General features: G+C 38.3%; 4 protein-coding genes across 8 annotated transcripts; 3 read left to right on the forward strand and 1 right to left on the reverse strand.

Moving 5' to 3' along the window:
* The first annotated feature begins 25,936 nt into the window (after positions 1-25,936).
* Positions 25,937-33,800, forward strand: VGLL2 (vestigial like family member 2). 3 transcript variants are annotated; one of them, XM_033095168.1, is made up of 5 exons: positions 25,937-26,226; positions 28,431-28,743; positions 30,771-31,298; positions 32,508-32,570; positions 32,654-33,799. In XM_033095168.1, the coding sequence occupies exons 1-4, from the start codon at positions 26,146-26,148 to the stop codon at positions 32,549-32,551; spliced, it is 966 nt and encodes a 321-aa protein (XP_032951059.1). In that variant the 5' UTR covers positions 25,937-26,145; the 3' UTR covers positions 32,552-32,570; positions 32,654-33,799. The 3 variants fall into 3 exon arrangements, with proteins under 3 accessions (XP_032951059.1, XP_032951067.1, XP_032951076.1); XM_033095185.1 differs by having other exon boundaries at positions 25,952-26,226; positions 28,458-28,743; positions 32,654-33,800; XM_033095176.1 differs by lacking the exon at positions 32,508-32,570 and having other exon boundaries at positions 32,654-33,796.
* A 14,029-nt stretch (positions 33,801-47,829) lies between these two features.
* Positions 47,830-144,330, reverse strand: ROS1 (ROS proto-oncogene 1, receptor tyrosine kinase). Of its 2 annotated transcripts, none has more exons than XM_033102665.1 (44): positions 144,208-144,330; positions 137,870-137,914; positions 135,131-135,190; positions 133,368-133,394; positions 131,223-131,283; positions 126,855-127,003; positions 126,053-126,191; positions 123,169-123,370; positions 122,457-122,533; positions 120,867-120,989; positions 120,534-120,718; positions 119,686-119,783; positions 116,106-116,602; positions 114,544-114,756; positions 113,664-113,774; positions 112,467-112,645; positions 110,313-110,504; positions 108,469-108,569; positions 107,022-107,236; positions 106,548-106,708; positions 106,016-106,160; positions 103,571-103,833; positions 100,972-101,035; positions 100,467-100,669; positions 98,709-98,914; positions 97,552-97,838; positions 94,514-94,690; positions 92,365-92,567; positions 90,715-90,859; positions 89,727-89,959; positions 89,464-89,640; positions 85,632-85,800; positions 84,690-84,807; positions 81,969-82,159; positions 80,186-80,269; positions 74,620-74,755; positions 73,243-73,405; positions 71,647-71,711; positions 70,584-70,713; positions 64,564-64,661; positions 64,110-64,313; positions 62,983-63,117; positions 57,127-57,290; positions 47,830-48,609 (listed from the first exon to the last, which is right to left on the reverse strand). In XM_033102665.1, the coding sequence occupies exons 1-44, from the start codon at positions 144,328-144,330 to the stop codon at positions 48,302-48,304; spliced, it is 7,026 nt and encodes a 2,341-aa protein (XP_032958556.1). In that variant the 3' UTR covers positions 47,830-48,301. The 2 variants fall into 2 exon arrangements, with proteins under 2 accessions (XP_032958556.1, XP_032958555.1); XM_033102664.1 differs by having other exon boundaries at positions 107,022-107,239.
* Positions 144,331-149,449: 5,119 nt separating this feature from the next.
* On the forward strand, positions 149,450-150,407 carry LOC117020852 (ubiquitin-fold modifier 1-like). Its single transcript, XM_033103619.1, has one exon. It carries the CDS (start codon positions 149,471-149,473, stop codon positions 149,726-149,728), a length of 258 nt encoding a protein of 85 aa, XP_032959510.1. The 5' UTR covers positions 149,450-149,470; the 3' UTR covers positions 149,729-150,407.
* Positions 150,408-179,105: 28,698 nt separating this feature from the next.
* On the forward strand, positions 179,106-247,646 carry DCBLD1 (discoidin, CUB and LCCL domain containing 1). 2 transcript variants are annotated; one of them, XM_033102851.1, is made up of 15 exons: positions 179,106-179,389; positions 206,118-206,330; positions 220,352-220,486; positions 221,877-221,928; positions 225,761-225,833; positions 231,703-231,836; positions 237,104-237,144; positions 238,109-238,324; positions 238,705-238,829; positions 239,106-239,253; positions 239,349-239,456; positions 241,642-241,732; positions 241,967-242,016; positions 242,888-243,007; positions 245,480-247,646. In XM_033102851.1, the coding sequence occupies exons 1-15, from the start codon at positions 179,137-179,139 to the stop codon at positions 245,995-245,997; spliced, it is 2,277 nt and encodes a 758-aa protein (XP_032958742.1). In that variant the 5' UTR covers positions 179,106-179,136; the 3' UTR covers positions 245,998-247,646. The 2 variants fall into 2 exon arrangements, with proteins under 2 accessions (XP_032958742.1, XP_032958743.1); XM_033102852.1 differs by lacking the exon at positions 239,349-239,456 and having other exon boundaries at positions 179,172-179,389.
* Positions 247,647-263,625: the final 15,979 nt, after the last annotated feature.

Below are 263,625 nucleotides of genomic sequence, written 5' to 3' on the forward strand. Positions count from 1 at the left end.
TGTTTTTCAGTTACTTCCTTTCCCTTTTCTCTTTTCTTCTAAACTACTTTTGGAGAAATATTGGATTTTTAAAAATATTTCTTCTCTTTTCTCTAAGTTCTGAGATTTTCTTAACATTATCTGTCAGCCTTTTTATTTAATTCTTCCCAGTTCAGGAATTGACAGTTTTAACTTTTAAATAAAACTCTTCTCCTGCCCTTGATTTGATTGCTCAAGAAGAGAAGAAGTAGAAACTGATATAGAGATTGATATGCATAGAGTTCATTGCAGAGTGTTTGCTGGAGCAACACCTGTTGAAGAAAAGAAAAGGATAGGGGTAAAAAAGCAGGATGATAAGATAGCGCTCTTTAATGACAGGCAAGTCTTAAAGAGGCACTCAGCTGAAATAGCAGCCACTTTTAGTCCTGGAAGCTAGAAGAATGAGTACGTGGCACATTATGGCATCCACTACTGGCCATGCCTTACGCTATTCAAATCCACTTGTTTCATATAATACATTAGATGAGCAGCTCCTCCAAGATTCCACTGGGTCTCTTCTCCTGGGGGAAACTCACAAGTGAGAAGTGAGTGAGATGAAATACAACCTCCACTGCAACTACTGACCTCCATTCCATAACTGACACTCACCATCTTCCTCCTTCATCATGCACCCTATATTCCCCTTCCTCTTGGCTAGTACTTCTGCTGATCTGGGTGACCTTTCTGCTGGGGGTTTGAAAGATGTATAATTCTTCACTCTAGATCCTCATCCTTGAGAGTTTGAAGCCCATGGTCACGATTCTCTTATCAGGCTATCAAATTAGGGCAAGAGTATAGCAAGAAATGGAATGCTCATCACTTGGGTGCCTAAATATTCACCTTGTCCCCGTTGTGTGACAGCAACCCTATTATGATCAGTGTCAACCCTGACAGTATGGTGACCCCTCTATGCCTGTTGGTCTCTTGAGGTTTAACAAGACTTTTATTATGTCTCCTTTTAGAATTTTCACCCCTCTGAGAACTGAACCCTCATACTCACAGAATTCAGAGTTGTGCCTGCAGGGAACACAGATTTCCTATATGCATCACTAGGACTGATGGTAAGTAATCTCACTCTTATTTCAACTGTTTGGTTCCTAGATCCATATATTCTACCTACTGAGGACAAAGAATATAAAGTGGCCATTCATTGAGGGTGTATGCCTAATTCTGGTGCCACACCTTCATAGATTATTCTCTCTAAACTGGCACCCCAGGTGTCTTCAACAAGCATTCCATTGTTCTCTCAGTTTGGAAACTTCTGGATGTCACATCCTTTGTTAAATAATGAGTCTCTTGGTCCCATTAGATGTTATGGGCAATCTCAAAAAGTGGTACTAGCTGAGGTCCTATGGGTAAGAAAAGCAAACTCATACCCAGAATATAAATTTGTTCCAGGTAAGGTGACTTGTTGCCCCTTCCAGGGAAAAAAGGTTCAATATAGCCACCTTGATATCAAGTGTTCAGTTGTTCTGCTTACGGGATGATGCCCTGTCTACGGCTCAGAATTGCTTTCTGAGTAGTTTAGACATTCAGCAGAAGCAATCTGGAGACCAGCCTTGGTGAATGAGCCCACGTTGTTGAACTTATGCACAGCTCTATAGCCCTGCCTCCATTGCTGCTACATTCTTGACTTCATGATGGAGATAACTAGTAACAGACACTGGTTTATGTCAACAGAGCCCTTCTGTCATTCTGTTACTTGGTACCTCTTCTAGAATAGGTGCTCTTTGGAGAGCACTAACATGTAATCCAAACATCTTCATATTTCACACCATTGTCCATCCTCATGCCTTGTCTCTAATCTTCCAATCTCTCTTCATTCAGGCCCCTCACCAATGTGGCCACGCTGCTCACCACTGCCCATGAGTCCATATATATACTAACCTTGGGCCACTTATTTTTACAAAAGGAAAAGAATATGACCCAATGTCTTGCCACTGAGAAAATCTTCCCTTACTCTTGTTTTTCATGACCACCTCTAAATAGAGCTTTAGCACAACTACAGTCCATTTTTGGCTTATACCCTTAAGTAGAACAAACACATTCATGAACCAGGCTCAGCTTTTTCTCATCACCTCCTACCCAATTTCCAGCCATATGTGTGAACTAAGAGATGAACAACAGTTCAATAGTGTGGATGACATGGAGCTAAAGGCATCTGATTGTGTGACATTTGTGCCCTCTAGTCCTGCTCATGCTCAATCCCAGATGTACCAGTTCCATTTTATAATGGATTCTGCTAGGCATTCCTGACATTATAATTTGGTGAATTGAACAAAATGCAGCTCATAATGGGTAGTCCTAATCCCTGGGCCATTTAATGTCCCAAGGTCAGGTGCTCCATCTTTAGCAGGGCTAAACATTTGAAAGATGTATAATTCTTCACTGCAGATAGCATAGCATTGTGCCAGAATGTTTTGTGTCTGCATTGTGATTTTTCTATTGAGGTTTATCATAAACTATACATGGTATCCATTCTTACTACAGACACGTCTAATACCCTAGTCTGTCAGGTCACATGGCCCAAGAAGCAAAGCCATTTGCAGTGCATTCTGGAACTGATGAAAGCCCTTTTCTGCTGTGGGCCCCACTCAAATCTAGCAGCTTTTTCTTTTTTAGTTCAGAGTAGTATTCAAAAGTATGAAATATTCTATCTTTAAAACCTAAAAGGCATTCAAGATATTGGCCTTCCTGCACAGTGGTAGAAGGCAAAAAATAAAATAATTTCTTCTCTATCTTGGATGGGATTCCCCAGCAAGACCCCACACTGGACTCTTAGAAAGTTCAATAAAGTGCCATGCCTCTGAATTGTCATAGGGTTTATCACTGCCTACCCTCTCCTTGTCTCTAATCTTCTCTTTCTATTCAGGTCCCTCTTCAATGTGAGCACAGTTATACTTTCTGCTTCTTGCTGATCTTGTTTCACTGATACTGTCAACATAGTGAACAAGTGTGGTGTTCTTTGGGGTTTCTGAATGATCCAGAGCCCTTCAGACTATATTATAACAAAAAGCAGAGAATTAACATAGTCCTGAGGCTAGACTATAAATGTATACTGTGGTTCTTCCTTTCACTTCCTGATAGGGATGGGGAAGATCACACACATCAGATCAGTGACCTCATACCAGGCTGTTTATCTGCTCTGCCACAGATATGACATCAGATATAGACGTTGCAATTGGGGCCATTAATTGGTAAAGTTCACCATCATTTTCCAGGATTTACTTTATTTTTGTAGAAATCAGACTGGTGAATTAAATGGGGATATAATGGGGACCAAACACCCCTTAATCCTTTATGTCTTTAAGGATGGCAATAATCTCTGCTGTTCTTCCTGGATTCAATATTAGTTTGAATTCAATCTCTTGACCAGAGGTTTCTATTTTTCCTATTTCACTATGATAACTCTTACCCCAGAGGCCAAGGAAAAATTTTACAATTGTATATACATAGCAATTGTACATCATGGAACAGGGGTTAATATCTGGCCTCCATTCTAAGGGAGGATCCATGATGATGCCTCTAGTCCCCTGGTATCAGTGTCACTTAGAAACATCTTTGCAACAATTCTTGGAAAATGTACATATTTCCCTTTCCCCATTGTATGGTTACGTAACTGAATGGTCATCAGTTCCTCTGAGGAAGTGCTGAGGAACCATTTGCTGTAATGTCGCAGTCTTTCCTCCTCGAGTCCTGACCACTCCTTCGCTCTAATGGATTCCGGGTCTGCAAACCAGCTCATGGTCAGAAACTGGGCAAGGCTTCAGGATCTTTTTATTGGAGCAGTTTCCCTCCACTTCCTGATCACCCATACTTGATTTATTTTTGTTATATAGATTGAGCAATATCCTTGGTAGCTACCCAGATATTTTGCTCCTAGGAACACTATGTTCCAGTAACCGTCTCCATAGTTCTCTGGAGGTCAGTCTCCTCTGGCCGTCCATCTGAACCTGATGGTCATTACAATAACAGCATCTACCTTGCATCTGATGGTAAGTGCCACCACTTGACCTGCGTTATTTTGGTATCCTTTTATCTGCATTACCATCAGTTAGTAGAGTTCTGATGTAGCATCTTTCACCATTCATCTTATCCTACCAGAGCCATAATCGAGCTTCTCTTTTATATTGGTGACCCTGTCACCAATGCATACCTTACAGTTTTAGTGACACCCTGCATCCAAAGATGGGTCAATAAAGAAGTGTAAAAGACGCAGCGCCCTCCCCAAAATTTTGCACAATTTTGAAGGGCTATCCTAGCTCCAAAGGTCCCTCTATGATTTGCTATTTTTTTCTAGTCAGGTTTAATTTGTAATAATTTGTGTTTCATATCTCAAATCCTCACATTAAGGAGATATTCTGGCAGCTCTATGAGCTATGTCACTTTTTTCCCAAAATAACCCACTGAGACCCTAAACCATGCAATCAGATAATAAAGAATCACTATGCAATGATACACTATAAACAGACATAATATTTCTGAATCTGAAAAATGTTTGACCTAGCAAAGGAGCACTGTCAAATTCATATGTTCCATCATGACATGGCCGGATTTCTCTTGCAGGCCTGAGTAATGATCTCTTCATTTGTCAGTCAGCAGTCAGCTTATCCTGCCCACAAGCTGGTCCTGCACTCTTCCTATTGACCAGGGAGAGGGTGATGGATGGCAGCAGCTGCAGATTCAAGGTTCCACCTTCAGTCTACAGAGATCATTGACTGAAATGCATCCGAGACCACTCAGCTGTTCATTAAAGAACCCACATAGAGGGCCGGCATCTTGTGCACTTACACATGAACTGAATTTAGGACTGTCTGGTTCACAGAAAAAAACAGTGTCCGGCCCCATCTCCTTTTCCCCCCAACCTACAAACACAGAACAAAAATTAGGGCCTAGTGCTGCAGGCATGTCAGGTATTTGTGTACAAACTGGCGGGTAATAAGTCAGCCTTAGTTCTCAAGACAAAATTAGGCGAATGAAAGGGTTTGACCAGACATCCTGAAGCCAGATCAACACTATTCTGTGGTTAGCGTTTCACAAATTGGTGTTCACAACACTTGCCAGGTGTGTCTTAGGAACTCGGCAGTCACTAAATCTGGAAACAGAGTGAGGTGATAAGGAGGAAGTAGGGCAGGGAAGAGGCAACATCCCATTGGGGCTAGGCCCTCTAGGGACCCTGGAATGGAGAAATCAGTGAATTTTGTACAGCTTATTTTCTGAAAGTGCAGATTTTAGGGGGGATACTTAGCCTCAAGTTTTGAGATGATGACTATTTGAATATTAGTATTCTGTGCATAGCGCTGTGAGGAGTGATTGCCTTCTAAGAGTTCCAATATTCCTCGATTTAGGAACTATACTGACCCTGGGACACTGCGACTGAACAGCCGACTGGCCTCTAGTGAGTATCAATAATCTCCAGAGACTGAGTGATGGAGCTGGGCTGACAGCAGCATCTGCTGCTCGTCCATCATCTTTTCTGGCCAATAGAAACAGGGCATGGCTGGTGCGGCCTGGGAAGGACCTTGCTCTCCCTCTTCACTGGCTGTGCCAGATGAAGAAGTCATTACTACTCAGGGCTGGAAAAGAAACCAAGGATGTCTGAAGGGAATAAAAGAATGAGAGAACAGGATACAGTCAGCCAGTTGGTTGCTGGGCCACATTACAGCCTCTGGGCACTCTTTCCAGATGCCTTGCATTTTTCAGTGTGCAACGACTTTCCCCTTCCATTCACTGGGGGAGTTCAAGGTTTCAGCATCCTTGTATAATGCAGTTTGGGAGAGTGATAGGAATTTCTTGAGAAAGAGAAAGCAATGTAGCAGCCCAAAAGTAGTTTCAAAGTTTCCTCATTGTTTTGAGATTAATTCAGGAAGCTCAGGAGGAGCAATGGATCCCTAAGAGCCATGAATGTCATTTAGAGAAACTGAGAAAGAAAGGATAAGACAAGCAATTATTCAATGCTTCTTCAATGCTGTCAACATGACCCAATTCTCTCTGTATTCAGGATGTGTGTGTCTTTCATGGTTGCCCTTCACCACTATTTTCATGTCCTGTTTTCTCAAAAGGCTTCTGGTTAATAGCGATGGTAATACTAATAATATCTTCCTTCTGAACCATGCACCACATTAACAAAGATTTTTCACATTCAAGTCTTTATCTGAAACCCATGTGATATCATGCCCATTTTAGCGACAAAACACAAAAGGTCAAAAACGATGTGAGCAGCCCCAGGTAGAAGAGCTAAGAGGCCAAGGTGGAACTTAACCTCACATGTTATGTTTCCAAGTCTAGAGCTCTTTCCATACCCTAGAGGACTCACATTACATTCGCCCTATCCACAACTCAAGTAACACTAGTCAGCTGTGATCCAGAAGTAGAGGCAAGGTGAAATACATAGCACGTGGGAAGTTTGCCTGGAGTATGTTTCCGCCATGAGGTCATTTCCCTAAAGGAAGTTACATTCATGTCACTCTTGTGTGTGTGTGTGTGTGTGTGTGTGTGTGTGTGTGAATGTAATAAAATTGTCATCTTTTCACTCATTAGACAATAACTAACAAAATGAAGTCATTGAATAATCTCAGTCCTGTTATGAAGAACATCCCCTCTTATTTGAGATTTAGTGTCATTTTCTCAAATCCTTGGGAACTGAAAAGAGATGAAATAATTGTCAAAGTAAGTCAGTTGATTTATGCTCTGATAGGTAGAGGTGTGTGTGTGTGTGTGTGTGTGTGTGCATGTGTGTGTGTCAAAAGGCAGTCTGATTCACTTTGCTGACCCACAGAAAATAGTTCTTAATAGTTAAGAGTAAAATTTACACACAAAAAACCCCCCACCATTTAGATATGGTAGAGTATACACAGAGCAGAACGCTGTCCTCAATCTAGTATCAAGTTCTAAATGAAATGTTTCAGTATCCCTTCCTCAGCATCCATGCTAGTGAACGTCCCTTTCTTTGTCCTTTTCTTCTTTTCATAAAAATGGAATATATGACAATAAAATTGTTTTACCTGCTCCATCAAAAATATGTAAGAAAATACGACTCTATTGCTAACTTAAACCAAATAAAGTCCAACAGCATTACCAACCTGTGTCTCATTATTTTGAGGACAATCTTTTTGCTGTTTTAACTTTTCACACCAATTAAAAGATTCGGATTAGACACAAGCTTGGACATATTTTCACAGGCCCTCAGAGTAACTCTTAGCAAACTAATTCATAAACCCTAGAGTGCATGACACCAACAAAAACAATCCACAAAGCGCATCAATTAAGAAAGAAGAATAACAATTCTTGATCTGTTTTAGATAACTGTCAGAAAGACTAGGGACATGGGATGAGACCATTATGAATGCATAAAAATAGAAATTCCATTAAGTTCCTAATTATTCTTTATACTAGAAGAGCAATGAAAGTTTCGATCTTTCCCTAAATTTATCCCAGGACAGACTTGTCTCCCACCCTCAACTCCATTTTCCTCTCACGTTCTAAGAACTGAAACAAAAAAAGGAAGGAGTAGAAAAAAAGTAGGGAAAAATAAAAAACCATAACCATGAAGCAGACAGTCACCTTCTGTGAATACAAATAAACTATAAAATGAATTAATTGCATCATTTACTCTCTTATTAAGGAAGAAGCAGGAGGTTATAATTCTAAGGTATTCCTTGAAGTATAATAAAAAATTGTCTTCATGTTTGATTCTTGCATATGATTAAGTGATCTAGAGTAATGGATGGTGAATATCATCCCAAATTGTCCATACAACAAAAAAATAATTCTAGCAATATGCCTTTAAAACTCACAGTGGGACTATAAAATTTAAAAAGTAATTAAAAATGCCAACTCCTATAGTATAGAGAGAAGTGGTTCTCAAACTTTATCATGTATCAAGATCACCTAGAGGACTTATGAAAAAAAGATTGCTGGCCCTGCCCCCAGAGCTTCTGATTCAGTAGGTCTGGGGTGGGGCCTGAGAATTTGCATTTCCAATAAGTTTGCAGATGCTGTTGACACTGCTGGTCTAGGGAATCACTGCTATAGAGGAATTAAGATAATAGGAAATAATAAATGGCCTTTGGTTTTGGGCCAAGGAAATTCATTGATGATCTAAAGAAGTAAGTTTCAGAATAGAGACCACATCCATTAACAACTATTTAAGTGTCCCCTATAGGCCAGTAACTGTTGCAGGAACTGGAGACACAGTGGTAACAAAACAACCAGCTCTGTCCTCATGGGGCTTAAATTCTTATGAGTGAGATGTATGATAAGCAAGTAGTCATGAGTGTCAAACAAAACTGAAGTGGAATAAGGGGATAGAAAATGATGCGTGTGGCGTGCTAGTAGATCTTGTGTTCAGGAAGAGACTGTTCAAGGGGCCATTTGTGCAGAAGCTTAAGTTCTAGGTGAGTGCGAGAGCGTAAACTGTGACAAGAAGTGTATAGCAGAGAAATAAAAAAATTCAAAGACAAAGTGCTTTGGTATCCTTGTTCCATGAGTCACAACCAATCTTCAAGATGAGCTGTGGCCAATGGCCAATGATGGTTTTTTTGACAGAAATCATCTACCGTGTTTCCCCGAAAATAAGACATACCTGGACAATCAGCTCTAATGCGTCTTTTGGAGCAAAAATTCATATAAGACCCGGTCTTATTGTACTATAATATAAGACTTGGTATATAATATAATATAATATAATATAATATAATATAATATAATATAATATAACCAGGTATAATATAATATAATATAATGTAATACTGGGTTTTATATTAATTTTTACTCCAAAAGACACATTAGAGCTGAGTGTCCAGCTAGGTCTTATTTTCAGGGAAACATTGTATGTTCTCAATTAAAAGAACATAAAACATCACCTGAATACACTAAGAAGTACACAAGTTATTTCTAGAACTGAAAAAGGAACTGCATAAACAGCCAAACAATGGACTCAACAAATCAATTAAATTTCAACATAAAACATTAGTGTAATGTTATTTTTAAAATACTGTGTGAACATTATTTAGCCAAATATTAGAACTTTCAGTGTGATATACACAGAAAACTAGAAATTTTCTAGATTTAAGAGAAAGGATTTCAAAATTTGATGCTAGAAATGCCAAATATTTAAGACATGAAAATAAAAATAATAAAGCAAAGAATCACTGTCTAGTGTGGAGAATTCAAAGTGAGATAATTAATTTAGTGAATAATAAAATAAAACAAAATTACCATAGATAAAATTTGAAAAAGCAAGTGTTACTCAGTGCAACTAATTGTACCAGAGATGAAAACCATGTTGAAAAATTAATATTGATTTTATATACTATTGAACTGTTAGAGAAGAAAACAAGGATATCACAATTAATGAGTATTTCCTTGATTTTACACCTAATGTACAAAGTAAATGTTTCGACTTACATGAAGAATGAAACAATAACTCTATATGTTAGACATTAATTTAAAAAGTTTTAGAGGGGAATGCTAAGATGATGACACATATGTTATTGGTGAAGAGAAAAGTATACAAGACACATTTTTAGCTGAAAACCAGAAAGTATTCTCTCTGCCAAATACAATGAGCACTTGAATTTGTTAGTAAGAGACAGGGCCTCAACTGTGCAAATAGTAATGACTTTTGGGGAACAATTTAAAAATTACAAGCAATATATTCTGGATGCACTCAATGATAAAACATCTCCATGAAATATATATGTTACTTTAAAACCACTCTTAGACACACAACAGGAATCCTAAGTGTGTGTAAAGCAATTAAATTTAATTTAGTCGAGATATGAGTTGCACAAAAAGAGTTCAGACAAACCCCAGAACATCTTTAAAGAGTGAATCATGGACATTGGCAGGAAGCGGAATTAACGTTGACCTTGTAGTAGCCACAGTTATTGGTATGAACTGTTGCTTGCTATTAATAATGTTAGCAAAATTTAACAACAAAAAAACCCAAAAAACAAAAAACCAAACAGCTAGAACTTTAGCAGTTTCAATTTGTAAAGAATTTTTTCAACTTTTTAAAAGTTTAAGGACAGTATTTAAATTTAAAAATAAACAAAATATGCTATAAAAATAACATTCCCATAAATTATAAGGAAATTAAAAGATGGGGGAAAAGTTCACAAGACTGTGAAGTTGATTCACATATAAATAATTCAGAAATTAATTTCTATTTATACTATTTCCTGGTCATTATAGATCAAATTATTTGATCAATATTTTTCTTTGATCCATATATAGATATTATTTTTTGTAACATAGATATTAAAATTTTTGGAAAAAACCTTAAGAAATACTGTACTTGATAAACTTTCAGAGATAGCAAATATTATAAGTGATAGTAATTTATATAATGAAATTAAATATCTTGTAATATTTTCTGTGACATTGGTAATTTCTCAAATGCCAAATCATAACAATGTTTGAAACTGATATGTAACATTCATGGTTCATTTCCAAATGTAATTATTCCTTTAAGAAACTTATTGACAATTCCAGTTGCTACTGCCTCAGTAGAGCAATGTTTCTCCAAATTAAAATTAATAAAAAGTATCAAAGAACTACAATGCCTCAAAGAAACTTGTTTAGCTTGACATGATTGTTGATAGAAAACAAATTTTGTTAAAATCTTCATTATAATTAGTAATTTTGCTGAAATAAAGGCAAGAAAAATACATTTTGTCATATTTTGCTCTGCTGTTACTCATCACCAACCCATCAGTAGAAGACCTAAACATGCACAATAATAATTAAATCCAGTTGTCATTTATTTTTGCCTAATTTACATCAGATAAATATATGAAGTCACATGTTTTTTATTTGTTGTCATAAAATGTATTTCCAAGGTAGAGGGATAGGTCCTATTTTCTTTAAGTTTGTTAACTGTATTTTTAACTCTTAAATATTTAGACAAAAGGTATGTGGACTTCCATTTGGACTCTCGCTCCTCCCACCCCAAATACTGAGAACAGGCATAGTTTTACCCAAAGGAAGACTGAGGCTGAGGCTGGATCTTTCCATCCTTGCTGCTGCTTTAGACTGAGAAATCACATCGATAATCTCCCCAAGTTTTTTTTCTCCTTCAGATACTGCTTCTCAAATCACCTAGTTTAGTGCCTGTCCTGCACCTCCTTGCCTACATTCTCACCCATACACCACACCCTCTTATCCCAGGCTCTGTGGCTTTTGAGCCACACAAGCCACCTGAGCACGGAAGGAGGATCATAAAATGCCGTGATGACTCCGAGATGATGGGGCACTGCATGTTTCCAGGGCCAAGGGAAGCAGTCATTGCAGGTGGGAAAAGAAAGATAAAAAGAAACCTGAAATGATTTATACAACAAGGTACCAGGAGTTAAGGAGAATGTGAGAATGGTAATAAGGAGATGAGAGAAGGGGTTCGTCATGGAAGGAATGATAGGCATTTTTTTCTTCTGAGAAAAAGATAGATAGATGATAGATGATAGATAGATAGATAGATAGATAGATAGATAGATAGATAGATAGATAGATAGATAGATGATAAATGAATAATTTTGAGAAACTATTTTGGGAATTCTCAGCAATTCATGAAGTATTAATCATCTGCTTGGGGTAATAGTACAAGTAATAATACATTCCACAAATACATTTTGAGAGCCTCTTGTGAGTTCTGTACTGTGCTAGGTCCTAGGGTAATAATAGCAAGCACGAAGCCCCTCTCATGGAGTTTAAAAGCAAGTGGAAAGCATAGAAATTGATAAAATATTCACACCACTGAGTACATTATTTCAAATTAGGTCTGAGATAAAGTCATGCTTCTGTGAAAAGGGGATTAGAAATTTTGAGAATGTATGCATAAGTTTAAAAAGGCAGTGTCAAGTGCAGCACAATACTACAGCAATTCTCAAACTTAGTAGGCAAACCAAAGGAAAATAAAGTGAGAGACAGGTCTAGAGCCATATCTGAATGCAGCTCACATATCAAGCCTAAAAGAGACCCACAATGTGACAGCAAAGTAACCTATTAGTTTTATTCTTGCATATATTGTGGCTTACTGCTTGATATTGAAGAAATGGAAAGTAAAAAGCAAATCTACAGGAACTAGAAAGAACCCCAGTGTTCCTCAACAGATGAATGGGTAAGCAAATTGCGATACATCAATACAATGGAGTACTACTCAGCAGCAGAAAGGAACAGACTATTCATTCATTCACATAACCACTTGGACGGATCTCAAATGCACATTGCTAAGTGAAAGAAGCCACATCAAGAAAGGCTGCATAATGCATGATTTCATTTATTTGGCATTCTGGAAAGAGCAAAACAAGAGACAGAAAAGGTATCAGTGGTTGTCAGAGTCTGGGAGTGAGAGGAGTCAGGAGTTGACTACAAAAACGTTTGAGGGGATTATTATTTTTTTTTGAGTGATAAAACTAATCTGTATTGTGATTGTGGTGGGAGTTATATTCTTGTATGCAACTGTCAAAACTCATATACTCATAATTAATTACACTACAAAAAGTGAATATTTCTCTATGCAAATTATACCTTAATAAAAAAATGTTTTAATGTACCCAAGGAAAGAGGAAGTTAAAAAGATAAAGAAATGTTGCACTGCTACAACTTGGTTGGTGACTTTTCTACAATTTATTGCATCTTCATTTTTGACACCCCACTCACTGCCTGTGAAATTTAGTTACAACATAACTGCAAGTTAGAAGTCAACAGTGAGTGTAATTGTATCTGAAACTCTCTTGCTAAGCCTCAGCAGTTACACTGGAAATGCAAATGCAAGTTAGGTCACTCTTGTGTGGTTCACTTATTTATTCCACTCCATTTAAATCCTGAAGTGCACTTACGTCTCAGATTTAACCTAGACTAGAAAGGCATCTCACTTGAAGCCTATCTTGTTGATGTAGAAATGGTATAGCTTAAGTAAAATGTTTTGAAAGTCCTTTTTATGAGACTGAAGAACATAAATGAGCAGTTACTACAAGGAGTAACTTAATCTCCTGGCAGTTGTAAAGGAGCTGAACTTTTACAATAAAGGTTTTATGGGAAATGTGTCTGGAATTGGTTGCCATGATAATCCATTGGAATAAATTGGCATGGTGACCCAATTTAACAAGCGTGGGCTTAAACCATGCAATAGTTAAACAAAGAACACTTGTTTCTGAAGAAGATAATTATGCTCTGTGCTCCTTGACTTTTCAAGTAAAATGTATTTTATTACTTATGCTGAAGTAGATTTCCTTCCTTTTCCAACAGCTGAGGAACATAAGACTTGAGGTGTAATTGTTATTTACCCAAGCTACTTTCCCCAAAGAGCTTGCAAGTCTACCCACCTTCCCCAGCAAGGAAATCCCCAAATTTTAATAAGCAGATTTTTTTTTAATTGCTGGATACTTTCCAAAACTACCTACCAGTCAGGAGATGGTGAATTAACATCTCCCATTTTTCCTGTATGTAACTTTTATTAGACTTCATATACAAATGTGAATTACCTCATAGCACAGATGTGTATTACTTTCATCACAAAGAAGAATCTAGATAAGAGAAACAAGAAAAAGATAAACAATGCTAGATACAACCCATAAATATACTTTCTCTACTGCTATAATTCCCCAAACTCTGATTTTCATTAAATTTTTATTAAGCAGGCATATACAATGTCTTTTAAAACAACTGCAGGAATAAGTTTGGATGCTTTGTGTTTACCTCTGCAAGCAATATTTGCTTGAATATCCCATCGTAAGCAAAATGTTTTAGAAAATAAAGAAGAGGGAATATATTGGCTAATTTAAAAAATCAACAAGACCACGTGCTAGAAAGAACACTTAGAAATGGGAACACTCTTATCTCCTATTGGTGTGCATATAAATGGGTATAATCAATTAGAAAAGCATTTTCGCATTAGTAAAGTTAAATATACATAAACCCTATGACTAGCAATTTCACTCCCAGGAATATATTTTAGAGACATTCTTGTACATGTATGTATCAGGAGATATGTTCATAATTGCAATTTTTTTAATATAAAAAAATTATACACAACTCAAATTCTCCTTAACTTTTCAATAGAATGAATAAACTGTAGTTTTATTCTCTACAACAGACTGCTATACAGCAGTGTACACAGCAGAAATTAAGCAGACTACATGTCAACATAAATGAATAGCTAAAAAACATAAACTTTAGAGAAAGAAGCAGGTCAAAGGAGAATATATGCAGTATGAATCTATTTGTATGAAGTTCATAAACACAAAAAAGCTAAACAATGTGCTGTTTAAGAATGTCCATCACAAATGATAAATCTAGGGAAAATAGACGAGGAAATACTTTATTTAAAAAATTCAGATACGTTTCTTACTCTATTAAATCTCTGAATTTTATAGATCAGTTCTTCATTTCTGCAGTGGTCAGGACTTAGGTTATGAGTTATACACTTATCTAATGGAAATCTGGCCCATAATATTATTTACAAAGTAAAAGAATATCTAGTTCAAAACAAATCTAAGAAAAATAGCCAGTAGCTTCTAACTTCATATAGTAGAAGTAATTTACAAATGTAGTTTCTTACTGTCAGAATCTAATGAGGGTATACTTGTTACATATAGAAGAAAATAATGCAAAGAATGTTGCTATGACAAACCTGTTGTAATCTAGTTAGTACATTCAAAGTTATTTGTACAATTGTACATGTTTATCAAGACATAAAATATTAATAGATGCTTAAATCCCAAGCCATGCTAAGTTAATATTGGAAAATTATACAACCATTAACATCTTAACTGAGCATTTATGGAGCAATTCCCTAGACAAAACCTAAATCTAAATAATCCTTCTTGTGAACCAGAGTGAGAAACTATGCTAGCCAGCTATCAAAAAAGGGATTGTAGAATCAGTACAATGCAAATATGAGTACTGGCTCTCCCACTATTTGGCTCTGTGACCTCATAAAGGATTACTGAACTCCTAAAAATTATTTCTCTAATATATAAAATGAAGATAATAATAGGGCTGTTAGAAAGATTGAATAAAATATAATAAATGCAGACTAAGTATTCAAAAATGTTTCCTATCATTAATGCAATTATTAAAATATAGTATTAGGGAGGAGACCCAAGATGGTGGAGTAGGTAAACACTGTGCCCGCTTCCTTCCATGAACAAATTAAAATCACAACTAAATTATAGAACAATCAAACTGAAGAACCATCTGAAGTCTGGCTGAACAAAAGTTTTATAACTAAGGATATAAAGAAGCCATGTCAAGACTGATATGAGGGTCAGAGACATGGAACTGGCTAACCCCAAACCTCCCAGTGGTGATTGAGAACCAGGAGGGATATCTCGGCCGTGGAATTTTCCCCAGAGCAACAAGAAACCCCAGCCCCACACCAGCCTCCCAGTTCAGAGTACTGATGCCAGGAAGAAGAGCCCCCATAATGCTGTGAAAAACAGTGGGGATTCTGACCATCAGGGTGGAATGTAAGGCGGTGTGAAACCAGGCATCCTCTTAAAGGACCTGCGCACAAACTTTCTCACTCGCAGGCACTCACCTTAGGCTCCAGTGGTGACTCAGGGGGTGTCAAAGACATGCGAGGGGCAGATTGAGTTGTGTTGCTTTGGACTGAGGGCTAGAGGATGGTCGCCATTTCCCTGTGAGGAGGTCCTTCTCCCTTGCAGCCAGCAGGTGCAGGCCATCTTTCTTCTTGTGTTGAGCCTGCCCCCACAGGCCAAATTTGAATCTGATTGGTCGGGTGAGCTCCACAGCTTCTGACCTGCTGACTCACTGGGACCCTGCCCCTCCTGACTCCCCCAACTCTGGAGGCACTTCCTCCAAGAGCAGCCAGCCCCACTCACATTGCACTCTGTTGGAAAACTATCGGAGTCTGACAGACCCCAGGAGGGCAGCGACTGGCCTTGGTGTGCTCTGAGACTTTTGCTGAGTAGTTCCAGGCTCAGCACTGGCACTAAACCAGAATTTACATCAACATGGTAACCACAACGCTTCACACTCTACTGACTTCCTGAGACCCTGCCTCACCCAACTTGTGTACTGCACGAGGCTTTATCAGTGGGTGAATCTTAAGGGAACTGGCAGTTCCCTTAAGGTGGCAGCAGGTCTCTGGTTGTCCTGGCATTTTGCAGAGCCACCCTAGGCCCAGTACTGATGGCAGACATCCTCGGTTCGTGACACAGCATCCCCCACACACCTCCAGAGTTAGCAGAGGCAGGAAACAACCATGGATCGCTTTGTAGCTCTTACCAAGTAGTGAACGCCCAGTCACAGGCAGTGCATGACCTGGGCCTGCACCAGAGTCCATCCCAAGAGGTCCCATAACCAACACATTTGGAGGTTGGTTTCATACCACAGTAGAGAACCACCAAATTAGCCCCACAAACAGCACAAAGGGGGCAAAAGGTCCAAATTTCCAGGTATGAAACAAATAAGTCATAGGGATATAATGTACAACATAAGGAATATAGCCAATAATATTGTGATAATGTGAATATTCCAAATTTCCAGGTATGAAACAAATAAGTCATAGGGATATAATGTACAACATAAGGAATATAGCCAATAATATTGTGATAATGTGGTATGGTGTCAGAGAGTTGCTGGACTTATGGTGATCACTACTTTAGGTACATAAATGTTGAATAATTACGGTGTACACCTGAAACTAATGTAATATTGTATGTTAGCTATATTTTAATAATTTTCAAAAAAATATATATAGTATTAGTAACATAAATTAATCTGGAGCCCTGACAATTTAGAATGCCCAAAATATATTTTGCTGTTGTTTGAGTTGTAAAAGTTTTTGTTAAGTAAGTTCTTATACCCACCTTCCCCCAAAAACTAGCGTTATAAATCAATTTATTGATTAACTGGAAAATTCAATTATTTCTTTTGCTTCCTAAATAATTTATATGTGCAGATATAGCTGGCAGTTGTAGGGTGTAAGCTTTCAGAAACTCCAAAGGACAAATATCTTTTATCCATCTCTCAGAAAAATGCATTTCAAACCTTATTCAATAGTTAAGACAAAAAAGTTACCTCATTTTAAGGAAGCACCCAAAACTTGCCTCTAAAGATACATAATAATTCTTATTTATATATTCTGTTGTAAAATATTTCAAAAGAAAGATAAAGAGGAAAACATAATAAAACACTCTTGTGCCTACTCCCCAGCCCTATCAAATTTTGCTATATTTGACTCAGATTGTTTTAAATCCTAGAAGTCCCCTGTGTGTACTTCTCCTTATTCCCATCTTCCTTCTTCCCAGTGGTAGCCACCACCCTGAAATTGCCACTTATCTTTCCCTTGCAATTTTCATGTTAATAATACCTATATATGTACCCATAATGTTTCTTTATACAACATTGCTTCACAGGTTTTCAAGCTGTATATAAACAGTATCTTCCTGTTTGGGCAACCAGTTTTTATTGTTTGACTATGCTGTTGAGATTTAACCATGTTGATACATGTAGTTATAAGTCATCCATTCTATCCACTGTGGCGCATTTCACTGTATTAATATATTACAATTTATTTATTCCTCCTACTTTTGTAAGTTTGTTTGTTTTCTGTTTTGCTTTGTTTTGTTTGGGTTTTTACATTTTGTCTTGTTTTTACTATTACAAATACTGTTTCAGATAAACTGCTCTTAGGTATTTCTTTGTGCTCATGGGCATGAAATTCTCTGGAGTATATATCTACAGATGAAATTGCTGGATTGAAGGGCATGTGACTCTTCAAGATTTTATATATATATATACATATATATATATATATATATATATATATATATCTCAACAGTTAGATATATATAAAGATCTAAGTCAACAGTTTAAATCCTTCAGTTTTTCTGAATCTGCAAATTCCTCTATGTCCCTGTATCTTCCAAATATATGTGTGTGTGTGTGTGTGTGTGTGTGTACATATATATATATGTTTTGAGAAGTAGCTATCTTTACCTCACATAATGAGTTGTGACTAAATAGTGATAACGTATTTCAGTATATAAACATTTCTTCCCTTGCCCTCCCTACTAACCACCTTTCAGTTTGTCTCCACCTGCCCCTCCAATCTTAGTCTACAACCTGGTCTAATGTGTATATTTCAGAGCTCCTCCTCCACTGGATAAGAGGGGCAATGCAAAGACAGGCCAGAAGTCATCAGCCCAGTTCTTGATCTGGAGTTAGAAGCCATCTAGCCCAGTTCTTGATCTTGAGGCTGTTTTGCCCTCCTGTCTAGCCAACATAAGAGCTTTAATGAAGATATAGTCAGGGGAGCAAGTCAGCAGGCATTCTTTCACCCTCTTTTGTGAGCATGAGAACCCCAGTACTAGCCCTGGTCTTAGGTAGTGTGTTCAACTCAGAACTTTTGGTCCCATCCACCTGCAGGAGCCAAGAGCCTGATGGGCAGCTTCCCACCCAGAGCCCAGCTAGACATGGCCTCAACCCTGTCTGTGGCTTTGAGTTTCTTTTTTATTTTTTACTTTAGAATATTTATGTTGCTTCGGGGCTCAGTTATATTTTCTAGTTATCTCTTTCTGTATTTTCTTTATGATTTCTATGAGTTTGAAGCAAAAAGGGTGAGTCAAGAGTAAACTCACTGTCTTCTCTGCAGTAATCAAGTCTCAAATATTCTTTAGGATAAACAAAGTAACAAAATTTCTGTCTAAGACTTCTAATGTAGTGTGTGTTACTGCTCATTTTCTTTCAGAAACCTACTATTTAAGCACTCACCTGTCTTGGGGAGGGGAATTTGCAGTACTAATCACCAAACAGGACATTATGACTAATAATAGTAAATTTATTTTCACTATTAAATAAGCTATATATTACGGTACGCTGAAATATGCAGTAATTATATAATGTGAATGTGATAAAAAATGAAAAAGTTCTAGATTCGAAATCCCAACTTAACCAAATAAAAGACTGGTTATCTTCTCTACTCAGTCTCATGAAATTTCAGAAAGGTTGAATTTTTATTTCCCAAGGAGCAGACACTAGATGTACCTACATGTACTCAGGCCCACAGAAGGCAAATGTAACGGGCATCTTTGCGGCCAATACTGCATACCGGAGATCTCAGCTTCACTCACCCCATGCTTGGGAGACACAGCTCCCTGTCGTATTAATTTCCCGGGAATTCTAAAGGATCTCTGGCTACCTCTCTCCAACATTTAAGAATAGGCCCCTGCTCAATGAGAATTTGGGTACACAAAATTATTTGTTTTCAAGTAAAGCTTATAATGTACTATTCCTCAAGAAGGACCTTAGGTTGGAAATAACACCCATCAGAAATGTTTATAAACACGATGCACTATTTTCAAATCAAACATGAGTTTGTTCTGATTTCAGAGTTTGAAGTCACAAACATCTTTAGACAGAGATCACCTAGTCCAGTATTGTTATTGTATAGGTGAACTAACTGAGAGCTTAAGGGGTGACATTATTTCACACCGGTCAGAACCCTGAGTCTTGCTATCCAGGCCATCAGTCTTTTCATGCTACTCTTCAGCCTCCTCCATTTTTAAGAAAGTAACTAAATAATGTTATCAGGTGGAGACTGTATTGCTTTTACAGAGAAGGCAGGGCAATGTCCCATGAAATGCAGCCAATGGGCTGAGATCCCAAAGCATGTGGCCTTTGGAGCTACAGACAGCCAGGGATTAAGTCTGCCACCTCACCTCCTGCGCTTCCCAGGTGGCAGCAGCAGCATCCCCTTCCGCCTTTCCCCTCCCATTTTAAGAGGTAGGGGTTCTCTCCGGCTACTTGACAACATAACTATTGGACAACATGTGCTGTGAAATGTCTTCTTGTGGACACCTACTATTGAGATTTTTCTTTCTGCTGAAATAATTCTCTGTAGTTTACAGGTCTACTACCCAAGGCGAAAAAGGACTTTTGTTTCTCTTTGACTCATTGGTAATGGTTGCCTTAATAAAGCACTTTATTTTAAAAACACAGATACAGCCTATTTTTCTAAGAATAGTTATTTGGTAATGGAGCTATTGTGCTGCATTACTGAAATGCTGTTTTACCACGATCCTTCCCCAAAATAATAAAGGGTAGGGCCTTGCAATAGTTACTCCTTCATATAACCAGGGGCAAAGCTCTAAATGTTGATGCAGTTTAGGGCTTCAAATTTATTTTGCCACTGAATACCCACAGAGAAAAAAACAGCTAAGGGGTAAAAATATGTGTTCACTTTTGAACCATTTCAGAATCACTGTCTTCTTAAAATATTTACAAACACCAACAGATATTACTAAGGTCATGGCCATAGTCTGAGCATAAATATGTTTGGAGAAAGAATTAGGTGTGTTCAGCAGTATAAGCATAAATTTACTAATGTGGGAAGAAGTTTCCTTGGTGAAAACCCACTTTGAGATTTGAATCTTTCATTTTGATTTCTTACACGGTCATATTTTATTCCAAATTATATAGACAACTGCCAAATAACCACTTGGGTTCACTGTGTGGCAATATCCTGCAAGAGGCATATAAAATGTTATACTATCCTTTAAATTTACATTTCAAATTTTTAAAAATGTTTAACTTTTTTCACATAATGTTATGGGTTGGATTGCTTTACAAATTAATTGATTCATGCCTCTCATAAGAAAGATTAAAAAAATAAAAAAATAAACAGCTGGTGAAGTTTATATTTCATAGTCAACAACTGGACTTTCACCTTAAAATATGGTGCATAGTGCTTATAGTGTAAAGTTAAGAACAAAAATAAAAGGTGTGTTCTGCTTTGGGGTCTATTAGGCTAAGTGTCCGGACACACCATTAAACCTCATACTACATGTAAGGCATAGTTAAACCTAATTTATTTATGTTATGAAATGTGCTTTAAAATGAGTCACAATAACTGAAAAAAATAAAGACAGACAATGGCAGTCTAGCAGGCAGTGCTGCTGAAAATTCTTCCACACATGCCAAGAGAAACTTCCTATGAGATAGTTTCTAAGAAGCTGTTTCAAGACCTCGTGAAGCATATGACAGGACATCACACTCAGATGGATATCTTCACCTTCTGTCTGTTATTGCTGTGGCCTCCTTTTAATCCCTTCAGCATCCTGCTAAAATGAAGTCTATAAACAGAAGTTTGGGAATGGATCAACAACAATACTGTCAAATATCTAAGTCAACAATTTAAATCCTTCAGTCTACTTCCACCTTCTGAATCTGCAAATTCCTCTATATCCTTGTATCTTCCAAAAGGAGTTTCACACATGTGTGAGTTTTTAGACTACCTCCAGACTGCGTGTCTTTCTTTTAAAAAAGGTTTTTGTTTCACTGTAGTCAGAAACTTAAGGCAAGTAAAGTGAGTTTTCTTGCCAAATAAAGATGAAAAACAACTTTTTCCCATTAATAAATAATTGATACATGCTTTCTGACTTAATTCTTTGTGTTCAAGTAAATATCAGAGAATGTAAATGTCCTTCTAACTTTTCCTGTCTTGTAAAAATCTAACAAACCAAAATATTTTACGCACATCTATTCCAAATCTTTATTTTTTTTTGCCATTTGTTATTATTTTTAAAGGTTTGGGTCATATGATTTGTGTTTGTATAATAACATTTTTATACTACACATTTCATAGAGACTCATTAAAAAGAATTCATTTCTGAAAGATGAATATGGTATTAAATTACTTCCAATCTTAGAACTGGACATTAATGTCAACATGAATTCAAGAGAAAATTAAATTCAGAAAGCTGAAGTTGACTTGTATATAACATAAAAATCGTCTTTAAAATATAAAGGAAGAAACGTTTAATATTCATATAATAATCAAATATATGTCAATAATTATAAAGTAGTCTCATTTAGTCATTAGGTCAGACCATGGAGAATTTTTACTTGAAAACACTGTTAAGCCCTACAGTAAATTTAGTATGAAAAATAACTGAACCATCTTTGTCTTGGTTTTTTACACAGTCAAACTGGAATTCCTCCTCTTAGCTTTTTAGTGAGGTTTCAGAGTATAGAAATTTCTCTTTTTTCCTTTATTTCTTTAAAATAAAATCACTATTCAGACTCCCCATTAATTACTAGATTACCATTGCTAAGTAATATCCTATGGCAGAAACAGTTGGCTTTTGCTGACATGTTTTCAAGTAATACTGTTAATAGTTTGAATCCACAAAATCTTGTTAGCTACTCTCCAAATTCCAAACACATCTTTGCTCTGTAAAACAGGCAAGGATGAGGTTAGGGGTTAAAAATAAAAAAGTCTCTGAGATTACCACGGTGTTCACCCCCTTTGGTTGGCAGAATAAGGCAGCATAAGACTTCAACACTCAATGATCCAAATAAACCATGGGTGAGGGAGGCTGGCTGGCTGCATGTCAGTTCTCCAAGTTAATTCTATTCATACATCCTTTCTTTAAAGCTACTTCTTTGCAATTTTCAGAATAAGAAGATACAGGGGACAGAAAATTTCAGAAGGTAATGAAACCAGTTAGCTTGGAAAAATGAGAGACAATCTTTTGGAAGAGAAAGAATTTCATTGTGATGTTATCATGAAAAATTTATTCATTCAAAAGTAATTTAACTTCATTTATTGACTTTGAGAATAAAGGAGACTTTTATTTTCACAGTTCTAGATATTGTTAGAATTTCACACTGGAACTAGGGTACTAAAAGAAAATCTTGGTGGAATGAATTTAGTTTTCATGTGGCAAACTCCCTCCTGGCAGCTCAATAAATTTTCAGGAAGCTATCATAACGTTGAATTAACTTCTAAAATAAGTTTTAATATTCTCTCTACCCAATTAGCAAGTTAGAAGGCATTTAGATTAGATGCAATTGGTAATAGTTCTCTGGAGGTGTTGATACACTTGTCCACTGGACCCAAGTTTCAGGACATTTAACTCTTTGATTGCAGTCTCTTCTAAAATAACTGAGGGGCAGGGAGGGGAGGAAGAGAGACTTTCCTCCCAATTTTCTCCTTCAACCTGCAGCCCCTTCTCAAGGCTCCGAATCAAAATCTGACTTCTTTGATGTGTCAGTTTCCTGGTGGTTTGAATAGCTAAGAGAATAAAGGGGTTTAAATTTAGTTGTGTTTTACTTTCCACTTTAGCATAGAAACAAGAGGTGATCTCGACAGATTGTGAAATACCACCCTCGTGTAAATGACAGCTTTTCAGATATACAGAAGACTGACTATGCTCCACTCTTTGGGTGTATTTTAAACTTCAGACTGTTTTCTTCCATCACTTTGGATTTGAGGGGAGGGGAATGTTTTCCTGCTTAAATTCAAGATCGATGCCCACTGGCCCAACTCCCTGGTCCTTTAAACTCATGTACAAACAATACCCTTACTTAACTTCAGCGAGGTTTTAAAAAACTGTTTCAAGTAAGAGGAGATTGAGAAATGTGAACAGAAAGTAGCCTTAGGCAGCTGGAATCATTCAAAATGTGGGCAATCGCTGCTCCTGTAATCCTTTTCAAAAATAATTAACATTTTACTGGGCTTTGTTGGATTCAGAGAGGTCGTTGTTATTTTCTCTTGAATTTATGGCGGGACATCAGAGTTCTCGTTCCATGGCCAAAGTAAAATAAAAATGTCAAAGTGAGTGGGTACATGGGACAGGAGGTGGCCATTGGAAGGTGAGTGAGGATGAGTTGAGCTTCCGAGTATTGGCTAGACTGGCGATCCGATGCTAGTCTCCTGCGGCTTTCCCCGTGCAGTACTGCGGGCCACCTGCCACCAGCTGCGGAGCCTGGGCTTTGCCGGAAGGAGCGCTCTCCCGCGCCAGATGCTCTTGCTGGAGATGCCCTAACAGAAGGAAGCCAAAGTAGAACCACTGTTTCCAGGGATGAACAGCTAGACCTGCGCGAAAGTGGGAAGTGTGGTCCCGGGGGGCCGCGCCTACTGGCCGCGATCTGTCCTGGGCGCGGTGCTGCGTGGACACCTCGGCTGCTGCAGTGTCTTGAGACCTGATCCAGTGCGTGCAGACCCAGCCCATTCAAGCCTGAGCGGCGCTTGGCGGGGCAGCCCTCCAACCTAGGGTGAGCTGCGGGGGGGGGGGGGGGGGACCGAGACTGGGACCCGAACGCCCACTTCCCGCATTCAGGAGGGCGCACTGTGGCTCTTCAGGTGACAGTTCCCTCTTTTGCCCCCAAAGGAAAGACAGATAAGCGGTTGTTGCCTTCCTCCGATACTTCTGGGCCCTAAGGTTAGGATCGGAGTGGGAGGGCTGTTCTGCTTCACCTGTGCGCCTAGACATCGGAGGCTCCAGAAGCCAGCCAAGCTCAGCCTCGCCTCTAAAAAGAGGCTCAGGTAAAGCTGGACTAAGGGGTGTCTTTATTTTAATTTACTTTCAAATAGATTACATCACAGTTAATTAAAGAAACTTTCCGATCGCTCAGAATGGCTCACATTTATAAACCGAATTGGAATTATTTACCCATTTGTAATTCCGGCAAAACCAAAAATTGAACCCCGAAATAATTTACTTAAAATAGTCACGTTTTAGAGACAAATATATCTTTAAGAGTGCTTTGTTCGCAGTTTTATAGCCTGAGAACCAATGTCAGACTTTTTGTTGGATTTAACCTGGGGAATGACTAGAGTTCGCTTGCTTGGGTAACCCACGCTGCCTCTTCCCGGTGTCAGGGCTCTCAGTGCAGCCAACCTCTGCCCCGTCCCGTGCTCCCACGTCTGGCCCACCTTTATTCCCGTCCGACACCTGACCAGTCATACAGCGTGCTTTTCTAAATTCATTTCTAAACTTGTGGTTCGGAGGACTCCATTGGGACACCCCCCCCCCAGGGGGCTGGGGGTGGTGGTGCTTGGGGAGAATGGAGAGCTGCGAGCGTCGCAGGAAGCAGGTGAGAGCCGGAATGCTCTCTGGGCAGGAAAGAGAATGTGTCTCACAACTGAAGTGCATTCTCCTTCACCTCTCTAAAATGAAACAAAATCGCAGCTGCTGTAGAACGGGCTGAAGAGGCTGCGAAAGACCTCTCTGACCTCCCTGCAGTTCCTAGGATGACTCTTCTAGCAGCCAGAGTCCTTGTCTCAAAAAGTTACCGAAACTTTAAAGGGCGCCGGAGGAGGAGACCCAGGGCGGCCAGGGGCTGGCTAAGGCTTCCTGCACTCCTCGAAAGCAGCTCGCCCCGGGAGGAGTCAGAGGCGGAGAACGAGAAACCCGGACCCAGCGGGTTCGGGTGGAGCACATTCAAGAGAAAGGGGAGGGATCGCATTCCGGAAGAGCAGAAGGGACCGGCCCCAGAGAGTGGAATTGAGGTGTGGGAGTTGGCGGCGGGTGGATTGGATCCGAGAAGATGCTAAGTGGAGCAGGACAGCGGTTACAAGCCCCGGGCACTGCCATTTCCCCGCAGAGGGAGCTCTTCCTGCCCTGGAGGGGTCTCCGGACTCCTTAGACATCCTGTCTGAGAGGACTGGGGAGTCCTAGGGGATTCCTGGGCATAGCGCCGTCCCTCCTCGCCCATCACTAGGAACCTAAAGCAGAGAATCTGCCCCACCGAGCCACCCTCGGACGCACACAGTCAGCTCTCCAGTGCGAGGCCGGAGCTCTCCCATAGGACCTTTCCTCACCCCTCATCAACTTTCTTTCTCTTTCCAACTGTAAGAGTTCCCATTTCCCTTCTCCCCACTTCTCTCTGCTCCTCCGTGTCTCTCCAGCTTTAGCCTGGGAAATCCCTATACCTCACGGCACGAAGCCTCAGGGCTCAAGCTCCGGGCTACGCTGTTCGCCGCACCCTTGGCCACTGGGAGCCCTGGGAAACACACCCGCATCCCCTCGGGCCCTCGTCCTTCGCTCCCCATTGGCCCCCCAGTCCCCGCCCCCCACCCTCCCCTACCTCTCCGCCGCCGGGGCGTGGCGTCAGCACGCCGGCCCCGCGTGGGGTTTAAATGCCCACTAGCGGGAGCCGAGGCGCTTCTGTCCCGGAGCGCGGTCGGGGCTGGAATTGTAAGGGTGGGAGGGGAGCGTGCGAGCGGGATCCCCAGCCGCCGAGCGCGCTACCCCTCGTTCTGCCGCAGATGACTCGGGAGCTTGGGTCCAAGCGTCGCCCATGCAACATCCCTGTGCTCCGCCGACCGAGAGTTGATGATACAACTCTTAATTGTCTTCGCTGCCGGGAGCCATGAGCTGTCTGGATGTTATGTACCAAGTCTATGGTCCTCCCCAGCCTTACTTCGCAGCCGCCTACACCCCCTACCACCAGGTACGTGTCTCCTCCCGGCCAGTACCTCGGAGACGGGTGGCGCGCTCAGGCTTCTCCGACCACCGCCTGTACTCAGAGGTCCACGGCGCCTCCGCGCGGGCCGCGGGCGTTTAACCAGCGGCGGGCGCCGCCCGGATGCCGGGATTGCCGGCGCTGCCACCCGTTAGATTGAGCTAACCCCTTTAGCTTGCCCGTTTGCTCTCTGGGGAAGGCAGCTAAGCCCTGCTAATGCTTGCCCGGGTTTTGCTGGGAATAAGCAGGCGAGGATCGCGCCTGCTGGATTTTCTTAGTGTCTGTCGGACTCCAGATTTGTCCCAGCCCGAGCCCAGTGCCGGTGTGGGGAGATTGGCACAGAAAACCAATCTTTGGTCCCAACAAGAGCAAAAGCCTGTCTTTTCTTTCTGTTTGAGAGCCAAAGACCCGCATTCTAATCCCTGCAAGTTTATCAAGGGCATACATTTTTTTCCCCGTTTCAATTCTCAGGCGATCAGGCCAAATAATTCCAGAACCAGAAAATTCGTTACAACAGAACCTCACGAAACGCATTGGTTTTATAATCTTTGTTTTGCAAAGTTTTGGAGAATATTATTGGGGTACAATTGACTGGGCAGAGGCAAGCTTCATAGATAATACTTTACCTTTCAGGAACTTGAGTAGCTGAATAAGGCAGCCCTGCCATCAACAAACCCACTTTTAAAAAGACCACTCAACCCTGGGTCTGTAAACTCAAGTTTCACTTAATTATTCCTATTTCTCTTTTCTCTGGGCTGTGTCTGGTGAACAGTTCTTTCCATTTCCTCATCTGATGTAGTGGAAACTGAGGACGGTAGTCCAGGAAAAGAACAAGATCACATTGGGGCGTAGGAGGCCGGACCAGGTTGGAAAGTGAGGGCCTGGATTCCTGTTTCCGGGAAATTGAAAAACACGCCAATGTCGGAGTCCATGCTTTCATCAATTTTGCTTGCAAATTCAAAATATCTATTCAGCTTCTGCTTTTCCCTTCCCTCTCCTCTTTTTTAAACTTCCCAAACAGGAGTTTGTTTAGTCTCAATGTTAATTTTAGGAATCACCAGAGTCCCTCATTGTATGCCTAGTGGGAATGTGCTAGAAGTGATGATATTGCTAAATAACTCTTTTGACTTCAATGTCTGAGATGAGCTCCTTCCCACGCTGGGACTATTGCAGAGAGGTGGGTTGATTTTCTATTTTTGGTCCTTTCTCCTCCCCGACCCTGGACCAATCTATTGCATTAAGATCTCTGTTCATTTTTGTATGGCCCTGCGTCCTTTTTGGAGGCCATCTCTGCCTGCATAATGCTTTAACATTGCATTCAGTTCATTGTTCATTTCTAAGAAAATGTTTTCAGCAGCTACGCTTGGTTTTTTAAATCACTATCCGTCACAATTACCCAACCTCAGCCAAGATCTTCAGCTGCTCCTTTTTATTACTTATTACCTCAATGTGTACAGCGATGAGGAGAGTGGAAATTCTCATAACCCACTGGTTTTTCTTTACTCAAAAGATCTCTTTAAAAATTGAGACGCACTTTTAAGTGGACAGTATATGGGTGACCAAATATCAACTTGTGTTTATTAAAATGATCCATGTCACGATGTTATTCCACCTTTTTACCCCCTATAATTCTGTCCTAAGTGGAACTTTTTCACATCTTCTGTGGTAGTTCTTCCTTTACAGTCTGGTTGTGTGCAGTGGATTTTTTTTCTATTTTAGTGTTTCATCATGAGGATGCTTAATCCTGCATCTTATGCGTCTGCCCTGGATTCTCAGGCAGGGAACAGTCAGGCCCTAACTGGACTTGGGTGCCGTTTACCCTTGGAGCCTGATTTTAAAAATATGTCTGCCCTGAGCGTGGCTCAGCGGTCAAACTCAATTCATAACCGGGCTGCTTATGCTTCTTCCCGGACCTTCACCCTGACACCTTCCGAGAGCTTTCCTTGTGGCCTCGCAGTAATTCCTGGGTGACCGAGGCACCAAAAAGGGCACTGTTGCTCTTAGTAAGTCCACCCTTGTTCACCTGCAGGTTGAGAGGTCTGCTGGCTGAGAAGCCCACGTTATTGAGCACCGGACTTAGGCTCCGATGCCAGTTGCCCCCTGGATACCTTAGGGATCGGTTGAGGGATTGCAGTATGAACCCAATTTGCCATCATTTTTGAAATTGACTTCTCCATTCTTTCTTTGAGCAGAAACTAGCCTATTACTCCAAAATGCAGGAAGCCCAAGAGTGCAACGCCAGCCCCAGCAACAGCAGCGGCAGCGGCAGTTCCTCCTTTTCCAGCCAAACTCCGGCGAGTATAAAAGAGGAAGAAGGCAGCCCGGAGAAAGAGCGCCCACCAGAGGCGGAGTACATCAACTCCCGCTGCGTCCTCTTCACCTATTTCCAGGGGGACATCAGCTCCGTGGTGGACGAGCACTTCAGTAGGGCTCTGAGCCAGCCTAGCAGCTATTCCCCAAGCTGTACAAGCAGCAAAGCACCGCGGAGCTCCGGGCCCTGGCGGGGTGAGTATGGGGCTCCACTGGCAAGAGCGGATAGGGAGCCCTCTCAGCCTGGGGCTCAAGGAGACGCAGCTGAAAGAATACTAGATGTCAGAGAAGAGGTGAGGAGGGCCATTTCAGGAAGGTAGGAAATCAAAGGAGGAATAGGCACAGGCATAAGATCTCTCCTCCACGAGGTAGATAGAGAAAAGCAGAGCAGAGCAGTGACCTAGAAAAAAAGCACGAGCCTTGGAATGGGGAGGCCTGGGTTTGCATATTGGCTCCACCACTCCCTAGCAATATGACCTTGGGCAAATCTTTTAACCTCTTTAAGGTCACTCTATTTACTACTCTCAAGTTAGAATAATACTTGCCCTCTTAACTTGCCCTCTTATCCCTGGAGATGGTGGTAAGACAAACATAAAAATATATATAAATGTGCTGTGCAAATGTGAGAATCTAAACACTCGCCAAGCCAGTGGGGAGGAGTATCTTCTTCACCTATTACAACTTACAGGGCACTTACCCAGTTTATGATAATTTGCCCAGAATGAAAAGTCGTAGGCCCCACTGCAAGCAAAACCTGCTGAAAAATGTCTCCTAAAACCTACCTGTGCCTTTTGTCATGTTTCAATTACTATTGAAATCTTGAAGCAGAAAACATCTTTCAGTAAGCAAGTAAAGTAACAAAGAAATACGAATGTAGGTACAGCCAAAACATCTCTAAGGGTTTTCCTCAAAACACATCCCTCCTTATTGTTCTACACTTCCCACAAAGCACAGCTTTGCCCAGCCCGGCACAATGATTTCTTGGACAAGCCAACTCAATCTCCCTCCTATTCTGAAATCTCAACCTCCCTTTATTACCAAGAGAAGGGTGGAGTTAACATATTTGGTAAACTTTCTCACTAAGCTTAGGTTTTGATGTGTACCAAACTGAAAAATTAGGACTTTGTTGTAGAAAGGAAAACAAATATTACATTTTGGGGGACATGACAACGCTCACCCTCACTTTTTTTCTCTTGAGTCTGACAGATTGTACAAGCCTTGCCTAAACAAGCTCCAAAAACATTAGTTGTAAATACAGAAATTCTTTTTATTCTCTAGTTGCCTAAATATTTTTAATAGGAAGACTGTGCATTACTCTGAATGTATTTTTAAAGTATTTAAAATTCTCTAGTGTGTGTGCAGATGCCTTCCTCAGACGTGCTCAATAAAGGCCCCTTGAATTAAACGTCTTTTTTCCCCTCCCTCCCCACTAAAGGCAACAAATTTGATCTAAATGCTGTTCTCTTAAAATGCTTTCAGGCACTAGGGGTCAACAGTGATACTGACAGTAATAATAATAATAATAATAATAATAATAATAATAATAATAATAATAATTTATTATGCGTGGCATCCACACTTGATGCAGAAAGTGTGTTAATTAAAACTTAAAAGAGATTTCCCTTCGTGTCCCTCTGTGCCAGGGGAAAAAATTGAAAGGTTTCTAGAAAGGAGGCTAATAATAGCAAGACTTTGAAATATGTCAGTGGACTTCCAGTCTACCAGAGGCACATTTTCTAGAGCAAGGGAGGCTGAAACGCGAGAGGGGGTAGTGAGATCGCTAGGCGGCCGACCAAGAGTGGGAAGAGGTATCTAGCTTGAGGAGAGGCTGCGGGTTGGAAAAGGGAGGCCGTGCCTGCCCGGAGACCGTGGAGGCAGCTCAGCCTGCAGGCAGGTGAAGTTCCCTGCGCTCCAAACCTGGGGCTAGGGGAAGCGGTCTCTCCGCTCTTCCTCTCCTCCGCTAGTCCACGGGTTTGCGTACAGGACACTTAGCAAAATCCGAGGAAGCCTGCCCTGACCTCGAATTCACAGGCTGCAGCTCCCTGAGAAAGACGCCGCCCCAAAGGGGAGGCTGCGGATCCACCCCCAGCCGCTGCTTTCACGCCCTTAGCCCTGTCCTGAGCTTTCAGTTCTCCCGTGGCCTTGCAGGGTCGGCATTCCTGTCTCCCGGCAGTGACACGCTCCTCTTTTCCTTTCCTCCCTTCCGGCTCGCCTCCCTGCAGATGGCTCCTTCCCGATGAGCCAGCGCAGCTTCCCCGCCTCCTTCTGGAATAGCGCGTACCAGGCGCCGGTGCCCCCGCCGCTGGGCAGCCCGCTGGCCGCCGCGCACTCGGAGCTGCCTTTCGCCACAGCGGACCCCTACTCGCCGGCCGCGCTGCACAGCCACCTGCACCAGGGCGCGGCAGAGCCCTGGCACCACGCGCACCCGCACCACGCGCACCCGCACCCACACCACCCCTATGCCCTGGGCGGCGCCCTGGGCGCCCAGGCCGCCACCTACCCGCGGCCCGCCGCCGTGCACGAGGTCTACGCGCCGCACTTCGATCCGCGCTATGGGCCGCTGCTGATGCCCGCCGCCTCGGGGCGCCCGGCCCGCCTCGCGACCGCTCCGGCACCTGCGGCCGGCAGCCCGCCCTGCGAGCTCTCGGCCAAGGGCGAGCCAACTGGTGCAGCGTGGGCTGCGCCCGGGGGACCCTTCGCGAGCCCCGCCGGGGACGTGGCCCAGGGTCTGGGCCTCAGCGTGGATTCAGGTAAGCCAGAGAGGGAGCTTGGCCGACCAAGGCTCTTCCTGCCCTGTGCCCCACCCTGGACTGAGTCCTGGACCCCCTTAGTTCTCCTTGGAGATCCCAGTGACACTGGAGCCCGAAGGTCTGCGTGGCCGGGTGTGTCTCAGCAGACAGATGACCCTATGTAATCGGTGGGAGCAGAATGAGAAAATAGGACCCTGCCCTACCCTGGCTGGTAAATATTACAGAGGACTTTTTAAAAACTAAAATATGTTAGATCCCAGCTCTGTGCTATTCAGTTCTGTAGTCACTAGCCACTAGTGTGTCTGTTGAGCACTAGAAATGTGGCTAAGCTGAATAGTGTATACTGGATTTCAAAACTTTGTCCAGAAAAAAAAGAAAGTAAAATTCATCTTACTAATATTTTTATATCGACTGCACGTTGAGTTATTTTCAACACATTGAATAGTGAATATATTGCATTAAATAAAATATATCACTAAGGTTCTCACCTGTTTCTTCTTACTTTTTTCAATGTAGCAGCTAGAAAATTTAGAATTATGCCTCTGGCTCCCATTGTGTTTTTATTTGACAGCTCGATCTGGAGTAACTACTAAGAGTAGTTTAAAATCCTTTTCAGCTGGGGAGAGGGGTGTTTTGTCACCTAGTGACAGTTATAAGAAAAACATGACTCTGAAACCAACTTAATTGCCAAATTAGATAGATCTCTTACAAATGTAAAACTTAAGAATATAATTTAAAAGATAATGTTATGGTTAAAGAGTTGAATTTGAAAGGCGCATTCAAATAAAGGTTTACCTTTTTGCTTGCTTTAGTTTTAGGACAGATGAAAAATAGCTGTTATAAATGCAATTATTGGGGTGGTCAGTTAGCTCAGTTGGTTAGAGTGTGGTGCTAATAACACAAGTTTGCCGGTTCGATCCCCACATGGGCCACCATTAGCTGCGCTCTCCTTCAAAAAAAAAAAAAACTATTATTGGCCTGTAGTCTTGCCCACTCCCCCGTACCTCAGATAAAGGACGGATATTTCTGTTGGCTTTGCTTTTACTTTCATTCATGCCCTTTAGATGAATTCTGTGACTTTTACAATAAAATAGTATTAGTCTTTGTCTTTCCTTAAATATTTTGTGCCTTCCCTCCCCCACCCCTTCTCTTCCCTCTCTCTGTCTCTTCTCCCTCTCTCTCTCTCTTTTATTTTCTCTGTGCTTTCAGGTTTGCAGCCTCAGGACAAAAGCAAGGATCTGTACTGGTTTTAGACAACCCACCTTCTTCCCTGTAGGTCTCTCTGCCTAGCATACTTGCTGACACTCAGAGATGAATCGAGTGGGTTTGTAACAGCTTCTGATCTTGGTTTGCAGCTCGTCGTTATTCCCTCTGTGGTGCATCCCTCCTGAGCTGATCTGCTGACCCAGGGTTCCCCCTTCCCTTTCCCTTCTGAGCAACCAGGAGGCTCAGCATCTGTGCCTCTCACTTCAGGGATGAGGACATGAGAGAAGGCAGAGACTTCAAACTTCTTCATGTGTCGGGAAAACCAAAACACACACCTCAGAAATTTCATCTAAAAATAATTCCTTCTGCCGAAAGAGCACATCCAAAGACTCTGAATTATTTTTAACGACTTTTGGGCAAATCACTGGAAATATCTGTGGTCAGATCACTTAGGTGATTATACGTTTTCTCGGAAGGAGGGAAAGAAAGAGAATTTTTGGTGTGAATATTTTTTATGCTGATGTGAATTATTTCATTAAGTGGTGTGATCATAGCACTACTGATGTCAATATCCTCAGATTTAAAATGTATTTGTATTTGCATCGAAGACTGTGGTAGAGAAAAAGAAATCAATTCCTTCTTCCTCACCTATCTAGCCTCCAGCTCCTTTCCTGCCCATTCCCTCCCTACAACCCCACCCCGTCCAGACACAAAGACACACTTTTTTCTTTGGATTGTGAACATGGAAGCCTCAGCCTGAATGTGAGTGGCAAGTGGCTTATCTGGAGCCACCTGCCCAAGTCTTACTGAAATGCAGCTGTTGTAGGACAACTGTTTAAAACTCCAGAAATACATCGACCAAGGTGGCACTTCCCAGTGTTTGGCACAACAATTGCAATTGCACTGGATATATTTTATATGTGCGTGTACATATATCATATTTTTTACAAGGAACATTTTACGGTGAAAGAAGAAACCCTTCTCTGCCTTCTTTCCCACAAATTCTGATCCTCACTCTATCCTCCACTGGATGAAAAAAAGCAACAAGATACCCCAACTGTTTCCACGAAGAAGAACTAGGAATCAACACAAGAAGAGGGAATGTTCCATGGAGTCTTTAATACCTCGAATATGTTTCTTAGTCTCTGTGGTCATGAGTTGGTCAATGTAGTGTTGGGACAGGGGAAGGGGTCTGTGCGTGGGCAAAGCTGACGGTGATGAGGAAGAAGAAACAAACATTAAAAATGTCTGTTTACTGTAAGGTCGCTGTGTTGTTTCATAAAAAGAAAATGTCTTAGTTTTTCTAGTGAAATAAAATAATTTATAGTAGCATGATCTGATGTCAGAAAATAATATTACATATATATGTAGGTGTATATATGTGTGTGTGTGTATATATATATGTGTATATATACATATATATATACATATATATATATATATGTATATATATATATTTTTGTTTTTCCAAAGTGAAACCTGTTTTTCCATGCTGTGAAATCTGTCAACCCCTCCACCTCTCATATCAACCCTGGAAATGAGGAGTTAGGTATCTCCCTTCTCTTTTACAAATGAGAAAATTGTGACCCACAGAAGCGCAGGGCTTACCTCTTTCTTAGCATTTATGAAGTCAGAAGCAGAGATAGTACAGGAAGCACTACCCCATATACCATTCAGTCAGATACACATTTACTATTTTTCAGAAGAGAATTACTGTTACTTCTTAAATTCTAGACTCTTAAGACAGTGGAGTTATCAGTTAAAAAGTATGTTTGAAAAATTGGTTATTTTTATATCTTAGTAAGTTAGGCTAAGTAACCAAACCTACCAGTCGGGTAAAAAAGATTGTTAAGAAATTAATGGTTTTCCTTTTTTATCTCATGACGCCAAAGTTATTTGTGTATCTCCGAGGGAGATACTTTGTGTTATGCCCAATTTGCCCCTGTAGGTTGTTAAAGCATAAAAATATTAGTTCAAATCTTGACCTTCATTGTAACATGAGAGGCAAATATAAACAATAGTGTCAAGAGTTGGGGGCAGTTACGGGACCTTACTCAGAATATGGCTCAGCAAAGTTACCCTTCCCGTCTTCCTCTCATGTTGGTAGCTGTGAAGTAGATTATGATCATTACAAGGACCTATTACTGTTTTTGCTTAGGTGGAAGGTACTATATGATTAAGCTGCACTAGACGTGATAACAATAGTAATAACTAATGTTAATTGTTTATCCTACACTAGTCTGAGGGCTTTATATACAGGTCAACTCATTAAAGCCTCACAAAAATTCCATGTGATATGTATTATTATGATCCCCTTCTTACTGACAAGAACACTGTGGCTCACAGAGGAGAAATAATTTTCCCGGTCGCATAGTTCGTAAGTGGCAGAGCCAGGATGCCAACCCAAGCAGCCCAGATGCAGAGACTGCACGGTCATCTACTGCAGTAACTGCTTGTCCACCTCTGATTTGTCTTTAGCTCCTCAGCTTTGGGCTTCAGTTCTCCTCCCCAGTAGATGAATAAGGAAGGGGAGAGGCAGGGCAGCAAACCCTGACACACTGTAGAACTCACAGGATCCCAGGTCTTAAAGGAATCATCATAGGACATTGTCCATACTCTTTCATCAGATGCCACTACCTGTAGACCAGTCAGCCTGATGAAGATTTCCATTCTTCTCCAAGAGGGAATTCTTATTGCTTCTCTTGTTCATTCATTTTAGTATTTATTAGCCTTCAGTGCGCTGAAGCTTTTCACACCCAACCCAACCAAGTCATGTAAGAGTTAGCCTGAGATTTGGACATTGAAGCAATAACTAAAATTAACTTTGGACTTCTCTGTGGATTTTTTAAATCCATGTTCCATTGGCATGGATTACTGCAATGTACAAGCAAAAATAAAATACATTAAGTTCCAGCTTGCTGTTCGGACGTTGCCACTGAGTATGCAGTGGAAGCAGAGATCACAGCAGTGCACACTCTGCTAGACATCTCCAAGTGGTCCCCTCTGAGACAGGCTCTTTCCCCATGCTCCACCTGCGGTGGCGCTCACAAGTTCTCTGATCAGCACCCACAGGGAGCATATTCTCAGCCATGAGGTTCTGATTACTGAAACCTCTCTCCTGAGCTGCATCTGACCTGAATATCAGGTTGCTGGTGAGGAGACTCATTCACTGGAACTGGCCTTTAGGGCCAGATCCTGAGCAGACCATCCAGACTGCTGAGCAGGGCTCCAGTGACCTGGCATATAGGACACACGGAGGAGAGAACTTCCCTCCATGTTATATGTTCCTAAAGCAGAAATACAAGATGACCTAAAACTATAATGATTCTGTCCTGTGTGAGAAAAGCATCAAAGAGAACTTTGGTGAGCTAATAGCCCTAACTGACATTCTTTATGCCCACCAAGTCATGCAAAATAGGAATTCCCCTGCCTGTATTGCTAATATTCATGAAACTATGCAGATTAGAGAAGGCCCTCATAGTTGGGAAAAAGAAGCACATTCAAGGAAAGGAGACAGGAGAAAAGGATGGCATCAGAAAATGCAAACATGACATTTTTACATACATTGTACCTGATTAGGGGCCTGAGAGAAAGATTCGAATCTCTTGTAATCACCCCGGTTAGCACTGGTGTCCTCCTCACCCACAGTTTTTCCTTTGCACTTGGCATCTACTAAAAGAGAGGTGATGAAAAGGGGAGAGACAGCTCTCCACCACCAAGTAATCCTTTTGCCGATTGCCCTCTGGCTGAGAACCCAGTCACCCAACTACAGGGAACTCTATCTGTTCTACTGCTTTAATTTAAAAGGAGTTGCCATCCTGTCTCATTTCCCCTTTGAAGTTCTATTTCAATGGTGGCAAATTCTAGCAATGACTTAAGTTTGATTTGGGCCTGGATGGGAGGGAAGGCAGGGATGGTGGGTGTTGGGACTCAGTCTCTCTGACTGCAGTCTTCTCCTGCCACTGTTTCTGGGTAAGTATTGCATTTTCTCCGCCCTTTTGCACCAGAGGGAAACAACTCTTAAGGTAACTTTAACCTCCAGGTTGTTTAAAATCCCAAACCCTGCTCCTATGTGCATGCACTCATACATCTATCAAAATAAACAAGAAGCTTTTTTTTTTTTTTTTTTTTTTTTTTAAGCACTTAGGGACTGGTTACTTTGGAGTTCGAGGAGATAAAAAATAAAACTTAGACAAACTGCTTTTCATATAAATGCCATTTCCATAAATTGCATTTTAAAATATAATTCATTAGGTGTCAAAGCATGGAAGAAAAACAAAGATATTTGAAAAGACTTTTAAAATGAACCTGGAAAACATACAATTCCTTTATTTGCTTTAACAGTCTGTTGACAATTTGCATGTATATAATTCATATTTTGATTGTACTTGTCAAAGTCTTTGCTCTAAATTCCTTTCCTCCTTGCAAGATTTTTAAAGACTTATTATTATTCATTATCTATTACATACTCCTAAAATCTGGAGAAAAGAAATAGTACCATGGTTGTTCAAAGCAGGTATGGTTATTGTAGTTGCTGTTTGTACATAACTGAAGTTTTGATACTTACACAAACAGCAGAGTTAAGCAAATGTAAATTGCACGTTTTCTCCACACCAGCTCTCCTTGGTCTCATGAATACATGACACTCTAATAATACAAGTACAGTATCTGCACAATAGCATCTATCTACAAATAACACACACACACACACACACACACACACACACACACGTGCAGGCCTAAAGAGTAATCAGAGACACCGTGCCCTCAGACAGGCACAGACATAAATGATTATTCTCACTTGACAGACCAACTGTACTGCTCTTTCCTTGTATTTCACTCCAGCCCCAGAGGGTTGGATCAGGAAAGAGACACTTGATAGCTGCTGTTTCCGTGGTTGAAATATTTGTGAAGTTAACGCATAACCCGAAAGCAGAAGCTAATAAATTATAGAGTGCTAATTGGAACTGGAGTGGAGTTGTCAATCATGTTATCCTAAACACAGAGAGACCCTCATAACCTAAAAAGGCAAAGCAACCTTCAGGAAAAGCTCCCAGTTGTTTCCAGCCTTGACCCACTCCAGCAGAAACATCGTGACCCGACAGAGCCGCCACTGGCAGAGTCGGAAGAGGTGATTCTGCTAATCAAAGCTCATTTTAAGAAGACAAACTCTCTTTTAGGGGGAAAGAGTGAACTATTTTACTGAAGAATTAATGTTTAGAGAAGCATATTGTTTAGCGAAATATGTATTGAATTTACTAGAATAATTATTACTTTGGGAAAGCGTTACCTTTTATTCGGAATTGTTCACTTTAAAAAACAAGTATAACTCAATAAGAAAAGAATCAAAATTTCTCCACAATATAGGGTCATGTCTACTTCAGATTGCAGTATGTCTATGAGTTTTCCAATGTACTCTTATGAAACTAAGCTCCTCTAAAACAAAAATAAGAAGACCAAATATCCTCTGCCTTGCTGGAATTCATTTACCTCACCTAGAAAAGCAGCAGCACCATATTTCCTATTCTTTTGTTTTGTTCTTAGAATCTCTGAGTAATCTCTTTCATTCTGCTGATCTCCCAATGTTTCAAAATGGTTAAAGTGATTTTGCTCAAACTATCCTCCACTGTTATCATTATTTCCATTTCCTATCAAAACTGCACAAATGAATAAGTATATAAGTATCACTACATAAGAGATAAAAGGTAAAAGGTAAACTAAACTGTAGGAAACAAAACTAAGGAATTCAAAATTTTCTGAATCCTAATCTCTATTTGCATGACTCTAATGATCAAGTTACCAATTAGAAATTTTTATCAACATTTATTTTCAGAGTACATATTTTAGTCTCTACGCGTATTTACAACTACTAAATTATTCTATTTACCTTATAATTTGGAAGCTTTAGAATACTTCAAATAAAATAGTCTTCATTTAGGAAAACCAAATCAAGTATATTAAAATTCTAAACACACACTCAAAACAATTATAATTGATGGGAGTGTCACAAGCTTTTCTTTTCACACTAATTTTCATTGCTGCAGACTTGCCCTTATTTTTGGCAACTACTTTTTTGGCCCCATGCCAATAATGGTATGATTGAGAAATGGGATGGAAAATAAAACAAAACAAAAATATATATTTTTGTTATTTCTGTTTATTTTTACCTATTTCTTTTTTCTTCTTCTAGTGCATTTTACCCAATGTGTAATTTATCCCCAAAAAACAATTGAATATTTTTTCCTCTACTATCATGTGATATTTTTGTATTGTACCTGCATTTATATAGAACTTTCTGATAACTCTGGAAGCACTGCCTAAAAGTTCTTTATTATTCCACCTTGCTTTGTGGAGTGTGAAATCCCTTTCTTTCCTCAGGCAATTTCTCCTCCACACTCAGAAACCGAGAGAAGGGCACTGACAGACAGATTTTGATAAAAAACATACAGAACAGAGCTTGTGATATTGTTCTTCCTTGTTCAAAGACTTCTTCTAAAAACACATTTCATTGATACTTTTCTAGAGGAGTAAGAAAAGGATCTAGGGACATGTCAGCCTTATACCTATCGAGAAAACCACAATGAATTGCATTCAATTAGAATTGGTGAGAAGGAAAATTATTTACAATTTTACACTTAACAGTTCCAAACTATCCAGTTAATAAATAAAAAGTGATAATGCTAGCACCATCATCCTGCACTGAAGTTTGGGATATCTGGTTATTTGATGTTTAAGTAATGGTGTTATAAATAGGACTGAAAATTTTTAAAATCTACCATTGGGATACTGCCATCTCCCTTTTTTGCTTGAGAAATAAAATGTATTGAAACTATAAAAGAATAAACAATGCTTCACAGCCATAAAATGTACCAGTCTGCAGGTAACACAGGCTTTTAGGAGAATGGGTTTTAGGAGAATGAGGCAGAGTATAGGTAACAGTGAATCTCCTGATGTCACAGAACAGCAACAAGGCAAGACATTAAATGTCAAAATAAAATTACATAGTTTAATAGCATATAACTTTTCAGATTATAAAAACTAACTACTGAGAAAGATAAATACCATATGATTTCACTCATATGTGGAATCTAAAGGACAAGATAAATGAACAAACAAAACAGAGACTCATAGATACAGAGAACAAACTTGCCAGAGGGGAGAGGAACGGAGGATGGGTGAAAAAGGTGAAGGGATTAAGAAATACAAATTAGTAGTTAAAAAATAGTCACATGGATGTAAAGTACAGTTTGGGGAACATAGTCAATAGTGTTGCAACAACTATTTATAGTGCCAGGTGGGTACTAACCAAGGGAATCACTGCATAAATTATATAAAGGTCTAACCACTACTCTGTACACATGAAAGTAATATAAAATAATATTGAATATCAACTGTAACTCAAAAAAGGAAATAAATAATTTTGAAAAAGAAATAAAATGTTATTAGAAGAAAATAAACAAAATTCTGACTGTATTTTTATAGTTATTTGAGAGTGCACATTTAATTCTTGTCACTTCCTTTATTAGAGGAATTCCTAACTGGAAGTCAGTTACATATCCTTTACTCCCTTTCTCCTTACTATAAACAGAAAAGTTCTAAAAGTGACATAGAAAGTGCTATGCACATTGTCTTTCCATTTTCTGATTTGGTCTTTGTGCCTTCTTGTCCTGTATGTCTATATCAATGCTCAGAATGAAGTTAGAACTATCTGGACTCAGTTTTCAAGAGGACATCAAGCTCATCGTCAATTTCAGCTCAATGGTACACAATCTAGAAATTACAAGAGTATTTAAACACAATTCTTCCAGTTGACTGTTCCTCTAGATTAGAGCAATCTGCATTGTTTGTCTCATATCCCACAGAATTTTCCCTGTAAATTCCTACCTCTCCTTGTATTAGAGAACATTTACCCATACTGCTCTCTTATCCAATTGCTATCTATTCTTAAGTTCTGCCTCTTCCATGAACCCTTGTCTCCGCACCAGACACAGTAAGTGGTCTCACCCTTATTGGTACTCTTACCATCTAGTGTGTACAACACTTAATTTGCATTTATTATATAACATCTTGTGACACAAGTTCAGGATGTAAGAGGTTGCATCCTGTTCACTCTTGACTTAACAATACTCGTTACCCTTAACTAGATATTAAGTACATTAAGCAGGTACCACCAACTATTGTGGAAAAAAACACCCCAAAAATTACTGCATTAAATGTTTAAATATTATTATATGAAAACCAAGGTTAAAATATGTTGATTTGAGTGTAGTACAAGTTGAAAAAATAAAAACTGTCTGAAAGCCCATTTCAGTAAAGAAAATCTTATTAAAAGGAGTGGGGAGAGGTTCTGTCACTCTTAGTAGCAGCCAAATGGTGTCAAATATCCTTTTTCCCGCACTTGTGTCCTGACCCTCAATCTCTGTCTTCTGTTCAAGGACATACACTTCAACAATTATCCTTTCTCCTTACTGTACCATCACTTCTCCCTCTCCATTGAATTATTCCTATTAATATAAAACAGTCTGTAATTCTTGTCTTTAAAAAAAATAAAACCTCCCTTGACCCCATCTCTCCTGTTACTAATTTCTCTATTGTCTTTAAGTGGCAAAATGCCTTAAGTGAGTCATATTCTTGCTCTCTTTACTTACTTTTTCATTTTCTCTTGTACTCACTTTAATTTAGCTTGTACCACACACACACTTGTCAAGGCCATCAGTTAGCTCCACATGAATGTCAATTCTCAGTTGTCCTTTCATTTGTTTCATCAATAGGGTGATACATCAGTTAAGATCCTCTGATAAGCAGATGCCAGGACACATACATGCACTGAGGCCTTATTCACTTGTTGTAGCAAAAATACTACATCTGGCTCAGCAACCGCAAGTGGGGCTACTATTTTGTTTAACTTGTATACTCTAGAGTCATTCTCTAGGTTCCATCCAGTTTCTACAGGAGCCCCAGTGAATTAAATAGAGATATAGAAACCCTGAATCCTACAACCTTTAGATCTTTAATGGTGGCACTAATCATTGTCATCCCCCTGGGATTTAATTTTATATTTGACTTACTATGCTGGCTAGAGGAGGGAAGGGAGGAGGTCAGCAGTTTCAGAGGTTTCCACTTGGCCTTCACACTATGATATATTTTATGCCACAGACCAAGGATCCAATGAGCCAACCACCAAGCACGTCGATCCCAATTATACATTTGAAGAGTAAGGAAGTACCCACCAGTGGGTCCATGGATGTAGTGGACATGCTTTAGATTAGACTTTAGTCAAGACTCATTTAATATCTGGCTCCATAATCCCCACTCTAATGAGGATTAGATGCTTCAGGTCTCTGGATATCAGTGTCAACTCAGACTCTGTGTCCAATAGTCTGAAATGACTGGGAATTCTCCCCTTCCCCAGGGTCTACATTGAAGCCCCGCTCAAGAGGCCCCAGAACCCACATACCTGGAGGTAGTCTTCAGACCACATAAGAGCACTGCCCAATTAGCCCCACAAGCAACACACACAAAGGGCGATCTCAACAGGCTCCAGAGCCTGCTGGGGTGAATCCCACTTATTGGGGTAAGTCGCCCCCACACCAACATGTAAGCTGTGCACATGGCCAAACTCCACAGCCAATCAGCCTGAGGATCAAGTCCACTCACTCACTTGCCAATAGCAATCAAGACTCAACTATAACAGGAGGGCACACACAACCCACACAAGGGACACTCCTGGAATACCCAGAGCAGGTGACCAGGGAGACTGTGCCAGGGTCCTACAGGGCACCTACTACATAAGGCCACCTGGCCAAGACTGAGAGATATAGCAGATCTAGCTCATACATTGAAAGAAACACAGGGAGGTGGCCAAAATGAGGAAACAAAGAAATATGTCTCAAATAAAAGAAGAGGAGAAAACTCCGGGAAAAGAATTAAATGAAATTGAGGTAAGCAACATACCAGAGACAGAGTTCAAAACAATCATTATAAGGATGCTCAAGGAACTCAGTGAGAACTTCAACAAAGATAGCAAGCATAATAAAGCACATAGAAACCATAAAAAAAACCCAGCAGAATGAAGAACACGATAACTGAAATGAAGAATGCACAAGAAGGAATCACCAGCAGACTAAATGGAGAGTATTGAATCAGTGATTTGAAGACAAAGTAGCAGAAAACACCCAATCAGAGCAGCAAATCAGAGCAGCAAAAAGAAAAAAATAGTAGAAAAAAATGAGGATAGTTTAAGAAACCTCTGGGAAAACTTTAAGCATAACAACATCCACATCATAGAGATACCAGGAGGAGAAAAAACAAGGAATTGAGAACCTATTTGAAGAAATAATGACTGAAAACTTTCCTAACCTGGTGAAGGAAATAAACATACAAGCCCAGGAAGTGCAGAGAGTTCCAAACAAGATGAACCCAAACAGACCCATACCAAGACACACTATAATTAAAATGACAAAGGTTAAAGACAAAGAGAGAATCCTAAAAGAAGCAAGAGAAAGGCAACTAGTAACTTATACGTGAGCCCCCATAAGATTGCCAACTGATTTCTCAACAGAAACTTTACAGGCCAGAAGGATTGGTAGAAAATATTCAAAGTGATAAAAAGCAAGGAGCTAAAACCAAGATTACTGTACCCAGCAAGCCTGTCATTTAAAATTGAAGGACAGATAAAGAGCTTCCCAGACAAGAAAAAGATAAAGGAGTTCATCACCACCAAACCAGTATTACAAGGAATGCTAGAGGGACTTTTTTAAGACAAGGGAAAAATAAAGATCAAAATTATGAATAACAAAATGGGCAATAGCTACATATCTATCAACAATTACTTTCAATGTAAATGGATTAAGTGCTGTAATAAAAAAGCATAGGAGAGCTGAATGGATAAGAAAACCAAACCCTTACATATGCTGCCTACAAGAGACTCACTTCAAATTGAAAGACACTCACAAATGGAAAGTAAAGGGATGGAAAAAGATATTTCATGAAAATGGAAACAAACAAAAAGTTGGGATAGCCATACTTATACCAGACAAAATAGACTTTAAAACAAAGGCAAAGAGAGACAAACAAGAGACAAAGAAGGACCCAGTAATCCCACTTCTGGGTATTTATCCAAAGAAACCCAAATCACTACTTGGAGGGGATGTGTGTATCCATATGTTCATTACAGCATTGTTTACAATGGCCAAGATGTGGAACAGCCTGGGTATCCATCGATGAATAAATGGATAAAGAGTAGGTGGTACATATACACTCGGAATATTGCTCGGCCATGGAAGGGAATAGGTTCTTGCCATCTGTGGAAGCATGGATAGACTTGGAGGGTATTGTGCTGAGTGGAGAATGTCAGACAGAGAAAGACAGATGCAATGTGATTTCCAATACATGTGGAAATCTAAAGAACAAAACAAACAAATAAAACAGAAACACCACCATAGACACAAAGAACATTTTGATAGTTGCCAGAGGGGAGGGGTATTGAGGGGGTGGATGAAAAATTGGAAGAGATAAGAAATACAAATTGGTTGTTACAAAGTAGTCATGGGGATGCAGGGTATAGCATAGAGTATATAGTCAATAATATGCTAATAGCTATGTATAGTGAGTACTAGACTAGTCAGGGGGATCACTTCTTAAATTATACAAATGTCTAACCAGTACGGTGAACACCCGAAATTAATACAAATAATATCAAATGTTAAGTGTAATTGAAAAGTTAAAAGGGGGGGGTGGTAAAAAGGGAAGTAAGAGGTTCAAATTTCCAGGTATAAAACAAACTCATGGAGAAGTAACATATAGCATGGAGAATACAGTCAATAATATAGTGATAGCATAGCATGGTGTCAGATGATTTCTGGACTTACAGTGATCACTTTTTTAGGTATATAAATGTCGAACAACTATGTACACCTGAAACTGATATAATCTATGTTAGTTATATTTTTTAATAATAAATAAATAAATAAATAAGAGCAGAAAACTACAGCTTTTCCATTCTAAGGGATGTTTTTGCAGCCCTTAGAAACATTAACAAAGAATTTTTAATGATAAGGGGGAAAGCATATGCTATCATACAACTATTTCTGCCATAAAAATAAGCTTACATTTGGGAAGAAAACAAATAAATGAAAAAAACAGGAAGAAAATATTCTAAAATATTTACAATAGAGTTTGGGTGGTATATTTTGGCCATTGAATCTTGTTGTGAAGAAGGCTGGAAGGATTGGAATAGGTCATCTGATTCAGGCCCTGACCAACCACAAAAAGCAAAGTTGTATTGGCTTCCTTTTACCAAGAAGAAAAGGTCAAAGAGAAGTCAAGGGAACCTTAACCAAAAGGTCATTCTGAGGATAAAAGGTGGGCCTGAGACAGGAGAAACTGATAATGATAAAATAAATTTTTGCCTCTTTTAGCATATGTTCACCAGAATTTCGGGCCACACCTAAACCTGATCTGAAGCTCAAAGCAGTCCCCCAACTTCCATAATCTGTCTGTCTAGGTCTTGGAAGATCAAAAGAATACTCTTGAGTCCCCCTTGGCATTAGACCAATTCTCTGTCATCTCTCCCAAGAGCTACAAGTGAGGACTTGTTACACAATGTGTTGGAAAAGGATGATGAGAAAATCAGCCAATTAATCCATTAAACATGAAAACCTACTTTAGCTTAAAGAAGATGCTAAGGGTTAGAAGATATCACCCTATCTTCAGAAAGATTGCACTTCACTTAAGTAAGTAAAATAACATAGAAATAGGATGGAATTACATGTGGTTACTGCCAAATGAGATGTAAAGACAAGAAAGGCGACGGTTATTCTGAGAAGGGGATGGTGAGGAAGTTAGGGACAAGTTTTCCAAATAATTGGAATATGAGTTGATCCTGAAGGATGAGTGGTATTTAGATAAACAGAAGAATGGGTGAGGAGATTCTAGTAAGCCAGGGAAAACCAGTATGGATAAGTGTATCTGGGGTCAGGGACAGGCTCTTTTTTCAAGGAATTTTCAGTAAAGCATTTTCATTGGAATTATATCAACATATTAATTTTACCTAGGTAAATCGTTGTTCAACTGGCACTGTTAAATTGTGAACAATATTTTTCATTTTCAACTAAAGTAATTTTCTTATGGATTATTACTTCTCCTTGAACGATATAAAATGAAGATTAGATTTATCCATCAGCTTTTATATTGTTTTGTTTTGTTTTTATCTCTTATAGCTTCTGCCTTTGGGAGCCATTATTTCTCTGAAGTCTAATATTCCCAGGTCATTTTTTGCAGATAAAAAAAAAATTTGTCAGTAAGATTTTATACTTCTGTTAAATGTTAGTGAAAAAAAACATTTTAAAAAGTGCTATTTTTAGCCACTGCCAATCATTTTCCTCTAGATTACAAAATCTAATTTTTACAAAATTAACTTACAGAATTTTTAATATTACCAGCCATTTGTATTTTATAAATTACTTTTAGCTGTAATAAATTTTACCTGTGAGATTTTAGCCCCTGACTGTTTTTGTCTTAATTAAATATGTCTATCAATATTACTTATTGTGAATTATAAAAAAGACTACTAATTTGCACTTACATTTTACGTGAAACATATTTTATGAGCTGTTCTCCTTAGATATCCTATACATTTCTTTATTGTCCAAATTATAATGCAAATGTATTGTACTAAAATTCAATTCTTCTATACACTTCTGATCCCTTTGTGTTTTGCAGAAAAATGTCCATGGCACTGGCAGAGCAAAAGTCCTGGTTGTAAGCAACAGAAACTGACTCTGTCTGATTTAACATTCATTAAAAAAAATAAGGGGAACTCACAGAATTCCTGGGAGGCCTTGAGAACCAGAGTGGGGTCTACGGAGCTGAAAGCAATGGCTAGACGCAGACAGCAGAACCGGTTGGTCTGGTTACCGCAGCTGCCAGAAACACCAGGCTCCCGATTCTGCCAACTATCCTGGCCCTGGACTCTGCAGTTCTGCCAGACCACATTGCAGTTGCCACCATCACCAGGAAAGACTCACTGTGATCCCTGTTTCTTTGCATCTTTAGCTCTCAGTTAGAAGCCGGTGGTGGGTGTGTCTGAGTGGTGGGGGCCACAGGTCACATGCCTGACTTCTGCTGCAAGAGATCCTGGAGGAGCAAATGGAACATAGCTCCGGCCCAGAAGATGAAGGTGGAGGAATTCCCTAACCTAGGAAGGGGTGGCATATGCTGGGCTATCAAAAGGAAGCTCAGAAAATACCCTGTCTTGTTCAGTGGAATAACAGATGTGGCCAAGTGGCCCAAATCCTGGCCCTTTACTTGGAGGCTATTCACCACAGAATACATTGACTTCCCCGTGTTTCTCATCATAGCCAATCATCTGTGAAGGTTCTCAGACAGTAGGCCAGTAGAAAAATGAACTAAATTATCCAAGGTGGAAGCAGATATGTGGTCCTCCTCCATGGCAGATTTTAGCAAATGTTATAATCAAAATGTCCTTCTCTATATCTAGCAAACATCCTCTATACTGCAAATGAATAACACACAGAATGTTTTCATTAGTGTTGCAATTAAAGCAATTGAGCCTTTCAGATTAAAATGGGTAGCTGCAAGGAAGGAAGGAAGGAAGGAAGGAAGAAAGGAAGGAAGGAAGGAAGGAAGGAAGGAAGGAAGGAAGGAAGGAAGGAAGGAAGGAAGGAAGGAAAAAAGGAAAGAAGGGAAGGAAGGAAGGAGGGAAGGAAGGAGGGAAAAAGGAAGGAAGGAAGGGAAAGAAGGAAGGAAGAAGGGAAGGAGGGAGGGAGGGAAGAAAGGGAGAAAGAAAGAGGAAGGAAGGAAGGAAGAGAGAAGGAAGGAAGGAAGGGAGGAAGGAAAGGATAAAGAATGGAAGAAAAAGAAATGATTGGCTTTAAATTAGAGTGTTTCTCTCAAGAATTTTTAAAATAGTTCTCATTTAGGTATTTATTATGTCATGTAGTTGCTAAAAATCACAGAACTTGAATTAACATTGTATAATCATTTATATTTAATTTTAAGGACAATTTGATTCTAAATGTAATCTTAAGTATTTTATATATACAATAGATATGGCTAATAAAAACCTTTAATTAGCTAATTTCCATAACAGCATACAAGTCATAGATTGATTTTTATACAACCCAGAGATCGTGGAATGCTAAATTTTAGGATTTAGAGATCTTCATGGTCCTATTTTCAGTATGACTGAAGCTGCTGTTCAAAACCTCCAAAACACAAAATATTTTAGAAGAGTCATTAAAAACAATGTTTTACTATAGCAGTAGCTTTCCAAGTGATTTCTCAAGTCTAACTGCTTGTTCCTTTGGTATGTGCAGTTATTTAATCATTTCCTTGGTCTCTTGGGATAATCTGTAGTTCAGTCGCGCCCCTGAGCAAGCTTCTCATCCCCCTCCTTCAGGTCCTTGAACATACCTATTTTATCTCTAATCATCTGACCAAGATGTTTCTGTTACAGCCGACTGAAGGGTGGGCAATGGTCTAAGGGACCTCAAGGGTGGGGGAGAGCAGTTTCCCTTCCAGACTCATGAGTCTTCCTAAGCTTTCCAAATGCTCAGTGGTTCACCTCAGAATTTGGTGGAAGTTGAGACAGTTGGTATGGGGATTGTCAGAACTGAAACCAAGTGGTTCTCAGAACCAAGATCAGAATTCGGGAACTTTCCAGTGGTAATTCAGAATCATAGACCACCACAAATCTATCATTCTACTAGGGTTTTCTTTCAGTAACTACTTAATGGGAGTGTTCATCTCAACTCTGCATTTCCCAAACCGAGTTATTAATCAGACCCATCTCCATGTCCACTGTGAGTGAGACAGGCATAGTTCAGGCCTTCAGGCTTGCCAGGGCAGTAAGCCACTTGTTTTTCTTGGCAGATACCTTTGTCTGCATGTGGTTCCTTCTCTTCTTTCCTCAGACCACAAGATTCAGATTCCTCGGAGCCTAGAGGACCCTCAGAATTATCTTCACCTTGGCTATATTTTGTGGCAAGTACCATATAGTTTAACCCTTCTTGGTTCTTGGATTCCATTAAAGCAATTGACATACTGTCATCCAAATTCAAACAAATCACGTTGCCGTCTTCATCTGTGAAAAAACAAAGTTGAAAGTTATTCTAGTATCTATTTAATTTCCTTTATGTGTGATATACAAGCTGAGAATTATAACAACACCAACCTTATACATTGGTTCAGCAAACATTTATGAGGACCATTAAGGGAATACAAAGGGGAATACGAAGATAAATAAGACATGTTCCCCGTCCTTGAGGCTATTGCAGTTTAGTAGGGGAGCAGATATAATACCATAGGAGGTGTTGTGTGCTATAATAAAGGAGTACGTAAAAGGTGGTGAGAGCACAGAGCTAATTGATTCTTCCATAATAGATGAAGAAATTAATTCCTTTGTGATAGAAATTAAGTGGTCATAGGAGTCCTTTTTGTCTAAAGTGCTTATCCTTCCATCTTGCCACTGCAGCTGAAATATCTACCGTTAGATTAAGTAATTTAGTCCTTTATTAAGATAATATTTATTGGATGCCTAGTATATGCCAGGCTGTGTTCTGGGTATTGATGGCACAGAGATGAATGAAATGAACTTGTTTGTTCTTTGGGGTTTACATTCTAATGGGGGGAGACAGACAACAAATGAGTGGACAACTGAATCTATGTCAGGTGGTGATAAGCACTATGAGGGAAAATTCGGCAGAAAAAGGGGCAAGAAAGCAATGGTGGGGCGGCTGCTATTTTATATGAGACATTGGCAAAATCCTCTTTAATGAGGTAAAATTCAAGTAGAGACCTGAATTAAGTGAGAGAATGTGCCATGTGGCTATCTTAGGAAGAAGTTTCAAGGGGGAGGGAACAGTAAGAAGTGGAATCCCGAGGCGAGAGCATGCTGATTGAATTGAGGGACCGCTAGGCATCCAAGGTGGCTGGCCCTCCTCAGCCATCCCCCTGGGACAAGTAGCATATGAAACCATTAACACTAATTGGCAAATTTAAAACTAGCTTGCTTATGACCTCCAAAGGCTGATAGGGAATGGACACAGGCCTGGCAAGTATTGATGGTAAGACTGAGGTAGAAGGAAAATGACATGAAATGTAATAATAATTGTTGTTAACACTTACAGAGTACTTACTATGAGTCAGGCACTATTCTAAGCTATATGCATATATTAACCCATTCTTCTACAGAGGGTGCCAAAACAATGGATACACATTTTAAGAAAGGAAAACTGTATTAAAATTGTAATATTCAATATATACCTATAATAAAAGATGAACACAAGTCACGTTTGACTTCTGCAATTACAAGAGGTGCTCAAAGTGGTTACCATCAGCATCCAGACACTTTTGATTACCATAAACTACTGCTTGAGCAACGGTGACCAAAGTGTCCACTTGTATACATTTTTTTGGCACCCCCGGGATTAAGCATTATCCTTAAGTATTATCCTCATTTAACAGATGATGAAATTGAGGCACAGAGGGGTGATATAATTTGCCAAAGGTCACACAGATGGAATTTGAATCTAGATTGTCTGGCTTGAGCCTGTGTCTTCACAAACATTCACCCTCAAGGGGAAGGTGGAGTTGCTGTGTTGTGTGAGGAGGACCCACGTGGGTGGGCAGTGTGCCCTACAGGAGTCCAGGAGCAGCCCAGACTCAGACACACGTGCGTATGGCATCGGGCTGGCAGCAGAAAAATGGGCAGCCAGAGGGTAATTACCTTCCACACCATTATGCTCATATTATTTTGTCGTTCCCTACTTCAAGGCTAACTTCCTTACATACAAAAGTATAAGAATCCTTGTTGAAACCTAATAGCAGAACTTCTGAAATATTTCAAAAACTTCTAGGTAATCAAAAAGAGAAATACACAATACAATGTAAGATGAATACACAAAGGTACATTGTGGGAATTGTTTTTTATCTATATTTTCCAATCTTGGGGTATTAGTACATGGATAAAAAAATTATGATCAGAAATATTACTATCCTTCCATAAAATATATTTGAAAAATCAGAAATATTTCAGTAGATAGATTATGGTCTTTCCCTTTTTCCTCCTCATCCTTCCAGCCTGAGAATATCCAATGGTGTGGGTGACACCGACGGGGCTGCCCACCTCGGCACTCAGCTTGATCTATACCCAGGTTGGGTTTGTTTGGAATGAATTTCAATTGAAATAGGGGGAAAATGAAATAATTTCAAAGGACTAAGGGAAGCATCATTGTACCTATTTTTCCCAGTGGAATTTAATGGATCTACCTATTTACCAAGTTCCAACCCTGATACAAAGCTTATCTTATTAGAAGAACATGAACTGCTATCTCTACTCTGTATTATTAGGAGCTCATTTCTTTAGCATACACCCGCGCCTACCCACTGTCCCACGGACAAACAGGATGGCCAAGCTGCAGGCTCACAAGTTCTTTGGCATCATTTCATGTTCGTCTTCATTGTTCAAACATTATTATAGCACATTTCAAACCACATGACTAGTCGGACAGTGTTGTAAAATATTTCCCCCATAGAAATGACTTTATCAGATGCCATGTTTGGTTAGTGCCTAAGTGGTGAATATCTGCGGAAGGATTTAAATGTTATGATTATTATCAATATGTACTAATAGCCATTGAGAAACTCATAAGAATAATTCACTATGTATGATAAGAGCGATAGAAAATATCAAAAAGTGAAAGGAAGAAATAAGATATTTAACTTTAAATAGTCCAGTGGCCCAGATTATTGAGGAAATTAGGCTGTTCCTAAAGGGCTTAAAGAAATTAGGGTAAAGAAAAGTTTAAAATTTCAACAAATACTTAAACCTATGATATAGGTCTAATTATTCATGTTACCGCTGCTTCACTGCCATATTTTTATCCCATTAAATAGCGTATTGGGAAACTTTCTAATGAAACAGGATTTTAATTTTTTTGGCCTGTTGTTGAGTTATTTGAAAAAGAACTTTTATATGAGGCAAATAAATGCTTTTTTTAAAAAAATTCTGGCACTGTATGTCAAAGAAAAATCATTATCTAACTGTTTCATTGGTTCATGGTACTTAGAGCAATATTTAGTAACTTGACCCTGGCAAACTTTCAGCAATTAGTACATCTTTTTATTGCATAAAGAGATGGGGCGGGGGGGGGGGTGTTTGTTTTTGTTTAAAAACTACTGAATAGAAAGCCTGCAGGTCAGGCCTTAAATCAGAGATTCTGAACAATGGCAGCACGCACTCAGCAACCCTCTCTTTAAGAGGGAAATATTAAAATAAAGACTTCCAAGTAAGACAGGGTATTAACAGACGAGACATATGCCGGCTGACTGGCTATGTTTAGAACAGCAGAGGAGCATTTAGATTTGTTTCCTGTGGAACTCTCTGGGACTGATGAGGTGATGTTTACACAAATGTTTGGATGAAGTCACTGGGATATTTTTACTAGATGCCCAGATATGTTACTAATCTTCCTTCTCTATTCCCTCTCCACCCCATTAGGTCAGTAGGACCATGGGATAGACACGGGATTATTGCTCTCTGCAATTCTAACGCCCTTTATTATTATTTTTTTCAAAAAAGCCCTTCCCGTAGCTTTCTCATCTTCTTATACAGCTCCAACAATAACAGTGAAGACAGACACTTCACTACTTTTGCTAAACATGCCCGCAGGTCTACAAAGCAGCCAACTATTATTAAACACATTCTCTTTTATTAAAAGGGTAATTAAGTTTAGGCTTCCCTTGAAGGGACTGTTTCATGACTTGCATCCTTTTCAAATATGCAGATCGTACCTTTCATTCTATTTCTTCTCTCTTCTCTGCCACTTTGGTTCAGTCACATCTCAATTATCAAAATTTTTAGTGATTTCCATATCTCTTACTATTCCTTAACTTCAGAAATTACATTCATTGTAAGTAACAGAATGAGAATTTCCCTTTTACTAAAATTACATGTCTGTCATGGCACAGAATTGCTTGTTTCTATCTAAATCATCAAAATGTGGTTATATTCCCTGTTAAACTCTTCCTGTATCATTATTCTGCATATCTATGTCTGCTTGTCCATGTTTTTGAACACTATTTAGACTTTTAATTCAGTCTGCCAAAACTTGGCACCTAAATACATTTGATATAACTAGGACAAATTGGTGTAACTTTTCTAATGGGCCATGAGTAATGTTTTTTCACTATACCTAGCTGTGCAGCACACGACTGATAACGAATTGGGGAGAGTATGCTGGCAGTTTTCTTACCCCACCCATGCCGCTGTGAAGGCTGAGAGCACAAGCTTTAGAATAGAGCCAAACTCCAACACCAGTATGACCATGGGCAAGTTGCTGAACTTCAGGCTTCTCATCTGGAGAATGTGATAATAAAACTATCCACTTCATAGGGCTATTGTGAGGATTTAATGAGCTTACCTACACAGCCCAGGGAGTGGCACAGGAAAAAGTGCTAAAATAAAATTAACCATGATTGCAATTAAAAGCCATTTACAAAAAGAGTCTTGTTCTGTGTATTTACTGTGACCATCGTTTGTTACTTAGCCTCATAGATGAACTAGGTAATGCAACATGGTAAAAGATTTTCTCAAGGGTTTATGGAGACTTCTAGTAGAGACTAAGGCAAAGCTCAGCTCTCAGGCCCTCTAACACCCATTATGGTAGTCTCTGTGATATTTAATAAAATGTCTGCACATATTAGAAGGAAAGGATTCTATGAGCAAAGAACTAAATTTAAATATAGAATACAAGTCAACTGTAAAACCCTTGCATCCCTTTGGAACTCTTCTTCTGCAGCATTTGATCACTTTCTCCTTTGGGTTTCCATGACAATACTCTCTTAAGGCTTTTCTCTTTCCTTTCTGGCTCCTCCTCTCTATGCCGGCCGTATTTCTTTGTCATTCCCTCCTATACTGGCTGTCCTCTGGTGCCAGCCACTGTTCACTTCTCTTCTTATTCTATACAGTCTAACTCAATGATTTCATCTATACCCTTGAATTCAATTACCTATTCATATATTTACAGGACAGACCTTTCAATTGAATACTGGGATTCTCTACGCATCCTGAACCCACCATGCTAAAATCAAACATGGGCAAGGCTATTCCTCCTCTTATTGCCCCATCTCTGGAAGGAGCTCTACTTTCCCCCTAGCTTCTCAAATGATTGGGATTCACCATTATCTCCTCACTCTTCTTCACCCAATTAGATGCCACATCCTGCAGCACCTACCTCTGTGGTAACTCTGGGCTTAATTTCTTTCTCTCTATACCTGTTACCATTCATTAACTCAGCTCTCATCAATTTTCATTTCTTACCTGACTAGTGTAACCACTCTCTCTCCAATTTCATCACTTGCCATTTTCCCCGACATTGATGATAAACTACATGCAGTTCTGTGCACACTCCACTCTCTATTACTCCCTGCCTTTCTACATACTGCTCCTTCTATCCTGAAATACTATTTTTTCTCACCTCCCTGCACAATTCTGCTTAGAAGTTAATGTGGCTTTCATTGACTCTCCCTCTACTGTGTTTCCCTAAAAATAAGACCTAGCCAGACAAACAGCTCTAATGTGTCTTTTGGAACAAAAATTAATATAAGACCTGGTCTTATTTTACTATACTATAAGACCGGGTCTTCTATAATATAACATAAGATTGGGTATAATATAATACAATATAATATAATTAATGTAAAATAATATAATATAATACCAGGTCTTATACTAATTTTTGCTCCAAAAGATGCATTAGAACTGATTGTCCGGCTAGGTCTTATTTTTGGGGAAACATGGTATTACACAGTATTTATTCAGCATCCTTCCTCTGGACTCAAACAGCACACGGATTCCCTTTCAATGGCAACATGGAATGCCTTGTAGCCTGTGACAGAAGATATAGTATAAAATCATCTGCTCACCAAATCTTTAAACATAAGCTCATTTGTAAGGAAAAAAATAGTGGAAAACTGACCAAAGAATCTACAATCCACTCATTCCTCTAGATTACTTCAATTTTATCTCTAAATCCAGCCAGTATGTATACAAAGGTATGCAAATGACCATTTCTGTAAATGGCATATACATGTAAAACACCTAGAAGCATGTAACCAAATTGCACATTATGGCTAGCTCTAGAAAGTGAGCATAGGGAAGAAACAGGAGACTTTTATTTTTATTCTGCTAACATAATTTTCTGTTTTTTAAACAACAAATACAAATTATTTTATAATAAAGATCTTCAGATACAGTTATAAATAATATAGCAAGACTGTTACTGATATTAATTACTGAAAAAGTTAGATGGAAAATCAGAAAGGAATCAGGAATCACTTTTATGGTTGATACAAGATAACACAAAAACGTTTTTTAAACATTTAAATAATGACTGTGCTTAATTTCATAAGATCTACAAGATCATATTCACAAACAAATCTGAATTAGAGTCATATCAGTTAAGTATGGCTTTCTAGAGATAAGAGCAGTGAGTTAGTAAGAAACACATGCTTTCAATGCCAGGTAAGCAAAACCAATTCTGGTTACCTTTGAAATTTGTACACGTTCAACTCAACCCAGTTACTGTTAAATTAATCTCTGTTAGGAACAAAAGATTTCATTTTACATATTGGCAAAGCACCCCAGATTGTGGTTCCTCTAAAGTTTCCATACATCAGGTTATGAAAATAAGAACCAGGCCAAACAAGAGCAGACTTGAATGGCTTGAGCAAAACAGTGTTACTCAATAGTGAAGTGGTGACATCTACCTTTCCTGTGGCTAGGGACAGAGTCTTATGATAAGGACAACTTTAAAAATCACCAGTAGAAGCAGAGCTCACTATTAAACCTTACATACAAAATTAAAGAAACTGACTTTAGTTTCTCAAGGGTAAAAATATATCCTCGACTCTATTTTTTTCTTTAAAGCAGCCCAGTGGAACACATTAAATTCAGGCGCTTAATACTATGTCTTGGACAAAAGTCAATAGCTACCTGTTGAAATAATTGAAAACATTTTTTAACAAAATTTCATTTAGAGAATTGCATTAATTAAATATTTAGAAAATGAGAAAGACTTGATTGTATCTAGAATGGCTTACAGGTTTGTTTTCCCTTATCCTGCGGGGTTGCAGTAGCAGGTATAACTCCTAAGGGCTTGGCGCTTGGCACTCTTAGCAGAATCAGCTCACTTCCATGACTAGAAGGCAGGTGGAGCCAATGTGAGACCATTAACAAGGCTTATCTGAGGAGGATTATGATGTGTGCTCAAGGAAAACAGAGCCCTTTCCAATTTGTCACTTAGCTATTTATGTTAAAGAAGTCACATGATCCGAGTCTCATCTCCATTCAGGCCATGGATCCAAAGTTATTCCAAATATGTAGTCAGAAGCACTGCAAACAAGGCAAGCAGATATTTATCCTTGGGCTTCTTATTTTTCCCTGCTATTAGTCAAGTGCATCACTCAAGGTGAAGGTCTCACCGTGGGCTACAGTAGAGAAATGACCACACACAACCATCAGCCAATCACTGCAAAGACCAAGAGGCCTAATTTCTGAGTGATTCTGAGTCTTAATCCATCTCACCAGGTTTATTTCTAAGTTCTTGCATTTAAAAAACAAAAACAAAACAAAGGGTCTTGTGAATGTCTAATAACAGGAAGGACTTCTAAAGCAGCCAGAAAGGATCATTTTAAAATTCATTTCTCTGTAGCCAATCAGGTAAATGTATTGTAAATTTGATTTTGGAAATGAATTAAGTGACTACTGTGTTTTAATTCTGTTTCATATTCTTTATAGAACTACAAGTCTTAATCTGTCCATCACAGTAGATTGGCCTATGAAGATTATTCTCTTATTTACTAAAAATACTAAAGTTGTGCAACCAGACTAGACTGTAGCAAGATCTCACCCATTACAACCATCATAGCAAAAATGTTCAGCAGTTAGAAGCAACAGGTTAGATGGGTTAGATGTACACATAGCGACATGGATGACTCTTAAGAACATAGTGCTTAATGAAAAAAGAAAGAATCACTGCATAACACAACAGCATCTGTACATACAATGTACATCTTGTAGGAAGACATACAAATAAAAAGATACACATTAAAAACATTAGAATGTTTGCCTGGCAGGGGAAGGGAGAAAGTAGAACAAGAGAGAAAGATGGAGATAAAGGGAATAAATAAACAAACAAAATAAAAGAGAAGCCCTGCATAGACCAATGATAATAATGGACCATAAACTAAGAGTCTATAATTAACTCTGCACTTGAGGTCCAAACTGGTGTGAGGGGTGGAGCAAGAGAACAGACCTCATGACAATATGAGTATCATCTAGCACGTTAATTCTCCTCCTTACTATCTGAGATTATAAACCCAGGGGACATACTATTATTCTTTTTTTTTTTTAAGTTAGTACACAGATCAAAATTATTTTCAAAGAAGATTACAATAAACTCTTAACTATTACAAGGATGGTGTCAGTATATTATTATTCTTACCCTTGTAAAACGTCTTCTGTATATAACCCATTTAAACGTTGCTCAGTTCACACTGGAGAGTAAACCAGAAAATTTTAATGAAGAATCAAACTTACCTTCAAAGCCTTCATTTATGACTGCACTGGGGTTTGCTGCTTCTGTGCATTGAGAAATACTAGTCAAGGAAATACTTTTGAATAACTGAAGCTGGTCTTGAATTTTATGGAAAGTAGGTCTTTGGTCAGGTTCTTGGGCCCAGCACTGGGTCATTAAATTCCACCTGGATATGTGGGGAGACACGAAAGCATAATAAGTGGTGATTGGATATCATTAGGCAACCATTGCAGTCTGGATCTCTTTACCTTTTCTCCACTGAACTGGTCTTCCCTTTTCTCTCCCTAGCCATAGCCCTCTCTGAGACTGCACCCCATCCTGTATCTGCTGACAAGGCCCGGGAAACCCATTCCTGTTTCTGCTGCATGCTCACAGGCTGCTCCTTGGCCTAATCTCTAACTTGCAACAAAACGTTCACACCATTTGGGAAACAAAGGAGGCTCAAAAGTTCAAGACACATGCTCTCTGTCTTGACATGCCAGTCTACCTTCTTCATGATACTGGGTCTCCATGGCGATGTGGGGATTCCCTATTCAGTGATCTCCTTGCCATCCTCCCACACATGGAGGGGTGGGCAATTGCTCCATGCCCTTGACATTGCCCACACTTAATATGACTGAAGCCTGCAGCGGAGGGTGCAGGACCTAGATCAACAAGATCATCACCCTCCTGCCTCTGTCTGTCAAGGTCTCTTCTTCTTCCACTTCTCCAGGGCTTAGAAGGAGTGGGGTTTCTATTCACTTCCTCTTTTAAAAATTAAGTCATCCTTATATAGAATTGTAGGTCCTAGTCACTCAAAGTTGGCATTTAATACACTAACAAGGAACTAGAGGCTAGATAACTTTCTCTCCTCCAGACTTGGTTTTCAAGTCTACTGATTTACTAAAAAGGTCAAGTACCTGCTCTCTCTTGTTATTTTTCTGGAGCTATAAGGCAAATGGAGGGGCAGGGAGAGAGAAGCTGATAAAAAAACATAAATTGGGAAGTATTTTAAAATATTAGTAATAGTACATCAACAGATAAATTTACAATTGCAAATTGTAAGTTCTAAAAAAGTGCTAAAGAAGACAAATGTGAAATCTCATAAAGATGGAACATTTTTGGTAAGTTGTTCACAGAAGGCCCCTCTGTGGAGGACACATTTAAGTCAAAGAACCTTGTGGGAAAATAAGATGCTAGTCATGGGAGTAGGGTGGGGATGCGAGTCAAGGAACACACTAGAAGAGGGAAAAGCATGTGTACATTTCTAAATTTGGAAAGAGCTTGGCACATTTTAGAACCTGAGAGAAAGCCAATGTGGCTGAAGAGCAGTCATTGAGAGGGAGAGTATAAGACATGAGGTCAGAGGAGGAAGGCGAGATCACGCAGGGCTCGTAGACCAGGCTAGGAGCTGGATTTTATGACACTACAATGGGAAGCTGCTGAAAGTATTTAAGCAGGCACGATCTTCATGTTTTTAAAGAATTATTCTAGCTGATATAGGTGGAGAATGTATTGTAGAGGGGCAAGTTGAGGAAGCAATGAAGTTGTTAAAGAAGACTAGGTGAGAGAGAATGGTGGTTTGGACTTAGATAAAGGCAATGGAGCTAGAGCAAGAATATATTCAATCACTAGGTGACAATGATCCAGGAATCACTATGGGTATTGTATTTAAAATATGTATCTAGTATTTATTTTAGAAATTATAATCTTTATTCCACTATAATGTGGCATGCAAATTCCACTTCTCTCTTTTATTTTTTCACAAACGCCTCAGTCAGATTTACCAGTATTCAATATGAGAATACTATAGGGAAACCTGATATTGGCCTATTTTCCAGTATTGGTCTAATGACTTTTCATATATATAACAAGGAAATTACATTCTAGATATAGAGTACCAAATTTGGCTCTATTTTTAAAAAATTAAAATTGTAGCTAAGAATCTAATATTTTAAATTTATTTTTTATAACCTGTGACATTTAGACTCAGGAATGATACAAAGATCCCAATGAATGATGATTAGATTTGAAATTAAACATTAAATTGTTAAACATTTTAAGTAGTAGTTAAAGTAGAATCTTGATGATTAAGCATTGTCTTAGGAGGTGAAAGGAGAAAGTAAAGTATAATTCTCCACAGGAAGCATATCCTTTCTAGAAAAAAAAAGCTATGATTCAAAGATATTGCCAGAGAATAGATAGGCTCTCTCAAGACTTGTCGTATTTCAATTATGAAATTTTTACTTATTTTGTTTATTTATAACCTGCCTCATTCTGCAAAGGATTTTAAGACACTTAATGGAGATTATTTAGAAGGAGAGAAAGAAAAAACTAGAATGAAGAAAGGTAGGGAGGAGGGGGAGGAGGAGAGAGAGGGAGGGAGGAGAGAGAAGCCATCTTTAGTTGCCACGTAGCCACCCTACACCTCACTTCTTCACACTGCCCACTAAAAGTTCAACCTCTTGCTTAATCTATGTAATTTGTTTAAGCTAATATTCCTATTTTTTTCATCTACAGAGGCTTAATTTGAGTCTAATTATTATTCTTAATTTTCTGATGGCAAAAACATATGACCCGGTAGTAAGAAAACCTTTCTATCTAACCATCCAGGGACAAATGAGAGCATAAATTGCCCTAGATTAAGAATATAGGCACTACATCAATAAAGCAACAATCATTTAAAAGTAAAGAGTACAACTTGGGTTCTTAAAAGGCATTAAGGGCCTGGCCGGGTGGCTCAGGCAGTTGGAACTCCACGCTCCTGACTCCAAGGGCTGCCGGTTCGATTCCCACATAGGCCAGTGGGCTCTCAACCACAAGGTTGCTGGTTCGACTCCCACAAGGGATGGTGGGCTGTGCCCCCTGCAACTAGAAGTGGCAACTGGATCTGGAGCTGAGCTGTACCCTCCACAGCTGGGACTGAAGGGACAGCAACTTGACTTGGAGAAGAGGCCTGGGGGTGGACACTGTTCCCCAGTGGAGTCCTGTTCCCCTTCCCCAATAAAATCTTTTTAAAAAAAGGCATTAAGCTGGCAGTGGAATAAAATGAAGAAGCTTTTAAGAATTTAATCCTAAAAAATCCTAATAACTTTAAGGTAAATTAGCTATTCCTTTGGCATAGGGTTCTTTCTGTACAAATATGCACTTGTCATAATTCAATATAATGCATTAGATACTTGCGAAAACTTACAGTTACACATATTCAAGCATATTACTCTAAATAAACTTACAGATATTTCACTTTTGTCAAAATTTACCTGGGCTGGTTCTTCCAGCTCTAAACAGATACACACTCATGATACTTGAAACATCTCATGTAGCTAAATGTTCAGGTTCAAATTCCTTCAATCACCATGCCAACGCTTTACGCCCCTTTGCCTTTTTTTTCCAAAATAACGTGAGATTCATTAATCATGTTCATTATTAGTGTCTCTGAGTAAAGTCCTTGAATTCATAAAGCAATTAACATTCAACAGATGAAAACTCCACGGCTTCTTTCAGAATTAAGGAGGTGAGTTTCTACAGGTATTTAAACAAAGCGTATAAAGTACAGATTTTAAACTTCCTTACGTATTATGCCAATCCTGGAGAGACTCACTTGGCATCTAGATGCACATATGTTTAAGGGGTAAAAATAAGATGGTGAACCTCATTTCCTCCCATTGTTGCTCCCTCCATTTGAGAGACTTTCCAGTCATTCCAGTTTTCACTACATCTGTCAGAGAACCCCAAAGAGCTCTCACTTGAAGTAGATTGCCCTTTGATCCCATTGCTTCTCAGGAGCGGTGTGGTTGTTGTGCAAACTGAAAGCCGAAGAGACTACTGAGCACTGGATTTTGCACCACGCATCCCAGGCTATGGAAAGAAGGGAGGAATGCTCTGAACTCCCGCATTCCATTAATAGCTGAGCACAGTGTATCCACCTATGGGCTCACCTGACCCAGAGTGCATCCAGGTGCTGAGAATTTAAGCAGTGAATAGAAGGTGAAGCATGGCTCAGTGCAGACTTTCAATCCTCTAAGCTGGGCCTGTGATCTCAGAGAACTGCTTCAAATAAAAACCAGTTCCCTCTGTTCTCTAAGGAGAGTAGTTAATCTTTATCATGACAACTTAAGGCTGTGGCCAGATTGAATGGCATGGCTCAGAGCTCCATTTCCTAGCACAGCTTGTTTTCTTGGTTGGCAATGAGTTAACCCCTCCTGGGACTCTGAGAGTCATACAGCACTTGGAGGGAGGGATGGAAATTTTGTTTACTTTTTAATTACTGATGTTCAAATGAACTTCAAAACCAACAATAGAAAACTTTGGTTTCATGGAAACTATATTTTTATAAAATTAGAGCAATAATATAGCCAACTGAATAATTATTCAAGATAAAATTATAGAGATGCAAAATAGTGATTAGTTTGCTAATTATTTAATAAAAATGTATTTCACACTTAGGTATGTTGGGGTTTTCCCCTCAAGCCCTACATCAAAGGTTTTCAAATTTTGTATAATTTCTTATCCTTAACTTACAGAAGTTTTTCCATCACCTCCAAAATATTTGAATAATATTTTTAGGCACTGTCACCAAACTTATTCAGGTATGTGTATGTCATATATATATATATATATATACACACACACACATATACATATATAAACATATATATATGTGTGTATATATATATATGTGTGTGTGTATATATATATATATATATATATATATATATATATATATATAAAACCTCCCTGTAAATATCCCAGAGACTATAAAAGCTAAATCACAAACAAGAAGTGATTCAAATTTTTTTCTAGCTGGAAGATTTAAATAATACAAAAACATTCACCAGTAGAACACCCAACCAAGGTGCCCAGTTCTTAATCATCTTTTGGCTCCAGTCTGAATAGTCCTCTAAATAACACAGCATAGTCAAGGCAGCACAACCATGGTGCGTATCCGCATACTGCTAATTCCTTTTGCACTTGTCTGTACCACACAGTTTAGCACTTTATTACATGTTGGCTTGTTATCCAGCTGCTCCATGTGTGTGTCTTTTCTTTCAAAATACATTCTGAGATGCTGAAGAGCCATGGCCCTGGTTTAAACAGCTCTGTATACCATACAATCCTTAGCATGGTATCATGCACATAACAAAGGAGTTTATACTTGTTGCTTGTATGTTCTTTTAGAAACTTCTTGGGTAAAACACCTCTTGGAAAACGTTTCAGGACCTAGAATTTCTGCTGAGGTTCTTCACAGAAAGGTAGATTAATACTCAGCAAAATAACTTGGCTTGCTTTTCTTTTTAAAAGAGATCAAAACCACGTAATTTTTGAGAATCACAAATTTATTAGAATTTAATAGTGACTAGGATCAGTTTGATAGAGTCACTAATACTTAGTCACTTCATGTTAAGTTCATAAACAGATAACAACCTATATTGTTTTTAGAACTATATCACAATATTAGCTATATTAGCTGTATCAACAACTGAAATCCAACTTTTAAACACTATATTCCTACTTAACAGAATATTTTAATTTGCAGATTAAGATATTAGTCAAATCAGGTCTTCCAAAATAAAATAACACACACACACACACACACACACACACATACACACACACACACACAAAGAGCTTTTAAATTTATTAGAATAAACTTAACCAGGAGTATAAATATATTCTACTCTTCCAGTTTTGTTTCTGAAATTATATATATATATATATGGAACCATTACATATTTAGTAAATTAAGTGTGACAATCAATTTGTATTTTATGTAGGATATACAAATATATAAATTCCATTTATTATTTTAAAATACCATACCAATTGCATGTGCACATGGTTTAGTTTTTGGGGTCCTTATGTTAACATAATTAACTTACAGAGCATCAGGACAATTTCTCGGTGGCTCCAGTCTCCCTCCTGTTTGCACATAGTTTAAAACATCAAGGTTGGAATGAGCTGGATAAGGCTGATGACCAAGAGTTAAAATCTCCCAAATCAGAATTCCAAAAGACCTAATGATATTAGAGAGTTTGCTTTAGTTATACTTATGATAAACATCATGTTTACTGTAGTTTCCCCCACCTAATATTCCTGGGGCTATGGGGGTTTACTTTGTGATCGATATTATTGGCCCCATAAAAGGCAAATGGGAAACTTAAAAGCAAGTTGACCCCAAGAAAAAGTAGAACAAGCAACTGCGTACTAAGCAACACTTCAAAGGTGACAGGGAGGTTTAGTGGGCACACACACACACACACACACACACACACACACACACACACACTTTGCTCTTCCTCCCTGGCTGAACCTAAATCGTCTAAGGCTTTGATAGTGTCAACCTGCAGATACACTTAGGGGTCAGCAAGGAAACATTTCAGCTTTTTAGTTTTTCCTGAGTTAGAGTGCTAGTAAATGTAGACAGGGAAGGCACAAATAAAAACTGGCAGCACTGAGGACTAATTTTATCTCGCCCCTAATTTTGCCTAGAGCCAGTTCAGCTTAAACGTTATTGAACAAATCTTTACATTTTGAGCAACTCTAATCAAAAGTTAGCGGTCAACAAGCAAAATTGAGGAGCCCTATTCAAATAATAAAGAGCTGTCCAAATCTCTACAATGTCCTAATCTTTTCAAGATTCATGATTTCAAGTCTACTCTATAAATTAATGACATCTCCAAATAGTGGGCCTTTGGACACACAGTTAGACATTAATTCATAGGTATCAATTCTTTTTAGTCATAGCCTCTACATTTTAGGAGAGTAATAAAATACCTGAAGTATATGTAGCTATTTCACATACACTAGTAAGATAAAGGATCTCAACTGATTGGAATGAGGTATGTAAACTGCTGAGATCCAGGAATCATCCCACCTTAGCCATCAACTTTCACTTTAGTTTAAGGCAAATCACAACCTCTCTGGTCTTCTGTTTTATCACATAAAAAAACAAGATTACATGACATTGGATGGTCGTTCCCACATTTTTCTGTCCTGTTAAGCTCACCATACATCAGACTGCGTAGTGAAGATTCCATCTACCAAGCTTTCTGGAGCCATCCACCGAACAGGGAGCAGGCCTTCTCCTCTCTTTCTATAGTAATCATTTTTGTAGATGTCCCTCGCAAGTCCAAAGTCCCCAATCTTCACTGTCCGTGATGAACTGCTATAGTCTTTCACAGAGACAAGGCAATTCCGAGCTGCCAGATCCCTATGGCAGAAGCTCTATTTAATAATAATAATAATAATAATAATAATAATAATAATAATAATAATAATAAAGTTCCAGAGATCAGACAAGTAACACTAGTAGGTCTGGAGAGAAGAGAGATTCTTTTTACAGAAATTATTGCTATTTTGAAGGAATGAAAATATTTAATTTTCTTGTATTTTTCACTCAAACTACAGATATTATTTTGCCAATATCCTTCAGAACCTTGTATCTAGGATATTCACTGTACCTGTGAATGAAGTGCAGCTGCCCCAAGTAGACACAACCTTTCGAAATATCTACACACAGGTCTACAAGGTCAAGCAAGGTGAGTAAAGGACCATGAAACTGTAAGAAATGGAAGAAAAATTATAGGCACTTTTCCAATTTGCACAAAATACAAACGCATACACACACGCACACACATAGCCATATAAATGGATACGTATATATGCATGTACACACATGCATATGATGTTTTGAAGGAATTTTTAGTTATGGTTACAAGAATTGAAGCAAAGAGGAAAGAAACTAAATTTATATGCTTTCTACCCAAATATACATAAACAAGACTATATATTTAGCAAGCCGAGGCAATAGGGGATCTTTGTTGGAATGACCTCAGGGTATTGGTTCAGACAGACAAAATGTGAAACCTTGTTCTGCTACTTACTTGTGTGAACTTGCTCACTTTGCTTTCTCCACTCTGCAACTTTCTCGGGGGTAAAATAGAAATAACAATAATCCTGACTGCGTAGGATATGAGATAAGATACGTAGTCTGGCTGGCATATAAAAGGCACTTAATAACCAATAGCTGCTCTCATAAGTAGTAATAATGATAATTTAATCAGTGCTAGCTAGTTCAAGGCCCAATGTCACACTGTAATGTCAGTCGTGACAATGAGCTTGTTCCTCATATGAGCCCCATATAAATTGTTAGCGATACAGATTCTATTTCAAGGTCACAGATTACTCTTCTTACCGAGGAAAGCCAGGACAAATAAATTGAGCCTATACTGGCTGCAATAATTTCAACATGAAAAAAGCCAGTTGAAGTTTTCATTAGTACCAATTGGAAAAAATTCAAACTTCCTGCCCGGAAGCTACATTCACATACTGTCTGTCCGTGCCATCTCCCTGCAATTACCCTGGTTCAGGCCTTTATCATCTCTATCTGACTCATCCCAAACTCCCATGTCTCAAGCCTTCTGCGCTTTAATTAGCTCACCCCGTTATGACCCACTGCCCGTAGGGTCTGTTACAGATTCCTGCGCACAGCCTCCATGGCAGCCCCAGCCTCTCTTTACGTCCATTTTCCCCCCATAGTTCTGTTCTCACAATCTGCACTTCTGTCACACTGGGCCACTTGTAGTTTTTCACACCTGCTCGGCATTTCTCAACCTCTTTTCCATATTCCTGCTATCATTGTTTCCTGGAATGCCCTCCTTATTCTTAATTTCCATCCACATCCTTCAGTGAACATCTATAGTAATTCCCAATCTTGAAATCCCTCAATTCCTTATAGATGGGTGCTCTTAAGTGCTCTTCCCTCTGCCTCCTCTAACAAGTTCATGTCTTGTCCCCCAAGTAGGAAGAATCCTGATACTCTGGGACTCAACACTGCCATGGTCCTGCTCAACCACACCAAGGTCTGATGACCAGGCTAGACCTTCTTCCCCAGAATCAGTCTGATGAACAGGCTAGACCTTCTTCCCCAGAATCAGTCCCTGCAGCCCTGCTCAGGTCCATTAGATGCCGGTCTCACAGTCTGGTCTGAGTCCCTGCTGGGTATCCTGACTGTGCACTGGTTCCTCTGTCAACGAAAGTCTGTTTTGTTCTTGGCAAACCAACCCTACTTGTAAAGATTCTCTTCACAGAGAACCCTGCTCCTAAACTTCAGTCTAGCAGCTACCGTCCTGTTCCTACTGACAGATTTTCAGAATGCTACCTGCCTGGCTGCCTACCTGCCTGGATCTCTATCACTTGCTCTTGACAGCCTCTGTGACAACCTGTTGGGACACCTCCCCACCCCTTGCTGGCCTTCCTTGCCTCCAGATGCTGCCCTGGGCTATCATCTGTCGTCTTTTGGTAAACTCTCCAGACATATTAAACCTCCCTCCAGGTCTCTCCCCAATCAAAGCCTTTCTTGACTCATGTGGCTGTTGTTTCAGAGACTGTTCTGTCTTCCACCTTGGTTATGTCTCCTCCACAAAGACTTCCCAGGACTCCTCAGCTGGAGATCTTTTCTCTCTCCTCTATGCTTCAGTAGTATATTCCCCACTCCACTTTAGTAGGACCTCCCACTTTCCACCACAAATGTGTCATTAATACGTGACTTACCTCCCTACCATGTGGAGAGTTCCTTGAAAGCAAGAGCCACATCCTTCACCACGTACCATACACACCCAGCAAATATCTGATGAATTAAATTGTTTCTGGATATGTATTTGTATTATTTTAATAGCTTGGCTTGTTTGTTTTTAATTTTTCATATCTTAATAAAATTGTGGAAGATCAAAGCTAAAAGGAGCCTGAGGAAGTTTTTGATTTAATATCCTATTTTACAGATACAGAAACTGAGACCCTGAGAATGAAGGACTAGACTAAGGTTTGTGGGCCTAGTTGCAGTCAATTTCTTTGCATTCAACCCAACAAAACAGTCTGAGCATAGGGATGGGAGAAGGACACGTGGTAGCTCTGCTGGAATGCTGCCTCTTCTGAGCATGCTCTGTGGACAGATGGCTGGCCCCAAATGAACTCCGCATGATGGGGGCTCAAAGCCTGAGGTATTCCACTAAGGGCCTAGACCTTAATTCCAGCACTCGGCACCTAACAGCACACTGTCCTATAAGGCTGGAGGCAGGGAAACGAAGCAGAGAAGAGGTCCGGGGCAGCTGGCAGGAAAGGCAGTGGAACAAGTGAAGTGCACTTGAGAACTAATCATTATAACCATTAGGACCCTAGAGAAATAGGAATAATCTGGAAGAAGCGGATTCATGTTTTCTTCCAGTCTATCTCATCCTCTCTTCTCTCCTCCAAAAAACCTTTTAAAAAGTCTACGGATAAACTTTATTAAAGATGGGGGATTGATACATTTTTGGTTCTACTCTCTCTACAAATCTTACTAAAATGACAATAGAGGGGGAATTTTTATAATCTTACATGGGCAAATGGATCACGAGAAAAGATATAGCACACAAAACATTTTGGAAGAGGGAAAGCAGATGGAGGAATGGGAATTTAGCAGAGCCAAGAGAGATGAAAGCTGACTGCCTGCAGAGGGAGAAGACAAGAATTAAGTTGCTTTCACTTTAGAACCCCATAAAGGCTCTGGAATTGGAGGTAGCAAGTATCTCTGAATGCAGGGGTGAGGGGCAGGACTGAAAGCAAGAGGAATGTTTAGAAGTTTATTTATTTATTATTATTATTTTTTAAATTTTATTGGGGAATATTGGGGGACATTGTGTTTCTCCAGGCAGTTGTCCCTCAATCTAGTTGTGGAGGGCACAGTTCAGCTCCAACCCCCGTCGCTGTTTTCAATCTTTAGTTGCAGGGGTTTTATTTTAAGGGCTAATTAGATCCTAGATCTTCCCACTGCAGCAGGAAGCATTCCTTTTCAGAACACACACACACACACACACACACACACAGAACCAGAATATCACCACGTCCAAAGACACCAATCATGTTAAGGCACTGTGCTGAAAACGGAGAGGGGAACTAAATGAGTGTCCACATACTGAGCCTTGAGGTCTCCAGCTCCCTTCCCCAGCTTGACTCCCTGAACTGAGGCTGAGGCTTTATTGCCCAGGCAGGAGACCAGCAGACTCCTCTCTGGTGAAACTGGCATATGCCAGGGAAGACATCCAGATATTGTCATTAGGCCAGCCCCTATGGAACAGTAAGGTCCCACCTGACAACCAAAAGGAAGTTGCCCCAGAAACACAGGTTCCAAGGTCAGCACCTTAGGCCTCACTATTAAATATGAAGACCAGCCACAAATTATCAAATCTTGATAAAATGTTCTCACATTAACAAACAGACCTCAGAACAAAGAAGAAAGGAAATCAGGACAATGCAGGAGGCAAATCAAATACTTAAAAAAATTATAATTAGTATCCTAGGAAAAATAAGAGAAGATTTTGCATGTATGAAAAAAGAAAGAAAATTATTTTAAGATGTGGTCAACATATAAGAAAAATTTTGTGTAAAATTAAAATTTTAAGTTCTATAAAAAGGTTGACAAAATCTACCAGAATTGAGAGCAAAAGGACAAAGAGTTGGAAAATAGGAGAGAACAACTAATAAAATAAAAGGATAAAACAAAGTGGTCCATTATCCAATAGGATTTCTAGAACAAGGAAATAGAGGGAACAAAGAGTTTTATTGATTATCAAAGAAATAATTTGAAAAGAAAAAATCCCACAAATGAAGGGGATGATTTTACAAGCTGAATGCTGAGACGGTTAAAAATTACCACAGATAAGAAGTTCCTAAAACTTTCCAAAGAGGAGGGACAGAAAGCAGATCATTGATCATACTAAGTCCAGGAATCAGAATGACACAAAACTTCTTAAAGGCAATTGTAGAAGCTAGAAAACAGAGACATAGTGCATTTATTTTTGAGGGAAAGGGGTTTTCAACCTAGAATCAGCCAAATTATGAATCTAGTGTGAGGGAAGAATAAAGGACATTTTCTCAAAAAAGAGAAAGGGGAAAAAATGGAATATTTTGCCTCGCATGCTATCTCTTTTCTAAAAGAGAACAAAGAAGTCATGGAATAGAGGGAACAAAGGTCCAACATGGAAATTACCAGGGTAAACGTGAAGGAAACCCCTTGGATAACAGCTGTGTAGATATGCTCCCGTACTGAACCCAGAAGGGAAGTGCCCCCCCAAAAAAAATGGTTGAGTGCTAGATTGTCTGATATATTTAACCATATTGAGAAAAGTGTTACAATTCTCTCAGGAAGTTTGGGTATACACAAAACTAAGCAAATGGGGAAAAAAAGGAGACATTTATTCAACTAGGTTAAGGGATAAAAAACAATCATGGCATTTGAGTAACTTAGCTACAAATAATAATTGAGTAGTTATAGTAATGTAAACCCGCAATGTAAACTGATTTAAATGAAAATTGTGCTACTGTCAGAGGAAGGAGGAAACAAAGTTTTTCTGTGTAGAGCTGGTGGGGTTTGGGCTGATACATAAATGAGTCTGAGAGATAAATCTTTACCTTTCATAATAGGCAGTGAATAGATTTCCCCCAAGATTAAAAAATCAATGTACCGTATGAGCAGAGTATTTATTTAGGAACCTGGAGGTATCAGAAGAAACATGTAGACGCCTGGGATGTGGGGATCAGATACAACATGGGATGAAGTAATGAAAAACACTATAAACCTTGTCATATATTTAATTTTTCAGCCATACACTGTGTACTTCAATAGAAATGAAAACCAATTTGTTTTTAAATCTCCAGATTTAAATTTTAGTAACTCGTTTTGTCTCATGCGTTTCTCAGGTAAGGTATAAAGTAGGTTCCCCTAGGTGCCGGCATCCCCTGGCACTCATTCCACAGTATTTCCAGGGTCCACACTTTGCCAGGCACTGCTCTAGGCACTGGAGAGAGAACAGAGAATGGATTGAGCCTGCATTTTGTGGGCAGAACTGTAGAGATAACAGGAACTGCTAGGGTGGTTGAAGGAAAAGAGAAAGCAAAGACTCGGATGGATGGCTTGGGGGAGGATGTATGAAATCAAGTTTTGTGTTGCCCTCAATACCTGTGAGATGCCTATTAAAATCCAAACAGATATGTCAACTGGGCGGGAATATATATCCGTAATTCTAGTACTCAGTAAAGACATAGGGCTGGAAATACCAATTTAGGACAGACATATAGATTAAGTACAGAGGAAGATGTATCTTTTCCAACTCCACACAATCTCCGTTCTCCAGAAAACATGATTCTGGCAGTGAGGGACTTATTTTCCTGTTAAAATACTGAAAACAGACTAAAATCACAGAAAATGCCAGAAATTAGTCCAAAAGGACAAAGCAAGTCCTTTTGCCCAAGGACTGCCTGTGTCCAGGCTTAAAAGACCACCTTCTATAGAACACTTGTCCTAATCCCACATGATGGGAATATAAGAATTCTTTCCAAGGAAGTTTTCTAAGGTTCTACCATAGGCCAAAATTGCAGCCTATTGAATTTAAAGAAAACTAATAGGATATTATAGAGCATTTGCATTACAAAACCAATTTCCTACCGTATTCATCCGGGCTTTACGCAAATAGGTGAGAAGGTCTCCTCCTTCCATCAATTCCAGGATTATATACTGGGGTTCGTTCAGCAGACAAACTCCAAGCTGCTTCAGAATGTTGGGATGATTAAACTTGCTAAAAGGTGGAAAGAGACAAGCGGGATGACATGCTTGTGACAGAAGTCCTAGCTGAGGGCCCTTATGGAATAGAGCAATTGCTTATCTACAGTTCCCGTCAAAACACATGATTTTTTTTTTTCTCTCTCATAAATGAATGCCGCCTTTCCAAGTGCTGGTCAGTGCTTGCCTTACAGAGGTAATATGGCAACCCCTAGTGGCCAGCTATGGAGAGAATATGGTGAGTTTTAGAAGAAATAACATTTATATTAAGTATTTTACATTTTGGAAAAGAAAGTAATTTTAACTAACATCCTTCTTCAAAAGATAGTTGAAAATATTGTTTTCGGTCATCACAAGGATGAGATATTATTCTCTCTTTTTTATAGAAACAAATCAAACACGCAGTTTTGGCTGTGAATGTTTTCTCAAGATGTCAAAGCGAGTAAGCCCTGATCTAATGACACAGCTTGGAACCCCATCAACCACGACTTCAGGTCTTCCCTTTAAGATGTCTGAGTCATTTTCATGACCATTAACTGACTCTAACCTTGAAGATAAGCTACCAAGACGAGGGATATTTTCATTGATATTACTGTACTTAGGAGAACTCTCTCTTTCTCGGTCTACTGGACCCATCATCACACATTAAGAAGAACATAAGCACGTTTAAAGCTGAACAGCTTCAGAAATCATTTGCTAAACTCACTTCTTATTGAAGGTAAATGAAAGGAAAACTTTTTGCCCAAGGATTGCCTGTGCCCAGGCTTAAAAGACCAGCTTCTATAGAATACTTGTCACTACAGGCATATTTCTGTTTAAACTTCAGCCATGCTCATTTGGGGCATGATCTGTTATGTCAGGTCAGTTTAAATGTTAAGAACCCACCAGTCAGCCATAAAAGCTTCCAACCCATACCAAAGGAAAATTATTTCAGAGCTCCCCTGATAACCTCATCAAGTGTGCCTCCTTCAGGAATTCAATCTTCTCCTGGTCTGTAGAGCCCTTCTTCAAAGTCTGTGCAACATAAAAACAAGCCAGGAATCAGTATAGCAGACTGATTTCCGAGAGCTCAGTGAGTTAATGGAGATAATCTTTATTTTGTTTTGTAATATCCACCCTGAAACCTCAAAATAGATAATGGGTAATACATGTGCATGTGCTCTGTAAACCTATTCAAAAGTTAGCTCCTGTTACTGAAATTTTTAAGTAGGAAAATCTGATAGATAAAAGATCTAGTAATATTTACACAAAGTCGCTCCAAAAGGTAGACATTTTAAAAAGAGACCAAATTTGGCATGTAGAAGAATTTTTTAATTTTCAAAGTTTCTACTCGCTATCTGTCTCCCCCTACTTCCTTGCTATCAATACCCTAATTTGTTTCTTAGCAGCAAGGTGTCTAGTCCCAGACAATTGGTTTAAGCTAATCACGAAAATCGTGTTCTACAATTCTCTAGCCTCCCTTGCAAATAGGGGTGGTCATATCGCTTAGTTCTGGTCAACGAGTGCTCTGGCCTGAATGAAGATGCGATGCCTGGTTCTTTGACTACCATCTTAGGGCCATGAGGCAACACACATGTACAAAGTCAAGATGATTTCAGATGTAATGGATCTAACCTGACACAACACTACACTAAAGCCAGTAGTCATCTTGTTATATGAGGAAAATAAACATTTATTTAAACCAGTTGAGAGAATTTTGCCAGCTTTTCTGGTTTTATAGCACAACCTCAAAGCAATAAATTCTTAACAAGCTGTCATCAGGACATTGCTCAATTGCATAAAAAAAATTATCATCCCTCAACCAAAAGAAAGTTTTATAAAATCTGAGAGTATATCCAGTGCTTCCTTAAAGCTACATTAAATATACCATGATGAATAATTGTGTAGTACAAGGGTCAGCAAACTACAGCCTATGGACCAATTCTATCCTGTCACCTGTTTTTGTACTGCTTGTAATCTTAAAATAGTTGTTAACTTTTGTTTCATTTTTTCCAGTTTTATTGAGGTATACAATTGAATGTTACATTTTTAAATGTTGAAAAAATTTAAACAAAACAAAGAACAATATTTCATAACACATGAAAATTATATGAAATTCAAATTTCAGTTCTCATAAATAAAATTTAACTGGAACATAACCACACTCATTAGTTTGCATATTGACTATGGCTGCTTTTGTATTGCAAGGGTTGTATCGCGTCAGTTGCAACTGACACAATATGGTCAGTGAGCCTAAAATATCTACAATCTGCCCTATTGCCTAGTACCTTGAGAACATGCTTAACAACCACACTTCTCTTCTAGCATCTCTACTAGTTAGTTACTAACTAATTAGTAACCATAGAGGTTACTATGAATTACAGAGCTCATGTAGGAAATGGAAGAAAATAAAACTGTGATTTATGTAGCCATGAATAGGCGCCTACTTGTTATCAGTTCTCTTTTCCATTGAGATCATTTATCTTTTATTATAGTTGTATCCATGTAAATCCATGAAATGTGCTGACATAGTCCATGAAATGTGGAGTTAAAAAATCCACATTACCTTCACTGCAACTTTGGTTTCTCCACTTCCAACTCCTAAGATGTCTACTGCTGTCCCTTCATACACTTCTCCAAAGGCCCCACTTCCCAACAAGAGACGCAGAGTCAGTTTTTCCCGAGGGAACACAGGAAGACTTTCAATCTCCTCTTGGGTTGGAAGAGTACTGGAAAATAACATATTTTTGGTCTCACAAAATACATATGGTTTATACGTTGGTGTTGGTATTAGTGTTTGAAAGAGAAACACTATGAGGAAAAAGAAAGAGAAATCTCATGGCTTTGCAACACTGTAGTTAGTATTCTATGTGATACAGTGACATGGAATTTTGTGTTCCTATTCCTTCCTTAGTCAACCATCTAGAATATTCCTTCCTTACTCCAAAACCCAGATAGACCATGTCACTTAGCTTCTAGGCACTTTCATTTTGATAGAAACATGCTTGTATGTTCATTGCCTCAAGATTTTTTTTGCTGTAGCTTGTTTTGTTGAAGTTATCAATTATTTATTTCTTCAGGTTGGCAATTGTGTAAAAAGCTATTGAAAATTAGTAATAAATACATCTGGATCTATGAGCTAAAATGCTTTTACTTTATTGCACACACTTGATCTCTTATGTAAAACAAAGTTTATTATGACCACAAAAACCAACTCCATCTCCATCAGGTTAACTTTTAGAAAGCCAAGCTTCTCACTTGGAGTGTTATGAGGAGGAAAAATGCATCTGCATTTAAAATGCTTTGAGTTTTTAAAAGAGAAACTTGAATGTAAGATGTAATGAGTATTATCTCAAAGAAAAGTCATCTCCTAATAGCTAATTTAGATCACCTCTGTGTCGACCCCAAATCCTTCATTTTTTTATGTCTTGAATTATAGATTTCAAGGGCTATGACTATATAATTCTTTTTTGTGTAGATAATAATATAATGCCTTGTATAAGACATGTAAATATTTTCTTTAGTTATGATGATAACAGAAGTTCAAAACTGATCTATCTTAAAGAGCTTTTGTAGGCAATCACGATACAACTTCTGAAAACAATTAGATTGGCTTAATAGCACACACACACGAGACCCTTGAAATTCCTCTATCCCAGAGGATCATGTTACCATCTACTCTCTTCAACATAGTATTTATTTATTTATATGTTATATGTTTATTTATTTATGTGTTTCATTTATTTTTGACCTATGTGATAAAATACTGGAAAGCAACTGATTTTTGCTTATTTTCCTTTGCATCTTTTGCTATCTATCCCAGGTCACATTTGAAAGTGGAAGGGTGTGTTATTAATAATTATGCCAGGAAAATGGGCATAAACCAAGGCAATCCTGCCCCTCTTGATCTAGATATCCCATGATGACGGCCCCAGTTACGCACTGTATCGCATAGCAGGCATTAGCCAGTCCTACTCCAGCAGGCAGACCTCGCAGCTCAGCTAACTCTTTGTCTTCGTTTATGAGAACTGTCAGCCCTTCCTTGGAAGTTTTTTGATTCTTTAATCTTCTATGCCAGACTATAAAGAAAAAAGACAATAATTTACAAAATAAAGTATTGTTTTCTTTTTCCTCTAGGAAAAGTTAACAATACATTTTAAGTGTTTATCTATAAGAACACTGTTGGTAGAATAACAAAATTTGATTGAAAAATATGCCTATAATAGAAAAACTAATTAAATCTAGTTACAAAAACATATAAAAGCACATAACTTATACCATCTCACTTTTCATCTCATGTCTTAGAGTAAATTTTAATATATTTCTTTTTGTGCTTATAAACAAGTTGAAGTACTTAATATCAGAACTTATTTCTCAAAATCACCCATAAACCAGAGTCAAAATAAACTAAAACACACTTGCATAATAATTATTAGTAAAACAAATTCATTTCTGAGCCCAGATATGTCGGAAGACCTGAGGAATGCTTTCAATACAATGGCATGCTTTATTAAAAATGCAGAGTGCAAGAGTATCTATCCATTACAGACTTCAGGATAAAAAGGTAACAAGAGACAAAGATGGACATTTCATAATGGTAATTAGGACTATACAACAAGAATACATAACAGTTATCAACATTTATGCCCCAATCAGGGAGCACTGAAATATACAAAGCAACTACTAACAAAACTAAAGGAAGAAATTGACCAAAACACAATCATACATCACTGACAGCTAGTTTGGATAGTTCATCCAAACAGAAAATAAAGAAAGAAATACCAGCCCTAGATGACACATTAGACAAAATGGACATAACTGACATTTATAGAGCACTTTATCCTAGAACATCAGACTATACATTCTTTTCTAGTGTACATGGAACATTCTCAAGGATAGACCATTATTAGGACAAAAAACTAGCCTCAGCAAATTTAAGAAGATTGAAATCACACCAAGCATATTTTCTGATCACAAGGCTTTGAAATTGGATATCAACTGCAAAAAGAAAGTGGGGAAAAACCACAAATAAGTGGAGATTAAACAACATACTTTTAAAGAATGACTAGGTCAAAAAAGAAATAAGAGGAGAAATCAAAAGATACACAGAAACAAATGAGAATGAAAATACATCCTACCAAAATTATTGGGATGCAGCAAAAGCAGTAATAAGAGGGAAATATATATCATTACATTCCTATATACTAAAAATGAAATCTCAGAATGAGAAATTTAAAAAACAATTCATTTTGCAATTCAATAAAAAGAGTAAAATACCTAGGGATAAACTTAACCAAGGATTTGAAGGACCTATACACTGAAAACTAAGACATTTTTAAAACAAATTGAAGAAGACACAAAGAAATGGAAAGACATTCTGTGTTCATGGATTGGGAGAATCAACATAGTTAAAATGGCCATATTACCCAATATACAGAGTTAATGCAATCCCCATCAAAATCCCAATGGCAGTTTTTAAAGAAATAGAACAAAAAAATCATCAGATTTCTATGGAGAAAGACCCCGAATAGCTACAGCAATCCTAAGGAAAAAAAATAATGCTGGAAGTATCACACTCCCTGACTTCAGCTTGTACTACAGAGCAATAATAATCAAAACAGCACGATATTGGCAAAAAAACAGACACACAGACCAAAGAAACAGAATTGAAAACCCTTAATAAACCCACATAAATATGGACATGTAATTTTTGACAAGAAAGCCAAAAAAATACAATGGAGAAAAGAAAGCCTCTTCAATAAATGGTGTTGGGAGAATTGGAAAGCCACGTGCAAAAGAATGAAACTAGACTGCTACCTGTCCCTGTGTACCAAAATCAACTCAAAATGGATAAAAGACCTAAACATAAGACCTGAAACAATAAACTGCATAGAAGAAAACATAGGTACTAAACTTATGGACCTTGGGTTCAAAGAGGATTTTATGAATTTGACCTCAAAGGCAAGTAGGTAAAAGCCAAAATAAATGAATGGGACTATATCAAACTTAAAAGCTTCTGCACAGGAAAAGAAACCATCAACAAAATAAAGAGGCAACCAACCATATGGGAGAAGATATTTGCTAACAACGCCTCCAATAAGGGGCTAATAATATCCAAAATATATAAGGAACTCATACAACTCAACAACAACAACAAAATCCAATTAAAAAATGAGCAGAAGACCTGAATAGACATTTCTCCAAAGAAGACATATAGATGGCCAATAGACATATGAAAAGATGCTTTCAATGTCACTAATCATCAGAAAAATGCAAATAAAAGCCACAATAAGATATCGCCTCACCCCAGTCAGAATGGCTATCATCAACAAGACAAATAGTAACAAGATTTGGAGAGGCTGCAGAGTAAAAGGAACTCTCATACACTGTTTGTGGGAATGCAGATTGATGCAGCCACTATGGAAGGCAGTGTGGAGGTTCCTATTCATAAAAAATTATGAATAGAATTACCGTATGACCCAGTAATTCCTCTCCTGGGTAGATAACCAAAAAGTCTGTAAACATTTATCCGTAAAGATATATGTGCTGCGATGTTCATTGCAGCTTTATTTACGGTCGCCAAGACATGGAAACAACCAAAGTGTCCTTGGATAGATGATTGGGTAAAGAAGTTGTGGTATATATACACAATGCAATACTACTCTGCCAAAAGAAAAGATGAAATAGTGCCATTTGCTACAACATGGACTACATTGATATGTGGGATATAAAACTGAAAGCAACAAAGGAACAAGACAACCAAATGAAGAAACAAAAACCCATAGACACAGACAATAGTTTAGTGGTTATCAGATGGTAAGGGGGGGTGGTAAATGAGGATAAAAGGGATCAAATATATGGTGATGGAAGGAAAACTGACTCTGGGTGGTGGACACACAATGTGATATACAGATGATGTATTACAGAATTGTACACCTGAAACCTACGTAATTTTACTAACCATTGTCACCAATAAATTTTAATTAAAAAAAGAGTATATATCCATTGATGTTCATATACACATTCTCAAATACACAGAAACATTATTGGAATGAAACCCACCAAATATTAGCAGTGGTCCTCCCTAGTTGTGGAATCATGAGTGACTTGTATTGTCTTCTTCATATAATGACAAAATATTATTTTTATAATTATAACAATAAATGATATTTTTGAAGATTAAAGGACAATTATGTCAATAATTGTCTATACTACACATCTATACTAGAATATTGGCTCAGATGCTGAAAACAGCAAGGATGCTTTGTGATGTGATCATTAAAATTTGAACTTTATTCCGTAGTAGCTTCTGTATTCACCAGGTTAGAGTTTTATTCTAGTGAAATTCCATCTGAGGGACCATGCAGGGAAAGATCGTAAGTACTTTTGCTAGTGCAATGTTTTCAAACCACAAATGCTCTCACCACCCCTCTTCATTTCTAAAGGCCCAGGTTAAGATCCTCCATCTTCAGTGACGCCTTCTGAGACCTCTGGAACCTCTGCTGATCTCTCGATCTCTTAACTTATAAGACTAACTGTGGCTCTCAGTTAGCATTTCTATGTCACTGTCTGGTGTATTTCACGGACCATTGTCTTTTATTGTTATTTAACACATATCACACTATTTATCTTTTCACACAGGTAGGTATTACCTTCCTCATTAAATGGCAAACTCCCAAAGTCAGCAATTGTATTTTACTGCTTTATCTTTCCCTCTGCTCCCAGCATATGGCTAATCTTGCACACTAGATATGACCACTCACAAAAGTACAGGCTGTCAATGCTTATTTTTAAACCTTTGTTTCAATTTTGTATTTATAAGTATCAGATTGATGAGAGCCCTCTAAGCACAACACAAATTTTAAAACAATTGCTACTTTTCATTATTTTAATTACTCAATCTTTTTTCATGCACTTACACACTCCTACTAGTAAAACCACATGCACTGCCACTTAAAACAAATAATCAGATTAGCTTAGCTATACTCAAAAATCTGTGAGTTCCGAATAGAATAAAGACCTTTAAGTCCCGAGAAAATCAATATCCGTAAGATGTCTTGAAAGCACAACTGGTTGTCTGAAATTATCTCATGTTCATCCACTAGTTACAGGTTCAAACAGTGGTGATGTACAGGAGGCAACAAAGGTCAGATGGAAGATTCTTCATGTAATACTCCTTCCCGGTAGGAAAGCAGACAAGCAGTCAAGCCTATATGCCAACTGCCAAATATACTGCAGTCGTATGCATAATTCTGGAGGGGCTGGCTTAGTGCACAAACATCAGCTGTGCAATACTTAGACTCCCTGGAACCACAGGTTAATATCCTGGCAGGGTCAGCTGAAAATTTTAGCTTTCCAAGTTAGTGGAAGGATTTCCATATATTATCTGGGAGAAAAATGTGAAAAGAAAGCTCAATTCTAGTTTCAACGGGCTTTCCAATAACTTCTGATTCCAATAGGTTTGGGGAAAGAATGAAGATTTATAACACTTAGTGAAATATTGGCTTCCTTTATCCTGAGAGATTTCAACTTTATGTTTGTAACTTTTCCTTAAATTTCCTCTTCTAACTTTTCCATATTTATGAAAAAAAAGCACAATTTCCTTAAGTTGTGTGTGAGTGTTCTTTTCTGATAAATATCATGCCTTTCTTTTCAGCATATCAGGAACTCATAATATAAATAATGATAGGGTAGCCATACATCTCATAATCCGAACTAAGGACATTTTAGGGACTGAAAGAAAGTATTATTAATGTTTATGCTGAAACAATAGGAAAGTATCAGTATGTATGATTTCTGTAATTACCTTATAGGCCAATATTTAACTAATCCTTTTGAGGATTTTCTCATTATTAAACTAAATCTTTTTGTTGTTGTTTTTTAAGACTTTCAGGATGAGCACATTCGTGTATAATATAGAGTGAGAAATAGCTAGTTTCCTCTCTACCCTTTTCTTCTGCTTTCCTGGTCTTTCATAAGTGAGCAGGAATTTGAAATAAGCAAGTTAGATATCTGAAAGTGAGAGTGGATCCTACAAGACAGAAATGGATCTTCTGCAAAAGAGGCCCTGCTAATTCCAAACCAGGCTGTCCGCCTAGAGACCCAAACTATTCCGACCAAGGATTGCCACTGGTCTCCCTTTAATCCTACACTTTTTTTTTATACCCAGATAATTTTTTTTAAATTTACTTCAAACTTTAAGCCACAAAGCACTTGTTACATAGCCAATCAGAAACAAATACTGTTTTAAAGAAAGTTAAAGTCCTTGCAACTAGTTCTATCTAAAACATACCATGACGTGTAAATACAGATATATGGTTCATAAAATAATTATCCCTAGATCCAGAAAACAAGTCACAAAAGATGATGGTTATAACAGTATAGCCAAAGGTAACACTGAATTTTGTGAATTTATTTCATGTGTAAGAGTAAATAAACTAAGAGACAAATCAATTAGTATAATCAAGTAAACAATTTATTACTTATTTTTAAAAATTGATTTTACTTACCAAAGATCAATGGGATTGTAACAACCAGAAATATTCCAATTATAATAGTAAGTATAAAGCTTGTTTCTGGTATCCAAAAACCATCTAATGAAATGAATGAGAAAAAGAAATTAATTCACTGAATAAAGCTAGATAGTCCCAGTGATCTGTCAGATACACTAGAACTAGCTCCTATGAGATGTTTGCAAGCCAGTTAAACCAGGTAGCTTGAAATCATCTGTTTTAAGAGTACTTACACCATAGGAAATCAAAATCAAGGTTTTCTACTTTTTTTTCCCCCAGAGATCCAGTTTACCAATCCACCATAGAGATGTAGCCACCTAATTTTATACTTTAAAGTGTCCAAGAAAACATGTATAATCTTTTTAATGAATTTGGGATAAAGAAGTCTCAACCTTCATACATTATATAATCAGGATTATTATTTCTTTTATAACATCTTCATACACATTTAACCCTATGGTTATTAAACAGAGGAATATAAACACGAAAACATTATACTTTCTCTTAAGTAGTTTCAGTTGAGTAAAGGAGATACACAAACTATGCTTGGCAAAATATGGCCTGTGGGCTAAATTTGGCCACAGCCTGATTTTGCACCGTCCATGAGCTAAAAATTATTTTTAAAGTATTATTTAAAACAAAAGAAAAGAAAAAAATATGCTACAGAGATCAGATGCAGCCTGCAAAGCCTAAAATATTTACTATTTGGTTCTTTTCAGAAAAAGTTTGCTGAGCTCTTATCCAGATAACTAACTATAATACAAATAAGAATGATGTAAGTTTTACATACACTAATGAGTTATACAGCTATGTGTGCTATGTGTGTAAAGTGCAATAATTTATTTGCCTAAAGAGTATCAGTTAAGTACCATGATGGATTCATCTAAATTAAGTCTTCAAGGATGAGAAAAATTTGAATTGACAGAATGTGAAGGAAAGGAAATCCCAGCAAATGGGGTGAAAGGTAGGTTGTGGGGACCTGCATTCAAGATTAAAGGAAATAAAGGCTAAAACCTAGGGTCATAAAACCTTTTTACCAGTCTGATACGACTACAGTTTAGGGATAAATATTGGGAAAGGTGAACCACAATTTCTAGGACAAATCATAGAAGGCCTTGATTGCTACACAAAAAATTGTACATGGTTCTGAAGGCAGTGAATTGAGAGCCATTTAGGGCACTTCAGAAAGGGGTTAAGAGATCCAGCTGTGCTTTGGCTAGATTACCTGTCAGCTTGTGATTAAGCCAAAAGCAATGGCAAGAAATGGTAGCTTAAATTAGGAAAGCCAAAGTAGTAATAGGAAGGTGGTAGGGATTCATCAGGCAGAAATCAAGATGGCAAATCAACAAAACTTGGTGACTGAGTAGAAGGAAAAATCAAACATGGTACTATGTGAGTAGAAAGATGATGTGTCATAAACTGAAGTAGGATACATAGTGGAAGATGTAAATATTGGGGAAGAGACAAAATATAGTTTTAGGCCTGTTGTGTGGAAGATGAGAGTAGCAGGAACAGAATAAAAAGGCAGATCAGACTCTGGACAGCCTTGGAAGTCTATCCAGGAGCATGGACTTGCTGAGGTGGGTATTAAGGAATAGCTAATTATTACCAAGAAAAAAAAGGCACGATGTTTTAAGAAGATCACATCAGATAAAATGAATAGGTCAGTAGTTTGAATGATAAGTTACACGGTCACCCAATTTGTTGCTAAAGTTAGAAATGCACTATCTTTATATCTGAACCTTTGTGTAATAAGTTAGTATGTAACATGGTAACATACCTCCAGCTAATATAATATCCTCGCTGATTCCACTATAGTCGCCAAAACCCAGATTATTTGCAGCTACTACTCTGAACTGAAATGTTCCTTTCAGGTTTTTGGACTTCCATGTGCAAATGCTACTGCAGGATCCATTAAATGCCGTCTTCCACATTAAATTCTGGTTCTGTGAATTGTTTGAAGTACCCATTCTGCAAAAGAAAGAGCAAAATAATGAATACAGAAAATATACGAGACAACATATGTATTATTTCTAGAGCTCATATATCATTTTAATGACAGAACTCCAAAGCGTCTCCTATTGCACACTTTACCCTTGATCTCATTTCTCACACATGATTTGGCCACAGAACACAGTATAGTCTTATAAAGTCATCCCAGCAATGCATGGAGCCAACCCATTCAGCCCATCAGGAAAATAACGAATAATCAATGGCAAAGAGAAAGCTAAAGCACTTTTTCCTGCTATTAGAATGTGTAAACTTTCTTCAGAATTCCAAACACATAAGACAATTGTTCCATAACCTTTAACTGGGAATTTTTTATTTTTCTTAATTCTCAGTCTCTATGTCATCTGTAGTTTATGTATACCATATCTGGATAAAATAAAATACAAAACATAAAATTGATAAGGAAGGTGCAACAGCTCAGCTACCAAAGTTATTGCAATGTCTGAGATTCCATGGTTCATTGTTACCATTTGTATTGGTCTACACTCATATCAAAGTCAACCCATGTTATTCTACCTACGAAACATGGAAAGAGCACAAGAGTTGGGTTTAAAAAAATGTAACTGGAATGGCTTTAACAGAATCACAGACTGAAAGCCTTCCTATGTCTTCTTAGCTATTGGCCACTGAGAAACAGAAGGAAGAATTCTGACATTGTTTGAACACCTTCTATTTACAGCACACCATACTGGTGTTTTTCATGTCACTTCATTTCACTGAGTCTTCACAACAACCTAAAGAGGTCAATATCATCATCCCATTTTACATGTGAGAAAATTTAAGTTCAAAATGGAATAAAGCAAAGAGCTAAACATCATCTGGGTAGTGGGTTCAATAGTGTCCCCCCTAAAAATTCATTCCAACTCAGACCCTGTGAATACAACCTTGTTTGGAAATAGGTTCTTTTCAGATGTAATTAAGCTAAAGAGATCATATTGATCTCTTAGGATAGGCTCAAACACAATGACTGATGCCCCCTTAAGAAGACAGAAATTTAGGCACAGACACACACGTGAAGAACAATACCATGTGATGACACAGTTAGCCTGGAGTGATGCATCCACAAGCCAAGGAACACCAAGGATTGGTGGCAATCACCAGAAGCTAAAAAGAGCCAGGAAAGGATTCTTCCCTAGAACCTTCAGAGAGAAATTTGTACTGCCAGAACCTTGGTTTTAGACTTCTAATCTCCAGAACTATAAGAGAATAAATGTCTGTTGTTTTAAGTTACCCAGTTGGTGGCACTTTGTTACAGCAGCCCTAGGAAATTAACACAATCTGTTCAGCTCCCAAGTTCATACACTCAGCACTACCATTACCACTGTACTGTCTAGGACACAGGGTGTACTAGACTATCCTGACTGAAGAAGATACTTGAGATACTAAAGGTATAGAAGTTAATTCTATTATCCCATCCTCCCTGCCATGAGAGTAGAAACTTGGGGCAAGGAAATGCCAAGTATTTATGGAGCTACGCACTTAAGGTTTTACTGAGGGGAACACGCTGAAGGGGTCCTAGCAAGATCATGGTGAGGCCTGGTTGGTGAACGTAATTACAGTCACAGTTCTGTAGGTCAGATTGTATTTCACTCTACATGAAAAATAGTAACAGAAATTTCAAGAAGGTTTCAGTTAGAAGTATGGCTAACGTAATTCTCTAGCATGTGCAGGAAATTTTTTTTAAGGTTATGGGAATGCCAGAGCAAGATAAAGCAAAAATAGATCTAAAGCTCAAGTAGCCAGGACTATAATTATGGAAGCGACTTTTGTCCTTGGAGCTTCTTAAAAGATGGCTTAATAGTCCCGTGAGGGGAGTATCTGTGGAATTTGGAATTCTCTCCTCACGTTGGCATGAAATCAGTTCATCTGAGCCAGTTATGATTCACAAGCTCCCCATACTGGCCAGATCTGAGATAGCATATGTGCATCAGCTGCTTAGTTTTCATTGAAGACACATTTTCAGTCCCTAGGAACATGCTGCAAACTCTAACCTTCACAGTGGATACAGAATCTGTGTGACCTATACAATTCAGAACATTTCAGACTTTGACCTGATTTTACACTCTGAAAAATACCTAGCTCCTGTCCTATTTTCACTAGATATTATTCATCTTGCTAAAACAAATTATCAGAAATATACATGCATACAATCATCTAACATCAAACATCAGCTCAGCTTCTTGAATACTAAATATTAAGTAAACATTAGTTGCATGTGCCAATGATTGAATTATTTCCATAAAGTTCTGACAAACAATTGCAGATTTCTGAGAAGACTGATGTGATTTGCCGTATAATTGGAATGCCAAGGTTGACCTCTAGGAACTGAGCAAAGAATGTAATGATGCACTTAAGGTTCTTAAACTAAAGATCCTTTGGATTCATTTGTAAATGCACAGTGATAAATATTGTTAATTTTGATCTAATAACATCTTACAATTAACTGCTTAGCTCTTTGTAGTTTACAAAGCACTTTGGCAAACAGACATACCTGATCTCAAGGATATAGTATATAAGTCTGCTTCCATTATCATCAGCTTTTTCCCACTGTATTGAATTTTTACTCCCTTCTAGTAATTTTGGAATTCCTGGTTTACTTGGGACTCCAGCTTTGGAGACAAAAGAAAACACTGATTGATATGTTAAAAGTATAAAATATTTTGCATTAAATATTTCTAAAGACTATATTTACTAAAAGTAAAGCCAAATACATGCAAGAAATATACAGAAATATTCTCACAATGTCACAGGGGTAGTAGATTAGGGGAGGGCAGTTATTACTTTGTGAGGGATGTAAATGTTTAACTATTACATCGTTTTGTACACATGAAACTAATAAAAAAATGAAAAAGAAATATTCTCATGTGAGTGCATATTTTTAAATGAGTATCTGAAGTTTTTATTAGTGGATTAGATGGATTAGTGATGGGAGTAACAATATATTTTAGCTTGACATGAAATAAGTGATACAAATAAAGAAAATATTCTAAGTTTTGGAGCATTTTCCTTGATTCTTATAAGGATCAACTTGGAGTTATGGTATACCTTTTAAAACACTAATGTAACATACCTTTCAGATTTTTTATTTTCAGCATGTGGTTATATTATAGTAGTAAATATTTGTTGAACACTCAGTAACACTGTTTTCATTTAGTTCTTACTGCAAAATATCATAGCTAAACAAGAAATCAGAATACCGAAAGGTGAAATAATTTTGCCCAGTTCAGGATCTTGCAAGACCAGGTGAATATTATCTCATTATTGCCTATAAGGACGTCTAACTTCTAACTTTTAATTTCTTCACTCAAGCTCTAGAAACAGTAATTTATTCTTCTAAGAAAAATTTCAACCTCTAGGATTGGTGAAATAATTGATGAAAAAAAGAATTGAGAAATTTACAGGATTTTTCTGAGTAGTGTATGTTAGTACTCACCTTTTGTCTTAAAGCTTTCTGGAAGTGAGGTGCTATTTTCCCCTGTCCTATACACCACCACTACTCGGATATTATAGGAAGTATAAGGCTGTAGATCTGTGATGTTACAAACATAAGCAGGACCTTGGCTGCATGAAGCTTTAACATGGTAAAAGTCATTGTACTTCCACTAGAAAAAGAAGTCTCAATTAACATTTTTGTTTCTTTAAGAAAAACTTAAACATAGAAATTCACAAGCCAAGGCAAACAATAAAACTTTAAGTGAAATTTATTTTCTGTTAAAGAATCAGAGCTTCTTTATGAGTGTTTGATCCCAAACATTATCCCCACCGCCAACAGCCAATTTATATTTTATGACAAGCTATAACTGACTTAAAAGATGGTTTTTAGGATAAGTCCAAGATGGGACAACTACTGGAAGATTTAGAGCTTGAGTTCTCGTTATCCTTAATCGCAGACACCTGCATTAAATCAGGATGGCTAAGACGATGATGAATCCAAACAGCGATACTTTCAATTCCACGGGTTGTTAATGTCAAAATAAAAATATTTTTACATATTCTGATTCTTCGCAAAAGTCCACAGTGACTTATAGATTAAAACATTTACTTTCTCCTCCCAAAACTCTCTTCAGACATCTAAGCAGCATTTCTTATTTTTATATATAAGAAGACTAGATCTTTTAAAGGAAATTTTACCCACCATCACTCAGCCACTAAGTAGCAAAGTTAGAAGTTAAATATAGGAAATCTTATTTTCACTCCACTTTAGATACTGGGTCTCTAATTATAGCTATCTTAAACTGCTTTCTCTGTGACACTGGTTTTTAAAAAATCTGTGTATTTGGACCTTTAATATCATTATTTAAAATTTGTGATTTTTTTTTTCAACGTACAAATAGGAATAGACAAAGGATGTGGCATTTTGTCAACCGCTCTTAGTGTATTTTCCCCAGTAGAGTTTCCTAGGACTGTCAGCTTCCATAAATAAACCTTACTTTACATCTCCTTTTTCATTTAGCACTCACAAGGTCATGCCATTTCATTGGATGGATACTTTATATTAGTTTTCTATTCAGTTAGGAGTGCTTCTCTGTAGTACCTTCGGGAAATAGGCCACAATGTTTAAAAAAAAAGAAAGGGAAAAAGGGGAATGAATGGAAGAATTGAAGAAAAATAGAAATGCTGATATCAGGGACATTGCCTGATAAACTCATAAATGTATCAATGCCACTGAGACATATAGCCTAATGAAACAGAGGCATTGGATCCACAACATTTACTCTGAACCTTCCGGCAGAGGCAGGGGTGAGATTTACTGGCTCAAAAATTTTGGCCCTTTTTGGTCCTGCTTCCTTTATGATCGGCTGTAGGAACTACTTTAGGTGACTAGTCTAGGTGGCCCAACATTCCACACCATCCAGAAATTATCAGAGCTTCTTGAAATGCCAGGAAGATGTTTGACCAAGGCTATTGATGGAAAACTGTAGAGTATAGGCCTTACCACCGTCATGAATATTCGGGGCAGACCGCCAAATTGGAGAAGTACCACGGGCTACCCCAATAAATCACAAGGGCGTCAGGACCTTCCATTTGTCACAGGCGAACAAGTGCAGGGGTGTAATCTACCACAGAGGGATTTTCAAGTCATTTGGGCGGGGTGAGGGGGAAATGGTGCAGACAATGACGTCTCAGAGACTGGAACTTCAAAAATGTTTCATTGTGGTATGGATTGCCCTAGATAGCTGAGAAAAACACAGTTTTCATGCGCTTCCAGGAAAAAAAATTGCCAAAGCAAAATTACTTCTTTCTCTCCAATCTTAAGTTGAATATGTTCTTCTTCTACATACTGTTGTAATCAAGAATCTATGGAATTTAAGACCTAGATAGAAATTTAGCTTTGTGGTCATTTTCCATATAAGGCACTAGACAGAAAAGACAGAGACTAAAAGTTCATCATTTTCTCCTTCTTTCCTTTTTAAAACAATTATTAATTAAAAAGATACATATTGACCCTCATCACCCACTCCTCAGAGTTTTGGAATAGAGTTATAGGCTTATTCCCAGCTGTCCTAGCATTCTGAGCTTGGCTCAAAACAGCTAGAATCTTCTGACTAGATATCACTCGTTAGCCTTCTCAGATCATAGCCTTCCATAGCCTTCCACTAATCATCGGTTAGTGTTTATAGAGGGTCACACGTGTAGCAATTCCTGTATCAAACAATTTCAGCTTCATAATTTTCTAAGTGGTTTTCCTGGAACCTGGGTCGAGCGAGTGTAAGAAGAGAGGAAGTTGTGAAACAAAAAGCATTGCATGAAAATCGTGAGGACTGAAGCAGGCAGTCTCTGTCTGCTGTCTTGAGGAGTGGGGTGGGTGACTTAATGACTCATATTCCTTTCATGGATAGCACCCAAGTAGGACTGCTGTAGGAATGAGTCAGCCCCTGAGGTCCTCCTGTGCCTGGCTGGTGATATCTGACTCATCTCGGCGCCTGTCTGAGTCTGACTTCTCATCAGTAAAATGAAAGCCTAGAGATCATCATCTCTAAGGTCCTTCCCCATTTCATTTCTTTGATTTAGGAAATGAACTTTTTATCCCTCCCCTTGACTTTAAACTGAATTGCATTAAGTTTACGTAAAGAGATGTCAAAAAGTGGTGATCCTCCAATTTCTCCAATTTCACTGGATTTTCATAAGATGACCACTTTTTTTAAAAAAAAAACTTTTATTTATTTTAAGTGTGTCTTTCCAGAACCCATCAGCTCCAAGTCAAGTAATTGTTTCAATCTAGTTGTGGAGGGCACAGCTCCCAGTGACCCATGCGGGGATCGAACCAGCAACCTTGGTGTTATGAGCATTGCGCTCTAACCAACTGAGCTAACCAGTCATCCCCAAGATGACCATTTTCTAAATATGGAATAAATCATCATAAACATGATCAATGGAAAAAGTCCAATTAAACTATGACCTTTGGTTTTATCAACTCAACATTCATTGTTTCATATTCTTCATAGTTTTTGTTGTAAAAAAGTACAAGATCATAAAAAGTCTTACATAGAATATTTAAAAACACCCTGAGGAGCAATTTCATTTTTAAAGAAAAGTGAGGCTATGACTATATTGATTCATTTTGAAGTTACTGCTGAGCAAAACACTCCTAGCCAATATTTACAAATGTGGACACACAAACATGTAACAGTCTAAATGAAGTCTGGCAATTATAAAAACTAAATAATCCATTCTAAGTAGCTCAATATAAAAATCAGACTTTCCCTAGCAGTAAATTAATAAGATTAATTGATTCATTAAAATTCAGTGGATATTTTTATTGGTTAAAGCATGAATATTTTTAGATGGGGAACCATTTAAAGTTTATAAATCAAGATCAAACTGGTTTAGAATAAACTGGTTTTATATTTTACTTATCTTCTGTTACTATACGGCCCTTAAATTGTTGAAAAATCATTTCTAAACAAGGTATTGGTTTTTTGCTTGTTCATTTCTTCCTTTTTTCCCAAAAAAACCCACCAAATTGCTATGAACTTTAAACCAAAGAACATGCTAACATCTAAACTAAGTAAAATATTATAAAATCAGTAAGCCATAATTTATACCCTTTTATGTGGAACCTTTTAAGAGCAAATTAATCCCTAGGAATTCTTTGTATCACAAATTGGTAAGATAGCTTACCGCTTCTATATGGCAAATAAATGAATGTGGTCAAATATATTGTTGATTTATATAAGAGAATGCTCTAGAAATATGCAAAAGAATTTCCAATTTATTCTATAACAAAACAGAGGTTTGCATTATAAGTGTACGGTGTGATTTACCTTCTGGAGTTCAAACCAAAATCTGATGAGGTTAACATTAGACGGAGCGTTCCAATCTAATTGCAAACTAGTGTTCTCTGGAACCAAGGCATAAGGTTTCTCTGGTGTGTCAAATGTTTCCACAGTGACAGGACGACTCTCAGCACACCACATTTCCTCGGCATGGCAGGCCAGAACCTTTTTGTAAAAAGAACAATTGCTTAAACTTTTCAAAACCTTGTGCTTGAGAATGACAATAAAAGTACCCAATACCCTCACTGTACCTTTAACACATATAATTTTCCACCTGCCAGTCTAGTAACAAGGAGAGCGAGCTTTCCATTTGGATATTCACTTTGTCTTAGAGGCATCTCAGGAATTAGAGGCAGATGTGAGATTGCCAACTGATAGCGGACTGACTCCTTAGGTCCATTTGGCTTGTGAGATTCTCTCCAGGATACAACGAGGCTGGTGTCTGACTGCACAGTGGTATTAATGAGCCAAACTGCCTCCGGTACTGAAATAAACAGTAACACATGACAAGGGATGTTGCAACGGCACTGAAAGATAGAAAGAAGTAATGGGGTTTTGGTTGAGGAATAGTCCTATCATGTGAGCAGAATGAATGACAGCTGTTCCAAAGGAAAGCCAGCCTCTTATATAATAGTAAGTTAACAGGCTGCCTGAAAGGCTCTTGCTTATTTTTGCCTAATGACTAAATCATTCTCTGACTCCAGCTCCAGGATATGGCCAATGATGATGAATAACCCAATTTGGCTGAGTTTTGTGAATGTCATCAGAGACAACTGAAAGAAATGGTATCACCTCATAATGATCGCCACTTCTTAGAACAACTTTCTAGATTCTAGATACATTATCTTTAAGGCAATGGTGTTATATCACTTTAAATCTCAGTGGCCTCAATAAAATTCACATAGAGAAAAGGCTTGATTTTATTGTCTCACCACATGTACAGAAACGTATGACTAGGAGAGGGTGACACTGTGTGGTGAGACCAAAGAGTGCGTTTCTTGGTCAAACAGAATTGATTCTGATGCTTCAGTTAGTTGCTTTTCATTTTGATGGAATATTATCCATCTTCTGGTACTATAGCAAAAATCAGGTCATCAAAGTATTTTTAGACAAGTATATTTTTCTTATTAAAATCTCACATAATAAAGATTACTTAATATTGAGGTAAAAAAATAGACATGCGCATCACATATATCACACAATTCCACTCTAGCAACCCACACCAAGCCCATAACTCACCTCCACTTTTAGTTTTTCCCCAAATCTCTTTTCCCAGAGGTAATTGTTCCAAAGGATCTGAATAATAATTCTTTACAGCTATCTGTATCATATATGTTGAAAATGGTTGTAAACATTCAATAAAGGCTATACGCTCCTGAAATTCCTGTAATTAATTTTTAAAAATCAATATATGGTTCTTATTTTTGTACAAATGGGGAGAAATTATTTAAAGAAACAGAGAAAAATTAAAAGATTCAAAGAAGTTTATTTTTTGAACTTGGATCATGAGTGACAATGTTCACTATCCTAACCTGCCCAGATCTAAGTTGTTTAATATCTACAAGCACAAACGTGAAATGATTGGCAGCCTTCAGTCAATGTTGTGACATACTTATTTCACGTAGGAAACTACATTCTTAGTGGACACTATTTCATTAGCATTGCATTAGAAATTCAGCAAGATAGTATATAATAAGGATGTGACATATAAGTAAATACAATAAAAGATTAAGCTACATTATCTAATCATCTTAGAAATAAATTTTAAGTAAAAAGACTTTCCTTAGACCACTGGTTTTAACTTTGGTAGTACTTTGGAATCATCTGGGAAATTTGAAGAAAATACTGATGCCTGGGCCTCACTCCCAGATATTCTGAATGAATTGGTCTGAGGTGAAGCCTTGGTCCCAAGACTTTAAAAACCCCAATCTGCACAAGGTTGAGAAGTATGACCTTTGGCCCATATTAATCGATGGACAGTAAGATAGATTAGCTCTAATAGAAAGGTCCAATGCCACAAGCTCAATCTTGGTCAGCCAAGTGATCCAATCTGTCTTTGAAACAACTCCTTTTAGAAATGTGTAAAGAAAGGTTAAAATAGACAAAAACAGAAAAAAATAAAGGAAGTAAGAAGAATCAGTTGTACTTTCTGACAAAGGATATAGTGCTTAACAACTAACAGATATTGGTCAATTTTAACTTTTGACTTGGTTAAATAATCAGCACAAAACATAATATTGGATGAATATGATTCCATCACAAGGTCAACTAAAACACCAATGCCCATGATGGAAGGAACTAAGTCATTCATTCATTCATTCATTCATTCATTCATTCATTCAAGAATAATCTAGTGAATGCCTATACAATGCCAAATACTATGGTAGGTGTTAGAAATACAATGATAAATAAAAACATAGTCCCTGCATAAAGGCACATTTCACAACATATAGGAAATAACACAAATATATAATGTAGAATTTTTATATTATCTATATGCTATGGAGGAGTGGTATATGGGTATGCAATGTTCTTTTTGTCCAATTCATTTCCTACCCACAATCTTCAATCTGTTGGCCAGGACATAAAAGCAAGTCTCTATCACTTTCTGGGGACAATTGGACAATCAGGGAAGACAACAAACCCAGTCCTTTCAGGACACTCCAGAAACTGTTACTGTGGCAATCCACCAACTGGTCAGAGTTAATATACTTCCTTGAAGCTTTTCTTACTCCCAGACAAGAAAACTAGAACACAATATGTTTTGATGAATCAGCTATAATAGCATGTTTCAGAATGTAATATAGAAAGTATTTTACTGTGACTGAGAATTTCATACCAAAAAAAGGTATCTCGTGAAAAGACGAAGACCACAAGTTCCAATCTTACCAGCATGCTATATTCCGGTTTGGAGCTATTTTTCCCGCCGTTAACTTCTTTGTAATAAACCAGGTATGTTGGAGTAGGGCTGGTGATGCCATACCAAGTAAGCTTTGTCTTGGTAGGTGGTAATCTGATTGTGAGGCTGGTGTTAGTGGTGTTAAGTATAGTTGGCTCTGCAATATCTGAAGCTAGAGAAAGAAATTCTTTACCTAAAATTATAAGAAAAAAGATTTTATATATATATACATATACACACACACACACACACACACATACATACATATAAAATAGGAATAACAGATTTATTTAATACCCAGGATAATATTTTATTTTTCATTTAACTTATAAGGTATGATGTACTGAAGTGTTGGAAATGTTATTCAAGACAGGAAGACAAGTTTTTTCTATACATCTTGAAGATGCTGAATGCCTCAGAAAAGGGGAGCAAGGTAGTTAGTAATTGGTTGATATTTCCAGCAGATGGAGCTAAAGTACCCTTGATAATGTACCTTCACAGTAGCAAAATAAAGTTGACCCTTTTTATTTTGAACAAAGTAATGACAGCATTATATTAGTCATATTTTTAAATGAATTCTCATTATGAAATTTCATGCTAGCTTTAGGATTTTTCTTTTTAGGGATGTGCATGTAAGTGTGTGTTCAACTTCAAACAAATATTACATGGACTTTTTAAATCTCAAAGTGGAAAATGCATTATTTTACCAAAATATGCACTCAGTTTCTTTATAAAGTCTTCCATTTTTAATATTTTGTAACTTGCATATTTTATAAATAAATACATTTAAGCAGAGATTATTTGACTTTGTTTCATTCATTTCTGTCCCTTTCTGGGGCAAATTATATTTATTTTAGAATGGCATAGTCATCTTAATGGCAAAGAGAGCTTTAGAAAAAACTCAGAAACCACTTTCAGTTTCAGTGTTACCCATGAGTCTATATAATGCTGTTTTCATGTTTTGGTGGGTTGATTTTTATATTTCAAACATTTTCTTTAATTATTACTCTTAGTAGAAAATACACTGAATTTTCTGTTTTCAGTTCTGCCCGTAATGTGATACATGCATTCCCAAAAGTCATTGCATTATATAAAACTGCACAATAAAATCCACAGGGTTTTGGGGGGAAGTAGAGTTAGGGGCACAACACTAAAAAACTTGATGAGGGGCCGGCCCGGTGGCTCAGGCGGTTAGAGCTCCATGCTCCTAACTCCGAAGGCTGCCAGTTCTAGTCCCACATGGGCCAGTGGGCTCTCAACCACAAGGTTGCCAGTTCAATTCCTCGAGTCCCACAAGGGATAGTGGGCAGCGCCCCCTGCAACTAAGATTGAACACAGCACTGTGAGCTGAGCTGCCGCTGAGCTCCCAGATGGCTCAGTTGGTTGGAGTGCGTCCTCTCAACCACAAGGTTGCAACTAGCAGCGGCAACTAGAACTGGAGCTGACCTGCGCCCTCCACAACTAAGACTGAACAACTTGAAGCTGAACGGCACCCTCCACAACTAAGATTGAAAGGACAACAACTTGAATTGGAAAAAAGACCTGGAAGTACACACTGTTCCCCAATAAAGTCCGGTACTTCTTCCCCCCCCAAAAAAATTAAAAAGTTTAAAAAAAAAAAGCTTTACGAGTGACACGTTAAAAAAAAGACAGGAACTTAATAAAAATGGTAGCACAGATGTACACGTTAATGGTTGACATACCTAATACTACTACCGTGTTTCCCTGAAAATAGGACCTAGCACTTTGCCTTGAAAAAAACCTGAAAGTTTATGCAATGCTTTTTGACATCACTGGGGTGAGAGTGAGGGTGGGGTCTAAAAATCATCAGAGGAGAAAAAAATTCAGAAAGGGAAATCTCAGGACTGAGAGGAGAAAGAGAACAGGCAGAGAGAATGACAGGACAAGGGTTTCCCAGGGCTAAAGCTGCCTACCACAGCCCGAGCCATGTATACACATGGAGATAAATCGTGATCCAAGGCAAACAGCAATCGCAGCACACCCTAAATCCTAACAATTTGAAGCAACACTGAGAGCACAACAAAGGAGTTGGGGAAACATCCTGGAGAAGGAGACCGTATGAGAATTTTCAGACCCTAATCCAGGAGAATAAGCTGATTAAGACTGTGATTTTGTTACCTGGAAAAGGCTGCAGAACTGAACTGTAAGCCAAGATGTGCTCACTCCTTAAGGCCTTCACCTGAGACAGAATGGCCCCAGGGCTTTTCCTTGCTTGATAAATCTGTGAGCTGTCCTTTGCTGTGGAGATCCAATATAGAAATTCCCCATCCACAGTTAAGCTAACAAGAGTTTTTCCTGTTATTGAAAAACATAAAGCAAAGAACAAAATACATATCATACGTTTTCTACTCTAAACAATATGTGAAATCCTTTTTCTGTATTATAACTGCAAAATTCTGAAACTTTCTATTATCTCAATATGAAAAAAATAACATTTTTATCTTATGTCATTAAGCTAAAAACTTCACAGATATTTTCTCATTTTAACTCCATATCAAGCCAATAAGGTAAATACTGTTATTATTAGCCTCACTTTGTAGAAGTGGAAGCTGAGGCTTGGAGGAGTTAATAATCTCAAGGCTACAAGGTTAGTAAAGGGCAGAGCCAGGATTCACAATTTACCTATGTGACTCCAACTCAAAGAATGCCTATCTGCAAAAGGTAGTAGATGACAGGTACAGGACTCAGTGCCGTGCTCAATATTTGTATCAATGATTTGGAATGAAGGCATAGTAAACATATTTATCAAATCTGCAGATAATACATAATTCTTACTCTCACTAGTAATTTCAGTTATAGACTTAAAACTCAAAAATATCACAACAGAATCAGGAAGTGGATTGAAATTTAATAGGAGCAAATGTAATATTCTAAAATCAACTCCATAAATAACAAGTGAAATAAGTTTGGCTTAATAATAGTTAACATGAAAGAGACTATGAGTTTTCAAGTGGAAGGCAGCCCAAGACCTGATGCCACTTTTACCTGCAGTAAAAGAAAACCTAGGAAGTCAGAGGCCCCGAGCACTGGCCAGAACACATAGAGACTATAGTGAATCATTATGGAGGGACTTTTAAGCAGATATTAAGTAGCTGAAGTGAAACAAATGGAGGGTGACTAGAGAAAAGAAAGATCTAGAAGCCACATCACCTGAGTAGTTCAGATACTTGAACTTTTCCCCTAAAGGAATGCTTAGAATGGGCTGTGATGTCTTATCTCTACATAAGAAATTGAATGCCTACCATGTAGAAAGTGATAGATTTATTTGTTGTAAATTTAGAGATCAAACTCTGACCAACGAATGGGAGGAATGGGGAGAAGACTGCCTAATATAAGAAAAAAAATCTAATATTCAGAATTGTCCAAAAAATTAAACAGACTTCCTTATAATGTGGTATGTTTTCTTATAAGCATATGTTCAAGCAAGACTGGTTTTGTAGAGGGGATTTCTTCCAATTGCATGTCAGCTAAATGATCTCTAAAGTCATTCTAACTCTCTAATTTTAGGATTATGGATTTCAATTATGAATTCATGAAAGACTGACCAGTTCCATACCTATAAGATAACGACCCATTAGATAATTCTTGTGTATCGGATGTTAAAGAAAAATCATTCTGACACTTGTAAAATGGTAAGGAAGACTTCAGTCAAGACTATTGCAATATTTCAATAGGGAAGAGAGATGTGCTTAACTCCGAATACATTAAAGGCAGCTGGGGATTTATAACCAACAAGCAGAGTGAGGGAGTCAGTGGATAGAAAATTACTAAGTGGAGACATTAAGGGTAATTAAGGATAAGAGGATTCTTGTTAAACTGGCATAATAGGATTCTTGCTAAAGGCTAGCCAAGAATATCAAGGGTGGGGAATGAAGAACTGAATCAGCTATCAAGGGTCCGGGTGGGGTGTGGCGGGTCCTCTCTAAACGGACTTAGCAGGATTCTTGCTAAAACTGGACTGAGCAAGAACGGCTATAGAAGGCCTAGGTCCAGGCCTAGTCAAGAAGAGGGCTCAGAAGAGCCTACCTAAAGAGTGAACAAAGATAGAGTCTTTGTCACAGATTCGACAAAAACAAGTAATTTTCCTAATAAGAGAATTTTATAATGTTATCTCTACTCTTAAGCCCATTAAGAGTATATCAGAATTGTTTCTAAAATGTTCTGGATGGTATATCAACAAAACTATATGTGCAGTTTTAACATGCACATACAGACACACACACACACACATACATAGACGTTTGAAATTTCAGAACTTCACAGTGCAGACCAGCAATGCCCAGCAGCCCTTCTGACGATGGAAATATTTTATATTTATGTTGCCCAACACAGTAGCCATTAGCTACTGGTGGTATTTCAGCACTTAAAATGTGGCTAGTGTGACTGTGGAATTATATTTATCATTTTATTTAATTTTAATTAACTTAAACATAAAACAACACACGTGACTAGAACTTACCATATTGGAGAAATAGACTTTTAAGAATATATGGGGGTGTTTTGAGTGTATTTTTTTTCGGTTGCAATTACTTCTAATTAGGAGACTTCCAAATCACTTTAGACTTTCAAATATTTCCCCCACAAACATGTAAATTTCAACAGATAGATCTGCCAACTAATAACCACCTCATGCTAAATGTGGAGTCAATGGGATCATCAAAATTGAAATAAAATAGGGTATCAATAGTGAAATGATGTATGTTATAGTTAGGCCCAGTTTCAAACCCCAGTTCCTCTACTAACTAATTATGGCCCTTTGACAAGTTACCTTACCTTTCTCAGCCACAGTTTCCTCATCTGTGAAATGACGATAATAGTACCTATTTCATCAGGGTATTGTGAAGATTAAATGAGATAATGCATTTAGAAGCATGCTTAGAATATACAGTTAAGTTCAATAAATTATACTTTACTGCTAATTATAAAAGAACAAGAACAAAAAAAATCCCTCACCGATCCAGAAAATTATGTGAATGTCTATATACAATTTGCCTGGAAACAACCTGACTTGAATCCTACAAGAATATTTGGCATGGTCCAGAGTAAATACCATGTGTATATTCTTTTGAGTATGTGTGGGATATGAGCCCTTTTTAATTGGACAGGAGGGGCTGCCATTACTAATGAAGATCTATGTACACACATGGGTGACTTACCAAGCAGAGCAGGCACCATGATAACTTGCCAACACTGGCATCCTTCCAGATCCATGGCCCAGATCTCTTGCCCTTTCACAAAGTATATCCATGGTTTCTTCAGGTCAGAGGTATCAATAGTCATTGCTCCACTTAACTCGAATTCAGTCACACTGCAAGAACACTGGTTCGTTCCATTTGGATGGTTTGTGGTTGTGGGCTGCAGAATGTGGTGCAAGGTCTGGTTGATAATACTGTAGTAAAACATCTGACAGCCAAAACTGGAAACTTCTGTCCAATACAGGCGACTGTTGTGGGGGGAAAGACACTCCAACTTAATGAGTAAAACACTGCAATATTAGCTTCTAATGAAGACCAATAATTCCTAATGATTGGGGTGACAAATGCAGCCTTTGGAAAGAACATGTTTGAGTGTCCAGTAGCCTTCTTCTGAGATGGAGGAGGTCACAAGAAATCTAATTTGTACCATTGTCCAATGATTTCTCAATAAATGTGCTTACAACTAAAGCTTTGGACTATAATGACCTTAGCCACTGCAGTAAGTGGCTCATTAATGAGTAGGTATAAATATATTTCCAATTTTTCATCAACATCCGTCTCCATCCCCTCCTCTCAAGTTTGTTCCTGCTTAATACTAGTGAACAATCTATTTTCAAAATAAATTATATTCATGCTGTGGCACAAACAAAATATATCCTTCCAGCATGAGAAACTGCCACTCAGTTGCTGAATGAAGGCCTTAAAACTCATCCTATGAGGACATTAATTAGATGGATGAGCCCAGAATAGCTTTTTCTGTGGAAGTCATGCTGCCCATCTATTTCCTGCTCATCTTCTGCCATTGTCTCAGTCCCCTTCTTGTCCTTACCAACTGAGGATATTATTTAATTTATTGGTATAAAAATCTGCTTTGGTTTCCTTCTGGTCATTAACCTAACTTTAGGTTAGTCAAATTGTCAGTATGGATTCAGTTTATATATTTGTGATTGTGGGCTCATAATTTATATGTAGAATGACTTACTGTAAGTTAATATAGAGAGCCAGAAACACTCAGCATCTTATTTTCCCATCATCGACTTCTAATACTATGAAACCAGATATTACATTAAATGTCTCTATTTCCTCACAATAGAAACAGATACTCACATTTCACATACCTTAAAATAGGATATACGGAAAAAGAGATTACTGTTGAATTTCTGTTGCAAATTTTCAGCTTCCTGGGATATTTCACCTTGTGTTCAAGATCAACATCAAATATTTGCATTCCATTTTGTGCTTCTTTCAGCACAAAGTAGAGGTGCCTTGAAATCCAGTCAATTGTAATAATTGTGACATCAAAAATCAGTGCATCTCGGAAAATCTTAACAATGGGTAGAAAATTGCCAAGAAAATAGTGGTCTTTTTTTTCAAATTCAAAGACTTTTCTATAATCATTCATATTACTTATTTACTGCACTTCTCTTTTGTAACCCCAAATCTCAATAGCTCTGGACAGCGTGCTATTAAAACATTGATGCTCTTCTCACATCGTGTATTTTCCCTGGTTAATTTCAACTACCATGGCTACTACTGTAATCCACAGACTAGTGCTACAAATCCACAGCTCAGGCAAGATCCCTCATTGAGTTATTGATTTAAATATCAAACTGCCTAACCATATAAATGATCCCAGAAAACACAATTCATCAATCCATGCCCCAAACCTCCTTTTCTCCTGCATTTGTATTTTTATGGTTTCCCAACACTGACCCAAGGCGCAATCACATCAAATGTGGTTTATCCTTGACTTCTTCCTCTTATTACTACCCATAGTGAATTAGTCCCATTTTAAACATCTCCCCAATTTGTCCTTTCCTTTCTCACCTCACCTCACTGCCTCTTATCTCCTGCCTAACATTTCCTGTCTGGATTTCTGTGACTGACTCCTAATTGTCTCAAACTTAATCTTCTCTAAGTCATTATTCACACTCCTAACTCAGAGGTCTTTCTAAAACAACTTGATCATGTTAATGACCCACTGTATTTCTTTAATGGCTTGCTGTTGACTTCAAGATTGACAGTCCACTCCTTCGCAATAGTAAAGGAGGCCCACAATTTTCAGGCTTCTGTCTACCTCTCCAGCTTTACCACCTGCGCCTTTCACTCCATCTTCAGCCCTACCTCCATTCCAAGCTCCCTCTATTTACCTCCCTGAACATGCTGTGGCTCTCTTGTTTCCCTGACTTTGCATTTTCTGCTCCTTCAGTTTTTCCCCAGCTTCACCTGGTTCATCTTTGTTGTAGCCAACATGTCTCTCTTCTACCGCCACCACCACCAACACCACTCCAACTTGGATTGAGCATCCATTCTCTGTGATTCCACCACATCCTGCCCTCAGCATAACACTTACATACTGTGTTCTCTCTGCCTTCTCCATTAGCTAACATTCCGTGAATGCCTACCACATGCCAGGCATTGTGCTCAGTACGTTAAATGTGTTATCTCATTGAACCTTCACAGGAACCTTATGATGAGGTACTACATAACCATAGAGGTTAAACTACTTGCTGATGGTCACAGACCTAGCAAGTGGTGGAGTCAGATCTTCCCCTCTTAATCACTGTGCAATACAGTCTTCCTAGTGGTACACTAATACTAAACCAGGTTTGTTCAAGGACTCTGATTTTTCTTTTTCACCTGTAACCCAAGAACTAACAGAATGCCTTGAACTCAATAACAGTTTGCTAAATTAATCCTGAATGACATTTCTCCAAAACCTCATCTGAATTCATTTGTGACTAAATAATACAGAATCTGTCCTTTTCAACCATTCTCATCTTAAGGGCTCAACCACAGGCTAGTCATTTTAATTACAGAGCAGTGTGATATGCAAATGCTCTACTTCCTTTACAAAGAATTACATAGTGACATACTTCAGAGCTGGACCGACTGTGCATGTCCAGAAGGAACAGTGAGTCTCCTTGAGCGTAATACAGCATTTCATTATCAGCTGTGTAGCCCATAGCACTGATGTCTCTTTCTGCAGAAAATATCCATACAACTTGATTTCGATCCACATCTAACAAAACTATCTTATTGCCAAAAAGACTTAAGAGGTGTGGAAATGGGTTGATTTCTGAAAACAAAAAACAAGTAGATAATACGTATCACAAAAATAATTTCAGTTTACCAAAATCCCTTGATTCATTATTAGATCGTTTTGAAATCCATGGGTCTCCTTTGGGTTCATCTATTACACCAGTCTCATTCAAGACAGGCAGGGGGTTCTAAGCCTAAATTTATTTAAGCATGTTTGATGATGATAAAAACTGTTTACTTTATTTGATTTTAACTTCAGCTCAGAGACAGCGCTCAAATCCCTGAGAATACCAAGGGTCAAAAACACTAATTACGATGGACATAGGTTTTAGATAGTACCTGAGGTTTTGGACTGCACTGTGTCAGAAAAAGGTCCAGGTCCTTGGGATGTGAAGACTCGAACCTAGAGAAAGGAATATAATACAAAAATTTCAACAATGTCCTCAGTGACAATAATTAAGTTCAGACACTGGTAAATCATAGAGGGTTTCATTTCATACTCCTGATACACATTATTAGAAGTTTCAATTATATATTTACATCTAAGTATTATACATAGCAATAAATCACTAAGAGGAAATACATTGCCCTGTACTGTTGTATTTTCTTGTCTAGAAAAGCACAAAGAAATGGCACAAACCTCTACTGCAAAAAAGTTAAATTTCGAAAAAAAAGTCTTTAGCTATTTCCAAAATTAAGTTACACAGAACATTTAACAGAAATAAAATTATACAGGTTATGGTAAACTTCCATTTATCTTGAATTCAACAACTAAAACTTTTAAATAAGTTTACATACTTTTAAAAAGGATATTTATAAAAAGAAAATAATTATACCTTATATTTGAAAATTAATTGCACATTTCAAGCCACTTTTACATATATTGTCTATTTTGCTCCTCACAACTGTGAGAGTAGAAACTGGACAAGGATCTCAATTAAGGTAACACATTCACAATGGCACATATAGATAGAAGGAGAACTGACTCAGGGTGGTGAACACACAACATGATATAGATGATGTATTACAGAACTGTACACTTGAAACCTATACAACTTTACTAACAATTGTCATCCCAATAAGCTTTAATAAAAAAACAAAACTGACAGAAGAACCAAGTCTTCTAAGTTCTGTATATTTTCCTTCCCACTGTACCATGCTGCATCCTAACAGCAAAGTTTTTAAAACAATTTTTATTAGAAGTCTTTCATTGTGTTATAAATCACTTCCATTTCCAAATCTTGCATACGAGTTTGGACAATTAAGTTCGCGAACTCATCCTAGAAAAAGTGCTACATGGTTCATTGCTGAATATCACTATGGTCACCTTCAAAGTACTCCCTGTGGGAAGCTATGCACCGAAGCCAGTGCCTAGTCCACCCTTCAAAGCAGTTTCAGAACTCTTTCTGGAATGGCCATCGGAGCAGTCATCATATTACCCTTGATGTCTCGAATGTCATCAAAAAGTCTTCCTTTCAATATTTTCTTTATCTTCAGGTAAAGAAAGAAGTCATTGGGGGCCAGATCAGGTGAGTAGGGAGGGTGTTCCCATACAGTTATTTGTTTATTGGCTAAAAACTCCCTCACAGACAGTGCCATGTGAGCTGGTGCATTGTTGTGATGCAAGAGTCATGAATTGTTGGTGAAAAGTTCAGGTCGTCTAACTTTTTCACGCAGCATTTTCAGCATTTCCAAATAGTAAACTTGGTTAACTATTTGTCCAGTTGGTACAAATTCATAATAAATAACCCCTCTGATATCAAAAAAGTTTAGCAGTATCGTTGCAACAAGTTCGCGAACTTAATTGTCAGACCTCGCGTGTGTGTGTGTGTGTGTGTGTGTGTGTGTGTGTGTGTGTGTGTGTACACATGCCCCATGGGGCATATATATCAAGAAGTCTTTACTTTTGCACAGAATCATGTTAAGTGACTCATGCATATCATTTTGCACAGTTCTGGGGTGATTGATATTTGAAACTATATATACATATAACCAGAATGTTTATTTAACTAGAACATACATAATTCTTAGCAAATAAGAATTTGCATTATCTTTAACTTCTATGTACAACATTTTGATTACTATATGTAGACCTAACATATTATCAAATAATTATTAAATTAGAATTTTACCCCCCAAAAAAGATCTTTAGGAAACCCAAATCTCTAAAACACACTCCAAAACATTATGTTCTCCCAAAAGAAACAGAAAATATCTCTAAATATAGACAACCTTGTCACCAACCTGGTGACATATCCATTACTGAGGATATGAAAATCACCAAGCCATGTATCATAAGCGGAAAGCTATTTCATAGGAAATCTATGTCAGAATGGGGTGGCAGTAGCTTCTTATTCTTGACTCCTATTCTTTCTGATTTTTTTCCTCTATCAGCAGCCAGGTGATAACTGTGAGATGTCAACTACTCAGATGCTCAGTTTTTATTTCCTTTGGTAGCTCCACGTCAGTACATCTGGATGCCCTCATGTGATATCATAGAAAGGACTCTAGACATTAGACTGTAGCACTCCACTTCCTAGCCATACATCTTTGGTAATTCACAGATACATGCAGGGGCAGGCTTTTGTTTTCCCCAAAAAAAGAATGAGGAGAAAAGGAGATAATAAATATAAAAGCACCTACTGTGGTACATGGCCTATGTGGATCACAATAAAAAAATAATGGTTTTTCTGAATATGAAAGCAAGAGAGTTGTCAAGATGTCCTTTACCCCAGCTGTCCCCTCTCCTGTCTCTCCCTCTGTCCCTTTGCTACCCACTTGATTCCTGTGATCACAGTATACCTCAAATTACTAATAGAGTGGCAGAAATCTTAACTTATTTCTTTAATCAACCTTCTGTTTGCACTAGTAAGATCCCTGTATCCCTGGTTTTTTGTTTTTTGTTTTTGTTTGTTTGTTTGTTTGTTTTCCCTCGTACCTGGAAGGCAACAATGTACCCAGGACTCATGCCCTCCAGTTGAAAAGACATCACTGAGGGAGTGACATTGACAGCAATCCAGTCTTCAAATGTTTTGTTTGTGTCACCTTGGTTGAATATTTGGTAGAAAATTTCAAATCTTGTTAACACACCATTTTTGTGCTTAGGGTTATTCCACCTAAATTCCACCACAACTTCATTCTTGTTGTGGTATTTTCCCCTTGGTAGTATAAATATTCTGGGATTCTCTGGTGCTGATGGAACTGAAAAGCAAAGATACAGATAGGGCAGAAAAGAATATAAGGTTGACTTTTACCACTCATGAGAGGGTGTGGAGCAACTCAGTAATAAATATTTCTCATTCTAGACAGTTGAGGTATATCTCTCTTGTTCTTAGAGATCTTCGGGAAACAATATTCCATAGATTTGTTCAGGAACCTATCCAAATATTTCAGCAAGCCTTCCTTATCTCTAATCCTAATCCTTCTTACTGCCACTTAGGCACACCTTTGTTGTCTGTGCCCTGTATAGATGGAAGGTGCCTGGTTCTCCTTATGAATACAATATTTATTCTTATCCTGATAGAGTGATTTAGCTCAAGGTAGAAATAGTAGTCACCAGGAAGGAAGACAGTTACTCTACCCAGATTTCAGCCAGTTCAAGGCTATAAAATACAGTATAACAGGGATCCTAGGCCCTCTCACATTGATCCTCCCTGAAGGCAGGAAGTCCCCCAAGAGTTTGGGGGCATCACTATTTATCACAGAGACAATCCAAGCAAATCACTATTGCGTAGTGCTTTAATTAATTTCTCTCTCTTAACCAAGAGAAATTTCTCTCCCTGATTTTCAAGTTATTCCATCCAAGACATCCTTCTTCTTTCTTAAGACTCCTCCACAAGGTCTTCTCCCACTCCCTTCTCCAATCACATTGCTTCTTAATGTTCAACACTCACATCATTATCCAATCTCCAGGCCTTCTTACATATAACTCACATGGGATACTTCCTCTTGCTTCATCCCTCAGAACCCAGCTAGAGTTTCTACTCCCTAAAGGCCTTCCTTGGCCATACCAGTCTGTGTATACTGCCCTCTCCTAAGAACGTTGAGGCTTGATACAGGTGAATGTATCCTACTTATTCTATGCTATTGCTACTCAGTTCTCAGTGTCATATTTCTATTATCAAGTGCAGAATTTGTTTATCTCTCTATTGTTTTATGAGCTCCCTCAGAGAAAGCACTCTTTCTTATTTCTTGCTAAATCCCTCCAAATCTAGTATAGGATTGGCATGCAGTAAATGCTTAATAAATATTTGTCTATTTGAATAATTTCCCAACTATATTGTAAATTTCCTGATGGCAAAGGACAAATTTTATCATTCTTCCTTATTGTCCCCAACATTTAGTAGAGTGCTCATCAGTCTAGCACTCAGTGTATTCCCTGGAGGATGCAATCAAGTCCATTTCCACAGAAGAATTCAGCCAAGGATGACATCCCAAGACAGTCTCAAAGATGGCATACCTGGATCCAAATGCTAAGTGCTCCAGAACCTGTCCAGGCTCCTCTATGTTCCGGTTATGAGACTTATGGGAAAATATTATTGAAAGAATCTTACCAGTAAAAAAAAAAAATGCAATGGTAAATGGATGTCCATGTTTATTGAGCTCTTACTGCCTGTCAACTCCTGTGCTAGGAAGTTTATATAAATTAAATCAATTTGATCCTATCATTTTCCAACATTTAAAAAAATGACTAAATGGAGATTCAATGAAACTATAGTGAAAAGTCCAGATTAAGTCCCAGCTCTGTTACTTACTAGTAATTTCACATTGGACAACTACTGGGCTTCTATTTTCTCATTTTCGTAACAGAGATAATAACACCTGTCGATGTTTCTGACACATGATAAATATGTAAAAAATGTTTAATAAAGGAGTGATAAACATAAATATGTTTTGTGTACTTTAAGGTGATAGACACATGTAAAGATATGGCTAGTATCCTTTTTAAAATATATTCCAAAGAAAAAACATTAACTTTAGACACCAATTATTCACCTACAGAAGATTCTGAGTTAGCATCTATGAGAACATCTCCCAGTGAAACTGCCTTCCATGAAACTGTCTCTGCTCTTAAATGACCGTTTTCCTTATAAAGCATTTCACAAATTACCTGAAACATGTTTGTATATCATTACAATCAAGTGAAACAGTCTTTAAGAAATCTTTGAAATATTGTTTTGGAATAAAGTATGCAAATTTATTTTAATGGTACTATTCGAATCTCCATAAAGTCATTGAAAGAGTATTAACTCTAAACACACATACAAAACACACAGAGTTATTTTTAAAAACTATGTTAATAGTTTCTGTGATCCATTCTAGGTCATAGAAAGGGAGATTCTGCCTGTTTTTTACTTTTTTAAAGAGATTTTGTCCCCTGTACCTGTTTCTGGTGCTCGAAGTGATAGAGATGTTTTGGGACCTTTTCCCCAGTAGGTATAAGGAATGACAGAAAGATTAAATACAGCATAGGGCTCCAGACCATCCACAGTAAATACAGGTAAAGACTGTTGCTCACTAGCCAGGAACTACAATATAAGCACAAAAAATTGTTTTCTTAGGGAGAAAATCATAAAATATTTTATTCCTAATTAACTAAAATCTCCAAACTTTGGTTCCCATGTAAAGTCAAACCTTGCAGTTGTGGAAGTGCTAATATTGGTAAGTTCCATGTTGTTCCATTCAGACTAAAGTATCTAACATGCAAGTCGTCAACACTAACCACAGTTGTCAACACTAAGCAGTCAGATTGGCTGTAGAGAAAGGTTCTCAGGGATAATCTTGACCAGATGCTAGGGAAACTACCAAGGAGATGGGCTTGGCTAAGTGAAGAAAGTACAAATCAGTGTGGTCGAGGCTGATGCAGATGGTATAGTCTGCTTGAGAAATGGAAGTTACTAGAATCAGTGCCATACCTTAGCATGAGAACTAAATTCCACACTGTAGAAAATTTCACCCCAATCCACTGCTGGGGGACCATTCCACAGTATTTGAAACCTTGAAGCATTTCCTTCAATCCTAAATGAAGACTCTTGAATGGAATTTGGGATAACCTTAGGGGTAAAGGAAAAGTTCCCTAGGGGAAAGAAAGCATAGAGGGAGAAAGAATTTATGGTTATCAATCATCATAGAAAACATGGAAAATTAATAGTAATTACTAATAGTGCCAATATAATTTTTTTCTTTCTTTAAATATATCCTGAAAGTCATCTTTTTCTTATCATTTTAGGCTGTAAATTTGGGTTAAGAATAAACTGCATGCAAACCAACAGAAGCTACTAAAACCCTTTTCCACTTAAAACATAATTCTTCAGAAAAAAATCCCAACCTAAACACTTAGTTAACAGAAAGTATGGAGGAGCAGGGTAAGCAGGAATAAAATACTGTACCTGGCAGAGGCTTGAGGGATGCCTGAATAATCGTGAACTGATTAAATTTGGCTGATTCCAAAACAGAAACACTATTTCGCTGACCTATTTCCTGAGCTGTGATAATCTTAAACCCATTGATCCAGAAGAGCCGACCACTATAGTACATCAGGGCATTCTGAGAAATTTCAGAAGTACTCCAGGCTGTAAATTCTGTGATGGTGATATCTCCAACGCTGCTAAAACATGACACCAATCAGTGTGTGTATCTGGAGTTGGGGAAAGGCTGCCACGATCAAGGACTGAAGCAACTCTGTATCTGTGTGTGTGTTTACGTATATGAAAACAAAGAGAAAATACTTTGCAACAATAATTGTCATTTTTCTTAGCTCCATATTAAGCTGATTTTTTACATTTTTTCTTAAAGTATTCCTAAAGCAAATTTTCTAGGGCTTTTCTTATTAAATGTGATATTGTAAACGACAAGAGTGTGACACAGGTTTTAATAAATACTTGTGATGTGGGGTAATATCCTACATCAAAGGCACAACCCCTTGATTGATTTCTCCTGGTTTAGTCACAGCTCCCTTTTATTCTTGGTCAGGCATCTTATTTACTTGCTTTCATGATTCTAGCCTGTTTGGTCCTTCACTTTATACTACTGACTACCGTTTGTTGCTTCAATGATACTTAGCAACTTCTATACTAGTTTAGTCAAAATGCTCCTCTTCAAACCAGGGACTTCAAGTAAACAGACTACTGTTTAAATTGCCTTTAGAGTTTTTTCCTCAATGACAGGGAATTTTATAAAGAATTTTTACTTTAAAAATCTTCTTGGTTGTTTCTAAAATTATTCCAGTTGCCGAACACTCAGTAAAATCTATTTCAGTGATTCTCAGTCTTTTGGAGTGGAGGTTTGATTTTTTTTTTAATTATTTCTCTTAATATTTTTAAACCATTGACATTTCCCTCTTAAGAAAAGTATGGCATTTAAAATCAAAATAAATAAAAGTTTTATTTTGAAAATTTCATAATACCCCCTTGGGAAGAAAAAAAAAGGAAACTACCTCAGAGGACCAAAGCTGGGAGTTGTAAACCTTATAAGGAAGAAGCATGTCCACTAGTGTAATTCCCACAGTCCTTTGTCTAGTAAAATACTGCGCATGCATACCTATACTTAGTTGTAAGGACAGCATCTTGTTTCCCTTGTGGACTCTCACCCACCTGTCAGGGTCTCCACTGCACTCTCTTTATGCCCCATCACAGTATCCACTATATTCTACTGTAATTAGTTATTTACAAGCCTATCTTTCCCCACAAGCCCGATGCCTGCAGCACAGTGGAATAATGTTTATTAAACCCAATAAATGTTTATTGAAAGAATGAATTCTCAGGCATTACCATTTATAATTGAGGGGCAAGTCATCCTCTTCTTCTCAGTCAATTGCCTTTGAGGAATATTACCTACCTCTGGCCCCGAAGAACAGCTGTGTACAGGTGAATACATTGGCTGTCTTGAACCAACCAATACAGGAGCCCGTCACTGAGGTCTAAAGTTAGAGCAATTACCTAAATTGAAAATAAGGTAAGACAACGAATCAAATACATGTTTGAAGGGTACCTTTTTTAGTAAATCACATTTAAGCTATAGATTTTAAGATTCTCTTTGGAATAATAAGCTCAGTTATTTTTACCTTTCACTGAATATAAAATTAAATGAGTATGCCTATTACTATATTATATCATTATATAATTTGGATATATGCACTGGTTTCCTAAAAATCCTCAAAAGGCAAGGACTACCTGTTACTCACTTCTAGATACTTAGTTCTGGTGGTTTCCAAAGTATGATTCTTGGACCAGAACATTAGCCTCACCTGGGAACTTGTTACAAATTCTCAACCACACTCCAGATCCTACTGAATCAGAAATTTTGAGCCACTGTGTCAAGCCTTGCCTAAAGCGAGCCATAACTTTGAACTCTCCAGCCACATAAGCCAATGAATATCATTGTTTAAATCACTTGTTTTCAAACATTGTTGAACATTAGAATTGCCTATGGAGTTCTTTAAAAATCTCAATTCCCAGGCTGCATTCTATTAAATTATGGTCTCAGGAGATGAAAAGCAGTCTTCGGTATGTTTTCAAATTCCCCTGATAATTCCAATGTGTCACCAAGTTTGAGAACCAATGGTTTACATTTTTTTAATGGAAGTTTATTGGGTTGACAATTGTTAGTAAAGTTACATAGATTTCAGGTGTACAATTTTTAATTTGCATTTTCTCTTAATTATAACCCAAAACATCCTGACATGTTTTGAAAATATAATACACAAAGGGTTCTTATGTGTTATCCTTGGATAGAGTCATGTATATATAAAGTCCTATTTCCAGTTGACATTTGAAAACCACTTCTTCCTACTTTTTCTTTGTCTTCTTGTTACCATCCTGTCTTAATTTTATGTCCAGTTGTCTAGATGAGGCCTGAGGAAAGACTGCTTCTCCTATGAAATAGAGTGCATGAGATAGAAGTTATAATGCAAGGGATCTTTTTTGCTTTATTTGGCTTTACAGGTATTTTTCAAATAAGCTGAGTTTGCCAGGAGTCTGACCTCAGAGTAGTAGACTCTCTATAGCAGACCTAGAGACTGACAGGTATTAGACAGGATTCAGTCGACAACTACATCTTTAGGAAGATACAGCAGCATATAAACAAAAATGATGAGCCAGAGGAAAATAGAAAGAGAATACAATAAGGAATCCAAGAACTGAAAATACTTGCTAGCAGGTTACCTAAGACCTGCTACAAAGAAATCATTCATGTTGTTGCAAATAGCAACATTTTTTTATCTCTTAAAAAAGGAGATTCTACAGCACCCTTTGCCAATACACAATAAACTGTTTAAGCTATAAGTAAAATCTAGGTGTTGGGTCATTACTTCATTCCTTTATATCAGTCTTTTGGGCCCATATTTAAACAGAGCCAGAGCCATTGCCCAATAAGCTCTAATATACCCAGTAGAATTCCTGATGACTATAAAGAGTCAGAAATTACAACGCTTTTAAGTGTGGTCCATTCAAGATAAGGCGAACTACAAAAATCTCCATACTATCTTTTAATTTTTAAAATCAATTATGACAATCAAATACGAGTTAGTGCAAGTTTGGTTTTATCAAGATCACACTGTAACAGTATTTCCTTTCAGATTCTACCTTAAGATCTTACAATAAGCAAAAACAGTATTAGTATAACTATACAATAGCACTATTTAGAATTATGAAAGAATCAGATCTTATTTTTGAATTTCTGACCTTTTTCCCAGAAAGCCAAGGCTGCGCCTGTAGTATGAGGGAACTTTCCCCATTTAGCCTGGTGCTTTCAACTGAGTATAGTGTGGTCCAATAGAGATAGCCACCAACTGAATCCACCACCATGTCATTCACCAGCAACTTCACATAAGTCACAATATCTGTGTGTCCTGTCAACAAAGACTGCCTTTGTATCTACAAAACATAATTATATGGTCAGTTCACGATTTTCAAGTGACATCGTGATTTCTGAATAGTCTACTGAAATCATTAGCAAATTGCTGTGTTTATCCATTCCTTCATTCAACCACAAATATCTTTTGGCACCATGTGCTGGGTTGTACGCTCAACGTTGGAAACATAATAGTCATAGTACCTGCCCTCGTGGAGCTTATCTCTTTTCATGTCTCTAAAGAGAAAAGAGATAAATTTATTTTGAATTAAAATACTTGCACTTCCTAATCATATATCCAGACACTCAAACCACTGCTGGGTAAGAATTATTTAATTGGACTCCTTAAGAAGACGTGTACACCCTGGTATGCAACGTCATCTCTCCTTGTTCCTTTCTACCGGTATATTTCCCTAATATTAATTAGCCATTATTGAGTGAGTACCTATTATATGCCAGGCACTATACTTTTTTATTAATCTTTAAAATATAAGCTCTTGTTACCCTCACGCTAAGGCTATGAAGGATTTCTATTCCCTATTTTTTCACAAGTAAACTGGATTCAAGAATTTAAGTAATTTTTTCTTGGAGTTTAAATAGTATTGCAAGAGACGGAGCAAATACTTGAAGCCAGTTTTTATATTCACCCTTCCACTTCCTCCTTCTATTTTCAAACTAACCCATATTAGGGAGCATTCTCTGATTAACCCTACTCAACTATGCCTACATGCCACTGGCATGTATGATTTCAGACTATACCATATTGCTTTGCTTCTCAATACATTGCTTTGTATGCTTCTGTTATTTCAAAATAGCAGGGGCAAGAAATGATGGTTGTACAACACTGACCATACTAAAATCCATTCCATTTTACGTAATAAAAGGGTAATTTTATGGTATATAAATTATATCTCAGTAAAGCTGATATATTTTTTTTTAAAGAGCAGGGGCATGTCTATGCTTTACTTTATATTCCCTGCTAAACTCTAAACACATTGATTATAGATAAATGATTGTGGGTGAATAAAAGTATGGGCAATAGCACCCTCCTGATTAGAAAATGATTTCAGTACCATATTTCTTTACCTGTCAGACCTGTGTTCTCATCATTAATCTTTAAAATGAAAACCCAGATTCAAGCCAACTCCAAAGCATCTTTCTTTCCATTAATACCACACTACTGCCTAAGCCCAACTCCTTTGTTGGTTAGAAATGAGTGCTGTTGCATTTTTAATGGCCATCCTTCTCTTTAAAGTGTTCCACTACCCAGATGCACAAGATGTCTCCATTTTGCCTCCTGGTTCACTCTCAACCTTCTCCACCCTACGCTGAGCCCTAGAGGCTCCCAGCTATGGGCTGCATCCACTGGACTCCCTTGTTCTCTGGATTTCGGTGAGGTTCAGCCAATGGAAATACTGGCAGAAGGTAGGAGGGCAGAAGGAAAGAGATCAGGGTAATTAATCCTCCAGATCGCTCCTTGCCAGACTATACATTTTGACAGTGTGTGGGTTCCATGTCAGCACTCTCCTAAAACTACAGCCCTCACAGGTTCTTCTCCTTTGCCTTGCCCCTTTATGCCTGGAAGTAGTTATTGCTTTCCACACTTGCTAGCCCAGGGCATGCTTCATCATCCTTTGTTCATTTTCCTTAGTCCTGTCCACATCTTTGAAAACAGTAGTCCCTTCATTTAGTTTCTTTTAGTCATGCCTTTGGAGTGTGGCATCTTCTTCCAGGACTCTGACCCAGTGGTAAACATTTTAACATATTTATTTCAAGATATTATTGAAAATAGCCCACCAATTAGTGATATAAAATGTCCTTTAAACACAAATACATGTTAATTAAAAAGCAAATAGGCTTAAAGACAAACATTAAGCAATAGCAAAGGTGGTACACAAGTATTAAAATGCATGAAGATGACATTCATGTCACTGAAGTGGGTGGGCATTGTTCCAGAGCTTGCAGAATGCCAGGCTTAAACTTACCACATATGTCTTTCCAGCCCAGTAGAGAAAGTGACCCAGCCACTCATAAGCTAAAGCCCCTGCTCCTGCAATGTTGGGTATGTGATAATTCTCTGAGATATCCGTCCCATTGAGCAGCCACACATAAACATCACCTTTCATGTCGCTGTAGTAGAGGCTGTTGTTATACCAATCCATGTCTCAAAACAAAGTGAATTGGTAGTAGTTATTACTTCACGTATGCCAACATAAACATGGAGCATTAACAAATCACACCTGTACCTCAACATAATTTTAAAGCACATACTGACATAGCTATTCACTGGAACTTCAGGGATCTGTCAAGAATATTTTAATAATGTTATCCCAAAATCTTAACTGCTGGAACTAGAGAGGGGAACTAATTTCATTAAGCATCTCCTCTTTGCCAGACATTGTCCCAGGCACTTTTACATATCTCGCTAAACTCTTAAGACAAAGCTATGAAGTAAGAATTATCCCCATTTGTGACATGGTGAACCCAAGTCTCGGTGAGGTTATCTATTCTACCTGAGGTCTGACTCCTGAAAACCCAGATTCAAGCCAACTCCAAAGCATCTTTCTTTCCATTAATACCACACTACTGCCTAAGCCCAACTCCTTTGTTGGTTAGAAATGAATGCTGTTGCATTTTTAATGGCCAAGCAAATAGATCAAATAATTAGATAATTATAGAAGACGCCATTTTCCAGCACAATGTTATTCATCCTAGAATGAAGACTTTTTTCATTCTAATGTCTTCCAAACAAAATTATTCATTACTTAATAATCCTCTTTGTCATGCAATTCATTCTTACACTTTATTTAGAACTTCATGCATCCTTTCCATGCTCCAGTCTTATAGCAAACTCAGAATAAAAACTTAAGCTTAGCTGTCTTAGTAGAACAAGATAGACTGTTATTGTGAGGTGACATTGATAGATTAAAATACATGAGAAGCATATCAAAGCCTTCCTGAAATGGGCATAAATCAATAAGTAACCTCACATTTTGTGAATAAATAGCATTTTTACTTGAGAACCAACATTTTCTTAATACTATCACTGGCAATATAGTTCAATTTTTTTCCTTTTGTTATTAACATAATACCAAAACACTCAATTCTTTTGATTTATTGACTAGCTTAGGAAGTGTATGAGTAGAAACCTGTCATCCAAGTGTAAAAGGAGTTGGGTTTACCTGACACGTTTCCTATAGCAGAGGACAAGAATTCTCCTGGGCCAAAGGTATTTAAGGGTTTACTCCAAAGCCCATCTTCTTTCACAGCCATGATAAATGGTGGTTCTACGGCTGTTTGGTTAAAAAAAAAAAAGAAAAAAGAAAAAGAAAAGAAAAGAAAAGAAAAGAAAAGAAAAGAAAAGAAAAGAAAAGAAAAGAAAAGAAGAAATTGAAAGAAATATCACAGAAAGCAAATGTTTTTTGGCATACATCTTATACCCTAAGATTTCCTTTATAAAATAAAAGAATATCAACATTTTAAAAATACTGTGGAAGAGTATGAGAAATTGTATCTGCTTAATAGAATTATCTATCATATTAAACATACTTTATGTAAATATTTGAAATTGAATGTGAAGAGAATGTGTGATAATGTTGCTTCTATGACAATGTCGTGGTCTTGGCAGAAATTATTTTTTTTTTTGCTTTGGCTATTGGTTGCCATGGTAGCACCTAGCAATTGTGATAACCACAGTAAATGGTATAATTATCTTCCCACTTTCTTTCAGCCAACAGAATGGAATTCAGCATAATTCACAGTCCCTCATCATCTCTCACCACAAACTTCAGAGTTCAAGGAGTGCTATTGCTTAACAAACCATAAATTATATTGTTTCCTCAAGAGTATCTTGGACAGTTTAAATTAGGAGGTTAGACACATAAATTAAATATCACACCGTGCTTTATATGCTTTCCTAATCTCAGATAAACACATACTCAAGAGATCATCACACCCTCATTCTAATACCTTTACCACATTGGATGTGAGGAATTTTAAAGAACACCAGGAATAAGTCTTTTTCTTGTCAGAATCACTCCTTAAATCAAGAACATTTCTCACCTGGCACCAGGGTAGTACCCATCGAGGGCTCTGACCAAGGGCCTGGTCCCTTGGGAGAACTTGCTCGCACAGAAACCTTGTATTTCGTAGCACTCTTCAGTTCAGGCACATTAAGGACGGTCCCACTTATGTTAGAGAAAACATGAGTGATTTCAGAAAAGTCTTGGGTTGATATTTTCACCTCGTAAGTCCAGTTCTGCCAGGCAGAAGGGCCTAATCAGAAGAGTTAAATAATATTACTGACCAGAATGACATCAGCAAAGGCAAACAAAGGATTGTCAGCAAATTCATCTACAACCTGACCTTCAAGGAAGGGTACCACTGGGCAGTAATACCTGCGACCCCACTAGCCATCAGGGTTAGTTTGACGATATGACTAGGACAGTGTCCATTCCACCCATGCCAACCATTTTGCTTCATCAAGGAGACATTATTCCCAACAAATCAGAGGACACTCTTCCTCAGTCAAAACTGTGTGCTTGGCTGTGTAGAATTGTCAGAGGGGTGCTCTGTAACACTGCCAGGTGTAACCAGGCTCCTAATCAACAAATGCTTCCTGATGAATGTCTGCTGTAACTCCCAGTGCTTGCACAGCACCTTCCTCCCAGAAGCCCAAACAATACAATAAAATTTGCCTATTTATTTTCAGCTATCTTTGAGATATGCCGCGAACAGACATGACTAATTTTCCTTTAAAGTAGCAAACAGCCACTGTTGCTAAATACTCTTGGCAAACTATAGCCCCCAAGACAAATCAAGCCCACTGCCTGTTTTTGTAAATAAAGTTGCACTGGAACATAGCCATAGTTTCCCATTTACATATTATCTGTGGCTGTTTATATACTACAAAGGCAGGGTTGAGTAGCTCTGCAGAGACCATCTGACACACAAAGCTGAAAATATGTACTATCTGGTCCTTTATTTATAGAAAAAGTTTACTGACCTCTGTGCTAGACTCTGTTCTAAGTGTTCTACTTACGCATCCTAATCTGTTAGGCAATTCCATCGAAAGATATAATTAATATTCTTATTTTCGAGTAATGGAAACATATACATGGTGGTTAAGTAACTTTCTCAGTGTCACTCTGCTACTAAATGGAAAGACCAGCCTTTGAATCCAGGCCAGCTGGCGCCAGAGCCCACTTGTTTACCCACCCATACAAACTGTCTCCAGAGGTAGAAGTTCAAGTTCAGAGAGTTTTAGGGAGTTGCTCAAATTCATGCAAAATATGATGCATACAAAAATCTCAACCCAAGCGCTCTACTCCCCTGGCTAATATATTCACTCAGACTAGAATGTCAGTGTGTGGCTCCAGTGAGACACTCAATGTTTGAACTATTCTGATGGGATATAAATAGGAAATATAGAGATCCTCTCAACGCAAAACTAACAAATGCAGAACAAACGTGCAAACACTTTTTTGTTTTGAGCTAAGTAGTGCTTCTGGTTGATGACTGAATAATCACATACGGGCTCTCAAAATTGAGTCACAATATCAAGCAATTCAAACTTTCTTCTCCTTCCAGGGAGGCCATAACCAGGCTGGGAAGAAGGCACTCACTGGCTCCTATGGCGAGAACAGGAGGCTTCCACTGAACCAGCGCCTGGTGGGAGCCAAACAGCACCGAGAGTTGCTGTGGGCGGCCCGGCAGGGGGTATGCCTGGGTGTACATGCTAAAGATGACCAAGTTACCAAACCCAAACTCTTCTATGTGACTCAGGTCACATCCCACGATGAACTCATTAAAAGACAAAGCATCCTGTTGGAAAACGGCCTTGCCATCTGTGACAAGGAAGTCATTGTTTTCACAAGCAAAGCTCTTCACATCAGCAAATGGGACATGAGGTAGGACAAGATGGGAAGCAAAGCCATCCAGAAATGTTGACATGAAGACTTGTGCGGTGTCATTGAAGTAAATGATTCTCTTTGACTGTGGTTTTACTGCGAAATCCTTTAATGTGCAACTCTCCACAATACGCACGACTTCCCAGTCATGACCAGATGGTACCAGGAGATTTACTCTATAAATGCCGTCTCTCAGAAGATAAAAGACATACCTGACATGGGAACAAAAGAAGCCTGGCATAATTCAATGCAAAGGTGGATGAGTAACCTCCTCAGTCCATTGCTTTATCCTGTTGCACAATCAGAACTATGTATCTCCAGAATTGGTCAGTACAGGATTTCCCAAGGTACAAAAGGGTAAAGGTATTTACTAAAGATATGCCCTATTCATTTAAGTTAGAAGTTGGAACACTGGAAAATTTCAACCTCACTCATAATGCTTAGTCTCCTCATCATTATACATGACTTTTTAAGGAATCAGAATTTAAGAACAGAAAGGGTCTTTAAAGATTTTCTAACAAGCCTACTCTTAAAGAAAAACATATGATATAAAAGTTACATGGTTAAATATGTTATTTATAATAAAACACATTTCTCCAAAATACACACATTTTTAAGTCTAATTCTGTCAAAATATTTTCCCATGCATTGTGAATGATAAAATAGAAGAAAGCAGAAACATTTAAACCATTTTTGAAAAACTTCACAGTTATTATTTTGCTGTAAATATCTCGCAGGACGACTTTGCATTTGTAGCAGACTAAGCTTTTTAAAATACTAACAGTTGAGCGAAGCGATAGGGCTACCATTTTACAAATCAGGAAAATAGACCCCACAAGTGAGCAAAACAGCTGAGGAGGACCACCCAGGAATCAGGAGAAAGGAGCCAATGGGAGAATTTTGAAAAAACACATAATTTTAAGCCAAATATGATGGCAGTCATGCAGGTGAATTTCTAATAATGAAAAAGGAAATACTGCCAAAATACTTCAAAATACAGATATCAAATCTGTAAATAGAATTTTAACTAAGACATAAAACTATTAATAGGGATATAGCTGATTTGGGATTTATGATCATGGAGACAGATATTAACAAATGTATACTTTTGCTTAGTAAATCTTTCTTATCACAACCCCATGGATTGGCAGGATTCGAACCTCTCATCACAACTCTCAAACCATTTCCCTTGTCCTATTCAGTCCCGCTCTTGTTCTCCTTGATGACTATTCCAAATCTTTATCAATTTTCTCAAGATTCCTGTGCTAGAATAATATCCTGAAATATAAACTCCATGTTGAAATATGAACCTATGTTCTTCTTAAGAGAGGGTTATAGCAAGCAAAAAGCAGAAACGACTTGGCTCTTAACCTTCTGCTTTTGTTTCCCAAATTCAAATTGTTACGGGAAGTTGGAGGGATTTCAGAGTAGATAAAAGGAAAAGATCTGGGATGAAGATTACAATTCTCACACTGAAGAAGGGAAGAGTGCACATCTCTAATGCTCATCCACCACTTTGAAGGGGAAAGAAAAAAAGAAAGATGAGGAGAACTGGGGTGTAGGGGAAAGACAGGTGGGGGGGGAAAGCAAGGGTGAGGGGAGCAGGGGAAAGGTTTACAGTAAGTAAAACTCAGTGAGTGATTAATTCAATGGTGCAAAATAACAGCATAAAGGAAACCATTTTTAATAGCAGGAGAATCAACTATTTCACTCATCTGGAATTCTTTAGGAACATTCCATTAAAATGTTGCTAAAAGTTACATGTGACTTTTATAGAAACTCTATCATGGGGAGATGATTAGAAGACAGGTCCTGGGAGCAGGAAGTCACCTACCAGCTTCTGTGTGATCTTGGGTAATTACTACTAAATCAACCTGTGATTTGTTGTCCTATTTATAAAATTAGGATATTAGAAGTACCTACATTATAGGATTGATCAAGGATTCAATGAATTATTGGAAGTAAGGCACTTAGAAGCACTATTCAATATCATTGTCATTTCTAGTCACATTTCAAACCCTAAGCACAAATCAATTTTATCCTAAAGAAAAAAAGAGCCACCAAAGACTCCACTGAGGTGCGTTTTGAGGGATTAATTTCGTGGGTGAAGTTTATTATCCTCAGAATGGGTCATTTTGTGTAATTGCCAGCAACAAAGTTTCATTTCATAGGATCTTAGACTTTTACAAATGAGGAAAATAAGATCCGGAAAGCCCAGAGGACTTGCCCAACATCACAGGATTAAAAAAAAACACTTCTATACTTCAATGATTCATTCAGACTTAAGATGTTAAAATAAATATCTAGTAAATTAAGAATGAATATTAATAAAAAGCTTGATTTTAAATCAATAATGAGCAATCATTTTTTCAAGAAGGCCAAATTGTGAAAAATAAAAAATGTTATGAGCTATATTATTTTTCGTTCAAAATGAAAATAACTTTATTTCTATAGGAAAGAGAAAGACTTAATCTTACAAACATTGGCTTTACTTATTTGTTACTATCCTGTAATTATCTGCTCATATTTAAGAAATAGCCCCAAAATAAATCCCCATGTTTTCATCCTTCATAATTATGTGCATTCTGAGATTACAAAATACATTCACAGCGAACACCTTAGTCCATCCTCAGAATAACCCAGCTGGTAAGCACTATTTTCATCCCATAATGATGTGATAAAACAAAGGTCACAGACATGAACTTACTTGCTCGAGGTCCTACTGCAATTTAGCAGCTTAGCTAAAGTGTGTCCATTTCATTTGTAGTTGGGGGGAAATAGTAATGGAGAATTTGCTTTTGTTATTAACCATCAATTCCTGTCTCCAAAGGCAGATACTGGCAATGTTCTTGATAGGTGTGAGAACCAAACCAGAGAAATGAATTGTCACTGAATTGCTCAGCATAAGAAGGTGCAATGAAAGGAGGAAACAGTCAGAAAAGGGCTTCTCGCTCACTGGGAACACTGAGGAGGCAATGAGTTCTTAGTGATGCCCTAAAATAGTGACAAACCCAGTACTAGAAAGCAAGTCCCTGAGTCCCAGACAAGAGGTCTTTCCCACATACCCATATTTTACTGTGAATGAGAGAGGGAAAACTATTGAACTAGAGAAGTTGTGGATCAAGTTTGAAAGCAGTTTCCTCATGGCTCTACAGAATGAAAATTTTGCTTGTATTTAATTAAAACTGAAATAAAATAAATAAGTTGGCTCACCTGGTACTGTGATATTTCATGAGCAAGCAAGTTTCCCAAATATCCTCGCCAATGGAAGATAATATACAAGGTAAATACTTACCCATTGTACGAATCAGCCACAATTTTTTGAGGTGCGATAATTGACGGAGGAGTAATTTCCTCAATGTTTGAGCAGTTCTCTAAGTCACAGACATATACCTAAAGAATCAAAATTACATCAGTAAGATTAGGGTCTGTCTACATTCAATTTAGTGAACTTGTATTTCTTGAGCATCTGCTCTGTGCTTACAATTATGCTAGTCACTGAGCACTTTTTGAAAACATAAACATGCCCTTAAAGGTCAGTTTTATAACCTATATAAACTGATAAGTTTATTATCCTATTTGCATCAATAAAATACAAGTGCCTCTTTTCCAGGCTTGTGAAGGCGTTCAGCTATTTTTAATATTTAAGCTGTGTCCAAGCTTCCAGCCATAGTGATTGTGATAAGCCTGTCCCTCTCAAAGAAGGAAATTTGAAACACATCAAGACTGTACCTCCTCAAAGATTTCATTAATACTGTATTTTCAGAGACCTACTAAGTTACCCCTGGTTATTATATAACTTATAATGCTTGCAACCTATTTTGATCATGATTAGCAGTTTTACCTAGAGATAACAGAGGTACCGCCACTATCTTATGAAAGACGAATTATCATTAGTATAAACTCATGGCTTTGAAAAATCACAAATATAGATGAATTTTTAATGGTAGCTCAGGACTACTACTAGGTAAAGTCTAGAGTCTCCTATAGACCACATCTATGATTCATTGCTAATCTAGCGTCTAAACATAGTAACTAATCAATAAGTAATCATTGAAGGAAAGAATTATTTTTTGGTAAATATTCCAAAATATGCATATGAATATCTGTGTCTAGTTATTCACTTTAAATTCTCAGACTGACCAGTTCATCCATGATGAAATACATTCTCTGATAAAGCCAGTCTATGGAGATGGAAGAAATTAATCCTGAACCTCTGTAAAAGATTCTCAGGTCAGACACATCAGACATGTTGGCAGCCTCCTTCACCCAAATGAGAGTTCCTTCAGAGAAATAAACAACTTGCCAGGGGATGCTAACTGATATTCCTAGAAAAGCCATTCAAATACATGTGCATTATTATATTACACCAGACAAACACTTACATGAAAGATAATTTATTTCTTTAACTTTTAATAAAGAGATTACTATAGCGTTCTTTTCACACTAAGGAAACATTTCTCTCTTAATACTGACCTGTAATATTATGGTATATAGCATCTGACTGAAGGCATTGTGCTTCATCTACTAAATGTTTTAAAGATCTCTTTCTAAGAGAACTTTTTCTGGATAAAAAGAGCCACTGTTCCTCTTCTTGAACTGAAACAACAACATGATTTACAGACAGACCAACCACATGCACACTGACACAAAAAGATCCAAACCACCGTCCAAAGCAAGAGGACTAGCACTTGAAAGAAATTGGTCAGATTTTCTCTGAAGGCGTTGAGATATTTCAACTTCAGTATAAATCACATTATCCTATGATTGGGGTAGGAGTACAGTGTCAGTCAAATAGGTTGTATGTGTATGTTCCCCTAAATGCCCTCAAAATGCATCACATGATGCTCAACAGCGTGGCCCCAGTTGGAGCTCAGCTCATTATCCTCAGCCATGAGAATGTGACTGCTTGGTGGAGGTGGTCCAGCCCAGGCCAGACTGGGTTGTTGCATAGCACACAGATCTAGATAGATATTGGTGGTCTTCATTTTGTCTTCAGTATCTCTCCCTTTGAAGCAGGAGAAAAGTCCTTGGAGGAATGAAATCTGAGGATTGCAGAGCTCTGCTTGATGTCCTGTTCAATTGGAGACTCGTGAAGTGTGTGCTGGTGAACAAGTGTTAGGGCAATTAATAAATGTGATGCAATAATCACAATGACAACAGCCTTAAGCCTGCCCTATATTTAACTTGCCCTTTAGACGTGTTGTTTGCATAGCAAAAATACCTCTCCTTCCCTAGAGTCTAGTAACAGCCAAAAAAAACAAAGGCTGGTGATAGATGACATTCAATACATATTGGCATAGATGTGTGCGGATTAGGGTAAGGAGCAATCGAGTCAGCAGATGGGGTTCTGGAGAAAACAGAAAACGGACTCCTAGAATTCTGAATCTCTCAAAATTCTTTTACTAGTTTCCCCCAAATATTTCCGGTGTTTCTTAGAAAGCATTATCATTTATTATGTTGTTCACATAGGCATCATGCAGTAAGTATTCACCTTCTCAAGGCAATTGTTAAAATACCAAAACCCAAAAGAATGGTACTTATAAAATAACAGAAACTAATTTGTCTGAAACTAAAAAAAAAAAAAAAAAGCTAATTTGGTAGACTGAATATTCAAAATGGTAAAATGTAGATTATTAAGTCCCAATATATTTAAAAACCTTAAGGAGACTGGAAGAAAAGATATCTAATAGGTATTAAATGATGATACACAACGTAAAATGGGAGTTACAGCAGAAAGTTTCTATGTATTCCCTAAGTATGTAAGTGTGAGTCACAATCACTAGTAATTTCAATTGAAATTAAGGATTTGCTTGAGGCCATTTTTTTAATCCCTAATTTTTTTCGTTTTAATTTTTGAATTCCTAAATTCTAATATGAAAACTTTCGATCTAACAACTTGCTTCTATTTGTCAAATTGAAAGCGTACTAAGTACTCAAAAGACTGTTCCTTTGAGCAGAAAAGGTGGGGTCTGGAGGAACACCAGGTGACCCAGGACTCAGATCTGAAACCACCCTTGCCAACCCCTCAGTTCCATGAAACAGAAGAGCATCCCTGGGCCATACCTGCTGGGGATGAAGTGGTAATACTAGATTCTGCTTCTGGCCCCTCACCAACTTCGTTTACTGCTGCAATAGAAAACCTATTCCAAAAACAACGTGGAGAGATGTGTTTCACATGGCATGGTGTAAAAAGAGATAAAAATAGAAGGAGCAATGTTTCTATTTAAAGGACGATGTGACAATGCATGTATTTAGTTACTTGGTGCCACTCTTAGGCACTAAAATGACTATCAATCACATCCTTGTTTGCATTCCCCATAGAACAATTCAGGGTCATGGAGGTCAAAAACTGAACTCTACTATCTGCACTACCTCCATTCCTACCCTAATTTAACTGGTCTTAGTAAATGCTAGAAAAGCTAGCAATAATAAAATAATCCTCTTAATGGTTAATAAAAAATAGCATTAACAGAATTTCACTTCTTTATTTTTTTATGTTGGATTAAATAAAGAAACGATATTCATGGTGTTTATGTCTTTATCAGCCCATATTTATAAGGATTCTCTGACTATAATAGAAATGCTTGAGAATGTTTTTGCTTAGGATGGTGTAATGTAACAAGCAAGCAAACTTGAGGAAAAACACAATGACTTCATTCCAATAGTACAGAGTGAATGAGAATACATTTAAACCATTTTTTGGCCATATTACTTAAATAATTATCATGCCTACAGTCATGCTGGTTACATTTTCCTTGTACCACTTAATTCTTACCTGTAGGAGGTATTCGGTAGAGTAGAGTAAAACTGGAAACTGGTTCTCTGTGTTCCTGAATCTAATTTTTGATTTTTGCTGATCAGCCTTAAGTTATAACCCAAAATAGGTCCACCTGGGAATTGGGGTGGAGCCCAACTGACTTCCACAGTGTCAGGACTTGAGCTCTCAATATTTCTAATGAATGGAGCTGTTTCAGGAACTAGAAGAGATAATGGTGACATAGTGAGCAGAAATATGTACAGGGCTTATGTTTTTAAATAGAATAGGAAAAAGTCTTATTTTTTGAAAAGTTAACATAAATATTTTTTATTGATATACAAAATGATAGAGAGAAGATGGAAAGATATCTATGAGCTACAACTCTTAATCTCCAAATCTTACCAGTTAGCTACTTTCCTAAGGGACTCTTTCAAATGTTACTTTCGTCACTTCTAATTCATGAAATAAAATTAAATGCGAAAGTATACAAATAGGATAAATGTTCTAGAAGAAAGTTGTCAAACATCTCCAGAGACTTAAATGGATTGAATGTAGGGTGGAAGTTGGGAAAAAGAGAATCTGTAACAAAACTGGAGTCAATGATTAACATGAGTTGAAAGAATCAAGTCCTGGGGCCTGTTCACTCAACAGAGTGCTATAGCCTGACTAGTTCCAGCTGAAGATATGGGTTCAGATAAGCACAAATTAGAACAGTCTGCTTCCCTTTTGCTGGCATCAGCTCTGCTGACCCAGACTATACCTTCCTTTCCCCAGTTCCCAAGGTCCCCTGGAATCCAGGTTGAGTGCACTTTAGCTACACTCCTTTCCTTGCAAAGAATTAAAGAAGCATGCATTAATTAATTAAGCACCCACTCACAGACTTTAGAAGCTACCTAAGTGGCAAAGAACAGGAAGGTAAACAAATTATCTAACAACCTGTCTTCCATCCAGGTCTCCACCTACTTTGCATACTTCCCACTCCCTGAAACCACTCTTTTACTTCCTCTTTCCATAGAAAGACATACTTCTATGTCATTTTGCTCTTTAGTAGACTTCTCTCCTGAACACTTTTGGCAAATGCTCTGCATCATCCCTGTCTTGTTAGCGTTGGGAGAAATGAGATAGTTCAGCACTTACACTGAATGAGTTTTTAAAAAGCCTCTTAGTTGATCGCTCAGCCCTCCTCTGATACAATTGCTCCTCAACTCTCAGACTAATCTTTGGAAAACACAAACATTATTACATCACTCCTCTGCTCCATGAACAGTGTCCCCTTGGTGAAGAGGGAAGTAGGAATCATCCCCCACAGAATTACATCAAAAAACCTAACTCACTAGGGTCCATGCCTCGCCATGATCGGCTCCACTTCAAGCAAATTAGATGCCACTTACATGGCGACATGTGATTATTATCCAAATGTCCCCCACAAAAATCCTCTTTGAAGGGCTGGTCAGGTTAGGCAAAGTATGCTCTGCCTAAAGCCATTCTACTTAAAAAAATTATCTTTATAAGGGCCCCAATTAAAAGGCATTTATATCACCTAAGATCATATCTCTCATAGCTAAAAGAGAATATGGCCATGAGGCAATGGAACACAAAACAGATAACTTTGTAAGTTTTGATGTGGCTAGAAAAGTGAGACAGAATTGGAGCATGAGATGTTATCCATGGAAAGTACACCCAGTACAAGGTCTGGAACACCTGCAAGGTATGTGGGCTTGTATCCAGGAGAAAGGCCCAGAAATGGAAAGCAAAATTTGTTTTTCTCATTATTTTGATTTGACTAGCCAGGGACCACGGGCCCTGGTATCTCTCCAGCACTGGAAAACAATCCAACTCAGAGAGTACATGAGGCGTCGCTCTGAATAAGTAAGGATACATGTATTCTACTGTGATCTGGAACATTTCAAACATGGCCCTAGGCTAGTGTCTGACCTGAGGTTCTAAGGATGTTCAGGGAGTAATCAGCAGAGGTGGCCACATACACCCTAAAAACTAATAAGCAAGAAGTAGGGAAGGGGGAAAATGCCCCAACCAACTTCAACCGCCGTCTAGCTATGCTTACTTAGATCCAAGGTCTAGTTTAGTCTGAGGGTTTCTGCACACAGCTGAGGGGTAGGGACATCTATCATCTGGCCTGGAGTACGTCCTCCCAGGTCCCCTCAGCTAACACTGAGGGTGAGCACGCCAGACAATTCCCCCTGGGTGTCTGCCCCAGGCATTCACCTTCCTGAAAGGCTCCAGGCTTGAATCCTTTTCCTGCTGTGGAAGCCACATCTTCAAAAGCAGAAATCAGAAAATTCTCCAATATATGTACTATTTTTTTAATCATCTCAGATGAAATGTTTAAGTAGTATAGTAACTTTCCAGGTGGTCCCTCTACCTCTGTACTTTCCAATCTCTCTCCTTTCCTCAACCCATTCTGTGCGTAGTTGCCAAAATTATCTTTTTAAAGAGGATGTGAAGCAACTACTCCTCCACTTTAAAACCTTCCATAACTACTAACTGCTTATTGAGACTTATTCTGACCCCCTTCTTTACTACTGCAACCCGAATCTGCTTTCCTTCCAGACCCCCATTTCCAATTCCCTAAAGTGACAGACCCTGCTTAAATATCCCCTTTACCATAGTGCACAGTACCGTCCCACTTACAAACACTTTCCTTATTTATTATGTTTACTGCTTAATTTCTCTTCCACCAAAATGTGAGCTCCACAGGAGCAGGGATTTTTGTTTTGATCATGGAGGTATGGTGAGCGCCTAGAACTCTACTTGGCACATGTTTAAGTACTCAATTGTTGAATGAAGGAACCAATTTATTTCATTGTTTAAAATAAAAACCAAGTAAACCAAAGCTTTAGCATCATCTCCTTATTTCATAAGCAATGCGTGCACGTCATACCTCCGTAAGGATGAGTCCTGTAAGTGGGACTCGGGGGAGAATACAGCTGCAGCTGGGCTGTGAAGATCCAAACCACTCGAAAAATATATTCAGTGAAGGGATGCAGGGACTCTACCACATATGAGAGTTTGGACACGGCCTAGATCAACGAGAGGTCAATAGTCAGCACTTACAGCTGCACTACTATACATTGTGACTCCACAGATTAATTTGTAGAAGATGGATGGCCTTTTGGCTATTGGGTGACCCATGGTCTGCCAGACCAGATGAAATGGAGGCCTGCAGCTTAGAGCTGAGCCATACAGACATCAGTCTGCATAATTCATACAAAAAGTCTTTCCTTCTTCAAAATTGCAAAATTATGGATTCAGTTATTTGGCACTTATCACAAGGCTTTGCTTTAATTTTTCTATGTTAATATACTTGGTGTCTTGGGACTATTTTTCTCTGAACTGGCTCATGCGTCATGAAAGGGACAATCCTGATGACCTCCCTGCCCTCCATCCTAGTTAGAATCATTTTAAATGGGATGGCAGATAAGGACCAATAATACAAGTAGTTGGTTATGTGATGCTGTGCTGAAGGAATAATATATATGTCCAATAATATATTTTCCTCAAAAATAAAGCAGTTAGCATTAACATGTTACAGAGTAGCAGAGATTAAATACATCTAATCCAACCACTCATTTTATTCCTGAATCTTCTCCAGAATGTATATCTATAATTACATGTAGTAATTTGGGACTTTTAATAACGTGGGGGGAAAGTCTGTGTTTAAGCACATGGACAGGTTTTCATACCTCAGTGTAAGTCCAGCTCCCCAGAAGTTGTGCATATTTCCATTGAATGATGTATTTTATCCCAGAGATGTTGGCAGATTTCCATCGTAATGTCACACTATGGTTTCCAATGGAAGAAGCAAAGGGTGCAGTGGGGAGGTCAGAATTCTCTGAGAAGAGAAAACAAGATTTCATTCACTATGCAGCCCTCTCTGTCAAACCAGGAGAGAGGATGCCCGTTTCATCAAGTGTCCTCAGGATTCTGTTGCTACAACTACGTCTTTGCCACAGTAATTCAACTGAATAATTCACCTGATGTGCACATTCACTTGGTTTATTGTTTAAAATCAGCCAGTCAGTTTTTTTCCCCATCGAATTCACTGTTATCTCTGAAGATACTTTTTTTTTTTTTTGAAACAGGCCAGCAGCATGAAGCCTTTTTGAGACTGTCCGGTTTTCTCTTGCAATACCACTTCTTTATAGGCTAGAGGGGTGGCTGCCAGAGCCATCCTGTGTCCCAGGACATAAATCCCAGGACATTTTTTTTTAAATTTTATACTATAATTGTGCTGTTATTGCCCATCTTGTCAGCAAATTATTTTTACTTGTTCAAGTAATTGTACTCAAAAGGATTTTATATTCAACGGTCTTGTCTTGCAGTAAAATGTTTCGTGACTTCTAAGCATTAGTGAAATTACAATTGTTTCACAGGTTTTTGGTGCTACTTCCCAGGCACAGATCAAGGAGCTAGACGTCTGAAAGGTATATACCACTGGGATAAAATTAGTTTACTTTACTTTTGCTGTTTTCCAAAATCATGACTAATTTTGGAAGTCTCTCTGTTTGCTTCAGCTTGCTTCCCCACCACCCCAATTTTTTATAGCGGTAAAATACACGACATAAAGTTTACTATCTTAACCATTTTTAAGTGTACAGTCCAGTGGTGTTAAGTACATTTATATTGTGCAACCATCACTACCATCATCTTCAGAATTCTTTTCATCTTGTAAAACTGAAACTCTACCCATTACACAATAACTCATCATTCTCCCTTCCCTTCCCCCTAGCAACCACCATTCTACTTTTTGTCTCTATAATGTTAACTGCTCTAAGTATAAGTGGAATCAAACCATATTTGTCTTTTTGTATCTGACTTATTTCACTTAGCACAATGTCCTCAAGGTTTACTCATGCTGTAGCATATGTCAGAATTTCCTTCCTTTTTAAGTCTGAATAATACTTTATTGTGTATGTGTATACACACACACACACACGCGCGCGCTGCATTTTGCTTATTCATTCGTCCTTCAGTGGACACAGGCTGCTTCCATGTTTTAGCTGTTATAAATTCAATATGGGTGTATAATATCGGTGTATAAATACCTCTTTGAGACCCTGCTTTTAATACTTTTGAACATATACCCAAAAGTGGAATTGCTGGATCATATGGTCATTTTATCTTTAATTTTTCAAGGAACTACCATCCCATTTTCCACAGTGGCTATACTATTTTACATTCCCACCAGTGTTCCAATTGCAGTGTTCCAACTTCTCCAATTTCTCTTCAACACTTTTACTTTTTTTATGGGTATGAAGTGGTATTTCATTGTAGTTTTGATTTTCATTTCCCTAATGATTAGCGATGTTGAGCATCTTTTCATGAGCTTATTGGCCATTTTTATATCTTCTTTGGAAAAATATCTATTTAAGTCATTTGCCAATTTTTAAATTGGATTGTTTGTTTTTTACTGTTATTGAGTTTTAGGAGTTCTCTATATAGTTTGGATATTAATCCCTTCTCAGATATAGCATTTGCAAATATTTTCTCCCATTCTATTGGTTCTTTTTTATTTTACTATGTTGATAGTCAACATACTATGTTGACTTTCTAGGCATAACATTTTTTCATTTTCATAAAGTCCAATTTGTTTATTTTTTTATTTTTTTGCCTGTGCCTTTGGTGTCATATACAAGAAATCATTGCAAAGTCCACTGTTGTGAAGATTTTGCCCTGTTTTCTTCCACTAGTTTTAGAGTTTTTAGGTCTTACATTTAAATCATGGATCCATTTTGAGTTGATTTTTGTATATGATGTTATATAAGGGTCCAAATTTATTCTTTTGCATGAGGATATCCAGTTTTTCCAGCACCATTTGTTGAAAAGACTATCTTTTTTCCCCATTGAATGGTCTTGGCATTCTTGTTGAAAATCATTTAAACATATATACAAGGATTTATTTCTAAACTCTATATTCTAGTCCATTGGTCTATATGTCTGCCTTTGTGTCGATACCACACTACCATGTTTCCCCGAAAATAAGACCTAGCTGGACAATCAGCTCTAATGCGTTTTTTGGAGCAAAAATTAATATAGGACCTGGTATTATATTATATTTATTATATTAAGACCATGTCTTATATATAGTAAAATAAGACCGGGTCTTATATTAATTTTGCTCCAAAAGACGCATTAAGAGCTGATTGTCCAGCTAGGTCTTATTTTTGGGGAACCACGGTATTTTGATTACTTTGTAGTAAGATTAAAATCAGGAAATGTGAGTCCTCCAGCTTTGTTCTTCTTTTCAGGATTTGTGGTCCCTTGACATCCCATATGAATTTTAGGTTGGGTCTCTCCATTTCTGCAAAGACCATCTTTAGGATTTTGATAAGGAAATAAATATTTTATTTTATTTATTTCACTCCTTGGTTAAGTAAATTCCTAAGTATTTTATTCTTTTTGATACTATTGTGAATGAAATTGGTTTCCTAATTTCCTTTTCAGATTGCTTATTACTAGTGTACAAAAATGCAATTTGATTTTCGAGTGTTGCCTTTAAATTATGCTACTTTGCTGAAGTTGTTTATTAGTTCAACAGCTCTTTTTGTGGTATCTCTAGGATTTTCTACATAGTATAAGATTATGTCATCAGCAAATACAATTTTACTTCTTCCTTTAAAGTTCAGATGCCTTTTATTAGATCTATCAAATATGATGACTCTTTCTCATCTAATTTCTCTGGCTAGGACTTCCAGTGAATAAAAGTGGCAAAAGCAGGCATTCCTGCTTGAACTTAGAGGATAAGCTTTCTTTTATAGAAAAAGAATCACTACTCTGGTTGAGAAAACATGGTAAATTTTTGTAAGGAGCTTAAAATGGCTAACTACAAACACCTATGACCTCACTTTTCCAAAAGATAGCAAAATTCTCATCACTATAGATACTGAATCTGGGCTAATTAAAGGCCATACAAGAATACTCTGTGACCCAGAAAAAAAATAAAGCCATTGTTATCTAAAGGTCTAGATTACAGAGAGGCTTAGCACAAAGCTTCTCTGCTGGTTCTTCAATTTATGATTCATTTTTGGCTACCATAAAAATACAAGGTAAAGCACAGTTCCACTTTTCACCTTTTATGGTGAGAAATGAGTAATAGCAGGGATTGGAACATGCTGTGGGACACCTTGAAGAGGAGTCCAGTGTTGCAGAGTAAGGAGGAACCATGAGGCATCAAAAAAGATGTAAGTTGAGAACTGGGCAGAAGAGTTTTGTAAGTATAAGTAAATGTAAATGTCATAGCTAAAAAAAGACATGTTTCAAAGCCATGGTGATGCATATGGAAAAACAGAGGTAAAGTACGTTTATTCTATAACATCAAGACAAAAGTTAACCAAATGAGAAAGAGAAGGTAAACTGAGCTACATACTACCCTTAATACAGTGCATAGCAGACTGGATAAGAAGAGACTCTGGAATGAGATAAGTGGGTTTTAATTCAAGTTACATCTCTCCCTAGTATACAGCCCCAAACAAATACTTACACTTGTGCCTCATTTTTCTTATCCGTAAAATAAAGATGTTAACAGTATTTATATCTCTGAGAACAATAAAAGCTAATACCTATAAATTACTTAGATCAATTCCTGATTCATAAATGCCTAATAATAATTATTTGTGTTTCAATATATTATTAGGTATTATCATTAAAACAGTGGCATTTCCTGACATCAAGTCAGCTCAGGATTCACATTTGTCTCTCTCATTGAAATAGAAGTGATTGTATCTACTGAACTGAGGGCCAAATCTCAAGTTCTAAACATCAGTCATGTGTTATTTCCCCTATTTTGCTCTGAAAGACGTTTCACTGAATTTATCTGAAAATGATTTCCATCTTTGAAATGATTGAAATATAGATTAGATGGATGGATGGATAGATAGATAGATAGATAGATAGATAGATAGATAGATAGATAGATAGATAGATAGATAGATAGATCATACTGAGATGTAGAAGTTTAGATATTTAAAGAAGTGGCTCATTATCCTTACAGAAGCACAGGTTCCTAGAGTGGTGTGGATTCTTTTCGGTAATAGTCAAATGTGTCTGCTTACCTAGCACTTCCGCTTCATATGCACCGTCAGAAGTGCTACAGCCGATCTCACAGGATTCTCGCTGTGGGACAGATAGCACATCAGTCAGTGCAGCCTTTGTACTGCTTTGGCTGATAAGCTTCCCTAAACACTGAAATCTAAATGCCTGATATAAAAGTATACCTCTATATCAATTATTTCAACTATAATACTTAAAATTCCCATTTGCCAGTGGGATTAGAACAGCACCTTTCAAACATTTTTGACCATGTCCCAAATTTCAAAATACATGTAACAAAACAACTTAGTACATACATATTGGTGGTGGGGCGGGTAAAATTCTTGAAATAGTACTTTTATTTTTCCTTTTTAAAATAATTTTATTGAGATATATTTTATATATCATAAAATTCATCCATCTAAATCACACATTTCAGTGTTGGGTTTTTTTTTAGCATATTCAGAGTATCACTGCAATCTAATGTTAGAATATGTTCATCCCCAAAAGAAATCCTGTACCTGTGATGCAATCTTATCTATTCTATTCTGTTTCATTTTGTTTATTGTGACTCTTTAGTCATTACCTTGATTTCATGATCCTCTAATGGGTGATAACTCGCAGTATGAAAAAACACTGTGCTCAACAATGCAATTATGTTTGCCATCTTAGTCAACGTTCTGGTAGCTAATAACCTAAAACACTATCTTAAAATTATGTTTACTTTGGGGCCGGCCTGGTGGCTCAGGCAGTTAAAGCTCCATGTTCCTAACTCCGAAGACTGCCGGTTCAATTCCCACAGGGGCCAGTGTCCTCTCAACCACAAGGTTGCCAGTTCAATTCCTCGAATCCCGCAAGGGATGGTGGGCTGCGCTCCCTGCAACTAGCAACTAGCAACGGCAACTGGACCTGGAGCTGAGCTGCACCCTCCACAACTAAGATTGAAAGGACAACAACTTGACTTGGAAAAAAAAAGTCCTGGAAGTACACACTGTTCCCCAATAAAGTCCTGTTCCCCTTCCCCAATATAATCTTTAAAATAATAAAAAATAAAAATAAATAAATCTTACTTAAAATCATCAAAAAAAATTATGTTTATTTCAGATATTCATGCTTTCCTTGAAAAATTAAAAACTGATTATAAGCTTTATAGGAACTGAACATTTGAATGAATATCTTAATATCAATGTTAAATTATTAAAGTCTACAAAAATGTAATAATGGTTAACATTTTATCTCATTAACCAAACATTTTGATGACAAAGACACAAATTTCCTGCAACTTTTAATAGATGCATTAACATTAGCTATGAAAAAAAAATTTAACTTGGAGAAAAGGTACATTGTAAAATTACAACACAATAACAATCAATCTTCCTATTATCATTCAATTTATAATTATAATACCTAGAACAACATGTTATTGTTTCTCATGAAAATAGTAGAAACCATGGCACAATTCATTTGCCCTAAACATCCCAGATAGAGGGCTTTTATTTGCAAATACTAGCTGTCCAATGTTTGATCTGTACTCACAAAGGAAATGGACACTGATAAGCGCAGGTTTGCTCACTTAAGGATTAATTTAAACAACTCAGTTTGGGCTCAGGATTATTTAATTTAAGGGTTTAGTGTACTTTTCCCATCTTCTTTCCAGGTTTCAGTAAAATACATTCAATACATTCACTAACTGCAGAGAATAAGGAAGAAAATTGCAACTAAACTTTTTTTCTTTTAATGCATTGTAGTTAATGATAGAGCATATGCTTTATGGGTAAGCAAATGAAATCAGCAAAGAGAAAGCTATCCCTAGATGTGCTGCTTCTTCTCTCCCCACTACCCTCTCCTGCCCAAGCTTCAGGAATTTGAACCTTTCGAACCAGGTTAGAGCGATATATGTGTATATATATGAATGTGTATATACATATATACACCTATATACACTTACATATACACTATATATATATATGCACAAAGGTATATAAAACACAGCAACTATTTTTGTCAAAAATGGAATTACACAGTCATTTTTATACCCAGAGTATAACACTACAAGGAAGAATGTTTCTGTACGCTGAGAATGACTCAGGTTTCTTCATTCTTTTTTTAACAAGAGACAAAGACCTGGGGTTTAATGAGATCCTTTTTGCAAGTGATAGCCAACTTACCTCACAAACTGTGGCATAGGTATCATTCTGCACAGAAAAAAAAAAGAAAAGGAAGACTGTTTAAAATCTTTAAAGCCATAAATTATTTTAATGACATTTAGCTGTATATCTCATATTCTGAACGTCATTTATTTTTTCCAAATCAATTTTTTTCCAAATCAATTTCTTATCCCACCATTGACAAACAACCAATAAAATCAATTAAAAGCGAGGAAACACAGAGCAGGGCCTACTGTCCAGACAGGCCATGGAGGGAACAGTTATAAAAATGATGTTGTTTGTATTACTGGAAAAATGGTGAGGCGTGAGGTCTACTAGACAACTTCAGTCAGCTAAGAGGCAATCTGTGATGGACCAGCTTAGAGAATGAGGGGGTGTTGGCAGATGCCCAGGGAAGACAGAACTTGAAATAAAAACCACCACTAGGTAAGGCCAGCAGGTCCTCTGCCCAGACTGGCCGCTCCAGTCCACTCTGCTTCCTGAACTGTTTCTGACAATAAATGGTGCTGCCATCCACTCACTCCCGAGTGTTGTCTGTACACCTGCTATTTGCCCCTCACTGTGTCCAGTGCAGGAGACAAAGTGTGAACAGGAAAGAGCATCCTGCCCTGATGGGCTTACATGTCAGGGCAAAAGATGTTTAAACATATAACTAGACAAAATAATGATTTAAATTGCAATTTGTAGAAAGTGCGACCAAGGAGAGGCGAAAGTGTTTTCAGACTGTATAATAGTTGTAAGGTCCAGATAGCACTTGCCACACCTTCTGGTAATTTCTGTTCTATGAAGCACGTAGTCACAAATATGAGAGTGGGTGTGTATAACTCCTATGACAGACATCTGTGAGGCCATACTGTAAAGAAAAGCTATGAGGAAAGGCTAATGTCCTTATTTAAATCTCAATACTACAATCTGAGTTCTTAATAGAAAGTGACAGCACCCAACATTACTGTGATCCTTGCTGATTTAATCTCTGACCTAAACAAAACAACCTAAACAAGGCAACCGACTCTTAAATCAGAAAATTCTTACCCATGAGACCGAGTAATGACAGTATATCAGGTGCTATCCTTAGAAGGGAGATTCGATTATTATCCTAATTTATTGACAAGGAAAGTAAAGTACCAAAGGTTAAGTACCTTAAGTAAGTGATACACACTGAGGGACAAAGCCAAGATAAATCAACAGTGAAAAATAAAGTTTTGGGGGATGCATTCCTACATAAAGTGGCGCAAACCTAGGTGCTTATGAGCTCTGGATTAGATCGTTACCATGTTCCCTGCAGAGAAACTTAGAACATGATTTTGGACCCTGCTCTCCAAAGAAAGGTCTGGAGACACACCAGCATTGCATCACTTGGGAGCTTGTTACAAGTGCAGAATCTCGGGTCCCACGCAAGACCTATTGAATCAGAATCTGCACTTTAACAAGATCCCCATTTGATTGCATATTAAATTTTGAGAAGCGCAGGACAAGGAAATATAATAAACATGTAACATTCTACTAAAAGGCCTTTCTAGTTTGGAGCAATTGGGCATCCCTGGGTGTCATGGTTTTTTTTAACCTCCCTTGGTCTCCAGTTGCATTAATAGGATTGATCTCAATTTATTCCCTATCACTACGTTATTCAGTCTATCATACTTTCCCTTTAGAGTCAAGCTAACTAATTGAAAGCCCGTGGACATTCAACTGGGGATCTTCTTAGACAACTTTTCTCTTGAGGGAAAAATTAATATAAAAACAGAAAAATAAATAATACTTACACACTTTAAAGCACAGTTTTCCTGATCTAAAGAGTTCCAAAAATGACATCCTTGGATGCACTGCAAGAGACAATAAGAGGCAGCAGTGACTGAAGAGGTATACTTTTTTGTCACCTGAAAATGCAACATAGTAACAAAAAGTGTTTTAGAAAAAGGAATCTACCACAGAAACTGTGGCCTCTAAAGGATCAGGATTTCTGGGACTCTAAGCAGAGCTGTCCCATTTACAGACAGAGCAGAGCTTGGTGTGGTTCACTGCAGGACGGCAGGGGTGCAGAGTGGAGGTCAGCCTGGGCTGGGCAGGCTGAGAACGCAGAGAATAGCTGACCTTCAGGGAGCACACTGTCCACTGGGTGGTTGGCAGCAGGTAAAGTCTAGGAGAGCATGGCATCAAACACATCGTGGGGCCAGGGGTGGCCTCATGTGACAAGCAAAACTCAAAGCTGGGAGTCAACCGGAAGGCAGCGTATGAAAACCTTAATAGATGGACAGTTTGGGAAGCCAGCTGCCCCCTAGCGTCCTTTCGTCCCATACTTGCCCTGAAAAGCTTTTCCCAAAGCTTCCCTGGCCTCCTATTGGACAGATTTAGCCCATTTACCCTCGCCTTACTCCATCTGTCTGTGTCTGCAGTTCTGCAGACCATTCTTTCCCAGGCTGCAGTGACCCCTGGATTGCCATTCTCATTCCTCTCAGTTCCTTCTTTTTTGCTGTCTCTTTTGCCTCCCTCCACCCCTTTTGGGTTTGTGTCCTATCCTCAGCTTTTTCTCTAACTGCTCTTAAAGTTCTCCATGAGTGAGCTCTTCCACTCCCTCGGCTTCAACCACCCTAGGTGTCAGTAACCTCCAAATTTAAACCTCAGCTGAGGCTCCTTCCAGAGCTCCAGACCCAGATTTCCAATTGCTCATTAGACATCTTTAGTTGAGTCCCCACAAGCACTGCATATTCTGCATGTGAAATATTAAATTCCTCACTCTCTACCCTCCAATTCACTCTTTCTCTTAATTTTCCATTAATACTCCAATTCACTCTTTCTCTTAATTTTCCATTAATATGCTACAATCTTCTGAGCCAGTTGAGCCAGGAACCAGGGCGCCTTCTCTTCCTCTCATTCCACTGGCCCCCTGGGACAACCCCTCACCAAGTCCTATTGACTCATCTCTTTTTTTTTTTTTTTTAAGATTTTTTATTGGGGAATGGGAACAGGACTTTATTGGGGAACAGTGTGTACTTCCAGGATTTTTTCCAAGTCAAGTTGTTGTCCTTTCAATCTTAGTTGTGGAGGGTGCCATTCAGCTTCAAGTTGTTGTCCTTTCAGACTTAGTTGTGGAGGGCGCAGCTCAGCTCCAGGTCCAGCTGCCGTTGCTAGTTGCAGGGGCGCAGCCCACCATCCCTTGCAGGACTCGAGGAATTGAACTGGCAACCTTGTGGTTCAGAGCCCGCGCTCCAACCAACTGAGCCATCCAGGAGGCAGCTCAGCTCAAGGTGCCGTGTTCAATCTTAGTTGCAGGGGGCAGAGCCCACCATCCCTTGCGGGACTCAAGGAGTTGAACCGGCAACCTTGTGGTTGAGAGCCCACTGGCCCATGTGGGAATCGAACCGGCAGCCTTCGGAGTCAAGAGCATGGAGCTCTAACCACCTGAGCCACCGGGCCGGCCCTATTGACTCTTCTCTTCATTAACTGAAATCCATCTGGGTTCCTCACTCACTCCCTATCCCATTTTTCTTCTGTGCCAATCACCACTTGCCAACAGTCTCATGAGGGGCCTCTCTTGTTTCCACATTTGGAATGATCCTTTTCAAACAAAACCGAAACACACCCTCTCTTACCTAAAATTCTGTGTGTAAACATAACCAAATTACCAACGTGGTATGCAGAGCTCTCCGCGATCTGGCCCTGCCTGACTTGACGACCTCGTCTTCCATCTCCCCATCCTCCACACACATACCCCATTTTCCAAGCAAGCTGAAGTGTTCTTACTTTCCTGAACAAGTTCGGCTACCTCAAACCTTTGCATCTTAGCGCAAAGAGCTCCCTCTGACCGGTATACCCTTTCCCCTCTAGGTCTTCTAGAAAACTCTTCATCTTTGTAGTTTTAGTTCAAAGGTCAGGAAGAGAAGTGAGATGCTTTTCCTCTTGTGTATTCTCCTTGCACCTCACCCACACCGCTATTCTGGCTCTCAGAATGCTGTCTAGTCATAGTTTTATGTATGTGTCTGTGTTTCTTACAAGGTTGAGAGTCCTTTAAAACAGATACCTCATGAATTTTATTCATTATTAAGTCCCTATTACCTAGCACAGCACCTGGTTCATACTTACGCTTTGAGTCACTAAACATTTGTTGAATAAATGGACACAGGTGCAGAAAAGTAATAAAACCCTAAAAGTAATTGTTAGAAATATTGAAGACTATCTAATGCAAACTTCCCAGATAACACATAATAAAACTAAGTCTAAGAAATAGTAAGCCATTTGTCCAAAGCCACACAGCTACATAGAATCAAAATGATGGACTTGAATTGGTCCTGTGCCCTTTCCACTTCAATACACTGTCCCTGACTTCACTTTTGAATATTCTGTAATTCAGATTTATAACTATTTTCGATTGTCCTTCTTCCAGCTGGGACAACTAAATGAGATTTTACTTAAGAAATGTTCTCATTGTAATAAAACCTGATCATTGCTCCCTTTTTATCAATGCAAACACTGTAAAGTTTTTACCAGTAGAAACAATTACTCACCGGTTCACTCAGATTATATGGCATGCCAGTGTCAAGCTGCCTGCCCTGAAATGAAGAAGGAGGTAATAAACACCAGCTCTCAATATTGTGCTCAGTATAACTACCACACCTTTTTATAAAAAAAAGTTTCCTGGAATAGTGCTGCTTCTTTCGTGTTTCTAAACTATAAAGCACGGAGCCAAATGTGTTAAAATCATTAAATCAGCCATGACATCAGATAAAATGCCAGTGCAAATTATAAGATGTAATGTCTTAGAATTCTGCAGAAATGGTAAAGGTGGGAGTGGGGATGTGGCTACGCGGAGTGGGTAAGCACAACGGATTGTTACAAAGAATATTAAACAAGCCTGTAACATCAGAGGACTCCTGGACTAAACATGAATTATGTTCGGATTTCTCTTTTTAAAAAACAGTCTTATTAAGAGCAGAGAAAAATACAAATTCAGAATATTACATAGATTAAACATCAGATCACTTGTTTTTCCTCACATTTCCACAAATTTTAAGAACTTTGTTTGTGCTGAGGGAATATGGAAGAAATAGGAACCAAGGGGGAAAGTCTATAAATTGTTCATCCACTCCCTGGTCCCTATATGAGTAGATGCCTTTGTAAACAGAAGGGCTTAAGGGGATGGCAATACTGGGCGTATGATAATCAGATGTGTACCTGAATAGTGTTTCATGGATATGATCTCATTGTCAACCTGTCTCGCAGATGATTGATTTAGAATTACAGGCAACGGAAAACTAAGTGACTTTTTCTAGTTGGTATGCTCAGAATCCCCCCTGAAAAGTTGCTGAATTTGAATCACTGACTTGGAGAGGTGATTAATCCAACAAGGAGCAGGACATGTGTCATTGGCCGGTTCTGAACCTGGAACAAGCAAGATATGTTCCAGGAGGTGACAGAAAATGCAAAGGGGCTCGCGAGGTGGTTTGAGCACCTGTGGTGGCCTTCTGAGCATCCCATGCTTTTCAGAGGGTAGAGAACAAATGTTTGTCACTAAGTTCTTTGAGCACTTTCTCTCCTCCATGTAAGCACCATCCATGTGTCTCTTCACTCTATCCTCTGCACCTAGAACTGTGTCTGCGGGATAACAGGTATTCAATAAACATATACAGAAGGGATAAATCTATGAATTTAAGGTGGCGACTACTTAGGAATTTTCCAGCAGTTTTGTCCCTTAGAAGCATTGTCCAGTGGCCTAGCAAATGTTGCCTTTTTTACTTTCATTTGATCTGTAAATAAAGATTCCTCTAATCTCCATTTCTTAACCATTTATATTTGTAAAGAAGGGGGTTTAATACATTTTTGTTTTTAGATACTAAATACTTAGAGTAAGAACTATATCTTTCATATAAATTGTGCAACTACGTGCTTAATAGTACTTTGTTTCCATGATTTTGTTCAAAATGAAGCTTTTGATTCCCCTTTATATGATTGAACCACTATCGTACACACTTGAGTGTATGATAGCGATTTTGCAATTGAAATTTTTCCTATCCTTTCAAAAATCTGTTAGCTCCTGAAAGCAAAAGGGTGGACACTGGGTAGTTTTTGTGTTCCATTTTAAACAATAGGACAATCATGAAGTAACATTGTAATAGCATTGAATTCTTCTGTTGGCAGCTCTCAAGATTAAATTTAACAGGCTGAATGCAGTGCCCATCAAGTGGTCCCATGAATCAGGTCTATGGGGTTCTGAGAAAGCAGGTTTTGTCAACACTCTTCTTGAATCAACATTTTTCCTCCATCCCCCTCCTCATCATCATAGCTAACATTTAGTGATCAATTCCTATATTCCAGGCACTCTTCAAGATATTTTACACTAAATCTCATTCAACATCTCAACAACCCTATTAGGTAGGTATTATCATTAACTCTATTGTACAGGTGAGGAACAGGGAGATTTAGTAAATTGCCCACGAGTTAGGATTTGAAGGGGTTTTGGGGAAGCTGCCTCCAGAGCCTGTGCTCTTAACCGAAGTAGGATGCCTCCTGCAATCTGCACCAAATTCACATGGCTCACTTTGGAGGTAGGATCCTGCCTGATTTACCTTAGTTCACCTGCTCCAATCATCTGCTTAAAACACACAATCCCAGTCTTGGATCTTAAGTCCTCTTAACCCAACACCTCCTTCTTGGCACAAGCTTTCCTATGCCACCCACCTCAGGCGGAACTAATTTCATTCTTTACTTCCTACTCTAATAAATGAAACTGAGCAGGATGATCTGCAATTTAATCCCACATATGACCCTTGCTCCCACTGTGTTATCTTAAAAGTTACCTGTGCTGTCTAAAATTAGTATTCTCAACTGAGGCATGACTAAAATAATATTTAGTTCATAAAGTTCTGTGAGGTTTCAATTAAATAATGTATTAATCATTATATAGTACAGTGCTAAGCACTTAAAAATCTATTATAATATTATATGCAAACTTGCTATAAATAGCCTTTTGCAGACATGCCTTTGGTTAGCTATAAAATAACGTCTTCAGATAAATTTCTTGATTTTTAGGGTTAAAGGTATATTTTTCCGTTTAATTTTGATATTTATTAACCAATTGTTTTCTAGAAATCTATCAATTTGCATTCTAACCAACAGTTCATGAAAGTGCTGTTTTATCCAAACTTTGCCAACTATAAATGTTTTTACTTTTGCCAAAATAATAGAAGAAAATTTGATAATTCATTTTTACTGTGCATTTCTATGGTTTTTATGAAGTTGAACATCACAGGCATTTTAGCCATTTTAATATATTTTTTTGAAGTAGGTCTTCATTTTCTCAATTTATTTTAAATACTGTTTTATATGTATAAGGGTTGGCAAAATTTTGTTTATCATAATACTTTTTTCCATTTTTTACTTTGTTTTTACTGTATTCTGTTTATTGTCATATAGTTTAACTTATTAAGCAGTCAAATTTATGAATAATATCTTTTAGGGATTCCTGATTTTTGAATCAGGCTTCTTAGAGCATTCCCACTCCAAGATTATAGAAATATTTATTCCTAATTTATTTCAGTATTTTTATGAGATAAAGTCTTATTTTGTTTTTGTTATTTTTCTGTATTTAAATGACATCTTTTAAAAATACTACCTAGGATTTATTTGCATCAGATAGTGATGTAAGGAGTTGGGGTTTTTTAATCCATTTTTTAAACTTTTTTTAAGGCTTTCATTTTTTTTTTTAAAGCAGTTTTAGGTTTACAATTGAGATTAAGGTTCAGCAATTTTCCATATAACTCCTGCCCGCACACATGCACAGTCTCTCCCATTATCTGACCAGAATAGTACATTTTTTACTAAAGATGAACTTACATTGACACATCATAGTCACCCGAAGTCCACAATTTATGTTAGGGTTCACTGTTAGCATTGCACATTCTATGTGTTTGGATAAATGTATCCATCATTATAGTATCGTACAGAGTATCCTCATACCGTAACGATCCTCTGTGCTCTGCTTATGCATCTTTCCCTCCAGCCCCCTAAACCCCACTGCTGTCATCCACTGAGCTTTTCATTATCTCCAGAGTTTTATATTTTCCAGAATATCATAGAGTTGGAATCATACAATATTTAGCCTTTTCAGATTGGCTTCTTTTACTTAGTATTATGCATCGAAGTTTCTCTTGTCATGGCTTGATAGCGCATTTCTTTTCAGTTCTGAGTAATAGTCTATTGTCTGGATGTGCCAGAGTTTATTTGTTCATTCACCTACTGAAAGAAGGAGGTTTTTTTTTAATTTTTTATTCTAAATGGATAGCCACACTTTAGTTTGAATTATCATCTTTTTCATATTTCATACTCCCTTATGTAAATGGTGTTATCTCTGAACTGTATTCTGTTTCACTGGCCGGTCTACTCCTACACCAATATAAACTGTGCTACTTTCTGGATATTTTATGGAATTTTTGGATTATATTTTTGTTCTATTTTTTTGTTATAAAGTTGTAGATTATATACAAGAAAAGTATTAATGTTTGTGCTTTTTTGAACAAGACAACCTTCTGAACTCTATTTGTTTCTAATAGTCTTTTATTGACTTGAATTAATACTTCTAACAAAGCACGTGTCAACAGTAGTGCCTTAATTGTTGGTATTTATTACTCAAAAACTGGGTTTTGATGCCAAAGAAATTGAGAAAATTGTGATTAAACAAAGCCGTTCATATACTATTGTGCTCTGCCTTGTGGATATACAAAAAGAGGGTGCGACAAAAAGTATTTCCATAAATTATTTGACCATGAATCTGTTTCTTTTTCGTAAAGGATCTCATAATACTAGTGTTCTGAAGAATATTATTTTTTCTTCTCTGCAGCACATAGCATATATAATTCAAAAACATTAAGTCAATTAATACACTCAACTGATACATACAAATCCCTCAATTAATGTAAAATACCCATGCTCAAGCATAAAACTATGATTTGTGCACTTTTGGGCAGCAATTCTAACATTCTTTTGTACAAGAATCTTTTGTGTGTTTTTTTAAAACAGCAAAGATGCCTCAAAATCAAGAACCATCCAGTAAAACCAAAGATGATCTTCAAGGCAAATGTCCATGCTAAAAAGGATGACACAGTAAAAAACAATCCAAATAGCATAATAAAGTTGAGCACTTTATATATCCATTCCCGTAATCCATGGCTTTTCTTTGTTCATTCACCTAGTTGTTGTCCCTCCAACCGCTGTGTGGGAGGCCCAGATGGAGAACATTTAGTACAGTCAGATCGGCAGACCCTGTCTCTTGCTGTCACCACTACATCAGCTGTGCCTTTCTCTGTAGGTGGTGAACGGAAGGCAACTCAACAAAGGAACAAACTGTCTGCTCCTACTGCCAAACCCTAAAGTCAAGGAGCCCACACAGAAAGATAAGGTAAAACTAAACTTAACTAAAAAATGAAATAAAATAAAGTGACAACAACATTGGAAACAACTAACATCAGTTTTGATAGTAGCAACATTAACCAATTATGGGGGGACATTCATATGATGGAACATTCTAAATATATTAAAGATCCTGTCTCCATAAAAACTTCAGGATTTAGGGGAAATCTCACACTATAATGGCAAATGAAAAGCTGGGTGCACAACTGTGCATAAAACTATATACACCTTTGAGGAAAAGCCACTGAAAGAAAATATAATCAGAGATTAATAGTGGTGGAATTGTAGGGGTTTTTTTCTTTGTTCTTCTCTATCTTATAAATATCTTACAATAAATATGTATTCTTGTTATAATCAGAGAAAAATTTTATGTTTTAATAAAGAAAACATGAAATAATCCCATTCTTCCATGTTTAAGTTTGGATCACCACCACAAAAACCTAAAGCATATAATTCTATGTATTGGTAATGATGTCTTCAGCAAAGATTTATATAAAATACCAAACATTTTTTAGAGTGCTACTATCCAGAGTTAGCCTAAATAGTGTTTTAAACTGGAGTTTAAATTCAACCAAAAAAAGTGTGGCAAATAAATTCTTTTTTTAATATACCATAGGCTTCTATCTTCAATACTTGAGCATAATGAGTGCTATATTTGGTATTTTTATTATTTTTTAAAGTATGACTTTAAGTAATATCAATGTAAGTTGTCATGCTATTTCCTTTGTTTATAAATGAGTTTATCTTTCCTTGGCTTAATTGCATTTGGTTTTTAAAGTTGATTCAGTGACTGTTTTAAGCACACTAAACCACAATAACTGAAAAGACATGAAACGATATATATATTGGAGGGATGACATCTATAAATGAGAAGGAAAACATAAATTTCCATATAAAAAAACTCATTATTGAAAAAATCACAAATACACAGATAGAAATAAAGAAATATACAAACAATTCTTCTTTTAAAATAAAGTGTTTCATATGGCATTGATTGCATCTGCTTCCTTGGTCATCTACCTCCCCATACAATCATCCATCCACAATATAAATAGTACTGACATCTGCAACTACAAGGCATTGCCCTGTGGCTGAACCTATTTCATGTTTCAAGACAAATATAAATGATTTTGTACTAAATGAGTTTAAATTGATATTTTTAAAGCATGCAAAATTGATTTCATTAAAGCCTCCTTTACCCAAATCCCATGGCTCCCTTTATCCCCGCCAAAAAAATGTCTATGAACAGATAAGAAACAAAATAGCCCTGCCTTACCTTCTGTAGTTATAAATGGCCCTAACTTACTTTGGAAAAAGACTCTTTCTTGCCTTTCTAGGACTTCTCATGGCAAATCTTCTCATAAAGTGAAAATAATTCAATAATTTATAACGAGCTGAATTCTGTTCCCACAAAGACAAATATTAGACCAGTAAAACTTACCAGGTTAGTTACACAGGACTTTAGGCAGCTGTTTAAAACTGTACACTGAATCACAGAAATCCATATGCATCCAAGAGTCGCAAATTTGATGAATTTCAGGGTAAGCCAGTAAATGTTCCTCATCACTTCACCAATGGCAGATTTTTAGACGACCGTTCTAATTTTCTCCATTCTGCTATATGAATTCTTTGGGTTTCATCACTTCAGTTGAAAAGGTGGCTGGTGGAATTTTTAAAAAATAATATTTAGACCATTTAGTTTAGACCTTTGAATCCTAGAGAGTTTGTAAGGTGAACAAAATAGTTACTTCATGTCTTTGCTTTGTTTTAACTCCCATAAAGAAAATCACCCACTGACTAAAGGTTAGGTCGAAGAGCACTTCACATGGAAAGTAAACAAAGTGAAAACGCAAATTGCATTTCAGCAAGCATGTGAAACGTGTGCAGCCTGAAACTGGAATGCTTCTGTGGATCATCCACCACTTCATTTTCCTGAGGTTGGTTCGGCTATGCAGGAAACTGGGTTTTAACCATCTATACGTTAGCAAACAGTAACACTATTATAATAAAGAATAATTGGAAAACTAGAAGCGCCTAAATTAATGATGCAGCAGAGAGGAAAAACAGAACCCTTTGAAACCAAATGCATATTTTAAAATTAAAAAGCAAACAAAGTTGAAATTCATAGACAAATACTCTTAGGGTGAATTAAAACAAGGAAGTTTGTTAGAGTGCTTTCAGAACTTTACTACATATTAACTAAAATCCTGCCTTATCAGGTCTATTCAGACAGAGAGCTGAAGCTAGGCACCATAGAGACCAAAGATATGCACAAGTGTAGCTGTCTTGAAAATGAAATATTGTACAAATTTCAATTAGCTAAGCATCAAGATAAAGTTAAGCTGAAACCTAAAACAAAGAATACTCAGTCTGCAAGGTACAGAAGTGTCATTCTGGATAACTACTTTTTAGGTTGCTGAGGGTTAACTCTTTAAGGCCTGATATTTTTGTGTTGGTGTTCTTTCTTATGACAATCTAAAGTATCAAATCAACTTTCATTCTTCTTAAATAAATTATACTAATGTAACTTAACCTTTTCTTTGTAGCATGGGTTCTTTTTATGAGTAACACGTGCATATAAGTTTTGTTTTGAGCTAAACATCATTTAGTAAATGTTAACAAAACTGGTGTAAAATATAAAGATGAATGGTACTGACTCCAGAATTGACCCCTAAAACTTGTTTTCTTGAAAAAAATTTTCCATTCTCCACTTGCTCTGTTCATTTTCTACATTTAACGAAGGTAGATTGAAGAATATACAATGATTCGATTTCTTGGTCAGAGGAATATGGTCTTGTTTCTACAAAATATACTTTTAAATCAGAGAATAAACTACATCGTTTAAGGGATTTTCTCATCCCAATAAAATTTATCTTCTTCATTGTGCTACCTGTGTCGTTTCCCTTATCAGCACAAATAATATTTGTAACTTTTGTTTCTCTAAGAAAATGGACTTCTCTAACAACTTCCTTGAAAACCTAAGTACATTCTTTTATCTCACTTGATTGAACTTTATTGGTGGCACGTGGAAAAGAACTATCTTTCCAAATTCACGATTTTGTGCTTACTCTGGTTTTTGGAATTTAACCAGCACATAGATTTGCACTCGTGAGAAATGGAATGTGTTCAAAGATATTTGTTGCAGAATTACTTATGTCAGCAAAAGATTGGAAACAACCTAAAAGCCCAATAATATAATACTGGATCAATCAATTCACATATTTTCTCCAGGTGATTTGTCTGAATAGGCTTGTTTGAACTTCTCCATTACATGATGGTCTTCAGGCAATTACACTGTTTACATGGTGGCTTAGAGCTTTGGTGAAAGCATTCCAGTGTTAAGCTGTATTGTCTTTTATGATTCCACTTTAGAAATCACGTGGTTATTTTTTGCTCCATTTTATTGGTTATCAAAGAGTCATAAAACTGCCCAAATTCAAGGAGAGGGGAATTAGACCCCCACCTCTTGATGTGTGAATGGCAAGGTTCTTGAAGATCCTGTAGGATGGGAGAAATGTTGTACCATCTTTGGAATAAACAATCTGCCATCGCAAGGGCAGTCATCGGTGGCATGGTTCTGAAATGCAGAAATTTCAGGTGCAGCAGTATAAATCATACTAGTCCCATACAACACAGTTGAAGCTTCAGTTACCACAATATACTAATTGTGTGTAATCGTATTAAGCACAAACTTCTCTGCTACTTCTGCACTCCACAAATCAGATATAAGTAACAAATGCACATCAAGATCAAAGACCAAACATGTCACTTCTTTCAAAGTCTTTCAGTGATGGCCACTCATTGCACGTGTCGCTCAGTTCCTCCACAGACAACAAAGCATATAGTTGTGTTGCCTCCTTGTTTGCCAGTGATAAATCCACATGACATTTTACAAAATTAAGTTTAGAAAAATGGAAAATTGAAAGAGGGAATTGACCAAAAAAGATAAAAATGCAGCAAAGAAAAGTGATAAAAGGAGAAGTGAAATTTGAAGCAAATGTAAATGAAGGATTTGATGCCCAAAGCAAAGGTAACCAAAGCAAAAAAACAAATGGGACTACATCAATTAAAAAGCTCTGTTCAGCTAATGAACTCATCAACAAAACGAAAAGGCAACCTATAGAACAGGAGAAAATATTTTCAAATAATATGTCTGATAAGGAATTAATATCTATAATATATAGAGAACTCATACAACTCAATAGCAATAAACAGTCTGATTAAAATATAGGCAGAGGAACTGAATAGATATTTTTTCTAAAGAAGACGTACAAGTGGCCAACAGACACATGAAAATATGCTCGACAAAACTAATCATCAGGGAAATGCAAATCTGAACCACAATAAGACACCATATCACACCTCTTAGGATGGGCATTATCAAAAAGACAAGAAATGACAAGTGTTGGCAAGGATGTAGAGAAAAAGGAACCCTTGTACACTGCTGGGGGAAATATAAATTGGTGCAGCCACTATGGAAAAGATCACGGGAGTTCCTCAAAAAATTAAAAATAGAACTACCATATGATTCAGCAATTGCATTTCTGAGTATTTACCCAAAGGAAACAAAAACACTAATTTGAAAAGATATCTGCACCCTCATGTTCATTGAAGCATTATTTACAATAGCCAAGACATGGAAGCAACCTAGGTGTCTATAACACATGAATGGATAAGAAAAATGCAACATATGTGTGTGTGTGTATAATATAATATAATATATACATATGGAGTGCCAAAAAATGTATACAAGTGAACACTTTGGTCAACGTTGCTCAAGCAATTGTTTGCCATAATCAGAAGTGTCTGGACGCTGATGGTAACCACTTTGAGCACCGCTTATAATTTCAGAAGTTAAACGTGACTTGTATTCATCTTTTGTTATTGGTATATATTGAGTATTACAATTTTAATAATTTTTTTCCTTTCTTAAAATGTGTATACTTTTTTTGGCACCGTATATGTATATATACCTATATATATACAAAATGAAATATTATTCATCCATTAAAAAAGAAAGAAATCCTGTCATTTCCAACAATATGAATGGACCTGAGGACATTATGCTGAGTGAAATAAGTCGTCAGGCAGATAACACAAGTACTATGTGATTGCACTTATATGTGGAATCTAAAAAAGAAACAAACCCCCATTGATACAGAGAACAGATTAGCGGTTCCCAGAGGCAGGGGTTGGGTGGTTGGCAAAACAAGTAAATGTGGTCAACAATTACAAACTTCCAGTTATAAGATAAATAAGTCCTGAGGGTGTAATATACAGCTTCGTGACTATACTTAACAATACTGCATTATATATTTAAAAGTTGTTAAGAGAATGGATCTTAAAATTTCTCATCACAAGAAAATAAATTGTAACTGTGTGTGGTGATGGATGTCAACTAACTTACTGTGGTAATCATTCTGCAATATATGCATAATGAGGACTGACAATTAAGTTCACGAACTTGTTGCAACGATATTGCTAAATTTTTTTGATATCAGAGGGATTATTCATTATGAATTTGTACCAACTGGACAAACAGTTAACCAAGTTTACTATTTGGAAGTGCTGAAAAGGCTGAGTGAAAAAGTTAGACGACCTGAATTTTTCGCCAACAATTCATGGCGCTTGCATCACAACAATGCACCAGTTCACACAGCACTGTCTGTGAGGGAGTTTATAGCCAGTAAACAAATAACTGGATTGGAACACCCTCCCTACTCACCTGACCCAGTCCCCAATGACTTCTTTCTTTACCTGAAGATAAAGGAAATGTTGAAAGGAAGACATTTTGATGACATTCAGGACATCAAGGGTAATACGACGACAGCTTTGATGGCCATTCCAGAAAAAGAGTTCCAAAATTGCTTTGAAGGGTGGACTAGGCGCTGGTGTCAGTGCTTAGCTTCCCAAGGGGAGTACTTCAAAGGTGACCGTAGTGATATTCAACAATGAGGCATGTAGCACTTTTTCTAGGATGAGCTTATGAACATAATCAGTGAGGTGGCCTTGTGAAAGGAGAAATTTTAAAATGTGATCATCAATTTTGGTGAAATCAATTGAGGGAACATTTTCCCCCATTTAAGTTCCTTGAACCCAGTGCATCTCACCTCATGCTTCAGGGAAAGGATGGTGCTACAGAATTCAAAGAAGGGAAAAATTAAATAGTTAGCTTTTGAGTTTCAAAAGCCGAGGTCCCAGCCAACAAGAACAGAAGCTAAAAACACACAAAAAAAGTTCGGTTTCTGTCCTGCAATTTGTTTTTGCTACATTATTATCAAATTAAAGTTTTATTTAAGCCTGGGACCTTGGTGGTTGAAATGTAAACATGGGTTATTTGACATTCTTTTCTCTGAATTCCTTCCCTGAGACTTGAAGATGGAAATGGAATCTGCATGCCTTTTGCTTGGTATAACACCAGACAATATCACAATAATAAAGGCAGAATTTGGGGTCTTTTTGTTCTTCTCATATATTTATTTTCCTCTGAGTGCTCAGGGGATATTATTGTTGTTGTTACTTTTGTTATTATTGTATTGTTGTTTGGAGCTTTTGTCCCTGCTGCTTCCATTCTGGAGTTTTTTTTTTTAGAAGCATAAAGTTCTAGAAGGCTGTTTTTTAAATGGTTGCTGTTTCTTGTATGAGTTTCTTAACAATTATTAAAAATAAGCCCAAGGGTGGTCTGTGTTCCTACCCGCTCCACCATGTGGAAGGTTTCCTTTAAGATCACGCTGACGTCCGACCCGCGGCTGCCGTACAAAGTACTCAGTGTTCCTGAAAGTACACCTTTCACAGCAGTCTTAAAGTTTGCGGCAGAAGAATTTAAAGTTCCTGCAGCCACAAGTGCTATTATTACCAATGATGGAATAGGAATAAATCCTGCACAGACTGCTGGCAATGTTTTTCTAAAGCATGGTTCAGAACTGCGAATTATTCCTAGAGATCGTGTTGGAAGTTGTTAATATTCGCTACTTGGAAAATAGGATTACCTTTCAGAATATTGGTATTGTTGTGAAACTGAAATCAGGCATTTAAAATACTATGAAAACACCAGTGGCTGATGAAATAATGAAAGTTGACTCTCTGTCTCTTGTTATTCCCTGTCTTCTTGTGAAGAGGGAATGCTTATGCATTGAGGGTACCATCTGCACAGAAGATCTTAGTCTCTCATTGCTACCTCACAGCACACCTTGTTCATTTTGGGTAAATGCATTATCCAGCTGTGTTTTATTACTGGAGGATGCTTCTGATAATTCTTAGAACATTTGGAAAATTAAAATTTATTGAATCTTCCTCCTTTGAGTTAAAATTTTAAGAGGGTTTTGGATTATACATGGCAGTTTGCTTGACAGATCTGACTTGCAGACTCAAAAATAGTTAAGAATACAGAATTCTTAATTATATATCGGTGATGATACAGGATATAGACATATCAATGAATATTTAACTGTCTTAATCTTTAGGTTTTTTTAAGTTTCAAGTTTCATGTGTTCATATGAATTTTAATTGAATATCAAGGAGCCAAAAATTGAACTTTTTGATCTCCCTTATGTTATGTGTAAAATCAATATCCCACACCAAAGAGAATCCAATACTTGTAATGGTGAGAACTGAAAATAAAGTAGATGCATCATTTGCTGAGTTATGCATTCCTTTATCAGTTTCTTTTAATACAGTCATTAAAAGAGGAATCCCAAAGAAACATTGTCTTTCTGAGGATATTTCTAACTAGCACTCAGGCAGTCAGTATTGTAAGGAAGACCTGAAGTTCACAATAAAGCTCAAGAAAAAGGCTCATTGGAAATGCCGATTAATTATACTCACTGAAGGCCCGACATTTAAGAAAGTGTTAAGATTAGTCAAATGAATGAGGAGCCAGGAAAGGGAAGATGGGAAAGCCCAGGTAACCAGGCTTCTACTAAGGAGGAAAGAAACAAAAGACAACCATGAAGGGGAACAGAAAGCTGTAGCAGAGTGTTACAGAAAAAGCCAGCTGGGGAGGCAAAAGTGCAGAGGCTTTGTTGACAGAACCGAGGGGAAAAATACTCGCATTGTCATGAGAAGTAGAATGCAATTGGAGAGAGCAAAGTGTTGGCCTTGTCAACGTACAGATTTCAAAATTCCTTTTATGAGAATCTAAAGAATGATAGGGACAGGAGACAATTTTATTTGCCCTTACAGAACAAATCAAAATCGATGCAAATCTTTAAAAATTAAATGATGGCTCAGAGTGAGTGAGAACCAGTGCTCAATTTGCTGTATTCTAGAAGGTGAGCTCTGGAGGCAGGCCTAGTGTCTGTCTTGCTCTTTCTAGACCAGGAAATATATGGACTTTCAGTAAATTCTTGCTGAATTATTCATGAATAAAGTATCTTTAAGACCAATTTTTATCTAAGCATGTTTCAAGATTTTCCCTATCATAAGCCCTAGGTTCATCAGGGGAAAAAAGTGTAAGGAAATGCAACAAAATCAGCATCTGAAGGGTGACATTGGTAGTTAAGTTTAAGAAATTAACCAGATAGTGTTCATATATTTGACAAATGAGCAGCAGCGTTCTGAATTGTAAAGGGAAAAAAAAAATCTTTGCTGAGGTAGGAAAGCAAAGATGTTTGGGGAAGTTTTTATTTTAATAAATAATATTTGATGCTCAAAGACCCCGTGGTTCTTAATAATATTAAGCCTCAGTTAACCAGAAATTTATGAATACCCATTCCCTGCAGTTTGTTTAATTTAGATTCCCCTCCCATTCTGTTTTTAGTACAAAATCTGCTTGCTGTGTTAGATAAATAAGGTTATGATGTCCTATACGACAAAGTAATGTGTTTAATATTTTTGTTTGGCTTTGGAAATTTTATTGTATGGTTTTAAAAACATTTTCTTAAAGAACTAGTCATTTTGTTATTACATATGATCTGTAAGTTCTTTGTGCAGAATGAAGTATTGTATTTAGTTTAAATGCATTATTGATACATAATTAATATCTTATGAAAATACATTTTGTTGTACCATAAACCATATTTTCTACTCTTGTTTTATTATTAGCTTTTAAAGTTTTGACTCATTAAATCTGGAATAGTGATAAGAATCTCTGTTTTCAGAAAGCAGTCCTGGTGAGCTATACTGTGCAGCCTTGTGTGAGAATATAAGGCCAACATTTTCACTTTGTAGATGAACAAAATGAAGTCTGAGGGGTCAAAGTAACTAGAATATGTTCTGGAATCCTGGAAAGTATACATTCCACTGCTTGGTTTGCTGTAGCTAAGTGCAAAGCCGCCAGTTAGCAAGAGTCTGTCTCTCTCATGGGTAGTAAAGCCTCCTTTTAAAGTGATTCAAGTCCAATGATTGTTTTGGATATTTTACTTATGAAAATTAGTTATCTGAAAGAAATGTCAGTGGAAAGAAACTCAATCCTATTTAAGACCCCCTCTCTCCGAATTAAGATATTACAAATATGTACCATGTCTTTTACGTAAAGACTGAAATATTTCTGACTTGGAAGCATTAATATGCTCTAGTGGAGCAATTCTAAGTGAACTGACAGCATATTATTATTCCCAAGCCTATTTATAAAACTTCAAATTACGTACGTAAATTATGTATGTGTGTGCATATATCTGTGATTTATGTATGTGTGCACATGAGGTCTGACAAGTTCGTGAACTTGCCATTGTGCACTTACATTGGCAGCACTGTACAAATAGCTCGGTAACGTTTCATAACCTCAGAGTATCAGTGTCTCACAGCTGTGTTTCTGTCAATGTGTGGTGGTGTCTTGCTGAGTGGTGTTCATTATTGCGTGTTTTTGTGTGCTGTCGCAAGAATGTCTGAGCTTGAATTAGAGCAATGAACAAACATTAAATTTCTTAAATTTGGCCAGAGTGGAAGTAAAATCAGAGACATGTCGGTCCAAGTTTATAGGGATAATGCCATGAAGAGAACAGCAGTGTACAAATGGATTAAATGTTTTCCTGTGGGGAGAGAATGCGTCACTGATGATGAAAGGTCAAGGCAGCCAGTAATGAGCAGAACTGACAAAAACATTGCAGAAATTCATCGAATTGTTCATCAAAATTGTCGGCTAACTGTGAGAAGCATAGCAGACCAAGTAAACATCAATGGAGAAAGAGGAAAATCTTCACTGAAAATCTTGACATGAGAAAAGTGTGTGCAAAAATGGCCCAAAGGAGCTCTTGCATCACGACAATGCACCAGCTCACATAGCACTGTCTGTGAGGGAGTTTTTAGCCAGTAGACAAATAACTGTATCGGAACACCCTCCTTACTCACCTGATCTGTCCCCCAGTGACTTCTTTCTTTACCCAAAGATAAAGGAAATATTGAAGACATTTTGATGACTTCAGGACATTACATGAAGACAGCTCTGATGGCCATTTGAGAGAGAGAGTTCCAAAATTGCTTTGAAGGGTGGACTAGGCGCTGGCGTCGGTGCATAGCTTCCCAAGAAGGGGTACTTTGAAGGTGACCGTAGTGATATTCAGGGATGAGGTATGTAGCACTTTTTCTAGGATGAGTTCGAAGATGTAATTGTCAGACTTTGTATGATGTATATAATGCATATATATGATCTATACATGTAATTCATCCAAAAGAAATGTATTGAACATCTATGTGTCAAGTACTTAGTATCTTTTTTCACAATATACAAGATCAGTATCGAATAATAAATTTAAAAATATAAAAGAAAAAAAAAAAAAAAAAAAAAAAAAATAAGCCCAAGGAAGTGTTTGCAGTGGGTTTCGGAAATTAATACTGTGCTATTAAGTACAAAGAAGTATATATTCATACTTTTGTATATTTATATACTGAGAGTGGTCTCAATTACGTAAAATGGAAAAACAGAAATGGAAATATACCAAAGTATTTTTTTCTGCGTGTTTTTTTTTTAAGAAAATCTGATTCTTGATAATTTTCCCTATTTCACATGTTGTCTAGAAGACATACGCTGTAAGAGCAAGTTACTTTTATTACAGTCTTTAGACTGTAATTTCCCAGCGAAAAATGATTGCATTTTGCACACCTTCCCTGTCTGCCTCCCTTGGCCCCCTGCACCCACGACCCCCAACTCTCACAGGTGAACTGACTCAGGACCTGGCCCTGATTGGGCTCCCAGTGCTACCACTGGCCAGAATGTAAGGCAGCTGCACTCTGTAATTGAGGACCGCACCGAGTCCGCTGTGTGGGATTTCTCACTTAGCCTGTGACTCACTTCCATTTACTGAGTTTCTTCCCAGAGTATGTGGTTCCACAGACTTCTGCTAGACATCTCCAAGTTTGTATCCTTACAAATAATCTGCTCCTTGACACGCGGGACCCATACCCTAGCAGCCGGCTGAACTTTCTCCATAGCTTCCGGGGCAAACACTGGCCGTCCTACTCACCTTCCACCTGTTGTCACCCCTATGGTTTGTCCACAGTTTTAGGACAAACTACCACCACTCTTCCCAGGCACCCACTGCCTTCTTAACTCCTGTTCCTAACAAAAGCATTGCTTTTTACTTGTTAATTCTCCCAAGTATTTGCATTTTTGAGCCTTTTAAATATAATTGTAGCCTAAAAGACACTATGTCTTCATGGAAGATATTTCCAGAGATTGAGACCAGGTATCCGGCAACCACTTAAAGCATTTTCCCTAAAGCTAGCTAGCCCAGAGTGAAAACTGCTTTAGTACCAAAGTTAAGAGGTTTTCAAAAACAAAGTCAGACACCTGAAACTTTTCCTCTTCTCCCAGCCTTCAGATATAGGGGAGCCAGACTCTACAAGAGGTTTCACTGTTCTCTTCCCTCAGGAGTGCCCCCAACCTTTGCTCTTAAGGCAGCTCTCCATCCCCTGGGGCACGGAGGCCAAGTACCATCGTGCACAGCACCACCAATGACACACACCACCACCACCACCACCCTCTTGGGCCAGAATTGCTGTTGTTTCAAACCCTTACGCTAGGCATGAAGGATACGGACAGAAAAAAGAAAGCAGCTGCCCCAGGACAGGCAACTAAGATGGGAAAGGGGAGCAGCTGAAGGAGCTAGAGACTTTGAATGGTGAGAACCAAGCCCCAGGTCTTTCATTTTTCAATAAAGTCATACAATTTAAGAAATGTGTGATTATAATTGTAATTATTAAGCTTTGAGTGATATGGGGAAAACTCCAACATTAGCCATATTCCAGATACTGAGAAATCAATTTTTAAAAAAGGAAACCCTACTAATAACTAATTACATCATTTATGAATGTTTAACATTTATGATTAATTAGTCTGAGCACAAAACCAATTAGCTTTGAATATTGACTTCAGACTTAAAAATTAAAATGTCCTTCCAAGGATACGTCAAAGTTCACCTAGGAAAGAGAAGAACGGGAATCTTTCAGATTTTTTTTTTGCTTCAAAAATTATTGCAGTGGTAAAGTGAAGTTCTTGGTAAATCAGGAAATGGTCTTTGACCCTTAACATGTATGGAGAGTTCATTAGGTGTCAGACATGGTATTCGGTTTCAGTGTACTTTATTTCTCTTATCCCCTACCACACGTCTCTAATGCCAAAGTCCTCACCTTTTCTGTCTTCTGCAAATAGTACAGTAGTTAGAACATGGACTCCCATATTAGCCTATGTCCAATCTTGGCTCCATCTATGAGTTAAGTGACCTTGGAAGTTAATCTAAGTTCTATCTGCTTTAATTTCCTCACCTATAAATGGAGATAATAACAGATTCAATTTCAAAGTTTTAGTACCTGCCACATGGTAAGTTCTTAACCAATTTTCTCACATGCTTAAGAAATTTGTTATTTTAGATATTCAGATTGTTCCAGTAAGGGGTAAAATTAGTCATAATGATTTGTTGAATGAATACTTAACAGTTACTGCATGCCTACTATGTGCCAAAAAATCATGCAAGGCACTGTGAACACAACAGTGAACTAAACAGTTAAAAACCCTTGTCCTCATGTGGTAGGGGCCAGAGGAAGACAAAACAGACAAAAACAGGTAAAATGTAGTAAGTTATTATACGGTAATAAGTTCTAAAGAGAAAAAAGGACAGATTTGCGGGGACAAAGGGCTAAGTCTGCAGGTTGCTATTTTAGATATTATAACATGTAAACTCTATATAATTTTGTTTATTACTAAATGAGATATAATATTGTGATTTTAATTGGATCAGTGAACTAGTCACTGCTGATATAACAAGGTTGTCTTCTCATGAATTAAAAACATTTGCACATTGTTTTCTTTGGCTACTTATATTTAATAAAAAGGTTTCTCAATCTCTCTCACATACTTTCAACAAGAGCACTTTGACCACTTACAAGTAAAGATCGTGAGAACAAAGTGTATCTTTTAGAAGTTCTTATTGCTATTGTGGTAATAGAGAGACTGTTTAGAAGAACTAGTAAACCATAACTTCAGATTTAGCAAGGATCTGCATTCCTTTATTTGCAACCATTGCATTTGTAAATATTGCAACATATATGTCACACAAAGTTTCCAATTGTTTCTTTCACTCAAAAGAAGGAAATTTTGCAATGCAAAATGGTTATAAAACCCCTCTAAAAAAGGGGTTTATAATAATACAACTTTATATTTAAAATAAATAAATTTATATAAATGTTACTTAACATTTATATTATTAAATGTTTTAAATATTTAAAATATTTTAATTAAAATATAATCAATGGTATTTTATTAATGATAATATAGTAATATAATAATTAAATATTATTAAATATATTAAATAATATAATTTAATGTTACTAAAATACATTTAATGATATAATTTAAAATAATATAATATTTACTTTTCTATTTCAAGGACTGAACTTGGAGAAACAGGTTAGTTTAAACCACAGGCATCAGAACATTAATAGCAGACAGCTTAGAGAATGGAGCTCAGTACAGAGCTGTGATATCAGCAAGGAGGCCTGGTGAGAGGGAGGTAAACTGATTTGGGGGCCTCAAATAGCACCTGTTTAAAAGATAATCATTAGGAAGAGAGAGTCTGCAATTGGAGCTTTGAAGATATGCTATTTGAATTTTTATATTTCAAAATTTTTATATTTCCCTGTTTTGAGATTAGATATAGATAGATAGATAGATAGATATAGATGACATAGATATAGATATAAATATAAGTATAGATATAGATATAGTATATACAAATTCAGAATGGTTCTGGGGGTTTTCTTCCACTGTGAGTTTTGGACTGACAGAGAATCATAGCTGTTGGGAAACAAACATGAGGCATGTCCTCTCAACCCACACTTACCCAGTAGTGTCTGTATACTACACAGTGAGAAACGGCTTATGTGTATTATCTCATTCTATTCTCTTGCTATTCAATAAAATAATTATTGGCATATCTGTTTTGCAGTTGAGAAAATTGAAGACTGAGAAAGTCAAAAATGTTTCTTGGGTTTGCATAGATAGGAGATAGCAGAGTTGGGACAGAAATTCATATTTAGCTGACCCTAAAGCCTATAACCTTAACTTTAACCTTAACTTTGACATTAAAATGCCTTTAGCCAAGTAATGTTTACAGTGGGCCATCAGCATTCTTTTTATCTTTTTGGACTAGAATATCTAATTAGAATGGTCCTGCTCATGTTAAGGAGAAAATCTATTTTATTCAGCACCAGTAATTTAAAGTTTAGAGTACCTCCCCACCAAAAAAAAAAAAAAAAAAAAATCAAACACAGGCGAGGAACAATCCCTGAACCACAGGACATGGCATTCTAATTGTTGCTATAACTCATGATTTCTCAGTTGTGGGATTTGAATAAAGCTCTTGGGGGTAATGGCAATATTTTACGTGTATTATTATCAGTTATACTACTAACATTCCTTAAATAAATATTTACATTGTATTTGTTCATATATTTCTCAGAATATATGAAATGTACTATTTTTCAAAGGAATTACAAGACGGAGATCTAAGGCTGAATAGCGTTCAAGCAGTACATTAAGCTTTGGCTTATTAGGAACAAAAGTTATCCTTATGAACTTGAACTTGGGTTTTCTTATTTACCTAAAAACATGTGATTATGTCAATCAGTTTAACTAAACAGACTCTTCTTCCCTGATCTCTGAAATTGTAAAAAGTTGATCCAACTAAATCCCTTTAACATGTGTGAAATAACTAGTCTTCACTGGTTGATTCTTCATGAAGACCATCGTGTTCACCAGATAACTGTGCTCTGTTTTTGCATCTTCTCCTTGGGAAAACCCTGACAGCAAAGGAGAATTAAGTGAGGACGATAGCTATCCCTAGACTTTGATTTTTGAGCTTTGAGCTGCTCATGAACTCAAATTTTACTCGTGTCTCCATTTGACTTTAAAATCCATGTAAATTTAACATTTTATGCCACAAAATGTTTTAATAATCAATGGAAAATTGAATTAACACTGGGCCACCTACTCCAGACTTCTTTAAGTGAGGTCATGTTTGTGTCATTTAAGACATTTTCAATTTGCTATTTTGATTCTCAGTCAAAAAATTATAAATTGATACATCATAAAATTAGAAGAATATAAAATGACGACAGATAAAGATGAAGCCCAGGACCTTGCAGGTGACACAACATGTGTGAGGGTGATAAATATGGGCATTAAATGGGTCCTGTCGGCCAGGAGCTCCTCTCCAGGAATGCCTTGCCCAAACTCCCCTAATACTTATAAGTCCATAGAACTCTGATTCAAGCACAAGAAACAATTAGTGGTGTGGTGATGCCCAGTCTGCGGCATCTGAGTTAAGGCCATTCTAAGGCACTTTAAAAACATTCAGTCTTATTCCTCCCATAGATTTACCACCTCAGAGATTTTGGATGAGAGGAATAGTAAGGGAAAAAAAATATCCAGAATGGAGAAAGGCAGTAAGAGGGGACATGACAAATACTACATAGACTTCTGTCCCTTCTTCCCATGGCTCACTGTTATAAATTAAATGGTTTGCTCACCTCAAGTAAGTATTCAAAAGGCACGTCCTATGTGCCAGCCCTGTGACAGTCGGTGTCTTAGTAGCACTGGCTTCTTGCCTCATGAAGCCCCTGCCTGATGAAACAAGCTGAAGAAGAGGTCATCTGATGATATTAAGAAAAATAGGAACAACATAAAAGAAGTCAACTGAAAAAACTTGTTGCTAAAATTTTAAATACCTTTGTGAATTCCCAAACTTTGATGTACTTAGAGAAATTATTGCATTTTAAATATGAGGCAAACGATAGTGGCATGAATCATAAAATAAATTAATGCCCAGTGATTGGGCAGAAAAAACCAAAGATAAAGGAAGAACAAATAGTGTAAGAAGAAAGGAGCAGGTGCTTCAGGAAGATTCTTGAGAACATCGCACCCTGTGCATCATCCAGCTTCAGGAGCTACTGGAGGTCCAGGGTACCCTGGAGCCCTGACTCTTCCAGAGAGTCTGGGGTGGAAAGTGCTCCCAGTAACACTCTGATTTGAATTTCTAACGAATGCCAGCTCGGAGGACCTCATCAACAGACTACCATACTCAGTCATCTAAAGGACAAAACCCCTTTGTGGCCTGAGAGGGGAGGCTTTCTTCCTTCCCTGACTCAGTGCTTAAGCAGTATCTGGAGTGACAATAACAGGAAAAGTAGAGTGTGCATGAATGACAGCCATGATAATCCTGCTTCAGGAGGCCAACAAGATCACTCAAGACCCCAGTTTCTTTATTCCTTACAACAACTCAGCTCAGTGAAGACTGTCATCAAACCCATTTATCAGGTGAGGAAACTGAGGCTAAAGCAATGAAGTGATTGAGCCAGGAGTCAAATCCAGATGTATCTGACACTAAATCTCCAAGTCTCTGTACAACCAAAGGTTGAATCTGAAATTGATACTTCCTTATTCTCTTCAATCATTTTCATGTTAACTGATTCCACAGTTAATAAATCTGAAAGAAGTTAATCATGGAAACTTTTACACTTAAATTAGTTGTTCACACATTTCCATACTACTCATTGTCCTTTTTGCTGACAGTGTGCTGCAGTAGAAGCATAACACCAAGGATCTATTTACTTAAAAAAAAAAGACAGCTTTATTGAAACATGATTCACATAACATACAATTCAGCCATATAAAGTGTGCTATTCAATAGCTGTTAGTATATTTACAGAGTTGTGTAAACATCACCACTATCTAATCTGAGAATATTTTCATCATCCAAAAAAGAAATCCCTACCCATCAGCAGTCATTCCTCATTCCCTCTCCCTCCAACCCCTGGCAACCACTAGTCTACTTTCTGTCTCTATGGATTTGCCTATTTTGGACATTTCATATAAATGGAATCATACATGTGGCCTTTATGCCTGGCTTTTTTCACTACATGTCTTCAAGTTTTATCCATGTTGTAGCATGTATCAGTACTTCATTCCATTTTATTACTGAATGATATTCTGCTGTATGAATATACCATCGTTTACTTGTCCACTTAACAGTTGATAGACTTTTGGATTGCTTCCACTTTGGGGCTGTTATGAAAAAGCGCTCATAACATTAGCTCTATTTACTTTTAATTCATCACACTCTTCTTTTACCCTAAAGAAGTTACTATGATCTCCCTAAGTCTGTGACAAATTACTAGAAACTAAGAACACTAAAATCCCAGACAAGAGGGTAATATATGTATCGTATGTAGGGTGATCGACCCTTCCTGGTTTGCCCAGAATTTCCTCACTTTTATCACTGAAAGTCCAAAATTTTAATTCCAGGCAAACCAGGACAGTTGGTCGTCCTAGCCTGGGACTTCGCCCAGAAGGCAATTCTAGAAAAGCCCACTTCCTGGGATGAGCTTTGCCATTTCTGTTGAGGGTATAGTTATATCTTTTAAAACTGGCTTCTAGCATGAAAATCATTTTATGTAGTTTCATTTTAGTAGAAAACAATTATTCTTTTAATTCCTACATGGTGAGCAATACCTGAAAACTTCACATACACTAATTTTAAAGCTATTACATATATATGTACACACACACACACTTTGCAGTGTGTGTGCGCATGTGTGTGTGTGTGCGCGCCGTGTGTGTGTATGTGTGTGTGTGTGTGTGCGCGCACGAGATATTTTTTAAGACTTATTATTTTGGAGGAGCTTTAGGTTCACAGCAAAATTAAGAGGAAGATACAGAGATTTCCCATGCACCCCTTCGCACATGCACAGCCTTCACCATTATCAACATCCCTCACCTGAGTGGTACATTTGTTACAATCGATGGTCCTGCATAATTTTTAGCTGGAGTACTAGTTAACACAGTGATGAAAAGACCTCCCTAAGCTGAAAAGCCTCATATCCACAAGATGGCAGTGCAACACCCATAAACCTAAAGAGAATTGAAGTGAAGGCTATATTAATAAAACTTAATCTTCTGTTTGAACTATGTACGGTTATGGGGAAACGGATGAGGCAAATCAACTACTTGTCAGATCAATAGCTTTGTTTTATACTGGTAAACAGCCACATGTGGTCAACGATTGACGTCTCCAACCCACAGGTTTAAGACAAGAAATACAAATTTAGATTCAAGTGTTTTATAAAACTCTTTTTTAATCACTTCTGACATAATTATAGATTCTTAGGAAGCTTAGAAAGCACAAAATTCAATGTTTTCTTCATTTTTTCTACCAAAAAACACAGAGCAATTCACATTTCAGAATCTACACAAACTTTACCCGTTTTCCTCCACTTAAGGAAGATAGCAAAATTCAGGTGAGAGACAGGAATATTATAAGGATATTCTCTATTTATTGTTTGTTCACATTATTAAAGGGTAGAGGAAAGTATGGGCTACCTTCTTTTGCATGACAACACTGAAATTGCTGAGAAAAGCAGCTCCGTTACAGTTTCTAACTGGTGCACCAGGTCAACTTTCACCTTCTGTTAATAACAAGGCACTAGAGACTCAACAGCCCAGTAAAGATATATTATCAAAGGAGGAAATAAAAAAATACGGACTAAATATGAAACTAATTGCATATAGTCACAGCCTCTTCCTTTTTATTCAGGTTACAGTGTTTGTGGAATAAAAAGCAATCTGATTTCTAAGGGCTCTTTACGCTGGAATCTGTTTTCTTCTAGGAGTCTTGGGTCCTAATCTGAGTGATTTGTCTTTCATTTGCCCATGTTGACTTGGACATTTATCATGGCATTGCTGAAATTCAAACATGTGGACGATGAATACCTAATCTAAGAGAAAGTAGGTAGCATATCTTGAAAGTCTTACCCTGCTCTGTCTGTGAACTTTTGAGGTTCTAAATGCTCACTTCTACAACTCTTCTAAATACAACCACTGTATAATTACAATTCGATTGAAGGAAGTCACTTTTGTTTGTTTTTAAAATTAGCAAGTGCTCTTCAGGACTGCAACCCACTTGCTGCAGAGGCTCTTTGAGGCATAAAATATATATCTAGGACTGTGAAAGCTGCTATCCTTAAAAAAATACATGTGATGTCTGGGTTAAGGAAAATGTTCCCTAAATTGTACTGCCTGATACAGATGAAGTGATCAGTAATTAGTTACCACAATTACTCTCTTCTACAGGAGGCCAGGGACTTCCCACTGACGGTTTCTCAATAGATCCTGAAGTTTATATAATAACTTCCTGTTTGATAAAGTAGGCCATGCAAACATTCTTCTGATATGAAGGATGCTTTTGAGAGCCATGTCTTTGATGTTTCTTTTAGGGATGGTTGCTCACCTTTGTAACAGATTTCAAAGGCCCATTCAGATAAGTTGCCTGTTGTTGGTTGCTCTGGAATTCAGTGCTAGCAAGTCTTCTGAGCTCATTAAGATTTGTCCCCAGGAACTTCCCCTGGAGTTGCCTGTGGGGACCACTGAGCCTCTTGCTTGCTATCAGAGAGATCCTGAAAGAGAAGAGCTTGTCTGGGAAACATCTGCATCCCTGCCCTAAGAGGCAGCATGACAGAGTGACACAGGTCCTACCTCACAAGTTAGAAAGCTGGAGACCACTAGCCCCAACCCTAGAACTACTAGAACAGAACACTTGCTCTATACCAAAATATAATCAGTGGGGTTTATTTGTTTTAAGGTATCTTGGTTTTATTTATTTACATTTTTATTGTGGTAAAAAAGCACATAACATTAAAATTTACCATCTTAACCATTTTTAAGTGTTCACTATATGCACATTGTTGTGCAACAGATCTCTAGAATTTTTTCATCTGACAAAATTGAAACCCCATACCCATTAAACAATAACTCCTCTTTTCCCCTTCCCCTCAGCCCCTGGCAATGACCATTCTACTTTCTGTTTCTAAAAGTTTCACTACTTTAGATACTTCATTTAAGTGGAATCATGTATTTGTCTTTTTATGACTGGCTTATTTCACTAAGCATAATGTCCTCATTGATATTACAGCATATGACAGGATTGCCTTCTTTTTAAAGGCTGAGTAATATTCCATTGTATGTATATACCACATTTTCTTTTTATAAACTAAGATATAATTGACATATAATTATTGTGTAAGTTAAAGGTATACAACATGTTGATTTGATACATTTATAAATTGCGATATGATTTCCACTGTAGTATTACTGTGTTTCCCTGAAAATAAGGCCTAGCAGGACAATCAGCTCTAATACGTCTTTTGAAGCAAAAATTAATATAAGACCCGGTCTTATTTTATTATAATTATTATAATAAATTTCATTTATTTTATTATAATAAGACCATGTCTTATAATATAATATAATATAATATAATATAATATAATATAATACCAGGTCTTATGTTAATTTTTGCTCCAAAAGATGTGTTAGAGTTGATTGTCCGGCTAGGTCTTATTTTCGGGGAAACCGGGTAGCAGACACCTCTATCACGTCACATTTTCTTTGTCTATTCATCTGTTGATGGACACTTAGGTTGGCTATTGTGAATAATACTTAAATGAACATTGGTGTGCAAAAACCTCTTTAAGATCCTGTTTTCATCTTTTGGATATATACCCAGAAGTGGAATTGCTGGATTATATGGTAACTGGTTTTTTTTTTTTTTGTTTTGTTTTGTTTTTAAGAATCTTCATTCTGCTTTCCATAGCAACTATATCAACAGGACACATGGGTTCCAATTTCTCCATGTCCTCGGCAAAACTTTTTTTTTTTTTGCTTAATAATAGCCACATTATTTTTTATAATAGATATCCCTGACTCTTAACCTTCCTTAACCCTGCCCATTTCAAAGCTCTTTCTGCTTTATTCATTTCTTTGCAATTTGAATTTTTTTATAAATTTATTGCTTTTATAATTTTTAAGGCAGTGAAGATACATTTTTTTTTTAAATCTGTTGCAAAAAGTTAGGTCAAAATCAACATTATAGTGGTGTTTGATAATTTTAAGTATGAGATATATTACTGAGTACTGAGAAATATGATAAACTTGAATTGTGGATGGAAATCTGAACAGTCTGGAACTGAGATTACACTATGGTCCAAAAATCCCTCCCATCATCACCTCTATTGTCTAGACCCAGTCAAATAAGGTTAGCATTGTTAGGAAACCGGTAGTCCACTAAGGCACGCATTAGAATGCCAGGTGAAAATTAGAATGGTTTCCTTTGTTAAGCAGATAAATATATTCATTAATTAAAAGTAAAAATAAACAGGACAAGAGATCCAAGATGGCAGAATAGATAAACACCGTGCCTGCAATCTTCCGTGAACACATTAAAATTACAACTAAATTATAGAACAATCAACCTAGAGAACCTTCTGAAGTCTAGCCAAGCAGTAGTCCTACAACGAAAAATACAAAGAAGAAGCCACATTGAGACTGGTAGGAGGGGCGGAAATGTGCAACAAGCCCCACACCTGCGTGTGGCAGTTGAAAATCAGAAGGGATATCTCAGCTGCCTTGGTTCCCCCCAAAGGAGGGGAAGCCCCCCACGCCAGGCTCTCCAGCCTCGAGTACTGGTGCTGAGAAGAGGAGCCCCCACAACATCTGGCTGTTGAAAACAGTGGGGAATCCAGTCATTTGGTCTAGAAGTGGTCTAGAAGGCTGCGGGAAACCCAGACATCCTCTTAAATGTCCCACACAGAGACTCACTCACTTGCAGACACTCACTTACCTTGGGTTCCAGCGGAGGGATGGTAACTCTGGGGGGAGTCCTTGGAGACATACTGGGTGGGGGTGGGGTGCAAACTAATGTGTGTGGCTTCGGGAGAGCATTGGAGGACAGTTGGCATTTTCCCGGTGAGGGGTCTACTTTCACGGAGCAGCAAGCAAGCGCCATCTTTCCTGTGTTAAACCCGCCCCCTCTGGCCAAATCTGAATCTTATTGGCCTGTTGAGCTCTGCTGCACTGCCCTGCTCACCCAACTCAACTCATGCACTGCTAGAGGCAGTTTCGCCCAGAGCAGCCAGCCCCATCTGCATTGCATTGTTTCTTGAAAAGCTATTAGACAGGCCCCAGGTTCTCGATCCATTGCTCTCTCTTCTACTTCTGGTACTTCCATGATGTGAATGTTGTTATGCTTGATGCTGTCCCAAAGGTCCCTTAAACTATCTTTGTTTTTTTTTTTTTATTCTTTCTTTTTATTGTTCAGATTGGGTGTTTTCTGTAACCGTGTCTTCTAAATTGCTGATCTGATCCTCTAATTCATCTAATCTGCTTTTGATTCCTTTCAGTGTATTCTTGTATTCTTTATTTCTGACTGGTTTTGTAAAGGTTTTTATGTACTTCTTAATGCTTACTATCTCTTTGTAGAAGTTCTCACTAAGTTCCTTAAGCATTCTTTTAACCAGTGTTTTAAACTTTGTCTCTGATGGGTTGTTTGCCTGCATTTCATTTAGTTCTTTTTCTGGAGTTCAGCACGTATTTGTACTTCATTGAGGTACCTTAAAAGTGACTAATACCTTAGAATTGTATAACACTTGGGAATTGCAAAAGCTCTCATATGTAGTGTCTCACTTAATATTCCTGATATGCTTGAGAGGTAGGTTTCATTATCTCTCTATTATAGGTAAGGAATCCAGCATTGAAAAATAAAATGGTTTGATCTAGGCCTCATAGCAGATCCAGGCTGACTAAATTAAGATTTTCTAGGGTAGGGATTTGAAGTGTAAATCTTTACCTCTAATTTTAATTTCTGAGGCAATTCTCTTCTGGCCTTTATAAATCAAATTTATGACTTTTTTCCTTAGAAACATTACCCAAAACGTCTACTCCAAGAATTGTAACAAGAGCGCTGATGTTTATAGTTTCTTGGGAATGCCATTAATGTTTTATGATGTTTTTTCTGTTTGTTTTTTATTCTCTCATAGTTCCACTTACAGAGAAAGTGTTCAGAAAAGTACTTTTTTGAGAAGACGGGTGGCTAGAAAGGTGGATAGATGGATGGATGGCTGGATACACTAACCAAACAACAAATGAGTTAATAAAGTAATGGATGAACTTAGAACCATTTGTCTTTTCAACTGTTGATGAGAAAATATTACAACATCCTTGTTAGAGCCATTTATTTATCCATTTATTTAATAAACACTTTTATCCATGTATTTAGTAATTTCTCACTTCAATTAAGCATTGATAATTGGAAATGATCATATAAAATTGAAAATTACTCTCCTACTTATATTCTCCTAACCCCATTTGATATGTCAAGAATTTTGTTTGCAAATCAACAGAGATCAATTAATCTACTTCTTTAATGTACTAGAATGTGTAAAATGAAAAATTGTTATTTTGTATCTCTCCAGGTGCCAAAGGACTTGGTACTAACCATTCCAAAGCTTTTCTTGCTTTGACAAAGGCAGCTATTACTTTCATCAAAGTTTATACCAGTTGACTATTTTCCTACAAAAAAAGTAGGACAGTAATTAATCCTAGAATTATTAAAAGTAAAACTATATAGGTAATGCAAAAGCGAGTTTTAGCTGGGTGTATAACAATTTGGGGTAAAGCTGAATTGAGCCTGGAAAAGATTATGGGAACCAAGAAAAACAGGCCTAACAAGCTTTTCTTGTTTAAAAAAAAAAAAAGGAACCTAAAATGAGTCAGGTCTAACACTGTAAAATGATTCCTCAAAGACCCTCTCATAAATTTACATATATTAAACAAAATTTTATCTGTATTTAGAAATTTTATCTATATAATTGTCAATAGAGTTACGATGCACTAATTATACTTAAATAGCAAAATTCCTATGGCAAAATCAAGGCTCATTTCTGGAAGTCCTGGAGAAATATACACAGAAATGTAAAAGTGGTTATCTGAAGAGGGTGAAGAAAAGGAATTAAAAAAACAAAAGGCTTGGGGCCGGCCTGGTGGCTCAGGAGGTTAAAGCTCTGTGCTCCTAACTCCGAAGGCTGCCGGTTCGATTCCCACATGGTCCAGTGGGCTCTCAACCACAAGGTTGTCCATTCAATTCCTCGAGTCCCGCAAGGGATGGTGGGTTCTGCCCTTTGCAACTAGCAACGGCAACCTGACCTGGAACTGAGCTGCGCCCTCCACAACTAAGACTGAAAAGACAACAACTTGAAGCTGAATGGCACCCTCCACAACTAAGACTGAAAAGACAACAACTTGAAGCTGAATGGCACCCTCCACAACTAAGATGGAAAGGACAACAACTTGATTTGGAAAAAAGTCCTGGAAGTACACTCTGTTCCCCAATAAAGAACTGTTCCCCTTCCCCAATAAAAATCAAAAAAGAAAACAAAAGGCTTAATTCTGTCCTTTACTTCTGAAATGTTTTACCTTTTTATAATAATCGCATATTTCATTTTAAGAAGAAACATAATTTAAAATTTTGTTTATGTTCTGCTTCTAGAGTTGATGTGATAAATAATTCCCAGCATATTTCTAGTCTCTTTGAGAAAGATGCTTACTCATATTCAAACTAATTTCTTTTAGTTCAGTATGTATGAAGACTTAAGCATCTAAGGGAATATGATGACTACAGAGACCAGGGTACAGACCCTGGAAGATGTGTGTTTCTAACCACATTAGAAACATTATTGCCAGCCAAAGTATTCACAGTCACAGTTTCTTCAAACTGGAACTAAAGAAATTAAAAGTTAAAAGTCATAATTATGATTATAGTTTATTACAGATTGTTATTTAGCCATGCATTTGTGATCAAAGTCTACAATTATATAATACAAAATACACATATTGCAAATTTACAACGTTCTGTAAAGCAATAAAGCATTTAATACAATGTTGTAAATTGAACAGTTCTTTGTTTAAAGCACTTCCACGTTTAACTGGTTTTAGTAAAAACCTTAGAGCCCATAATAATGAACTTGAGTTTATTACTTAGATAACTGCGGAGAGGAATAAGGTGTACATTTTCAGAAGAATAAGAAAAAAAGCAGACTTTGTAAATATACTAGTGATTTTAAAATAGTAACATCGAATCATAATTCAGTTATGAAGCAAGGGTGGGGAATTAGGTGTGGCACATTAGCAATTTTTCATATAGCTGAAATTAACCGTTTCAAATGTATTTCTAATGGCAATCTATTAAAATTGTATCAGTTATTTTCTCACTTAATTGAGTAGAATATATTGAACAGAAATCACCTCTATTTTGAGGTTTGGAGACATCAGTTATGGTACTGCATGAGGCACTCCATGACTACTGAGGTTTTCACATACTGTTTGGCATCGTTACCATCTCTGCTGTCTGCTATTTCCAGCATGTCTGCAGCCGCCCCCCACCTTTTTTTCCTTCTAGTATACCACACCTTAGCAACACAGTAATAATTGAAAGTAGCCAGTGAAATCCTGATAAGCAAGCTTGTTTGATCCATAAACTTAATTTTACAGAGAAACGTGAGTCAACAGACTCTGATATGAACCTCTGATAATGGCTTCACTCCTCTCTGGTGGTGAGAACATTACCTTTACTCCTCAACCCAGTAACGCTGCTTTTTGCCAAGTACAGGCTGCACCTTGATCTAGGTGAGTAAGATGGTAGGAAAGTTGGTTGCCAAATAATAAAAACAACAAAATTCAAGTTGTTTGCATGACCATGACAGCTGTGGTCTCCTAGAGTGCTCCCAATACAGTGTACCCATCTCCTCCGTCCAGTTATAAACAATATACATAAGTAATAAGGTAAAAATGGAGGCCATTACGAATAGATCTTGGTTGAAAGTGTGAAACCCAGTTGGGCCTAATGACTGAACTACAGAATTAGGAAGATTTGCCCACCTAATCCTAGACAGCCCTGGACCTAGGCAGGCCTGTATGATGGAGGCTCCAGGAAAAAGGAAAGAACTAAGCTGTGCACACATAATGTGTTTTTCCTGATTGTGGGGACAGAGTCCCAGAGTGCAGTTTCCAGGCTCTCGGCCTCACGTGGAAAGGTGCTGGCTCAGGTAGTAAATGGCCATCAACTGTGATTGGATGGCCATCAGCTGTGGCTAATTGGCTGTCAGCTGTAACCAGTGAGTCACTGGCCACTAATATAACTGCTGTGGCTAGGCTAGCAGAAAATGGGGGGCTAGCAAGAAGATGGTGGCTGACAAGCGCAGATTGAAGTTAGCACGGCGGAGGGTTGTGGACCACGTGGCTCCTGTTTCCTGTGTCTCCAACCCAGCGGCCAGCGAGAATATAGTGGTATGACTCCCCTACCTATGGCTCCGTGGGTGTTCCTTTTTGGCCTCACCATGTTCTGCATTCTTATGTGGGGAGCAGGAGCAGAGACCCCGCAGGCCGCCCTGTGTGACACCCCACGTGACAAATGGCGCAGCGAGCAAGGTCTCCGGCACAACACTGATTTACCAATTCCACTTAGCTCATGTTTACATTAAATCATCTCAGCTTTCAATTTTATATGCAACCAGCCTTCCATTCCTTCTTCATCTCTTCCTCCTTTAATTACCTCAGGTACAGAGAGGATTGGGCTAACCATAGTCATTCCAACACACAGTGTCATCAATGTCAAGAGTCCAGGCGAATCCTCTTTTGTTTGTTTATACACTACTTCTGTGTTCTTCCCCACCACTGGCAACAACACTAATGTGGTTTATGTGTTTTCCTGAGTTTGTATTTAACATTATAAAAAGTATTGTTGTGTGAGTGTGTATTTTAAGACATCATATAAATTTACATACACAAGGTCCCATTCTGTGTCTTACTTTGTTTACTCCATGCCATGTTTTATAGGTTGATCAAGTTCATTGCTTCTCAACGTTGCGTAGTGCTCCGAGGTGTGCAACAACCACATTTCACTGGCTCATTCCCAGGGTTAGACATCCTGATTCCTCCACATCTTGTGTTTGTCCCATTATGGTCCTGGCCTGATCATAGAGCTGCGATTACCAAATTTGATGGAGCCCTGCCAAATCACTGTCTAGAAGGGCTGCTCCAGTTCACATTCTCTCCCGCAGTACAGTAGGGTTCCTATTACCCAATATCACCACCAAATGTTGTATTATCTATTGCCTGGCTTCCAGTAAGAGTTCTACTAACAAAGTATCAAGTTTTCCAGATTCCTTCTAACCTGCTTCTCAATCCCCTAATTGTATGTTCTCTATTCAAATAAAAATTCCATTAACTAAAAAGAATTGTTGTCTAAATAAAGACTTCAGAATCAAACCCATAAAGGGCTTTCTGTCTTCTTAGAAACCTCTGTGCTAACAAAGATTACTCAACTTCTTGATTTCAAGATTGTTATCTCTCTTTTTCCTGGCCTATGATGATCTCCATGTGGTCTGAAGTCACGATTTTTTTACAGTCATATGACACAAACATTAAGATTTTTAGAGAACATGAAGAAACATCCTCTTTGAAAAAAGCAAAGCCTGTCTTTCAAAACAGCTGAAATTCAATCCTTCACATATTTAACTAAATGAGGACCTTTTCTTGAGATAAAGCTTGGAAGGTAGGAGATAAACGGCTTTAGGAAAAAAAAAAAAAACAGTAGATAATAAATTTTAATGGGAGTCCCATTTCTTACTCATCATTAGGACTTTTAATTTTAAACTTCATTGAGTTTCAGCACTCAAGACATTTATCAGGATAAGCACTGGTAAGCTTTTATGGAATTTACAAACCACTGTGTGGAGACAGGGCTGAAAGGATCTTAGGAAAGGCCAGACACCTCTGTCAAGCTCTTCTTGCTGTAACATTTATTCTTTTGTTAAAAAAAAAAAAAAAAAAAAAAAAAAAAAAAAAAAAAAAAAAAAAAATCTCCTATTTAAATGGACTGGTGGCTACAATGGTCTTTGTTTTCTTCAAACTATAAAGTCATATCATACAGAGACATAGGGAGAAGGAAAGAAGATGAAAATCAGACCCTAATCTCTTAGCAGAAGTTGAGAGCAATGGTCCAGGCTTTTGAATGGAGAGCCCTCATTTGTCTCAAACTTCGTGATTTCCCTCACTGTGAGGTGTTCATGCATGTCTTCATGGATGTTCTACTCTCACCCCATCCATATCACACACCTGTTCTTTGAAACCCTCAGCCCTCAAGTCTAAATTTCCGAGAGTCATGTGGGGAGGCCAGAGGATGGGAGCTACTTCTCCTTGTAAGTTTTTGTTTGTGTAATGTTTTAAGCTTCCAATGTTTCCCAGAGATGCCAAGGGATCACCTCCACTTCCCCAGCGGCTCACATTAGCATCAGGACAGCATCCTGGATGTCTAAGCAGGAGGAATCACAGACCATCCAGTCCAGCCTCCTCCTTGCAGAGAGGAGTAAACTACGGCCCAAAGAGGGAGAGCGACTTGCACCAGGTCACAGAGTTTGTGGAGCCAGGGTCAGACCCTGTTTTCCTTGACACCTTGTGCACAGCCTTTCCCCTGTCCCTATTATCACAAGAGTGTAAGAGTTGGGGACAAGGGTGTGACAGTGCTGGAAATACTCTTTTCTCCCATCCTTTCCTCTCAGGTTTCTCAGCTCTGACCATATTGGTTTTAATCATAGTGGTCATAGCCTGAAGGTCTAAAGGTCAATTTCAGCCTCAGTGTGGGAGGCCCTGCAGCCCTGAACCCTAGGGCTTCCTCCCTTCATTATGGTACTCTCTGCTTCTTGCTATCTCTGTTAGTTACCCCCTTGCTTCCCAAACTCCCTCTCCAGATCTTCTTCCCTGGGTTTTAGGCTCAGATAGAAGAGCCAGAGGGGAAAAGATGAGGCACTGGAGCCTGTCAGCTGAGCCTGAAATTCAGGCTCTTATTCCAGCACTCAGGTCAATAGTTTGTGACTATTGAGTGAGATGGAGGGCTCTCCTCCTTTAGCTTGGTGGTTCTGAATGACAGCTATTAAAGACTTATGGAATTCTAGGGGGATTTTTACAGAGTACAAGGACCCTGGCTTAGCCTGCTGGGTGGAAGTGAGCCTCCAAGTTCCCCTCCCTCCCTCCTGACCCAGACTCTGAGCTGAAGGAGGGAACTGTGATGAGCAAAGCCTGGAACTCTCCTCCATCAGTCTGCACTTGTCTATCCCCTCCCTCCCAATGTCCCACAAAGTTAGAGGGCAGAAATGAGCCACTGGTCAGAGATAGACTCTTTTAAGCCTGGGCGATGAACCCCCACCCCCCACCTCTTCTCTCTACTGAACCTGTTTGGGGGAAATAAAACAAAGTGCAGTTCATAAAAACTGTGCAGTTACCCACCTTCCCTCCACCTCCCACACACACACCATAGAAAACAAAAATGATATCTCAAATACATGTGGGAAACAATAGCTTCAACAAGTTTCTTTGCTTCATAGCTTAGTGTGCTCTGCAGATCTCCCAGGGGGGAATAAACATGTTTCCTGGGGACACAATTAGGAAATAGCTGTCCTAGAGTTGTTCTTCCAAAACTATTTTTTTAGAACTACATAAACACATTGCAGGCAAGTAGAACTTGAAAATAAGGTTGCCCCTTGAAAGTTACACCACAAATCAATCAATAGTAGAAACAGAATAAGAGAACACGGGAGAAAGCCTAGGCAGGAGTAAGCCTGATTATTATATTAACATATATCAAAAGAAGAAATGGAAATTAGAGAAAGGCCAGTTCAGGATGCAAGTGTTGACAGTGCTCTGCTAAACTCTGCCCCCAGGAGAGGATTTGACCTGCTGATTCTAGCTGTTTAGTGCTGGTTACAGAGATACCCACTTGGGGGTGACACTCTCTTTGACTAGAGTCAGGCTCCTCTGAGCCCCCCTTTTGACTAGGCCTCGTCCTTGGACCCGCTCTTCAGCTTGCTTAGTCTAGTTTTAGCAAGATCCTTCTGAGTCAGGTTAGAGAGTCTATCCCACCTTTGATCTGATCATCCTTGATGTCTGATCACGTTCCTCATCCTCCACCTTTGCTGCGTAAGTCCTTTACCCGTCTTCAGCAAGAATCCTGTTAAGTGGGCTTGGCAAGAATCCCCCTATACTTACTGTCTTCTGTTAGTAATTTTTCATCCACTGCCCCCTCACTGCGCTCCTTGGCTGGAAGTCGCCGGCTGTCTTTGCTGTATTTAGAGTGAAGCCTGCTCTTTCTCCCCTATTGCCGTGGTCTTGACCCCTATTGCAGTAGTCCCAAATAAAGTCTTCCTTACAGTTTTAATAAGTGTCAGAATACTGGTTTCACTTTCATTGGGGTGAGGGGTGGGAAGGACCCAGCACTCTTACGGGATTGTCTCCAAACATCAGAGCCATTCAAATAATCAGCCTAGCTTTTCTGTCATGTTCACCTAACAACCCCTGATGGATTCTAGCTTCCAAAGTTGTTTTCAGGCTGAAGAGAATGTACACCATTTTGTAGTTCTTACTGTTAATTACTACACTGGCATTGATGCTGGTTTATATATTTCTGTGATTAAGTTAATCATGGAACAGTATCCCCAAAGTCAAGCATATTGACAAAAGTCAAGTTTCTGGGGCCACAAAAAAGAGGACCAGGAGGTGAGATCTGGCCACAGTGAATGGCAGTATTTAAGAATCCCTGCTGCATGGACTTATCAGGGGGATCACTTCATAGACTGTGTAGATGCCTGACCACTGTGCTGTACACCTGAAACTGAAGTAGAATAATATTGAATGTCAGCTATAATTAAATATGTATATAATTAAATATATATACGAGGTCTGCCAATTAAGTTTGCAAACTCATCCTAGAAAAAGTGCTACATACCTCATTGCTGAATGTCACTAGGGTCAACTTCGAAGTACTCCCCCTGGGAAGCTATGCACTGACATCAGCGCCTAGTCCGCCCTTCAAAGCAATTTTGGAACTCTATTTCTGGAATGGCCATCAGAGCTGTCGTCGTATTACTCTTGATGTCCTGAAGTCATCAAAATGTCTTCCTTTCAATATTTCCTTTATCTTCGGGTAAAGAAAGAAGTCATTGGGGGCCAGATCAGGTGAGTAGGGAAGGTGTTCCAACACAGTTATTTGTTCACTGGCTAAAAACTCCCTCACAGACAGTGCCATGTGAGCTGGTGCATTGTCGTGATGCAAGAGCCATGAATTGTTGGCGAAAAATTCAGGTGTCTAATTTTTTCACTCAGCCTTTTCAGCATTCCCAAACGGTAAAAACTTGGTTAACTGTTTGTCCAGTTGGTAAAAATTCATAATGAATAATCCCTCTGATGTCTAAAAAGGTTAGCAAAATCATTGTAACAAGTTTGCGAACTTAATTGTCAGACTCTGTGTGTGTGTGTGTGTGTGTGTGTGTGTGTATGTGTGGTCACATGATGTAAAAAAAATACAGCATAGGGAATATAGGCAATAGTATTGTGATAGCTATATACAATGTCAGAGGAGTGGTAGATTGCAGGGGGTTATCACTTTGTGAAGGTGTAAATGTCTAATTAGTATGTTGCTTTCCACACTGGAAACTAAAAAAAAAAAAGACTCCTTCCTGCAGCTTAGATGACACAACTACCTGATGAGCATCAGCAATAAGAGTTTTTGAAAAGTCCATAGGGAGTTAGAGATGAGGAAGTAACGTGGGTGACACAAATTATTCTGGCTGTTGCATTCAACATTTAATCTTCTTCTCTCCCACTTCCCTATGCCCTAAGACTTAATTATGTCTGTCTTTTGACCCTCTGTCTCTCAGGTCTACCCATGGTTTTATCGTGGCATAAGGATCTTATTAAAATGCAGATTCTGGGGTGGGTGGCTGGTTAGCTTAGTTGGTTAGAGCGTGGTGCTGGTAGCACCAAGGTTGCCAGTTCAATCCCCACGTGGGCCACTTTGAGCTGCGCCCTCCCTAAAAAAAATTTAAAAAATGATATATGGTGATGGAAGGAGAAGTGACTCTGGGTGGTGAACACACAATGGGATTTATAGATGATGTGATACAGAATTGTACACCTGAAAAAAAAAATGCCAATTCTGGTTCTGGGGTCCTGGCTGGGGTGAGGACAGGAGTTTGCCTTTCTGGAAATCAGCCAGGTACTGCAGATGCTGCAGGTCCAGGGAAATCCCCGCCCCTGCTTTAAGCACAAGAGGTGAGGTGCATTATCTCTAGTTATGGAGTATTGCCACAAACTCCTAATTAGCCTCCCTGCCTTCTTTCCAATCCATTCCCCACACTGCAGCCAGTGTGGTCTTTCTAAAATGCAAATCTGAACAAGTTCTTCCACTTGCCCGCCCCTTCCCATTGCCCTCAAATCCTGCTCCTGCCTCCCACTCCACCTTCAGTCACCCACTCCTGTCTCAAGCTCACTGTTCTGAGTTTTCTCACAAGGTATTCTTCTCATCTGACAAACGTTATCTTCTTTCTAATTCCCACCTTCACTTCTTCCACACCCTCCCAGGCTTTCGAAATCCAGATCTCTACCCTTCCTCTGTGATTCTATAATACCCTGAACCATTTCTATCATTGTTTTTATCTACCTCTATTACTGTTCTCAAATTTCTATCATTAGACCACGAATGAGAGAGAGGTACCTGTATTTATTTTTATTGTATCTCCATCACATTGTTTCACGTATAGAAAATGTATTTATGAGTGAAACTGGGAAAATGAGGGTATTTAGGAAGTAGAAGCTTATAAAAGTTTTTAATTTATATCTAATTTGGTCTTCTTCAAAGAGTCACAATCAGAGTTATTAGATATTAAGGATAAAATTGATTAGGCTGGCAAATTGAATCATGGTGTGGGGACAGAGTCCCAGAGAGCAGTTTTCAGGCTCTCAGCCTCACGTGAATAAGTGCTGGCTCGGTTATTATATGGCCATCAGCTGTAATCAGATGGCCATCCGCCGTGGCTGGGTGGCCATTAGCTGTCACCAGTTAGCCATTAGTCACTAATATAACTGCCGTGGCTATGCTGGGGTGGGGGTGTGTGTTGGTTGGCAAAGAAGCAGACGGCAGATTGTGGCTCCTGCTTCCTGTATCTCCAACCCAGCCGCCAGCTAGAATATAGTGGTATGAACCCCCTATCCATAGCTCTGTTGGTGTTCCTTTTTGGCCTCACCATATCCTGCATTCTTGTGCGGGGAGCAGGAGCTGAGTCCCTACATGACACATGGTCTAAAGCTTTCCAACTACTATAAAATGACACTAGACTTGCAGTTCTGCTTAAATTCTGTCTTACCTAAGCAAAACAAAATACATCTTTTACATGTAAAACAAAGCAGACCTGACCAGTTACCGTGTTTCCCTGAAAATAAGACCTAGCCAGACCATCAGCTCTAATGCGTCTTTTGGAGCAAAAATTAATATAAGACCCAGTCTTATTTTAATATAGTATAATACTGGGTCTTTATAATATAATATAATATAATATAATATAATATAATATAATATAATATAATATAATATAATATAATATAATATAATAATATAATACATAAGACCGGGTATAACATAATATAATATAATAATAATAATACTGGGTCTTACGTTAATTTTTGCTCCAAAAGACGCATTAGAGCTGGTGGTCCGGCGAGGTCTTATTTTTGGGGAAACACAGTAGTTTTCTATTTTTATAGACAAGCTAGCAAATACAAGCATAAATTGCAGTAAGATATACAAAATAAGGAAAGATTGGATGGTGAGTGAAGGGAGGGGTGAAATGTGAAATAGACCCTTCCAGAGAGATGTTCCACATGATACATAGTTATTAAATCTTAGAATGTGAGATGTTGTGGATGTATCGTAACAATTCTAATTTTTCTTAATGGAATCTCAGACTTTTACATAACAATTTGAGATATAGTACATTATAAAAGAAAAAATCAAAATAAAATCTTCTCAGGTATAAAACAGGGTACACATGCTTAACAAAAATCTATCTGAAGTACAGTATATCAATTCAATCAGGCTTATTTATTTTACTAGATACAAAAATATAATTGATAATCTGTTATAGTTTCATATTTTTCTTTTACTATGCTTTTCATTAGAGATTTCCCTTCATTTTTCAGGGAAGGAAAGGCATAATGAAAGCTTGAGGACCCAGCTAGTATGTTTATTTTCTCACTGTTACCAGATTCTAAATCTCTCCCCTGATCTGGCTCAGGATTCTGGTGTAGAGTAGATAACTCCATTCCCGTCAAGGCATTACCTGGGATGGGAAAGATCAGTCTTGGGAGCCCACCAGCCTGCGAATTCCTTACTATTAATAGTAATCAATGCTCCCATTGTCTTTTTTCATTCATAGCTCACAGAGCCACACCTGCTAGAAGCCAGCAGCAGCTACCCAAACTCACCTTCTTAGAAAGAATGAAGAGAATGAAGAAAGGGGAGTTAGGAAGTAATTCAATGTATCAAAGCATCTGTTTATGTCTTTGTATGAGAGAATATTCAATATTTTCATGGGTGTGAATTTACTTTCAATACAAATAGGATAAACCTACTATTTGAATACCTCTTACATGCTAAAACTTTATATACATAGTGTTTAATTTCGTCTCTGTAACAGGGAGGAAAGCTAGGTAATTATCCTCCTGAAAGAAACTGAGGCCCAGAGAGAATCAATCCCTGTCAGTGACTGATCAGGGAATCAGACTTGAATCAGTCTGATTTCCAAAGCCCAAGTTCTTTCCTCAAAGCTCTACTGCTTTCGAGAAAGCAAAGCCCCAAAGACAATCTCATTTGAAATTTCAACTAAGTATTTTTGAAAACTATTTCAAATAAAAATATTTTGAAAACTAAAGACAGAGGAAAAAGGGAATGCATGTTTTAAAGGAGTCTATCCAGGTATCCAAAGAGCACATGACGGGCCAATATTGGGCCTGGGAGGGGCTGTTGTGTCCTCCCGGCCTCCAATATTTCCTCTTCTCAGCACCTGCAGGTGTAACCTGGGCTGCATGTTAGCCAGGGAAACTGCAGGGCGCCGAGCGGTGGTGCGAACGTTATGCAGCGAGCAGAGGAAGCTCGCCGGAGGACTGCAAGCGGACCAGAGACATCAGGAAATCTTTAAAATACCTATTTAATCTCTCCTTGTTCATTTCCACTGACAGTTCCCCATTCAACTACTCGGTAATAGCCTTGTAATTCTCCATTTTTTTTTTTTTAAATTTGCCCTCTTCCAAGCCCTTCTCCACACGCCTACCCAGAGAATCAGAGCCTGTCACTCCTCTGTCTGAACCTTCGGTGGCTGTTCATTGCTCTGAGGATGAAATTAAACACCCATCGGGTGGCCTTCCAGGCCCTCCTCGTTCGGGCCCCTGCTTTGTGCTCCGGCTTCCACGTCTGGCCATACACCCACCCACCTGTTCACCCTGCTGCAGCCACTCCGGCTGGCCCTTTCCTCCCTCAGCTCCTTGGCAAACTGTATGTTTTCTTGTCCCCTTGCTTCCACTTCCCCAAGTCCCACTCATCCTATGAGTGTCAGCTTAGATGTCACTTTTTAAGGGAGGCCTTTCCTGGCTGATTCCTCCCCCGCAGTGTCCTCAACCGCCATCTAATTAGATCTCCCTGAATGTGCTCCTCGAGCACTCCTCAAGTCACCGATTGCAAATTGCATTATCTACGCGCCTCGTTAATTTTAACGTCTGCAGTGTCTCAAGGGTTTAGCACTGTCTGGCAGGCACACTATTGGATCTTAACTTTTGAATGAATGAATGAGCGGAGGGACTTGAATTGGATCCTAATTGTCATCACTATCAATCTATCATCACAGTATTGCGAGTCCCTCGGGGCTGCTATCACTGGCATGCCCACCCCTTTCCCGCGGGCCCACCGCGCGCTCCGGCACTTTGGGGGGACCGGGACACAGCGCGGCTCGGGGCAGGTCTCAAGGCCAGGTGCCCTCCCGGCTCCCAGGTTCACTAGTACTGGGGGTGGAGTACTGGGAGGAAAAGGGGAGTGTGAAACAGGGAGTGCCGGGTACGCCTCCGGCCTCGCCGACCGTCGCCGCCCGGGAGCGCGACTTCCTACTTTGGGGGCCCACGCTCGGGACTGGGCGGGGCGGGAGACGCCCCCGGCGGGCTGGGCCCCGGGTCGCCTCCATGGGATTCGGTGCTGGGCTGAAGCTGCGCCCAGTCCCGGCGCCGCGCTTGGCCGCGGAGGAGGCGGACCCGCCCGGGCTGCGGCGGCGCTGCGCCAGCCGAGGGGAGGCCGAGCCTGCCAAGCTGGCGCCCGGCGGGGCCATGGTGGCCGGCGCCCGCGGCGGCTGCGCGCTGGCGGGGGTTGCCCAGCGTGGCCTCCTGGCCCTGCTGCTGGTGGTTTCCGCCCCGCTCCGGCTGCGGGCGGAGGAGCTGGGTGAGTGGAGCGCGTCCGGCGGGCGGCGGGCTGGGCCTGGAGGGACCGAGCGCGGGAGGAAGTCGGGGTCGCCGCCTGCACCCCGCGGAGTCCTGCTCAATCTGGCCGACGGCGGCTCGAGTATAAAATAAGTCACTGCGTTCCGATCGCTCCCCCAACAAATTCCTCTTTGCCCATCAAACAAGAGAGTCAACTTGGCACCTCCCCACTTCCAGCCTTCGCAGCCCCCTCACTTAGTTTCCAGACTTCCTGACTCCGCCGGCGGGGTGAGAAGTGACATAGCCCAGAGGTGGCGAGCGGACGATCCTGGCCGCCTTAGGGAAGAGCCCTGAGCGGGGACGCTTCTCTCAAGCTTCCTTTTGACCATGCTGTGCAGTGGTTGGGCGTCCGGGCCCTCCTTGTCGCCTCTCCTTGCACGGCTGGAATCCCAGCGTGTGCGCCGGGTAAGGAGTGGTCGGGCAAAGTTTGCCGGAGGTTGACCCGACCGCGTCGCCCCTCACCAGTACCAGTGTGCTGCCTGCTCCCGGACTTGGATTCAGGTGGCTCAGCTCCTTGGGTGTTCGAGCGAGTCGACCCCCGACCAGGCTAGTCTTCTGGACCTGGTTCTTGGCTTCAAGTTGGACGTAATTAACCCACAACCCGGTTTACCTCTGCATTTCCACCAGATTGAAGCAGTGAACTGATTACCAGCCTAGGCAAATCTTTGTGAATGAGTTCTTTACTGATAGCAGGGGACCGCTTTCTGTGGAGTTTTTTCGGTTCTTGTTCCTCTCCTCCCTTACTTCTGCCCCTATACAACGGAGGCGATTTAATAGCAGTGAATCTACCCAGAATTTTTTGACAGCTCCTCTACCCCGTGCTTTCTAATGAGTCAAGGAATCAAAACAACCAAATATTGGCTTTTTTTCACTGAACCATATATCCATTCCCAGTCTGAAACATTGATACTCAAGAAGTTGGTAGTAGTTACTAAGTTTGCTTACATACCAATATGTTTTTTTTTTAAGGCTAAACTTTAGACACAATGTGTCTTGCTATTTTCACAGAATGCTAGGCATATTGCAAAATTTTAATAAATATGTATGTTTTTATTAAATATGTAGGAATTTTATCATGGGTGTTTTAAGCACTTTAAAAAATGTTTCTCAAGTTCCTATTTGAAGATACATGCTTAATAATGCACATCACTGCAACACTGTGTCTCTGTACTAATCTGGCCAAAACTGTTACCCATCTTTCCAAATGAAGTTTCAGATACTATATGGTCACCCAGGCTGTTAACGAGGTGCTTGGTAGAGCAGTTCTCTGGCAACAAGAGTGATTGCTTAGATTTCCTACCAAGCTTCAAATTTGAGACTATTGCAATTGACTGATAGAAGAAGATATTGTCATTTGAGTTTCCATGAAACATCCTATATATTTAAGATGTTAAGAGAACCAATAAAGGTATAGGTGTTCAATCACAAAAAAAGTAAAACTTAGATTTGAGACATGTGCTGAAAAAAATCTCCTAGGAACTCCAGTTCTGTTACCTCTTGAGTGAAGAGGCATAGTCAATGATTTTTTTAGTATTTCTCACATTTGTGATTCTCCTCATTTGCCCTTGGTCACTTATTTTTCCATTTCCCATAAATTGAAGCATTCACACCCATGTTTGGTCTTGAGATACGCTGCTGAGTATGCAGTTGGATGGTGCCATAAGTGATACCAGTGCTCTCAACATTTAGAAGATCAGAAGGCAGCCTTAGCGTAACTGTCTGTTTGGGGTAAGAAGACACCATTTATTACATTTGACCTTCATTGTTCTTAGAGTCAGCATAGTCTGATGCTTCTGCCTCCCCAACCTGCAGATCACCACTCTCTCTGGAAGCTTTATAAAGCCTCAGCCCCATATTGTGAATCAGAATTTCCAGTGGGTGGGGCCTGGGAATAAGTGCTTTTAAAAAGGTCCCCCAGGTACTTCTGATTCAAATCAGCTTGAAATGGTAGAAACATTTTATAAGACGATGGTTATGATAAAGTGCTACCATCGGTTTCATAGACAATTTAATGTTAGAATATTAGAAAGTCTGTTCTTAAGTCATTGCTCCTTTATATTATATTTGGTTAGATGTGGGATAGCTAATATCTGCTGTTTTGAGTGAGTGGTTTTTTAAAAACGTAAGCACAAGTTTATTCTGGCACCTTCTGCATCAGTATGTGCACTTGCCCTAGACTTACCTTCATCTTCAAGGTCTGAGATTCTGTCAGGCCTGTAGTCTGTAAATTCCTGAGGAGAGCAACTGGGATGGTCTTTATCTTCCTCACACTTGACAAAGATGCTCAGTAAATGTTTCTTGGGTTGAACTGAACAATCTCCTTGTGTTTAGGAGACAATTTTCAAATAATTTCCTAATTAGTGGAAACTAAGTAATAAAAGGTCTATCAAAGTTCTTTATAAAGGTACATCTGGTGCTTCCACTAATTAATTTTGTTTAACAAGCCCAGCTCTCTTGCTTATTTCTGTGTGTAAGGAAGCCTTTTAAATGAAAGTAAAGCAGTAAGAAGAGAACATGCCAGAAGAACAATATGTACCATATCTTTTGCTATAGTAGATGTAATGTGTAACACTCGAACATTAAGTTATGCCATATACCTATTTTAGGAAAAGAAAGACATTATGTTAAAGTATTCATTAAACAAGTAAAAAGATGTTACTAAAGCAGGATTTGAACTCTGAATAATGTCCCAAGCTGTATTTATTAACTTTTCATTGCATAAATGGAATCCTTTAACCTTGTGGTACTAAAACAGACTTGAAATTCATATAAAAAACCATAACTTGGAAATTAGCAAGACATCTGATATTTATAAAGAATTATATTTTTATTTTTAAGATGCATGAGGCAGTTAAATTAATTGCAGCATTTAGCAAAGGGTTAAGTCATGTTAAGGCAGAAAAAGAACTTTTTCAGGGAAATATTTGCCATAGAGTTTTGGACTTACTGCTATGTGTGTCCTAAAATATAAGGTCAACTATATATAATTAGAGCAACCAATTTTTTTTGCATTTTTAAGGAGATTACACATAACCCTCTGGAATTACACTTAGCACATAGTAAGTGCTCAATAAAGGCCAACTATCTTGTAATTCACTACTGTTTATTGATATTAATTTGACAAATATGGGCGCCCCTTTGTTCTGCCTCTCCCAGTATCTCTTGGACCTCATTCTCCACCTCACTCACACGTACTCCCAGCCATACTGGCTATCTTGCTATTTCTCAAAGATATCAGGCACCCTTTTACCTCAGAGCCTTTGCATGTTCTGTTCCCTCCACCTGGAACCATCTTGCCCCAAATATCCACATGATTCCCTCCTCCTTCAGTCTTTGTTCAGGTGTTGACTTCTTGGGGAGAATGTCTATAACCACCTGTAACCTTCTCATCATCACCATAACTCTGTATTCCCTTTCCTGCTTTCAATTTTCTCTAGAACACTTAGCATCTCCTAACAGAGTATAGACTTTACACTTTTATTGTGTCTGTCTGTATTTCCCCTACAAGAATACAAGGTCCATGAGGAGCCTTGTTGTTTCAACAGTGGCCAGCACATCATGGGTGCTCAAAAGAGGATAGGTGCTCAGTGAGGACGGGGGGAGAAGGTAGTGGAAATACAGTTGTTGCCCTGTTGTTACAGACTCAGGGCTGACTCTAATTGAGAATCAAAACATGAACAAGATAGTAATAAAATTATATGTCTAGTCCAACTGTTGTTTGTAAATTAAAAGTCTGAAAATATGGATTTAAAGTAGAGGAACTCATTCTGCTATATTTGAAGTCTAGCATTGAGGATGTAAAACAAAATACTGCCAGACTTTCAGATTGCTTTTGTTTTTTCATTAGACTAGGATTTTGCCTTTTTGCAACTGAAGAGTCATGTTGCTGTCATCTAACAGATGTTCATTCTCTGCTTTGTATATATATATAAAAAAATAGCTGTTTGCCTTGGGGGTGAGGGAGTGGGAGAGACTTAATTGATGGGGGAGGGGGAGAACACATGGCAGTTTCTAACCTGATGTGGAAATAAATTCTGTGAGCCCTAGTATGAATTTGGAACCAACTCCCAAACTTGCCTTTCAGTGGGAGTTGAAGAAGAGATTTGTTTTGTTTTGTTTTGTTTTGTTTTGGGGGTGGGGTGTGAGGGTGTGGAATGGGATAGAGTCTGAGATCCATGAGAGCAGAGACGAAATGGAGCCTCTATTTTTTTTTTTTTTTTTTTTTTTGGTCACTAGCAGTAGCTGGTACAGTGCCTGGTAGATAACCGGCTCCAGATACTAGCTGTTTCCTGAGTTAACACTTGAATGCTGTGGCTGAGGTTTCAGGAAATGAGGTGAAGGGTAATATTCACTAAGTTGTTTAAAGAGAAATTGCATACATGACTATTGTGATGTCTTAGGAAACACTGTGCATGTATTCAAGAAAATAACTAAATTCAACTGTGAAAAGGGTTGGGAAACTCTGAGCCTCTTTTCTAGGCAACAATAGGAAAGCGGCCCTGAGTTAGTGCTGGCGAGTCTTGAGAATAGAAAAGCAGGTGGTAGACTGAGGGTGGGTCAGTGGTCCACTAAGATCTGCAGATGCTTATACATTGAGGCCATCAAAGGTCTATTTCATCTCAAAGATTATTTGGGGACAGTGTTTAGACATTTATGACATTAGCACTGTATCAAGCCAGATTGTCATGGATGCCTTGACTGTTAACTGCCATTTCTACTTGATATATTAATCTAGTTTTTATGAGCAATCTCCTTGGGAGCTATAGTCTGTGTGGAAGTATACCCAATATTTGCAGAATTGTTGTGTGTCTTATATAACGTAATTTTAGGGTAGGTGGGGGTTTTTTTGTGGTTTTTGCTTTTTTTGTTTTGTTTTTTGGTTTGTTTTTTTTTTAGGAAAAGCTGCAAATAACATTGAAACAAGGTAAACACCTAAGTGGTTCTGTTACCCCATCCCTCCATTTTTATAAAGCTATACTGGAGCTTTTTTAAAAAACAGTAAATTTCTTTTAGGATGGAGCTTTCTTTTCCTGACTGCATTCCCAAAGATCTCCCCTAATGCTTACAAGGCAGAGCAGTTGTGGAAGAAAAAGTAGGGTATCGACAAATAATTTTGAGCAGATACATCATAATCCTACAAGGAAAATCTTATACAGAGAACTACTAAGGACACATTTTTTTATGTGTGCACGTGCACACACACGCACACACACAAACATATATCCCCACAACAAATACACATATGCACACACACTTATATACTGTCTATTATTTCTTTGTATTAAATATTAGCTGAAAAAATTATATACATCAAATATGTGTAAGCTATAGTAAGTACAATAAAACTAATACCTGGATACTCTACTACCTAGTTTCTACATGTTTTTATATTCTGTGTTTTTTTTTCAACTTAACATTTTACTAAAAGGTTTTAACAATATTATTTAGAAAAAAAGTTGCAAGTTTATATTTATTTTTACAGTTAGCCTTCAGGTAATCTAAGATCTCATTTTCAAGTAATTTATTGCTACTGAGGAACATCCAACATGAAAGTAGAAATTTTCTTTGGACTCATCAGCTGTGAGTCTTGTCAAGAGTCTTGTCTTGTTTGTGACTCAAGTGGCTCTTCCTTGCTTATGAGGCCAGAAGTGATTTGTCTATACTTTATTTGAAAAAAACATATTAAGTTTAACTGTAAATGTACTCAGTCTTAGAAAGGTAAGATGTATTTCTTGGTCCTTGGATGAGATTATCAATTTACATATTGTTGGTCTCAGTTTTCGGGTGAGAAAGTGAGGCACAGAGAGAATAAGTGACCTGCACGAGGACACAGCATTTGTGGGAAAGCTGGCTTCAAACTAGGTGTTTCCATTTCATGACTGAGTACGTTTAGTGGATGGGCCTAAAGGTTGTATGTAAATAATATTTATGGAGCACTCTAGTCTTGAAAAAAGGAAAAGAAAACAAAACTTTATTTCACTATTCTCAGCAAGAACAAGGCCAATGGATATTAAAAATTATGAAGTCCAGTTAAATTTGAATTACCACTGCATAAAGTTTTCTACAGGGAAAATAGCTAAACATCTCCTTGGGTCCCACTTAATTTTTAAATGGCTGAGTGGATTTAGTCCAGCCTTTTTGTTGCTTTTCACACAAGCAAGTTCACCTCAGATCGAAATGTAGTTGATTTCAACCCAAAAGAGGATGCTTTTGAGAATTAATAGCCCATGGGACTACTGGAACGTGAGATCTGTTTATTGAATTGCACCTACTCCCAGGAGTTTAGAATGGAGACTGCTTATTTTGAGAATTACATGGACCAAGATGTGACTTTTCTTTTTTTCGCCCCTACAAAGTCCCTGCTTTGCTAAAAGACTAAAATAGAAGATGGCCTAGCTCTACAGATAGAGAAATGTCCCTGTACCTTTAGTCACTCCTGGCTCAAAAGAGTCTAAAAATCTTTTGAGACCCTCTCGCTTTTTAGGTAGGAAACACTTTGTCTTCTTTTTCGTTTTTCATCCTCTTTGCTGCAGTTGCTGTCCTATATTATTAAGATCTTAGCAGACACTCTGTTTTTCCTGAGGTATTTAAAATATGTTAAAGACTTCATGGTATTTCTTCCCTAAATATTTCATTCACATCTCTCAACATTTTCTTACATAACCACAATGCCATGACCAAACCTGAAAATACTAATAGTAATATTTTCATATTATCTAATACTCAAGTCATATTCACATTTCCCCAGTTGACCTAAACATGTCTTTTGACGATTGTTTGTACAAGCAATGATCCAAAAAAGGGCCACACTTTGTAATTAGTTTATATGTCTCTTAAGTTACTTTTAATCTACCACTGACCCCCGCCCACATATGTTTTATTTTCCTGCAAGGAAATCAGGTTCAGTTGTCCTGTAACACAGCTCACGTCCTAAGTTGGACTGACTGCTTCTTTTTTCTTTTTTTGTATTTCCTTTTTTGTCTTATTTAAAAAAATTTTTTTGACATTCAGTATTATTTTATATTAGTTTCAGGTGTACAACATAGTGATTAGACATTTATATAATTTATGAAGTGATCCCCCTGATAAGTCTAGTACCCACTTGGCACCATACATCGTTATTACGATATTATTGACTATATTCCCTGTGCTATACTTTATATCCCCATGGCTATGTTATAACTACCAATTGTACTTCTTACTCCCATCGCCTTTGTTATCCAGCTTCCCACCCCCTTCCCACTGGCAACTATCAGTTTGTTCTCTGTACCCATTAGTCTGTTTCTATTTTGTTTATTCCATTCTTTAGATACCACATTAAAGTGAGATCATATGGTATTTGTCTTTCTCTGGCTGACTTATTTCACTTAGCATAATACCCTTGAGGTCCATCCATGTTGTTGCAAATGGTAACATTTCATTCTTTTTTATGGCCAAGTAATATTCCATTGTACAAGTATACCACAACTTCTTTATCCAATCATCTGTTGATTGGTACTTAGTTTGCTTCCATATCTTGGCTATTGTAAATAATGCTGCAGTGGACATAGGAGTGCATATATCTTTTTGAATTAGTGTTTTGGATTGCTTCAGATAAATACCCAGAAGTAGAATTGCTGGGTCATAAGGTAGTTCTATTTTTAATTTTTTGAGTAACCCCCATACTGTTTTCCATAGTGGCTACCAATTTGCAGTCCCACCAGTAGTTCATGAGGGTTCCCTTTTCTCCTCATTTTCACCAACACTTGTTTGTTGATTTATTTATGATAGCTATTCTGATAAATGTCAGGTGATATCCCATTGTGGTTTTAATTTGCATATCTCTGATGATTAGTGACACTGAGTGTCTTTTCATATGCATATTGGCCATCCGCATGTCTTCTTTGGAGAAATGTCTATTCAGGTCTTCTGCCCATTTTTTAATTGGATTGTTTGTTTTGTGTGTGTGTTAAATTGTATGAGTTCTTAATAAATTTTGGATATTAATCCCTTATTGGATGGATCATTGGTAAATATTTTCTCCCAATCAGTAGGTTGTCTTTTCATTTTGTTGATGATTTCCTTTGCTTATTTGATGTAGTCCCATTTGTTTATTTTTTCTTTTGTTTTCCTTGCCCCAGGAGATATGTCAACAAAAATATTACTAAGGGTAATGTCAGAGAATTTACTGCCTTTGTTTTCTTCTAGGAGTTTTATGGTTTCAGGTCTTTAATCTATTTTGAGTTTATTCTTGTATATGGTGTAAGAAGATGATCTAGTTTCATTTTTTTACATGTACCTATCCAGTTTTCCCAACACCATTTATTGAATAGACTGTCTTTACCCCATTGTATATTCTTGCCTCCTTTGTCATAGATTAATTAATCATATAGGTGTGTGTTTATTTCTGGGCTTTCTGTTCTATTCCATTGATCTGTGTGTCTGTTTTTATGCCAGTACCATGCTGTTCTGATTACTGTAGCCTTGTAGTATAGTTTAATATCAGGTAGTGTGATATTCCAGCTTTGTTCTCCTTTCTCAAGATTGCTGTAGCTATGTGGGATCTTCTCTGGTTCCATATAAATTTTAGGGTTATTTGTTCTAGTTCTGTGAAAAATGCCATTGGCATTTTGATAGAGATAGCATTGAATCTATAGATTGCTCTGGGTATTATGGACATTTTAACAATGTTAATTCTTCCTATCCATGAGCACAGTATATGCTTCCATTTATTTGTGTCTTCTTCAGTTTCTTTCTTCAATATCTTATAATTTTTGAATACAGGTCTTTTACCTCCTTAGTTATTTATTCATATGGGTTTTTTGTTTTGTTTTGTTTTTGTGGTGCAATTGTAAATGGGATTGTTTTTTTAATTTCTCTTTCTGATAGTTCCTCAGTGATGTATGAAAGTGCAATTGATTTCTGAATATTAATTTTGTGTGCTGCTACTTTACTGAATTAATTTTTCACTTCCAGTAGTTTTTTTTTTTTTTTTTTTGGTTTTTGGTGGAATCTTTAGAGTTCTCTGTATGTGGCATGTCATCTGCAAATAAGAACAGTTTTACTTTTTCCTTTCCAAGTTGGATATCTTTTATTTATTTATTTTTCTTGTCTGATTGCTGTGGCCAGGACTTCTAATACCATGTTGAATAAAACTGGTGAAAGTGGACATGCTTCTCTTCTTCCTAATATTTAGGAAAATGCTTTTAGCGTTTCATCATTGAGTATGATGTTAGCTGTGGGTTTGTCATATATGGTGTTTATTATGTTGAGGTATGTTCCCTCTATTCCCACTTTGCTGAGAGTTTTTATCATAAATGGATGCTGGATTTTGTCAAATTTTTTTTTTCTGAATCTATTGATATGATCATATGATTTTTATCCTTCATTTTCTTTAAGTGATATATCACATTAATTGATTTGTGGCTATTGAACCAACCTTGCATCCCAAGAATAAATCCCACTTCATCATATTGTATAGTCTTTCTAATGTATTACTGAATTCGGTTGGCTAATATTTTATTGAGGATTTTTGCATCTATGGTCATCAGAGATATTGGCCTATAATTTTGTTTTGTTGTAGTGTCTTTGGTTTTGGAATCAGGATAATGCTGGCTTCATAAAGTGAGCTTGGGAGCTTTCCCTCCTCTTGAATTTTTTTCAAATAGTTTGAGGATAGGTGAAATTCTTCTTTCAGTGTTTGGTAAAATTCACCTGTGAAGTCATCTGGTCCAGGACTTTTGTTTCTTGGGAGTTTTTTGATTACTGATTCAATTTCGTTAGCAGTTATTGGTCTGTTCAGATTTTCTGTTTCTTCTTGACTAAATCTTGAAAGATTGTATGTTTCTAGGAATTTATACATTTCTTCCAGATTAGTTAGCATATAGTTGTTCCTCTATTTTCTTATAATCCTTTGTATTTCAGTGATGTATTTCTGAGTTTATTTATTTGAGTTTATTTCTTTTCAAAGAACCAGCTCTTGGTTTCATGGATCATTTGTACTATTTGTTTTTTAGACTATATTTGATTTATTTTATCTGATCTTTATTATTTCCTTCCTTCTACTCACTTTGGGTTTTGTATGTTGTTACTTTTCTAGTTCCTTTAGGTGTAAGATGAGATTGTTGTTGTTTTTTTGAGATTTTTCTTGTTTCTTGAGGTAGACCTATATTGCTATGAATTTCCCACTTAGAACTTCTTTTGTTGTGTCTAATAGGTTTTGAGTCATTGTGTTTTCGTTTTCATTTGTCTCAAGGTATCTTTTGTTTCTTCTTGCTTTTGTTGGTAATCCACTCATTGTTTTGTAGCATGTTATTTAGCCTTCATGTGTTTGTGTATTTTTCAGTTACTCCTTATTTGATTTCTAGTTTCATACAATTGTGGTTGGAGAAGGTGTTGATATGATTTCAGTCCTCTTAAATTTGTGGAAACTTGTTTTGTGGCCTAATATGTGGTCTGTCCTGGACAATGTTCTATTTGTGCTTGAAAAGAATGTATGTTCTGTTGCTTTGGGGGTGAAATGATCTAAAAATATCAATTAAGGCCATCTGGTCTAATGTGTCATTTAAGGCCATGTTTCCTTGTTGATTTTCTGTTTAGATGATCTATCCATTGATGTCAGTGTCTCCTACAGTTGCTGTATTACTGTCATTCTCCCTTTCTATCCATCAATATTTACTTTATGAATTTAGGTATTTCTATGTTGGGTGCATAAATGTTTACAAGGGCAATATTCCTCTTGTTGTATTGATGCCTTTACCATTGTGTAGTGTCCTTCTTTATCTCTTGTTATAACCTTTGTTTTAAAATCTATATTTTCTGATATAAGTATTGCTGCTCTAGCTTTTTTTCATTTCCATTTGCATGAAATGTCAGTTTCTATCCCTTTACTTTCATCAGTGTGTGTCTTTTGATCTTAAATGGGTCTCTTGTAGATAGCATATGTATGGGTCTTCTTTTCTTATCCATTGAGCCACCCTATATCTTTTGATTGGAGCATTTAATCCACTTACATTTAAAGTGATTAGTGATAGGTATGTAGTTATTGTCATTTTACTATTCATATTTATGTGGTTTTTTTTTCCTTTTCTTCTTTTTCTTAAAGAAGTTCTTTAACATTTCTTGTAATACTGGTTGGGTGGTGATGAATTCCTTTAGCTTTTTTTTTTTTTTTTTTTTTGGTCTGAAAAGCTCTTTCTCTCTCCTTTGATTTTAATGATAGCCTTGCCTTGCTGGATAGAGTAATCTTTGTTGTGGGTCCTTTTCATCATATTGACTATTTTTTGCCAATCCCTTCTGCCTGCAAAGTTTCTTTTGAGAAATCAGCAGACAATCTTATGAGAACTCCCTTGTAGGTAAGTAACTGCTTTTCTCTTGCTGCTTTTAAGATTCTTTGTCTTTAACCTTTAGCAATTTAATTATGATATGTCTTGGTATGAGCCTCTTTGGGTTCATCCTTTTTGGCACTCTCTGCACTTTCTGGGCTTGTATGTCTATTTCCTTCGCCAGATTATGGAAGTTTTCAGTCGTTATTTCATCAAATAGATTTTCAATCCCTTGCTCTCTCTTCTTTTGGTATTACTATGATGTAAATGTTGGTTTGCTTGTTATTGTCCCAAAGGTCCCTTAAACTATCCTCACTTTTTTTTTTTCTTTTTGCTATTCTGTTTGGGTGGTTTCCACTACCTTGTATTTCAAATCGCTGATTCAGTTCTCTGTTTCATCTAATCTGCTGTTGATTCCTTCTAGTGCATTCTTCATTTCAGTTATTATATTGTTCATTTCGGACTGGTTCTTTTTTATGGTTTTTGTCCTTTTTTATGTTTGTTATCTCTTTGTTGAAGTTCTCACTGAGTTGATCTATTTTACCCCTAAGTTTGTTGAGCATCTTTATAACCAGTGTTTTGAACTCTGTATCTGGTAGGTTGCTTGCCTCCATTTTGTTTAGTTCTTTTTCTGGAGTTTTCACCTATATTTTCATTTAGGACATGTTTCTTTCTCTTCTCATTTTGGCTGCCTCTCTGTGTTTTTTTCTATGTATTTGGTAAACCTACTACGTCTCCCAGTCTTGGCAGGATGGCCTTATGTAGGTGTCCTGTGGGACCCAGTGGTGAAGTCTCCATAGTCACCTGAGCTGGGTGCTCCAGGAATGTTCCTTGTGTGGGTTTTGTGTGCTCTCCTATTATAGTTGGGCCTTGATTGATGTTTTCTCCTTGGTGGTTGGGATTGACCCTCAGGCTGACTGGCTGTGTGGACTGTCCATGATCATAGCTGGAGCTGACTCCATAGAGTAGGATTCGCCCCACTGGGGCTCTGGTGCTTGCCAAGACTACCCTTTGTGTGTGCAGTTTGTGGATCTAATCAGACGTTACTCTGGTGTGATCTGAAGTTGGCCACCAGGTATGTTGGTGCTGGAGCCTCTTGGGAGGGGCTATAATGCCGGCTGAGGTCAGCTGCTGCCTATTCCTGGCCCGAGGTTACCTGGTAGGAGCTACAAAGCAAAATGCGGTTAGCAATTGCCTGTACTGCACCTGGAGTCATGTGGGAGTCCACATGGCCACCCGAGGCCAACTTTCACCTGTACTGGACCTGGTGCCACTTAACAAAAGGCACAGGGCACATTAAGACCAGCTACCACCTGCCTGAGGCCTGTAGACCTTCAAGAGTTTTTAAGAAAGCTTGTAGCACAGGCCAAGGCTGCCCATGAAACACAGCCATTACAAGAGCCAAGGATACCGTGCGAGTTGGGTGGAACAGGGGTCTCAGGGAGTCACCAGGGTGGGGTCAGTGTTGTTTACCTGGTTAATGCAGATTCGGATGTGGCACCTGCCTTCCCCTGTAGGCCACGTAGGGAGAGGGCTCAGCACAGATACACTGATGGCTCTTGCCCTGTAGCCATGCAATTCAGTTTCTTCCCATATGTGTCTGGTGCCTTTCGAGATGCTGTCCCTTCACTAGAGCTTAGGGCGAATGCCTGTGAGCAAGTGAGTATGTGCATGGGCCTTTTAAGAGGACATCTGGGTTTCTAGCAGCCCTCTGTCTCACCTGGATGGAATTGCCACTCATCTTCTCAGCCAGTCATTATGGGGACTACTTTTCTTGGCACTGGATCCCTGGGTTAGGGAGCACAGGATGGGGCTAGGCCCCCTCGCTCCTTAGTGGGGAGCTCTGCAGCAGAGTTATCCCTCCTAATTCTCAACTGCCAGACATGGGTGTGAGACCAGCCAGTTTCACATCTCTGCCCTTCCTACCAGTCTCAACGTGGTCTTTTCTTTATATTCTTAGTTATAGAAGTTCCACTCAACTAGTCTTCAGGTTGTTCTTGAGGTTGATTGCTCTATCATTTAGTGTAATTTTGATGTGGTCATGGAATGAGGCAAGCACCATGCTTACGTACTCTGTCACCTTGACCAGAACTCGGACTGACTTCTTCTGGGTGGTGTGTCTTTTACTTGGTGCACTATCCCCTGCATTTCTGCATAAACCTGAAGTTATACCTAAATACTTCATTAGATTCAGGCTAAGTGTTTTTGGTAAGACTACCTCAAAGTTTAATGTACTGCCAATTGTTTCACAAGATGTATATATTACTATTATTATTATTGCCCCACTTTTATGATGATCAAAGAGAATATTCAATGGTATTGTAATAGTTATATACAGTGTCAGATGGGTAGTAGACTTGTTGGGGTTATCACTTTATGAGGTGTGTAAATGTCTAATTTTTATGTTGTTTTGTATACCTGAAATGTAATAATAATAATAATAGGAATAGTAATAATAGTAATAAAAGAATGATCAATGACTTCAGTCAGGAAGTAACAACTTGATTCCCCTTCTCCCCCTGCCAGTAATCTCTGGGATAACATTCTCTTTGTAAAACTACTCTTTCCCATCAACATTTGACTCAGTGGGTTAAGCATCCTTTGATCATTGTTGCTTGTCCAGTCAGATTTTTGTATGTAAATGAAATTTTAAAAACCTATCTTCTTACTGATTTATCAAGTATTTTTTTGTTGTTCGGATTTAATCCCAACAATTTTGAGAGCTATTGAGGGAACTGAGATTTAGCGAGATTGAATCATCTACCACAGTCATATTCACATTGTGTGTCCAAAGTGGGATGCAGGTATGTGTCCTGCAATTCTAAGTGCCTTAGGATGGTCTCCTACTCGTCATCTTCAAGGGAAGTTCATGTCCAGGAAAGATCAAGTGAAAGAAAAGAAGTCTTGGAGGACCACAATTTCCTCCAAGTGGGATTATTTATTCAATAAAGTTTTAAATTAATAGTCTTTGATTTCTCCTAGAGATGATCATAGTTGTCACAGAAATTAAGACTCTTTCAAATCTCAGTAGCTAACCATGTGCTTTTATTGGATTGTGATAAATTCTGCAGTGGAGAATGAAGAATGGACAAAAACAGTACAATTTTCAGGACTGTGCAACATGATATGAGTTTTATAATGTTTATTTTTCTCTCAAATCTTACATTTCATACCTTGTTGGATGTATGGTAAGATGCTATCACTCTCCCAACTGAGATTTGCTCTTTTGTGATCAATAAATATTGATTGCTTTTTCCTTATATATGATGCATACATGTATGTTTTCAAAACTTTTCATCCTATTTCTTTGTGTAAAATACACTATATACTCAAGTAATTTCTAAATTGACACTTTTGTCCAGGTATCAGAAATTATACCCTGGATTAAATATAGATCCTGAAATATATTATTGCCTGCCCTAGTCTTATAAATGAAAATGAATGTGAAAATCAGTGGCAGAATTGAAAATACCGATGTGTTCCAATTTTAGGAATAGATATTTAAATAAAACTATACAAAAGTCTTTTCTCAAGGTTTTTTCTTTTTAAAAAACGTTCACTGCAAGATCCCAATTAAACCTGAGGGCTATTTTAGTATCTTGCTATTCAAGAGTATATCTTACAGGAACCAATAGAATAGTTATTCTAGAGTTTCCAGGCAGGAATTCCTGGCCGTTCTCAGGAATTTTTTTCGCTTCCCCGTTCCCGAATCCCAAGATATAAACTGTTTTCTGTTCTCCATGATGAATTGTTTCCACAAAGTGACCGCCAATACTACCAACCACTTGGGTTCAAGGAGCCGATTTTCCCGATTTCCCGACCAACTTTCCTCAGGATTCAAGAATGGAAAAGCGAAAAAAATTCCCAAGAACAGGCGGAAATTCCTGCCTTGGAAACCCTAGTGATAAATATGAAAAGTGTCTAAGAGATACATTGTGAGTAATACATTTATTTCCCATTGTGGGTATTACTGGGTTCAAGGAACCAATTTTCCCGATTTCCTGACCAACTTTTCTCGGGATTCAAGAACGGGAAAGCGGAAAAAATTCCTGAGAACGGGCAGAAATTCCCACCTGGAAATTCTGGACTCATTACCAAGAGTTTTGGAGATGCAGAAATTCTAGGTGCTGCATATTAACAAGATCCTCAGGTAACTGATGTGCTTACTGAAGTTTGAGAAGCAGCACTTTAATCCACTGAGAACTTCATTTACAGAGCATCTTTTAGGAGCCACATTCATGCTAAGCAAAGTGAATAACCTTTGTTGGAGGTAAAATAGTCGATTTTCATTAGACTATTCCCTTAATAGTCTCGTAAAATGTGCTTACTTAAATAATTAGAGAGAGAGAAGTGGAATTTCTCATGTCATAAGTTTTACAAAAAACCCTGAATTAAACATAGCTACTTTCCTCATGTTTATTTTCAGACAAAAAGAATTGGACTATAAATAAATAAATGTAACATGGACTATAAATGAAGAAATGTAACCTGGGTTTTAATACCAGTTGAGCTGCTCAGTATTAGTCAGTGTCTTAAACTTCTCTGCTTCCCTTGCTGACTTCTAAGGATGACTTTGGCAGTGGCAGCCTGGGCATACAGTGACTGAGTTCTGTGGTCTCTAGAGTCAGACATGCTCGGGTCAGATGCCCCCTCAGCCAGCTTCTCAGAGCCTCAACTTCTTCACACATAGAACAGGGGTAATAGGATGGACACGTGATGAAGAAAGGGTGTTGTGGGCTTCAATTGTGTCTTTTGGGAATGTCCTATCTTATAAGTTTTGGGTTATACACTTGGATATTTGAGATATTACTCTTTATATTTGAGATATTACTCTTTATATAAGACCACCTGGCCAAGATTGAGAGACATGGCAGGTCTACCAAATACATAGAAAACAACACAGAGGCAACCAAAATGAGTATACAAAGAAATACGTCCCAAATGAAGAATAGGAGAAAGTTCCAGAAAAAGAACTAAATGAAATGGAGGCAAGTAACCTACCAGATACAGAGTTCAAAACACTGGTTATGAGGATGCTCTACAAATTTAGGGGAAGAATAGATCAACTCAGTGAGAACTTCAACAAAGAGTAAACACAAAAAAGGATACAGAAGCCATAAAAAAAGAACCATTTCGAAATTAATGTATGTATATCATATATATATATATATATATATATATATATATATATGTATGTGTTGTGTGTGTGTATATATACACACATACATATGAACTATTTCCTGATTTTTAGAAAGGGGACTAATAATATCATTAATCACATATGATCATTATGAGGATTAAATAAGATAATGTAAAGTCCTTAGAACACTCTGTATCTGTTACCTTTCACAATAAATGCTTGGCAAATGCTAAGTATTAGTAAGAGTCCTTTCACAAATTTTATGATTTTTTCCTGTTCCAATAATATTTTGGTTATTACTGAGGTTTTGAAAAATATATCTCTAAAAGTGAAAGCACACATGTGGGGGAGAGGGGTGGAGAGAAAGAAATGCTTAGTTTTAACTTCTAAAACGCCTATTAACTTGGTCTGTACTTGGTAATATTGGATTTTTTGGACTCCAGAGAGAAAAGTCAGTATCTACTTACATTTATCTGAATATTAACAATATGCATGTCTAACACGGAACCAAGTTTAGGAGATACAGTATGTTGTAGAGACAGGAAAGATTTCTCCCTTTTGTCTTCAACTTCAGAAATTGCAGCTTGGACATTACATCAACATCCTGACATTATGAGGAAAGGTCAGCCGCCACTTTTCTCTGACTTCCATATCCTGAGCATCTATTCCACAGAGATAAAACAGTTGTCTGAGACTTGTTTTGCTGTACAAACAAGTTTTTCCTTAAATTTTCATTCTGTGAAATTATGAAACCTCTCATCCAATGTGTCCAATATGTTGTGACACCCACCAAACACTTGCAAGCTTAAAAACAGTGGGGAAAGTCTTGCTTTTGAATATCAGAATCATATATCAGTATCATTCTTAGAAGACCCAAGTCTACTTCTCCACATCCAGTCTTTCATCCCAGAAGCCCCATTATGGGATCTCTGTGTGTCCCACTTTAGAGAGCCCAGCCCAGGAGTTGGCCGGTGTTACCCACAGAATCCTACTTCTAGGAGATGCCCACTGAGGAAGAGTTTCCTGGGAATATTGCAAAATGTGGCCCCTAATAGAGCTTCACTGTGCACAGGAAGGGCTTTGAGGTATCCTATGTTGAAGAAAAAGGTGGGATTCTGCAAGCTTCTTTACCTGCAACTCTCTTTGGAAGATGAGAGCTTGACCTTTTTGTAAAACTCCTAAGGAGTCCACTTTGGGAGATACTGGCTTAGCAGCTGGTGGGCCCTAGATAAATATCAGGGGATGCATTCTAATTAGACATTCCGGCGATTTAGAGCACTTAACACATAGGTACAGACTCCTTCATCTTTACCACACCCAGTTATGATTGGTCATTTTAAGATGAGGAAAATTGATAAACACAAAAATGAATAACTTCTTAAGATCACAGAGTCAATGAATGGGTGATGAAATCTGGATGAAGTCGGCTCATTCAAAGTAATATTCTTGATACTTTAATATGCATAATATTTTTAAATAAAATAATAGCAATTAAAATGTAATAAATTATTACTGTATGTTAGCCTGTGCTCAATACATTACCAGCCTGATCTCGCTGAATGCTCCTGATAACCCTGTGTGTTGGGCACTCTCACTGTCTCTATATTACTTATGATGAATTGAAGTTTGCAGAAGTAAAAGGACTCAACCAAGGTCACATAGTCACCACTGAGTAAGGCTGTGTGGGAACCCAGTACCATAACCACTGTTGCTCTGTTACCTCCCAAGTATATGAGATAATTTATAAAATTAGAAAAATGACAAGTGTGCAAACCCTCTTCCCCGACCCCCGCAACCCTTTCAGTGATCTTTTACCTTTCAGTAGGAATCACAAGATTAAGGTGTGACAAAGAACTATAGTTTTTACTGGTTCCACTTTTAACCAGTAGCTTTTGAGATTTTTTTTTTCCTGTGAGTATACATGGTACTTTTTAATATGTTAACATTAAAAGTATTGATATTTTTGCACACTGATGGAAATAGCCTCACATTATGTAGGGAGTTGTGGATAGGAACTCTTGAAATGATTTGTTCCATTTTCATGAATTCAAATTGATTTATTTTAAGTGATTTTTTTTTTTTAGCTGATAGGGAACATTGTGATGAGGGTTTACATGGAGAGACTTTTAATAATAAGTACCTTTTGTTTCCTTTTATTTTACTTTCAACTATTTTTCATCTGCTGAGTATTATCTTCATTAGGTGTTTAGTCATATCAGTAGCACTTATTTTATATGTGGTGAGAATAAAGTTTAAAGAGATTCTAAACAGAACTTTGGACATGTGGTTCTAGCCTGAAACTGAAACTTCTTTCAGCATAGTACAGGTTGGTGCAAAAGTAATTGTGGCTATTGCATTTTTTTTTAACCTTTTAAACCGCAATTATTTTTGCACCAACCTAATATTATTCATTTTCCTTTCAGGAAAACGAAAGATTTTTGATAATTAAAGTTTTCTCATTATAATTGCTGCCTGACTATTCTCACATAACTGCTTAGGCTCTCCTGTCCTTCCTTATTTTTCCATTCCTTTGCAGGCAACACACAAAGTAAAAAAGTTCAGCACCGTTGGAGAAGAGCGAAGTTGGTGAGACAGTATGGCTGACAATGAAATTAGTAATAGCTGGGGAAATCTGTTCGCCTTACCATCAGACAACAAACTCTGTAATAATTGCAAACTCCCCTTTGTGGTTGAAAAGACTGTAGTCATCAAGAGCTCACTTGATCTTAGACATGGAAAGAAATTTTCTCACACCCACACATGAATGATTGTATGTGTTGAGACCTGTTGTAACTTGAATATTAGAAGAGCAAGGATACAACTGTAATAAAATCATGTTTCTAGAAATGGTTTCACTCTTGGAATATTTTACAGCACTGTTTCCCAAATTGCAGGTTGTGACTTATTAGTAGGCAATAAAATCAATTCAGTTGGCACACCCAGCATGCTTTTAATTAAAAGGTGAAATGGAATAGAATAGGGAATATCAAATAAAAAATTATAACGTTAAACTTTTGTTTGTTATTTATGCATGGGTATATATATGTGTGCTTACTTAGGTTGGGATGAAAAATCTGTATTCTAACTATAAGTCTTAAGAAAGTTTGAAGGCTGCTGTTTTGTTTTAGGGACTAGTTGATAATCTTGAAGGCACTTTTGCACTATTCATTTTACTTCATCCAAATAATCTTCCAACTGGTATGATTCAGTTAAAAGTTTTCTTTTAATGCCTAAATCATGCTTTGTAGTATTGCAGAACTTAGTCTGTACCAGGTATATCTTAATTTCACTTTTCTGTTAGTGGAACATGATTTCTTATCAAAAGGAAATCGTCTATTAAGGAAGTTATTGTTTTTCTTTCTTATTGGTTGGAATTACAGTAGACTAAATAAATGTAGACAAGTATCTAGGATTTATTTTAAGCTTATTTAGAAAATACATTGAATATCCAATACTTTTGGAATAGCTGATGTTAAAGGCTGAAAGGTAGAAGCATAATCATTTATTTCAGCATTTGGAGAACAGATTTTGAGCCCATATCTCTGTTTCTGGACCTGTCACTATTCTCAGGAATGATTTGTTAACAACATACCTTTCCCCTTGACTGTGAGCAACTTCAGATGGGAACTACATTATATCAAGTTCCTAGCTATTTGTTGAGTGAGTTTTGTTTTGTTTTGTTTTTTAAAGTAATTTCTTTTTAATTGGGGAATATTGGGGAACAGTGTGTTTTTCCAGGGCCCATCAGCTCCAAGTCTTTGTTTATCCTTCAATCTAGTTGTGGAAGGCGCAGCTCAGCTCTAAGTCCAGTTGCTGTTTTCAGTCTTTAGTTGCAAGGGGCATAGCCCACCATCCCATGCAGGAATTGAACCGGCAACCTTGTTGAGAGCTCTTTGAGCCTGAGTGCTCTAACCAACTGAGCCATCTGGCTGCCCCTCCAGAAACTCAGTGGCAGCTCAGCGGCAGCTCGTGGTCTTCAATCTAGTTGTGGAGGGAGCAGCTCACTGACCCATGTGGGAATCGAACCAGCAACCCTGTTCAAAACTCGCACTCTAACCCACTGAGCCATCCGGCCGCCTCTGTTGAGTGAGTTTTTGATGACAGTTTGGGTATACTGGTTTATACCGACTTCTTCTAGTCTATAACTTATGCTAATGCTGAACGTAGCCTTGAACGTTACAAAGAACATTAGGTGATTTGGGTACTCTTAATTGTTTTATTCATATATAATGTTTTCATATTGTAGAAAATTTAGAAAATAAATGTATAAATAAAATAAAAATCACTTGTGATCCCATGTCGTAGAAATAAACTCTTTAAACATTTTTTTCTTCATATCTATATGTATCCTCTATATTCTGCTTTAAAATGAAATAATATTGGCTCCTTTCCATAAAGACATGTGGCATAGACACTTCAGCCCTGATGTTGCCCAGATTCTGACCAAGGGGCGGAGAGGCCCCTCTCTTCACCCTAAGTTTGTTACTTGGCTAGCCTTTCTGATCTGACTAATCGTGTGGACTCTGGAGCCTGAGTTTATACCCAGTTCTACCACCTACTATAACTCTATGGCTTTCAACCATTTCTTTGAGGTTCACATATAGTAATAAGAGATCCAACTCCCTCCCCCGTCCCACCCAAATAGTCTTCTAAAACAGGACCTTAACTTTTTGGGAATATGTATCACATTGCATGGAGATAGCATAGTTTGACTATTCTTCTCTAATTTAGATTGTTTCCAAATATTCAGAATTAAAATACTTGGATTTTGTGTAGAGGTCACTTGGGAAGTTATAAACTATGAATGAGTACTCGCAACTTTTTCCAAAATCTAAACCTCATCCATTCAGTTTTATTTTTGTAAGTTGTTTTGAGGAGGTGGTGGTCAGTCTCACAAACCAGCTATGGCGCCAAGCAAACCCCAGGATTTAGGCCCATCATTGGAGGGAACACCCTTCAACTTCTGCAGAGTGAGGCGCTTTCAGTCTAAGGAAAGGAGGAAATGATACATAGTTTAGTCATCATATGCTTGGGCAATTAAATTACAGTTCAAAGGAAGAAAAAGGTAAACAATGTGTGGTACCCATTTTTGAAGAGCAGACAAATTCCCTGTGGGGAAACTTCCTCTTTTCACATTCTTTCCACACCCCTCCCCCTTTGAAGTTAGGTAGCAGTTTAAGGTAACTCACCTTGTACTACTGTGGCTCTCTGCCCACCAGTCCCCAAAACACCATATGGAGCTGAATCATAAAAGCAAGGTTGTAGTTTTTCTCTTAAAGATTGACTTTTATTTCTTTTCATTTTAATTAAAAACAAAACAAAATAGAACTCTGAACTCTCATCATCCACCTACAGCAACCATCAACATTTTCCCATTTTTTTCACTTACTCTTTTCCCTTCCTTTTCTGCTGACATACATATTTGAAATCTCAGACCTCATGTCATCATGTCATTTCAGCCCTACACATGTCAGTAGGCATCCTTAAAAAAAGACATTTTCTTACATAACCTCAGTACCGTTATCACAACTAATAAAGTGAATAGTACTTCCTTGATATTTTTTAACACCCCAATTATCTCTTTAAAGTAGTTTTATAAGATTGGGTTTTTCAAATCAGGATCCAAACAAGATTCACGTGGTTGTTGTGATTCTTAAGTTCCTTTAATCTAAAATAAATACTTTTTAAAATGTTCGTTCATACAATTCATTGTTGAAGAAACTGGGTCAATTACCCTAGACTGTCACAGCCTGAATTCAGCTTATGGCTTCTTTGTGGTGTCAGTAAACTTGTGCCTCAACCCCCTGCCTTTCCTGTAGACTGAAGTTAGACCAAAAGACATGATGAGATTTGGAGTCAATTATTTATTCATGTGTTTCACTTTTTGGCAATAGTACTTCATAGGGGTTGGTGCGTAGAACACGTTTTGTCCTCTCAGGAGACACATAATATCTGTTTGTCTCACTTGCAGTCATGATGAGATTCATCAGTGAGTTCAGATGGTGACACACCTGATACTTCCGTCTTAAAGTTCTTCCTCAATGTTCTACCCAGTGGTTTTCCATCTATTTATGACCAATGCCAGAGGCAGTGATTAGGAATCTGTTCATTTTAGCAGAAGAATGTTGTTAAAGTATCTAAAGGGAGATCTGACAGGGCAGAGTTCAGGTGTTTTTTCAAGATTAAGCACAAATACACGTGTTAAAAAAATCAAAGAGGTGAGACAAAAATGTTCTTAGCATTCTAAAGTTGTAATACAGAATTGTATACCTGAAACCTATGTAACTTTACTAACTGTTGTCACCCTAATAAACTTTAATTAAAAACAAACAAAATTCTAAAGCCGTTGCTGGATCATCTGGGAACTGCAGTCTGGGATCCACCATCAGTTGAATAGCCTTAAGGAAAATCCATATACATTTAGTTTTCTCATCTGTAAATTGGGGCACATGTTTTGAAACTCCCACAGATTCAATGTCCTATGCTCCTTTTAGACAAATGTGAGAAACTTGGAAAATGGTGTGGTACAAAGATTTTAGAATAAAAAATGGCCTCCTTTATTAGTTGTCATTTCATATAGATAGTTTCAATGCAAATTTGTATAAATACTTTATTCAATTAAAATAATTTAAATAGACGAAACATACAGATGACAAAATCCAAATAGTATAGAAATATATAAAATAGAAAATAAAAGCCCTTTCATTTCCACCTCCTCAATTTTACCCCCTGCCAAACTTAACCAGACTAATAGATTTTTTTTCAATTTTTTATTTAAACTTTTTATTCTGAGATACACATGCAGTTGTAAGAAATAATACAGAGAGATGTTCTGTACCCTTTACCTAGTTCCCCCAGTGATAACATCTTGCAAAACTATATTATAATATCACAACCAGGATATTGACATTGATACACAAGATACAGGACCTGAACTGATACATTTTTAAACACGTTTTATCGTCTTCCTGTCTGTGATTCTTAATTAGAGTTATCCTGTGCAAGTTAAGCTACCTGAGTATTAGCAGTAAGGCCATGAGAATAGTGCTTCTCTGTTGTTTTGCATTTGCACTCATATGCCTTATTCAATACGTGATCTATAGGTATTTTCTCTCCCTAGTAGTTTTCCATTTTCCCTTTTGGCATATTTCTAGTTCTTTTTCCCTCCAGCTTTACTGACATATAATTGACATTGTGTAAGTTTAAATCTGCAACGTGTTGATTTGATACATTTATAGAATATGAAATTATCACCACCATAGCATTAATACCTCCGTCACCTCGCATAATTAACATTTCTTTTTTATGGTGAGAACATTTAAGATCTATTGTCTTAGAAACTTTCAATTCTAAAATATAGTATTGTGAACTCTATTCTTTGAAGTCGTCAAAACTGTGGAAGAACAATAGGATAAAAATTCCTGATGTAGTTGATGCCCTTGGAATAAACTTATCATATTACAGCTTGCCACAGAAAACTCCATAAATAGTCTACTTCCATAGGCAAGACTGAAATGATAACTTCTGATGACAGTTTGCTTTTTAATAAATTGGGACTCAGCAGTTCCTTTCAAGATTTTTGGCAGAACAAAGACTCAATAGAATTTCATTTTGATACTTAATGGAAAAGGGAAATTTTTCCAAGGAGGCACAGATCCGCCAACACAAAGTAGTGATGGGAGGTTTGAAGCCTTAAACCTGTTCATATTCTGCCAGTATCACTGGGTGAAATGAGTTTCCTTTGGGCTTTACAAGTGATTGGAAAAAAGTATAATGACAGCGTTGAATAAAAGTGACACGCTGGGATATTCCTTTGTCATGATGTCACTTAAAAAATTTAGAATACAATAATCATGTGTAGGTTGATTCACATATAATTGCTCCTCATTTTATATTTAGCTGTGTTTTCTAAAAAAAGTTTTTTCTTGTTCTTATTAAAGCAGAATTTCATAGTACTAAGAATAGAGGCATTTAAATGTTTACCGGCAATGTCTTGGTGGCTTAGTTATGTGTATATTTATATGCACAATCATTTGTACACTAGTTATCCTAGTGTTGCTCAAAATTAATGCCTCCAAAGGTGGGGCAAGTCATAGAAATGAGTGGCCAGTATCTGATGGCAAGCTAGGGCTTTGTCTCTTTTAAAGTGGCAGCTACTTCATCATTAGCCCTGTGAGAATGCCTGCTGGTATAGTTGCCATGTCTTCCAGTTTTCAAGATATACTGTACATTGGATTTTTGTTATTAAAGCCTTTAAAAGCAGGCAAATAATTCAAATTTTAAATGAAAACCCAGTGCATTATGTGTTTCTGCACCATATGTTTCACTATTGTATAAATTTCATTTAATTCTCAACGATTTTGTACTGCTACATAGCCCAAGAAATTTAGCTGTCACCTCGAACTTAACCCAACTTTTGCCCCCAAACCTGTGGGCTCTCTGCGTTTTCCTTTCTGTCTACATGAGCCGCTGTTCTAATCATTTCTGGACTCAAAATTTCAATGTTTATTTCTCTTCTTGTCTTTCCCACTATAATTAGTGAAAATCTGAGTCTGTCGATTTTTTTCTTGTAAAATTTCCTGTTTTTCTTCCCTTCCCTTCCCATTCCAGTTACCCCATTCCTAGCCCTCATACGCCTCCTCTGACCCAGATTCTCCCTGCGTTCTAGTTCCTGTCATTATCCAACCAGGTTGACCCTCTTTTTCAAATACCTCTTTCATTATCTCCCTTTTGTAAAACTTCTATGGGTCCCTGTTGCCTACCATATAAATTCCACAACTTCTTCTCCCTACATCTCCTTCTTTCATAGTCATTTTATCTTAGCTGTCCATCTACATTTCCCCCCGGCTAGTCTCTAACCACTTCTTAAGGTCAACTCTCCTCCCCCAATCCAATCTCCTGGCCAGGGCTGCCCAGAATCTTGTGGGAGTTTCTGGATAATGCGTGCATCCTATCCCTAGACCTTGTCTGATGAAATGAGGTAGATTCTGGAGTTCTTTGCCCCATCCCACCATACTTTTTTTTATTTTATTTTGACGAGGCCTTCATTATTATTTGAGCTGCAAGAAGGAAGTGGAGTAAAGGAAGCTCCCAGGTGACTCCTCTAGCTAGGGAAGAGGAAGGGGAAGGAAGAAGGCTGCCTTGGTCTTCAGATTCTCAGTATGCCCTAGTGGGGGCTTTGATGGAGAGGCCATGTTTGACTACTTTAGAGAGTTCCTTCTCCAACTGATTTCTGGAGCAGAAATTCTTACTTTGTTTATGTGAAGCCATACTAACCACAAGCATTTTGCAATTTGAATGCAATGTATGCTCATTTGCCTTGCAGCCCACCCACTTATGCGTGCCACTAGATATTTGAGTGATTAACTTGGTCACTTTAATCCACTGGAACAACTTGTTGGTCAATGGATGAACTTCCCGATTCAGAGAAGCCTTAAGAAAATTTCTTGTTTTATTGAAGTAGTGATAATTCACTGAAATAGATTCTCTCTTGTCTTACTCAGCACTTGATTTAATCTCCCGAAATGGCACATAGCACCCAGTGTTGTAGTTATTTGAACATGTGACTATCTCCTGTTGTACTCCGAGTTCTGTGTAATAGCCACTGCTGTTTTCTGGTGTCTCCAATAGCACCATGTCTGGTGCCTGACAAGCATTCAATACAGGAGATCTTTGACATTCTCTAATGATTCACCCTGAGTCTATCAGAAACCATCAAATCTGTGACCGTCATTAACTGAGACATGAATGTCCAGTGACTGCTAGTCCCCAGATAGACAGGCTCTTAAAACCCTCTCAGCCTGTCTCAGATTCGACCAGTGGCATGCATTTTGCATATTATCTTGTTTAATCAGCACAGTCACCCTCTGAAGTAAGCAATATTATTTTCTCCATTGCAAATTTCTACATGATATTGGCTTGCTAATAGACAAAACCACAAATGGCAAATCTGTAAATGCCAAGGGCCTACTGTGCAAGTTTGGATGGGTAAATAGATGATTAGAAAAAAAATAATATGATTAAATGATGTGTTTGCTAAGGGCTTTCCATTCTAAAATATGAAACATTTGATCAACAATGTTCAGAAGGTTAAACTGGGAAACGAGATGAAATAACCTGAAACAGTAGATACTGTTTAATAATTTAATCTTATTTTTTTTTAATTTTTTTAGCTTTTCCCTCTCTCTGAAGAAGGTTCTTATCAATAAAAACTAATTTCACTTCTTTTATCCTCTTTCCTTTAACAGGTGATGGCTGTGGGCACATAGTGACCTATAAGGACAGTGGCACCATGACATCTAAGAATTATCCAGGGACTTACCCCAATCACACTGTTTGTGAAAAGACGATCACAGTACCGAAGGGGAAGAGATTGATTCTGAGGTTAGGGGATTTGGATATTGAGTCCCAGACCTGTGCTTCTGACTATCTTCTCTTCACCAGCAATTCTGATCAGTATGGTAAGAAAAGAGATCTAGGTTTCTATGAGCATGAAAACATTTGTGGTTGTGGGGGAAGGGCTGCAAGTTGTGTGTTTCTGAGTATGATAGCCTGGGAACATTAGAAGAGAAACTTGCTTTTTATAGACTCTTGGGGTAGCTCACATGGTACATTTACTTCATAAGTTGCAACAAAGACATCGAAAGAAATGTGAGTGTTAGCCTGGTGTGAGTGTCTCAGGAGCTTTGTTTGAGTTTGTATCTTGCTGGGAAGAGAATTGGAGATGTGTGGCACTTGGCTAAAACCTCTACAGTTCATTCATTCCTGTGACAAATATTTATTGAACAGTGATCACGTGTTCGGGAACTCTGAGAAGAACTGGTAGGATATAGTAGTAACAAAAGTTCCTTCTTCGTGGAGCTTGATTTGGTAGTGAGGGGAGGATGGAAAATAAATGCACCTGTAATGTGAGATAGGGCGTGAGAAAGAAAAGTGAGAATAAGAAAAATAAAGCATCCTAAGGTGACACCGAGCCTGTTTTTGAGTGTGTGCTACTTCAAATGGGATAGTTAGGAAGTCTTTTCCAGTAAGGGGACATTTGAGCAGTGACCCAGATTAAGTGAGGGAGTGGACGATGCACATATGTCCGGGGTCAGAGTTTTCTGGGTAAGGGAACAGCCAGTGCAAAGTACAGTTTCCAAAATAACCATTTGAAATTAAGCTTTTTGTACTTTGGTGTGTGCTGTTATCACACCGGCATCTGAAATCACCATAACAGTGACCCTACAACCCTAAAACCAAGGAAAAGCCTGAGTTTGGACAGTTTGAAAACAAAGATAAAATCTTATATACAGGTTCTTTTGAGATTAGACATTTTCTGAAATTCTCTCTGTATACAACTCCAAAAATGATATAGGTTGTAGGTAAAATTTTATGTGCCTGCTAGTTCTACAGGCAGTTTCTGAAATACACAGCGTTTCAGGCTGTCTTACATTTGGCCCAGAGTTGTTTCCCCACTCTGTGTGCCCTCCCCCACCCACCCCACCCCCCACTATCCCATGGAGGCCCAGAGCAGCCCTGAGACACTATTCAGAGGTCTAAACTTATCAAGGCCCCATGGGGGGTAAAATCTAAGACTTTTCAGCCCTGGGAATATTATGTCTATTTTGATGATGGTTAAATTACTCTGAAAGAGTGAAGATGGTTTCATATAATTGTTTACAATTTTTCAACTCCAGTTTGACTCAAATGGGAAAAATGAGAATTCCAGGGACGCATAAGGCCCCTGCGAACACTTACTGTTCAGTTACCTCTGGTAATCGGATATGTATTAACTTCTGGAGGCACTCTTCAGGGAATCCATCATTAGCCAGGAAATTTCGTTCCCATTCAGAGAAGATTGAGTATCAGAGCCCCAGTATAAAGTGTGTGATGAAGGGTTGCCCATCCAGAACCCGCTTTTCCACTCCACTGTGTCTCTGGGGAACATCTACTTTCCTAGAAGATAAGCAGTTAATTTCTACCTGCTGACAGAGCAGCCGAGGAATCGTTTGGTCCCGTGTCAAATCAAAGGCCAGGGGAGAGCTAGAAAGTAGAGCAAATTGCCCCGAAGCATGATTGGAGAATGCATGTAGCTTTCCCCACTGGGTATTTTCTCCATCGTCTTTGATCCGACACAAATACACAGAACGGAGGCAAGGCATGGGATTAACTACATGTTAGGAGCTAGGTTATGAGGTGGCCATGGTGGGCCTCAGGGGGCTGTCCTCCACATTTCTGGATTCTTGAATTTTCAAGACTTAGTCTCATCCCTGGGAAACGAATAAGCAATTAGAAATTCACTTGTAGTCGTGAAGCCAAGTGAATTAAATTTTCCCTTTAAATTTTTTCTATATACAGTTATGTTTGTCTTTTAGAAACAGAATATATGCTCACTGTAGAAATAAACGTATTTAGTGTCTCTTGTATGCCTGGCATATGCTTGGCCCTTACATAGATTCTTCTGGGATTTTTACATCTACCCTGCAAGGTAAATATTGTTAACTCTTTTGTATAATACAGAACTGCAGCACAGTGAGATTTAAGTAATTTCCCCTAAGATCACACAGCTAGGTAGGGTTGAAAGGAAGATTTATATCTGTCTCTGTGGCTCACAGACATCTGTTTCCAGATATCTGCTCCTCTCTCCTGGTCCCGCCACCCAAAGAAAACCACAGCAAATTATTACCCTTCCCAGGTGACCAGCCCATATTACATCATACAGCAATTTTGTATAAAATGCAGGTGTAGTCAATAGTTTTGGTTGGGGATGTTTTTTTAAGACAAAATATTTAATGATGCTCAGATTTTCTTTTGCGATTGCTTTAAAGATTTTCTGATCAGTCATGCTAACACAAATCTAGCAGACAAGGATAGGAAAAATCAGTAATAAAAGGACTACATGGAAAGGAAATTAGAATATTTCAATCCTATAAGCATATTTAAAAAGAATTAAATAGTTTAGGGACACATGTGGCAAGTGTACACATACATATGCCATATATGTTACATGCAAATGTTTGTACCATTTGTAGTTTTGAATAGTGTTCTGGGAGTAGCCACTTTTTCACATGTATATGTAGTGCTTACAATATTTAATCCACTGACTTGAATATAGATGATACTCAGGGAATAAATGATTTTTAAAGTGAATCGACAAGTTCAGTGACAAGGAACTAGTTAAGTAAAACAAGTTATAGTTACTTGGGATATTTAACAGCTATTTGTTTATAAGACTGTTAACCTAGAAAGCTGCTTATGATATAGTGTTAGGAAAATATAAATATACAGTAATGTTTTAATGATAGAAAAAAACCTTTGAATAAAATAAGAAGATAACTGTAAAATGCTGAAGTATGACTTTATAAGGTTCAGCTATGGGTATTGTCATCTCTTTTTTTCTTTAATAAACATATGTTTCTTAATTAAAAAACAAAAAAAAACAAATAGGTTTCCTTTGACCAAAACCACTAGCTAAACATATATTTTAACATAGTTAAAACAGTTCTCTGGTTGGTTTGAACTTCCCTGAGGAGTGCAGGCATCAAAGAAGGCGGAGGAGGGGGCAGAAGTTCTTTGTCCTGCCCTGGAACTCAGGGAGTGGGCATTCCTTATGGGCTGTTGCCCAGCTCCCTGGAAGGGTGGGAGGCCCCTCTGTAGTCAATGTGGCCACAGAAGCCTGCAGGACTGCGGAGGGAGGGCCCTAGGGTCAGCACAGAGTCCCAGGAACCCACGACACTATTGGGCTGGCAGTGGAGGGGTGTGCCCGCTGAAGTGCAGTGGGGGGGAACGTATGTTCTGGAATACCTCCTGAAATTCCAGTATCCGATGGCTCTAACGATTACATGTGTGGCTGAAACAGCTGAATAGTTTTAGTTGACCCAGCTCAATTTTTTAAATTAACTAATTAGTTGCTAAAATCCACTGCCAAGAGATTTTAAGGCTCAACATTATCAGACTTTTGATTATGGAATTAATGTTTTGAAAAAGAATAATGTTTTCTGGCATTGGTGTTTGTAAGCTCTGCCAAGAGTGGACATACTTGGGAGGTGATTGCATTAACCATTGTGAGTATGCTGAAGTTGTACAGTTTTCGTCATGATGCAGTTCATTTTTAATGGTTCATCCCCATGCCAGTTTTGTTTGGTTGATACACTTGGGGTGCTTTTATAATCCACATTGTGGTAGCAAAATGTACTGTAAGCAATGTGCCCACACCGGCTTTCACAGTAACCAAGCAAAATATGCAATTGATTTCATTGACGTGAAAAGGCCCGGTACATACAAGATGGGGTTATTATTCTTCTGTTTGTTGTGTATTATAATAATGGCTGATATTTCAGATTCAAGCATCAATTAAAAGAATGTACTTAGATATCTATGGCTGAGTTAAGACACTGTCTCTACCCTTGAAACAGCCAAGAAGCAGCAAAGTTGATAAAGTATATCGACCTTACTTTAGAAAATATGTTTTTTAAGAGCAAAATCAGTTTTTAAAGATATTTTTAAAAACAAATTTCACTTTTATACTTAATGAAAATTTTTGGATATAAAATATATATACTGACTTTCCAGATCATGTGTGCTAATATCCTGGTCAAAAAAATCTTTAAGAAGTATCATACTTTACCTAGTAAAGATTGTTTTCACTATAACTGAGGGATTTCTGGAGTTTTGTTTGAGACCAAAATAACTGAAGTAACTGAGACTCCCTCAAAAGAAACACTAATGTCCCTTTTCTTGTGTAGAATCCAATCCAGCATCACGAAAGCATTTAATTGTCATGATTTCTTAGTGTCCTTTAATCTGGAACAGTTTCTCAGTCTTTCTTTGTCTCTGACCAGTTATTTTGTGGAATGTTGCTTGATTTGGGTTGGTTTGATGTTCCCTCGTGATTAAATTCAGAGTATATATTTTTGGCAAACATAACATTATTACTTTTTAAAGTGATCGTGAAGGGTTGTTTACAGCAATTTCCAACATTAGAAATGGTGAGGTCATATATCCCGCCAGGAATAAGAACTAAATCTACAATATGTTTCTTTGCTTCCCTTTATACTGCCTTTGTGGGGTGGACTCTTTTTTTGCGTTCAAAACTACATTTATTTAGGTTATTTCTCATGTCTTCCCCAAACATTTCTCTGTTTTTTGAAGAAGTCAATGTGATATGAGACTTTGAAAAGACTCAACTATGTGGTGATGCCTTCTTTACAGAGGACAATTTTAGAAAAGAAGCTCATCTTATATTTGAATACATAAGACCATAGAAACTTGAGTAAGGTAGCCAAAGCTATTCTAGGGTTGAACAAAATTCACTTTTCACCTGGAATTTTAAGATTCAAACAAGGAGTCTATTTAAATAACATCTCTTTAAATTTAAAATTGTTATACAGTACAGTTCAGATTGCTGCTTCGGTAGGGATTCACAGTCTCCTTTTTGTATTCATGATGTAAAATAAATAAGAGAGTAGTTATATGAAACATTAAAATATATTGAGCTTGGGGGCAAAGTACATACCAATATTGTGTCATACCAATATACCTATATTTAAAATACTAAATATCTAACATTGTTTTGTTTATGACACTGAAGAGGGGAGGCTGTGAATTTATCCTGAAGATCATTATTCTCAACTTTAAAACTCTTTAAAGGTAAAACTCTTTACCTTTACCCCGCCTCTGGTTAGGTTCCATTTCCAGTCCTGATGACCACAAAGGACTTAGAGATTTGAATTCACTCAGAGATTTGTCTCTGCCACCACTGCTCTCTGAGACCCTAGAAGAATTGTCCTTTCTGTTTTCCTGCTATTTCAAGAAGATTGACTGGGTCCCAGTTGTTCTCCTGAAAGCTGACCTTCCCACAGTGGGTGGTGTTTAGGGTTGTTTCTGGTCCCCCTGAAGACCTGCCCGGGGAGTCTCGGTGGGAACCAGGTCCTGGCTCCTCAGAACCTGATCTTGAAGGACTTGATTTTGACGGAGTCTCCTACGCTTCCCCACCTGACTCCCTGTGGACGATGAAACCAGGCCGGCCTTCAACACAGATTGAGATTAAACCGTTTTGTTTCTATCTGGATGTTTTTACTTGTGCTGAAGAGTGTAGACTCTGGAATTAGACTGCCTGGAGCCAAATTCCTCCTTAGTGCTTATTTTTCAATTGCTTAACCTTTAGCAAATCACTTAAATCTTTCTGTATCTCCATTTCCTCACCTTTAAAATGGGCAAAATAATAGTATATACCACCTAGGTGCATATATATATATATATATATATACACACACACACACACACACACACATATATATACATATATATACACACACACATATGTATATATGTATACACATATATATGTATATACATACGTACACGCACACACACACACACACACACAGTGCCAAAAAAATGTGCACACATTTTAAGAAAGGAAAAAACGATTAAAATTGTAATACTCAGTATATACTGATAACAAAAGATGAATACAAGTCACGTTTGACTTCTGCAATTACAAGAGGTGCTCAAAGTGGTTACCATCTGCGTCCAGACACTTCTGATTACGTTGAACTACTGCTTGAGCAACGTTGACCAAAGTGTCTATTTGTATACATTTTTTGGCACCCCCAGCGTGTGTGTGTGTGTATATATATATATATATACTCTTAGATATGTACATATATATGCACATATGTATGTATCTTAAAAGAATGATGCTTGCGTGGCACATAATAAGCACATAGTATATGTTAGCCATCATTCTCACTCCTCTTCCTCCTCCTTCCTCAGTTGTCTTGCATAGTTTATTCTTTGTGTCTGATGTCTAAGAGCAGAGAACACATTGGTCCCCTCTCCATACTTTGAGAACTCTCTTCCCACCAAGCAGAGCCTGAGCTGCAGCAGCACATCCCACCCCACCCCTCCTGGTGCATTCCTGGGGACCTAAATTTGCCCAATCATTTCGAGAACGAGGTAGGGGTTCCATAAGCCAGAACTAGCTGCAAGTACGGGTTTTCTCCATCCAGCCTTGTGAGATGAGCAGAGGACACATATTCCCTAAGCCCATACATGGTTTGGCTTTTTAATTTATTTTCATTGTTACTGTCAGTCCATGTCTTTGCATCAGTTTATTAAAAGAGCTTCCTAATTTTCCCTTCTTCTTTTGCCAGTATTCATTTCCTACAGGCCATCCAAGGTTATCTTGTTAAATATTGTTGTAATAATTTCTTTCTTTCCTTATTTTAAACATTAATAACTGTGCCCCACTGTCTACAGAAACTTGTTAGCCTGGAATTCAGGGCTCACTCACTCTCTTCCCCACTCACATTTCCACTTCATCTCTGAGTTTCCTCATCTCTGTGCCTCTTCCTCAACAGGGCAGTTTCATGCCCTGGTACCCTTTTGATGTTATACCTCCATATGTCCCTCTCTTTCTTCCTGCCCCTGGTTTTCTGCCCCTTCTAACACATGCACGCATGAGTGAAGACAAACCAAATCTGATGCTACCTACCCTAGAACCTTCTCTGATGTCTAGCAGCTCCAGTCCCTGCCTCTTTTGGGCTCATGTTGTTTTTCTAAGCTTTCAGTAGAGCACAAATATCAGACTGAGATAATTATTTTAGCTTCTCTACCAGATAAGGGGTTCCTTGAGTAAGGAATTGCATTTCATTCATCTTTTTAGTGCCCCCTCTTGCTTAGTATAGTCTTGCAATTACCAATTCTCAGTCAATGTTTAATGAATCAAACTGCATGTAGCTTGATTTTGGCAGACATAATTTTAAAAATCTGGATTTTTTTGCAAAAAAAATTAGAGTGTTTTATTCACACGGTAGAAGATTCATAATAAGATTCCTCAATCTATGAACATCCTGTCAGCATTTAAAGAAAGACTTGATTGATGTAAAATTTTAGGACTCTACTTATTATATAGAAAATACTTACAGTAGTGTAGAAGTTGCCTGCAAGTGAGCATACTATGTATGCGCTGGACCCTGGGCTTAGTACTCAGACTTACTAACTCATGTAACCCTCACGATATCCTGTGAGAGAGGGCCTATTGTGACATCCACACGCCAGGAAACTGCAGCTCAAAGAGGTCAAGTGACTTGCTCATGATCACTTAACTTGATCTGGGATTCACTCAGGGCATTTGCCTCCAGAGACCCCATTCTTAAGCACTGTGATTCTTCATCTGGTGTGACAAAAACCATCTGCTCCATGGCTTGTGCTGAAGACCTGAGCTGTAGTTCTTGTTTGCCATTTGCGGGAAGAAATGGAAACTTCTGCAGACCTCCCTGGATACCCATGGGGATATCCTAGGAATAAAATGGATTTCTGAGAAATCACTCACGTACAGAGTATCAGTATATATTTAAGGTTTAAAAATACTTCCTAATCAAAATACTTAAGGAGGTATCATGGCCAGTGAATTTAATTGTCAGTTAAGTTAGCTGTGTTCTAAATGATTTGCACTGTAGGAAAACCAGGAAGTTCCAGAATTGTTCTCTTACCCTTCCTGTACTTCCACCTCCACCCCCAATATTTTTTTAACCATTGTCAGTGACTTGGAAGTACAACAATGTGAAGTCAACTGTTAATATTTATATTACACTAGGAACAAGAGAAATGGGAAAAGTAGGAAATAATACTAAGTGTTTTGACTCATAATTGCAACAAGATTTCTGTGATAATATTTTAGAATGATACATGTCTGGCATATTATAAGATCTAATCATTATTCTTTGTTGATTTTTTTTAAATTCTAAATAGAGAAAAATATAAGATTGGCAGCTTCTATTTTATAAATGGTTTATGTCTCCTAATCCTATTATGGAGAATGCAAAATTCGTATGACTTTTAAAGATAAAACAAAAGCCTCTGAAGAAATTTCCAGCTTGTGGAAAATTGTTTTGGGCCTCAAACACCTGAGAAGTAAATATTCCTCCGTGATTGGGGCTACATTGGTGGAAATTCTTGAGAAGGACTGCTTTGTTTGTTTTGTTTTGCCTTTTATGCCAAGGTAGAATTCAGAAGAATCTTAAACATATAGAAAAGTCTATTATCAGCCAGAATGTTCCACACTAGATATCTCATTAACATAACCATAAACATCAAGGAGAAAAAGCTAGCCGCCGCCTCCTCCTCCTCCTTTCCCCCAAATACTTCCCTGGAGACATCACACTCTGATTTAGTTTCAGTAATTACCCTCTTTTGTTGGGAGAGAAGTAATGGCCTAGGTGGCTTGTGAGCTCGTGTTAAGGCACTTCTTGACCTGGGTCCTATAGCCCCAAGGAAAGCCACACCTTTGTCTAGGAATCTGCCTGGTTCATTTATCATCTGTCACTGATTTTTGTCTGGGAACCAGAGACCAAATCTCTCCAGGGATACCACTTACATTCTTACGTGACTATGATTTTAATGGCACAGTCCAGGAATATCCCTTTTTTATGCTAATTTCCTGCCTTTTCAAAGAAAATGACCCTGAAAATTCTGTATTTTGTACAATGACACTATTGCAATTAGCAAGGAAGGACAAACCTTGCCATTTGACTGCACTGAAAAAACAAATGGAAAATGGACCCAAGTCTAATGGCTTGGCGTTTGAAGCTTCAGCATTTTTGGTGATGGTTTTATCAGCACGCCTCTGAAAACAGACCTGGGCCACACTGGGTACCACTTTCCTGGCAGCTGATAGTATGCCATGTGGCTGGCTCTGCCAGTAACACTCCAGGGAGTGTCACGTAAGCTCATTGGCATGTTCTTATCTGTCATGAGGAATTAAATGTGGGTTTCAGAAGGGGCTCCTGAGGTTAACGAAGACTTTTAGGAGTACTTTTTGTGGTATGATTTCATTTATGTCAGATCTCTCAGGAATTAGGTTTTCATTTGCTCTCTGTGTTTTCCCCATTGAGAAAGTGTTTATGGAGGAGGAGGGGTCTTTTTTTTTTTTAACAGTATGCATCCATTTTTGAAACCAAATCCGTTTCACAGATGGAGCAATAATTTTGTTTCGTCAGTTTCAGTGCCAAAAGCATAGACCCACCTGAAGTGATTTGGAACAGTTATTATCCAAACTATCACTGTCTTGTAATGTCCAGATACTTAGGCAGACAGCCCATGGAGAATGGAGCGATACTAGAAATTGCTGCCCAGATTGTCAGATTGCCAGAAAGTCAAGAGGGGTCCCGGCTTGGCTCTGGGTAGACAGTTCATTCTTCCTTGTAGGACAGTTTTCTTTTATTCACACATAGAAAGATAAAGGGTTTCCCCTCTCAGCTGCCCATGGAACAGTGGCCCCAAACAGGGGATGTGTTGAGAGGAACTGGCCTACTGTGCTCAAAGAAGACAGCTCCTGTGGTTCCTGGTCCTTTATTCCTTTTGTCCACGGAATCAGTCCCTTGTCTGGTAGGTCTTGGTCTCATGTCTGGTGCTAAATGCCATAGTGCTATTCCATTTGATATCGTTGACAGCTCTTTTCTAAAATCTAGAGCTACCAATTACATTCCACAAAAGGTAGAAGTATTTATTTATCCTGATTTTTCTGCCTACTTGATGAAGTACCTTTCTGCTGTGCCCCAGTCTGATGGGAATTTGGGACTGCCAAGTACGATGGAACCTGCTTCGCAGACAAGGATAGAGGTGAGGGAAGGTGGGCGTCAGATGGCAAGTCCACTTGTATATAACACACAGCACGGGCAGTTGTGAAGTAAAACTGGGAGTGCTACTTTTAGGTCTGCTAAAGTTCTTAAGACCCACCCAAAAAGGGCTGGGGTTCAGTCTGACTGTGAATCGAGACAGGTTTACCTTCCAGAAACATAGCCCAGGATGGAGAATATAACTATGTGTGTCAAAGTTAGAAATCACCAAGCTCTCATTTGGGTTTCCAATGAAATTGTCTTTGTGACTATTCAAGCACAGGTATAGACCTCTTTAAAAAGTCAAGATGGAGAATACTACCCGTGAAATATATCCTTTGGGCAGGCGTGGGTGTAGAAGGGCCTTCATAAGAAAATATATCATCCTCGAGGAGTCTGGCTGAAAACTGAGAACACTGCTTAGGACAGACTTGTAAGCTCCGCCAGTGGTTTCCCATTAATTATTTTTCCCACTCACTGCCAGTCAGATTGTTCTATTTTCATCTCTTTTCCCTTTTAACTCTAGGAATGCAGTTCTTCTAGACTGTGAAAAGGAATCTTTATCTGTCAGAGCTTCAGACAGGCAATAATTTGGGTGTTTTGCCAGAGGCGGTATAGCAGACAATACTCAACTTCTGTCCGCCACCCTAAACTAAAACTGCCTCCTACCATTGTGATGGTTGTCTATGATGAGCCTATCAAAATATGTTTTAATGATTGCATTTATAAAGAGGGTATATCCTATCCACTCTAGGGTTTGGTTACATTTTTGCAGCATATCAGTAAGAATGATTGGTGCCTGTGGGATAAGGGTGATTAAAGGAATATGTGTGTTGATATTTTCTTTCTTTGAACTTCTTCCAGAAATATTTGCATACCTATCATGACTTTGGAAGGATGGAACCAAATTAGGATTTTACTATATTTATGTGTGTTTTTGACTGTGAAATCGTATGTATTGCACAACAACTTAATGTGATGACATACACTCTTATCTATTTGTGTAAAATGTATACAATTTTGCAACCTTTTCTTTCACCTGTTCTATAAACATCTTTTTGTAAAATCCTAGTTATTCAGCCATGAGAAAGGACATCCTGCCATTTGCAACAGCATAGATGAAACTTGAACATATTATGCTAAGTGAGATCAGTCAGACAGACAAAGACAAGTATGCATGATATCACTTATACGTGGAATCTTAAAAAATCAAGCTCATATAAACAGAGTACAAAATAGTGGTCACCAGGGGATGAAGGGCAGGGGGATATCACTTAAGGGTACAAACTTGCAAAGAGTAGTAAATAATCCTTAGCCTAGAGATCTAATGCACAGCATAGTGAGTATAGATGGACAACAATACTATATTATAACCATCAAACTTGCTAAGAGACTAGAACTTAATTATTCCAACCACTAAAAGAAATGATAATTACGTAACGTCGTCGAGGTGCTAATCTTTCTTACAATGGTGATCATATTAAAATACATAGATGTATAATTAGCATGTCGTACACCTTTAATTTACAGCGTTGTATGTCGGATAGATTTCAAGAAAAAAAAAATTTCCAAACAAGTTCTCACTAATAATCAATTTAGACTTGTTTACCTCACTGCTTATATTAGAACTCATTGGAATACTACAGAAATTTGAGAGATTAATATCATCACCATTTGAAGAGGAATATATATGTTATTTCCTCTTGGAAAAAATAAATGTGGTTACAAAAATATTCTGATTTATTAATAGCAACAAGTTACTAGTTATTTTATTTTTATTCTTAGGTTTGCAAAGCAAGTATTTTCACTTATCTTTGCAAAGAACAAAGAAATTTCAAACATTAAAAAAACAGAAATCAAGCACAGTGATCTGACTCACTTTGTTTTTGCAAAAATACTTGTTCTACTTTATTATACAAAAATGGATTTAATATAAATTGCCTATCTGCCATGCTTGTGAGCACTATATAAAATCCATATATCCATTATACTAATGATTTGTTTTCTTGCTTTTCCACGTCTCTCTTCCTGACTTCATGGTACTTTAAAATGACAGGATCATATATTTTATGTCTCTTTATAATCAGTTTTGATTTTTAAAAACTGGAAGAGCATTTAATTCTATTTCAATTCAGAGAATATTTGGAAAGGCACCACATGCCAGGTATTGTACCAGCTGCTGGAGATAAAGTAATGGATAGAAAAATTCCTAACCCCATGGGACATAGTCTAACCGGAAAGCAGACATCACTTATTTATTTCACAAATACTTATATAGCTCTCATGCTAAATACTCTTCTAAGTAATTTGTGAGTATTAACTCAGGGAAGTAATGATATATGATGAGTGTTTCCGAAGAGGGAAGTGATCTTTTTTTATTATTTGGATTTTGTTATAATTTATCAATAGGGAACAACAGAGATTTGAGGCATGAAGGTAAACACACAGCATTTCTCTTTTAGTCTATCACATCTCAGAATGTGAGACCTGGACAGGACAGAAGAAAAATCCGATTCCTTATATCAGGAGAGGAATGCGTAGTTGAGTTCATGATCTCCTGAAATCTTTTAGCAGTTTGATCCTTATGTTGGTTTTGGCTAGTGTCAACCATTTTATTCACATTGATTTAGAATGGTCTTTTTCTTCTCTTGTTCCTTCCTTAAACTGATATAGTCATTGTTGTTGCCCTTCAAAATCTGCTTACTAATCCCTATTTTCAGAGAAATTATTGTGTCTTCCATACATGACTTTCAAGATGACAATTTACAAACTAAACTTTAACTTGAGTAGTGTTAGGAAGGTTTCCTTCTTTTAGCTCTAAATCTAATTTTGTCCTTTGAAATTTTATTGAGCTTTCTATGGTTTTATAAGCAAATTCTTCTAAGAACAATATGTTACATTCATAATTGCATAATTTATACTATGATAGTTCAAAAGGCTTTAGAAATTATTCTGCTTTTTTATAAACTTGATTTTATAAATCAAAATAAATTATATGGGTTAACCAGAAGCTACTATAAGAGAGAGATAAGTTAATAAACTACACGAGAACAAGATTTTTACCATGCATTAGACAATCTTTTAATTTTGGAACTTTTTTGAAAAAAGGGAATTTGTGAGTTTCTTTGAGCAAATTTAAAAGTATCGTTTTTGTGATAACATGCTCTTCACTACCCGTCTTAGCCTATTTAGGCTGCTATAACAAAACCATGGACTGGATAACTTAAAAACAACAGACATTTTTTCTACACTGTCTGGAGGGTGGGAAGTCCAAGAACATGTAGTGGCTGGTGAAGTCCCATTTCCAGGTTCATAGCCTTCTCTCTGCATCTTCACATGGTGGAGGGGCAAGCAAACTGTCTGGGGCCTCTTTTCTAAGGGCACGAATCCCATTCATGAGGACTCCACCCTCATGACTTAAGGACTGCCAAAGGCTCTGCCTTCTAATACCATCACTTCAGGGCATTAGGATTTCAGCATGTGAATTTTGAGGGGACACAAACATTGAGACAATACTTTAAGCAAATTTAGGAGGCCCCCAGAATATCACCTTTACCATAAGCTTTTCTTTAATACCTAATGTATTTGACCTTTGTTAGTCTTCTTTTTACAAAAACCAAAACCTTGGGTTGTTCACAATTACCTAGTTCCAGCCTCTTACTTATCCAGAGTTAGCCACTTTCACCCACTTCGCTTGTCAGTATAATCAGGTTCACTATCAATCTCAGTATTAAACAAAATTTCAATTAGGTAAAGATTATAATCCTACGTATTTGTTGTCTGGTAAATTTGACCTTTAAGGGAAAAAAAATGCCATACACCAATTCTTTGTGCTGGTCTAAATTTTGAAATGTGCCAAAAATGTGTTTTGTTTTCAGGACCATATTGTGGAAGTATGAATGTTCCCAAAGAACTCTTGCTGAACACAAGTGAAGTAACTGTTCGCTTTCAAAGTGGATCCCACATTTCTGGACGGGGTTTTTTGCTGACCTATGCCAGCAGCGACCATCCAGGTATAGCAGAAGAATCAACACAAATCTGTAAATCTTTACCTGTTTAAGAATTAGTCTTGCGACTTATCACTATCTCTGGGCAGAATTGTGACCTCAAATACTGAATTGAGACATGAGGGAAGAGAGGTATGCAGTGTCTTTGTAGGTAATTAGGTCTAAACTGAACTCTATTCTAGAACATGTTAGATGGATCAGTTGACTTATGTGGGCGAGGGTTGATCTCATTTTCCTGGAAACCTTGGGTGGATCATCTTCCAGGCTATTGTCCTGACCCTTCTAAGGTCTGGCTTTTCCCGGGACTCCTCTCCCCACTCCTTTCTTAGCTCAGGGGACAAGCCTTTTAAGCCCTGTGTCAGCACACCCCAACCCCACACATATGCACACACACACACACACACACACACACACACACACCAGTGCACCAGCCTGGGAGGCATGTGTATATGAGCAGGATGTAGTCACTGTCACAGAGTCCCCTAACCGTGGAGCTGACAGCAGAGAAGGGAAGGATGAACACTAATGAGAGAGGAAAGCATGGTCTCTGTCCAGGCCTCTTATATTCCAGAGTAATTACTGTGCAGCCCACTCCATGTCTCCCCAGTATCACAGAGGTGCCCAGAATTTCTGCTCTCAGTCTCCCCTGGGAAGTGGGTGCATCATTCATTTCCCTCTCAGCCAATCAGATCTGACCAATCCCAGTTGACCCCACATGGCCAATGTTCACCATATGTTTTTCCCTAAGAACTATGGAAAAGATAGTAGAGGAAAGAAAACTATTGCGGCAAGTGTAGAATGTTTTGGAAACTATACTAGGTTGATGTAAATGCATCAAAATTCACAGTATCTTAGCATCTCCATTGCTGAATATTTGTTCTATTCTATACTCCAAAAGCACTCTCTCTTTGTCCTCGGTCCTGATTGATCAAAGTTGACAAGCTGTTTGTGTTTCAGTAAAAATCTGGTTCTGTGGTCACTTGGATGCCCCTAAATTGTTAAACAAAAATGTTCCTGATCCTTCTCTGTGAACCACATTGGACTTTTGAAGTTGTTTTCCTCCTGCCAAGGCTGGTTATACACATGATCTTTGAAGATCTTTAGTGGATAGTAATTCACCAGTGTTGGCTTTTTTGTCAGAAATAGATTCTGCTCTCGTTCATAAGATAACCATTGAAAAACCATCATTGGTGGTAAAAAAGAGAAATGAAGGGAACTGATTAAATCCTGAGTCAATGTTCTCAGTTTTGATTTATTTTTAAACAAGAATTCAGATAACTAGATAATGGATAAATGCTTTTTAAAATGTCTTTTTTACTTAAAAAGAAATCTTTCAAACACGGGTGTCCTAATTTCCATTCAGTTTGCTAACTGCAATTATCCTTATTTATGACAGATTTAATAACGTGCTTGGAACGAGCTAACCATTATTTGATGACAGAATACAGGTAAATAGAGGTGCCTTAGCTGTGCTGCTGTCATATGCTGCTGAACATTTTGTTTTCCCTGACGTTAAACCAGAGAAAGTACCTTATTTGTACTTTGTTGTTGTTTTTTTTTTTTAATATCCTCTATGTTGTAATTCACAAGGAATACTTGAAATGCTTTCTTATATAGTAAACCAGCAAACTTTGTCTGTCACAGCCAGATAGTAAATATTTTAGGTTTTTCAGGCCATGCAGCTTCTTTTGCATCTGTTCATACAGCTTTTGTTGCCACTGTAATGAAAAGCAGCCGTAGACCATAGGTAAACAAATGACCATGACTGTGTTCTGATAAAACTTTATTTACAAAAGACAAATGGCAGGCTGGATTTGGCCCATGAGCCAGTTTGCTGACCCCTGAGTCCTACTAGTACCAATGAGCCATAATGGAGTCTAGAGTGCATTTTTTTTTTTCCAAGTCAAGTTGTTGTCCTTTCAATCTTAGTTATGGAGGGTACCATTCAGCTTCAAGTTGTTGTCCTTTCAATCTTAGTTGTGGAGGGCGCAGCTCAGCTCTAGGTCTAGTTGCCGTTGCTAGTTGCAGGGGGCACTGCCCACCATCCCTTGCGGGACTCGAGGAATTGAACTGGCAACCTTGTGGTTGAGAGCCCACTGGCCCATGTGGGAATCAAACCGGCAGCCTTTGGAGTTAGGAGCACGGAGCTCCAATCGCCTGAGCCACCAGGCCGGCCCCTAGAGTGCATTTTTACCTGGCCTTCAACTGAGAGTGACTTTTGTAATTTTTTCACTTTTGGAGGGGGTTCATTTTTTCTTTCCCACAAGAGAAAAACCTGAGGATAGGAGATAAAGTTTTTCATCTAGCTTTATTCTAACTGGAAAAAATTAATTTCTTTGATGTACTTTGCCTCATCCATAAGTAGAGCAGGATTTCTCAACCTTAGCACTCTTGATATTTTGGGTTGGATGATTCTTTGCTGGGAAGAGCTGTTCTGCTGTGTGTGGTTGGATGTTTAGCAATACCTCTGGCCTCTACCCTCAACTTGCCAGTTGTAATAACCAAAGATGTCTCCAGACATTGCCAGATGTCTCCCTGTGGGCGAAATTCACCCCCAGTTGAGAACCACTGGTCTGAAGATCATTGCCAACAACACTAACAAAAATTCTAACTCCTTAGAGTGCTTTCTTAGTGCCAAGTACCGCTCTCTGGACTTAGCATATAAGTAACTCATAGGATTGTTTCAATCTACCTACAAGGTAGGTTCTGTTATACCTTGAAAACAGAGGCACAGAGCAATTGGGTAACTTGCCCAGGAGTACACACTGAGTAAGTATACCCAGAGCAGGGTCAAGAGTTCATGGTCCTATCAGACATGCTAATGAATGAGATTATTGTATATGTAGAATCAACTCCAGTGTTAACTAATATAAGTCTAGTAGAGAAAAAAAACAAAAATGAAAATGACCAATAATTAAATGTGTCACCCTATAAAGTTGCCGTTTATCCAAGATACACGCCAACATTTTCTGAGATCTTTCCCGCCATGCCTATACATTCCAGTGGTGAAAGGGCCTCGGGGCATCAGTGGTCATTTGCTGTCCTCCTAAAGAAAGGAATATACTCAGGCCTGCAGAGTGAGGTTAGGGTTTCAGATCATCCAAGCTGTAGCCCTGCTGCTTTGTAGTGTTTAGATAAAGATGAGGTATGATGACTCGTACCGGTCCACAATCCCTTATCTATAATTGTGAAATGCAGAAAGCTTTAAAAGTCAAAAGGTTTTTATGACTCATTGGGTGGCAATATCTGACTAACGTGATTTTAAATTCATTTGACAGCAAGTTTGGACTAAATTAAGGCGTCTATTTAGTCTTTGTATATTTGACTTAATATGACTATTCATGTATTTGATACAGCAATATTAATGTTTTTGATTAGTATGTGCAGACCTTACTGGGATCTTATGTCATAAACATCATTAGAACTGTTTTACTCTTCTAAAATCCAAACAATTCTGAATTCTGAAAATAAATATGGCTCTAAAGATGAGGATAAGAGATTGTAAACCTGTAAAAGGATTCCCCATTATTTTTATTTCTTGACTCCTTGATTATTGCTGCAGTGTTGGACTCCAGAAGGTCAATGGGAAAGAATTGTGAGACATTTGTTTGGGCAATTTAGAAAATTAGATGTTGTTACTCATCTAATTTGCTAAGTCAGCAGGAGGAAACTGAGAGGAAATGAAGTAAAAGCAACTTCTATTTTGGAATCTGTTTGGGCTGGTACATTCTTTTTAAACAAACCAAGTAAACATTATTGTAATGTGGTATATATAGAAACAAGGACATATGGCATTCACTTCAAAGTTGTCATTGTCCTTATAACATTTTGACTTTCTTTTTCCATGTTTTTCATAGACGTATAACTGTCCCTCATAGCTTTTTGATCATGTTGACACTTGAAGAAACTACAGATGAGGAAACTGAATTTAAAGGGGATTATATGCACTTTTCAGGGTCGCACCGCTAGCTAGGTAGTACCAGTGCATGGATCTCCCCGCCCTAAGCCCCTCCAACCATGTCACTTGCTATAAAATGTTTCTGGAAAGTTTCTTGAAAAATAACTATTAAGTAAATGAAATCCTAACTTTAAAAAATTTATATATTTTTAGTCAAACTTATAGAAACAGAAAGTATACAAGTAGTGGCTAAGGGCTAAGGTATAGGGGAGATAGGAAGAGCTTTGTAAAAGTGTACAAACTTTCAGCTATAAGATGAACAAGGTCTTGGGACCTAATGTATAGCAGAGTAACTATAGCCGATAACACCGGATTGTATCATTGAAGTTTTCTGAGAGAGTGGAACTTAAATGTCCATATATATTAAAATATGTGAGGTGATAGCTGTGTTAGGTAGACGAGTAACAGGTATCAAATCACCATGATGTACACTTTAAATATCTTACCATTTTATTTGTCAATTATACCTCAGTAAAGCTGAAAAAAATATATAAGCTTATTTTTCTGATTGCAAAAGCAATTCCCAGCTAATGTAGATCATCACTGTCCAATACTAGCCTTGTGTGGCTATCAAGCACCGAAATTGTGGCTCGTTCAAATTGAGATGTGCTATAAGAAAAAGATACACTACAGATATTGAAAACAGTACAAAAGAAAAAGGGCTGACAATATTTCGTTAAAATTTTTCCTGTTCATTACATGTGAAAATGATAAAATTTGAATATATTCGGTTGAATATAATATATTATTAGTTTTTTTTTCTGTTTCTTTTTACGTTTTAATGTGGCTGCTAGAATATTTAAATTTACATAGGTGGCTTCCATTATGTTCCTGTTGGATAGTAGTGTGAATCAAGATATTACAGAGTTAAATAACACCAAAAATGAAAGTTCCTTAAAATCCTAGTAGAATCCAGAGATATAATTTCTGGTCTTCTTTTTACCCATAAAAAACATAAGTTGTTATTTTATATATTTTAAATATATCTTTTTACAAAAACGAGATCATGCTACATATAGTATTTACAAACTCCTTTTTTCTTAAAAATATTTCTTGGACATCTTAGAATCAGTTGAGATGCATTAGGGAAGCTCATTGTTTAACAGTTTAAAACAAATCCTTATATAAAATAATTGTTGTATAAAACTTGCTTTCAAGACATCTTACATTAATCTGTGTTTTCATAAATCAGGTTTCTGATTTGTTATTAAAGCAAGGTATTCTCTCCTATGGAGGAGAGAAAATAATTTTAAGTATAATGTAATACTTTGGAATTTAAGTATAATTTAATAAAATATAAATTCTTTATTTTCTTTTTCCAGCAAATTCTGCCCAGCTGGTTGTAAAGACATAGCAGGAGACATTTCTGGGAATGTGGTGGATGGATATAGAGATGTAAGTGATTGAGGGTAATTTTACAGCAGGGAGGAAATTAAAAAGAGTAAGTGATTGCTGCTCTACCTAGATTCATTGCAAAGTAAAATCAGATAAGATATAACACTCTGTAGATAGATGCAAAATCCTCTCTTTTCTGAGAATAAATGAAATAAAATAATAAGTATAAAAACCAAGGTTATTCATGTACTCATATTTATTCCTGTTTTTAGCATTTCTCATTAAGCATATTGTAAATGAAGTGGTAAAACAAAACTCTTCAACACCTAAGAATGTAATTCTATCCATTTTTAAGAGGCCACCTTTTTGTTATAATTTATTTCTTTATTTTAATTCTCCATTTGGTTCATGTAATATTAGCCAAGGACATGAACATTCACCTCACAAAATAGTGACATTGTGTCTGGGACAAGTGAAGCCATCTGCCCTGCTCTTATATATTATTCCCCTCCTTCCTTGCACCCCAATTTCTTATGCCTAATGCACTTCCTGGGTTATACACACTTTTCCCAAAGAAAAATAAATTAACAAGAAGTAATTTTTCTAAAATATATGTCCTATCTCTAGATTCACAATTCTTCATTTCTTACTATTTACTGATTTCTATTTTGGAAATCTGTTTTCTGATTTTTAAAAATTTACACTGTCATTTAAAATAGTTAGGTTTACAGCCTATGGGAATTGGCATGAGTTATCAGAAATGTCAAAATCTGTTGAGTGATGGGACTTTTCTAAGAGTTATTGATATGTGTCTTCATGCATGAGGGAAACATACATGTTCTAGAAGATTGATAATTCATCTCCAACAGGGGGAAGAAAATCTTAGCTTTAATTTTTGCTTTTAGCACATTCTGATTCTAGAAACAGCAGATTTTAGTTTTTGTTCTTTATCTCCTTTTCCAAGTATTGTTTTTATTTATAAGATTGACACAGGATATTCATTTGGCCTATAAATTGTTTGAACCTTAAAATGATTTATGATATCTCAGTTTGAAGATATACTTAGCACAGCCCATTCCTAAATGACTTCAGGAAATTAACTAAGAGAAATAAAAAGTTGAAGTATAGTTTTTTTCCCCTAGCCATAGAAAGTTGTTATTTATTATTTCCTGTACTATGCAAGAAACTTCAGAATTATGTTCAATAAGAGAAATAGCATCGTTTTTTCTTACTTTAGTTGTTTATCTTGCCTGCTTTTGACAGAGTTTTTCTTCCCAGTGTAATAGTAAATGGTTTCCTTTGCAGTAGAACTCAGTACACAATCTGCAAGTACTACAATCAGGTTTCCTATTTGACTCACTAACTGGTTGTACACCATTTGCCTTTATACTGATTTTACCTGGCGGGAGAATTTGCATTTTGAAAACTAATCTCTTTATAGAAGTTTCACTAGTGCCTATTTTGTATGTTTTGATTTTGTGGGTATAGTAGGTATCTATTGCTACATAACAATATCACCACAAATTTAGAAGCTTAAAACAATACATGTATTATCTCTCATGTTCTGTAGGTCAGGAGTTTGGATATATATGGCTTAGCTGAGTTGTCTGCTTCAAGGTCTTAAAAGGGTGCATCCAAGGTGTCAGCCAGGGCTGCAGTCTCATCTGAGGCTTGACTGGGGAAGGATTTGCTTCTAAGCTCACATGGTGTTAGCAGCACTTGGTTACCTATGGATTGTCAGTGGAGGACCTCCGTTTCTTGCTGGATTTTGGGGGGAGGCTGTCCTCATCTCACCATCTGGGTCTTCCCAATATCACTACTTGCTCCTCAAAGCCAGCTAGGGAGAGTTTCCTACCAAGGGAGTCTCCTAGCAAGACAGGTTACAGTCTTATGCAATGTTATCATGGGAGTGCTATCCCATCACCTTTGCCATATTCTATTCTCAGAAAGCCACAGCTCTCCCCCACACCCAAAGGCATTACACAATGGGGGAATACCAGGAGGCAGAGATCATGGGGGTAATCTTAGAGTCTGTCTTCCATGGTGCCTTCATCTTAGGAAATGCTTTTCAGTTGTAGCAAGTCTTTTCTAGAAGCACCTTTGCAAAACCAAAACATATCCTGTAGGTCAGGATGACAGAGTTTGTCAAACAAGTTACCAGAGAAGCTATTGACAAAACAGGTGCTCTGTCTCAGGGAAGAAATACGTTGTCTTAGAAAGCAATTATAATAAAGGAATTGGTGCATTCTGTGTTGTTTCAAAAGGCAGAACTAGGATCAGTGGATGAAAGTTATAGGGAAGCCCATGTCAGCTGCATATAAGGAAGCATTGAACAGTGCAAAATGGGATAAGCTATCTCAAGAAACAGTGAGCCCCTCGTCATGGGACATGCCAAGAGTAGATGTTATGATCATTTGTCAGAGATGGCCTGTTTATGTGTGGGACAGTCAGTCAGGAAGTGACAGCAGAGACCTTTAAAGGTCTTTTCGAATTCTTAAGATTCTGTGATTCTATCTCCTTGACTGCTGAGTTCAGGCATCTATATTTTTTGTGCTTATCATTACAGTTAAGTAGTATGGGTGTCTCTAAGATTTGACTCACCTGTCAACCAGAAATAAAAAGCTCCTGGAACAGTTTTTCTCTTAGTACTTTCTCCCAAGCCTGCTGACTGTACCATCTGCTTTTAAATGGAAGACATCACTTGCGTCGTTTCAGTAAATTCTCCATTCCTTAAAAATATTCAAGAAGTATAGTTAAATAAAGAAAGACAGTACATATAGTATACTCCCGGTTCAGGAGGAAAAGGGGAAAAACTGGGCCTGTTGTACAGCCCCAAAGAAAGCCAGAGGGAAATATGGTTAATGATGAGCAATCTTTTTTCCTGTTTTCCAACATTACTATAATAATTGCAATTACTTTTATAAAGAAAATGCTATCAATGTGGTAATTATGAAGACCATAGCAACAAAGAAACAATTCATATAATAAAATGTGGAGTACATTTTTATAGTTTAACATTTTACCATCATTCTACCACATTAAACATGTGCTTTACTCATGTCTTATTAAATGCAATCTAAAACATTTAGCTTTACATTAAATGTTATTTTAATATTTTTTCAATATTTTTTAGTACAAGTTCATTTTTCCTAAAGGAAGATTTAAGAAAGTGTTCCAGTTCTGAGATGACTTGGTAATTGCTTTGAAGTTGTTTTAGTCTTACCTCATACTGATCTATTTGGCCATCTTCTATGGCTTAGTGAACTTCAGAAATGTTTAATACCATCAACCTGCAATTTTGTCAGCTTTGCAGGTGTTCTCTGATGTTCCTTGCATACCCTTTCCTGAAGAACTATATTTACATTTTTTAAATTACATTTAAATTATTTCATTTGAGTTTAAGCCAATTCACTAGTTAACATAGGGAAGTAGTTTTCTTATATTTACATTTCAGTGAGACTTAGACCTCAAAAATAGCTAGAAAATTAAAGTATAAATTACACCACTATTCAAAAGGGAATTTTCAGAAATCATTTTCAATGAGTGATTTTTAAAATTGATACCCAAAATGTCCCAATTTAAGTAAACATCAATTTTATTTAAGTTGATTAAGTGAAAGAGTGATTTTTTTTCTTAAGAAAATAATCCTCGAAAGGGCTGATAATGTAATAATGTAATAATATGATAGCCACATCTGGTCATTATTCTCTTGGAGGTATATCCTATGTCCTACATTTAGTGTTTTGGGAAAATGTGAGCTGCAATTAAATACGTTTTGTTAAAAGGGTATACCATTGGCTTCCCTCAAAATTGGGTACTGTGGAAAATGAGAATATTTGGCCAATGATGCTGGTAGGTTTTATTGCTCATTGACCTGTGAGCCTGTCCTCTTGTAACCAAGGAAATCCTGGGACATGCCAAATCCAGTGAGAGCTCTCCATAGGGCAGGGCTCCTGCAATGAAGACCATGGCATCCCCAAATTCCAAGGAAGGTAGATGGCCCTAGGGACAGTTGGAATTAGCTGCCCAGCAGACCACTGGACCAATTTGCTTTATATGATGGGGCTGTAAGAGATAAGCTGGCCTGCTTGAATCATGTGATAGGTGCATAGGGTGCCCTTTAGAATCACACAGTGACAGACTATTAGAAAAGATACTAGACATCATCCATTCCAGCCTTTCAATTGTACAGATAAATTAGGAAGCCAGACCTAAAGCAGTGAAATGACATACGTACACCTATTGGAATTAGAGGCAGAGCCAGGGTGATGAGTTAAATTGCTGAATTTAAGTTTCAGAAATTTCCATTGCAACTGGCTCCTTCATTTTTTACCCCAAGAGTCTAAAATAGTGATAAGAAATCTTTTTAAGAATAGAAAAGTTAGGACAAATAAAAAGGCAAGCTGCCTACTTAAAGAGCACTATTTTCTCTTCTTCTAATTCTTCTTTTTATTATTTTTCCAAATCAAGAAGGATAGTATCTGCATCTGTGTTTTAGCATTGTCATATATTCTGTCTTGAAATTGTCTGCCTTTTTTGGTTATGACAGCAGTTATTGCAAAAGTGACTCACTTTGCCAAATTGAATCGAGTTCGGGAAATATGAGCTCTCTAAATTAACGATCACAAAACTTCTCAATATTATTGCAACCATGTTAGTTATAAAATAAAATTGGTCCTAATATCATAGCCTAAATCTAAGAGGATTTTTCCACTGAACTGTCAACAGCATTGTCATTAACACAAAGAGAAACTCCCAAGTCCAGTTACTGGGACACAATTTCCTGAGCTGCTTTTCTCTTTTTGGCATTAGCCATTGTGGAGAAGAGGAGCATTGCTAAAGTTTATGGAGAAAATGATGCTTCTAGCGCCTCAGTCCTGGTCTGACTACCTAATCACCCTCGCACACAGGTCTGTGCTCATGGGGACCTAGGACCTGGGCATCCCATGGAAAAATTCAGTCCTTCCTCCACTCCCCCTTTCCGATGGGCCAGTTTCAGCCACAGGGCCACCTGCTACTCAGCCAGTCAGGTGCTCCTACTTATGTTGGAGACAAGGCAGCAGCCTTGGAGGGCTGAGCAGGTACCAGCTGTTTACCTTCTCAGAGGACATTCCGGAAATGAGATGGAGGCTGTGGGCCCGGGGTTGCTCATTATTGCTCTAAGAACTTCGTGAAAGTTTCTGCTCCTTTTGGTGTCCTGACATTACTATTTTATGTTTGACGCCTTTTTAAAATCTGTAAATTAAGTGTAAAATGAAGCCGTGGTATGCAAAGTTCACCTTCTCAAATGATCCTCAGTATGCATATCTGGTAAACCAAATGTAAGAAACTGATTAGTTATCTGTTTCTGTTGAATAAGCCACTCCAAAACTTAGTGGCTTAGAATAACAACACTTTTATTCGCTGATGAGTTTGTGGGTCAGCAATTGGGGCTGGTCAGTTCTCCAGCTCCACTTACCTAGAATCGTTCTTCCGGCTGCGGTCATGTGGAGGGTCACCTGGGGCCGAAGGTTCTACAACAGCCTCACTGACATGTGTGGGAGTTGGCTGGGCCACTCCCTGCAGCAGCACAAAACAAGCTGCTTGGCCCATTCAGAGTCAATGGGGAGGTGATTACACAGGGCATGGCCACTGGACGGCGTTATTCACTGGGGGGCTACTACTACTGTAAGTTACCTACTTACCTACCCAGGGGATAGGTTGCCAAGTTAGTCAGCATAAATATGGTGACTCTGATGTCATTTTGAGATAGTTATACAATAATTTGTTTACCTTGCCCTTTTACTCCTGATTTAGATGAATTATAGTTTAGCAATCTCATGGGTCCAATAGGGATCCTGACCACAAGTTAATACAAAATGCAAAACTCCCCTTATAGTTTCAGTGTACTTTTGAGTAAGCTGTTAGTGACAATGTTCCTATGTTTCAGACCTCTTTATTGTGCAAAGCCGCCATCCATGCAGGAATAATTGCAGATGAATTGGGTGGTCAGATCAACGTTCTTCAGCGCAAAGGGATAAGTCGATATGAAGGAGTCCTGGCCAATGGTGTACTCTCAAGGGAGTAAGTATTTTGCCTTTTGTTCGGAATGGAAGGTAACCTTGCAGGTGTAATTAATCAGCTCACGATTTTGAAAGAACAGCAGACGTGTGACACCAACGGTTTGTCAGCTGGGAAAAACTGTGTGTGAGTGCTTAGAGCAGCATTTACGGTGTCTGTGTAGAAGATAGATGAAACAATAAAAAAGCTCACTGGTTATACTGACAAGTAAATTAAAATGGCTTCCATCTGAACGCCCAGGGAGGGGAGTATTTCTACTCAGGGGCTTTAGTGGGAGAGAACAAAGGCTTATTCCTTTTTAGTTTTTTCAATTTCAGTAATTTACTGGTTAATCTCAAATATTATTGAAGATACTGAAAGGAGGTTAGGAGACTGAAATAAACCCATACAGAACCACGGAGCTCCCCAGAAGACCCCTAGAGACAATCTCTTAATGATGAAGAATTGTTCGGAAGTGAAGAAGAGGTGGCTTTTGCTAATGTTGTTAATTTCTCTGTTTGGTGTCACCCTCTGCTCTTTTAGCTTCATAAGAAAAAAGTACGTCAATTACTTTAAAGGTTTCGGCCTCAGTTTTTAATGCTTTCAGGTTTTCTCAGCTTCTGGAGTAGAAAACTTGAGCTATCAGGACTAAATATAGGCCTACCTAGTGGTCCAAATATGTCCCCGCATATCTACAGGCAGCTTGGCATGGTCCAGAGAGAGGCTCCCCTTGGATGGACACCTAGTGAAGGAAAAGTGCTTCGAGCCAGTGTTTTATCTCTCTCTCTCTCACTCTTTATCTGCCCCTGGAAATGTCTTCCCACTTCTGTAACTCTGGGTTTTTTGACAGGTTGTCACATAGTCTTGGTTCCAAGGTCTTTGTGGCACAAGATAGAGGCTATATAGGCATTTCAGGATCCAAAAGTAAGAAAAAGTAGGTCATGACCTCTATCTTCCACCACTTGCCAGCCTCTGTGTACGTCTCTTCCTGCCCCCACCATTTGGACCTAGTCTCCTCTTGCATGCAGAAAGAACATGGTCATATTGTACTTCTCCATTCTCACAATGGATTGTGGACTCTTATCTGGTTAAAAAAAAAATCATATTATGGGGGGTAGATATGTTCCCAGGTTAGTTAGCATAAATACAGTGACTCTGGTATCATTTTGAGAAAGTTACGAGTATATAATAATTTTTTTCCTCACCCTACTGCTTTTTATTTGAATGTATTACAGTTTAAAAATATTGGGGGTCAAATAGGGATTCTGACCACAAGTTATAGTGTTGTTTTATAAGAAAATGTATTTTACTTTTCAAAGAATCAATTTATGAACTTACAAGTAAAGTTTGAGACTAAAACCCATTTCTGGATTTGGGGGTGTTGGCCTGAACTCAGTGGAGAGGGGAAGCAGTGACTGAAGTTGGGAGAGAAGTTGCCTAGGTACCTTCATGAAGGAGGCCAGCCTTGGGTTCGATGGAAGGCGGGCCCAAGGCTTAGGGGACGCAGGAGTAGAGTCAAGACCCGGGAAGGGACTTCCGAGACTTGTGGTGGCTGTCGGCACACCATGCTCACGTCCAGCAGGCTGGCTGGTGGGTGGCTAAGGAGAAAATGTGGGGCTCCCGCTGGCAATTCCAAGTTTAGAGGTGCAGATGGGGGTAACTGGAGAGGTTGTTCCAGTCCAATAATGCCAATCCTTTCACAGGCATTGCAAGTAATAACCTATAAAAGGCAGTCATCCCCTAAGGACAGGGCCCGTACTGCACACTCAGATGTGCAGGCTTACCTCTCTGTATTTGTGTTCTCTGCCTGCCATGACCTTCCCATGGACTTTCCCCTCTGGATAGGAGTTTTAGCTACAAGAGGCCCTAAAGTGTTTTTTTCATATTATCTGAACATTCAAAGACAAATTAGTCCCAAATTTGTGCCAGAGTTTAAGGTCTAAAAGCGTAAAGGATGCCTTTAGAAACTAAAATCTTTACTCAAATAAATAAAATTTATATCTATGTGTGTGTGTACACATATATGCACATACATATATCCTATATATAAATGAAAATTTATGTATGTACACACATGTATTTTATATACGTATGTGTGTGGGTGATATATGTATATACACACATACGTATATAAAATACATGTGTGTACATACATAAATTTTATGTATACATACATATACATACGTATCTACATATATCACCCACACACATATGTATATAAAATACATGTGTGTACATACATATATATATACATGTATATACATATATCACTCACACACATGTATATACATATATTTTACACTTAATGTATTTGCCTCAAACTCTTCGGAACATTAAAATTTATATCCTGATTTACAGTAAAAGTGATTGCTTATACTTAGGAAGCTTTAAATGTCAGCGTGACCTTGACTGTGACTATTTCTTTTTATGTTTTCTATGGTTTCTTCTATTGATACTAGGGTGCTATTTCATAAGGTATCAGGCTGTGGCTTAGAGTTGTTGGGTGCTGCTGTCTTTAAAACGAAGGAAGGACTGTCCTTTAACTTTAAATCTGTGTTTTGGAATCGAGCCTGTGTTTGTATACATTTGAATGCTTCTTTTGTAGAAAAATAGGATTATAAAAAGGTTAACTTGTACTGCTTGACGTTTATTTTACTTTTGAAGAAAAATTATTAAACCTACTAAATAAAAGTAAACGTTGTGTTCTCAATTACTTCTGATACATCTACTGCTTTCTATAATTTGAAATTAAATTTTGATGCAAAAAAAAGAGTACAGAAGTCTGAACCATTAATGAATTAGGAAAAGTTTTGCTTAGCATTGCCTATAGTTATTTGAGCAAATGTCCTATTTTTGTATTGGTGGAAGTAGATAGAAAGTCCAGAATTATATCAAGGTCCCTCCTTCCTTCTAGCTTTGTGATTTGCACTGACTCTTTGTACTAAGCAGAGAAGAGTAAAGTGTAGGCTAATATAGTCTCTTTTACTCATTTAGATTCCCAAATCTTCAGGGAGCAGTTGTTTTTGCTGTTTTGCGGTTGGGGAACCACTGTACATGCGGTCATTGAACTTCTGTTCCCACACATGATTGTTTGGTGTTCAGGAAAAAACACAGAAGGGAGCATTGCAGCTGAGGAAGAAGTCCCTAAAGTAAATATCCAGGGTTCTTCTGGGGTTCATCCGGGGTCAGGTCATTTCCTGGATTTGAGGAGACCAGAATGGAATCAGGAAGAGGCGCTGACTTCACACAGAGGATGAAGGCTCAAACCATCAGCAGGGAAGGCTTTACTTTCTGTTTACATCAGACTATTCTTGATTGCTTCTGTAGCCCTCTGGGAAGGCTGGCAATTTCTAGGATCTGATTGAATATATTCACCTTCACGTGGGAATGCCTCAGGACCCCAATCTTCAGAATCTAGGACATTTTTTTCTTTTTTTCCACAAACAGGAGGAGACTGACATACCTAGAGAATTGTCTAAGCGGTTGTATTCAATTAGTTCAAAAGACTGACATGGAAAAGCATTTTCCAGCTGATAATAGAGGAAAGCCAGGAAGAAACTGCTAGAAGCTGAGCCTTCCCTGGCATCTTCTTCTCAGGGTTAACTCCAAAGTTGTTCTTCTTACCATAGCTTCTCTTTTTCAACAACAACCAAATAAATCTTTTAATGTTTCCTGGCAGTGGGAGTAAGTTTAGGCTCTCAGGGTTGCCACAGTATTATTTGGGATTATTTGGGCCAAATTTCAAGTGGAGTACTTAGTGCAGGAACATTAGAGAAAATGGAAAAATTAGTCAAAGCAAGGCTGTAAATAAATCTTAGTAAAAATTTAAATATGAATTGCAACAACTGGCACCTTTCTTTAAAGGCCTGGAGAGCTGGATCTTCTTCCCAGCTTTGCCACTAACTGTGAATTTAGGCAAGTCGCATGACCCAGGTAGGTCTGAGTTTTCTCTTATGAGAAATGATTGGTGCCTGCATTTTATTCAGCACAGAGATTACAACAGAGCATTTATTGGAATACCAGGGCTATAAATTTCTGCCTGAGTGTGGTGGACAAAGAATCTGAAAGAGAAAATTCATCCCAGAGAATTGGACTACCTGTGACTTCTAAAAAAACCATTGCTGGGGAGGCACTAATGCTCTTGTCCAGCTCTTTTTGAGTTCTCTGGGGATTTCACAGTTCAGTACTTTCTCTATCCATTATTGCCATATATAATTCAGAGTTAGACATTTAAAATATTAAACCGTATTCTCAGATTGTAAAATAATGGAACACACAGTGACATCTACCTTTTTGTGTTTGCCTCCAGTATCTAATATAGTAAGTACTATGCACATAAGATTAATCTTGAGAATTCCACATTTTCTATTCATTCTACGTCTTTAAACACCATTGAGTTGATGAGGGGTTTAAAGAAAGTTAAAGAGCGTGTTGGACCTTCAGGACTCTCTCCACCAAAGAAGACAACTGCAGAACAAGGATGATTTGATGAGTTCTCCCATGAGATTAATACAAGTTATGAAGCCCCAGGGTTCCAAAGGCCCAAGGATCTATGCTGATGAGCAGAACTGTCTTCCAGCAGAAAGAGGCCCGTTCAGACCAGTCCGGGAGATGCTTTGAGTTTTCTCCAGCTGCACCTTGTCATCCAGGAGCAGGCACTGGTTCATGGCTCGATGCCGGTTGCCACAGTAGGTAGGAGTATTGATTGGAGAGAGAGACTGAGCTGAGGCTGTTCTAAGCGACATGCTGGTGCACCACCCCCTCAGGGAAGGAGCAGAGAAATCTACAGGGAAGGCATCTAGCAAAAGACATGCTGTTCTTAAAGTGACCAGGCTTCTTCATTTCTCTCAATGGTCCTTTAAAATGGTTCACACTGAGGAAGACCCTTAAGGTGACTGCTGAAGCAAAGGAAGTATTCAGGGCAGTGATCCTTTCTGCCTCCATCATCATATATTAATTAACTAGAATTGAAGGTTGTCCCTGAGGTTGTATATCTACACTTGTCTTTCCAATACAGTGTGGCATGATGGAAACAGCACAGGATTTTGATTCAAAAGCAGTGTCTCAGAGCCCTGCCCACTTGTCACCTGTATGACTTAAGGAAAGTTGCTTACCTTTGATGGGCCTGATTGTCTTGATCTAAGAAATACCAAGGATAAAGATAACAATGGCCTTGCGGGGTGCTATGAGGATCAGATGGGTGGGGGAGGCTCTGTGAGGCCTGGGCTACAGCACTGCGTCAGTTGGTAAGATACCGGTAAGCGACTCACCTCCTCATGTTTGTATTTCAGTGGTTCCCTGTCAGAGAAACGATTTCTGTTTACGTCCAATGGTAAGGATCATGCTTTCCTTAAGAATTTGATAAAATCCTCAGTGGTAGCTTATTCTTCCATACCCCTCAGGTGATAAAGTGTAAAGTTTTTTTTTTTCTTTTTTCCTCAAGTCACGTAGCACCAAATATGCTCTGACTTAAACATACACAATAAACCTTATTAAGCAGAAAATATTTTTGTTTGTAATCTAAGCTCTCTCAGACTTTTGCCAAGAAGAATGAAAATTTGAAATGACATTTATTTTAAGGTAGTTTCCTTTATGTCAGGTTTGAACAGAAAAAGCGTTTAAATCATGCAGTTTGATTTGTGGTTATCTTGACTTAAGTTATTGAAGATGAGTATATAAAATAAAGACTTTTTATCCCCTCCATCATGGAATGCATTCGGGGTAAATATTCTCCCTCATGTAAAGTAAAATATTTCAAGAAGGACAATATGAATATGTCTTCTTTGCCCAGGAAGAGGAGTGTGGCCTTATTTAATCCCTCCACACCGCCTTGGACACGGCATAGTTAGGGTTCTAAGGGTGGGTGTCGGGTACAATTTTCTGATCTTCAGAGCACCTGGGACACCTGCTCTACAAGGTACAGAGTGGAGTCCCATTGTGATCAAGTGAGAAGAACCTCAGCATTTTAAACCTTTAAGACATCTTGCACTGTTGACATCTGAGTGAATTTAGGTTAGAAAGGAAAAATCTTCAGCGGGGACAAAGAGATATAACTTATAGGGGGATATGACTTCAGAGAGATCCATTAAAAAGAAAAGCAGCAACAATTTTAAGATACCGCAGTACAAATGACTCAAATGCAAGTCTGGGTCATTAAAAAACTAGTAATTACACAGTGGATTTGCTATCACAATGGAAGTAAAACAACTGAATAATTCTAAGTGAGATGGGGTACATTTATTTTTTTGCTTTCATTTTGTTTTACAGCTGAAATGTTTTCCTGCCCTTTTTTCTAGGTTGCAGCAGATCCTTGAGTTTGGACTCTGACAGTCAAATCACAGCTTCTTCTTCTTGGAAGTGGGTCAGTGAGATTGGAGAGCAAATTCTTTGGTCTCCTGGCCAAGCCCGACTTCAGAACCAGGGTCCATCATGGGCGTCAGGGGACAGCAGCAAGAACCACAGACAACGAGAGTGGCTGGAGATAGATTTGGGAGAAAAAAAGAAAATAACAGGTACTGACACATGCAATTTCAAAACTGCAAAATGAGTTGCGGTTGAAATTTTCTTCCTGATTCATATAGATGCCTCTCTCTCTGTACAGCAAAGTACTCTACGTCTTAATCTTCTTATTGTGGGAAGAGTCTGTATGCGGGTTGTAAATATGTATGTATGGATTAGTGAGCTGATTCTCAATGGTGAAACCTTTTTGTGGCAGATTGTTAGTGTGAAAACACTCACCTGTGATCAGGTTTCTAAATGCAAGTAAGACAAGCTGGCCTGTAAAATAATTTGAGATTTCAAATGAGGGGGAGAAAAAGAAACCTGAAATTAAAATACATGGTATTCATAATATATTCTAAAAACTAACCTATAAATAACATTTTCTTATAAGGAATTAGGACCACGGGATCCACACAGTCAAATTTCAACTTTTATGTTAAGAGTTTTGTGATGAACTTCAAAAACAACAACTCCAAGTGGAGGACCTATAAGGGAATTGGGAATAATGAAGAAAAGGTAAGAGAAACTCTGGAGGAAAGAACTGAGTGGCAGAGTAGGCCTCCAAATATTTTCATCAGTGTGTTTCCAGAAAACAGATTTGCAGCCTCATCTTAGGTAGATAACTTGCCCTTTGTTTGCAATGCCTTATATCTTCAATATCAAGCGTATCTACAAAAATGCAACAGACATAGAATCCTGGCTTTGGTTTCATGTAACTACGTATGGGTTTGTTGATAAAGATGTAGACACTAACTAACAGACTCTTCAGGTGAAAGTTACCTCTTTCTACAGGTGTTTCAGGGCAACTTTAATTTTCGGGATCCAGTGAGGAACAATTTCATCCCTCCTATTGTGGCCCGATATGTGCGGGTTGTCCCCAAGAAGTGGCACCAAAGGATAGCCTTAAAAGTGGAGCTCATTGGTTGCCAGATTACACAAGGTAGGATTCAGGGTGAGTCAGTGAGCAATTCAATTCTGGTCATCTCCTTTGAGAAATTGTTGCTACTAATGTGGTGTTTCCAACATCTCCCTCAGGTAATGATTCATTGGTGTGGCGCAAAACAAGTCCAAATTCGGTTGATTCAACTAAAAGAGAAGATGAGGCAATCACAAAAATCATCCCCTCTGAAGAAATGCCCGCAAGTAGAGCAGTTATTTTTTTGTGGTTTCCTCAGAAGTACAACTGATACTCCATACGATATAATAGCTTCAACAAAATTTTTCTTTGTCATATAAATGTCTGGAAGCAGATGGTTCAACAGTATCTGCCCATGTATAAATGATGTATGTCCACAACTATTCATTACAATATCATAAGTAGCAAAGGTAGTGTGTGCCCTTCAAACACTAGGTAAATATTTTATGGGAAAATAAGAGCACATCCATGCAACGGAATACCCTGCAGCCATGAAAAAGAATGTGTTAGTAATATAGAAAGCTCTCAGAGACAAATTGACAACTTATATAAATAAGCAAGGTACAGAACAGTCTAGTTGCACTCTATTTGGTGTATAAAAAGGGAAAACAAAAAATGAACTTTATATATAAAATTAGTATTTCCAGAAGAATGTCAGGGAACATAATTTGGCTTCTTGTGAAGGAAAAACAGAGGTAGGAGATAAACATTCCATTCCATACCTTTATGTGCTTTTTGAATTCTGAACTTGTGTGTGTATGATCTAGTCAACTAATGAACATTAAAAGTACATTTATTTTTCAGAATATAAAATAATTTGCATATTAATTTTATAAAATTTGGAAAGATAGAAATGTAAGAAAATAAAAATCAGTATCCATAGATAAACACCAAATTCCACTGTATCCAGTCAATTATATTTATAGTCACAACTTGGAGACAAAATGGTAGCATACCATATATTCTGTTTCATGGCATATACTTTTCACTTAACATTGTATTATGAGCATTTTTCAATACTATTAAATAATTGAAAAACAATTATTAATATCATTTTCATATAGGAATGCCATTATTTAGTTAACCATTCTCTTATTGTTGGATGTTTAAGTTGTTAAATTTTTCCCAAATTTCCATTCTTATAAATAACACTGCAGTCATTTATGTAAATTTTGTGCCTTTCTAAGTTTCTTATCGTCCCTTTCATGAACTACACATTTCTATTCCTGGTCATCCCTTTATTTTCTTCCCAGGGATCACAGACAAAGAAGGATGTAGACCAAATATTTCTCCTTTAGTTTGTATAGTTTCCACAGGCTTGGGGCCTCCTGTAGTGGCTGGTAAAGTGACCTCCTGTTTCAAAGCAGAAAGCAACAGTTGTAGGAAGACATGGTCTGCTGTTTCATGCACCAGAGCGGAAATGCTGTTTGAGATCATCAGGCTGCATTTCCTTTCAGTCCACAGCTCCAAAGCTCTGGTAATGAGAAGCCCAGGGTCCCCAGACCTCTGTTATTGTACAGGTCCAAGCCCACCCACCATTGAGGGGGAAGTGGTTGCTTGAGCCAAGGTAAGAGCTCCACGCTATGCTGGAATCTTTGACCTGTCTGAATAGCTCCTGGATGGGCTAGCTTTAAACCTTCCCCCTTAATTCTGACTTTTGGAGTCTAATATGGTCTAAGCAACAAGCTCACAGTAAATGTTAATCCCTTTTGGAATGAAATCTTGCCATTTCTGACAACATGGATGGCCGTAGAGGGTATTATGCTGAATGAAATAAGTCAGACCGTGAAAGACAAATGTCATATGATTTCACTTATATGTGGAATCTAAAAAACAAAATAAATGAACAAACAAAACAGAAACAAACTCATAGATACAGAGAACATGTTGACGGTTGCCAAATTGGAGGGGGGTTGAGGGGTGGGTGAAAATAGGGAAGGAATTAAGAAGTACAAATTGCCAGTTATAAAAGCAGTCACAGCATGTAAAGTACAGCATAGGGAATATAGTCAATAATGTTGTAATAGCTATGTATAATGTCTGATGGGTACTAGACTTATCACTTCGTAAGTTATATAAGTGTCTAATCACTATGCTATGCACCTGAAACTAATATAATATTGTATGTCAATTGTAATTGAAAAAAATTATTAATTTTTTTAAAAAGTAAAAATAACAAAAATTTTTTTAAAAGAAAACTGCCTTTGGGGGAAGATAAATTTTATTTTCCTAAACCTTAGCCAGGATTTTGAATTCTGTCATTTTGCTTTCCGATGTCAGTAAATGCCTACCATGTATTCATTCCCCCACATATTAATGCTTGGAAGACCTTTCAAGTCACTGTTGTGTTTTAGATCATGAAATGTGGTTGCAAGTCATTTCTGTTGTAATGTGGTGCTTCCGCCCTCTTAGGAATAAACGTCACAATGGTTGCTGTGCCACTGGTGCTAGGACTCCTGGTGCTGCTGACTGCTGGAATGGGAATCTTTGCAGCCTTTAGAAAGTATGTGCCTTTACCTTTTTAAATTTCTTCTCTAATTATGTAAACCATCACAAAAACAAAAAGTTCACCCCTCAGATGTTCATATGTAGAAAAGTAGCATTGCTTCTTCCAATGTAAAATGTTACCTTACATTTTCCAAACAAGTCGAGTAGAGGTAGAAGGTGTCATACATCATTTTAGAAATAGTACTTATCATTTAGAAACCCTTTCAGTAGGATTTTTTTGTCTCAATAGGAGGAAGAAGAAAGGACATACTAATGGATCTGCTAAAGCTCAGAAAACAGGTTGGTGGAAAACTGTCTACAATTTTATTCTGTCTTTGAGGAAGGATCTGCTGATTAAAATCACAATTATGTCTGTGGCCACACTTGTATGGAAAAAAGAAATAAGATCTATAGTTTTTAAGTTAACACATTTATAAGGAAGGAATATATTGTATTCTATCTTTATAATTCACAGGTTTTAGGGCCAGATTACATTTACTTTTGTTCAACATCATCCCATCATTTATCCACATTATTTTTTTTTGGCCACTGGAGTTTAGACCAACATATTGCTTGTCTTCAAGGAGAGAGTATAAAAGCCCCATCTGTGAACTGAACACTGTCCAGCACTCAGCATCTGCAGACTTCCAGAGTATTTTCCACTCTGGGAAAGTAGGGGAAGGACTAGACGTGGCTGTGTCCAGGTTTCCGAGAATCCTTAGGACACAGGATGCCCAAGCAATGCATCAGCTACAGTCTAGAGAGAGGGCAGTGGGGCAGGACCCCTGAGAATCTCAGGGACAACTTGGGACTCCACCTCCACAGGGTGTAAATAGTCAGCTGTGTTGACTCCTCTGGTCACAAATGCCATGTCAGTGCAGATTAGAAAACCATGCCCAGGTGGTCTAATATAGGGATAAATGGGGACCTGTGGGTACAGATGCTTTTTAAAGGCACTGTGCAAAGCATGGTCGGGATAGCATTTGCTGTTGTTATAACAACCTCAATGTGCTGTCTCTACCACACACACTTGAAGCACTGTGCCCATGACTTTATCACAAGGTCCGCTGGCAAAAGACAGCCTGACCTCTGGCTCATGGAGCAACATGCAATGGAGTATGTGCATTACACTTCTGAGATATTACTTTGTTTCTGGTTTTGTTTATTTCAGACTGTTGGAAGCAGATTAAATATCCCTTTGCCAGACATCAGTCTGCTGAGTTTACCATCAGCTATGATAATGAAAAAGAGATGACACAAAAGTTAGATCTCATCACAAGTGACATGGTGGGTAAGTGCCAACCTCTGTGACAGTGCTATGAAGGAGATGTTGGTTGTGGAAGAAGGGAGACCAGGAGAGAAATAAGACCAAAATCCTTTTGTGTAGATGGGGTCCCATAAATGAGTAAGTAATATGTGAAGTTTTCTTTCTGCACTCTGCACAGAGTTACAAACTGACATTGAGATATTTCACAAAAGCCCCATTCAGTTGAGGCTTTTACAGCTGCTGGGGCTATAATAACACCAAAGCAATAGCCCTGAAGTACCACTAAAATCTGGAAGCTCTTAATTAATATGTTTTTGTTACTAAGGTTTTGATTAAGCCACTGGGAAAGATGAACTAAGGCACTAGAAAAATGAGTTAAACAGCTCCTGCTCTTGAGGAAGAGTAGATAGGAGATGAAGGAACCTGTCCAGTGATAGAATGGCCTTATGTCCCTGACAGGCTGCTGTCGAGAGTCAAGCTTCTCAAACTATCTGTGGGGAAGGTTCCACTTTTTTGCTTTAAAAAAAAAAAAAAAAAAACTTTCTAATCCATTAAGGATTGATACTTTTATAAACTACAATATAAATTAGTAGTAATTTTATTTTTAAAAAGACATACAAAATACAAAGATCTAATTTTTTTTAATTAGACTCAAGGGACATAAAATTACTCTCTCAAATTGCTGTAAGTTTCTAAACACTTGCTCTCAATGTGTGTACTTACCTCTTTACAGACCTGTCACAAACAGTTCTCAGATATGTAGGCGTCTACAGACCCCACTCTGAGTAGCACTGCTCAAGCTTCTTCTCCAAGTGTGTTTTGAGGACCAGCAGCATCAGCATCATGGGAGCTTACTAGAAATGCGGGCTTTCAGGCCATGCCCCAGGCCTACTGAACCAGAAGTTTCCAAGTGTGCGTGTACATATCACAGCCCGAGAGGGGCCAGTGGATAGGTTGCCTGAGCTGCTTCAAGGGCAAAGAGAACATCTGTCCAACTAAAATCCATCTTCTTGTTCCTTTCTCCCAACAATTCTAGTCCTATGTTGGGGGCAAACCCAGGAGAGAGGAGACCCCCTTGTCTGTCCTATTCTTCCTTTCATTCTCCTTCAGCTTCCGATGCAGCCTCTCCTCCTTCCTCACTGCGTAGTGCTTCTTGGTCTCTGATTCGTGCAAGGCCCAGGTCGCCCTCTTGCCCCCACTCCTCTGCAGTCTTCCCTCCAGCAGTCTCACCCACTCCAGAGCGCTCAGTAGAGCCCTGCCTTGCATATTTGTCCACTCTGTTGCTCAAGCCCAGACTTCCCTCCTGCTCCCCAATAAGTAATTCTCATCTGCTGGACATCTTCCCCTGCAAGTGTCATCCGTTCTCCAGGAGGTCCAAAATTGAACCCAGTATTCTTAACCCTCCCCTCATGTGCTCCCTGCAATCTTCTTCTGCGTGGCTTCCCGCCTCTGCCTCCCAGTCTTCCAGGCTTAACCTGGGCAGGATCTTTGGTGCCCCTCTTTCCTCATACCCTCCCTGCATCGCTGTGATCAATTCCTTGGACTCCTATCCCCGAAGCGTGACTTTTCCAAGGCTGCTGTCAGTTCCCTAGTTTGTAATTTCTATCTTTCATTTTTCTTTGCTTTTCACTCCTTGTTTTTCTTTTATTTACCTCTCCTTCTTCCGCCTACCTCCAGAGTTACCTCTGACTGTGCCAGTCTCTTATTCAGAATCCTCATTAGGTTTTCTACAGAATTAAATCAAACTTCTTAGCAACACACTCAGTGCTTCTCAAGGTCTAGCATATGGTTAACAGCACACACTTGGGACATGTGCTCGAAGTCTTGCTTCATTGGCTGCCAGCTGTGTGATCTTGGAAGCGTTTGCTTAATCTCTCTCTGCTTCATTTTTCCATTTTTAAAATGGAGTAATAGTCCCTACCTCATAGTACTTTTTTTTTTTGAGGATTTAATTAATCGATGCCTTAGTATCTGAGAATAATGTCTGGCATGGAATAACGACTCCATAAATGGTGAGTTTTATCATTATCATCACCATTATCATTAGTCCCCAACCTACTATTTTGGTCTTTATATTCTACTGAACTACTCCATGTCCCTCATCTTCCGGCCACATCAAATGCTAACTGTTTTCATGGCCTTTGTTGAATAGGTTTAATCACATTTCCCTCCACCTCCAAAATTTGCCATTTCAAGAGCCACTATAAGAGCTCCGTGAATGATTTTTCCCCATCCCTCTAGATAGGGTGAAACGTAATCTGAGCTTCTCTCGGTTCCTGAGATTCTGGAGGCTTCCTAAAGCAGGCCTGTGGTTGTGGAGTCCCCTAAGTATGGCAGCTATGCCTTTTACATCTAGTTCTTTCTCAGCGCGCCTGGTACCTTAGGCACTCAGTAGAGCTGAATAAGCAGAGCACCCTCCTCCGCAAACAACGGGCTTGTCCGTGTATCAGTGGGCTGCACAGTGCTGTTCTATGGACTCGGCTCTCTTCATTGCAGATTACCAGCAGCCTCTCATGATTGGCACCGGGACAGTCACGAGGAAGGGCTCCACCTTCCGGCCCATGGACACCGAGGCGGCGGACGAGGCAGGGGCGAGCGCCGAGGCCTGCCGCCACTACGATTGCCCGCTCGCCACCGGCCGCCACGAGTACGCGCTGCCCTTGACCAACTCCGAGCCCGAGTACGCCACGCCCATTGTGGAGCGGCACCTGGCCCGCGCACACACCTTCTCGGCGCAGAGCGGCTACCGGGTGCCGGCGTCCCAGCAGGCGCACAAGCACTCCCTGTCTTCCGGCAGCTTCTTCCCAGCTGCAGCGGCAGCTGGGGCCACCGGCGCCGGCTACCCAAAGCCCCAGAGCCCCGCGCCCTCTGACCCAGGCTACGATCAGCCCAAAGCCGGGGGCTGCTTAAGCGCAGAGCCGGACTATCAGAAGCCCCAGCGGAATGATGCTTACTCAGCCCCCAGAGACTGCCTCAAACCCCTCAACCAGACAGCCGTGACTGCTCTTCTGTGAACACAATGTGAAAGAAACCTGCTGTGGTACTGAGCGTCTGGCTGTGTGCTGCGGCTCTGGAAGAAGAGAGATGGGTTCGTGAGTGTGTGTGTGTGTGTGTGTGTGTGTGTGTGTGTGTGTGTGAGTGAGAGAGAGAGAGAGAGAGAGAGAGAGAGAGAGAGAGAGAGAGAGAGAGAGACTTAATAGGATCCTGCGGTGGAATACACGAGACCACCTCTCATACTGTTTACAAAGTTGTGCAGCTGTTTTTGTTCTGACCCTTAAGGCAAGAGTGTTGGTTTTTGTTGGGCTAGAAAAATGAAAAATTTGTAGATGGCATTTTCATTTCTCTAACTGTGATATTGAGCTGCTTTGGTATAAAATGTGCAATCTGTACAGTTATATTTAACAAGAATTAAAGTAACTTAAGTTTGCTTTATCAGATTTTAGTTCTGCCCAGAGGTTAAGTGGGAGAATGCAGGTGTTGCAAAAAAGAAAAAAGAAAAAAAAAGTATGTAATAGTATGTTCACTTTTTAAATATATTTTATCTGATACTGTGTTAGCAGCAGGTCTGTTTAAACTTAATCTTGTTATTGTGGCTCATTTCCTTTCCTTTTTAATAACTAGAACTAAAAGCATTAACATTCTTCTCCTGGAAGGAGTGAAATTACTTGAAGCATGAAAAGCACACCAGGGTGGTTGTTAGCAATTTTGATTGTAGATTTAAAACACACACACACAGACAACCACCTCAGCAACTGCCTGTTCCTTAGACTCCGCTTCAGATGGAGACATGTAGTTGGGGGTCTGGGCCTGCGTAGAGAGGAGGTCTCTGGCCTGCAGGGGACCTCATTGCCCGAGGGATCCTGAGGGACCTGGATCCCTGAGGAACTGGCTGTCATCACACTTCGCTTCTTCCTCACCTCAGACCTGGCAGATACTGTATGGCTTTCACATGCAAATCAACCTTGTCAAACTACCTGCAAAGCCAAATGCCAAGACTTAACAGCAACCAAAACTGCTCTGCCAACAAACTGAATGAAGGGGGCACAGCAATTACAGTCTGAATTGCTGTGTCACGTGCTTTTGTACCTCAGATTAAAAATACTGTTGAGGTCAGACGCGCACACTTTTCATGACTTTCTTTAGCAATAGCACACTGTAGTCTGAAACAAAAAAATTTATTTGAATTGTATTCTTCTGAAAGTGACCGGGGCCAAATCTACATAGAGCTTTTCTACTGAGATTGTTGGGAACTGTTTTTATAAGGAACACTTTCCCCTCAAGTATGTGTCCATAATTCCAGATTAGCCCAGACCTCAGCTGTACCTCATGTTCAGTGGTTTTCTATGAGTTTGCTTTGTAAGTTCACTGTGGGGGATTTAACCTCTTTTGCCAAAGAGGAAAATGTGTGATTGTTACTTTGTTTTAATAGAAAATGTGGACCAAGAAAAAAAAACCATTTCCCTAAAAAAAAAAAAACAAAAAAAAAAGTATTATAATCCTATTTGTATGACAATGACTTTCTGTGAACCGTATAAATATTAAAATAGAGTGGTGGAAGGTCGTGGCCGATTATCTGTTGCTTTTTGTGGAGGATAAACTGTTTACTTTGTGGTGTTTACATGGTTTTATATGCATACTAATGTAATAAAGGATGCCAAGTCAAAGCGCCTGCACCTCTCATTGGTGTCTGCTTGCTGGGCTATTGAAGACCCTTGCGGCTCGGGCTCCCTAAAAGGGCATGTGATAGGGTGGGAAAAGCATGGGCTTGGGTCAGATGGATGTTGGTTTCAGGTCCTGATTTGTTGCACAATAGCTGAGGGATCTTGGGCCAGTTGTTGTGGAAATAAATGAAGACCAACCATATGAAAACAAGCAGAAGCTACTCAAAAGCTTGCTACAGCAGCGGAATCAGCCACTATCGCGTTTTGGCAGAGAGAGAATCAAAGGCAGCAGAGGAGTGGGAAAGCTGTGTAGTGGAAAAAAGGGAAGGCTTCTGTGCCTGATGAGAGGCTGTTGGCCTAGGGAAGCTGTAGGAGGAATTAACTAGAAGTGGGGCATCCTGTATAATTGTTAGGGGTGCATATTTGGCTTCCTCTTCTTGGTCCTAACTTGGAAGTAGAGACAAAAGTTTCGGAAGATAACAGTTATTAACCAAATCCTAGGATTTGGGGTCAATTGTTACAGGTGTTATTGTTTGACTTCCTGGATTGTAACCAGAAATAATGGTCTGATTTCTTATAGGTCTGATTTATAGGAGACTGGCTTTCTGGGCCAGTTACTGTGGAGAATGGTTTCCTGCTTTTATTGGTATAGTTGGGAATCAGAGTTCTATTTTTATACATGATTTGGCCATTATCCATTTGTATATTCAGTCTGTCATTATGTAACCCTGAGCCTCAGTTCCCTCATGTGTAAAAATGATGTTAATGTACCTTCCTCCAAGGCTTGCAGATAAGAATTAATTGGGACATCTATCAAAGTGTTTCTTCTATAAGAGGCCTTTTTTTCTCAGTGAGCTGTATATAGCAGTTTAACATTACAATAGTCCATAAGAACGGATATCTTTACAATGAAGCTGTCTTCATCACATTTCTTCCCCATACTTATGATCTAATCATGACAGAAAAGACAAAACAAGGACTTTGTTTTCCAACAGCACTTCCTCAAGGTGGCCTCGCTGTGTAGACCAGTGTGGGGAAGTGGAAAGGCCTGATAAACCCTACACAACCAAACTTAAACCTAGATGATAAGAGCAAAAAAATTCTCTTTCCTTTTCAGTGTTTGGCAACTTTAGCACATATGATAAAGTGAGAATGAGATAATTCTAATTTTTCTGGTTTCTCCTATGTTACCAAATCCTACTGGGGGGGCAAAGATTGCATTCTGCCACATCACACACGCAACTGTGGTGGAAACACGTCTGCTCTGACAAGACTACACTGACCACAGAGGTGGCCGAAACTGCTCTGGATTTTACTACTGTGATTTCCACTTTCATTAGTATGTAGTCAGCCTACAACACATCTAGAAAGGATGTGAAAGATTGTTCTGTGTTTATTACACTTGCTTTGGAGTCTCAGCAGAAAGTGAAATCACATTTACATTATATTGCAACTATAGGCTCCAGGAAGAGTCTTTCATCAATACATCAGTTCAGCAGTCCAGGTTGCTTGGCCTCACTGTCCTCAAAATGCTTCTCTTGCATTCATTCAGGCACCAAATAGTTGTTGAAGTTCTGAGAGCCACCCTCACCCTGTACTTACTTAAATTGAGAGAGCACGCCTGGGCTCTGGCTAAGACCTGGGAGCAGCTAAGTCCCAGTCCTGCGAAGCTACGGTTGGTTCCAAACCTGCTAATGCTCCCTGCCCCAAACAGCCCATCCAGTCACCCCACACTCCTCAAACCCACACCAGGTTCTCTGCCTGCCTCCCACTACAGCTCTGCCTCCCAGCCAACCACCGGTTCTGGGAATAAATTCTAGAGACTAAAGATCTGTGCTCTGCTTTTGGTATGCTGTCATTTTCCTACTATGTGTTCGGCTGTGAATTCATTTGTATTCATAATACTTCAGACTTGAGCTTCTTGAATTTTAGGATTCAGTGTTATCAACTATGAAAAATTCTCAGCCCTCCCCCCGCCCTCGCTTTTTTTCCAATACTACTTGACTCTTCGTTGTTTCCTGTATTCACTCCTCCTGGAATGCCTATTGGATACTCATTGGGCCATCTCATTTATCCCCCCCCCCCACCCGTGTCTCTTAATCCCTTTTATTTTCCATCTCTTTGTCTTTCTGTTCTGTGTTCTGGGTAAATTCCTGAAAGACAGTACAGCATAGTGGTTGAGTACACAGACTTCAGATTGCCTGGCCAAGAAACCATGACTTCTCAGTGCCTGTTTCCTTACTTGTTACGTAGGGAAAACAATACTACCTACCTACCTATGGCTGTTGTGAAGATTAAATGAAGCTTTTAGAGCACTGTCTAGCCCGCATGAAGCACTAATGTATAAGGTTATATATTATACTTCAGTTTCCTAATCCCCTCTTCTGCTGTCTAGTCTGCTGTTTACTTACTGAGGTTTTAATTTCAATTCTTTTTTAATTTCTAGATCTGGTGATTCTTTTTCAAATCTGCCCTTTTCGACACTATCTTGGTATTTTCTTGGGCTTTGATTCCTTCTTTGAGTTATTTGAAACATGAATTTTATATTCCTGGTGACTGTTATCTTCATCTCATTTAGAGTAAAGGTCGGAGTTTGTGCAATGATTATAAGGCTCTGTTAATCTGTCATTTCTGTCCAGGAAATGTTCTCCGAGTTGCTCACATGGTAGCCACATATGGCAATTGAGCACTTGAAATGTAGTCAGAGGGACTGAGGAATACATTTTTAATTTTATTGAATTTTAATTTACTTAAATGTAAATAGCAACCTGTGGCTACTGTATTAGATAGGACAAATCTGTGATCTGTACCCCCCCCCCCCACTATCAAGCTGTCACCTCTCTGACCTCATCTCCTACTTCTTCCCGACTTGTTGACCCCATTCCAGCTACATGTGCCTCCTGGCTGTCACCGGAATGTGCCAGGGACACACCCATCTCGAAACCTTTGCACTTGCTGTTCTCTTTTCAAGCAAAGCTCTTTCCCTAGGTATCTGCATGGCTTGTTCTTTTGCCTCTGTCAAGTCTGCACTCAAATGTAACCTCCATGAGGTCTTCCTTTCTTTCCCTGTCTGAAAACTTCACCTTTCTCCCCTAACACATTTTCTGTCTCCTGCTTTACTTTTCTTCTTAACATTTATTGCTATCTAATACAGCACGCATTTTTTATTTATTTTTTTGTTAGTTATCCCACTAGATTATATCCCATGAGGGAAAGGATTTTTGTCTGTATTGTTCCCTGCATATCCCCAGAACCTAGAAGAATGTTCAATGAATATTTGCTCAATAAATATATAGCCAGAAGTTCCTGAGACTCTTTATTGTTTCTGCTGATTCTTGTTCGTGGTGGTTTGTGTACTTGTGTGGTTTCAGATTTTGACTGGCAGCCCTCCCATAACACGACATTTCCCTCCTTGTGAAAATCTCACGATAATGTCCTTTCTGAGTGGTTTTGCATTTATAGTATCTATCAGGTACACCAGGTAGGGCTGCCAGATAAAATACAGGATACCCAGTTAAATTTGAATTTCAGATAAACAACAAAATAATTTTTAGTGTAAATATGTTCTGTGCAATATTGGGGACATATTTATACTACAAAATTATTTGTGTCCTGTTTTTTTATTTGCAAAATCTGGCAACTCTAACACCAGGAGTATCGTCAGTCCTGTACCAGTTTTTATTTACACTTTTGGTTTGGTGGTTCCTAGAGTATACCGAAAATTTAGACCAAAACCTGTGTAAGGCACAGTCTGCAGGTAAAAATTTCTCAAAGGAGACTTCCTTACCATCTAGGGCCATTTATCCTTTGTTGTCTGTCTTGTTGGGCAGATGTTTTTATGGTTCAACCTTTTACTACTCCAACTCCCCGCCACGCCTAACCCCAAATCTTGTCTCCTTCACGGTGGTTAAATACCCAGCGTCTAGTAACTGAAACTGCCTTACTCCCCAAATATCCGGAGTGTCAGCACCAGTGCTTGTCACTCTTTTTCAGGTTCTTCTTTGATTCTGATACCTGGGTATACCCCTCTATTTCTTGAGATTAGCAGGGCCTTTTAAAGAATTCTGATTTTATTTTACCTAACATTTCCAGGAATTTATAGACAGGTTTTCATCTTATCTGGCCTGCCATGTTGCTGGAATGGTGCCTCCTCAACAGGCAGGAAATAGCGTATTTATTGTACTTAGCACAGGCTTTAGAACTGTATAGAACTCAGGTTTAACCTGGGATTTAATTTTATTTATTTATTTATTTATAGTTTTATTAAAAATATAGCTAACACACAATATTAGATGAGTTTCAGGGGTACACGATAGTTGTTCAACATTTATAGACCCAAAGAAGTGATCACCAAGAAAAATCTAGCAACCATCTGACACCATACTACGCTATCACATTATAATTAACTATTCTCCCCGTGCTGTATGTTACGTCCGCATGACTTATTTCTTTTATACCTGGAAATTTGGACTTCTTATTCCCCTTCACCTCACCCCCTTTTTAACTTTTAAACTTTTCAATTACAGTTGACATTCTATATTATTTTATATTTTTATCTTTCATTCAAGGGGACAGCATGCTGGTTAGACATTTATATAATTTAAGAAGTGATCCCCTGACTAGTCTAGTACCCACCTGGCACTACACTTATTACCATGTTACTGACTGTATTCCCTATACTTTACATCCCCATGACTATTTTGTAACTACCAATTTGTACTTCTTAATCACTTCACCTTTTTTACCCTGCCCCCAACTCTCTCTCATCTATCACCCCAACAAAACTAGTATCCATCTGCCAACGTAGTTATTAAAATATTGACTACATTCCTTATCCTATACCCAGGTCCCCATAACTACTTTTAATAACCAATTTGTCCTTAATCTCTTCCCCTTTATTCACCCACACCTCTAACCGCCCCCCATATGGCAACCATTAAAATGTTCTCTATGAGTTTGTTTCTGATCTGTTTGTTTATTTTGTTCTTTAGATCCCACATATAAACGAAATCACATTGTATCCACTTTCTCTGTCTTACACTCCACTCAGCACAGCACCCTCCAGGTCCATCCATGCTGCCCCAGATGGCAAGAACCCATTCCCTTCCATGGATAAGCAATATTCCATTATATGTATGTACCACCTACTCTTTATCCGTTCATCCATCAATGAATACCCAGGCTGCCTCCACGTCTTGGCCATTGTAAACAATGCTTTAATGAACATGTGGATACACACATCCCCTCCAAGTAGCGATTTATATTTCTTCAGATAAATACTGAGAAATGGGATCACTGGGTCCTTCTTTGTCTCTTGCTTGTCTCTCTTTGTCTCTTTGCCTTTGTTTTAAAGTCTATTTTGTCTGCTATAAGTGTGGCTACTCCAGCTTTTTGTTTGTTTCCATTTTCATGAAATATCTTTTACCATCTCTTTCTGTGTGTGTGTGTATCTTTCAATCTGAAGTGACTCTTGAGGCAGCATATGTAAGGGTTTTGTTTTCTTATCCATTCAATCCTCCTATGTCTTTTGATTGGAGCATTTAATCCATTTATATTGAATGGAATTGTTGATAGATATGTAACTATTGCCCATTTTATTATTTATAATTTTAATCTTTATTTTTTCATTGTCTTAAAGAAATCACTCTAACATTTCTTGTAATACTTTGGTGGTGATGAACTCTTTTACCTTTTTCTTGTCTGGGAAGCTCTTTATCTGTCCTTCAATTTTTAAATGACAGGCTTGCCGGGTACAGTAATCTTGGTTGTAGGTCCTTGCTTTTTATTACTTTGAATATTTTCTGTCAATCCCTTCTGGCCTGCAAAGTTTCTACTGAGAAATCAGCTGACAGTCTTACGGGGGCTCCCTTATAAGTTACTAGTTGCCTTTCTCTTGCTGCTTTTAGGATTCTCTCTTTGTCTTTAACCTTTGCCATTTTAATTATAGTGGTCTTGGTATGGGTCTGTTTGGGTTCATCTTGTTTGGGCCTCTCTGCAGTTCCTGGGCTTGTATGTCTATTTCCTTCGCTCAGGTTAGGAAACTTTTCAGTCATTATTTCTTCAAATAGGTTCTCAATTACTTGTTTTTTCTTTTCTCCTTCTGGTACCCCGATGATGTAAATATTGTTACGCTTGATGTTGTCCCAGAGGTTTCTTAAACTATCCTCATTTTTTTTTCTTTTTCTCTGCTGTTCTGATTGGGTGTTTTCTGCTACTTTGTCTTCAGATCACTGATTCGATTCTCTCCATCTAATCTGCTGGTGATTCCTTGTAGTGCATTCTTCATTTCAGTTATTTTATTCTTCAATTCTGCTGGTTCTTTTTTTATGGTTTCTATGTGCTTTTTTATGCTTGCTATCTCTTTGTTGAAGTGCTCACTGAGTGCCTTGAGCATCCTTATAACCATTATTTTGAACTCTGGTAGGTTGCTTGCCTCCATTTCATTTAGTCCTTTTTCTGGAGTTTTCTTCTCTTCTTTTATTTGAGATGTATGTCTTTGTTTCCTCATTTTGGCTGCCTTCCTATGTTTCTTTCTATGTATGGGGTAGACCTGCTATATCTCCCCGTCTTGGCTGGGTGGCTTTATGTAGTAGGACCACCTGCTCCAGGTGCTCCAGGAGTGTCCCATGTGTGAGTTGTTGGTGCCCTCCTGTTATAGTTGAGCCTTGATTGTTATTGGCAAGTCAGTGGGTGGAATTGATCCTCAACCTGATTGGCTGTGGGCTTTAGCCATGTCTAAAGCTTACAGGCTGCTGTGGGGGGGTGGGCAGGGCTTACCCCAGTTAGTGGGATTCATCCCAGCTGGCTCTGGTGCCTGTTGACACCGCCCTTTGTGTATGCTGCTTGTGGGCTGTGCTGTGCTGTGGTGAAGCCAACCTCCAACTATGTTGGTTCTGGAACATTTTGGGAGGAGCTTCAGTGCAGGCCTAACTCACCCACTGCCTGTGATTAGCTGGGGACTACTTGGTAGGAGCTACAAAGTGATCTGCATTGTTTCACTGCCTGTGCTAAACCTGGAGGCATGGGGAGAGGTCATTGTGAGAGCACAGCTGCCACAAGTACCAGGCCTGGGGTAACTCCGGTAAAAAGGAGTTACCTGCTGTCATCTGCTGTCTCCCTTAGAGTTCAGCTGCTGATAAAGCCTTATGCAGTATGTGAGTTGGGTGAGGCAGGTTCTTGGAGAGTCACTAAAGTGGGATTAGTTGTGTTCACCAGTTTAATGTAGATTTTGGTTTGGTGTCAGTGCTGAGCCAGGAGCAACTCAGCTAAAGTCTCAGAGCACACGGAGGCCAGTTGTTGCCCTTCTGGGGCCGTGGATTCCAATAGTTTCTGCAATGCAGGCAGGGCTGGCTGCTCGCTGAGGAAGTGCCTCCAGCATTGGGGGAGTTGGGTGGGACAGAGTCCCACTGAGTCAGCAGGGTGGAGCCCCAGAGCTCACCAGACCAATCAGATTCAGATTTGGCCATAAGCGCCAGGGGTGGGCTCAACTCATTAAAGATGGCGGCTGACTGCCCGGCTGTCCGAAGGCGGAGCCTACACAGGCAAGATGGCGAGTGTCCTCCAGCACGGGCCTCAAAGCCACACACCTCAGTCTGCTCCCCGTATGCCTCTGATGCTCCCTAAGTTACCGTCCCACCGCTGGAGCCCAAGGTGAGTGCCTGTGAGAAAATGAGTGTGCTTGGGCGTTTTAAGAGGATGTCTGTATTTCCCGCAGCCTTTTATCCCATTTGGAAAGTTGGAATCCCCACTGTTTTTCACAGCCAGATGTTGTGGAGGCTCCTCTTCCGGGCACCAGTACTCTGGGCTGGGAAGCCTGGAGTGGGGCTAAGATCCTTCGCTCCTCTGGTGGGGAGAATCTCCGCGGCCAAGGTATCCCTCCCTCCCTGTTTTCAACCACCATACAGAGGTTTGGGACCAACCTGGTTCACGTCTCTGCCCTTCCTACCATTCTCGACATGGCTTCTTCTTTATAACCTTAGTTATAAAACCTGTTCACAAAGACTTCAGATGGTTCTTCAGGTTGATTGTTCTATAATTTAGTTGTAATTTTAATGTGTTCATGGAAGGAAGCAGGCATGATGTTTGTCTACTTCACCATCTTGGATCCCTGGTTTAATCTTTTTAACTACATGATGTCAACCACACTGTTGGTTTTAAATTAATTAAACAAGGAGGTCATTAGATTGAAGTGTCTCTACTGCCATGGCAGCCTGTGTAAGCAAAGCAAAATCTAACCCTATAAATGCCTCAAGTTTACAAAATTGAAACACTAAGGATAATCACAAATGGCCAATTAGGCTTTAAGCTTTAGGCAATCAAATAATTTCTTTGCTTCTGCACTTTCTCTGTCTTTCCCCTGGCTCCTTTTGTGGAATGCTCCTAACCACCTCCAGTTTGAATCCATAAATGTGCACATAGACTCTTAAAATTTTTAATATACCTCCATTTTTCTAAACCCACTTCTTAATCCCTAAAGTAGAAATTATTATAAAAGGGCTGTTGTAAAAACTAATTCATATAAGTGTTTTGAACATAGTAAGTGATCAATAAATATTAACTCCTTTTCTTTCTGCCCAATCTGAAATCTAAACTCTCTTCCAACACCATTTCGCTCAGCGTCCTTTTCAAGTGGAGGTTGCATTTTCTCTTCAAACACTGCACTGTGATGTAGCCAGGAGGAAATGAACACCTTCTTAATACATCCTGAGACCCATTCATTCTCACTCTTTCACCCCTATGCAAAACTATGATGCTCATACCACCTAGTTCTACCACCTTTTCTTTTTGCAGTGGTACCTAATACCCTCCAAACCACTTTTCCCACTCAGTGAGGACTTTCACCCAGCTCAGGTATTCTCCATTTTGCCCTGGTAATCATGTTGGAAAATTTAGAGCCCAATCTGGTCACTTTTATGTTTTTTTGTTTGTTTGTATTTTTAACCTCTAGTAACATTCACTCCATTTACACGACCCCCATGCATGTCCACACTCTTATTAGCAGGAATTCCAGCTCTGAAATCTTAGTGATTCTGTCTCTGCTCAAAATCCTACTCTTCTGATTCCTCCTCACCAATCTTATTCATGGATCTCTTTAAGATATTTAACGCCTAGATTCCATCATCTTCCTCCGGTTGTTAAACTTTTTTTTTTTTAATTGGGAAATACTGGGGAACAGTGTATTTCTCCAGGGCCCGTCAGCTACAAGTTGTCTTTCAATCTAGTTGTGGAGGGCACAACTCAGCACCATGTCCAGTCACCGTTTTCAATCTTTAGTTGCAAGGGGCACAGCCCACCATCCCGTGCAGGAATTGAATCAGCAACCTTGTTGTTAAGAGCTCACACTCTTAACCAACTGAGCCATCCGGCCGCCTCTGCTAAACTTTTTAAGTTGCAGTTCCTTCCCTATCCATTACTCGTACTGTTTTGTCTCAGTATTTTTACCCCAGTGTCTTTCCAGGAACCATAAACCTTGAGACCCCCACAACATAAGTCCCCTTCAGGATACCATCTCCATCACAGTAGTAGGAGAACAATGCATAACTATTACCACTGGGGCTCTTCTTACAAACTCTTACTTTCCAGTTTACCTGGAGCCCAATCTCTCCTCAACCCTTTCACTTATCTACTTCTTTGCTTTTCCCAACCCCCTCAGTAACTATTCTGAAGCAACGCCACTCTCCACACTTTCCATTTACTCTGAGATCTTGCTACCTCCTTTACCTAGTAAAGTCATTACAATCAGATCTTACAACTGCCTGTTCCATCTCTCTTCTCACAAAAAAGGCTGTATCCATTCCAATCCTTTCCTGTGTGTCAATGGAAAAGGTGTTCAAAAACTTCACCTATAGTCCAATTCCCATCGCCTTCTCATCTCAGATTTGCTCCAATTGCTCCCATTTCCCTTATTTTCAACTTCTCCCTCTCAACTGATATTTTCCTCTCAGCCTATAAACTTGCACAAATCTCTCTCACATGTAAAAAATCCTCCCATAATATCCCAAGAGCTTCTAATTACCTGTTTTTTTTCTTTCAAGAGTCATCTGTCATCTGAGCTTGTAATTTTCATGTGCCTTATCTGCCATTCATTTTTTCTAATGTCACTTTTTATTTTATTTTATTATCAGTTATACATAGTAACCCTTTTTATTTGTTCAAGCTTTTTTGTGCATCTTTTCAGGGTATTTTAGATGGTTTTCATATAAGGACTGCCCATTTTTTGCTTAATTTATGCTTAGGTATTGTTGTTGTTTTGTTGTTGTCGTTGCCATTGCAAATAGTCCCACCACCTTCTTCTATACCAAGAACCAGTAAAGCCCTAGTGAAGAAAAAAGTATGAATTCTGGGACTAGACTGGCTGGGGTCAAATTGTGCTCTAGTTGTGACCAAGAAAGTGTTTTTTTACCTCTCTATGACTGCACTTCCTTATTTCTAAATGGAGATAATAGTACACGTGGTCTGACAATTAAGTTCACGAACTCGCCCTAGAAAAAATACTACACACCTCATTGCTGAATATCACTATGGTCACGTTCGAAGTATAATACTCCCCTTGGGAAGCTTTGCACTGACGTCAGTGCCTAGTCCACCCTTCAAAGTAATTTTGGAACTCTCTTTCTAGAATGGCCATCAGAGCTGTTGTCGTATTACCCTTGATGCCCTGAATGTCATCAAAATGTCTTCCTTTCAATGTTTTCTTTATCTTCGGGTAAAGAAAGAAGTCATTGGGGGCTAGATCAGGTCAATAGGGAGGATGTTCCAATACAGTTATTTGTTTACTGGCTAAAAACTCACAGACAGTGCCCTGTGAGCTGGTGCATTGTTGTGATGCAAGAGCCATGAATTGTTGGCGAAAGTGCATGTCGTCTAACTTTAACACTCAGCCTTTTCAGCACTTCCAAATAGTAAACTTGGTTACCTGTTTGTCCAATTGGTACAAATTCATAATGAATAATCCCTCTGATATCAAAAAAGGTTAGTAATGTCATTGCAACAAGTTCGCGAACTTAATTGTCAGACCTCATATACCACATGGGGTTGTGGTGAAGATTACAAGGATTAATGCATGTAAAACCCCTTGATCAGTGCCTGACTTATGGTAAGCACCACGTGGGTAACATACATATAATTTAAAAATTAATTTAAAAAATATATTTTCTTCCTGTTTGATTTCTATTTATATGCTATTCCTTTACTAAGTTTCTTAATTGTTTCTAGTTTTTACTTGATTCTCTTAGATTTGGGGGATGTGATCATTATGTCTGTACATAGTCCTGGTACAACCTCCTTTACAATATTTATACATACGTTTAATTTCTTTGGCAAACCAGTGCCATATCAAATGTGTGTAGTATCTCCCTACTAAGCATGATGCTAGCTTTGGGACAGGGATGGGTTATGTTGAGGTATATGTTATTATGTTAAGAAAGCATCCATTTATTCCCTTCTTTCCCTCACCAGGGATGGCTGTTGAATTTTGAACAATGCCTTCTCAGCATCTATGGAATTAGAAGCAAATAATTTTCTTCCCTAGGACCCCTCTCTAGACCCAGCTATATGATTAATTACATACTTAGATGTCCTAGAATAACACATTTGGTTATTGTATATGAGTCTGGTAAAGTGCTAAATTCACATTGATAACATTTTTTTTTAGGCTTTATGCATTAATATTCTCTTGTGAATAGGCCTCTCATTTTCTTTGTGTTTTATTAGCTTGACAAAAACAATTTAGAAATTTTCTTTTCAGGTTTTCTCTTGGTAGGCATTGGAATTATCTGCTCTTTAAAGGTTTGGTGGTACTGGCCCTTGAAACCAAATATTGTAGTAATACTTGGTGGTGGTGGGGATGCCAGCACTCTGACAATTTTTTTTCTATTCTTTTTCTATGAAAATGTCTTTAAATTTTAAAAGTTCAGTTTTGGTAAATTACATTCTCTTAGAAAAGTTTCCAAACTTATTCATATAAAATTGAACATAATAGTCCAATTAATATTATCCTCTTAGTTTCCTCTGCTTGTATGTCTATTTCTCACTTATTTCTCATTGTGTATAAGCCTTTACTCTATTTTTTCATGATTAGTTTAGCCAACAGTTCATCTATTTTATTGTCTTTTCCCCCTGAAGTCAGTTGTTGTTGTTGTTGTTGTTATTATTATTATTATTATTATTATTATTATTATTATTATGTTCTACTATTTTTCTGCTTTCGGACGTCAACAGCCCATCTGTTACAGCCCCAGACAGAAGTGAAAAGGCCCTTCCTAGTGTTGAGGATAGGGTTTCCAGGCGGGAATTCCCGCCCGTTCTCAGGAATTTTTTTTCCTTTCCCATTCCTGAATCCTGACAAAAGTTGGTTGGGAAATCAGGACCTTGAACCCAGATGGTTGGTAGTATTGGCCGTCACTTTGTGGAAACGATTCATCGTGGAGAACAGAAAATGGTTCATATCTCCGGATTCGGGAATGGGAAAGCGAAAAAAATTCCTGAGAACGGCGGGAATTCCCACCTGGAAACCGTAGTGGAGGATAACCCTAGGGAGGCACCTAGTGAGAAATGACACCTTCCCAAATGTCAGAAGTGTCTCTGTCGCAGCCCTGCTTCCTAAATAGGAAGTGATGTACACACAAAGAGGTCATCATCCGGTGTGCCTGTGGGGCGAGACGCTATAGTGTCCAGAGGCTATGTAACCGCAATGCTCGCATTCTCACTCAGCTACAGAAAAACTATTTCTAGTAAAGTTTCAATACAGCTTAACCATCATTTTTAAAAATCGAAACTGCATCAATTCTAGGCTCCATCAAACGTTGCACCATTTAGAAAAAAATATATAATTATTGGGGAGAAAGACTTGGAGGCTGACAACTTCATCTGTATTTCCCTTTCCCTTCTTTGAAAGTGGCCTATTGAAATAGAATCAACAGAGGGATTTGAGTCCTGGCTCTGACACTAGCTGTGTGACCCTGGGAAAGTAATATCACTTTTCTAGTTCTCAGTTATTCATCCTCATAATAAAATTTATTTGATAATCTTCATAAAGCCTTCCAGCTCTAATAGGCACATTATCACATTTGGAATCTGCTGCCCCCTGCTGGCACTTTACCAAGTTGTAAATTTTATCTTTCCAAAGCCATAGAATCCAAGTTTTAGTGTTTTCACGTTTTGTATATCTAATTTTCCTTCTTCTATCTTCCTATATATAAGCCAGAGGTCTCTCTTTTACAACCAAATACACTCTTAACTTGAATTTTATAACAGTCTAGTTACTTTTGCTGTTTGAATCTTTCCTGATTTCTGAGTTTTGTTGCCATCTCCCACTATTGTGATGGATTTTCATAATTTTCTTGTGGTTCTGTTAATTTTTCCTTTCTGTATTTTGAGCCTATTTTAAATTGGCATATATGAGATTAGAATTAATTCTGTAGTAAGTCAATTCTCTAAGAATTTAAGCTTTCTCTATCCCTAATGTTTTTATCTTAAAGTCTATTTTCTCTGAGGCGAATATAACTCTCTCTGCTGCCCTTTGGAGAATATATACCCAGTGTATCTACTTTATCATTTCACTTTCAAACTCTGTGTCCTTATGTTTTGGATGTGTTCCTTATAAACAACTTGTTGCTGGATTGCTTTTTCCAATTTGACCTTCTTTAACCTGGAGAATTTAGTCCTTGATCAGGCTCTATCAAAATCCAATCTCAGTAGCACTCCCTTGCCTCCTGCCAGCATATGCTTACTCATTCTTGTTTCTGGTGTCTAATCTTCTCCCTTACCAGGCCCAGCACATCCACAGCCAGGCTCTGCTAGGATTTAACCCTAGTTATAGACCTGGCAGCCAAGTAGATGGGGACAGTTATTGTTTGAAGGGGAGTGAGGGTTAAATAGCAGCCTGTGTAGCCTCTGTTAGCACAGCAGAGGCGACTTAGCAGGGAAGGGTGGGCTACTTCTGCAAGACCCGAGAATGTAGTAGAGACTGCAGTCAACATCCTCAGGGGCATACATCCAGATGTCCCCATGACTTGCATGTTTCAAGGTTCTAGGTTTTCTCCATCAGGGCCTTGACTTTCACAAAATAGACAGAACTTGGCTGAACATTCAAAGCTCTGAAGCTCTGTGACTATAACAATCAGATGTTCATCTTAAAGCTCAGCTATTTCAACCCAGGCCTCTTGTAAGCTCCCCGAGGGGCTCTGGCTCTCATATTTCTGCTCTAACAGCTAGATAACAGCCCTGTCTTATCCTTTTGTAGGTCATCAATACAACCTAGCAGTAACCAGCCAACTCTGCTCTTCTTGTAAACATTGCTCTCCCCATATTTATCAAGTGCTTACATTATTGAACTTCTAGATAATTCCTCTCTATGGGGACATTTGCCCAAGTTACCACCCACGTGTGAGGTCTCCAAGACCATCCCCAGGTTGAGTGATTTGCTGGAAGGGCCGGCAGAACTAAGCACTGAACTGTACTTACAACTATGATTAGAGAAAAAAACATCAAGCAAATCAGCCAAGGGAAAAGGCACATGAACAAACCAGAGGAAAGCAGGCACAAGCTCTGAGCTTGTCCCAATGGAGTCACACAGGATAACCTTAATCCCTCCAGCGATGATGTGGAATGCGTCAGGGAAGCCTGGCCAAGCCTGGGCGTAGGAGGGCAGGGTTTTTTATGGCACTCGGTCACGTAGGCTTGTTCTGCCTAGCATGTAGGATTCCCAGAAGGAAAGCAGGTGTTCGACATAAACGTACTGTTTGTACAAACCTTTCAGGCACAGTAAACCATCCTTATCAGTTAAGAAATGTGGGAGAACAGTCCCGATATCCAAATTGCTGGACATTAAGCAAAGGCAAAACTTGTACGCAGGTCCTTCTGAAGATAACAGGTTCAGGCTTGCTATGTTAACTTTTCTACACACTATCTGTGAAATATTTGGTAACTTGAGGCATGACCTTGTGCCAAGGACTACACGTACCACACTTACCAACCAGGATGTTATCCAATTCACCCTTTGGGTGGGAGATAAGCCAGCTCCTAATCTATTAATCTGTTTCCTCACATCTCATTCTTATTCCACCTGTTAGTCTGGGTCCTCCAAGAAGCAGATACTAAGACCAAGAAAGGATCAGCTGTGTAATAGATTTAATAGGGGCAACACTGGTGAGGAAAGACAGGGAGGAAGGTTGGGTGGAAGCAACTTAGACAATAATGTAACCTAAGAGAGTCTGACAACACAGTCAGGGAATCCTCAAGCCAAAGTCGAGGAGTCATAAGATCCCTCTCCAGATGAGTCCCTGGCTGGCACCCACGTGTGAGAAGCGGAGTCTCTGTGGTAGCAAGGGGACAGATATCAGAGTGCAGCAGCTCTGGGGCTTTCAGTCCATTAGACTCCCTCCTGTGGAAGATCTGAGAGACGCATTCTGGTGGCTGCCACAGCAGTGATTATAGCTCTCAAAATACACCTGAAAAATATTTATTATCAAGCAAATATTTAGCACCAACATCACATCGTAATTTGCAATACCTTTTAGTTAAAAAAGTTACAAAACCACCTAAAATGAACACTGATTAACAATGGAAATATGAATAATCTTTTACATTACCTAAATTGAACAATATCCTATGTGGATGAATTCTGGAGAAAAGACTTTTCCAAGTTGCTTGGTGAACTGGCAGCTTAAACTGACATATAGACAGCATATTGTATTAGGGCTAAATCCAGGTCAGTCAATGACAAAAAGTTTCTAAATGTTCATAGCTCAAGCAATTTTCTGAAATATGACTCATATTAATACTTAGAGCAAAATACCATTTCTAAGTTTATCTTCCTGATTGACCTCACATACCCTTAGCAAATGCATTCCTATACATTTTACACCTCGTTCTTATGTGGGCTATAAATGACCATATGTAAAACTTCTGAGGCAAACAAACTGAGCAATATATACAGATGTTTTTAAGATTTTACTTATAATTTGGAAACTTCTAAATTAT

The sequence above is a fragment of the Rhinolophus ferrumequinum genome, chromosome 3 (assembly GCF_004115265.2).
Source record: "Rhinolophus ferrumequinum isolate MPI-CBG mRhiFer1 chromosome 3, mRhiFer1_v1.p, whole genome shotgun sequence".
Lineage (NCBI taxonomy): Eukaryota > Metazoa > Chordata > Mammalia > Chiroptera > Rhinolophidae > Rhinolophus > Rhinolophus ferrumequinum.

Bases quoted from the DNA above. Each gene is read 5' to 3' on its own strand.
- VGLL2 (XM_033095168.1), top strand. From the start codon at position 26,146: ATGAGCTGTCTGGATGTTATGTACCAAGTCTATGGTCCTCCCCAGCCT. The intron at 28,744-30,770 runs GTGAGTATGGGG...GCCTCCCTGCAG, and splicing joins GAGCTCCGGGCCCTGGCGGG to ATGGCTCCTTCCCGATGAGC. The intron at 31,299-32,507 runs GTAAGCCAGAGA...CTGTGCTTTCAG, and splicing joins GGGCCTCAGCGTGGATTCAG to GTTTGCAGCCTCAGGACAAA.
- DCBLD1 (XM_033102851.1), top strand. From the start codon at position 179,137: ATGGGATTCGGTGCTGGGCTGAAGCTGCGCCCAGTCCCGGCGCCGCGC. The intron at 179,390-206,117 runs GTGAGTGGAGCG...TTCCTTTAACAG, and splicing joins GCTGCGGGCGGAGGAGCTGG to GTGATGGCTGTGGGCACATA. The intron at 239,457-241,641 runs GTAGAGCAGTTA...CCGCCCTCTTAG, and splicing joins CTCTGAAGAAATGCCCGCAA to GAATAAACGTCACAATGGTT.
- ROS1 (XM_033102664.1), bottom strand. From the start codon at position 144,330: ATGAGGAACATTTACTGGCTTACCCTGAAATTCATCAAATTTGCGACT. The intron at 135,191-137,869 runs GTGAGTAATTGT...TGTCTCTTGCAG, and splicing joins CATATAATCTGAGTGAACCG to TGCATCCAAGGATGTCATTT. The intron at 70,714-71,646 runs GTTATCAGGGGA...TCCACCTTTTAG, and splicing joins AAGGAGGCACACTTGATGAG to CAAGTTTAATCATCCCAACA.
- LOC117020852 (XM_033103619.1), top strand. From the start codon at position 149,471: ATGTGGAAGGTTTCCTTTAAGATCACGCTGACGTCCGACCCGCGGCTG.